At 47.2% G+C, this 226,720-nt stretch overlaps 4 protein-coding genes across 12 annotated transcripts; 3 read left to right on the forward strand and 1 right to left on the reverse strand.

Annotated features, from left to right (window-relative positions):
* Positions 1–279: 279 nt before the first annotated feature.
* Positions 280–72,618, forward strand: ERBB2 (erb-b2 receptor tyrosine kinase 2). The gene is made up of 27 exons (XM_084804515.1): positions 280–632; positions 22,928–23,079; positions 25,948–26,134; positions 28,556–28,690; positions 29,939–30,007; positions 31,562–31,677; positions 32,471–32,612; positions 38,233–38,349; positions 38,833–38,959; positions 42,788–42,861; positions 43,015–43,105; positions 44,342–44,541; positions 49,248–49,380; positions 49,830–49,920; positions 53,918–54,078; positions 56,640–56,687; positions 57,659–57,797; positions 59,997–60,119; positions 61,108–61,206; positions 61,349–61,534; positions 62,716–62,871; positions 63,994–64,069; positions 64,167–64,313; positions 65,471–65,568; positions 67,098–67,271; positions 67,748–68,024; positions 68,391–72,618. The coding sequence occupies exons 1-27, from the start codon at positions 551–553 to the stop codon at positions 68,777–68,779; spliced, it is 3,789 nt and encodes a 1,262-aa protein (XP_084660641.1). The 5' UTR covers positions 280–550; the 3' UTR covers positions 68,780–72,618.
* Positions 72,619–75,681: 3,063 nt separating this feature from the next.
* On the reverse strand, positions 75,682–86,590 carry MIEN1 (migration and invasion enhancer 1). Of its 7 annotated transcripts, none has more exons than XR_014783801.1 (4): positions 85,278–86,590; positions 80,297–80,394; positions 78,009–78,085; positions 75,682–77,182 (listed from the first exon to the last, which is right to left on the reverse strand). XR_014783801.1 is itself a non-coding variant. In XM_084804525.1 (4 exons), the coding sequence occupies exons 1-4, from the start codon at positions 86,499–86,501 to the stop codon at positions 77,099–77,101; spliced, it is 285 nt and encodes a 94-aa protein (XP_084660651.1). In that variant the 5' UTR covers positions 86,502–86,590; the 3' UTR covers positions 75,682–77,098. The 7 variants fall into 7 exon arrangements, 6 of the variants coding, with proteins under 6 accessions (XP_084660651.1, XP_084660650.1, XP_084660647.1 ...); XM_084804525.1 differs by having other exon boundaries at positions 86,476–86,590; XM_084804524.1 differs by lacking the exon at positions 85,278–86,590 and adding an exon at positions 83,358–83,527.
* A 10,764-nt stretch (positions 86,591–97,354) lies between these two features.
* On the forward strand, positions 97,355–178,764 carry GRB7 (growth factor receptor bound protein 7). 3 transcript variants are annotated; one of them, XM_084804517.1, is made up of 15 exons: positions 97,355–97,436; positions 145,360–145,552; positions 148,362–148,503; positions 160,286–160,442; positions 161,973–162,094; positions 162,804–162,884; positions 164,486–164,623; positions 166,233–166,343; positions 167,818–167,916; positions 169,228–169,308; positions 170,889–171,005; positions 172,353–172,413; positions 173,034–173,121; positions 175,378–175,471; positions 177,397–178,764. In XM_084804517.1, exons 2-15 carry the CDS (start codon positions 145,368–145,370, stop codon positions 177,541–177,543), a joined length of 1,623 nt encoding a protein of 540 aa, XP_084660643.1. In that variant the 5' UTR covers positions 97,355–97,436; positions 145,360–145,367; the 3' UTR covers positions 177,544–178,764. The 3 variants fall into 3 exon arrangements, with proteins under 3 accessions (XP_084660643.1, XP_084660642.1, XP_084660644.1); XM_084804516.1 differs by lacking the exon at positions 97,355–97,436 and adding an exon at positions 115,134–115,223; XM_084804518.1 differs by lacking the exon at positions 97,355–97,436 and adding an exon at positions 136,795–136,862.
* A 1,445-nt stretch (positions 178,765–180,209) lies between these two features.
* Positions 180,210–198,412, forward strand: LOC146340929 (retinol dehydrogenase 8-like). The gene is made up of 6 exons (XM_084808229.1): positions 180,210–180,306; positions 182,330–182,491; positions 187,081–187,260; positions 188,858–188,951; positions 190,112–190,295; positions 198,173–198,412. The coding sequence occupies exons 1-6, from the start codon at positions 180,210–180,212 to the stop codon at positions 198,410–198,412; spliced, it is 957 nt and encodes a 318-aa protein (XP_084664355.1).
* The last annotated feature ends 28,308 nt before the right edge of the window (positions 198,413–226,720 follow it).

A 226,720-nucleotide genomic window follows, 5' to 3' on the forward strand; every position in this document is an offset into this window, starting at 1 on the left:
TATATACTTTTCTCCTCCCCACCTCTCTTTAGGTATCGTCCTTGGCAAGTGTATTGTCGTTTTAATTCTTTTTTTTAGACAATGTTTTCCTTCTGTTTGTCCATTCAAGGCCGACGCTCTAAAAACAGAAAAGCCTCCAGACTGCTCAAGGAGAAGAGAAAATTCTATCTTCAGTAGCAAGGCGGCAAAGGGAAAAAAGTTCTAAAAGTTTAGTCCCCCCTTTATTTCCCACGAGGCAGCGAACGCCTTTGACGTGCGCCAGCGGAGAACTCGTTTGCCACTCCCGAGGGAGCCGGAATCCTTTCCGGGGGCGCGCTGAGCGCGTTCCCGACGCCAGTGTTGGTGGAAAGACAGAGAGAGAGAGAAAAGAGGTGTCGGCGGGTTCTTTTTTTTTTTAAGGAAGTAAAGAGGGTTGAAAAGTTGGGTTGGAAAGAAAAGTGGGAAGAAGCATTGCGGAAACGAACCGGGCACGTTGCTCCGAGGCTGTTGGGGAAAAACAAATACTTCTTCCTGGACGAAATTATGAGCTGGGATTTGCAATGAAAAAACAATGGGGCCCTTTCTCAGCCCCTGCTGGTTTTGTACGGGGCTCCTCTTGGTTTCTGTCTGGCCCGGCGTTCGGAGCACAGAAGGTGGGTCTGAATTCGTATGTCGGTATTAGTTTGATTATTAAAAAAAAAAAAAAAGGTTGAGAGAGGCAATGGGGAGGGCAGGAGGGGAAACCTTTTAGCAATTTTGGAGACCAGGGAAGAAGTGGCTCTGGTTGGAAGAAACTGCACCCCAGAGCGAGAAAAAAATCGTTGTGTGCAACTTGTTGGTTTTATATGTTAACGCTGATCCGAATGTCGATACAGACCAAAGTCAGGGGAGAGAAAAATCAAGTTATTTTAACTGTTTAAAAGCTGTGGGTGTTGTGGCTGGTGGATCTTAGAAGTGGGGTCAGAGAAACCTTCCGTTGAAATTGGGTCGTATCCAGTGTTAATGGATACTATGTTAATGTTAATCCTACGTAGAGTAGACCCCACGGAAATGAATGAGACAGGTCTCATTCATTTCCGTGGGTCTACTCTATGTAGGAAAGTTCTACGTAGAGCTACCCATTGACCCCTCTGATTGGGTTCGCTGACACTTCAGGACACACGTTCAAGAAAAAAAAATTGTTCAACGCGGATTATCTGTCTTTGAAGATGTCGCGTATCCCCTCCCTTTATAGCCCTCTTCCCAAATCGAGCTGGTTAGAAAAAAATGCAACCCCGCCCTTGCAGTACGTGTTTTGTATGGTTCCGGGAACGATTCTAACCCGTATTGGCGGTTATGAGCATGGAGGTGGACAATAGTGGTTATTCTGGGTTAATTACTCCAATACTAAATTATTTGAGGTTTATAGTGGTGATTTTTGCGTGTGTGCGTGAATGACTCACTTTAACTAAAGTTTACTGTAGTGTCAGGACTGCGTTGCAAAGTGTGAGTGGGTGTTGTGATTTGTAAGGAAAGAGAACGTGCCAGACTTCACGCTGGCCTATGCCAGAGGTGGGCTTGTTTTGAGCCTTGCATATAAAAATAATAAATAAAAAGTTTGCAATCCTACTTCAGTCCTAATGGACCACCAATGTACATTAAGTTTTCAAAGTAAAAAATACAAGCATTGGATCTCTGAACTGTCAAGGTATAACTAATCTTTGTCAAATAATCCTGACTATGTGCTCTTGCTTAAGAACATGAAGAGGGCCTTACTTGATCGGACCCAGAACTACTTATAGTGCAGTCCTATACATATCTACTCAAATATGACCTCCATTGAGATTAGTGGGATTTACTCTCAGGTAAGGGTGTATACTCCAAAAAAAGATGTCCTCTTCATCTTAGGGGATTGGAATGCTAAAGTAGGAAGGCAAGAAATCACCGGGATAACAGGCAAGCATGGCCTTGGTGTACAAAATGAAGCAGGACAAAGGCTAATAGAGTTTTGCCAAGAGAACACGCTGATCATAGCAAACACTCTTTTCCAACAGCACAAGAGGTGACTCTACACATGGACATCACCAGATGGTCAATATCGAAATCAGATTGATTATGTCCTTTGCAGCCAAAGATGGAGAAGCTCCATACAGTCAGTAAAAACAAGACCTGGAGCTGACTGTGGCTCAGATCATGAGCTTCTTCTTGCAAAATTTCAGCTTAAATTGAAGAATGTAGGGAAAACCACTAATTCGTTCAAGTATGACCTAAATCATATCCCTGATGAATATACAGTGGAGGTGAGGAATAGATTTCAGGGATTAGACCTGATAGACAGAGTGCATGAGGAACTATGGACGGAGGTCCGTAACATTGTTCAGGAGGCAGCAACTCAATCCATCCCAAAGAAAAAGAAATGAAAGAAAGCCAAGTGGCTGTCTGAGGAGGCTTTACAAGTAGCTGAGGAAAGAAGGGAAGCGAAAAGCAAGGGAGAAAGGGGAAGATATACCCAACTGAATGCAGAGTTCCAGAGAATAGCAAGGAGAGACAAGAAGGCCTTCTTAAATGAACAATGCAAAGAAATCGAGGAAAACAACAGAATGGGAAAGACTAGAGAACTCAAGAAAATCGGAGATCTCAAGGGAACGTTTAGTGCAAAGACGGGCATGATAAAGGACAAAGAAGGCAGGGACCTCACAGAAGCAGATGAGATTAAGAAGAGGTGGAAAGAATACACAGAAGAACTATACAGGAAAGATCTGAATGTCCCTGATAGCCATGATAGTGCGGTCACTGAACTTGAGCCGGACATCCTCGAGAGTGAAGTCAAGTGGGCCTTAGTAACAACAAAGCTAGCGGAGATGACAGTATTCCAGCTGAGCTATTTAAAATCCTAAAAGACGATGCTGTTAAAGTGCTGCACTCAATATGCCAACAAATTTGGAACACTCAGCAGTGGCCACAAGACTGGAAAAGGTCAGTTTACATTCCAGTTCCAAAGAAGGGCAACGCCAAAGAGTGTTCAAACTACCGTACAATTGTGCTCATTTCACATGCCAGCAAGGTGATGCTCAAAATCCTACAAGCTAGGCTTCAGCTGTATGCGAACTGAGTACTACCGGAAGTACAAGCTGGGTTTCGAAGAGGCAGAGGAACTAGAGCTCAAATCGCCAACTTTCGCTGGATCATAGAGAAAGCGAGAGAATTCCAGAAAAACGTCTATTTCTGCTTCATTGACTATGCTAAAGCCTTTGATTGTGTAGATTACAACAAACTCTGGCAAATTCTGAAAGAGATGGGGGTACCAGACCACTTTACCTGTCTCCTGAGAAACCTGTACGAGGGTCAAGAAGCAACAGTAAGAACCGGACATGGAACAACCGATTGGTTCAAAATTGGGCAAGGAGTACGACAAGGCTGCATATTATCACCCTGCTTATTTAACTTATATGCAGAGCTCATCATGAGAAACGCCGGGCTGGATGAATCACAGGTCGGAATGAAGACTGCCGGGAGAATTATCAACAACCTCAGATACGCAGACGATACCACCCTAATGGCAGAAAGCAAAGAGGATCTCAAGAGCCTCTTGTTGAGGGTGAAAGAGGAGAGTGCAAAAGCTGGTTTGAAACTCAACATTAAAAAAACGAAGATCATGGCATCTGGCCCCATCACTTCCTGGCATATGGAAGGGGAAGAAATGGAAGCAGTGACAGATTTTATTTTCTTGGGCTCCAAGATCACCGCAGACGGTGACTGTAGCCATGACATTAAAAGACGCTTGCTCCTTGGGAGGAAAGCTATGGCAAACCTAGACAGCATAGTAGGAAGCAGAGACATCACCTTGCCGACAAAGGTCCGTCTAATCAAAGCTATGGTTTTCCCAGTAGCAACATGTGGCTGTGAGAGCTGGACTATAAGGAAGGCTGAGCGCCGAAGAATTGATGCTTTCGAACTGTGGTGCTGGAGAAGACTCTTATGAGTCCCCTGGACTGCAAGGAGGTCAAATCAGTCCATCCTAAAGGAAATCAACCCTGAGTGCTCATTGGAAGGACAGATACTGAAGCTGAAGCCGAAATATTTTGGCCACCTAATGCGAAGAGAAAACTCTCTGGAAAAGACCCTGATGCTGGGAAAGACTGAGGGCAAAAGGAGAGGAGGACGGCAGAGGATGAGATGGCTAGATAGCATCACTGATGCAATGAATATGGACTTGAGCACGCTCCGGGAGAGAGTGCAGGACAGGAAGGCCTGGCGTGCTATGGTCCATGGGGTCACGAAGAGTCGGACACAACTGAACGACTGAACAACAACAACAACAACAACAAAGGGTGTATACTAAGATTGCAGCCTTAGTTCAGCATTCTTTGTAGAATCAAGCAGAAGCAGACCCTACATGGGCCACTGGAAATTTGGTAATGGACCGCCAGCTCCTTCTGCCTGCCTGGAAGTGATGGACTGTTCTGTCAATCAAGTGACGGACTGTTCTGTCAATCAACTGTATATTCCACCTTCACAAGCAAAAAGGGGCATCTATCAGGGATGCTTTACCCTTACCCCTTTGTGGGACTCTTGTCATTTTCAGGCCAAATCCTTAAATGCCGTTCTGCCCTTGGGCACTGGGATACCTACATGTAGTGACTTTTTTTAAAACCCACATTTCTTTCTTGATCTTGCTGCTACAAGGAAATGGGATGGGTAAAGGGTGTTTTTCAAAACAGTGTTCAGTTGAGCCTGGTTAATAACAACACAAAAGACATGATGCAGATCATGTAGCTTATCTGTATAGCACATCTAAACAGATTCTCTTAAAGGGACATTACAAAAGAATTGTCAAGTCCCCTGACACTGGGAGAATAGAACCTGGGAACTAATGGCTGGTGCCTCATGGGTCAGAGGGTTGAGCCTGTTGTGGCCAGAGGAACATAGGAAGCCACCTTGTGCCATCAGACCATTGGACCATCTAGCTCAGTGTCTACTCCAGTTTTCCCCAACCTGGGGTCCTCCAGATGTGTTGGACTACAGCGCCCATAACCCCAGGAGTGGGGGTCCAACACATTTTGATGGGCAACTGGTTGGGGAAGCTGGTCTGCCCTCCTTGGAGCTGCAACTACAGCCCCTCCCTTTTTCAAGGGAGTGACACCAGGTGGGTCAGGGGACAGAGCCTGGCGGTGTTTAGTGCCTCATAGCCAAAGTTCTCAGCCCAGACAGAAAATAGTCTGTTCCCTTGATTCTGTTGCTTGACCCTGACATTTTTGTCTCCAACTTCCCTGGAGTTGAGACCCTAAGAAGGAAGTTAAAACCCTGAAATGTCATTCAAGCCCTGAGACCTGCAACCCTAATCACAGATTTGATTAAAATAATGGCTCAAGCTCTCCCTAATGCAGATGGGTTTCAGTGCAGCAGCTGGGCTTTAAAGTGGTGCCCATCATAGGGAACATGTAAAGCTGGTCCGTAAAAGTGCTGCACTGGTAACGAGTTCAATTTGTGGCTCAATTCAAAGTGCAGGGATACTCATCAATGGTCTTGTTCTAGTGGAGGGATGGGCAACATGTGGCTGTCCTCCAGGTGTTGGACTGAAACTCACCTAATCCTTCACCATTGGGTATGCTGACTAGGGCTGATGGGAGTTGCAGTCTGACCACATCTGGAAGGCCACATGTTACCCACCTCTGGTCTAAAGTATTTAAAGGATAGTTTCTTCCTGTCACGCCCATCATCCCTGTGCATTAAGTTAATCTGTGGAGACTTTGCTGAAGATGCCAATGCCCTCTGAGCAGTAATGAGAGGGCATAAGGAATTTCATTTCATTTATTATGTTTCTGTGCTGCCCAGTTGTTCAAAAGAAGAGAAACGGGTTCTCAGGAACTGGTACCAGTAGATTGACCCAGGAGACAATCTTTTGTTGAAAAAATTCTGCAGACTTCTTTCTTTACACCTTGAAGAAGGCCTAAAAAATAAGAAAAATGGCCAAAACATGTTGGGCTTCCTACAATAAAAGTATTTTTGCATCCTGAGAACCCATTTCTCTTCTTTGTGATCTACTTTGGATGCTCACCTCCTTCTGTTTTCTCTATACTGCTCAATAGCGAAAGCTCTCTGGGCAGTTTACAAAGATGGTTGGATCTGGAGCCTTCTCAGAGGTAACCTCCTTTCCATGGAACTCTCCATCCAGGAGAGTCCTTTCAGCCAACTCACTTCTGTCTTTTTGAAACTGTGTAAATTAATATTTAGGAAAGTTTTCAGCTGCTGAGTTTGAGCTGTCGCTAACTGCTGGCTCATTTTGTGTATGGATTCTTTCGTGTTTTTATGGTTAACATTTTAAGTCTTTTACAATACAATATAACATTGTTCATATATTTTGTAAGCTTCTGCAGGAATCCCTTGAGTTAGATGGCAGGGTATCAAATGTCGTACACTGAACTGGAGTCTGATATAATGGAATTAACCTGATGAAGGTTTCCCCTATTACAGCTTATCTCCATGTTGCGGGGGGAACTTCACATGCTAAATTTCTGTATGTTAGCTTGATGTTGGAGGCAGAGGAGCAGGGTCTGTATAAAACAAAAAGGTGGCAAATACAGCCCAAACAGTTTGTTACTGATAAGGGTATGAAGTTTGTTCAGTTCGCACTGCATCCCATAGTCACTGTTTAGTGAGTGGTATCCACTGTGTGTTTTTATGCATGTGCCTTGTCTAAAAAGATACAACTCATCCTTCAATTGGTCTAAATAGAAGTCTCACACTGTCCTTCTTGCTGTTCATTATCCTTCATTAATCAGGACTTTCAATATTAACCAATGAAAGCTTGCTCATTTACACCTACCAACGCTTTTGCTAATTTTTTTAGCAGAAGTTGAATTTGGATTCTCTGAGGTCCTGTCTTCTGGTTGCACTTTTGTTAACATCCTTCATCACATTTATTGGAGCATGTATGGTTGCATGGGTGCAGTAATACAAATTTAGCTGTATTTTTTTAGGGGAACCTGAACTCCCGTCCCTAAAACACACACACGCAGCCTGCAATTTCAGAAAGAGGAAGTGTTCGTCTACAGAAATTTGCAAAGATTAGTGCTTTGAACATGAGGATTGAAATATAACGAAATGTGGTTTATTGATCTGGACACACCTTCAGCTGGGGCTAGAGAAGCCTTTTATCACCTGAAGTGAAAAGGTGATCTGCACATTACGAACACTCACGTTGTAAAGCCCTCAGATGAATGTACGATTTCAGGTTATGTATGAAGCCGCCAGTGCTCCTCCATCTGGTCCAGTATTTAGTCTGACTGACAGTAGCTTTCTCGGGTCTCAGGCAGAGGTCTTCCACATCATCTATTACAGTGGAGATACCAGGGAGTGTACCTGGGACTTCAGGTATACAAAGCAAATGCTCTACCAGTAGGATGTGTGTGTCATGTGCTTTAATGCTCTCTCCATCAAAAACTCCATGCCTGTGAGAAAAGCTAGCATGGCAGGGAGAGGTGTTCCAGCTTATCTTTCTTCCCATTCTGCTTGTTTGTTATAATAGAGCTTTTTTTTCTTTTACAGAAAGGAGAGAGATTCAAACATGCAATTCTCTGCTTGATCCCTCCTGTGTACAGACCCAGAAGGGTTATACCACATGCTTTGCCTGAATATGTGGAATGGCTTTGTTTGGCCACTTATATCCCATATCTGGGATGCCGTCTCTCCATTGCTGGTTAGGAAGCACCTGCATGATTGTGCTGGACATGAATGTCAAGTGCAGGCTTCCTAGAATGGTTGCTTTATGATGGCATTGTCTTTCAAAAGACAACTGTTGCCATACTCTAGAATATGTAGTTTCTGTGGAGGGTGGGCAGAATAGGAGGTTCACAGGATATTAAAAATGTGATTCTAGATTTTAAAAATGAGATCAGTAAGAATATAGATTCAGTAAGGTGGAATATAACATAAGAAGAGATTTGCCAGATCAGATCAAGACTTCATCTAGTTTAATATCCTGTTTCCAGCAGTGGAAATCCAGATGCTTCTGGGAAGCCCACAGGTAGGATCTGCAGGCAAGAGCTGTCCCTGGTGTTCTGGTCTTAGCAACTGGTATTCAGAGACATACTGCCTCTAAATTAGGCCTTTTAGGTCTGTCCATTGTTATTAGATCTGTCCATGGGTATTGCCCATGAACACGGCTACTTTACTTTTAAAGCCCTCTCAGGCAGTAGCCATCGCATTTCATGGCAGTAAATTCCATACATTAACTATGAATTATGTGTCTATACCAGATCTACTGCTATTCAGTCTCATTAGCTTATCTAAAAATATACCCAAATATATGTATCACTTCTAAAAACATAGAGTCTGATTAATAATGCTGCCACTACCCACAAACTTACATCCTTAGGGTCCAAAAGGTACCCGTGTGACTATCCCCCCCCCCTCCACCCATCATACTTCTGCATGATACATAACTACCTGTCCTGGTCAGGTGGGGCCAAGGCAGGGGAGCAAGCAAACAACTAGGAAAGCATGTCATCAGAGGGCATGCTCCTGGTGGTTCCACATGAACCTATGGCCCAATTGGAGTCTACCCAGAGAAGAGCCCTCAGTGTGGTGGCCCCCTTCCTGTGGAACTCCCTGCTCCTGGAGGCACCAACACTGTGTTGCTTCCGGCGCCTCCTGAAAACAGCACTGTTCCAAGAGGCATTCCTTAACTGACCAGCCATGATTTTTATTGGCATTCTGTTTTGAAAAAGGATAATTTTAATATGGTGTTTTAATCTTTTTATCCTTTTAGTATTGTACCTTTTATGTTCATTGCTACAAAATCTGTTTTAGATCTGGAGTGGTGTACAAATATTGTAAATAAATAAAAATAAAGTTTAGGTTACAAGGTAAGGTCAGAAGGCAGCCCAGGTCTGAGTAGAGAACAAGGTAGCCAGGCAGGGCCAAAGGCAAAGCCTGAAAATGCAAGCACAGGAAGGGAGTTCGGTAAAGAGAACTAAGCAGACCTTGATATATAAACATAGTTCCCACTGTTATCTGTCATAGACTGAGTCTTTTAAGCCTGAGCTCCTTGAGCCCCACCCAAGGCACTCTGGAAGAGGTCCGACTCATGAGGAAAATCTCACTCATGTTGCCTTTCACTCACAAGGAGCTCTCCTTTGTAAGCAGGCACTTCTTTGCCTGGCCACTGTCTTTACCTATATATTAAGAACCCGGCTTTCCCAGGGACTAGGAGGTAGCTAAACGGAGTCCTCCACCATTTGAGGGGGCGGACCTGATACCGTTGCCCCCAAGGGACCAATATCTTCTTGATCAGCCCCAGGGGATGTTGAAATAGCCTGTTCCCTGGGGACATCTGGCTCAGGGGGCTTAAGTGAGGATGCCTTGAGGGGAGGCATTACACAACACAATCCTGTGCGTGGCTACTCGGAAGTAAGTCCCACTGAGTTCAGTGGGGCTTACTTCCAGGTAAGCGTGTATAGCATTGCAGCCCTAAGGTACTTCCTTGCAGCTATAAAGGTTGTTTGAAACTTGCTGCCCTTCAAATTTACCAGCTTTGTACCGCTTTGATTGAACCAGCCATATATCTCTGGAGATTTGGAATGTGTGTGCAGGGACTAGAACGAGGAAAATGTTTCTCAAAAGTGTTGGTTGGGTTTTTAATTAAGGCCAGGTTGTGCATTGAATGGAGAACACTGGTTTTTCCGTGTAGCTCTGGCAAATTGGATCTAATCTATTCTCCCCCCTTCCCCAAGTTTAAATGCTTAGAGGTGGACTTAAGTTGGTACAAGGATAAAAATTTAATTGATAATAGTGATGTTGTTGTTGTTGTTATTATATTTATACCCCGCCTTTTCCCCAGTACTGGGACACAAGGCAGCGTACAAACATTAAAACATATACAGTTAAAACGTATGAAAATATACAAAAGTTAAAATATAATTGAACAACAGTACAATTAAAATTATATTAAAAATATAATATGTTTTAGGCAGGGAGCCAAAATTTGATGGGGTTTTCTGGAATGTTGCAAAACGTTTGATGCAGGAATGAAGATGTGCTAACAACATGTTCAAATTATACAGGGGGGGTGATTTTATCATCCTCTCTTGTCGCTACTGGCTCCTTGCTTTCCGTGGTTTATTCTTTTACTCCTTGACTGTGAAGTACAGCAGGAAAAGACTGTGTTGTTTGAAAATAATTGTTTATCCCTTGGACTTGGTTATTTTTACCTTGCTTAACAATTCCATTAAGCAAATCCATTGGTTGACTTCCAGAGAGAGGTACTGAGGCTCAACCTCCTGATTGCTGTTCTTTGTAGTCCTGGATAAATGAGAGTGGTTTGTCATTAGGGATTTGAGAATATAAGGAATGACTTCATAATTGAGCTGGTCTTGGCCTCCTTCATGATACTTTTAATTTACATAAGACTGAATGTCTGGAGACTTGGGAAGTGTGCATTTGTGCAGTATTAGGGCGAACCATTCCAACTCTCTGTCAAAAAGTTCACAGTGAGACATTATGGGGGTGGTCTTAAATGAATGTACATGTGAAATATGGAGATGGCCTCTGTATTGTTTTGCCTGAAGAATTCTGTGTGATTTGAAAGCTTGCATACTCCAGAGTTGGATTTAAATAACCTACACTAACATTCGTCTTTAAGAGTGCCCTGTGTTTGTCAGATTCAAGTGAGACTTGAGCTAGGGTTCTGGTTGAAAGCATGTCTTGTGAAAGCATGATTATCCAGGCAGCTCCTAATTTTTGGTTAGTATACTCAGTAATGCTGGCCTACCTTGCAGGGCTGTTGTAAGGATTATGGAGGTAATACAAAATGACGTAGGTCACAAGGTGGTCCAGGCATCACAAAAGCTAGTTACAGGCAGTCTGAGTAACTGTTCTGTTCAGTGGGATAGAAATGGGCCCTGGTCTGAATCTGGGCACCTCTCCTCTACCCTTCAACAGATTACTGGTGTTATGACAACACTGTTCCAGTTAGACCAAGTTACCATTTCAGGGTAGGGGGAGGAGGAAACAAAGGGTGTCTCTTCCCTGTTGCTTTTGAGTACGGCACACAAGTTTGTTTTGAAGCTCTCGTATCCAGAAGCCTCCAAAAATCTTGACGTGCAAATGTCATAATCTAAAATACGCCTTTTATACATGTTTTGATACATTTTTCAAGCTGAGAACTGTATCTCAAGATTTGGAGAAGAGCGAAAACTGAAGAACAGCTGTTCCAGTCCATATATTAGTCTGGGAAGTGTGAATTGGGTCAGTTCACTTTAAAATGTGGACCATATGACATTCTTGACCATCTGTAATACTGCCACTTAACATTTGAATAGACCCAAACTGAACACATCTACTCTACAGCCCAAACTGGTTTCAAATATGCAACTATCATAGATAGCTTCCCTAGATTAACACAGAGAATTCTGTTAGAGGTCCCCAGGAATATCTAATTTGTTGAAAATTAGATTAAATCCTAAATATGAGAGAGATTCAATATGAGCTTGTGTGCTACCGTAAATGGTGGCAGAGAAAAGAGATAAAACCTTTGCTCAGAGCAGGATGCATGTAAGAGAGTGGGGAAACACAGCAACTTGGGACAAGAATTTGGGAGGTGGCGCTTTGATGCTCAGCCTCTCTTCTCTCCTATTTAGTTGGGATATTACCGTGGGGCATGCAAACTCCCTAGGCCTAGCTTGTTGCCAAAGTGACCTTCAAGCTTCCGTGAGAACCAAGATACCTTTGCTCCCTCCCAGCTTTTCTTCCTTTGCAGTTAAATATTAAACCCTTTAATGGTTTTATACAACAAGCCAGAAGCCTTCTGCCTCCCCACTTCCCAACAAGGCAATGCCCCTCCCACCCCCCACTTAATGGTAGAACTTCCTGGTCAGCTGTAAGGGATGTTACCATGCTCTGGACTTCCAGGGATTCTTCTCTGATGTCCCCAAAAGAGGCAAGGGGAGAGAAGCTCTAGTACTTCCACTTACCACAGGCAACTGGTATTACTAGGCAAGAGGGGAACTGGGAATGATGAGGGCCCAGTGCTGGATTTAACAAGCCAAGTAAGCCATGGTTTAGGGCCCCATAGTATGAGGGGCCTCTAAATACTTTGGAGATAACTAAGATTTATTATAATTGAAATCACTTTGGCTTAAATAACTTTTCATATATAATCCACCACCATAATTCTAAACCCTGACTTTCCCATCCCAATCCACACCCAATCCCATCAACTTCCCTTCCAGTATTAATTATCCGTTATTCATTAATAGCGACATTGCTACTCCCATTAACTAAGTTCTGATCTCTGCATTTCCTCTTATGTTTCTATAAATTAGAAGTCTTCAGTTTCATGTATGGTAATGAAGAAATCATAAGGTATTTGATAATGTAAATAAAGGTTTTTGCAAGAAGTATCTTTTGTTTAGTTGTTTCTCATTGCATCTCTGCCTATGTATATATGTTAATATAATGGTTTACCTTTCTATTATAATGTGATGCACGTTTTTCTCTTTATTTTTTACGATATGGGGCCTCTGAAACTTGACATGGTTTAGGGCCTCAGCATGTCTTAATCAGGTCCTGTGAGGGCCATCCCAATACATCGTTCTGCCCACAAGCAGTTGCAGTTCACCGTCTGAGAAGTGCACCTCAAATCCCCTGTAATGCCACAGAGGAAGCGGAAGCGCAGCTCTGTGTTTATGCCGTGTTAGGTGCATTCCAAAAGTGCAGCCCTTCTGAGCACCTTGTACATGGGATCCTGGGACACGCTTGTTTTGGCAGCAAGCTGTTTTATAGGTTCCCTGTAAAAAGATTGCTGTCCTAAGTGATTGCTGCACTTGGAATAGTGTTGCCTGTGTCTGTCTTGTCTTGTTTTGTTTTTATTATTAACAGGTTCGCCGTATAACTTTCATCCACAGAAGATCCAGTGGGGAATGGAATATTCCACGGGGTAGACACTCCTGCTAAAGTACTAAGGAAAAAACCCAATTGTTGAGAGTGAGAGCTTGATTTGGCACATTTTACCAGGCTTCTAATTAGCCACTCGTCTGGTCATTGTGGTGAATACAAATTCCCTCTGGGCGACCCCCTACTATTGTCAAGCGCTGTATGTGCAGCTGTCATGTCTTTACTCACCCTGTACCCATGGCGCTCTCTTATCCTTCTTCCCAAGATTAGTGGTCTCAGCCTGGAAGGGAGACCAAGACGCTGCTGTTAGTGCTGTGCCTTGGTGGCTGTCCCTTTTGCCTTCCTCCCACTGGGGTGTGTTTGGGGACAAGGTATGGTCAGGCAAGTGGAGCTTGGAGTGGGAAACCAATATTCATGTTTACATGGATGTGGATTCCTGCGAGCAGTTTGAAACATAAGAAACTTCTCTGAGAAGCCGGCTGGTTTTTATTGCAGAGACCAGCAGCGCTGAGTTTGTAACTGTTTATAATCGGCAGGCTGCTGCCACTACTACGGCTGCTGCTAAATAACAGCATTCATCTATCACTCTTTGAATGTTTGAACTGCTTCATGACATTATTTTGGTTATCCTTACAACAAGGGTTAGGGAAGGCCAGTGTTATTACCACCCATATGGCAAATGGCATGAGCTCAGGTTGAGAGAAGGAAGTGGCTTTCCTACATTCACAGATGTTCAGTAGCAAGTATGGCTGGGTTCACACAACATGCCAACCCATACTCAGTGGTTGAGTGTGGGTTGTTGTTGAACCGTGGGTTGTTTGTTGAATCATGGGTTAGTGTGTTGCCTGAACACAGGACATTTTCCACAGGGTGGCTTGTGACTTATTTTTCTTGAACAAGCCACCTTGAGAACCCACGGTTTGTTGTTAGGTTGTTCAGGGTGGTTTAGAAGCGGCACTGCATGGTTAACAAGACACCCTGTGGAAAATGTTTGGACAACAAGCTAACCCACGGTGGTTAACCCACAAAAAACAACCCACACTCAACTACTTAGTGTGGGTTAGCGTGTTGTGTGAAGCCAGCCATTATATATTAAGATGCGTTAACCTTTTTCTTCCAGCTACATCGCAAGTTTCAAACTTCAGATGAGAGGGGGAGTTCCAGCTAGTGAGGGGACTTGATTTCTGAGGTGTGATGCTGGGTGTATTTTAGGGACCCAATTGCTAAGGAGACCTGTCTCAAATTAAGCAAAACCTGCCTAAAGAGACATCGTCTGTCTGTAGTGTGAATACTGGCTTTTGGGATTTTTTAAACTAACTTTATGGTGCTCTGTTATCTCTCCTGAAATTACAAAATGATTTACAGATTATAGGCTGGATTCTTCTATACTTTGAGGAACATCTGTTAATCATTTACTTATCAGCGCTATACCAAACCTCTGCCTTGTATTCAGTTTGTGGTCTTGAGCAAGTCACTTGTCTCTGTCTAGTCCAGTATTCTGTTTCTAATAGTGGCTGACCAGCCAAATGCCTTTGGGACACCTAGCAAGGCACGCGGGCAATAATGTCCTTCTGCTCTTTTTCCCTAGCATCTAGCATTCAGAGGTATATTGCTTCTGAACATGGAGGTTCCATCTAGTTATCATGGCTTATTAGTGGGGCTTCAGTTCATAATGCTGGGGTTGAATGGGTGGAACCGAAGGTAAGTAGGTGGGATTTATAGTCAGGGAATAAATTTGCCTTGATTTCTTGGGTAGACTCTTGACCTGCCCATGGTGTATTAACAGTGGTAGGTTTTTTGGGGTGGGGAGAGGGACCAGTTGTCCCTTGACTATAGAAAAGATGGTATAGCTGGATCTGATTCTGCAGGATTTTCTTTTTGATCAGAGGGCAACAGTTTGCAAAAATAAAAGTGAAATGTAAAAGTTCTCTTTTTATTCTTATTAAAAGTATGTGCTGGCAGGAATGTACCTCCAGATGCTTACTTTAACAAATAATCAGCATATTGTTTGCCATACTGGCCCTTGCTATTATATAAGCAAAAAGGGTGGGTGGGGGGTAAAAAGGGAAGATAATTTCAGTACAATAAAACAAAGTTTAAATGGACAGAATAGTTGTTTCTGGCAAAAACTGTAAAGGGTTCCCAAGAAAATATGTGTGTAAATAAGTGTTATTTCTGAACTCTTCAAAACTACCTGTAATAAATATTGCAAAAAAACCCAAAACAAAATAGCTGAACACAGCGGGATGCAAAATCTCCATCTTGATGGCCAAAATCTGCTTCTAGCAGAGCAAGCTCCAGAATGCCTTAGGGGTGAGGTGGGGATGGAAAAAAAATAGGTGGGAAAGCACAAAAAATGAGGGTGAGCTGCAAGGTGGTGGGGTGGGGTTTGAAGGTGCATGAAACAGTGAGGAAGAACAGCTTAAGGAGGGGGGGGGAAAGCACAGAAGTGGGGAAAGGAGAGAAATAGTGGTTTCTTATATTGATACAAGCTATATCTTCATTTCAGGGGGTGGGGTACTCGATAAAAGTGGTAGGTAGGCCTGGAAAAGCGGTGGGTCGGTTCAGCCTACCTGAGCCTACCTTGAAATTAACCCCTGCTTATAGTTCCCCCATTTCTTGTAGGTCCTGGGCACATCTATCTACTTTACTACAAGCCTCTTGCTGAGTTAATTTAAAACAAGTGCACTCATTTATGTCTGTCAGATGTTACGTACTGGGTTGCGCACCGATGCCTAATCCACCTTTCCAGTAAAACGTCTTAAAAGCGGCTCGAGGGGACATCTGTGTGGCTGTTAAAGCTGTGGAGGCTCGTTCCGGAACTGAATCGCTCCTTCCGTAATGAAGTTAATTTTAACATGCTCTCCCACTCTTTCTGTACTAGGCACCAGATAAGAGCCAGGCTCTTTGTTCATCTGGGTGGCCTAGGCCTGAGGCCTACTGCCGCCTGTTGCCGGGAGACCACTGGCGGACATGCCGAGAATTCCGGCAGCTGGGAGTTGACTTTATTACTAGCCCTTTCTGTTGATTGTCCTGCAGGAGAGTCCCCGTTGCGCACTAGACACCGGGCGAGTGAGGTTGCTGGGAAATGTTCTCTGTGGCTCAGCCATGGGGGTAGCCCTCATGCAAATCTGCCTTGGGCAACGCAGAATCGTATGACTTCTTTTCGGTCAGAGGAACCCCTCCACACCTCAGTCAAGACATCCTCATCTCTCCTGCGACGATATCTGGAACAAACAGACTGCTGTCCGTTTCCAAATTCTACAGAAATGTTGCTCTATGCTCTGGAATGAAGAATGCAAAAGGATGATCAGGGGTTAACGCTGGGATTTCTGGACTAGCCGGCCCTAGGCTCTTCCCCACTCTGCTTCCTATATGAAGTGGACCTGCGCTGCCTTGACATCTGCCCGCCATTTATTTATTTATGAATTTATTGATGGCCCATAAATGTATTTTATTTAATTTATTAATGGGCGATTAATAAATGAATTTATTAATCGCCCATCTGGCTGGTCACCCAGCCAGTCTGGGCGATGTACAATAATACTGGAGTATTGGTGCTGGAGTCCCTCAGGCCTCCCACTTCTGTCTGGAAACATATCCACGATGTTTGCTGAAACTTAAGGTTTCTCTGACTCGCTTTTGGTAGCCTCGGTCATCAGGCTGGTAGCTGTTTCCTCTCCATTGTGTATCTACAGGAATGGCTTGTTTTGTGCTCTCTGGCCTGTCCCTACCTAAGACTGTTTGGAGCAAGCTTTCTTCCGTACAGCGCTCCCTTCCATCCTGCAATCTGTAGGCTCAGGTCTGCTAATTAGCTTCGAGATATCATGTACCCCTTGGAACATGGGGGTTATAAATGGTTCTCTCTTTAAAAGAAAAAAAAAAAGATTTTGTTGTTGTTGATGTCATTAGGCTTAATTTCCTTTTCCCACTGGGAGGAGTTAGGAGAAAAGCACATGTCTGTTATTTCCCCTGCCAAATATTTGAGTGTGTGTGGATCGTGTCATTGTACAGTTCAGTCACTAGGCGGCACTAGACTTAGCTGTATTAGGGTGGAGTTGGGAGTTTCCAGTGCTTTTAAGAGAAACAATAAAATTGTCTAGCTTCCTGACTGGTGAGACCTCTAAGCCCATCACAGAGTGTATTTATTTAAAAACTCATGGCTTAGTAGTGAGCCAGGGCTTACCCCCATAGTCCGTTTTTAGCAATGGGGGCTCAGCTCCAAAATGTGTAAAGTAAATTTGAAGCGTGTCTTTGCACATGTGCAAACTACCTTTCCTCTCTTCACCTAACAGCCACGGCTTGCTCTCACATGTGGGAATTAGGAATAAAAGCTTCCAGAATAGAAAGTGTGCATTCCAGGAAGGCTTGAATACCAACAGCAGGGCCTCTCGGTTTCCAAATTATGCTCCTCATGTTCGTTCTGATTATGAGAAATGGCTACACTAAGAGCCCTTCACTTGGGTTAGAGATTAACTGTTCTGTGTCTGCCAACTGCTTAGCAACTCCTTTCTTTTTACCGTCTGTGCCTATACATCTAGATTTCCCAATGGCAACAAGGCTAGGTGAAGTGGGGCTCTTGATCTTGATTCTGGCTGGCTCAAGCTGCATGAGGCATGGTGGAGGCAAAGTATGTTGGCTTCACCAGCATTGCTCCACAGAGCCACTTTTCCTTTCTGAAACATGCCTAGCTTGAAAAAGCGGTTCTGTTGTCAAACCCTGCCAAGTGCCTGGGGGTGACCTAAAGACACTGTTGATCCAGTAGAGAGAAGAGCTGAACGGCAGCTTCTGCTGGTGCAGTCATTCGGTGCTACGTTTGTTGCTGATCTAAAATGGAGATGGTCTAGTCCAGTGAACTTAAGCCTTTTTCAAACTAGAACCTCAACCTGCAATCTATTTTTAATTAATTTATCATAGATGTCCATCTCTGTTTCCTTTGTGTTTTAGGAGACAATGTAAAGAGGGGCAGGGCTCCTATACCTTTTCATAATTGTGTAGAAGAGGGAATTTTGGCAGGTGCATCATGTTGGTCTGGGAGGAGAAAAGCTGCACCAGCTGAAATTCTCTTTTGTGTGCTTCTGTTAAGTATAAGGAACTCTATCCATCTTCGTCATCTGACCATACTCTTTCCCTCTGCTTCTCTTCTTAAAAATCTAAAACAAAATGGGGGTGGTACAATTGATGGAGCCCCACTTAGGCCTAGATATGATCCACTAATTGAAGACCAAAGTTGTAATCTATTGGTGATGTTGTGGCTAAAAATGTAAACCCCTAGTGGGAGAAATCTTTGGTTCAGATCTTGCCACAGCTGCATATTCGGTTAGGTTGCCCTAGGTAAACCATTATCCCCCCCACATCTGTCATTTGTAAGACAGACCTTTGCTGTTATTGTTCTGGCTTACCTTCTGAGGTTGCTGTCATTATTATTTACCACATTCAAAATACTTAAGTTTCTGAAGGAAACCCAAATTTTGCAATGCGAGTAATGTAAAAGTTGTTATTTTAATTTAATAGTTCAACTTACACAAAGGGCTTGGGACAGAGAATGTCAGTTACACACAAAAAGAATCCAGTGCATTCCTTGTTTTAGGACCAGCTCACAATCTAAAACTAATTAAGATTTAGGAAGATAATGCAAATCCCTGTGCCATTTGTCTCGTCTTTAAATAAAATTTACTAGTCTGTGTGGTTGGGGGGGGAAATATCAGTTTTGTATGTTTTTTTTAGGAAACTGTTTCAGTTGTTTGCTATACTACAGCCTGCATAGCTAGTGATCCATAAAGTAAAGCATAGCTTATCAGACATTCTGGCTTGCCTGGTGTTTGACAATCCCATGTGTTTACAGTCCCAAGCAAGCAACATAACCAGGTTTATCAACCCTGGCTGCTGGGCTATGTTTGGCTTGGTGGGCCATAAGTTGTGCAGGCCTGCTGTACTGTCTTGGAGTTTGCAGGACTTGTTCTAAGATTATTTTCCAGCCCGTGGAAATGCATTGTAAATCTGAATCCTCCTGCTGGGCTGTGGTTTGTTTTTAACTTGTTTATTAGTTCTACCTCATTGATTGCTTAATTCCACCTGAATGTTGGAACCAACCTGAATTGCAGTTTCTTCTGCCAACAGGCAATTTGTTCCCACTGTCCAAATGTTTATCTGATCGGGGGTTGGGACATATCTGTGGGAATAGTCCCTTGGCTGCCAATGGGCTCACAGCATCATGTTGCCCATCCTCTAGAGGCTGAGGCTGGTTATGCTTTTCTTTCTGTTGCTTGTCCGTGCAGGAAAGAGGGTTGTGTAAAAGGCCCGCGTGGGAAGGGAGTAAACATGAGGAAAGACATCCATCCCAACCAGAAAAACAAGCTTGTTCCTCGCCTGCCCTAAATTTTATAACTGGCTTGTTTATTTCTTAGCTAGACTTGTAGCAGGTCTGCAGAATGATCCTCCTTATCTAGAGACCCTGACAAGTTTGTTCCTACTGAGTCCCTGCCTACAGAAGGTTTATGACATTTCTGAGTTTCATTTTCAAATTCTTTCCTAAAAGCACTCAAAGTGGCATGCTATTAAAATTAAAACGAAATAAAACTAAGTTTTGCACCAGTTTAAAGTGGTGCAATATCATACAATATTTAAAAGGCTAGAGAGGCAAAAGCTAACTCATGAAAGCTTTTATTTGCCCATGCAAGCGATACAGAGGGGGAAGGCAGGGAGTTCTAAACAATCTAAAGAGCGGGTACCTCAAGCAAGCTCCGCTTTGTATCCCTGTAGTTCTCGTGTAAAGTAGTTCATGATAAAGCACAGCTTCTCCTGTTGATCACAAGACACATAAAGGGTATTTACAAGACAGGATGTTGGAACTACGATTAAGTTAGATTACCTGCCAGATTAAGCCCAAGACATTTTGGTGCCTGAGGTGGACAATCCAAAGGGCACTTGCCTCTCACATACACACTAATTAAAATTGGGCACAATTTGCTGGGAAGTTCTTCTGCCCAAGCCCAGTTAAAATTAACTGAAACGGTGTTTCAATAGGATTTGTATAGGAGAACTTCCTGGTGGATCGCACCATATAATTCAGATCTGTCTGTCTCCAGCTCTTCTGCCCTTGAAGTAGCCCCACATTTGTAGGCTGAAACTGCCTCATGATAAGATTGCCTCTGACTAGTGATGGGCAAATCGGTCTATTTCCAGTCAGTTTCTCTTCTACACGTGTTTAGATACAAGCCCATTCAAGCCCATTTCCTCATTAACATATGAACTTAAAAAAAAAAAATCTGCACAAATACTCTTATTTAAATACATATTTCTAAACTTATATTGATATGTTTTTTGTACTGAGAACTGTATCAGAAGATTCGGGAAGCGGGAAAACCAGTAGATAACTAAGTTCCAATCGGCATGTTAGTCTGGGAAGCGCTTGATCGGGTCAGTCCATATCAGAATTTGTAAAGATCGCAGTTTTCACATATCCCTGTCTCTGACAAGTATCCTTTCTTCCCTGAGTTCATACAGCAACAAATGTGGATTAGAAGAGAATACTCTGTCCATACGCTGTGATGACCTGTGCATGTATCCCTTCAACCAGTATTCTTGATGTGCTGGTTCACGTCCAAGATTTATAGGCAACTTAGTAATGCTAAAACCTAATGTGTATTGAACGTTTATATTCTTCATCTGGGGACATAAGAAGCGTTGTATCAGCATGAGGGTTGCAAAAAGTGAGGCCTATGAACTGCAGCCAGGACTAGACATTAGAGGAACAGTATGGCTGTTGACAGAAGCAACAGGCTTGTATCTCCTCATTACACCACAAGCAATGTTTAGTAATGCAAAACGTGTAATGTGATATCACTGTGCTACTAGCTTCCATCAGCTCCACTGCATTTCATTGGCTGTTCCTTGCAAAGACAGGGAAACTTGCAACACGGTGATGTCATGTTGTGTGTTTCATCTTAGTAGACATTACCGAGGAAGAGGAGGAGATGTGGTGCGGTTGCATTCTGTAGCAGACATGAGGCCTCCATAGCATCTAGTTCCATCATCAGTTAGTAGTCATAACTTTCTGTGACTCTTACGCTGAAATACACTAATTAATTAAAGAACCATATTATAAAATCCCATATATTAATAGTGAACTCATTCTCTGAGTGTGAATCTTTATATAACCAAAACGGCACCATCTACATGCAAGGGGTGGGGGGACTTTCTGGGGGGGGGGACTAAGGTGGGGGAGGGCAGGCAAAAACAGCACAATGTGAACTGAGCATGCACAGATTACTGACAGATGGTTGGAGGGGGGAAAGAACAAAAAAAGGTGGGGAGGAATGGAATGGAGTATTCTGGAAGAGGGCATGGCTGGCTGGCTGGCTGGCTGGCACCCTGAACAGGAGCACTCCACACTGCAGTATTTTGTTGAAAATCCCCTTTGTACTTCCTGTATCCCCTAAGAAGTGAGTACAGGCTCAAAATGCATTGTGTTTTTAAAAACACTAATTGAGTTTCTTATGTATGTATGTGTAAAATGTCATTTACATAAGGGCTATCAGCCTCTTGGTTTATTCCAAGGTGTATGGGGAGTCTGAAGTTGGCTTCATTTGTTTCTATTTGGTATGAAAAACCAAAGGCCATCACAGAATGTTAACTCTGAATGAGCAGATCTGAAAAAAAACAGTAAGTTCATGCCACCTAAATGTCAAGTTTTTCCAAACTATCATGTTTCAGGGCTGGAACAAATCGGAGCAATGCAGGAAATCAATAGGAAGTTATTGAAATGAACCATCAAGTTAAAGTGAGAGCATGGCATTTCCTATAGAAATGGATACTTCTGTGCTGTATTTGGTGTTGAGAATCTGGGGGAGGATTTTATTGAGGCAGTGGCTATACATGGGGACATGAATGCTGGTTGGTTAAGTTTTAAATAATGGGGGAGAGGCACAGGAAGTATCAGGGTTTCTGAAAAGATCAGAGAAGTTCCTGCTTGGCTTGGAAAGGCTTGGGTAGATTCCAAGCTCCGGGAATGAGTTGCATGCTAGATTCCTGAAGCCAAAAAAGTCACTTAGTTCAAACCACTATATGAAATTAGCATCCGGCACTGCTTATTTTATCACCCCACCGTGGGCATGCGGTGGAGGGAATGTCACCTGGATTTCTACCTGCCACTTGGCTGTTTAAAGCCAAGTCTTTTCGGAAAAATAGCCCTAGAGCTGGAAAAGCCATATGCTACAAGGAAAGGCAAAAGTTAGTTTCCTAAACCAGCCCCCAATTCCCCCCTTTCTCATTCTGCCCCCCCCCCCAAACATACACTCTCCCACTCCCCCAAGTCAGATTTAAACTTTGTATATCGTGCAATCGGTCTCACAGAGTTCTGGTAGTTGGCAGATGACAAAGTTATTGTTTTATTTTCAACCTCCATAGGGTTTTATTGGGGGGGAGGCGGTTTGTCAATAAATAGGGTTCTGTATATTTAATTAAAAGGATTGTTCCATGCCCCCCAAAACGGAATTCTGTAGTCTATGAAATAGTGCAGATTACTCAGATTTGTACATATCTGCTTATCTTGTCTGATTTATTCTGCTTCTGCTAGTCACAGGAAAGGGTGGAAAATTACACAGGGCACTGAAGCTTGTCCACTGGAAATCCTGTTCAGCTCCCCCATGGGCTTCTAGGATTTTACAAAGGATTGCCCACATACTTCTTGGTTCATCTCAGCAGTCTTAACGGCTCGGAATGTACTTTAAAAAGCAGAAGAACAAAAACTGAGATTCTCAAGGTGATCATTTCTTTGCCCCGTTCCAAATTATATACCTTTGGGGGATATCTTCAGAATATGCACAGTCCTGATAATGTATATTGATTGGTGCGTATATATGCGGGATGTGTTACATTTTAAACCCATACCAGCTTAAACCCAGCCCTCCAAAAGGAGCCTATGATAAGATGCTCAGACTTGTAACTTAGTTGCCTAAGTAACCAGACCCCCCCCCCCCCGAGCGAATCAGATTAAAACTTGCTCCTTGGTGTCGAGATCACCCCTTCCTCTTGAGTTCAGCCTTACTGGCATTTCTCTTCTGTTCTCTTATAGTCTGCACAGGAACAGACATGAAGCTGCAGCATCCCTCCAGCCCAGTAAACCACCATGCGACCCTCCGTCGTCTCTATGAGCACTGTCAAGTTGTGCAAGGCAACCTGGAGATCACACATCTGCCAGCAGACGTGGACACATCCTTTCTGAAGGTGGGTATGATGTGGGAAGTAAATAAAACATGCTCTCAACATGGCTTCTCTTTATTTGCATGAGAATGGGGAGAGGAAGAAACAGGAAAGGTACGTGCCAGCTCCCCGTTTGGCTAACCCTTCCTTTCTTCAGTTAGATTTTAGAGAGAGAAAGTTGAAGGTCAGGAGTTAGAAAAATACATCCCATCAGGAGTCACTTTGTGCCATAATGATTCCACATTTAGCTCTTCCCACAGCAGAACTGTTGCACAGGGTAAGGTGTTGCTAAAAGTGAGCAGGGATATGTTGCCACCTGCAGCCACCACCCTCTTCTTCGAAAAGACAACACTAGCTTCAGATGTTGTGAACATACTTTCCAAGCGAGCAGCATTACAGGATTTTCATGAAATCGGCTTTGGTCTGTCAGCGGCACACAAAGCAAGAAAAGCACCTAAAAACCCGCTTTCGCAAGTCACACAAGAGCACCTTAAACCACCTTACTTTGGGGTTGGGCGGAGTCCCGCCAGTTGAAGTGAACATCATCAACTGCAGAGATGCTGCTCAGTGAATGAGAGAGGCTTGTTCCCCACCCTGTCCATGCTCCCAGTTCTGGCCGTCCCCTCTCCTTCCCCCCGTGAATGAAACTGCCCTACTGTAAATAGGCAAAAGCAGCTGGATAGCTAATGTGCTACTGTGAAGGCTTGAAACAGTGCTGCTCCAATTTTCTCAAGGGAAAAAGACACTACAGATTCTCCGTGGGGGTAAAGCAGGAAGTACACTATTCCATTGAGAATCGGGGCCTGAAACAGCGCGGCCCCGATTCTCAATGGATAAATGCTTGTGAATGGGAAGTAGTCCTAAGTGGGAAGAAGCCTGTGTCCAAAAAGAGGGAATGGGAGGGAGGGGCAGGCCCACCCCTTGACCAAGTCACTTCCAGGTCACAGAAATAGGCATGCCCAGGATTTAATGCAAGGGGATGGGGCACACTGAAGCGGAACCACGTGGGAGCTGCATTTAAGGAAAACAGTGCACTAAGCAACTTTCTGAAAATGCTCCTTTTCCAGAGGGAAGCTGTGGGGTTGCTGCGGATTGGCGACAGTGTCATCTGTCGCGAACAACCCTGATGTGCTCTCCCTCCGCATTCAGTCGGCTGTGTAGATTGGCTCCAGGTATAGTCCTGAACGCACTGGACAAGAAGCTGTTGGATTTGGACCCATGAAAACTGCATTTGGATGTCTGCTCATTGAGTAGCTGTGGGCAAGCTAAGCCGCAGTTTCCATCTGTAAAATGGCAAACAGTAGTGATCTATCCTACAAGACTGCTGTGAGAATGAATAAGAGCTTTGGAACCATTCCTCCTTTCCTTTCCTTTCCTTTCCTTTCCTTTCCTTTCCTTTCCTTTCCTTTCCTTTCCTTTCCTTTCCTTTCCTTTCCTTTCCTTTCCTTTCCTTTCCTTTCCTTTCCTTTCAATGAATAATAGTAACATAAGTGAGAGCCAGTGTAGTGGTTAGAGTATTGGACTGGGACTTGGGAGATCTGGGTTCTAGTTCCCACCATGAAGCTCACTGGGTGACTTTGGGCGAGTCACTTTCTCTCAGCCTAACTTACCTCACAGGGTTGTTGTGAGGATAAAATGGAGAGGAGGAGGAGGAGCAGCATGTGAACCACCTTGGGTTCCTTACAAGAGGAAAAAGGGTGGGATAGAAATGTAATAATAAAGAAGTGGTGACTTGTGACATTCTCAGAAATCTGCTTTGGAGAATGTGGCTTGGCCTGTTTGCTTGAGCTTCCTGGCGCTATTTGCTCTCCAGGTGCCTGGTTTCAAATTTCAGTGGCAGGAGTTGGAAGGGAGCAGGGCAAGTATCACAGCAAGATTCAAAGGGTTGCTATAAGATATATTTAAGATTCAGTCGCCAAAAAGAAAAAAAAAGCAGTGAGTATTAAGAGCATTTGTTATGGTTAATGTATGTATAGATATCTAGCACCATCAATGCATTTGGCATCCTGGTCTTAACCTTTAAAGCCCTACATGGCTCAGGACCCAAACAACTGTTGAACCACCGCCTGCAGCAGCCGACCCACCCACTGTCCTTTAAGGCCGTTCCATGGGCTCCCCAACAGTCTGAAGTGTGGTGGGTGGTGACCGAAGAGAGAGCCTTTTCAGTAGTGGCTCCTTTCCTTTGAAATACCCTTCCCAAGGCAGTACTTTTGACACCCGCATTACCGTCATGTCTGTTTTCCCAGGCTTTTAAGAAAGGCTAGTTTTAGTGTTTTTAACTTTGAGTGGTTTTTAATTTTTACTGGCTATATGAAAGGACTATTGTTGTTTTAGTTTGTTGTGTTAGTTTGTGTTCCTTTGATTTTGTAATTGTACTTTTATTGTATATATCGCTACTTTGCTAGCTGCCCTAGGCACCTACAATTTTGTTCAAGGTGCAGTATATAAATTAGGGTAATAAATAAGTAAATAAATGGATTGAATTACAATAGCCTCCAAGTGTGTCGAACCAGTGAGGCTGCTGGAGCTGTACATGCTCCTGAGGAAGTAATTGCAAAGATGAGTCACTTGTCCCAAGACCCTCCCTAAATGATATTTGTAGCATGCTGTAGTTCGGCTTGAGGAGGCATGGATATTGAGTGGTTGGTCTATCAGGAGCGGAGAACCTGTGGCCCTTACCTGTTGTTGGACTACAACCCCCATCAGCCCCAGCAAGTGCAGTGGTCAGAGATGCTAGGAGCTGTACCCTAGCAACATCTGGAGGACCACAGGTTTCCTTCCCCTGGTTTAAATAGACTTTGGACAGCTTCTGATGTCATGGAACTGGCATTGCTCGCTCGCTTGCTCACTCTGTTCTTGATTCCTTGCTCTTTCTCTCTTGGCCTCTGTCAGGACATCAGGGAGGTCCAGGGCTATGTGCTCATTGCCAAGAACCATGTACATCACTTGCAGCTGGAGAGCCTCCTGATCATTCGTGGGACCCAGCTGTACGAGGAAAAGTATGCCCTGGCCGTCCTGGACAATGCTGACCCCAGCGGGGATGTGGGGCTGCGGGAGCTGGGCATGTTGAAACTGACAGGTATGAAAAGAGGGTCTGGGCAGTTTTGCAGAAATAGGGCAGTGGGTGTTGATGAAGCTGGATTGATAGCTGCACAATATGGGGTGGAGTCAGGCTAAGCACTTGGATTCCATTGAATTCACTAGGATCTAGTGTCAGACTTTGATTCCATATGCATAAGACTTGCTGCAAATATCGCCTCTCAAATTGCATCAGATCTGCAATATAAGCAATATTAGACAAACGTAGAGCATAAAACAGATTTCTCCTCTCTCTCTTCGCATGTAGCGACAACCTAGGGTATTGGTTGAGTATGGGTTGTCATGTAATTGTGAGTTGTTGTTGAATCATGGGTTGTCATTACGTGTGAACCCTGCACTACGGCTTAACTATGGTTTATTAACTACAGAACCCAGGAAAAAAACACCATGGTTTGTTGTTGGGTTGTGAACTCATGGTTAACAGCCCATAGTTAAGCCATAGTGCAGGCTTCACATGTAAAGACAACCCACGATTCAGCGGCAACCTGTACTCAACCTGTACATAGCCATTATGTATGAATCATTTCTCTCTCTCACACACACACACACACACTCTGTTCAAAATTAAATTCTCCAGGCACAGTTCCTTCATTGGCTTTATGCTGTATCTATCTTAAAAACCATTCTATAACTGGCCACCATGTTAGAGGAGATACTCTGGCAACTCCCAAGAGTTACTTTGGCAACTTCTTTATATACTGGATTCAATGACATTGTAATAATAATTTTGCATATTGCAGTTTGGAGAAAAGATTTTGGTTTGAAACTTTTGTCTTCAATCCTTATTTGTATATCTCGGTTTATTGGATTTTTTAGGGGGTTATTTCCTTTTTTGTTGTTTGTTTCTAGGATCTAGAGCAGTGATAGCCAAATTTATTTCGGCAAGTGTGCCACAAGTGAAATCCAGAGTATGAGACACTGTCATTCTAGTTAGCATGCACTACAATATGTACAAGGGCCGCAGTGGCTTAGTGGTTAAGACGCTGAACTGCAGACCGGAAGGTCGGCAGGACAGCAGTTCGAGACCCGAGTGCTGTGTGACGGAGTGAGCTCCCGTCTTCAGTCCCAGCTCCTGCCAACCTAGCAGTTCGAAAGCAAGAAATTGCAAGTAGATAAATAGGTACTGCCTCGGTGGGAAAGGTAACCGCGTTTCGTGCACCTTGGTGTTCAGTCATGCCAGCCACATGACCACGGAAGCGTCTTCGGACAGCGCTGGCTCTTCAGCTTAGAAACGGGGATGAGCACCGCACCCTAGAGTCGGACACGACTGGTTGGGGACACCTTTTTTTTTTTTTTAACCTTTTACAATATGTACACATCCACATCTGCCATGGGGTATTTTTGTTTCTAGTCTGCTGAGCCAGAGAGCTGGAAGCAGTGTAGTTCAGGAGAGGCAGGCCTGTGTGGAGCTTTCACCTACGGCCTGGGATTGGGCCACCTTTTCACCTACGGCCACCCACTCAGCCCCCTGCTGCTTGTGCAATGCATGGCACCAATGCTGCCGATGAGCCACCCGTGATCTAGACCAGCTGTTTTCAGACATTCCATCTTCCCAATTCTCTTTTCTGCCTAGGAACTTCTGCATTGTTACTGTGGAACCCCTGCATGTTAAAAAAAGAAAAGAAAAGCCTGGGGCGTGTTCTAGGCTACGAACACAGGCCCAATATACACTTTCAAATAGCGGAGGAATGAGATGGCAGAAGGTTGAGGTGGTAGAATAGACGGTAGCACTATAGACTGCAGGATTAGCAGGTGGGGAGGCGCATGGCCAATGGCCCTGCTGGCTGAGAATGATGGCACATCATTCCAATCCGACTGCAAGGCACAAGGCTGGAGAAGGCGGCTCTAAGAGCACAATCCTAAAGCGTGGGGAGGGAAGCGGCAGATCATTTGCCACTTCCAGAGGCCTGCTGGCTTGTGCCTGCCAGGACAGATGGGGGGCGGGGGGAGCTTGTTTCCCCCCATGGGGCCTTGTGATGGAATGGAAGGTCCTCGCATCCAGTGGATCTAAGGCAGCCTCCTGGAACACCTTGTTTTGGAGCCAGCCACTGGTGGGAACACCACGGGTGGCAGCTTTACGCCCACAGAGTTTTCCACAGGTGTAACTGAGGCCCCGGGGTGGGCATGCTCCCCCTGCTGGTGGGGTTCCTCTCTGCCAATGGAAAAGCACCTCCACCCCACCCTAACCCCCTGCAGCCAGTGGATTTGGGGGTTAGGATTGCTCTGAAAGCACTATGTAAATGCCAGATATATTATTATTTGTTTATTTCGGCTCTGCCAAGGAGTCCTGAACTTGGAAGTAGATCAGTAGATGGCACAAACCACTTTTTAGAAAGCAAGCAAACAAAGCGCTACTGTTTTATCTTCACTACCCCTTTCGTTCCCCCTGTTTTCTTTTCAGAGGTCTTGAAAGGTGGGGTGATCATAGACAGGAACCCACAGCTGTGCTTCCAGGAGAGCATCCACTGGGAAGCGATCTTCCACAAATACAATTTGCACAATGACACGAAGATCCACAGCCACCGTCGTAGGACGTGTGAGTATCATTCTTTGGGTTCTGGGCTATCTGGAAATAAATCCTGCATTTATGAGGCATGGCTTTGAGCACATCATGTTAGTGCTTCATTCCTCTACTGGGCTCTTATTTCATTATCTTCTGGGTAAAATTCAGGCTTCTAGTTTTTGATGAGAGCTGTGTGTTCTAAGTGGTAAAAATAAAAATTCTGTCCCATAACAAGCTGAATTTTGCAACCTCTATAAGCTATGCAAATACAGCAAATTAACATATATTTGCTTATTATATGCAATTTATTCTGTTCCTAGCCATGCTGGGGGTAGGTGGGAAATATCTTTGCATGCCACCGAAGCCCCTGGAAATTATATTCTTACCTTCTGGCTTCTGAGTTTTCAGCGGGCATGGCCCACGCTCTTTCAAGCATATTTTCACACCCACAAGTGCTAAAAACATAAGCAAACAAACCAGAGGCTGAGATTCACAGGGTCCTCAGTTTTGTCTCCTCAGTAGATTCTTACTTGCCCTTTTCATGCCTGCCTTTCTGGCCCTTTCTACAGGCGGTGATGCTGGCTGAGCAATGGTGAGCACCGTTGGTACCAACGTCCTTCCTCCCACAGTTTCTGTATGACCACTGCCACTTTGCTGAGGCTGCCTGAATCAACCCAGGCACTGCCTCCAGCATTCTGGGAATTCTGCACGTGTGGCCTAGGTGGCATCATTCTGCCCTCTTGGCAGGCCAGCCCTGCAACCCTTCGACCCCCAGCTACCACAGGGGCTGTGCGTATTCCGCGTCCAAGTAACTCAAATTCTGTAACAGGAACAGCTGAGTTGTACTTCTGCATAATCTATGGAAACTGAGAAAATTGCATAGGCTTTCTTATTTCTGCGTAATTTATTCTGCACAGTTTTCTGTTTTGCGTGATTTATCGTCCCTGTAACTATTTTGCTAGTTATGGGGAGGGCCGATGAGCTATGCAGAACCTTGAAGCCCCCGGTCACCGACAGGCACAGCCCACACACACTTCCAAGCTTACCACTGCATTCATAAGGGCTAGAAACTTACTTAAAAAAAAATGAAACCTGATAGTCTCAGGAAGCTGAATTGTGTACCCACTACTGCATTCTTTACTGCCTTCTGCATAGCTTTCGTGGCGTATTCTTGCAGCTTCCCAGCCAGCACATCCCAGACCTGTTTCAGGTCTGTTTTTCCTCCTCCGATTTTGCATGTATCTCCTGCTTTAAGGGGATCTCTGTTTCCCCTTCCACCAGGCCCAGACTGTAGCAGAATCTGCCCCAATAGCCACTGCTGGGGAGAAGCAAAGGGAAGCTGTCAAACATGTGAGTATGAGTAGCAGCTCTTTGGGATCTGGGGAAGGAATGTGCTAAAATATGCAGGTTTACACAAGATCTCTGACAGTTGTAGAGCAGGCACTTTGTATGTCAAAGGTCCCCAGTTCCATCCATTTCAAGGCTCCCAGGTAAAGACCGCTGGCTAGGATGGACCCCTGTTTGAAATCTGCTCTCAGTCTGAGTGGATAGTCCTGGGCTGGGTGGCACAGGGGTCTGATTGTGGATGTGCAGTGAACCCTTATAAGGAGGGTCTTGTGCTCTGTGGGCTAAAAAAGAAAAATGTAACAATTCTGTGCCAAGGTAATCCAACTTGTGGGCTGTTGTGTTCATATCCTGCTTGTGGGTTCTTGGTCAACAGGTGATTAGCCTCTGTGTTAATAGAATGCTAGACTAGATGGACCCTTGGTGTCCTGATCCAGCAGGGCTCTTCTTATGTTCTTAAAACCTACAGCAAGAAAAGCTGAATTCTGCAGCGCATTATCAATTGCACGCAATCTCTTATTTTGCATAATTTATTCTGCAGTTTGTTACAATGCTGTGTGATCCTGGGTTTTGCTAGTCCAAGTGGCATGCAGGGTGCTCAGGCCCTGCCCTCTGAAAATCTTACTCGACTCCTCTCCTGGCTGCTGAGATTTCAATAGAGCATTGCCCACATACTTTCAAGCATATCTTTGCAAGCCTCATCCTTTCACGATTTACTACATTTCCTCCAAGAAGGTCAGGGTGGCATACAAGGTTACCTCCCCTTGTTTTATCCCCACAACAGCCCTGTGCGGTAGGTTAGACAGAGAGATAGTGACTGGCCCAGTGAGCTTTACAGATGAATGGAGATTAGAACTTGGCCTTGCCCACACTTAGACACTCTTACCCACTCATCATACCTTTCCTTTTCATGGAAGCCAAGTTTCTTGGGAAGTTGGCTCCTGTGCCCCATGATGCTGCCCCCTGTGCCTGTGAAGCACCCTGCTGATGCCTGTGATTTAATGTTGTTCTTTAATTTTCAAAACAATCAGAGGGCTGGGAGTGCTTCAAAGTAAAGCGCTGGCCTCCAGCCACTGCCTTTATGCCCTTGAATGGTTCTGGGCCCACATGGATCCAGAGACATTCCTCAGAAGTAAAGATGGCAGGTGACTGGAGATCAGCACTTCCCTTTGAAGTGCTCCTGGCCAAAAAACAGAAGCAAGGTGGGGGGAATGCCATTGCTGCTGTCTGGGAAGGGAAAGGCGGCGGAGTAACCAGAGGAGAGCTGGGGGGTGACCCGAGGGAGTTGGAGAAGTAAGCAGGGAGACTCATCCTGCAGGGAGACCCAAATCGCTGCACTACATTTGAGTGCCTGTGCTGCTCATGGTGCTACCACTGGGTGGTTTCTGCGGCAGCACCAACAGGCCTCCTGCATCACAGTTGCCCCGGCATCATGGTGCGGGGCTGCTTGCATCTGTGGATTCGGCTCCTCCTTTCCTGCAAGGTACCAGTGGAGAAGGAGCTCCATGAAGTCCGAAGGCTTGTGTCTTACCTCTTCATGTCTGTTTTGCCCCCTGCCAGTGACGAGCACAATCTGTGCCAGTGGCTGTCCGAGGTGCAAGGGGGAGCACCCAACGGATTGTTGTCATGAGCAGTGTGCAGCAGGCTGCACGGGACCCAAACACTCTGACTGCCTGGTGAGTGTGCGCCTCGATGGGGAGGCTCCCCATAGATGCTGGGGTGGCTATTCCTCATTTATCACATGGCTTATCACATCCTTGCCAATTTTCCGCTGCAAAAATGTTTACCCTGCTCTCTATGCTAGGGGACAGAGCCAGGGCAAAACAGGGATAGAGCTATGGTGGAACCTAGCAGGTGGTGGCTGGATTCCAGGAGAATCTGGCAGTGGTGGGCAGAATCTGTTAGCAGCTGGAGTTGTCTGGCTTTTCAGTTCCCTACCTGACAAAGCAAGGTGTTACCAGCTGCTGACACGCCATCTCAGTTGGCAGATTGTTGAACTTTCATCAAGGGAGCTAATGGTTAAATGAGCAATTCACCGGCTAGGGTGGAGTCTGAGATAAGTACTTAGCATGACTGTGTGAGAGAGAAAGAGAGAGACAGAGAGGGACAGGGGCAGACGGGGAGTACGAGCTGAGAAATTCTAGCTGGGCTTAATGGGAATTGAGGAAGCAGGCTTCAATTGGGGGGAAGGCTGTTTTTTTGGGTATCTGCTGCCTGCAGCAGGAATGTCTGTTTATCTCCAGGTACGCTGTCTTTGCGCTTGGTTCTTGTCTGCAAATGTTCGTTGCCGTCAGTTATGAGTCTCTGTGGGGCCATAGCTTTGTTGCTATTTCTCCAAGTAGACATTTTAGTCTACTATCGTAGAATGTTGTCCCCTGGGGTTTTACATACTGTGCTACTAACAACAAAGCTCCCAAAGTGTGTTTGCCCACCCCTTTTTTTAAAGCTGCGCCCCTTCTGTTTCTCCAGGCCTGCCTGCACTTCAACCACAGTGGGATCTGTGAACTTCATTGCCCATTATTCATGTACTACAATCCGGAAAGTTTTCAGACTGTGATCAATCCAGATGGGCGCTACACTTTTGGAGCAACTTGTGTCACTGAATGCCCTTGTAAGGCTCTATCATCCTATTTGTTTTTTGTGTGTATTCCCGTGTGTGATTTTAGGGGGCGGATTTGGGGGCTGACAATGCCCTGGGATATTTACAACACTATGCTTAGTCTTTACTGAGGGACTGGGGGCTTTTCTTCATGAGACATTTATCCTGTGCTTGTCATTCCCTATTCACGGTTGTTTACGGGTTCTTTAGAAGATGATTTGACCCTCCAGTTCCACTTCTGTGTCTAAAGAGTACTTTCAGTGAGTTTATTTTAGTGCAGGGAAAATGTAGTATTTAATGTAAAACTGAAAGAAAACTCTTTTTTCACTTGTGTGTATGCACTATTCTGTTATACCACAGTGCCACCTAGAGGTTAATCTAGCAGAAGAGCAGGCAAGGAAATGCTCTTCATATAGAGCTTGGATCTTAGTTCTGCAACAAAAGCAAAAGTGGATACAGCAGATTAACAGCTGATTGGTAGCCTGGGCTGCTTCACTTCTACCTGAAGGTGGAGAATCACATGATTGAATGCTCCTGCATGCAGGATATTCCCTACACAAAGAATCATAGAGTTGGAAAGGACTTCAGAGTTCATGTAGCCCAGCACTCTGCTGATGCAGGAAATTCACTGCTACAGCTTCCCTGATAGGGGCCCATCAGCCCCTGCTTAAACATCTCTAATGAAGGAAAATCCTCCACCTTCCAAGGCAGTCTGTTCCACTGTTAGACCATTCATAACATCAGGACGTTCTTCCTATTGTTCAGTCACAATTCCTTTTCTTGTTGCTTGAACCCATTGGTTTGGGTTCTACCCTTTGGAGCAACAGAAACCAAACTTGCGTCACCATTTATGTGACAGCCCTTCTAATATATGAAGATGGCAATTTTAGTTCCTCTTAATCATGTCTTCTCCAGGCGAAACATACCCAGCTCCTTCAGCCTCTCTTCATAGGACTTGGTCTCCAGGCCCCTCCTCAATCTTTTCACCCTCCTCTGGACACATTCCAGTTTGTTGATATCATTCTTAAACTGTGGTTCTTAAATATTCTCCCTGCTTGACTTCCTAGTTATCTAGGGACAGAGTTGTTGTTTTAAATATGGAGGACCATTCAGTCATTTGAATCTCTATTTGTAGTCAGCTGTGATATAGCCCAGCCACTGTTTTTTTTTTACCATCTTAGCAAGAACTAGGCCTTTGTCTCTTCTCTCTCCACCCTACCCTGCATCATGAGCAAAGAGAAGAGCCATAAAGGATTCTCCTCTTCAAAGGGTAAAGATGGGATCTAGCCTGATGAATCACATGGAGCTACATGCAATCCGGCCTCTGAGAAAAAGGGAATCCTGGTATCCACACTCTTGAAAGGCAGGTGGTAAGAGGTCTTTGGGATGGCCCAGCCATGTATTTATTTAATTTATTTAAAATATTTCTTGGCTACCTTTCAGGGCAGAAGCCCTCCCAAGGCGGCGTACAGCAATAAAACACGTAAAACTTGCATGATATCAAGAGCAATTAAAAACACAATAAAAACAGTAAGAACACAATAAAAACATTAATAAAACCAGCAACAAAGCTAGAAATAAAACAGCAATCATATTAGGAGAAGGCCAGAGTAAAATAATACGTTTTCAAGACCTTCTTAAAACCTGCGATGTTGGGGTATGGTGGACCCCCGATAGCAACTTATTCCAGAGGTGTGAGGCCACTGCACAGAAGGCCCTCACATGTGGTCACCCATCTAACTGCTCTCACAGGTGGCTTGGTAATTATACCAGGATCCTGGCTGTTATGTATCGGGGGTGGGGGGTACTGTGGTTTAGTTATTTTTTGAACCTTGGCAGCTCCTGTAGAGTTGGGAGTAGAAGCAATGGATGGAGCTTCTGCTAGGTTCTGCAGTTCTGTGTGTGATAAATATAGGATAGCTGTGTCTGAGGCCTGCTGAGTCATACTGTCATCCCTTCGACCTATACAACAATTTGTGGTGACAAAGGTGGGGTGGGATCCTGAGAGCTATACAGGCAGCAAGGACTGTGAATCCAGTGAATACAGCTAACTGGTAAGCAGTCAGCTAGGCCCACTTAAGAACTTGAGCAACTCCTGTGTCCTGTTTTAAAGAGAATTAAAATCAAAATGGCTGCTCTTGGACATATTGAAGACTTTGATATTAGTCTACCTGCTTCCTGGGATTCTTCTGCAGAATGGCTTTCATTCTATCTGGAAGCAAATAAGAGAACCAATGCTGAACAAAAATGAGCTGTGCTCTTAACTGTCTGTGGGCCACAGACATTTCGCATAATCAGATCCCTCACTGCTCCTACCTCACCCAAAACTAAGACCTTTGGTGAACTTTTAGGATGATTGAAGATACATTTCTCACCAAAGCCTTCCGTTCTTGTGCAGAGATTTAAATTTCACAAATGAATGCAGCAACCTGGAGAGGGCATTGCAGAACTGGGTCATCTTTTTCAGGACTGCAACTTTGGGGATTTTCTAGAGGAGATGTTGAGGGATCGCCTTGGGTTTATGGTGAAGCATTACAATGACCCCTGTCCAAGCCAAACTTGACATTTGCAATGGCTCAAGAAAAGGCATCAGCAAGTGAGACAGCATCACTGTATGTCACAGAACTCAGGAGAGATGCAGGGGATGTAAACGCCATCTGGAGCAAGCAGGCTGAGAATTCTGGGCAGCAAGGTCAACAGAGCGCAATAAGTGCACCCTCCGTAAAATTTGCAGATAGGCCATGGCTTACCTATTGCTGCTCAGGTTGCGGAGGACCACATCAGCGCTCTCTGTGCAGATTCAAGGGTGCTGAGTGCAGGTTTTCAAGAGGAAGGGTCACCTTGAGTGAGTCTGCCATTCTAAATCTGTCAGCACAAGGCCAGGGAACTATAACAAACAGTCACTCCACCTAGCGTCTCATGGGGTTGGTTATCCGCAGGGTGATGAAACTCAACAGGTATATCACATTCAGAAGGCCTGTGGCAAGGAACCTCATGATTCTGCATTGTGTGCAACAGTATTAGTCAATGGCCAGCAGTGCAAAATGGAAGTGGATTTGGGATCTGGGGTATCCATAATTACCATAGACACCTTTAAGCACATATTTTCTGGGACCCTTGCTCCAAAGTTGGCAAGCCCATCACGCATTCTGCGTGATTGCAATGCAAAGAAGGTTGATATCATTGGATGCTGCACCGTAGATGTACAGAATGGCTCCTTCCAAGAGAAGCTTCCACTTATAATTGCAGAGGGGAGAGGAAAAACCTCTTGGGGAGAAACTGGTTCTCATCAATAGGGATTAGCATTTAAGGAACTCACGTCCTTACTACAGGTCAGCTTGCAGCAATTGTTAATAAATTTCCAAGGGTATTTTCTGAAGAATTAGGAGAATACAAGGGGAAGCCAGTGTCACTCCATCTGGATCCATCTATTGCACCAATTTGCATGAAAGCCAGTAATGTGTCATTTGCATTGTGGGAAAATTGAAGAAGAGCTTGAGCATCTCATCAAGCAAGGTTTGCTAGAACCAGTTACACAGTACTTCCCCTAGGATACATAACACTGGCTGTTGGTCCTTGCCTGGCCAACAGAAGAAGAACCAGTTGCCTGTGTTCTTAGGGGATATGATGGTGCTAATAGCCCTCCCGCCTTTTTTTTGTTTCCCAGGATCTGGTATGTTTGCTTCCAAACATGTAGTTTTCATTTTAGGTTTTGGTGGCTAGTAACCCTTGATAGACTTCTTCTCCATGAATTTGTCTAACCCCCTTTTAAAGCCACCTAAGTCAATGACCATGAGCCCTTCTTGTTCCTTTTTGAGATGGGACAAAGCAATTGTACACAGTATAAATGTGCCCATGCTATAAATTTATAAAATCCATTATGCTACTTTCCACTTTTTTATCCCTTTCTTAATCATCCCTAATATCGAATTTGCCTTTTTCACCACTTCTACGTGCTGACCAGGTTTGGACGATCACGGGGGCCAAAGAACCCATTGTGGGTTCTTTCCCTGACTCCACGTGTGCCGGTTGTGCAACCATCATTTGCATAATTACCTACAATGCAGCGCAGGTTGCTGTATTGTCCAAACCTGGTGCGCGGGATGGCAGGGGTGGCTTTGTACCCATTCTATAACCCACGACATGCAGTAGGGGTTGTGGCAAGGCAAGAACCCATGATGAGTCCTTTTGCCACCGCGATTGCCCCTAGCCACTGAGTGCATCTCTTTCATTGAACTATCCACCACAATCCTCAAACTTCTTTCCTGATATGCTTGAGGATATGGTTCCCTGCTCTGCAGGTCAGAGCAGTTTTAAATGTTCAGAAAAATAATGTGGTAGAGTCCTGGAAGGACTGTACCATTTCAGAATGCACATGAGGGAGCAGTTCACCTTGCTGGATGCTCCTCAGTCTTTTTAAAAAACATAAAACCTATATGCAGAAAACTAGCAAATCTAAGAGAGAAGTTCTAGCCTTTCTGCCCTGTCATGTGACTTTTTCTATGTGCAGGGTCTTTGAGATGTGGAAGCCCATTCAAACATGCAGTTACCAATCCACACTCTGATGTGGTACATTCCTGAAAGGAATGTTCTATATGCTTTTTTTCCATTTGAAGTGGTTCTGAGATACACAGACTTGACCAATGCCATCTTGGGACTATGTCAGGCTTGACAAAAATGGGTATATTCAATGTACGGAATAGCCTGTAGAATCATGGAGTAGTAGGGTTGGAAGGGGCCTATAAGACCATCGAGTCCAACCCCCTGCTCAGTGCAGGAATCCAGGTCAAAGCATCCCTGACAGGGGGCTGTCCAGCCTCGTCTTGAATGCCTCCAGTGTGGGATTGCCCACCGCCTCCCTAGGTCATTGGTTCCATTGTTGTATTGCTCTAACAGTCAGGAAGTTTTTCCTGATATTCAGCCGGAATCTGGCTTCCTGCCACTTGAGCCCATTATTCCGTGTCCTGCACTCTGGGGTGACCGAGAAGAGATCCTGGCCTTCCTCTCTGGGACAGCCTTTCAAGGACTTGAAAAGCGCTATCCTGTCTCCCCTCAGCCTTCTGTTCTCAAGGCTAAACATGCCCAGTTCTTTCTGTCTCTCCTCATACGGCTTTCTTTCCAGTCCCCTGATCATCTTCATTGCCCTCCTCTGAACTACATGTAGTTCTCATGTAGATGATTGCATGTGGTAACTGCACATATGAGTACACATGGTATGTACATGCTAGGAAGCTATGACCAGTTGTAGCTTCCAGGACATGTAGGAGCTATGTCATGTTTTCCCCACTGCCTAGCTTAACCTAGCCACTAAATATGCTAGCCTTCCCTGATCTTATGCCACTCCTGGAAGATTTATTTTATTTATTACGTTTCTGTACTGCTCAATAGCTGAAGCTCTCTGGGCAGTTCGCAAGATGATTAGTGTCTGAAAAAAACTCCAGGGAAACGGGAGTGATATAAGCCTTGAATCGTTGCTGGAAACTTCTATTGACACACCTTTTGTCATCTAATTTCATGGTGTGTGTGTGTGTGTGTGTGTAACTGGAATCTGGCTCCTTGCAACAGTACATGTATGTAATGTGTAGACTATGCTGAATCTAAGATCTCAGTTGCTTTCTGTGTCTGATTACAGATAATTACTTGGCTGCAGAGGCCGGCTCCTGCACTTTGGTGTGTCCTACGAATGCCCAGGAAGTGAGTGTGGGTGCCGTGCAGAAGTGTGAGAAATGCCCCAAGAAATGCCCAGCCGGTAAGAGCAAGGATTGCCCGGTGAGGGTAGGAAAGCTGTTTCCAGGAGGACTCTATATTTCCAGTTATACACCAGCCTTTGTATTTTGTCACACACATTTACTTCAACTCTGACCCCAGCAACCTGGGGCATCATCTGTGCTTGCAGAAATGGTCAAAGAGAGTTTTGGAAATGACTTATGGGTGCTGCACAAATTTTGAAACTGACATGCATTTCCTTTTGGAGTTTTGTTTTGACTTTATTCTGCCACTTGGGTATACTTACCCCACTTCAACCTCTTTGGTTTTGTTGGAAATAGCTAAGAAATAGCCCCCATACTATTCAGCACCCAAGAATGTCCAAATTGGCCCTACACTCCAAAGGTTCAGGGCTTGCGATGTGATGTGCGCATTGGCTGGTCTACATTGTTGGCCTATGACATCCATTGACTCATACACATCTTTCTCCCCACTTTCCCTTATCCCACACCTTTCTCTCTTTCAGTCTGCAATGGCTTGGGAATGGAGTGGCTGAAAGGGGTTCGTGCCGTCAATGCATCCAACATCCACCATTTTGCTGGCTGTACCAAGATCTTTGGCAGTTTAGCCTTTCTGCCAGAGACCTTTGCAGGGTAAGTAACTGAGAATACAGGTGCGAAGAGTGTATCAGTTTGTGTGATACATCCTTGTAGGTATACCATGCGAGACAGCTCTGGTTTTAACTTTGGAAGGGCATGTGCAAATGAACTGCTGTGAGGGTGACAGAGCTAGTTTTGTGGCTTTTTAACAACATACTACTTTTGTTCCATGGCAAGCTGTTTTTAAAACAAACAACCACAAAAACAGCTGGGCAAGTGATGTCATCTCTTGAAGAGTTTTGCAACTCTTAAAAAAGTTTGCATGGTTTTTCTTGTTTTTAAGCAACATGAAGACCGAGTAGATAACTTTATAAACCTATATGTAGTGCTTAGAAAATACTTTTTTCTTATTTCTTGCCTAAGGTAGACAGGGAACCTGAAGTGTGTAGGGTGGGGCAAAGCTGAAGGCAGAATCAGCACTTGATTCAGGGGACTGTATGTCTGTCATGCAAATTGCCAAACTAAGGAGAAGCCTGGCTTACTCCATGAGTAAAGAATTTGCTGTGGTTTCTCTTCTGTATGTCTATCTGTATCTAAAGTCTCCTCTCTGTCCTTGGATGAGAAGTAGCGGTCAGATTGTCCCATGAGCAGGCCTGCGTATGCATATTCCACATGACTGCACCATTTGTTGTTGTTGTTCAGTTGTTCAGTCGTGTCCGACTCTTCGTGACCCCATGGACCATAGCACGCCAGGCCTTCCTGTCCTGCGCTCTCTCCCGGAGCGTGCTCAAGTCCATATTCATTGCATCAGTGATGCTATCTAGCCATCTCATCCTCTGCCGTCCCCTTCTCCTTTTGCCTTCAGTCTTTCCCAGCATCAGGGTCGTTTCCAGAGTTTTCTCTTCGCATTAGGTGGCCAAAATAGTTGAGCTTCAGCTTCAGTATCTGTCCTTCCAATGAGCACTCAGGGTTGATTTCCTTTAGGATGGACTGATTTGACCTCCTTGCAGTCCAGGGGACTCGTAAGAGTCTTCTCCAGCACCACAGTTCAAAAGCATCAATTCTTCGGCGCTCAGCCTTCCTTATAGTCCAGCTCTCACAGCCATATATTACTACTGGGAAAACCATAGCTTTGATTATATGGACCTTTGTCGGCAAGGTGATGTCTCTGCTTCTTACTATGCTGTCTAGGTTTGCCCTAGCTTTCCTCCCAAGGAGCAAGCGTCTTTTAATGTCATGGCTACAGTCACCGTCTGCGGTGATCTTGGAGCCCAAGAAAATAAAATCTGTCACTGCTTCTATTTCTTCCCCTTCTGTATGCCAGGAAGTAATGGGGCCAGATGCCATGATCTTCGTTTTTTTAATGAGTTTCAAACCAGCTTTTGCACTCTCCTCTTTCACCCTCAACAAGAGGCTCTTGAGATCCTCTTCAATTTCTGCCATTAGGGTGGTATCATCTGCGTATCTGAGGTTGTTGATAATTCTCCCGGCAATCTTAATTCCGACCTCTGATTCATCCAACCCGGCGTTTCTCATGATGTACTCTGCATATAAGTTAAATAAGCAGGGTGACAATATGCAGCCTTGTCGTACTCCTTTCCCAATTTTGAACCAATCGGTTGTTCCATGTCTGGTTCTTACTGTTGCTTCTTGACCCTCGTACAGGTTTCTCAGGAGACAGGTAAAGTGGTCTGGTACTCCCATCTCTTTAAGAATTTGCCACAGTTTGTTGTGATCCACACAATCAAAGGCTTTAGCATAGTCAGTGAAGCAGAAATAGATGTTTTTCTGGAATTCTCTTGCTTTCTCCATGATCCAGTGAATGTTGGCGATTTGATCTCTAGTTCCTTTGCCTCTTCGAAACCCAGATTGTACTTCCGGTAGTTCTCGGTTCGCATACTGCTGAAGCCTAGCTTGTAGGATTTTGAGCATCACCTTGCTGGCATGTGAAATGAGCGCAATTGTGCGGTAGTTTGAACACTCTTTGGCGTTGCCCTTCTTTGGAATTGGAATGTAAACTTACCTTAACCAGTCTTGTGGCCACTGTTGAGTGTTCCAAATTTGTTGGCATATTGAGTGCAGCACTTTAACAGCATCATCTTTTAGGATTTTAAATAGCTCAGCTAGAATACTGTCATCTCCGCTAGCTTTGTTGTTAGTAATGCTTCCTAAGGCCCACTTGACTTCACTCTCTCAGATGTCCGGTTCAAGTTCAGTGACTGCACTCTCATGGCTATCAGGGACCGCACCATACAAATATCAGATTAGGAATTTGTTATAAAGTCAGCATCCTCAGAATGGCAGCTTTCATTTTTAAATTCCATATGACCACCGAGAAATGGGTGAAAACACAAGTGGCACCACACGCCAGCAGCTTTATTCCATTGCCAGAAACCTTTACTATTGGAAGCCTTCCCCAAAAGTTTAAGTTGCATCTTCCTCAGAGTTGAAATCCAAGGAAAAAGAAGAGAGCCAGTGTGGTGTAGTGGTGAGAGTGTTGGACTGGGAGTTGGGAGATCTGCGTTCTACTCTCCACGTGGCCAAGGAAGCTCACTGGGTGACTTTGGGCCAGTCACAGACTCTCAGCCCAACCTACCTCACAGGGTTGTTGTTGTAAGGATAAAATGGAGAGGAGGAGGATTATGGACGCTACCTTGGCTTCCGTAAGGAGGAAAAAAGGTGGGCTATAAATGTAATAAATAAATAAATAAATAAATAAGAAATGGAGAGGAGGAAGGAGGACAAAACTTGAATTGCATCCACTGGCCCATGGGTGCTTATTCACACATCATGATAAGCCAGTGCTGCCAAGAATCCTGGCTTATCATGATCGAGCAAGCATGGAGGTTCATGCTGCTCGATCATTCCCACCTGGCTCCTTCTGCAAGCGGGAGCGGTGAAATACGTCATGGACCCTCCATCCATGTTTTGTTTATCATGACATCCAAACCAGGAATTCTGGCTTGTCTCTCTCAAAATAAGCCAGTCATAAGCTAACAATAAATCACAGCTTATGACTTTGGCTTATTGGGGGCAGGGGGATATGAGCCAGAATCCCCAGTTGGACGTCACAATAAACAAACCACAGGAAAAGGTACAGGAACAATTGGGCAGCATGCACCTGTGCACTTATTTGATCATGATAAGCCATAAGCAACCCTGGCTTATGATGTGTGAATGGTGACAGTGGGCACTTTTCAAGCGGATGTCCTCCCCTTCTTATCAATGTGTCTCCATGTGGAAGAACAAGTAACCTTGGAAGCATTAGAGGGTTGTTGTTGTTGCTTTTTACTGCCCAGTCAGTTTTCCGCATGATGAACGTTATCACAATTCCTGTGAGTGTGTTTGTGTGGAGTGAAAAACATTTTGGCAGCTGTTTCATCAACTGAATAGAATAGAAGTAGTGGTTAAGACGCTGAACTGCAGACTGGAAGGTCGGCAGGACAGCAGTTGGAGACCCGAGCGCTGCGTGACGGAGTGAGCTCCCGTCTTCAGTCCCAGCTCCTGCCAACCTAGCAGTTTGAAAGCAAGAAATTGCAAGTAGACAAATAGGTGCCGCTTCGGCGGGAAAGTTAACAGCGTTCCGTGCACCTTGGTGTTCAGTCATGCCGGCCACATGGCCATGGAAGCGTCTTCGGACAGCGCTGGCTCTTTGGCTTAGAAATGGAGATGAGCACCACACCCTGGAGTCGGACACGACTGGTTGGGGACACCTTTGCCTTTACCTTTTTTAAAGTAGTTACCACTAAAGTTACCAAGCATGCAGCGTTTGATGTAACAACAAGGGGTGGAGGAGCTGTTTTAGAGTGTGTGTGTGTGTGTGTGTGTGCATGCACGCGCCCTTCAGTTCCCCTCAATGTAGTTCCCTTCCTTTCTCTTCAGGGATCCTTCCACCAATACCCCGCCCCTGGATCCTGAGCAGCTTAAAGCCTTTGAGAACTTAAAGGATCTAACAGGTATCTAAGAAGTTATTTCTGGGAGCTGTGAACACCACCCACCATCGCCTTGGACAACAGGGTTGCTCTGTTGTTATGTGGGCGTAGCGTAATTAATCACAAATTAGGTACTCTGGAACTCAGATCTTTAGATCTAACTTCATGTTTTCATAGGCTTCTTATATATTGAATCGTGGCCAGAGACGCTCTTGAACTTGAGCCTCTTCCAGAATCTTCAGGTGATCCGGGGACGAGCACTCTACAAGTAAGCGCTCTCGTAGCATTTTGGCAGAGGTGACATCTGTGGTGTAGCTAAGAGGCTAAGCTCTGAATCAGGAAGTCCAAATCTGAGCTCATCTCTGCTACAGACTCACTAGGTGGTCTTAGGAAAGCTGTCAGCATTTACATGTATGACTTCCGCCAACCCCAATGAATTTTGTGGCTCTCCAAATAGATATGATACCCCCCTCCTCCTTTCCAGACATATACAAGTGAATGCTGACAAATGCATTTCGGTGGCTGTCAGTATTCACTAATGTGTGTCTGTTTTATGACATTCAGAAAACCTGTCTGCATTTCCATAGGAATGTGAACATCACCAAAAGTCCAGGTATTCATTGTTACATATATGAGCAAGTCACCTGGCCAAGAGCAACCTCTGGGATACTTAAGGGGACTGTTGCAGGGGTGCAGAACCTGTAGCCCTCCAGATGTTGGGACTCCAACTTCCATCAGCCCCAGCCAGCATGGAAAGTGGTTGAGGATGATGGGACTTGTAGTCCAACATCTGGAGGGCAACTGGTTCCCTGTTCCTGCCTGAAGGGGTTGCTGCACTGGCCATTCCTCCTGAAGGGAAGCACCTCCTGGGGGCTGGTCTTTCAGGTGGTGGAGAAGCACTCAGTGGAGGTGGCCTCGAGCAGGAGAGAATCTGGTCTCTTACCTTCCACCAAAGGATTGTGTGCTGTTATTGGCAAGGTGGGCCTGATAAAACCAGTTCTGCTTCATCTTTGCATTGTGCCGAAAGCTCGGATGAAGGGCTATAGGGCAGGAAGGAGAGGAGATAACCCACCCCTTTCCTCTCCACCCTACAGTTCTTCATCCAAGCCATTACCGCTGTGGTTTCAGTACTGCAAGTGAGGAATGAGGCCAGGCCCCAGGCCTGCCATTTCCCTTCACTTACATGGCAGTATGTGAAGAGGACTAGAAACAAGTAGGTTAGGAATCTAAACCGTAATACATGCCCCCACCCCCCATAAGCCTAAGTATCAAACTGTATTTATTTGAAATATTAATACCTCTCTTACTAACCTACACAATCTCGAGGTAACTTGCAGTATATTAAGACTCCAATAAAACAGACAATTGAGATGCTAGTGGATTAGTAAATACCTAGCTCAGTGCGGGATGGATGGATCGATGGATCGATAGATAGATATGGTGGCTGATTCTGGCATTGTTCCCTTGCCCTTCCTGACTGGGTAGCTTTTTTTTCTTTTGACAGTGGAGTCTATTCCCTAACACTGCAAAACCTCAGCATCACCTCGCTGGGCCTGCATTCGCTGCAAGAAATCAGCAGTGGAATGGTCCTTATCCACCACAACCCCAACCTTTGCTTCATCCAAAGTGTTCCTTGGGGAGACATCTTCAGAAAGCCCCGTCAGACGCTGTTCCAGAATGACAATAGCCTAGCTGCACAGTGTGGTGAGTGTGCATGTGCACAGCCTATTCCTATAGAAGCTCTCCTCATCAGCCTTTTCAGATCTGGGAGTCACCTGTTAACCCTGGTATTTTGGGGTGGGTGAGATGGGAGCAGTGTTGCTAAGCATATGGAAATTCTCATACACAAAAGAGAAGCAACTGACTAACTCATTATTAGAACCCTAGTGATTTGAGGTGATCAGGCTAAAATCACTGGATCCTATAAAGGGGCTGAAGTCACTGGATCATTATAGGGGCTGAGATAAGGACCACACCAAGTTTATAGGAACGTTGAAGATCAGTTGAAAGACACCCATACGAACTTCCCTTCCCAAGTTTATAGTGGATGAGTGTTTGGCCAGAAGCCCAGACGTTTGACCTCGCAGTCCCAAAACGTGGCACAACTGCCCCAAAGTAAATAGAAACAGTGAAGATCCTGTTCCCTGAATCTAAACTCATTCATGTTTACACACACACACAGCTAATTGCTGGCCAAGCAGTTTAGCATAACGTGAATCCCAATTTTGGATCAGGGTAGGAAGTGTGCACTTCAATCCAGGAATGTCCACAGAAGAAGCACACCCCCCCCTTGCTCTGGGGTTCTTGTATCAGTTTTTAGGAAAGGGGCCTCTAGGGGTTTACTGTTGTCATTCACAGTTCCCATGGATTTTCCAGTGGCAAGAAAATATGCCTTCATATTATTGCAACATCTTCTGCCCTAATGTTGTTGCTTCTCTTTGTTCATTCACACATATCCCCTATGCAACTCCCCCCGTGGCCTTCCTGTTGAAAGAAAACCATTCTGTCCACATTCTCCCCTTCTTGCATTACCAAGAGATACATCAGGTGTTTGGAACACACAGTTGTTTTGGAAAGCAATTCCACAGTCAAGAGATTCACAAATTGTTATATTAGTAAATCAAGCACAAATTGGAACAGTTTTGCACAGGCTTTGAAAGTTCACAGGCATCTTCAAAGTCCAAGTCTACAAGGTTACTTGTTATCTCTGAACAAGGGGAAGAGGCCTGAGAGAAGGAATTATTCCTTCTAAATTTGACTGGAAATTGGGAAGAGGAAATGGATAATAGGGAATTCACCTTTATTGACAGGAATAGATGTCTAAAAGAGAGATTCGTAAGAAGTAAATTAAATATATTAATAATTATTATACGGATTGAAAACACATCGTGTCATAAGGACCTCCACATACGGCCTGAGACCTTGCTCTTTTGTGAGCAAATGTACAAGAATTCAGGATTGCTTAGTGCAGCATTCATGCAGTAGGTCTGCTGGCCTGTGATACTTTAGGCAGAGGCAAGCAGCCAGCAAAAGTGTCTTTCCATGGCTGAGAGAGTTAGAAGATGAGAGCTGGCAGTGTGTCCAGAATGGCCCCGAGAGATGAAGCCCCTCCCCAGGAGAGAGAAGAGGGCTGGGGGGCCCTTTGGGCGGAGGACATATTGTGGGCCTGGTGTGGGCAGATCATAGCCAAGGGGATGAGTCAAAAGGAATTCCTCTTTCAATCACTCCTTTGGGTTGGGCAAGACTGAGGATCCACCTTCTTTCAGCAGAGGCTTTAGTGAGAGGAAAGCCCTGGTGTGCAGGGGGTGGAGAAGAGCCTGCCAGTCTAACCTCTAGACGCAAGTGAAGAGGGGTAACCATAAGCTGTGGGTGGGGTGGGGTGGTGGCTTTCAACGGGTTTGAGTGAGATTGTTCTGGATGGGTACCTTTCTCAGGGCCTCAGCTAGTTAGTTGTCTGGGCAGAGTTTTTTAGGGCACTCAGCTGTGAGACGGGTTATTGTAGCTTGTGGGTTTTGGAGTGAACTGAAGCCTGTTATGTATTGTGGAGGTGAGGAATCTTGGGCCGCTATAAGCATAGTGCGTGGCAGAGTGTGCTGTTGCAGTAGGAGGCGATGACTGGTGATAAGGTGATTTAAATAGTTATGTAGTTTCCCCTTCCACTACATTTCCCAGGCCAGGTAACTCTGGGGACTTGCCTGCACGCCCCTCTAGGCTACGGATGCTGTTGATGAATGCCAGGTTAGTTCATGGAAAAGGGTGATTTCTGTTGGACCGAACTCTGGAAGAACGTGCTGTGTTGGCTTCTATTACTGAGACCTGGTTGGATGAAAAGGGAGGAGTCAACCTCTCCCAGATGTGTGCACCAGGGCTCTTGTTGCATCACTAGGCTCTACTGGAGGGGTTGGGAGAGGAGGTAGCCTTGGTCTATAGGGAATCTATCTCCCTGATCAGGTACCTGGTCCAGCAGTTGGTGAGGCTCTGAATGTTTATATCTGTGATTGGGATCTCAAAACAGGATAGAGATTTTGTTGGTGTGCCAACCACCACACTGCCTAACAGTCTCCCTGCCTGAGCTGACAGAGGCGGCCTTGAGTGTAGTGTTGAGGACCCCAATTTGGAGGTGTTGGGGGACTTTAATATTTACACCAAGGCTGCCTTGACATAGAGGTGGCTCAATATTTCATGGTCTCCATGTCAATGATTGACCTATCTTGGTTAATATCTGACCCAGCATATGTGGCAGGACATGCTGTAGATTTGGTTTTCTATATTGGATGAGGAGATAATGATCTGGAGGGGCAGGGGGACCAGTACTCACCCTGTTGGCATGAACAGATTACCTGATAAGCTTTAACCTTGAGGCTGCCTGTAATCTCCTCAGGGATGCTGGACCAAATTTAATGGACCACCCCAGGAGGCTGATGAATCAGGATATTTTTCTGAGGTCTTTCTTGAGGATTTCCCTGCAGACTTAGCTGGCAGTCTCACCAAGGCTCTGGTCTCCACTTGGAATGAGGGGATGATCCGGGCTTTTGCTCCGGTGAATGCCACCCCTGCAGAAATGGGCACCTCCATTCTGCTGAAGCCGTTGTCTTGCAGTCTAAAGAGTCAAGTTGCTGTAGCCAAGCTGCTTGTCGTACAGTCCATGAATGCAGCACAGTAGGACTGTATATGCTTCATACTGCTTTGGAGTTTCTGCCATTGATGAGAGAGCTGAGTGCGCCGTCAAAGCCAGCAACTGGACACTGTTGTTATAATGCAGCACCATTCATCTCTCTGTGTTTTGCAAGCCAGTTTCATCTCTCTGTGTTTTGCAAGCCAGTATCTCCACAGCTGGAATCTCACTTGCTTGGGACATCTTGTGGCGTTACCTTTATAACTGCTGTGAAATGAACATCTGAAGCCCCCCTCCATGAGAGAGAAATTGTGGGGACTCAAACGGAATGCTTTCCTGGACATCAGCCACAGCTGTCTTTGATCTCCCCTTCTGGGGAGAACATTATATTCTTCATTATAATCAGAAATCACAGATGTGGGAATTAATGGGACTTGAGTTACATGTATGGGGATCCCCAGATTGAGTGCTCCCAATTGAATGAACCTGATCAAGTGTGCTGTTGATCTGGTGCAATTTTTATGGCCTGTTGAATATTTCAGAAGAAATAACATATCAGCTCTCAAACTAAGACAATTTTGAAATTTAACTCCTCGCTTACTGACCTTTGTGCCTGGAGGCATTTGAAGAACCGCATTGTTGTTTCACATGTGCTAAAATTGGATCAGTCAGAGCAAATATTATGCAGCCTGTGACTCCTCTTAAGGAAGTACAGGTTCAGTTCCAAGACAGGACTGTATCAGAAGTTCAACTGTCCTGTGCTCCTTTTCTTGTAACCAGTCAGATGGGTTGGAATGAATGAGTTCACACGTGGGATGGTACATGCAAAGGGATGCATGTTGGGTAAACAGTTAAAAGGGATTTTACGGCTTAGGCACTGGAGTCTCTTTCATAGACACTAAAAATGCAGAAATGTTGGCTAATAAGTTATCATATGCAACTAAGGACTTGGGAAATTATCTGCTCCATTAACTAGGTCACTCACACAGCTTACATGGGAGCCTCAAGCCATAAGCGAAGTGCTCCCATTGTGGGAATCCATCACTGAAAAGGTCTATCAATTAGTAGTTTCAGGGATCCAGTTCCTCCAAGATAACATCTCTTTGGCCTTGGGCTCCACCCAGGTTCACACAAAGCAGTGCTCTAGGGATCGTTAGGACCACTTTCAAGGGCCAGATCCCCATGGAAGGCAGCAACTTAATTAATCCAGACAATGTGAATTGTCTTTGGAATCTACTTGGAAATTGGTAAATGCTTCATATGATCTCTCACTTTGTGTGTGTTTCTAATCACTGTGGAATCCACACGGACCTTGCAAATTTTTCCATTGGCTCCTTTACATTTTCAGATTGACACTCATTTTGTAATTTACTCGAGAGACTCTAACCCCGGGGCTGGCAGTTCAGTGCCCACAGGCCCCGCTGCACTTGCAGCCAGCTCCCCCTGCAAGAGGAGTTTCCTTTGTCATCTCTCTTGTTCTGGGAACCTCTGCCTGTGTGTTCCTGGGAAGCTTAGCTATTCTAATGCTTCCCGAACCAGCCCAAATTCAGTCATGGGACTGGGAGTCTAAAGGGAAGTCTACGTGCATGTCAGAAACCAAATGATTTCTTCCTGTGTTTAACCTCATCCTCAGCAACCCCAGAGCTGTCCAGGTTCCCTGAATTAGGAGTGAAGCTCTTCCTGACATTGGTTTACCTCTTTCAAGAGAAACGTCCATTGCTGACCTCTGGCTCCCCGCCTTTGCCGATAGCAAGTTAATGGGTCATAAGCTCTGCCATGTATCATCTCTCCACAGAAATCCAAGGCCAGGTTTGCTTCCACCTGTGCGCCAAGGGGCATTGCTGGGGACCTGGAGCAACTCAGTGTGTGTCCTGCAGTGGCTTTCTGCGTGGGAAGGAATGTGTCAAGAGCTGCAGCGTTCGGGATGGGTATGTGACAACGGAGAAGTGGAGCAGGAGGCCTTCCTGGTTACAAAAAACCTGTGGTAGGGGAAGAATGACCCTGGAGGTGCTGTGTAGAAAAGAGATTACTCAGTCATAGTAAGGTCTAGAAACTTGCTAGATCTCTTCCCCCGCCCCCATCCCCAAATGAAAGCTAATCTTGGTATGTTGGGTCCCGTGTCATTTAGCAAAGTCTGTGCTCTACATCGAAGAGATGTAGAAATAACATACACATCACCTCCCTATTTTTTAAAACATATATCTCTTATTTTTTTTAAAGAAGTATACAGCCCTGATTGTAAAGTTATTCTGATGAGAATTGCACCAATCGATTGTGGCTTGCAAAATTCCAGGGTGTTCTGGGAAGTTAAGGGAAGCTGGCAGGAGAAGACATAAAACAACCTTAACTTTGGATTAATTTGGATTTGCAATTACAGGGACATTCGGGAATATGTCAACGGGACACAGTGCTTTTCATGTCATCCAGAGTGCATGCCCCAAAACGGGACAGAGTCCTGCTATGGATCGGTAAGGACGGGGTCAGCGGGAGGGCCAGGCTGAAGTGTATTGAGACCCTTATTGTATTCTGAAGCTGCCTTTCTTCAGCCATACACTGTATATGTCCTTATCTGCTGTTGGTTCATGTTCAAGGAGGTGCAAGCATCCACTGCCTCCCTTCCAGTCCAGCCCCCAAAATCTAGGTTGGAGAAGAAGTTGTTAGCTTGATCCCAGTCAGTCAAACAGAGAACTGAAAATATCAGTCTCTCCAAAAAAATTTTTAGCAGGTAATGTCATCCATGGTTAGAGCAGCAGTTATCATACTTTCTACTATCAGGCAGTCCTTTCCACATTGACTTACTTAAATTTATTTTACTTATTTAGCTATTATAATCCTTCTATACCGCTTAATATATTAACATCCCTAAGTGTTTCACATTAAAACGTCTCTGCCAAGGTACTTGGAGCATCTACTGTGGAACTTCTACATATTGCAGAGGGTCCTCGTGCATGTTCCAAGGTTGCACACACTGCTCTATGTGGGACGCTGTCACCCTGTGTGAACAGAAAGCATGTCCAGGACCAGTGTCAGCACATGGAACCCTTATACCTGCCCTGGGCCCCCTTTAATCTGTTTTTTTTTGGGGGGGTACTCTGATCAGTGCTTGATGGCTGGGCTTGGCAGCGGCCATTTGAATTCCCGCCAATGTCCTGAGCAGTGTTGGGGCATTGTGGGAAATCAAAATGGCGGCCCTCAAACCCATCCACCGGTTGCTAATCTGAGCACTGCTGCTGCCATTGCCAAGTAAGCCTCCCACATCCCACTGAGGGGTTTCACCAGAGGGGCCTTTGTTCATGGCCCCCCTCAAAACAGCCCTGAGTATGTCCTAGAACGCACCCAAGAGGTCAGTTCAGACCATTATTTGGGGGTACGTAAACAAAATGTATGCTTATATGCTTCCTCCTCACCCCATCCGCCTCTCCTTCAAGCTCTAGTTCCTTCTCTCACTTCTAGTTTACATCCGAACTGACTGAAAGTGGTCTGCGTGAGCCATGTTTTGTTTGCAAAGGCAGGGTTCATTCCTGTAGTGCCAAACTGTTATGCCAGAACCAATCCAATGCTCCCCTGTGGCTGCGCATTGCACTAGAGCTGCACGACGGAAGCTTGGTAGCAGTGGGCAAGTGGTCTTTCAGGGAAGCTTGTCTGCCATGACTTAGCTGTTCACTGAGGAATCTCTGATAATCTGTGGAGAATCCCCAGTATCTTGAAATCAGTGGAGGCTGGCAGCTCTGAGCTCCGTGGGGTGGTGGATAGCCTTTAGAGTTCTGACTGGTTCTGACTGAAACCTGGAGCAGATTCACCACCCCACTGACCTTGGAGCCATCAGCCTCCACTGCTTGAAATAGAGTTTGGAAAGCCATTGTACCACAGCAGCCTTCCCTGCAACCTGGCTGTCAGGAGCGCCCTAGCTGCCTCTTGCAGTCCCCACCAATAGCCAACTCAGGACACAGACGACGAGGAATTCTTTCCAAGACTTTATTCCTTTATTACTTTATGACTCTTTCAGAATACTAGTCACTAGCGCCAAAGCAAGGAACAGCACTGGGGAAAGATAGCTGAGTAGCCTAAGCTCCAGTTAAGGCAGTTGGTCCCCGTCTGAAGGAGAATCACGGGAAGACCCTGAACTTATGGGCTAGGGAGAGATCCTCCCTCTTTCCCTTGGGTCCTCGGGACACGACCGTTGTTTGCACGCCAAACGTGCGCTATGCCTCCTTTCCGCGCCCTCCATCTGTTGTTGCTCCCTGTGTCTGCGCCGAGTGTCCAGCAAGCCCCCCTCCAGCACTCTCTCGTTGCCAGGGTCACTATCTATCCCAGGAATGCTGGCAGGAGGAATCTCTGCCTGCTGCTGTACTTGTGAGAGAGGAGCGAGCTCCTCTCCCACGGATTGCTGTTCCTCCTCAGAATCAGAACTGCTCTGGGGTCCTATTGGCTCACTTTCCACCCTGGCACTGGCACCCTCAAAAATGTGTTGGACTACAACTTCCATCATCCCCAGGTAACATGGTCATGACTGGGGACAGTGAAAGCCGTAGTCCAACGTAGGTGAAGGGCACTAGGCCGGAGCAGCCCAGACTATAGGGTCATGGCTGCAAAACCAGATGCGTGTATCTGTAGGGCAGGGGCTCTGGAGGCGTTTACCAGCTTCTCTCTTCTCACGCCATTTGCACTGGAATGTTAAAAAAGAATTCCTCAGACCTGTGTGAAACAAAGCCGCCAGCTGGCCGGTCATGCGTAAAACTGTGACATGCCAGAAATGAATGATTAACGTGAAAGACGCATTTGTTTTTGCAATGGTCCTGGTCAAATTACATCAGAAGTTCACAAAAAAGAAAACAAAGAAATACAGTTTGTTGCTACAGGGGCAGCCTATGATTATATTCTTTACACTTTCCTGGCTTCTCGGATGTCTTTTTGTTTTGCATTTTGTATCTTGCTGACATGATGCTATTCTGTTTGGTGACCATTAGAGCTGCAACATGTTGATCTGTTAATCCCATGCTCCTGATTAAATGAGTAGTGTGTGTGTATTGTTACATTTTAATGCCCCCCAAAAAGGTCACAGGCACCATCTTTAAAGAAGCATTCTTTCTTCTCTCACACACATAAAGGAATGCCTCTCTAAGGTCATGCCTGCTGTGACAGGTCTAAAAATGCTGTGACATCATCTAAAAACAAGGAATATGTTTTATTAACTGGGATTTATTTCATCTAGTGAATGCCCAAGGTACTATAGGTCTGTGGCCTGAAAATGAATACCTATTCAGCTTTTCTGCAGAGCCATGAGGACTGGAAGCTTACTTATTTTTACAAAAGGAAAAGCTGGGATTCTATAAATACCAGCGGTTATACCGGATATTGGGTTCTTTTCTCCGCACCCATGAGGGTTTTGAATGTGTTCAGTTTTTTTGTTTTTGTTTTAAGCAACAGCCTGTGTTCAGTGGATATCAACTTTTGTTCCCAGGCAGTCTTGTGAACACAGAATGCAAGGCAATGAATCCTGCTTATAAGGTATCTAGCCTTTTGAGTCCACACATGTATACCTGGCATAAGAGAACAGGCTGAATTTTCCTACACTACTTGTGTCTGTCTGTGGCCGGAACTGACTATTCTTATGGCCTAAGACAGCCTTTCTCATCCTCCAGATGTATTAGTCTGCAACTCCCATCATCCCCAGATAGCTGGGAATGATGGGAGTTACAATCCAACACCTCTGAAGCATGCTGGGTTAGGGAAGTCTGGTCTACGTTCCCAGGTGCTGCTGCCCCAGCCATAGTGCTTCCTCCTTTATGGAAGAGCGAAAACGCCAATGGGCTGCCAAAGATTTCAGATGCTGTAGGTGAAGCCAGGTGTGGACTTCATATTGGACAATGAAGTAACAATTTCTTACAGACATTTAAGGTGTAATCCTAGGCATGTTTATACAGAGGAAAAGTCCTACAACTCCCAGCATTCCCCAGCCAGCATAGGGTTGCTGGCTGGGGAATGCTAGGAGTTGTAGGACTTTTTATCTGTCTGAACATGCATAGAATTGCGTCCTTAGAGTGTGATTCACCTAAAGTGAAGCACTTTGAAACTTCATTTACTTCAGTGAGAGAATCTTAACCTGCCCACTGAACTCAATGGGCTATAGTATTGCCCACAATATTACAGAATCCAAGTTACACAACCATTTACTTCATAGGTAATGACATGTGTAACAACAACAACAACAGGATTCTCCTGAGGCAACTTTGCAACAGCCTCAGACCCAGTGACTCCAAATCCCTAGATTGCTATCAAGCAGCCGTTTTTTTCTGATCTGTAGGTTATGTCTGTCTATGGGCATGTCAGCAACAAGTCAACTTGTATAATAAAATAAAGGGCTGGTATTAAATGTAGATCTGCATATGACAGCTGAAATGAATGACTTTCCTTTCTCTTCACTTAATGGAAGGTCTCTCCCTCCCTCCCTCCCTCCCTCCCTAGGAGGCAGACCAGTGTGTGGCGTGTGCCCATTACAAAGATGGCCTCTCCTGCGTGGAGCGGTGTCCTAGCGGTGTGAAGGTTGATGGCTCTTTTGTACCCCTCTGGAAGTATCCCGACGAACAAGGCATCTGTCAGTCATGCTCAAGCAATTGCACCCATTTGTGAGTCTGCAAGAGAGTTGAGGAGGTGGGGTGGGAGGGGCGATCAGCCATATATATGTATGTATGTATGTGTGTGTGTGTGTGTGTGTGTGTATGTATATATATATATATATATATATATATATTTATTTATATATTTAAATTTATTAATTTCGTTTCTGTACTGCCCAGTAGCTGAAGCTCTCTGGGTGGTTCACATGGGGCACCGGCAATTTTGCCTACTTGGCCATGGGAAGTTGGGAGGAAGAATGATTACGGGCGCAACCTTATGGCAGCTCAACAGTGGCTAGGCAGCCGTAGGATTTTTCATTTTCTGGGAACCGACCTCGGAGCCAGCACTCCGAGGTTGGTTCCCAGAAAACTGCCTCCCTGCCCTCTCCCCCTCGTAGGTGGCTCAGTTCACCCTCAGCTCCGCACTCAGAAGAGCAGTGTGGAGCAGGGGGAAAGGGGGTGTTCCTGGGGGCAGGGAGGGATGGCAGAAGTGCCGTTACGCTTCGTATGTGCCATCCGGCCTCTCCCCCCGACTCCCGCTCTGAGGCGCCCTGGCTAGACAGCTGAAATCTGCCGTTTAGCCACAAATGCAGGGTGGCCGGAGTGTGGAGGAGAAGATCCCCTCCGCGCTCCGCCCACCCTGCATTGGATAGTCGGTTGCCTCTGAGTTCGGAGGCTGCTGACTATCCCCATAGGATTGTGCCCTAAAGCTGCAAAGATACACCAGCTCTGAAAAGTAGCAAGTGGCAGTTTAAGGGGAGGGTTCTAGAATGCCCCCCCCCTTCCCCACGGATTAATATTCTGCTCTCTCTCTCTCTGTTGTGCTTGTACAGTTGCTGTTGCTATGATTATTTCTTAAGTAACATTTATACCCGATCTTGTGCCTTGGTCTTGGGACAGGTTTCCCTGAATGTTAAGAAAAACAAACCTTGAAAAGACCAGGAAGAAAGACCGTAGCTCAGCCTGCTCCATGTTTTTTACACGGGGAGCACTCAAAAATTGTATCCCCACCACAACCACCTTTGCAGCGGTGCTGTACATGTCTGAAGTGGTGCTGTACATTCTCCACTGCTGGGCTGTACCACCTCATTCCATTTCAGGGGCAGGAAACCTGGTGGCCGATGGATGTTTTGGGCTACAACTCCCATAAGTACCAGCCAGCATGGCCAATGGTCAGGAATTACTGGAGTTGTAGTCCAAAATAAATGGAGGAAAACAGGTTTCCTAGCCCCATCTATTTCATGTGTAGACATCAACTTACTAGGAAGTATACTGCACCAGGGCACGCACCAAGATATTCTGGTGCCTGAGGCAGAAATGCACATGGCGCCCACCTCGTAATGTACATGGGACCAGGAAATTCTCCTGCACAAGCCCCATTGAGCAGTGCAAGTGCTCTTGCACCGCTCTCATTCACTCCAGCATTCACTGCCCCTAGGGTTCAGATCCACCAGTCTTCCACTCAGCTGACCGTAATGACACCGAAAACCAGCCACCTGAGGTGTCCGCTTCATCTTGCCTTATGGTAGAGCTGCCTCTGCATTGGGCTTGAGGAAACCAAGGTCAGTGTCAGGAGCGCCCCTGCTGCCTTCTGAAATTCTCAAGTGGCCAGAATCAACACGCGGACGATAGGGCTCTTTTCCAGGGCTTTATTTCCATTCAGCCTAATGACGCTTACAGAAGCTAATAGCATGAGCCTAATGAGGGAAACTTAAGAGAGCTGCCTACTAGGGATTTCTAGCCTTAGTGAATCAGCTGATCTCTGTTTAGAGGGTAAAGGCGGGAAACCTCTGGACTTAAGGGCTAGGAGGCGAAACTCCACCCCTTTCCCGTGGGGCAGCAGGGTGCAGCTGTTGATGTTGTGCCAAGCAGGCTGAGCGCCTCCTCTTGGCGCCCTCCATCTCCCGCTTGTCCCTTCACCGGTGCCTAGCGTCCCGAAGCTCCAGTTGTCCCTCCCCCTGCCTGCCAGGGTCGCTACCACTTTCAGGAATGTGAGCAGGGAGGGGCTCTCCCTCCGGCGGTGCCTCTGAACAGCGCGCGGGTTCCTCTCCCACGGTTTCTATCTCTTCCTCAGAATCAGAACTGCTTTGGGGTTCTATGGGCTCCAATCCAACCCTGACAGTCAGCAAACCCAAATACAATTTCCTGAGGAGTAAACATTAGGATCTTTTAGTTTATGGAGCTTATAAAGGTTTATAAAACCCTTCTTTAAAACCCTCTAGTGCTAGGCATGTCTTTGACAGCTTCTCGTGTCGCTAATATTTCAAAGCACAGGAATCCTTGTTAACTCTTATTCAGTTGTGTTTCTTTACTCTTCCTGCTATTCTGACATTTATGCTTGCTTTACTTTTATCCAGATTGTTCATAGTTTGTATTATTGTTGTTCATTTTAATCCATTAAAAATGCAAAATGAAAGGCAAGTTAATATGGCCATAACCCTAACTTTGTAAATTGTGAGCACAGGGTTTTGAGTCAGGCTTGGACTCCCACACTACCCGTTTCAAAACATGTAAAGCAATATTTCCTAAATGTAATGATTGTTTGACACAGCTGATGTTCCTCTTTCCAGGTGTGTGCTCCGGGATGAACGTGGCTGCCCTGTGGATCAGAAACCCAGGTATTGGACTTTGTCTTATTTCATTTATATCTCACCTTTCTTCCGTGGAACTCAAGAAGTTGGACATAGGGCATATTGCATGTAAAGGATGATGAGGGAGTGTTACGGAACTTTGAATTTTGGGGTGCGCAAAATTTTTGTATGAACAAAAGCTACATTCATAGACATAATTATGTGTGATCAGGGGATTCAATATTCTGAAACATCTCGGTTTTATTTTTTCAATGACAGTATGTTTCTGGCCCTATAGCGGCACAGCAAGCCTTTCAGGGCTGCTGTTTTAAAGGCTGCAAAGTACTCTGGTGTCCTGAAGTGCGGTAGAAATAATGAATTGAGCAAGATTCACAGGAGAGCTGCAAAGATGAAATAATATTCTGTAGTTCCATTAGTGCTTTTGCCAAGTGTTCCTATTCCCTGGCACATATTATCTCAGTAATCCTTACAATGACCCCGTAAAGTGGAACAGTATCCCTATGAAGAGGCTTGCCAGGGGCCACTCGGTGAATTCATGGCTGAGACAGGGAACACAGTGGTCCAGTTCATAGCCCGTGGCCTTTGTCACTATCCTATAACAGCTCTAGAAGGTCTAAGAGGCAAGTCCTTTGAGGAAAGAATGAAGGACATGGGGATGATTACTGCAAAGAGAAGATGCTCGCAGTTTTCAACAGTTTAAGCTTTTAAAGGATGTCTGAACGAACACAGCTGTTTGTAGTTTTCAGGATGAGATATGAAGCAGTGATACTACAGAAAGGGCTAATGACTGGGACGTAATTCTCCTTTGGATTTTGCACTTCTCTGAATTTTGTGATGTGGTTCTCGTCTCAAAGCAAGATACCAAAGTGTGTATATCAGGATAAAGTATATTTAGAAATGTGTACTTTGGGAGTTTAGAAATGTGTACTTCCATCCAAGGCGGAAGAGGTTCGCCATCTCTGCATCAGGCTACTAATTTTCCTCCCCCGCCCTTCCAGCCAGGCCACGTCCATCATCGCTGGGGTGGTGGGTGCTGCACTCGCCCTGGTTCTGTTGCTGCTCATCATCATTTGCATCAACCGGAGGAAGCAGCAGGAGAGGAAACATACAATGCGGCGTCTTCTGCAGGAGACGGAGGTATGGTTGGCAGCTGTAACTCATATAGGATGGGGGAGACCTGGCTTGGCAGCAGTACCTGTGAAAGGGACCTGGGTGTCTTAGTGGACCACAAACTGAACATGAGCCAGCAATAGTGTGGTGTAGGAGAGCCAGTGTGGTGTAGTGGCAAGAGTGTTGGACTGGGAGCTGGGAGATCCGGGTTCCAGTCCCCACTCGGCCATGGAAGCTCACTGGGTGACTTTGGGCCAGTCACACACTCTCAGCCCAACCTACCTCACAGGGTTGTTGTTGTGAGGATAAAATGGAGAGGAGGAGGAGGATAATGTAAGCCGCCTTGAGTTCCTTGCAAGAGGAAAAAAGGCGGGATATAAATGCAATAATAAATAAATAATAAATAAATAATGTGATGTGGCAGCTAAGAAAGCCAGTGCAGTCTTGGGCCTCATTAACAGAAGCAGTGTCCAGACCACGGGAAGTAATAGTTCCACTCTACTCTGCATTAGTCAGGCTGTGTTTCATAGAATCATAGAATAGTAGGGCATCCCTGGCAGATGACTGTCCAGCCTCATCTTGAATGCCTCCAGTGTGCGAGAACCCACTACCTCCCTAAGGAATTGGTTCCATTGTCGTATTGCTCTGACAGTCAGGACGTTTTTCCTGATGTTCAGCCGGAATCTAGCTTCCTGTCACTTGAGCCCATTATTCCATGTCCTGCACTCTGGGATGATCAAGAAGAGATCCTGGCCTTCCCCTCTGTGACAACCTTTCAAGTACTTGAAGATTGCTATCCTATCTCCCCTCAGTCTTCTCTTCTCAAGGCTAACATGCCCAGTTCTCTCAGTCTGTCTCATAGGGCTTTGTTCCCAGTCCCCTGATCACCTTTGTTGCCCTCCTCTGAACCCTCTCCAGCTTGTCTGCATCCTTCTTAAAGTGCGGTGCCCAGAACTGGACACAGGGCTCCAGATGAGGCCTAACCAGGGCTGAGTTAGGACTTCCCAGGATTTGGAAGCTATGCTCCTATTAAGGCGGAATGCTGTCTCCAGTTCTGGGTGCCCCATTTTAAGGAGGACATTGACAAGTTGGAGCGCATCCAGAGAAGAGCAACCAGGATGATGAGGGGTCTGGAAGCCAAGTCCTATGAGGAGTGGTTGAAAGAGCTGGGTATGCTTAGCCTGGAGAAGAGAAGATTAAGGGGAGAGAGGATTGTTGTTCAGTCGTGTCCGACTCTTCGTGACCCCATGGACCATAGCATGCCAGGCCTTCCTGTCCTCCGCTCTCTCCCGGAGTGTGTTCAAGTTGGAGAGAGGATAGCGGTCTTCAAATATCCAAAAGGCTGTCATGCGGAAGATGGAGCAGACTTGTTCCCTGTTGCTCCAGAGGGCAGGACTAGAACCAACAGGTGGAAATTGCAGGGAAGCAGATTACTTCCTAATGGTGGGAGCTGTTCAGCAGTGCAACAGACTGCCTTGGGAGGTGGTGGGTTCTTCTTCACTGGCAGTATATAAGCAGAGGCTGGACGGCCCTCTGCACCCTGCAGTGCAGAGCCTGCCTTGGACTATATCAGAGGTGGGCAACTTGTGGTTCTCCAGATGTTTTGGCCTACAAGTCCAGTGCTGTCCTCACCACTGGCTTTGCGGGCTGGGGCTGATGGGACTGGTAGGCCAAAACGAAGTACCCACCTCTGGACTAGATGATCTCCAAAGTCTCTTCTAATGATTCTGTACAACTGGGGGTGGGGGGAAGAGCCCAAAATATTGTTCAGGCAAGGTTTTGCATGACATCTTCAGTATTAGTAGCATTTATTAGGTTTTACACTTTGGGGTGGGGGAATGTATTCCTGTATATTCCATTTAGCCACAATAGCTACATGGAGCCTCTATTTATAGAGGCAGTATACCTCTGAATATGAGCTTTCTAGGAGTATATGGCTGGCCACTGTTGGAAACAGAATGCTGATTGAGATGGCCCCTTGTTCTCTGATCCAGCAAGGCAAATAATGTAAATAAAGCATGCTTAAATAGTCCTAAAGGAGCTTCCTCCCTGAATAATCCTTGCAGAAGTACCCAGCACATTTTTTTTTTTTTTTACTTCATTCATCTTCATGTCACCTAGATGATTTTATTACATCCTTGCAAGTGTGGCTACCTGATGGGGGGAGTGCACATCTCTCTGTTCCTTTCTCGTTCTTGGCACCTCCTCACTTTCTGTGACTGCTAGTTGGTGGAGCCGTTGACGCCCAGTGGAGCCCTGCCAAACCAGGCTCAGATGCGCATTCTCAAGGAGACGGAATTGAAAAAAGTCAAGGTTTTGGGGTCAGGCGCTTTTGGAACAGTGTACAAGGTGAGGAGAATGGGAACCGATTCGTTAAACATGGGTAAATGGCATGGGAGGCCTTGGCTGGGACTCATTTGCGGACTAGCTGCTGAAGACCTTAAAAACTTTTCATAGGACTCAGTTTGAGCAACAAATGCACGTCTGTTGCTCATTTCTCACTCAGGATCCGGATGTCCTCTCACTGGGAAACACTCTGGTTCCAAGGCGTTATCGCATCTTCCCAGCACTCAGGAGACTGTTACTGGGAAAATGTGATTCTTTTGCCAGCAAACAGGGCTGCTGTGATATGGAGCACCATCTGGAATGCTGTTTTGCCAGTGTCCATGGCACCATGACATCCCATGTGAAGAGCGGCACAGTCACGCTTTCAACCTACAGTTCGTACCAAGGGCCTTGAATGGGAGCTGAAATGGATTTAGTCGAGGGACAAAATGTGGTGAATCCCTCCCTCCCTTCCTGCTCTCAGTGCGCATTCACTCCATGAGCCAGTGTGGATGTTCCACTTTCCATGGGGATTGTTATCCGTTGTGAATGTCCCTTCACACAGGCTATACCAGCCTTTCCCTACCTGGTTCCCTCCAGATATGTTGGACTACAACTCCCATCAGCATGACTGGCTGAGGAAGATGGGAGTTACAGTCCAGCACATCTGGAGGGAGCTAGGTTGGGAATGGCTTTTCCTAGTTATATTGAATCCTGCCCCATATTGAATTTCCTCCCCATGGTAGCAACTATCCCTGGGAAGACTCGTTCCATAATGGCAGGGTTGTCATTGTGACTAGTTCTGCTCCCAAGTACTGGCTATGGGTGGGATTTGCCTTGTGGAGCGTGTGTGTGTGGGAGTCAGTGCCCACGGGATGTTTCATATCTAGACCAGTTTTTGACGGGGTTTTAGGACAGTGTTTCCAAAGTATCTAATGCAGTCTCTGTCCCACCTTTCTGTCATCAAAGAAATGCATTCATCTCTCTGTCTCTCTCTCGACTGCCCATACAGGGTGTTTGGATTCCAGACGGCGAGTGTGTGAAGATCCCAGTGGCCATCAAAGTCTTGCGGGAAAACACCTCACCCAAAGCCAACAAGGAGATCTTGGATGTGAGTGGGGAATGTGTGATGACTCTTCCCTGGTGTGTCCCCGCTATCCCACTGGAAGCCGTCTGGCCCCTGTGAGTTTTTTCAATCAGCTGTATTCCCAAAGGAGACCTCTAACACTTTCTTTCTTCCCCCTGTCTCCCAGGAGGCGTACGTCATGGCAGGCGTGGGCAGCCCGTATGTCTCACGTCTGCTGGGGATCTGCCTCACCTCCACAGTGCAGCTGGTGACTCAGCTCATGCCTTACGGCTGCCTGCTAGACTACGTGCGGGAGAACAAGGACCGCATTGGATCCCAGGACCTCCTTAATTGGTGTGTGCAGATAGCAAAGGTAGGTGGAGCTTCAGGGCAGGGGCGGTAGCTGGCTGGGATGGTCCGCCCGGCCTGCCTCTTGTATAGCAGCTGCATTCAGCCTTCCTCATTCAGCAGCAGCATTCAGCCCGGGACCCACCATTACTGTATACCATTGTTCTCCTCTCCTCTCCTGTTCAATTTCTCCTCCTCTGTCCTCAAGAGCCCAAACAGACAAGAAATAATACCACTGATGCGACCTTTCTCTTAAATCGAGGCACAACATGCTTACAGGCGGACTGGCATGAGGAAAACTCTTAGGATGGCAGGTCGTGTTGACAGATTCATGATAGAATCCGGTGCTTTTATAAGCTGCCTAGAAGGGAGAATTTCAGCAGGCAAAGCTTGTCCACCCACCGCAGTACTATAACCGGAGCGGCTGCAGTGTGAAAAGGCAGAGCAGAGTGCATCCCCGTGTCTGCTGGATTGCAACAAAAGCGACTTAGCACGGAATTGGGCACCTTGGGAGGAATTCAACCATCAGAACTTCTCCATTCTCTCTCTCTCTGTCTAACAGCATGTTCCTAGTCCTAGTATACATACGAGTACAGTTCTTTGCCTCTGCTCTTACAAGTCACTTATCCAAAGTATTCTTGCCTGCAGACCCTGCTCCCTCCAAGCATTGGAATTGGTACGAATGTATATAAACGAGTGTAAAAACTTAACATTGGGCAGAGCACATGCTTTGTTTGCAAAACAACAACCGAGGTTCAGTTGTTGGTGTGTCGAGTTAGAGGAATGGAAGGTAGTAGGAGCGAGAGGGACCTCTGCTGGGGTATGAGATAACTATTTCCAGAACAAGTAGTACTGGGCCAGAAGGGATAATCATCGGGCTTAGTGTAAAGCAGCCGCCTCTGTTCAAATGTCCTCGTTTCATAAGTTGCTGAAAAGGAATAGCCCAATTGAGTCAGGCAATGAGAGAAGACTGTAAGAACCCCCACAATTCCTTTTACTTCACTTCTGTATTTCAAAGTAAGTTTAGGAAGTTTCTGTTGATGCCACAAAAAATGAAGAAGTTAATTTTAATTCAGCCCCCACTTCTACAACTGAGGTGGGGGATGCATATCCACCCAACTTGTATTCCATCAAAGAGCTCCAGAAATAATTTCCCTCTGCTCAACTCAGAGGGAAACGAACAGGTATTTGTTCCTTCTCTCCCAGGGCATGAGCTACCTGGAGGATGTCCGCCTGGTCCACCGGGACTTGGCTGCCCGAAACGTCCTGGTGAAGAGCCCAAACCATGTGAAGATCACGGATTTTGGCTTGGCTCGACTGCTGGACATCGATGAGACAGAATACCATGCTGATGGAGGAAAGGTGAGCAGTGTTGTTCTGTTATTTGTTTTGTTTTGTTCAGTTGATTATGTAAATTTGTTATTAGTATTGTATGCCGCCTAGAGTGGCCGGGTAGCTGGCCAGATGGGTGGCTAATAAATCAAATCAATCAATCCATCAATCAATCAATGAAGGTATTGACCAAAGTATTACAGCAGAAATGGGGAAGCTGTGGCCCTCCCATTGTTGTGGAATTCCAGCTCCCATCAGTCCGAGGCACCACACTGCCTGCTCCCAAATTACCTGGTCAAACAGAATATAGATCAGTATTATTTGGAGAAGGCTGCAGTTATAGCACATGACCAGAAGCTGGTTTTGGTTCCTCTCAGCAAATTGGCTCTGATCCGCCTTCCCCACCCTGGTTTCCGTCCAGATATGTAGGAGTACAGCAATTAACATCCCTGGCCATTGGCCATGTTGGCTGGGGAGGATGGGAGCTGTAGTCTAACACATCTGGGGGGGACCAGGTTGGAGAAGGCTGAGCTGTACGGAGAAGCTTCTCTTGCTATAATTGAAGGCATCTCCAAGCAATATTTGATTAGCACTCCAACCTTACCTGGGAGAAGGTAGCATGGCCTCTCCCAAAGCCCAGGCCTGCTGCTTTCTGACATCGAGATGGTACAGCCCCTGGCACACTGGGATGAGTTAAAATTGGAACGAGTTCACACGAGGGCAATCAAAATGATCAGGGGACTAGAAACTAAGTCCTACAAGGAACTGGGTACGTTTAGCCTTGAGAAGAAAAGACACAATAGATACAATAGAACTTTTCAAGTACCTGAAGGGTTGTCACGCAGAAGAGAAAACAGAATATGTTTTCTATCAGCCAAGACTGCAGGACATGAAATAATGGGTCTAAGTTATAGGAAGGCAGATTTCGGTTGGCGGTCAGGAAAAACCTCCTCCAGTCAGAGCAGCCAGAAATTGAACCCAGTGCCCAGGGAGGTGTGGGCTCTCCATTGCTGGAGCTTTTCAAGCAGATAGTGGACAGCCATTTGTCAGGGATGCTTTGAACAGGATTCCTGCCCTGAGCAGGGGGTTGGACTTGATGGCCTCAAGGGCCCCTTCCGACTCGCTGATTCCAATATTGTTTGCCTTTCTCAGGTGCCTATCAAATGGATGGCACTGGAGTCCATCTTGCGCAGACGGTTCACCCACCAGAGTGATGTGTGGAGCTATGGTAAGTGGGGTCACTCTATTGTTGCCTTTCCCATTCATTCCCATTGTGAAGACCTGTCTCATGCTTGGTGGGGACCCCCTTGCTTTTTTCTCTCCAGGTGTTACTGTATGGGAGCTGATGACCTTTGGTGCCAAGCCGTATGATGGTATCCCAGCCCGGGAGATCCCTGATCTGCTGGAGAAAGGAGAGAGGTTGCCCCAGCCCCCCATCTGTACCATTGATGTCTACATGATCATGGTGAAATGTAAGGGACCAGAGGTGGCCATTAGGGCTTGCATGGAAGGGGGAAGGGTTGAATCAAAGCATGGGGAAGTAAGTGGGTTGCTATAGCTTGCTATCCTCAGCCTCCCAGCAGCCACATCAAAGGAAGCAAGAAGAGAATGCCAGTTGGCTGATCTATACCACATGCTTGGAGTACCTTGACTGTGCCTTGAACAAGGTCTGAATCCTTGAACTTGTATTTTCTGTGGTGGTATTTTCTGTTTTTCGCTGGTGACGTAAGATAGCTTTCTTCCTTTTGACTGATAACTTTTAACTGCCGGCTGTTTTGATTGTATCTATTATTTTAATCTTCATAATCCACCTTGACATCTTTGATAAAAGGTGGCACATAAATGTCTTAAACAAAAGCAGAACTTCGCTGGCATATACTCAGAGCTGTGCATACGCTGCAGTTCTACAGGAGGGCAGAAAAAGCCTACAGTGTGGTGCTTGGCACAGCATTCAGTTTTCTGAAAATCTCTGCTTCCATTTTAAAAACCAAAACAATTTTCAGGCCCTTATGTTTGCACATATATACTTGAAGGTTTGTGGACAGCATCTCCGGAAATCTCTGAAGTCAGATGGGTGGCTGTGTAAGATTTCTGCTGGTTGGGGATGAGTCTTTAATGTCATGCATAGCTCCTCGCCCCTCCCCATAAGGAGCAAAGCAGATATAAATTATTCGAAATGACAAACATTGTGGAATAAATTATGCAGAAATTAGGCAAATATTCTCAATGTGTATGATTTATACATGTTGTGGAAGTGGGGCCAGGACACGAACACACATTCAGATGCTCATTCTCATGCACTCGGGAGAAGGTAACTAGGGAGGAGTCAAAGTAGACGCCTGCCGTGCAGCAATCCTGATCAGAACCGCTGCTTTTCTGTTGCCAGCAGCAGCAAAACAGCAGTCTGCTCCTCTCAGCACTGCTGATGCCTGAACAGCTGAGATGCAGAAATAGGGGCAGGGCTTCCCGAGGTCTTGCAGGCTGTGCAAATGGCAGCTGAAGGCCTCATGCAGGCTGCAGGTCACCAGTTGCCCATATGAGCAGCGTGGGAAAACGAGTTCTCTTATACTGAGGACTTAATTTGATTTGACACGCTGGAGGGACCACTTGTTCTGTATCCATCACACAGGCTGGATGATCGACTCAGAATGCCGGCCCAAGTTCCGAGAACTGGTCACGGAGTTCACGCGCATGGCTAGGGATCCACAGCGTTTTGTGGTCATCCAGGTGAGCGAATTGCAAGTTGCTTCTCTTACCCTGCAGAGGGCCGGGCTGTCTCCTAGGGTAAGTTTCCTGCAGTAACTATATTGCTCAACTGCAGGGGTAAGAACAAACGAGAACATGAAACGTCCTGCTGGACCAGGCCAGATATATCTAGTGCAGCATTCTGGTTTGAACAGTGGTCAGCTAGACACCTTCAGGAAGCCTACAATCAGGCCACGAAGCCAACAGGCCTCCACTGCTGCTGTTCCTGGCAACTGGCATTAATGACTGTTAAGAGAAGCGAGGCATGTTCAGAAGCGAGCGGTGGTGCTGAGGATCCTGTAGCTCCCAGTTCTGACAACTACTGCTGCAGTCGGTTGGAGGCTTCTGAACACAACGCAGGCTGATCCACAGCCTGCTGTTTAAATGGGGCCTCAGTAGACTGAATTTTGCCCCACGCTGAGGATCAGATTGATCTGGGGGAGAGAAGAAATCTTACTCCAAGTCAAATGGACACGTGTGTATGCGGTGTTTTGTGTCCCTCTGTGATATATGCCTGAGCTCACTTGCTTGTGTCCTCTGGAGCCATTGGTTTTCCAGGCACCCTAGCACAATACCCATCTGTCCTTGACACAGTGGCTTCAAAAGCAAACGGGCAATGACATTTGAGAAGTGTTGCGGCTTTATGGCGCCCGTGGCCATTTCATTAAAGACTTCCACCTCGCATGCTGCTTTGGTTACACGGGAGGCAATTCCCAGCTGACTCTTGGAGGAGCTGAGTGTCTGGGCCACCTTGCAAAGGGCAAAGCTCCTACAGAGAAGGCACTGTTGTGCAGGAATTAGCAAGAAACCTATGTGGTGGTGTTATGTCAGGCACCACTTTGAGAGGGTTCTACCCTTAAAGGTGGCCTAAAAGTATTTTAAAATAGATAACAGGCATTTGTGTTTCTTTGTACGTTACTCATGGTAGAAAATCACAATCGAATGTGTCTTCCCAGCACATTTACCTGCAGCAAAAAAACAACAACAGTCAAAGTGGTACATGTGCTGGTGTGCACACTAGTTTCACACTATGTGGAAATGCTTTCAGTCTGGGAAATTTGTAACACGCGGTGGCCCTTGAAGAATGGTAGCCCATCCATTTTCCATTCGTCTGCTTATTTGTGCCCCTCTCCCCACCAAGATGGCAATTTCCTTTGCTTACCTTAGACCTGGAAGCAGAACAAGTTCTGCCAAATGTATGCAAATGAGCTTAGTGTTGCAAAATTGTTAAGAGTGTCAGCTGTGAACCAGGAAGTCCCAGTTCAGCTCTTGGCTTCTGCCGCGGAATCATTAGGTCGCCTTAGATTAGCCACTCTTCCAGCCGCAGCCCACTCATCTACATTATGAGGATAATAACACCTGGCCTATCTTACAGGTTTGTGGTAAGGATTATTGAGAGAAGATGTATGTGGCGTCCTTTAAGTAGGTTCCCTCCTACACTATACTTTGAGCAGGAGCAATGGCATTTTGAAAGCCTCAAATACTTACCATCATTTGATTATTGTTGACAGAACGATGATAAGATGGGTCTCGCCAGCCCCATAGACAGCACCTTCTACCGCACTTTGCTAGAAGAGGAAGACATGCAAGATCTGGTGGATGCAGAAGAGTACCTAGTCCCACACCAGGGCTTCTTCAGTGGCGAGGCATCAGCCGACTATCGATCTCGGATTCCTTCAACCAGAGTAAGCATATGGCTCAGCCTGTTCTAGTAATAATAAACTCAGTTTGTATCTGGGCCACACTCTTCTTCCAGTGTGGTACACCCCCCTCTCCTGTGTGGGGGTTGCATGTGCAGACCGGAAACCCCAGTATGCAAGATGACAAAGAGTTTGCAAGGGAGGGTGGAAATATGTCTCTGGGTGGAGCACGTGCATATTATTCCGTTTTCTCCCCCTGCTGGTTTTCTGTGAAGTGACGGGTAGAGGAGATCACTACAGGTCCTAGTTATAAAACTTGACTATACATTGTATTTACAAAAACAGCAGCATTTCAAACCTCTGACCAAATGCTTTTACAGACTTTGAAATTATTATCCCTAAAAAATGCAAGCCTAGACCATCAGCTTCCATTTATAATAAGAGCATCAAGTTTCTAGGTCTCATGGGTTCCTCAAATGAAATTCTGAAACTGATGCACACACCCGCTTATTTTCTTGTAGAGTGCCACAGAGACTCAAATGGAGGCAGAGGAGACTGAGGAATCAGCTCAGTATCCGTATTTGGGCTCGTCTCTCTCTGAAGAGCCAGAAAGTGTCATCCCTGACTTGCTTGAGGAGGACTGCGCAGTCAGTAAGGCACTGCAGAAGCCGGCACTGCTGCAGGAGCCTGGCCCTCTTCAGCGCTACAGTGAAGACCCCACCAGCACCTCGCTTAAACAAAATGAGACCCTGGATGCCAAGGGCTGCAGTTCACCTGAAGCCTCCGGTGTGGTTCCAGGTACGTGCGCTGTATTTGTATTCTGTACGCTGGCAGCACAAGGGCCATAACTTGCTCTGGACACCTTAATGTTTTTAGGTTTCTAAAGCACATTTCTCGCCTTGTTTCTAGCCATATTAAAACTGAGTCAGTTGTTATATTTGAGGGCACAAAAAGCAAAGGCTGCTATTCAGTAGGGATGGAGGGGGAGACTGCAAGCTACTCCAGGGTTTTTACTTTCGTGCTACAGTTTTAAACTTTTTAAAGTGTTAATATGATGTTTCATCGTGCTGTATTTTATGGTTCAGCTCTTGGGGGCTATAGAAATGCAATCACTTAATTAACCTGGCTTTTACCATTCATTTTGGCTCCTTCTTTCCCCTGCAGAGTACGTGAACCAGCCAGAGAACTACCTTTCATTCAGCAAAAGCCTTCGGCTGCCAGGTTCCACGCTGGGAAAGCCAAAGGGTCACTTGGGCAAGAATGGGCTCGTCAAGGAACCAAGTAATGCCTTCCCGAGCGGCTTTGCCGATATGGTGGGCAACCCAGAGTACCTGACACCGTGCACCCGCCCCATGGCCGGCCCTTTGCCCCAAGCCTTTGACAACCTCTATTACTGGAATCAGGAGACCCCCAAGAGCAACCCAGCCGAATTCTTTGCCACCTCCATCGCTCCTGCCACCACCACTAACAGCTTCACCACAACCCCGACTGCAGAGAACCTTGAGTACCTCGGCCTGGCAGAATCAGTCACTCGTTGTAAGGACTTTGCGTGAAGACCGTTCCCATCGTCCATGAAATTTGTTTTCACGTTCAAGGCAGCTCAGGACACAAACGAATGAACTATTAATGCACATAAGATGAGCAGGATTGATTAAGGCCTTAACACCTCTCTTGAGGTCAAGCTGATGCTCCTGTTCCTCCTTTTAGCAGTTCGGCTGAGGCAGGTGTGGGCAGAAGGTAGATCTGGATTTACTGGTGGATCTCTGGGTGACTTGCAGTAGCTTGCCAAGGACTTCTGGCTCCTAACTGCTTAACAATAGCAGCAACAACATGACCTCCCCCTTCCCTAAATTATACCGCTGAAATGAAGAAAGCTTGGGGTGACCAGGAGTGGATTTTTGTCTGGAAGGACTGTGAGTCCCATTCAGTTCTGGAGCTCAGAACAAATTCCTGGGCTCAGAATTCTTTAACGCTAAGTGTCTTTTGCACCAAGCTGCAGTTGGTGGGTCTCGGGGTTTGAGTAGAAAACATACCCCACAAAGTCAGTCCTGCAAGTCCACCCCTGGGAGGAAGCACTTTCTTTGTGACAATCTCCTGCCCTGCAGATCAGGCAACAGACAGTCATTTGACGCACAAAGTGGAGTGCTCTTTCACTTTTCACCTCCTCTCTGTCTTCTTTCTGTTCCTTGGATTACAAGACAAGAGGATCAGACCACTGACTGGATTAAAGAACTAATTGTTGCAATTATTATACCTTTTTTTTTTTTTGTAACTTGAGGACTTTCATATTGGAGTTTTGACTGACGAGGAAAAAATCCATGAGATTGTGTGTTTTTTAAAAAGTGAGGGCAAAGTGTGTGTATCTCTCAGAATCTATGGTGTGTTTCTTGTTGTTTAATCACAATGGTAAAAAGGCAATGTTCTTAAGGAAAAAGACTTGTCCTTACAAGAGGTTATAATGAAACAATTCTTGGCGACGTTTAAACAAAACGTTTTAGCAGGGTCTGGGGAAGAAGAGAAAAGAAATAATTTGCCTTGTGGAAAAGGCCCTGTGGTAGATTTGTTTGTTGCCCTCTGAATATCTCAAGATGATTCTAGAAAAAAACAGCTGAAGAAGTAAAACCAGCTTCATTTTATGGCAGGGGCAGCTTGAAAATGGTCTGCTGTAATCTGAGAAGAATAGTTGGACATCTTAATTCAGGACAGAATAAGTCTGGAGGGTCTTTCTTAAATAATGTACTTTTAGTGCCACATTTTATGCCCACGTGGTTGTGATTTTCTATTTTGAGACAATGGACAAAAAGCCAAAGCAACTAATAAGTTTTTTCCAGTGAGCGGGAGAGATTAAGTTGCACCATGGAAACAATATGCAATCTTTACCAACATTCTTGGAATATTTATTGTGTTGAAGTAGGATAGTGTTGTGTGTCTGCCACCATTACATTGGATGGCAACAAAACCACAGAATGTGGTAGTGGGTGCCAAAATTAGCTTCCTGAGAACCTTCCTTTTTAAAAGAAAGATGTCTAGCCTTTATGGTGGCACATATATGCTTGAACGGGTGTGGCTCATCCCTACTGAAATCGCAGAAGCTGTAGAGGCGGCTGTGTAAGATTTCCAGAGACTGGGGGTGGAGCTTCAGTGCTCTGCATAGCTCCTGGCCCCTCCCCATGACAAACAAAATAGTTAGAACTTATGCCAAATAAGAATTATGTAAAGCTGCCACAAAATGGCGCTTTTAAAGGTATGCAATACAGGCAGCCTTAAGTAGGGCATGATGCTAAACTTTCCCCTTAAAGACTTAATCACCGAGGACTGTAGATGTATACCAGCGGCAGTCCTCTTGAAGCTGGTTTGATAGCTTTCAACCTTCACGTGCCCTGTCCTCATTGAAATATTTTTCACCTCTGTTATGTTGATCTTTGGCCTTCTGATCTTGAGAATTCTTGGCCATGTGGATGTTTTTTATTTATTTGGAGCCTGACCATGTAGCAATCTCCCATAGCTTTTGGGTGATGTCTATCAGCAGTAGGAATGATAATTCTTTGGTTGCCATTAAGGAGATCAAAATTGGAAACAAGATGGATCCGACCCACCGGGAAGTTCTTCTGTACAAGCATCATTAAAACGAACACGACTGCCTTTCTTTTCAGTGGGTCTGCACAGGAAAGCACCCCAGTGGATTGTTAGTTTCTGCGTGTGTTGTGGGGTTTGGGGAGCTCTTTGGATTTTCTGCCTCAGCTACTCAAGTTTCTTGGGTTAGCTCTGGTCCACAAATACAAGGACGCTCCATCTCTGTCCAGGTAGAGCATTTTACATAGGACATCTAGGCCAATGCCTCCCTGTTCCATTCCCCACCCCCACGCATCAGGATTGTGGTCCCAGTTTTTCTCTGAAATAATGTTGAATGTGCACTGTGGATGCAACCAATCCCCTTTCCTCCTCACTGAGCAGAATTTGAAAGGAATGACCGGGGTGGGGAAATGGAGGTACTAACTTTGCAAAGAAACAAAGAGGCAGAGCACTCATCAGGGACGGAATGGGATGAGGTGGGTGAAGAGCGCACCTGGCCCTTGCAGTACCGACAATCTTGGATTATCCAAGGTGAGCTGGTCCAGATATATCTTAAGAATGTCTTTTCATCGTCATTGAACCACTTAACTGAATGTTGCTAAAATGATCTAGGAAAAAAGGAGCCACTTTTAAATTGCACATAAAGGGGCCAGCTTAAGGATCCGGGAAAAGGTCGAAGAGACCATCCACAGGCCTTTTTAAATTATTATTTTGACTCTCCATAGGCCCTTTTAAGCAGCAGGGACCACCCTGCACGCCTCTTCCCAGATAACTTAGGTGAGGAAGCCGCACTACATGCCAGATGCTCAATTTTTGCTCTTATCCAGCTTCTTCGCTTCTCTTTTTGGGTCCTCCATTTTTCAGAGGGCCACAGCAACTGCCTGGCCCTACTGTCTTCTGGAGCCAATCCTGCATGTACATTGTGATGAATACAGCTCACTCTCTGTATGTACAAATGTGTAGGAACTCCAAATACTACTGTTAAGGGCCATCTATAGAAATTCCCTAAGTAACACAAGGCAGAATTGTAACTCATCGGATTACGTGTGTGTGTGTGTATTACTTATCAGCTCTTTCTAAAGTCCACCCCTCACCCCATGCCATCCACACTTTCTGCTAAAACCTGTGTTTTCAAGCTGGTGCTATTTTGGTACATTGAAGGTTATCTGCTGTGGCTGACTTAAAACAAAACTAGTCGTGTCGTAACTATTTGTATATCTGAAAATTGTACAACAGTTTTCATTTTCTACACTACTTGTCTTGTAATTTTTTTGGGGGGTGGGGGTTGAAGCTTACCTCACCCAAGTGGGGTAAGTTGAGATTCTACAAGTGCCAAATCCAGTCTGTGGGGTTTCCTCAGATAAGCTTCCTCTGGAGGCAACCCTTCTGCAAGTCAAGGTGAGGTGGCAGAATTCAGATGCCACTAAGAACACCAAGATGGGAGATGGACCCAGCAGGGGACTCAAGCCAAAGGGAAGTTCTGTAGAAGGATGACCAGAAAGTAGATCTCCAGCTGTTTTTGACTTTAGCTCCCAGCATTCCTGGCCACTGGCCTGCTGGCAGGGGCTTGAGCTGAAATCCCAAACATCTGGAGATCTAACTTCTGCCCACCCCTACTGTAGAAGCCCTGTTTGACGTACAGAAAAGCACAGTTGTTCTACTTGGATTTTCCGCCTCAGGTTTTCATTGTCCCGGTGTCCTTTAGAACTTTGTGACATGGAACAAGGTGGCAGATTCTTGGAAGCATGAAGTATGGAAACATGGAAATCTACTTTAAAAATGTACTGTGATGACAGAATTTAAATGTTTTGTGTTCCACAATCCACACTGTCCTGCTTTTTGCTTCCTTATAGTTTTTTTTAAGAAGGTAGCCTGCCTAGTTGCCATAGCTCAGGAGTTTAAATTTTACATAAATATAAAAGATGAATATCTGTCAAAGGGTTTATGGGGTGGCGCTGAGCCTTTCCCCCTCAATGTAATACTTCTTGCTGTCATAGCCAGTGTGCGTGTTCTTCCTCCTCTCCTCGAGAACAAGAGACACGGAGTCTGTGGATGGGCAGCGGGGAGAGATGTTTCTACCACTGCTCCTTCCTTCCCCGTAGGGCGCTGAATAGCCTCCTCTGGTTCAAAACTGTGCACACGCTGCAGAGCTGTACTCGGAGCTCTGTGCAAAGGGATGTCGGGTCTCAGTGATGGAGCTGAAGGTTCAGGGTCTCACATGCACCCTGGTCTCCTGCACACACATTAAGGCAAGTGGGCGGAACCTAGGAAAGCTATTTTCTACTTGAGGCGAGAGATGTTGCCATTTGCTCTGCCTTACGTTTCCTGGTTTTCTGGGCTCCATGCTGAGCCCCAGGCTCAATGGGGCTTCTTCAGGCGAGTTTTGCACCACAGCTATCCTCCGCCTCCCAACGGGCACCACGCAGCTGTGCCCCTGCCCCTCCCAGAGCTTGAGCCTCCAGGCCTTCAGTAAGTCATGGCTCTAGTTGACAGGCTCCTCAGGGTTGGGAGCTCAAGGATGGCTCCTGACACAGGGTGTGCAGCCTGATGCCCCTTGAGGATTTAAAACCCCCCCCAACACTGTTGAGCTTTTTATCTTGTCATTACAGGATTGCCTTTTCCTGTGTTTTCAAAATATATTTAGTATGCCTCTCCATTACTCTCCCACCGAAAGTGAGAAAGATACTAAGTGTGGAAAAATGTGTTAGGAACAGGGTGGCTTAAATGCGAGAATAGGAGAGGACAGTGGCAAGAGTTCGCCTCCTTAAGCTGGAGATTGGCCAGGCAACCCTGAAGGTGGTGGCTAAAACCTGAAGCATTGGCTCAGACACTGAGAGCTGGCAACTTTGGTTATGGCTGACTAAGGGCACGAGGCCTTCCCAGCCTGTTAGTGGTCACATCTGGCAAAATGGCTGAAGCCGCCAGCTCTCGGATGACCACCTGCAGCACAGGTGCACAAGGAGGCAGAGATTTGTGCCACTCTTGATGAGACCATCCCTCCCCCACACACGGCTGGAGAGGGGCTGTGTCACTGGAGGGGTGCTAGTCTCATCTGTTTGCCTTGTGACATGTTTACAACAAACAGCTGCCGCTACTGCAGCATTTCAGAGCTGAAATCCCAGGAGACTGGAAGTCAAGAGGACCAATTTAACAAAGAACTTCATTAGACAAAGGGTGCAGGTACCTCTCTGGGTTGAGGATCTCCTAAGAAAGTGAATAAACCTCTTGGGAAGTGTGGCTAACCTAATTCTTCCTTGGTATTTTTCCCTATGTCTTCTCCCCATTCCTTCACAGTCCTCCACCCACCTTCAGCAGGGTTCAAACAGGTATCGAGGTTTGAAAGCAGACGCAAATGCCTAAAATTAAAGGGGAGGGGACAGTAGTGGTACTGAGAATGAGGCCCCATGTATTTCAGGAGAAAGGCAGTGGTGGGATCTCTGTCCTAGGAGTCACCCACTAGATGACAGTGCTGGCCACTGCCAAGACAGATTAGATTCTAGGAAAACAACTATCCCCCACCCACCCCGCCATCTACATGAGTGGTGGGGGAGATGGAAACTAACTGCTCCACCCCTTAGGGTTAGGATGTGCATCCAGGTACGGTTTGGAACTGCTGCTGCTAGGGTTGCAGTCCTGTTCCAGATGCCCCTTTGGACACCAGTTACGGAGGGCAGGACATCTCGCATCCCTTGCATCATTTCTGAGACCAACGTGGTGATCTTCCGGAGCACCTGGCCAGCTCAACGGCTCCATACACTGAACAATTTATATAACAAAACAAACAGACTGATGACCTAGGTGTGGCTGCAAAAGCTTAAGGAGGTGGGTAGAGATGACAGTCCTACGTTTCTGACTGATATATCAAACCTAAAGTAAGTGAATATTCTTAACATGCACACTGGGGTGGGTTTTTTGGTCTAATCTTGACTATATCTAAGAGCTGGCCTTTGAACATTGCTGAGAATCCTGCCCAGCACCCCTTCCCTGAAGCAGCTCCCTTGCCCCAACTCTTCCCAGCCAGTTCCAAACCGTATCAAGTGAAAAGCTCCCCTGGATGTCTCTCCACCCCATTGGTCCGTGCACGCATACACCATTCCCTACAACAATTTAACTTTTCCCTTCTTTATATAAATTGGATTCAACAAATGAATATATATTTATATATATTGGATTCAACCAATATAAATTCAACATTCAACATTCTCCGCACATAAAAGAATGCGGGAAGAGGCGCACTACTGGCTTTTGTGTCGCCCTCCAGCCCCGGCAAGGGGCATGAGTCTCCACAAGAGGCAGCAGGACTTCCGCCTGTTCTTTTGCACTTCAACTGTGCCAGACGTGCCAAGTCACCGACAGATAAAGGGGTGAGAGCTGTGATAAAATCCACGGGCCTTGGACCAAGGCAGAAGCATAAAAGAAGAATTAAGCATGTCAGATTTGAACTAGATGGGATGTATGTGTATGACTGTCATTACACAGCAGCTCCTCCCTTGTCTCTTTTTCTGCCCACTACCATAGGTGCTGATGGGGAAATTTAACAGCACAGCACGGTCACATCATGAGCTTTCTATTACTAGTTGGCCTTCCCCAACCTGGCACCCTCCAAATGTGTTGGGGGCTGACAACCCCTGTCCTCAGCCAGCATGCCCAAAATGTCTGTGCTGGGTGTGGGTGCTGTAGTCAAACACATCTGGAGGGCACCAAGTTGGGGAAGGCTCTACTTAAAGGAAGAGATGTGGGTCTGCTGTTCAATCTAAGGATGGTCTCTAGAAGGGAGCAGTGGTTATTTCTGAAGGGTGCGTGCGTGCAATCCAGCCCGAATGAAACACTTCCAGTTCCAGAATTGCACTGGGGGAATTAAGCTCACGCATCACTCTTGAAACCAGCGGGACTTGAAAAAGTTTAATGTTTGGCTGGATGACGCCTGTGATGCAGAACGATATGGCCGAATACATTTTTTTTTTGAAGTACCCGCAGTTCAGATATACATCACGATAATTGCTGACAAAAAGCTTCGAAGAGTAAGGTTCTTCCCAAATCACTGGCCTATTTGGAACTGCTCTAGGTTTCATGCTAGTCTTTAAAAAAAAAGATGGCAAGGGCACTTTATGCAGCACACAAATGCAGGACTGGTGGACTGCTAACAGGTCGAAGCTCTGTGTTTAGTCCAATCCTCTCCTTTGCCCAAATATCCCGGTCTGGCTTGGTGACACCCCTCTGGCAGCCTTCCCCAACCTGATGCAGACTTCAGCTCCCATCAATCGCAGCCAGCATGACCACTGGTCAGGAATCCTGGAAGTTATAGTCTAAAATATCTAAAAGGCACCAGGTTAGGGAAGGTTTCTTCATAGGATGGTCCCTTGCAAGTCCTGTCTGTTGCTAGTGCTGTTCCCTGCTCCTATAGCTACTGTGACAATAACCTGCACAACGAGGCAGGAAGACATGCAGTGGGGAACAGGTGAGATTACAGGATGCTCCACCCATCCCATGCTGCAACATCATCATACTGGTTACCGTGGGCATGGCTTAACAATGAAAATTTAAGGACCTTCAGGGAAGCCTACACTTTAAAGCCACATTTAGGGCATGGATGGGAAATATACCTGCAGCACTGCTGTGATAAATTTTCACTCGTGTTGTTTGGACAGCAAGTTTCCCACTCTGGAGCACTAGTTTAAGAATGCTGGTCCACAAGAGTGGGTTGAAGGTATGTGTCATCCTTCAGAACTTCCTCCACAGCATCAATCCTATCTATACAGTGATGGCATCTAGCCTTCTCAACAAGCTTTACTCCAGCAGTTCAGTCCTGAGGACAGGTCGAGACACTCACTCAACCTGGCTCCTGGTTAAAGGAGCATCAGGAGTAGGAGAAGAAGGTGACACGTGAAGTCCCAGAATGAACCACCAAAGTCAGGAGAAAGAACCTAATTCTAAAAAAAGTAGGGTGGGGGGGAATAAGGCTCTACCCTCGTGAGTAGAGATGAGGACAGAGACGTTAAAATCCATTCTAGTCTCTAGAAATTAGGATGGGGGGGCTCCAAAGTGGATTCCCCTTCAGGAGAAAGGCTGACTGACCCAATGTATTTAACAAGCACCCTGTTCTCCTTACTTCCGCGAAGCGGCTCAGGTTCTTGCTTAGAAGGCTCTTTGCACACAAGCAACTCAGGTTGTCTTGACATCCCTTCTGTGTCCCCACTTAGCAAGGTAATTACACCTGGAGTTGGCAGTGGAGGCAAGGATGGCTAGAACTGAGGGGTGCACAGGTGGAGGACTGAAAGAAGTAGACCAGAGAGAGACGACTAAAGGATGACGCAAGGCGGGCGGCTCCTGTTGATCTTCTCAAGCGGCTCCCCGTTGCTAGCCTTCCGGATGGCTTCGACGAGCTGCAGGAGGAGAGAGGAAGCAAGAAGCCGGAGTTCTCCTGGTACTGGCCAAGGGCCTGTCTATGCTTCTGAATGGCAAGGGTACATTCAGGCACAGACGACAGTCGATCAGAAAATACCCCCCCACACACACACACACGCCCTCCTTCACCGCAACTCTAAAAACCAGAGTAATTTGTAACAAAGGCTGCATGCTTTAGCACAAGATCAACCAACTATAATTTATTAAATGGTGGGCCCGATTTTACCTGGTGAGTCAAGGGCACATTTGGTTTATTCTTTTAAGGCTACTTTGCTTCTGGGGCGTTGGGGTAATAGGGATCCCTCCCCCAAATCAAATATGAAAGATGCCCTTACTTTCTAACTAATGAGAAGTTGTTTTTATTATATCAGCACCTGTTTTCGTAACATGCAAAGCTACTTAAATTTAATGAATCCATCATCTGCCTTTTAAGCAGTTATGACACTCCAACTCTTATAACCACCCCACTTATAATACTCGAACTCTTGGCAAATCTTCAGGCAAAAGCTGTCCTCCAATAAAGAAAAGAATCTTCCAGGTGACTGTTTTAAGCATTTTAAAGGTTAGAAAGAGAAAAGCAGACGCTATGGCTGCTCTTAACTTGGACCAGGTTGAGGAGACACAGCTTGCCTCCATTTTGGACCACAAAAATATCCTTGGGTAATGAGATACTCCTGAGGAAGGGCTGACCACTGGCATCTCGGGCTCGGGGGATTACCACAGAGCAACTGTTGCCCATGGACTCGCAAGCTCCCTCCCTGATGGCTGACTCAAGGGGCTGTGGGGGGCGGCGGGAATACGTACATCTTTCTCATACGGAAATCCTCCATTCTCGAGTTTGGAGAAGATCAGCTGGCCATTTATTTCTATTTCAAAAGTACCTGAAAGAAGAAACGCAGCGTGCCATGAGGAGGAACACAGCACCAGAAAAACCCTGCTCTCGTCAAGTCTAGCCCCAGCGTCACAGCAGCTCCCAGCATGCCCAGGCCAAATTCATCCCCCCTCCCCCATCAGGGTCTCTCCGCCCAGATATCAACCCATGCAGTCCAGGTTACAGAGTACCCCAAAGCAAAGGCAACAGCATCGTGCTGTGTGGCCCTCAGTGCTGGCTGCAGGTTTCGAGGGTGCTTGGGCAAGACACCCTTGGGGCCCCTCCCTCGGGGCCCCTGCCTTCCCACCCCCATTGCCCTGTTGCTGCTGCTCATCAGCCTCTCTCTCTCGTGGCTGCCACCTGCTTGACAGGCAGAGGGCCAGGGAGCAGGCCGGCCGTGGGTTCTGCTGCTCCGCTCCCTCCCCACCACCACCCTTGTCTGGGCCAGAGCGAGAGGCAGGCAAACAAGGAGGCTGCGATGGTGAGGAGGAGGAGCAATGTCCACACGGGGCCCTCAGCAGGTGCCCAGCCATGCCTACCCTTGACCCCAGCCTGGGTGGCCGTGAAAGACAAGAAGGTGCAGACTACACACTCGGAAGTGAGCCACGCCAGAGGGCAGCAGAGAAGGCCAGCCACCTCCCTTCAGCTGGCCACCCCCCTTGTGTCAGGGGTATTTCTGAGCACAGGGAGTGGGATAGCAGTTCAGGTTCTGAAGGAGAACGGCCAGACATGGGGGAGGTGTTTTCCCAGGCTAGTCCAGATATGAGTAGGCCGGCTTCCCAGGTTACAAACGTCCAGCTGGCTGAGGATGAGGGCCCTCTTCACCCCCCACCCCCTGGTGAGAGGCAGTGAACAGGAGGAGGTGGGGTCTGGGGAGTCTGACCTAATAAACGCCAGACACAGGCAAAGAGAGAGAAGGCTGGGGCGGAACGTAGACCATCTACCCGACTGGCCTTGTGTGAAAAGCTGCGCTTGGAAGCCTCAGGAGAAGAGAGTGACCTCCCCAGCTTAAGTTAGGCTAGTCACTTCCATTAGAATCCCCTGAAGACATTCCTTTGTAGACCGAGAGTCACTGAGAATTTGCATCTGTATGACCCTGTGAAGTAACGGATTAAAAGCTGTAGACTGAAGCCTCTCGCGGGTGTTTGGGCTTAGAGGTGAAGTGGGGGCTAAAGCAATCCTGACATCTCGCTAGCTACAAAACTCTCAACTCCAGCCGCCGCCGGAGGGGCGGTCCTAGGCCAGTGGTTCTCATCCTGTGCTCCTTGGGAGCCCGGAGTTCTTCAGACCCTTCCCAGAGGTTTCTCCATGAGAAAGCTAGTAAGGGGAACAAAGTTATCTGAAAGACAGTGTGCCCGGTGCTACTGAGCAATCCCAGAGAAGGGCCGGGTGTGTTCCAGGATGCACACGCAGATCAGCGACGCTCAAGGGGCTTCACCAGTGCTTCATATGAACTCAGAACACACTTCCCTCAAACCCTCTACACCACACAGGTTCCACGGGAGGCATGCAGGGGGCTCCTCAGCAGACAAGTCCGTGCAGAAAAAGCTTCCTCAAGATTGAAAGTTTGAAAACCACCATCGGAAGGTAGATCCAGTCAGATTCGGCCTGCTGCCTCTACTAAATGGAACACAGTACCAACAGGACCAAAACATTCCTATAGAACTTATAAGCCATGCTTATAAGGCTTTTCCATATTCAACAGGATGGTGAACCTTTTCCATGCGGAGGGCTGCAAAATCTCTCAGGGACCAGAGCTGGCAATGGGGCCACCCATGTTCTTTCTGCCCTACTTCTCTCCCCGCTTGTTCTCTCTCCCCGCTCCCCACCACTATCTCGCACATGGGAGCCTAACTGCCACGAAAGGCAATTCAGAGGGGGGGTCACAGCATGCAGAGAGGGCAGGGTTTGCTCTTCCTTCCCCAGCTACTACCCCTACAGCAATTCGGCTAAGGGATAAAAAGGTCCCATTTGCCTGAAGGAGAGCTTTTATTCGAAGTCCAATTGCTGTGTGGCAATTTCGAGGCTGAGGAGGGGAGGCAGCAGGCCAGATCCAGAAGCTCTGTGGGCCACATCAACCCCAGAATGGCATTTCCTCACTCCCGATATACAGCATGTTTCACAATCCTCATGTTAACATCACAGCAATGTTGGGCAAGGTGTTTATTTCATCACACTATGAATGTTTTGCTAGATGCTGGGAGTGTCTCAGATACCATACCTGTCCCCCCAAGCCGGGATTCAATCTCCACTTCAGGATATTCTTCTTTTACTGCACTGGCCAGCTCCAGGTAAGCAGACTCAAAGCCACAAGGCTTGCTGGGAAGAGAAATTTGGTCAGGGTGTCAAATGGAAAATGAAGGTGACATGACTTAAGGGAGAATTTGTGAATTTCATTGGGGACTAGCAGAGATAAAGTATTCAGTGTGTGTATGTGACCACTTCCTTTTTTGTTTAAAGGCAGTACTAAAAAGATTGATCTGTTCATACAAGGTTGGTCTTTAAGGGAGGTACAAACATGCAGTTTGGTACTGCCCCTGTTCTATAGGATCAGTGGTTGCATGCAAACAGCAAGCATCCCTCCATAACAGGACAGTGCTGAGTAAAGTATGGTTGTCAGGTCTGATCTGAAGTTTCAGTGTTTCCACCTTCTTCTCAGCATCTCCAAAGGAAGAAGTAAAATCTCAGGGTAAATGGCCAAGATCAAGAGGGACAAGTTTTTCTTCCCATCTCCTGATACTATTTATTATTCCTATTATTATTAATTTACCACCTTATCTGCTAAAAAGCCATCAAGGCGGTATACAACAATTTAAAACAATAAAAATTTAGAACAATAAAATAAAAGTATAATAAAAAGATTAAAATGTTAAAAACAGCACATTTTAAAAGGCTAAATTGAAAAGATGCATCCTTTCTAAAGGCCAAGAATGGGAGCCAATTGTAATTATCGAGGGAGTGCATTCCACACTTTGGGGGCAACACAGGAGAAAGTCCTTTCACATCTGCCCAACAAACGGTCCGGCAGATCTTAATACTCGGGCAGGTCCACAGTAAGACACAGAATCCCTTAGAAAGCCAGGTCATAAGCCGTTTAGGGCTTTAAGGGTTAAAACTAACACCTTGAATTGTGCCCAGAAAGCTATTGGCAACCAGTGCAAACCTTCCAGGACAGGTGTAATATGTTCCCAGTACCATGTGCTGGTTAGCAGCCTAGCTGCTGCATTTTGCACCAACTGAAGCTTCTGGACACTCTTCAAGGGTTGCCCCACGTTGCAATAGCCTAAACATGATGTAACCAAGGAATGGATGACTGTTGTCAAGTCAGACCAATTCAGGAAGGGTCGTGGCTGGCACACCAAGCATAATTGTGCAAATGCACTCCTTGTCACCACTGCCAGTTGAAGATCCAGGGACAGCACAGGATCAAGGAGCACTCCCAAGCTATGGACCTAATCCTTTGGGGGAGTGCAGGCCCTTCCAGAACAGGTTGAATCCCAATCCTCAAATCAGGCTTTCTACTGACCAACACCTCCAGTGTGTCTGGGCTTAACTTCAGCTTGTTCACCCTCATCGAGCCCACTCTTGAACCCAGGCAACGTTCAAGGGTTTAGACTCTTCCTTGGTGTTACGTGACAAAGAACAATACAGCTGGGTGTCATCACCATATTGGTGTCACTTTACTCTAAACTCTGAATGACCTCTCACAGGGGCTTCATGTAGATGTTAAACGTAGATACTACAACCCGGGGTCATCCTATGAAGCTGAATGGCCAAAGATTCAGGACAGATAAAAGGAAGGGCTTCTTCACACAGTGCATAGTTACAACTACGGAATTCACTACTGCAAGACATAGTAACAGCAGCCAACTTGGATGGCTTTAAAAGGTGATTAGACAAGTTCTTGGAGGATAGGACTATCAGTGACTACTGGTCATGATGGCTGTATGCTACCTCCGGTATCAGAGGCAGTATTTCTGGGGGGACGCATGGGAGGGTGCTATTGCACTCATATCCAGAGTCCTCTGGTCTGCCACTCTGGGCTTCTGGTCTGACCCAGCAGGACCCTTCTGATGTTATTAAGCTATTCTTTGCTTGGCTTGGGGAGATTTTGACATTTGCTTCCCCTCCCCACTGTCAGTCTTCCTTTCACCCAAGTACCAGGCATGGGCAGGCTCTTCCTGTGGTGATGCAGGAGCCAGCCTCTGCCCTTACCAGCCTGTACTACAGTCTGACGTCTGCCCAGCACCACACCCCAATCTGCCCAGCACCACCCCTTAGTTTCTAAGCCTGCTGAGCCTCAGCACACTTAGCAACTCCAGAATAAAAACTGACCTGAATAGTTACTGCGGTGGGGGAACCAAATCCCTTGGTCATCTTCCCCCACTACTAAGATTTGCTTTGTAAGCGGCTTGGCACAGGGGCCTTTCTTTTTTGCTTTTAGCCTATGAAGCACTGCATCTGCCGATCAGTACACTAATCTAATGCAATCAACCCCACCCTGCTAGGAGCAGAAACGAGGCAACCTTAAAAGGAAACAGTGTAAACACACAACGCTGAGGCAGGTGTGGCTAAACACAAAGGGATCTAATCCCAACATGGACCTACGGCCTGACTGGAGTCTGCCCAGAAAGGAGCCTTCAGTGTGGTGGCTCCTGTCCTGTGGAACTCCCTGCCTCTGGAGATCAGGCTGGCGCCAACACCGGGCCATTTTCGGTGCCCCCTGAAAACACCTCTTTTCCCGGAAGCCTTCCTTGGCCGACCAGCCTCAGTTTGATGGGCACTCTCTGTGCGGGTTGTTTTTTGAGAAGAATAATTTCCATATCACGTTTAACTCTTTTTGTCTTCTGCTCCTTTTATCTCTTGCGGGCCACCGCTCCAGAACCTGCTCAGATGCGGGGCGGCACACAAATGATGTACATAAATAAGTTAAGAAGTAAATAAACAAACATGGGCGCAGCCAAGGGGGGGAACCGCTCGGAGAGCTTCGGCTATGGGGGGGGGGAATTTTATTTTATTTATTTATTTCAATCCTATGCCGCCCAATGGCCGAAGCTCCCTGGGCGGCTCGCAGAAGTTAAGCCAAAGAGCACAAGGCAAAACAATGCGAAACAGGTGAAACGCCAAAACCGCAGGGAGCAACGCAAAGTCCGGGGCCCCGGGGAGCATGACAGGGGCCCGGGGACAGGGGCGGGGCCTGCGGCTCGGCGGGCGGAGCCTGGGAAGTGGGCGTGGCCGGGAGGCGGGCGCGGCCGCCGCGGAAGCCCCCCTCCCCCTCTCACCAGTATTCCACCGTGAGCCGGACCCCGCTCCCGGCGGCGGGCGGGGCCTCGGCGGCGGGCTCCCCAGACCCGTCGCTCATCGCGCCCCCTCTCCGCCGGCCCCGCTCCCCTCGCCGTCCCTCAGCCGCGCCGCGCCGCGCCGCCGAGGACGCAGGCGGACTTCCGTTCCCGGCAGCCTCCCGCGCGGGGAGGGGCGGCGCTTCCCGTTTCGGCGGCGGCGCCCGGCTCTCGCGAGAAGGGCGCGCGGGCCCTTTCCCCCCGATGCGTCTCGCGCTCCCTCAGGCCGCCGCCGCCTCTCCCCCGGCGCCCGCCTCCATGCGTTCCGGCGCCCCCTGGCGACTCTGGGCGGGAAGCGCAGCCTCCGCTGTGCGCCCCGCTTCCCTCAGGGAGGCGCCCCGCCGCGCCCCTTCAGGGGCTCCTCGAAGAGCGCCCGCTCCGCTGCGGACACGGCCCGGACACGGCGCGGCCTCCCCCCCGCTTTACGCAGCCCCCACACAAGGGCCCCCCGCCCCACATGCCGCGCGCACGAGTCACAGAGGTGCCTCGAGGGCCGCCCCCCCAGGAGGGCCCGCATCTCTCCCCCCCCACCAGGAGGGCCCGCATCCCCCCCCCACCAGGAGGGCCCGCATCTCACCCCCCCACCAGGAGGGCCCGCATCCCCCCCCCACCAGGAGGGCCCGCATCTCACCTCCCCACCAGGAGGGCCCGCATCCCCCCCCCACCAGGAGGGCCCGCATCTCTCCCCCCCACCAGGAGGGCCCGCATCTCTCCCCCCCACCAGGAGGGCCCGCATCTCACCCGCTCCTCACAAATGCCCCAACCCCACCCCCGCTCAGCTGGTCACTGCAGTTCCTCTGCCCCTTCTCCCAGTGGCCTTTGCCAGCACTCCCCAGGACCCCACCCTGTAGGCCGGCGGGGGGGGGCAGTTGACATGCTCTCTAAGGCTTCAGCCCTATACACACTGCTATGCACTATCCTGTACACGCTCCCCTGGGAGGAAACCTGACTGAACCCTGGAAGTGGCTCTTCGCTTCTGAGTACACATACACAATAGGATCGCACTGTAACCTGGCGCACATTTACCTGGTCATAAAATCCATCAAACACAGTGGGGCGTAACACTAAACGTGTATAGGACTGCTATATTATACCAGTAATTATGCCAGTATACCTATGTGTTACCACTATTACACCAGCATTTATACCAGTAAACATGTATTGGACTGCTCTGCACCAGTAATACGAAACAAACAGAAGTGACCGTGTGGAATGACATGTAAACTTTACAGGTTTACGACCATTTGAACAACAAAAGTTCCATGGGAGACCAACACTAGAGATGTCTGAATGAGGGCAAGTAAACTCACAGGCTGGCAACATCTGGGGGGCCACAAGTTGCCCACAATACCAATAGGGACCAGGAAAAACAGCTGTAAGATTGGAAACTAAAATTTTAAAAAAGGAACAGCTGCACCAATTGAATTCCCAACATGTTTTGACACAGGCCTTTATCAAAGGGAAACCTCTTAAGGGTGCAATCCTATGCAGGTTTAGACAGAAAAAAAGCCCTACAACTCCCAGCATTCCCCAGCCAGCATGGCTAGCTGGAGAGTTGTTGAGCATTGTAGGACATTTTTCTGTCTAAACATAGGATTGCGCCCCTAGATACTTTTCTGGAGGATTCTCTCCCGTTTACTTCATCCAAAGAAGACAACACTGGTATGCTATTCCCATACTATTTATTTAATACTTTTATACCCAGTCTTTCCACAAAGGAATGCCAAAGGCTTTCTTCCCCAAAAGAAAAAAAGTTATCCATTTGTTCTTTCCTTTAATTATGTATTGTAAGAGGACAGTAATCCTCTTCAGAAAGTACCAAGCCAGGACAGAAGAAGGGATAGAGCATCTCTTGAAAGTCACCTGTGATGGTGCAGATTTTCACCATGTTCTCCACACTGTAAAACTGGACCTTGCCATTTTCATAGTCTAGGAACACTCCAATTCTTGAGGGACTATGGCTGGGAGCCAGAAGAACTGGGGTTGAGCTCAGGGCATAGAATTGGTCTCCAGGTGCTTTTCTGAGGACCCAGTAGCCATTTTGGGGAGTCAGATTTTCCATTCCATGGCGTATGACATGGCAGCTGGCTACCCCAAGCACCCAGTTGGTTTTCTGTCCAACACTCACTTCCCAGTAATGCTTGCCTGACTGGAAACCCTGGGAGCAGAGGACGTAGAGGCAGGGTTGGAAACGCCATGGACTCTTTGGAACTGCCTGGCAGTATGGACTCAGCTTGACTGATTTTAAGTCTGCAGAAACAACCAGGTGAGAATGTGCGCTGTTGACGTCAAGGGTGAGTTCCTCCAGTGCAGAATATGCGATGCTCATTAGCATCTGCCTGCAAATGGAATACTTTAGGGGAGGGCTGCATAGCACATCTGGCCCACAGAATCTCAACTCTTTGCTGTGTGTGGTCAGCTGTCTCCTTAGATGCTCCACCTGACTCTCAGCCATTTCTGTTAAGTATTCATTGATACTATTGGCTTCAATGAAATTGTCTGCCAGCTCCAGAGCAGAGGATGCTGTCGCAGCCACATCCATCAGCTTGTTCTCTAGGAAGTGTAGATCCTTTTCCTCTTGGTCTATTTTGCCCATGACAGATGACTCCTTACTATATAAGAAGTCATGCAGCTCCTTGAATTCCATTGCCACTTCCTCTCGAAAGGACGTTAAAGCTTTCAGAGTAGCTTGGATCTTCTCTCTATACCTACTGCAGAGCTTTTCTGCTTCCTCATGCAGGTCCAAGGCCTTCAGAATGATATCCTCTACTTTCTTTCTGTAGCTGGTCTCTGTTGGTGCTTCCATTGCCGTGTCTTGCAATTCTTTATTGCTAGGAGAGCTGTTAGGAAGAACTGAATTGGTGTTAGCTTCAGAGGGATTAATACCAGCTGCTTGTTCAAGATAACTTCTGTCTTCTGACTCACTACTAGAGCTCTGACCAACTGAGGAGTAAGTTTCTCTTTCCCAGGATCAATACAAGTACAGCTCAAGCTGCAGGAGTTTCGTTTTCTTGTTCTTGCCTGCCGCTCCTTGGATACAAACATGTTATCTCTGTCTTACCTGGCTTCCATGCTCAACCTGCACATTGCTTTTATCCTGCGATTGAGATTGCTCCTTCACGGAAGTTTGCCGTCTCTTTTACATGACGCCATGATCGCTCAGGGTATCCTGTACTAAATGCCCTTTGTACCATTTTTAAATAGATCGCAGATAATGAGCTATCAAATTAACCAGTTGTGCTCTGCTTCAGTTTCCTCCGTGAAAAGGGGAAAAGCGGCAAGAAGAGGAGTGAGATCAGTGATAATGGAAGACTCGGATACAGGGAGAAGGAGGGGGAACGGGTGAGGGAGAAGGAAGCACATGAAAAAGGGAGTCGTGGTCCTGTATTTAAAATGGAAGCAGAAAGCCCTGTTTTAAATGCAGGATTTTAGGCTGGTGTAGAGATGCCCTAAAAATCTCACCTGGGAGCACCCTGACTAAAAGAAGAACAGGTGGAAGGAGCTATTTAACCCTTCCCTTCCTATCCTTCCTAAAATCCTCTCCAAGCTACCTTTTCTCCCACAGTGGGGAAAGGTATAGGGTCTCCTTTCTCACACAACTTGATCTTGAGCTGGAAAAGGACAGGAATACGAAGAGTTAAACAACCTCTCCCCACCTGCTGCTTTTCTCCAGACACTTTGGTTTAAAAACAGCAGCACAGAGGAGAGAAAGCAGAACTCCACTTAACGTAAAGATTGTGATGGGTAATGGGTTACAGGAAGGGGTGGTGGTGGTGGTGGTGGTGGTGGTGGAATGTAGGTAGAGCACAAGCTGTATCTAAACAGTTATGGGAAACATTCAGTTTGAATGCCACATCCAGCAGCAAAGATCTAGGTAATGCAGCGTGAGGGCCTTACACATTTTTGAATCTAAAGCAAAAGATGAAACAGATGGGGAGCTTGTAGGCAGAAAAATGGCACTGCCTTTGGGAGAGGATGCCTGAAGCACCTGCTTGTCATTTCATGGTAGGACCAACCCTGTGTAGATGTGAGACCCTTTTATAATCCTAAACAGTAGCAGCACCTAGCTTGTGTAACTCCCTTCCCCTAGAAATCTGTATGGCCACCACAGTATAAGCTTTCCAACATTTTGTAAAGATGGTTCCTTTTTGTCAGGCCTACAGTTTTGAATTATTTTTGCTTCCCTGGTTTATTGTAATTTTACAATTTAATGTTGGTTTTCTGCTCTCTGGTAGTTATTTTTTATCTGTATGTTTCATTTTTCATTTTTATTATGTTTTTACTTTGTAAGCAGCTTTGAAAGCCTTCTGGAGGAAAAGCAGCCTAAAAATATGGCAGTAAATGTTTGCCCACAAGAAAGTTCCACTGAGTTCAGAAGGATTTACTTCCTCATAAACATCTATGCAATTGCAGCCTTAGTTCTCATGTTTTTCAGTGCATGGATGCATAAAAGCAGATGTGTTGTAACTCATGCTGATGCCAATATGAATATGTTCAGTCCAGCTGGCTGAAGCTGCTAGGTGCAGCTTTTCTATTGGCAGAAGTGAGGGCATAAAGTTTCATAAGGTCAGGGAAGCATTTTGCAATTCCAAAGCCAATCTTTTGTTTTGTCCCACAGCAAGTCCTCTCATCCCCTCTCCCTTTGCCTTTTTTCTTTTAAAAATGTTTGCTGCCGCTAAGAAGAATACATTCCATTTCTCCTTTTCCCAAATCTTAAGTTCGTTTGACTTGGAGCACAATCCTATGCATGCTTACAACTGGGAGACTTTTTTCTGTGTAAACATGCATGGGATTGTGCCTGGAGTTAGCTAAGCCTGGGCTGACTTAATCAAGGCTGTGTTGTGCTCAGGTTTTGGGAGGCAAATGTGTGTCCTTGACTCAAGGATAGCCACCTTCTCTGTGGTTACCTGACCCCCACCTAAAAGCTGAGAGTGAAATGCAGCTGCTTTTTTTGTAGGAACTAGCATGAAAAAAGTGCCTCCCTACATCAAGCTGGCCAGTTCCCCTTGTTAAAAGTTTCTCCGCCAAGGCCTGGTCTGGGTGAGAGAAGGGAGAGATTTGTTAACCCTTCCCTTGCCACAGCAAATGTGGTTTGCTGGAGCATATCTCCCATGTAGTTAAGTGACCTCAGGTGGCCTTCTAGGTTTGACCAGTGGAGCCCTGAGTATCTCTTTACAAAGAGCTGGATGTCTCTTGAACAGCCTGTTGGTAAGGAAGCCTCCCCCCCGCACTGCTCTTGGTCTGTTGTCTGTGGCTGTCCTGACTTGGCCCTGCCTGCCTCCTTCCATCTCTAGAGGGACAGAAATAGCTTGGCACCATGTGGCTTTTGAGTCACTCAGCATCTCCAAACCACTTCTGCTCCATAAGGAGATCCAGACAGATTCTACCTGTGTGCAACGCAGCACCCACCGCTACCTTCTACTTGATGTTCCTTCAGGTCAAGTTTGTGCCACAAGGACTGGAGGGGTGGGGGGAGTGTGTGTGTGTGTGTGTGTGTGTGGAGACGGGATTGGTAGAGAGTGAGCCTGGCCGGACGGATCCTCTGTAGTTGTCACCATTTCAAACATCCAGTCCTGTCATCTTAGCCGAGCGTGAAGCATATGGGACTTCAGCAGACTGGGGAAGGGGGGGCATGGAAAGAGCATTCTATGCAGCTACGGGCTGAGTCACTTTGGCGTAAGGTGGAAAACAGTGGTGGAGCTGTTGTTCCACCCAATGGGGATGCTCAGTTAAAGAAGCTGACCTGGAGGCTCTTGCTTCTGGACTGCGGCATGCAAGAGCCCCGGGGCTTGCACTGGAGGAGAGCTGTGGGGGTGGTCTTCTGCTGCACGTGCCTATGGAAGCGTGCCCCCCGGGGCAAGATACCTGCCTGCCCCGAGCAAAAGAGAAGCCGCAGCAGCGGTGCTCCCTGCTACAAGGTAACTACTAATCTCTGGGGACTGGTGGCTAATGTCTAAATGTGAAGAACCAGGTGTGGAAGCTATGCCCTCTCATCTGGAAGCCCAGCCTCCTGATCTGGGATTTGCGGGGAGGTGCTGTTTGTGATTACTTAGGGATGAGGCAAATGCATTCGGATCTCTTTTCCAGGATGGGACCTTCCCTTCTCCTCAGATAATGATTAACTTTTACATTGAGAAATCCTAGATTCAAGATGGTTCTCTATGTGGTGGACCGTAGTTATTCAGAGATGAGGAAAGGTACTTTGCGTTTGCTCAGTGGCGCTCTGTATTCCTGGCCCGAGTGTTTTAAATGGAAGTTAATCTAACTCAGATTAAGATTTACTGAAATCATGGAATGTCAACAAGTGTAGCGGTAATGACTTCTTTGGAGCAGAGATTTCTCCCTGTTTTGCTTACAAATCACCTTTTGGTAGATGTGAGAGCACAAAGCTGTGCTTTTGAGTCTAATGTCTGCATGGAAGGCTGTGTTGGTATAACTCCAAGAGCATGAGTAGTAGCATATGCACATTTTTGCCTACAAGGGGAGAGGTCATGACTCAGTGGCAGAAAACGTGCTTTTTCTCGTGCAGAAGGTCCAAGATGTTATCATTGGTTTCTACCATTAAAAGAATCTTGGTTGGAGAGCCACTGGCAGTCGGAATGGGCTATAGTGGGCTAAGGGGACTAGAGGTCTGACAGAGTATAAGGTAGCTTAATACAGCCATATGTATGTGCACCTGCGTGTGTGTGTGTAGAAGTATACAAGCAACACGCACATGTGTGCGTAAGTATTTCATACAGATACCCATAGTGATTTTGATGAGGGACGTGGGAGCAACTGCATGTCTGTGTGCTAATGAATGTGTGCGCACCTATGTCATATGTATGCACTCAGAACAGTGTCTGAGCTTGCAGGTTTATTCACATACTGGCACACGTGAAAACATGCTTTCCCTTTCGAATCTATTGCTAGGTACAGATGCTAGTTTGTAAGAGAGCTGAAAGTGGTTTGAAAGGAGGTTTGCTCCCTATGGTGAGTACACACAGACATTTCTCGTGTTCTGCTTTCGGTTTGGTCAAGCAGATTTTTGAAGCAGTACAGAAGCATACAGACCCTGTGTCCCAGAGGCAAAAGTGGGATCAGTGTACACAGCGACAAGCAGCAGTCCTTCCAAACCAGCTTAAATTGTCTGAAAAACTGTTGCTAAAGTTATTTGTGCCACACACTAGTATCTCTTCCTCCAAAGTATGTGCTCGGTCTATGACAACATCCATTTTCCTGCATTTACTTGAAAGATTTATTATGGCTCCAAGATTCATGTTTAGAGATGGGGCAAGGTGCATGCTTCACATGTTGCATTTCCATTTGTTTTGCTTCTGTCAAAGTCACAGCAACCTTGCCAGAAAAATGATTGCCAGGCCTAGGCCAGGACAGTGAGGCGCGTATACACAAATATTTAATTGAGGAAATGTTGATCTTGGGGACATACAGCACAATGCTTGCTAAAGATCAGGCCTCCACTGTATCTTTTTGAAGCTTGCTAGTATGGCAGCTGCACTGCTGCCAGGAGAGCTAAGCTTGTTGCCTTTTTCATTTCTGGCACAGCTTCAAGAGCTTTAAAAGTTACCTGGAAGACAAGCATCATGTCAAGCTTTCCCAGCATGCAAGGTGAAAAGCTTCATGTCTTTAATATTAATTTCTGCCTGATTAGGAGCACTGCCAGAAAAAAGTAGCAACTTTAGGGAAAGAGATGGGGGAGGCAGCACCACAGGACCATGGAGGTTCCTAAATAGGAAAGATTGGTTTTGGAGAATGAAAATCATAAAAGGCTCAATGAATTTTGATTAAAATTTTCCTCTGGGCAGGAGGATCTGAAATTCTTTCCATCAAAGGAAATAATTTTAGTCATAATATTTGGGTTAAAAAAATATTGTCACTTTTAGGGAAGCCAACTGCAACCCTGCAGAAAGCAGGCCTGGCCTCACTCACGTGCACACTGGTTATGTTCAGACTACACTATTATGACGATGCTCTCTCTATAGGGCTGCCTTTATAGTCAGTCCAGAAATTTCAGCTGGTGGAAAATTAAGCTGTGGGGCCCAGGTGGTTTGATCACATCCAGTGATGTAGGTGTACTGGAAAATTTTGAATGGGAAAATTCATTTTCTGGACAATTTGCACCAGAAAATGTTCAGTTCGCATCAAAATATGTTCTGATGTCCTAGAGCAAGGGTGGGCAGCATGACAACTCCCATCATCCCTTGTCACTGCTAGAGCTGATGGGAGCTGTAGGCCAAAACATCTGGAGGGCCACAATTTGTCCACCCCTGCCTTGGAGAGATCTAATTTAGCATATTTAATTTACTTGTGTTTAGTAAACATCAAAGCTAAAAAAAAAGTACACCATGTTAATTGTTTGTCCCAATACACCACAAGTGTGTTTGTATTGAAATATTTGAGGGGGGAAATTAAAGCACACTTAATGTGATTTAGGGCACAATCCTATCAGGATAGGTGGCTGTCTCCAAACTCAGAGGTGACCACCTATCCAATGTAGGGCAGGAGAAGCGCAGAGGGGATCGTCCTCTCCGCACTTCAGCCGCCCCGCATTTGCGGCTAGACAGCTGATTTCGGCTGTCTAGCTGCAGAAAGTCAGAGCAGGGGGCGCGGCGGACACCGGACAACGCATAGGAAGTGTCAGAAAGGCACTTCTGCCTTCCCCACCCCAGTATGCCCCCAGGAAGGCCCTGTTTTCGCCGCTCTGCACTCCTCTTACGAGCGTGGGGCCATTCTGCGCTGCCTACGAGGCAGCGCAAGAGGGGTTAGAGGTCGGTTCTCAGGGAACCAACCTCGGAGTGTGGATTTTCAAGGTCAGTTCCCGGGAACTGACCTATCCTATGGCCGTCTAGCCGCTGACTATCAGCCATAGGATTGCGCCCTTAAATGTTATATCGTGTAGAAATTTGTATCGGAATACTTGTAAAAACACAATAGCATGTACTTCCCTTACAGTGTTTACATTTAAGGAAACAAAAGGTATTGAAAACTGTTGACACACTAATCAATTTTAGCAACCCAAAGAAATGTGCGTGATATGCTGACAATCACTCGTGTATTTCAACAGAGATCAACTCTCTTCCACTAAGGTTGTTGGGGCACCTTCAGTTTTGCTGACACTACTTATTAGTTCCATTTCACTCTGAGATGTATATGTAGTGGTTAGAGGGCTACACAGACGCTTTTTACCCTGCAACTTTACAGAGGCTTCTGCTTCCGCATTCTTTGTAAGATTAAGATCGGCCCTTTCCACACACTTCCGCCTTTTTTTTTTTTTCCTGGGGAGCTCCTTTACCTGCAAGTTCTATATATTTCATCATACAGCCACTAAATGGCGCTGTGGTATAGCTGCTGTTCTAGCGCAACTTCCTCTTTTCATGAAGAAATTTGTTATATTTATATAGCTCATTATCCCTGATCTTTTAAAAAAAGGGGGGATAAAGTTCTAAAAGCATGGGAGAGGCCCTGGAGCTTGACAGTGTCATGTAAAGGACTTGCAAACTTTGTGAGTAACTAGTCTTGATCGCAGGATAAAAGCCTCATGTAGAGAAGCTCAGAGTGTTGAACTGGGACTCGGGAGATCCAGGTTCAAGTTCCCACTTGGCCATGAATCTGACTGGGTGACTTTGGGCCAGTCACTGACTCTTAGCCTAACATACTTCGTAGGGTTGTTGTGAGGATAAAATGGATAGGGGGAGGACCATGTAAGTCTTGAGTTCCTTAAAAGAGGGAAAAAGGCAGGATATAAATGTAATAATAAATAAGTAACAAATAATAAAATAAATATATGTATGTATGTGTAGATATGCTAGGGATAATCACTTAAAAAACATTAATTACAGCTTCGAAAATGCCAAGCTTGCCTAATATTGTATTTGTAATTGCCATATGTTCATTTTTTCTAATGAACTTATGAAACAGAAAAAAATGTGGAAAAATAGAGCGCTGGAAAAATTTCCAGAAAATTTTCTGACCCACATCACTGATCATATCACACCTCTTTGGGATCAGTTGCATTGGTTACCCATTCATTTCCAGGCTCAGTTTAAGGTGCTGGTAGTACTAACTTTTAAAGCCCTGAACAGTATGGGACCTGTTATGTGATGGACAACCTATGCCTGTATGAACTTGCCAAGGACCCAAGATGAGCCTTGGAAGCCTTGCTCATAAGTTAAATCAAGTTGGTGAGTACCAGGTACAGGGGGGCCTTTTCAGTGGTGGCTGCACACGCGTGGAATTCCCTCTCCCGAGAATTCCCTTTAAGAGATCCCTAAATCCTTTTTTTATTCTGCCAAGCCTTTTACTGATTTTATTGTGGGCCCCCTATATATTATTGTAAGATTGGACAGGAGAAGGTTAATGGGCCTTAATTAGGGACTGTTTTAAGTTGGTCAAACTGCTGGTCTGGCACATCCTTTGTTAGTAAAGCAATATGTTGCCATGGGAACTAAGTCATTAACAATTGCTTCTTGGTACAGGACCATTGTGGGAATGTTCCGAGAATTCAGAATGGGAGACTTTTGTTCAGTTCACATTTTGATAAGAACTCACCAAGTTTGTACAAGGTGCAATCCTATGCATATTTAGGGAAATCCTGGGAGTTGGAGGACTTTTTTCTGTCTAAACATGCATAGGATTGTACCCCTAGTTATCCTTCAGCATTCACACTTTTCAGAATTTTGCAATGTAGTTCTACAAACAAAAGTATACAAAATGTGTATGTTAGGGGAAAGATCATGAAAAAATGTGTATAGTAGAGGAATATGCATATAAAATGCATATATTTGTGGTGGGGAATGCACAAAACAGCATTATGTTAAGGAACACTGCTTGAAAAAATGCATATATTAGGCAAATATGTAGAAAAATGTGCATATTAGGAAAAATGGTTACAAAAAACACATAGACTGTTCATGCAGATTTTTTTACAGTCGCAAACTGATATAGAAATGGGATGGAATAAATTTAAGATGGGAAAAATGAGAAACTTAAAGTGATAAATTCATCCTGTTCTGAAAAGAGAAAGCCAAATAGAGAAGGGGGAAGACCTTCCACCATCCCGCTAAGGATGAGGCAATCCTTTGTTTTCTTTCAGGGTGCTGGCTGACTCCCCGGAGACCTGATGTGGGAGCAGTGGTCTTTGAGTATCTGCAGAATCCTTACCCATGTTCAACTTGTATATTTTTAAATAAATGCCAAAATTACAAAACATCAATAAGCCTCTAGTGACCTCCTTCCAAAGGGAAGAAAACATGGGTGAGCTTTGTGCCCCTGGAAGATCTCAGCTCATGATGAAACAGGGTGGACATAATATTTTTAAATCAGATATTGGTTTTATTATGTGGGTTCAACTATTGTGTTTCAGACATTTGTATTGCGTGTCATGCTGTGAGAGCTTGCCTTAAATGGCAGGGTAGAAGTGTATTACATGAACAAAACCCTACATTGTTCTGTGCAGCTCAGAAAGTGTATCCTTGGGCTCTGGCAGGCTTCAGAGAAGAAAGAAAGGGTGCTCCTTGGTGTTTTTGCCAAAGCCTTGGATTACTGCTGATTTAAAACTCTCAACAGACCCCATCACTTCAGTTCCAGAATGACACAGCGGTTCAACACTCCACCGAGGTCTTTGCAACTGTCCTGGCCTTGTAACTGTCACCAGGTTTATGTGTCTGCTGTAATACTACCGGATTCCTCCACTCTACTTCCTTCTTTTGCGGGAAGGGCTCTCAAACATGCAAGAGTTCACTCTTGGGAAGCCACTTTCTGCACCCGATACCACATTCTACGCAAAATCACAATCCCGGTCACTCATGCCATTGGTAAACCTCTCCCCCACTTTTAACATTTTGGGTGTACTGCATGTTCTCGTGGCCTTCGCTTCTGCTACTTGGAGAGCATTCCTGGAAGAAGCACCTTGTTCCTGGAAATCTCATGTAACCTTCAGCCCCTCCACAATACTGTACAACAGCCAAAGCAAAGCTGTGAATTAATAGCTAGAAAAGGATTTATTTATTTCTGGAGAGCGAGTGGTAGAGGGGTAAAGGGGTGCTGTATACCTTTCTTTGGTTCCCCCTTCTCAAAAGCCACAGGAAGCAGATTTTATGGGAGTAGTTTTCCTTCTCCCGGATCAGAGCTGGGAAGAAGGCTACAGCAGAGAGCACAGGTAGGAATCTAGTTCCAAAGCAACTTCAGCCCAGATGCCCGGAACAATCAGGCCCGAACGCACAAAGCCAACCCAGTACCGGCTACAGATACATCAGTGCCTGAAAAGAAACATTCCAAAATGATCCCCTCCCCTACCCCTAGGGTGGCCTGTGCCTCTGGAAACTGGTGGCCAATACAGGGCAACTTTACTGTATTAGGGTGCCCATTTTTGACACTGGAGTACTGAATGGTGAGGCTGTTGTCTCAGCAGTGAGCTAGATGGGGCCAATTCTCTGAATCAGTTTCACGTGTTTAGCTTATTTTTGCTGTGATGATGCTTTATTATGTCTTTAGTAAACGCCTGTCAGACTTTGCTGAGTATTGGCAGTATTCCACCACTGCCAGTTTAGCCGGCGTGTGGGTGTGTTTCTGTTGAGGGAAAGAAGACTAACTGTGCCACTCCCATTGCAGAAATGTTAGGCAATGGAGCCACAAGGAGACCATGTAGGACTTTTGTCCCCTAGTCATGCCTGGGGTGTGAGCACCAGAAGTTCACCGTGACCACAGCACAGAAGTTTCACACGGCCCATATACATGCAGCAAGTTAATGGTCCACGAAAGATGGGACTCAGGTGTTCTGCAGGGAGAGCTCCAGCCCTTTCCCCACCCATGACCCATGGAGTGGTGGCGGGAGGTAACATGTACGACTCGGTTGATTCTCACAGTCACGCCCACACGAGGTGGCTGCAGGAGAAGGCTTGCCTGTGACCCAGCCTGTGCTGAGGTCAGCATGTGAACCCACCGCAACATAACTTTTTGCCTCCAAGCCGCCTGCAGTGTGTGTTATGCCACCTGGAAGCATGGGTGCACAACCGGCTTGCTGCGGGGTGTGAACCACCGTGAGCAGGCTTTTTCCCATAGCCGCTCTGATAATAATTCCCAGGTCTCACCCCATGGTATGGTAAGGAAACATCTAAGCCTGGGATTAAAATCAGATTCTGACATTTCGTCTCAGTGAGCTCCAGTTCCAGTTCAGCCCTGGAAACATGCTTGCCAGAGGAGGCCTTGCTGGGAGGCCTTTTGAAATGGCTGCTTGAAGGGTGGATTGTTTGTGCCTTTGAGGGTAGCGGAGTGGGCAAGGGAAGATCAGACCTAGAGAGCACAAGCCACCGCTGATTCATGAGGGTGGGGTGCTATTTAGATTGTCTGCCTCAGGCAGCAAAACCTCTTGGGTGGGCCTTGTGTCCTGTTTATATTTGCCTATTGCCCCATACTGTAAGGGTGGGGTGAGGAGAAGGAGAGTCCTTTATTCCAGAATATGACATTGGAGACCAGAATGTGTTTCCCTTAAATGAGAAGGTCTTCAAAGCTCTCTAGTCCATCCTTCAAGCGTGTTAGTTTCCTCAATGGCTAACATAGTTGTAAGCACGTTCTGTGATCATGCAAGAAAATCTCTTGAGTTTTTGTATAGTCTTGCACTTGATGGGGGACATTATGGTCTGGATTGATCGCCTTTGGTAGTCTGTGGTTGCTCCAAGCCTGGATGAGGTGAAACATCCCCGCCATCCCCCAGTATGAATGAGGGCAAAAGACAGAAACCATCTGAGTACGAGGCTGGCTGGAAGAAATGGCGAAGCGGTTTTGGCTGGCAACAAGCAGCCTTGGTTGGAAGGACTGCTTGGGTGAACAGCTGCTTTGGGACTTCTGCACTCTTGCAGAAGTGTGAAACTTGCGGTGGGATGTTGATCTGGCAGCCCCGTGAGTATGCTCACTGTACCTTCTTCTCCCTTCTTCAGGAGGATGTGGAGTCAGCTGCATCAGGACTCCCACTTCTGGACTGGATCCACAAGGGATCATGCTCTGATGTCCAGAGGCCAGTGAAAGGTAGGAGACCCCTCGTTCTTTCTTCCAGTCCCAAAGCCAAGGGCCAAGTGATCTTTTTTTCAACTGAAATTGGCTTGCATAAGTAATACCTCTCAGAATCTGTACATAACTGAGGACTTCATCTGTAAAGACAAAAGCGGTGGTGGGAGTATTATTACATTGTTGAAGAAAGCTTGGTTCTTCATGGTATCTGTGCATCACACATAACGCCTTCATATGGTGCCTTCATATGGCCCTCAGTTCGGGAAATTTCTAAAGCTGAGGTATTTTGGCGGGAACCCTTCCCTACCATCCAGCAGATTCCTGCCTAAACCCTCAGTTCTTCATCGACCACCATTGTGGCAGCACTCGATTGAAGGGACTTCTTGGTCTTTTTCACTGCACTGAGGGAATTTCTCCATTTTTTCCCTCACTTTCTCTTCCTGTGTTTTTTCATTTCAGGTTTTTCATTTTGAGTTATTTTTCTTTATTTATGGATTTCGGCGGTCGTTTGATCACGTTGTGCCTTAGGGTGTATGGCGGTGAAGACCCCCTTCAGAAAGTGCGTCCACTGTGGAAGTCAGCGTCCCCCCACAGATGGACACTCTTTGTCTTTCCCATTGGTTTCAGCAGGAAGGCCATCATCCCAAAGGCGGCAATAAGAATATACCAGGGTTCTCTGGCACAGCCCACACAGCTATGTAGCACCCACTGTTGTGTGTGGAACCTAGTGGGATATACAGACACAAAAGGCGTGTGGAAAGCTGGTTGCAATTCCACATGTAGCTTGCAGCAAAGCAATGACTGGCTACTAAAATCCTGCCATTTGGAAGCACCCTCAATTTCCCACCACAGTTCTCAGGGGTGGATTTGTTGCCTGCATTGTTCACTGTCAGCACAAACAGCGGCGAATGGGCTGGATCCAGACTTAACACCGAATTCACTGTACTGATGGAAGTGGACTTCCCCGCCCCCTCCTTCCTATGGCAGCCCCTCCACCCCTCTGAAAATGCTACACAGCCTACTGAATGGGGTGAGCTGTGGGGGGAGGGGGACCCCCCAGAATCAGGCAGAGGGACCTTTTGCAACTGGAGCCCTTCCTCTTGCAGAGGGCAAATCCTGGATCCAACCCTTTGTATGCTCTACCAAAGATAGAAAAGATATGCTCTATTCGATATAGAAATATGGTTACTCTGGGACCACTATGCTATCGTGTGTCATGTGATAGGAGATTTTGTATAGCTTGACTGACATTCTGTGCTTGCTTGGGCAGAAACCGAAAGAAACAGTCCACTGGCTTGCATTTGGGCCACAAGGGAACATTTTGCAGCTGGTGCTGCAGCAACTGCAAGGGATGGCAAGGTTGCTGTGTCAGCAGCATGCGAGTGCTCAGGCGTGAGAAGGGGCAGTGCTGATGACTGAGCGGTCTGTGTGTGTGCCTGGGCTCCAGGCAATGTCAGAAAAGGATTACGTTGGCTGAGAGTAAGCCTAAACCACTAGGAAGGACCGTCGCTTGGGCCAGAGTGTCACGTCATGTCCCCTGGCTCTCAGGCTCTACATTACCCTGAGGAGGACTCGGATACAAATAGTCACAGGTCGGCCTATTTCGGGGGACCCCTCAGCCATCTATACCTTCCTGGTCTGAGGACATGGCTCTCCCATCATCTGATGCTGAGGATGATTCCCCGTAGCTTCTCCGGTTCCTTGGCCACGCAAGAGCACGTGACTGCGGACACAGACTCCGACTCTTTAAGAACTACAGTCAGCATCCAGTGGGGCTGAAGCCACTGAAATACCAGGCTCTGCCAGCCTTCTTGAGGCCTCCGTTGACTGCAGTCCTTTGCTGGGACAACAGCTCGTAGGAGCATAGGAAGCTGCCCCATCCGTCAGACCATCAGTCCCTCTAGCCCAGTATTGTCGACACTAGCTAGGAGCAGCTCTCCAGGGTTTCAGGCAGGGTTTTTTCCAGCCCTACCTGGAGATGCCAGGGATTCTGCCTGGAACCTTCTTCATGCAAAGCATGTGCTCCACCACTGAGCCATACCCCCTCCCAGTGCCTTATGGGGGAATACACCAGCCAGCTCGTGCTGTAGTCTCCTATCCAAGGTTTGCTGTGACCCCTTCCTTGCCTGACATGACCCAGATTAGACAGTGAACTCCTGGGCCTCCTAATCAGTGTACAGGTTGGATTTAGCAGAAAGAATATATAGGCAACTACCCCAGTTCCCTGTTGTTTTAGGGCTGGGGGGAGGCATCAGGGTTGCCACTTTAACACAGTGATCGTGTGGTACAAGAGGGGCTGAAGTGTGTCTAGAAAAATCGCGCCGCTAAGTTGGATGCATCCACCCGCTGGAGTGAGAAGCTGTCACGCAACACGGGTCTCGCTCTTTTGCTGGTCAGCAGATAGCCAGGGGCCTTGTCCCAAGGGAGGCAATACCAATGTGGCAGGATTCTCTGGCACAGCCCACACTGGAAGCAAACTGACACTGCGGCAGAGGAATCCCTGAAGCAGCCCCGTTGCCCGGAACGTGCTGTCCCTTCTCTGAGCCTTGACTGACTGGGCAAAGGAGAGGGCAAGGATGCTGGGAGGTAATAGCAACGGGGTGGTCCTGACAGTCCGCGAAGGAGGCCCGCCCGTTGTTCTGTGAGCTGATGGAGAATTTATATCTGTACCTTTTTGAGTGTAAGAGTGAAGTGTGCCTCCCCATTAATCCAGGGGAAAAAGCTGAGTTCCAGATGTCTAAAATCTGGGGAAATGGCTTTAATCAGGTGGCTCTCAAAATATGAAGGAGGCTTCCCAAGGGGGAGACAGCTGGTCCCCAAGGGGTAGTGAAAGCCTCTCACTGTCCCCTCCCAGCATGTTTCTTCAGAATCTGGTGTCTGTGTGCTTTAGACTGACTGGTGAGCAAGCCCGTAGTCTGGCAGGCTCCTTGGATAGCACCTCACTCCCTCCAGGTATTTGCCTTTTGGTTTGTTTGTGGGGGGTTTTAGTGAAAACTCAGCAAGGGGAGCATGATCGAAGTCAGGGCCTCACAGCTGCTTTTTCTTTGAAATATAAGCACCCATTTTAATCACATGTTTTAAAACGCATGAATAACATAATGTGTAGTTTGGCCCTTACGGTGTGGCCTTAATGTGGTATTTTATTTATTTATTTATTTATTTATTTATTTATTTATTTCTATACCGCCCAATAGCCGAAGCTCTCTGGGCGGTTCACAAAAACTAAAACCAAACAACACACAATAAAACAATTTAAAATATATAGAACATTAAAACCACAATATAACAATACAACCACAATAAAACCTAGCAGCAGTACAGGAGTTTAAAATACAGATTTAAAACAGCAAAGATAAAAATTTAGAATGCTAAAATGCCTGGGAAAATAAAAAGGTCTTCACCTGGCGCCAAAAGGAGTACAATGTAGGCGCCAGGCGAACCTCACTAGGGAGCTCATTCCAGAGCCGGGGTGCCACAACAGAAAAAGCCCTCCTCCTAGTAGCCACCCGCCTCACTTCCTTTGGCAGGGGCTCACGGAGAAGGGCCGCTGATGATGATCTTAAGGTCCGGGCAGGCACATATGGGAGGAGGCGATCCTTCAAGTAACCTGGCCCCAAGCCGTTAAGGGCTTTGAATGTTAACACCAGCACTTTGAATCGGGCCCGGAAATGGACTGGCAGCCAGTGCAGCTGGAAAAGTACTGGCGTAATATGAGCTCGCAGGCCAGTCCCTGTTAACAATCTTGCTGCCCTATTTTGGACCAGCTGAAGTTTCCGGACCGTTTTCAAAGGCAGCCCCACGTATAACGCATTGCAGTAATCCAGACGAGAAGTTATCAGAGCATGGATAACTGTAGCTAGGCTATCTCTGTCCAGATAAGGGCGTAGTTGGTATACCAGCCTAAGCTGATAAACAGTGCTCCGTGCCACTGAGTTCACCTGTGCCTCAAGTGACAGTTCTGGATCCAAGAGCACCCCCAAACTACAAACCTGATCCTTTAGGGGGAGTGCAACCCCCTCCAGAACAGGTTGAATATCACCTAGCCGGGCAGATGAACCACCCACTAACAGTACCTCCGTCTTGTCTGGATTGAGTTTCAGTTTATTAGCCCTCATCCAGTCCATTACCGTGCCCAGGCACTGGTTCAGAACAGCCACTGCCTCACCTGGTTTTGATGAGAAAGAGAGGTAGAGCTGGGTGTCATCTGCATATTGATGGCACCTCAGCCCACACCTCCGGATAACCTCCCCCAGCGGTTTCATGTAGATGTTAAACAGCATGGGGGATAAAATAGAGCCCTGTGGAACCCCATGGCACAATTGCCATGGCACAGAGCAATAATCCCCCAGCACCACCTTCTGGAATCGGCCATCCAAGTAGGAGCGGAACCACTGTAGTGCAGTGCCTCCAACTCCCAACCCAGACAACCTACACTCTCTCTGCGTATCTACACTCTCTCTGCGTGTTGGGGAGAGTATTGGAAACTTGTATGCGAATTGGGTGATAGAGATGTAATTCCAATGGTTGTCACTAGAGGGGGCTGGTTGACACACGATATTTGCTTATGGGGCAACTTTATGGTCTAGATTTAAATAAATAATATGTAATATTGATCACGACATATGTCTACTGAATTGTGAAAACTATGGAATGGCAAATTTCTAGAGAAAATGGATGCAATATAGGAAAACTCTAATTGGAATGAATAGGATTAATTCATTTAATGCAGCAGTTAGCAGCACAACTTCTTGGGAGTAAACTTCCACAATTCAAGTGGGACTTATTTCTGAGCAAATGGGCACAGGATTGGTCCACGCATCCCATTCATTCCAGCAGGATTTAGTCACAAGATTTGACTTAACACCTGTGCTATTGCAGAATTTGGATTCTTTGGGGACTGCCATTTGGTTCGGGACGGCAAATCCTGTTATTACTTCTTCAAAAATCTCTGAGAGGTTCTAGGCAGTATAGGAGATTGTAGTCAAGCAGACCATTTAGAAGACTCAACTTGCCAGGCCAAGGTCAGCAAATCCACATGATGGGTCCAATGTGCCATGGGAGACTTTGGACTTGTGTCTGTCAGATCCACAAGCTGTGTAGCAAACCTCTTTGGAGTTTGTGATGTTCTGTTGTTCAAAGAGGAAATCCTTCTGGGTGCCCACAGACCTATATATTATTTTGTTAGATATATTTGATTAATCTGAAATGAATGAACTGTATGGTGGAAACCCAGTTTGAAACAAATTTCACATACCCTTGAAAATCATCATCATTATTAATTATTATCATTATTATGAAGTAGTCAGTTGCTATCAGTTAATGTAGTACTTATCAATGGACCTGTTGTTGCGTCACTGCCATTATACTTTTTATCAGCCTTGAAGCTGAACCTGCAAGAGAAAGAAAGACTAAAGGTAGACATAGATCTCCATAAATGAGTGCAGGGGAGTTACTAGAGCAACCAAATCTGCAAAGAAAAGACTGGCATATAAGAACGTCAAGAGAGAAGTAAATTCAAGTCTAAATATAAAAGGTTTGTACTGAGAGCTACTTACCAATGGTCTTTTGTTAAGTGATGATGATTGTCATTGCTTGCCATGCCAACAGAAGACAATGGCAATGATGAAAACAATACAAAGTGGCCCTTGTCATGTTTAGGATGCCCTGCACAATGTCCACAATTGTTTCCATTTACTTCACATTGGAGGCCAAATTAAATACTATTCAGTTTCATCTGCCCCATCAAGTGCTATTCACCAAGTGGCTCCTTCTCTTGTATGCAGCTGCACTCCTGCACCTTCTTGCATCCCTTTTGATCCCATGCAGTCAGGATCGCAAGCCAAGCATACAATTAAGGCTACATACATACTTACCTGGGTGTAAGGCCCGTTGTACTCAGAGAGGCTGACTTCTAAACATGCATGGGATCGGGTTCTGTGGGCCAATAGTCTCAAAGGCTATACAGGAAAGACAAGCAGGAAAGCGGGGAAATGGGCAGTCCCGAGGAGATTTCCTCTAAGGTAATGTCAGTAATAAAACCAGCATAGAGCCTCCACACTCACATGGGTCTTGCTGGAAAGACATTTGGGGATAAATAGAAGAACATAACTAATACGGTTATCACTCAGACACTGAGACAACTAATTTTCGTATGCACATCGGAACCCCTAATTAATTGTAAAACATCACTGATCACTTGTATGCAGTTCACCCGGTGATTGATTATTGTTGATTCTTCAAATGTTTATCATGAATGAATATGTAATTGTATCAAATTTGTTTTAAAAAAACCCCAGTAAAAACCTTTGGAAAAGAAACTGTGCAATTTGTTTTAAGTAGTACTACTAAGACCTACCCCTTCATGGATCACTGCCTTGTTGTGACGAAGGGGCTTGCGTAACTCAGTGAAGCCATAAGCTATGCCGTGCAGGGCCACCCAAGACGGACAGGTCATGGTGGAGAGTTCTGACAAAATGTGGTCCACTGGAGAAGGAAATGGCAACCCACTCCAGTATTCTTGCCAAGAAAACCCCATGGAACGTATCACAAGGCTAAAAGATATGACGCTGGAAGATGAGCCCCTCAGGTCGGAAGGTGTCCAATATGCTACTGGGGAAGAGCAGAGGGTATTTCCAAGTAGCGCCAGAAAGGGTGAAGCGGCTGGGCCAAAGCCGAAAGGACACTCAGCTGCGGATGTGTCTGGTGGTGAAAAGAAAATCCGATGCTGTAAAGACCAATATTGTTTAGGAACCTGGAATGTCAGATCAATGAATCAAGGTAAGCTGGAGGTGGTCAAACATGAGATGACAAGATTGAACATCGACATCTTGGGAATCAGCGAACTAAAATGGACAGGCATGGGTGGATTTAATTCATATCTACTATTGTGGGCAAGAATCCCTTAGAAGAAATGGAGTAGCACTCATAGTCAACAAAAGGGTGGGAAAAGCAGTACTGGGGTACAATCTTAAAAATGATAGAATGATCTCAGTACGAATCCAAGGCAAACCATTCAACATCACAGTAATTCAAGTCTATGCCCCAACCACTGATGCCGAAGAAGCTGAGGTTGATCGGTTCTATGAAGACCTACAACACCTTCTAGAACTAACACCAAAAAAAGATGTCCTCTTCATCATAGGGGATTGGAATGCTAAAGTAGGAAGTCAAGAAATCACCGGGATAACAGGCAGGCATGGCCTTGGTGTACAAAATGAAGCAGGACAAAAGTTAATAGAGTTTTGCCAAGAGAACACGCTGATCATAGCAAACACTCTTTTCCAATAAACAGCACAAGAGACGACTCTACACATGGACATCACCAGATGGTCAATATCGAAATCAGATTGATTATGTCCTTTGCAGCCAAAGATGGAGAAGCTCCATACAGTCAGTAAAAACAAGACCTGGAGCTGACTGTGGCTCAGATCATGAGCTGCTTCTTGCAAAATTTCGGCTTAAATTGAAGAACGTAGGGAAAACCACTAAACCATTCAGGTATGACCTAAATCATATCCCTTATGAATATACAGTGGAGGTGAGGAATAGATTTCAGGGATTAGACCTGATAGACAGAGTGCCTGAGGAACTATGGACGGAGGTCCGTAACATTGTTCAGGAGGCAGCAACGAAATCCATCCCAAAGAAAAAGAAATGCAAGAAAGCCAAGTGGCTGTCTGATGAGGCTTTACAAGTAGCTGAGGAAAGAAGGGAAGCGAAAAGCAAGGGAGAAAGGGGAAGATATATCCAACTGAATGCAGAGTTCCAGAGAATAGCAAGGAGAGACAAGAAGGCCTTCTTAAATAAACAATGCAAAGAAATCGAGGAAAACAACAGAATGGGAAAGACTAGAGATCTCTTCAAGAAAATCGGAGATCTCAAGGGAACGTTTTGTGCAAAGACGGGCATGATAAAGGACAAAGAAGGCAGGGACCTAACAGAAGCAGATGAGATTAAGAAGAGGTGGAAAGAATACACAGAAGAACTATACAGGAAAGATCTTAATGTCCCTGATAGCCATGATAGTGCGGTCACTGAACTTGAGCCGGACATCCTCGAGAGTGAAGTCAAGTGGGCCTTAGGAAGCATTAGTAACAACAAAGCTAGCGGAGATGACAGTATTCCAGCTGAGCTATTTAAAATCCTAAAAGATGATGCTGTTAAAGTGCTGCATTCAATATGCCAACAAATTTGGAACACTCAACAATGGCTGCAAGACTGGAAAAGGTCAGTTTACATTCCAATTCCAAAGAAGGGCAACGCCAAAGAGTGTTCAAACTACCGCACAATTGCGCTCATTTCACATGCCAGCAAGGTGATGCTCAAAATCCTATAAGCTAGGCTTCAGCAGTATGCGAACCGAGAACTACCAGAAGTACAAGCTGGGTTTCGAAGAGGCAAAGGAACTAGAGATCAAATCGCCAACATTCGCTGCATCATGGAGAAAGCAAGAGAATTCCAGAAAAATGTCTATTTCTGCTTCATTGACTATGCTAAAGCCTTTGATTGTGTGGATCACAACAAACTGTGGCAAATTCTTAAAGTGATGGGAGTACCAGACCACCTTACCTGTCTCCTGAGAAACCTGTACGAGGGTCAAGAAGCAACAGTAAGAACCAGACATGGAACAACTGAGTGGTTCAAAATTGGGAAAGGAGTATGACAAGGCTGCATATTGTCACCCTGCTTATTTAACTAATATGCAGAGTACATCATGAGAAATGCCGGGTTGGATGAATCAGAGGTCGGAATTAAGATTGCTGGGAGAATTATCAACAACCTCCGATATGCAGACGATACCACCCTAATGGCAGAAAGCGAAGAGGATCTCAAGAGCCTCTTGTTGAGGGTGAAAGAGGAGAGTGCAAAAGCTGGTTTGAAACTCAACATTAAGAAAACTAAGTTCATGGCATCTGGCCCTATCACTTCCTGGCATATAGAAGGGGAAGAAATGGAAGCAGTGACAGATTTTACTTTCTTGGGCTCCAAGATCACCGCAGACGGTGACTGTAGCCATGACATTAAAAGACGCTTGCTCCTTGGGAGGAAAGCTATGGCAAACCTAGACAGCATAGTAGGAAGCAGAGACATCACCTTGCCGACAAAGGTCCGTCTAATCAAAGCTATGGTTTTCCCAGTAGTAACGTATGGCTGTGAGAGCTGGACTATAAGGAAGGCTGAGCGCCGAAGAATCGATGCTTTCGAACTGTGGTGCTGGAGAAGACTCTTACGAGTCCCCTGGACTGCAAGGAGGTCAAATCAGTCAATCCTAAAGGAAATCAACCCTGAGTGCTCATTGGAAGGACAGATACTGAAGCTGAAGCTCAACTATTTTGGCCGCCTAATGCGAAGAGAAAACTCTCTGGAAAAGACCCTGATGCTGGGAAAGACTGAAGGCAAAAGGAGAAGGGGACGGCAGAGGATGAGATGGCTAGATAGCATCACCGATGCAATGAATATGAACTTGAGCACGCTCCGGGAGAGAGCGCAGGACAGGAAGGGCTGGCGTGCTATGGTCCATGGGGTCACGAAGAGTCGGACACGACTGAACGACTGAACAACAACAACTAAGACCTAGGAGGACATGTAGCTTTGTGAGGGTAGGAAGGTAGGTGAGCTTGTTCACTTCCGTTATGACAGAAGACTGGAAAATCGTCTGGCCTTATCTAGATATGCAAGATGCTTTTGTGGCCTTGTATGGTCACAAACTGAGAAAAAAATAAAGCTTTGGGAAGAGCAGGGAGACACATAAAGGCCAGCAGCCATGCCCACTGATTTCAGTAGGGCAGACTCCCAAAGCTTGCATAGGATTGTAGTCTAGGATCCATGCATAGGATCCTTGCATAGGATTGTAGCTCAAAGGATAAGAAAATGGATGTTAAAAGGCCTTGGACAGGTAAAAAGACATTCCAAAGATAATGCGTGCGCGCCAATTCAAATTAAATGAATAGAATCTGACAAAAATTAAAGCTCTGACTTCTACCATTTTTAGCCTATCCACAGGTGTGATAAAGTCTAAATTAAAAAAGGCAACGGTTTCCCAAAGTACACAGCCTACAATACCCCAAACGTGGCCATCTCTCTCTTCCAGGACACACCCACCCACACTCAGAAAGAGAAAGGGAAAACACACACACACAAACACACAGAAAAACAGACATGTTCCACTCTTCCCCCTCAGTCCCCTGCTGCCCCATTTGCTGCCCTTCTCCCTTTGCTGGCCCCATCTGCCCATCCCCGTGGGATTACTTTCACCCATTCCTAGTCCCCCATACATGACCCCATCTGTCCCGTTTTCTCCCCACCCCATCACTCTGTGTTACCTACTTTTCCTTCTTCAAGCTCCCAACATATATCAGTGGCTCAGGTGAGGGCCAGGGAAGTCACCAGGGGGCCATCTACACAACAACGTAAGGAAAAGTGCATCAGGTTATTCTCCACATTTTCAGGAAATCGGCTTTGGTCCGTCAGGGAGACACAAAGCCAGACAAGCAGAGTATACTGTACCTAAACCCCCACTTTTCATGGGTCACACAACACTTGGAATCTACATATTTCCGGGTCAGGTAGGCGGAGTAGAACCTGGCAGGGTCATCAACCCGGCAAGGGCTGCTCAGCCAATAAGAGATGTTTGTTTCCTGCCCCTGTCCAGTCGTCGTCCCCCCGCTACTAAATTATTATGAATAGAAAGTATCTAATTCACAATTCTGAAGGCTAGAAACAGCGCTGTAGCACTTTTATGAATGATAAAAGGCAGGCTAGATACTCCCCATGAGATCACCCCATCAGCACAAATAAGCCCCATTCCAGCAAACAGGGAGTGATAGCTCCAATCACCCTTTCCCCTTCTCTGGCCACTTCTCCCTGCTTGCAGTGACAGGCTTCTCTGTTCCCGTGATCCCAATACCGTGGTAGATCGCTACTGCGATAAAGCCCTAGTGCGCATTTGTTTAATGCCCAAGGAAATAATATAAGCTCCCCGTTTGCTCACTTTTCCCTGAAGAAGCCAAAATCCTAGATTATCCAATGCAATATCCAAAGGCTCCCCGTGAGAGCACCCCACCACTCCATTTCACCCCATTCCAGCAAACTGTCACAGAGTTATAGCTTCCAAACTGTTTTACTGCAAGCATCAGAGAAGCAAAGTAACGCCAACATCAGAGAAGTGTGTAATAATGGCTCTCAATGGGGAAATGGAGGCTAGTTAGTCCCATTGGCAAAAAAAGTGCAGCACGAGTCTGAAGGCTCGAAAGAGTGCAATAGCATTTTGATGAGCTGGAAAGGCAGGCTAGTTACTCTAGTTACCCTAGCTGTTCTCCCTGGGGATAGTAGTGCCACTGGGGAAAATAAGTGAATGGGCGCCCCCAGGAGTTAATGTGGAGGAATGCGGCACACTGCAGTGGAACCACCTGAGAGCCACTTTAACTGAAAATAAGGGAGTAAATAACTTTCTGATAATGAGGCTTTTCAAGCTGGAAGCTGCTGGTTGGCAGCGCACTGGCCACGATGCCATATGTTGCGAACAACCTCAAAATGCTCCCAATCCGCAGGAAATTCCCCCTGAAGACAGCCCCCAGGATATTTCCATAGAAAAGCAGTATTTATATCATCCTTCATCAGAAACTGATTCCTGGGCAGTTGACAATAACACAGACATTTAAAAATGTGGCCAGGTGAATAAAATAGTTTTTACATAGAGGGTAGTAACATTGGTACCAGGCAGGCTTCTCTGGGGAGCTAATCAGTGGGACTTAAAAGTTCTTACCTTTGGCAGGATTGTGTCCTTTTTGTTTACGATTAATTAATATAGTAACGGTCAATATCAACTGTAAAGGATGTTCTCGTTTGGGTGTTGTAGGGATGGGTTGTGGTGTTAGGAACACACACTCTGCGGGGACTTGACCTGAGAGCTGCAGTGAGCAAAAGAAGGTGTTTCATTTCTGGGGAACTTCGACACCATAGTCTTCCTGCACAATCGGGGGTTGTGGGTGGGAAATGTCTCAAACAGCATGTTATCTTTGGTATAAACATTGGCACAAACACCCATTGTACGTAGTTAAACTATGGAATTTGCCACCAAACAATGTGAAGATGGCCACCTACTTAGATGGCTTTAAAGGGGGATTAGACAAATTCATGGAGGATCAGGCTATCAATGGCTGCTAGTGAGATGGCGATCTAGAATGAGAGGCAGCATTGCCCTCATGTTCTGCTTGCTGTCAGGGTTGCCTCTGAGCACAGAGTGGCAGAGCAGTTCAGATTCTGAGGAACAGCTGCAAAACGTGGAGGAGGAACTTTCCCAGGCTTCAGAGGTACAACTGGACGGAGAGGGCCCCCCTTCTCACATCCCTGTGATAGATAACAAACGGGGTAGCGGGGACAGGAGAACTTGAACTTGTAGACACCAGGCGCAGATGCAGACACAAGCGGGAGACGGCAGGGGCAGAGCTTAGGGGGTCTGCCTGATTGGCTCGGCGTCAACAGCTGCGTCTGGAGTTGTCACGGGAGAGAGGGAGATCTTCCCACCCCTTAAATTAGGATAGTTTGCCACCTTTTCCCAAAGGGTGGCCAGCTTTCATAGCTTCCCTTTGAACTCCTTGAAGGCTTTTCCTTTGTAGTCTGGAAGTCACTAGCAATTTGTATCTGTATACCTCATTAGAGTAAATGGATTAAAGACATGGAATAAAAGCCTCTTGTCTGTGTTTTGATTTGGCTTTTGAAGTTCTCAGCAGGGCAAAAAGGGAATCTTGACACTTGCAGGCTTCCCATAGGCATCTGGTTGGTCAGTGTGGGAACAGGATGCCTGACTAGACGGGCTTTGGTGGGATCCAGCAAGGCTCTTATACGTTACAGATCCACCAGAAGCAAGCAGAGTTAGGCCCTTCTGTAGGGCTTTGAAAACAAGTGCCCGATTGCCGCACTGGATCTGTATACTACTTCTGCTTGGAAGCCAGTGTGGTGAAGGGGATAAAGAGTCACACGTGGCTGGGGAGATTTTGTTGTTGTTCAGTCGTGTCCGACTCTTCGTGACCCCATGGACCATAGCACGCCAGGCCTTCCTGTCCTGCGCTCTCTCCCGGAGCGTGCTCAAGTTCATATTCATTGCATTGGTGATGCTATCTAGCCATCTCATCCTCTGCCGTCCCCTCCTCCTTTTGCCTTCAGACTTTCCCAGCATCAGGGTCTTTTCCAGAGAGTTTTCTCTTCGCATTAGGTGGCCAAAATAGTTGAGCTTCAGCTTCAGTATCTGTCCTTCCAATGAGCACTCAGGGTTGATGTCCTTTAGGATTGACTGATTTGACCTCCTTGCAGTCCAGGGGACTCGTAAGAGTCTTCTCCAGCACCACAGTTCGAAAGCATCGATTCTTCGGCGCTCAGCCTTCCTTATAGTCCATCTCTCACAGCCATACATTACTACTGGGAAAACCATAGCTTTGATTAGACGGACCTTTGTCGGCAAGGTGATATCTCTGCTTCTTACTATGCTGTCTAGGTTTGCCATAGCTTTCCTCCCAAGGAGCAAGCGTCTTTTAATGTCATGGCTACAGTCACCGTCTGCGGTGATCTTGGAGCCCAAGAAAGTAAAATCTGTCACTGCTGCCATTTCTTCCCCTTCTATATGCCAGGAAGTGATAGGGCCAGATGCCATGATCTTAGTTTTCTTAATATTGAGTTTCAAACCAGCTTTTGCACTCTCCTCTTTCACCCTCAACAAGAGGCTCTTGAGATCCTCTTCGCTTTCTGCCATTAGGGTGGTATCGTCTGCATATCGGAGGTTGTTGATAATTCTCCCAGCAATCTTAATTCCGACCTCTGATTCATCCAACCCGGCATTTCTCATGATGTACTCTGCATATTAGTTAAATAAGCAGGGTGACAATATGCAGCCTTGTCATACTCCTTTCCCAATTTTGAACCACTCAGTTGTTCCATGTCTGGTTCTTACTGTTGCTTCTTGACCCTCGTACAGGTTTCTCAGGAGACAGGTAAGGTGGTCTGGTACTCCCATCACTTTAAGAATTTGCCACAGTTTGTTGTGATCCACACAATCAAAGGCTTTAGCATAGTCAATGAAGCAGAAATAGACATTTTTCTGGAATTCTCTTGCTTTCTCCATGATGCAGCGAATGTTGGCGATTTGATCTCTAGTTCCTTTGCCTCTTCGAAACCCAGCTTGTACTTCTGGTAGTTCTCGGTTCGCATACTGCTGAAGCCTAGCTTATAGGATTTTGAGCATCACCTTGCTGGCATGTGAAATGAGCGCAATTGTGCGGTAGTTTGAACACTCTTTGGCGTTGCCCTTCTTTGGAATTGGAATGTAAACTGACCTTTTCCAGTCTTGCAGCCATTGTTGAGTGTTCCAAATTTGCTGGCATATTGAATGCAGCACTTTAACAGCATCATCTTTTAGGATTTTAAATAGCTCAGCTGGAATACTGTCATCTCCGCTAGCTTTGTTGTTACTAATGCTTCCTAAGGCCCACTTGACTTCACTCTCGAGGATGTCCGGCTCAAGTTCAGTGGCCGCACTATCATGGCTATCAGGGACATTAAGATCTTTCCTGTATAGTTCTTCTGTGTATTCTTTCCACCTCTTCTTAATCTCATCTGCTTCTGTTAGGTCCCTGCCTTCTTTGTCCTTTATCATGCCCGTCTTTGCACAAAACGTTCCCTTGAGATCTCCGATTTTCTTGAAGAGATCTCTAGTCTTTCCCATTCTGTTGTTTTCCTCGATTTCTTTGCATTGTTCATTTAGGAAGGCCTTCTTGTCTCTCCTTGCTATTCTCTGGAACTCTGCATTCAGTTGGATATATCTTCCCCTTTCTCCCTTGCTTTTCGCTTCCCTTCTTTCCTCAGCTACTTGTAAAGCCTCATCAGACAGCCACTTGGCTTTCTTGCATTTCTTTTTCTTTGGGATGGATTTCGTTGCTGCCTCCTGAACAATGTTACGGACCTCCGTCCATAGTTCCTCAGGCACTCTGTCTATCAGGTCTAATCCCTGAAATCTATTCCTCACCTCCACTGTATATTCATCAGGGATATGATTTAGGTCATACCTGAACGGTTTAGTGGTTTTCCCGACGTTCTTCAATTTAAGCCGAAATTTTGCAAGAAGCAGCTCATGATCTGAGCCACAGTCAGCTCCAGGTCTTGTTTTTACTGACTGTATGGAGCTTCTCCATCTTTGGCTGCAAAGGACATAATCAATCTGATTTCGATATTGACCATCTGGTGATGTCCATGTGTAGAGTCGTCTCTTGTGCTGTTTGTTGGAAAAGAGTGTTTGCTATGATCAGCGTGTTCTCTTGGCAAAACTCTATTAACTTTTGTCCTGCTTCATTTTGTACACCAAGGCCATGCCTGCCTGTTATCCCGGTGATTTCTTGACTTCCTACTTTAGCATTCCAATCCCCTATGATGAAGAGGACATCTTTTTTTGGTGTTAGTTCTAGAAGGTGTTGTAGGTCTTCATAGAACCGATCAACCTCAGCTTCTTCGGCATCAGTGGTTGGGGCATAGACTTGAATTACTGTGATGTTGAATGGTTTGCCTTGGATTCGTACTGAGATCATTCTATCATTTTTAAGATTGTACCCCAGTACTGCTTTTCCCACCCTTTTGTTGACTATGAGTGCTACTCCATTTCTTCTAAGGGATTCTTGCCCACAATAGTAGATATGATGGTCACCTGAATTAAATTCGCCCATGCCTGTCCATTTTAGTTCGCTGGTTCCCAAGGTGTCGATGTTCATTCTTGCCATCTCATGTTTGACCACCTCCAGCTTACCTTGATTCATTGATCTGACATTCCAGGTTCCTAAACAATATTTTTCTTTACAGCATCGGATTTTCTTTTCACCACCAGACACATCGGCAGCTGAGTGTCCTTTCGGCTTTGGCCCAGCCGCTTCACTCTTTCTGGCGCTACTTGGAAATATCCTCTGCTCTTCCCTAGTAGTATATTGGACACCTTCCGACCTGAGGGGCTCATCTTCCGGCATCATATCTTTTAGCCTTGTGATACGTTCCATGGGGTTTTCTTGGCAAGAATACTGGAGTGGGTTGCCATTTCCTTCTTCAGGGCTGGGGAGATAACCAGTTTCAAATCCCTGCTCAGTCCAGAAATTCACTGAATGGTCTGGGGCAAGCTATGATCAAGTCAGTGTAGTCTGCTGCACAGGGTGACTGTGCAAAAAATGAGATTATGCAGAGCATTTCAGAACTCAGCTTGGACTGGGGATGGGAGAACAAATCCTTAAATAAAAAGAAATAGTAAATAGGGGATATGCTAAAGCACTGGTTTCCAAACTGTGCCCTGGGGCATCCTATGGTTCTTTGAAAGCTTCAGTGAGATCAGTAATGACTGACAGGCTTTCCTTAAGGGCAGTTTGCTCACCACTCAAAGAATTGGGAGCTGCTTCTAGAACAAGGGTGGGAAACCTATGGCCTTCTAGCTGCTGTTTGGAGTCCAACTCCCATGGTCAGGGGTTTGTAATCTGACAGCGTATGGATGGCCACAAGTTCGCCACCCCTGCTCTAGAATGCACTCTCCGTTAGTGAGAGCCAGTGTGGTGTAGTGGCTAGAGTTTTGGACTGGGAGCCGGGAGATCCGGGTTCTAGTCCCCACTCGGCCATGGAAACTCACTGGGTGACTTTGGGGCAGTCACGGAGTCTCAGCCCAACCTACCTCACAGGGTTGTTTTTGTGAGGATAAAGTGGAGAGGTGGAGGATTATGTACATCGCCTTGGGTTCCTTAAAGATGGGAAAAGGCGTAATATAAATGTAATAAATAAATAAATATTGAGGGGTGATAGTGAGACCCGAAATAGGCCAAGAGTCTGTCTTAGTACATCCCCCCCGCCCCCAGATCCTTTGCAGCCTGTAGGGATTCGGTAGAAATGTACAGGGCATTCGATGGCCTTGTAGGCCCCGTCCAACCCTACTATTCTGTGATTCTCAGCAGACTGCTCAGTGAAGACAGGGTTCCCTGCTAGTAGAAGGGTTGAAAGCCACTATAAGAGAAGGCCTCGGTGGAGACTCTTGCCTGATTCTCACATGGGAAGTAAACCTGTGTCGGCTGTGCTATTTCTAGGCTCACACGATTAAAAAAAACACCCTCAACATAAAAAGCAAAACAAAACAACATGCAAGCATTTCCTTCACATCGAACCCTTTCCCCTGACGTTTAGTTGTCTAGGTTGCAGGGAACTTTTTTTTTTCCTCCTCTCCAGTCATGCGTCCCATGTGCAGACTGAAGCGGTAGGTCCAACATGGGCACGTTTGTGCAAGCTGTCCCCATAGAAGGTTATGATCAAGGTGTGGGTCCAGCAGGCCAGCCAGAACTGTGGGCTTTCATTCTCCGGCCTCCACTCCACTCCCCGCCCCATCTCTTCTCTCCCGAAGCTGTCAAGTCTGGTTCCGTCAGGCTTACGAGTAACGCCGGATGCCCTTTCCTTGCTAGCCGGAATACTGCCATGCCTTGATCTTTAGGGAAAGAAAGAAAGAGGGGAAGGAGAAATGATGGAGCGGGGAGGGGGAGTTAGGGAAAGTTCAATGCCAGACTCTGCGCAATAGGCCAGAGGAGGAGGGAACTTGGCGCCGTCATGCACCTGCTGCAACACCTTTGGCTCATCCTGGTCCGTGTGTGTGTGTGTGTGCGCGCGCGTGTGTGTGTTTTGACCGGCTATGATGTCACGAGGAGGCGTGGCCACTTTGGAGGCAGGTAGATAAAGGATTCAAACTAAACAGGATCCCCCAGTTCTGAGTCTTGAGGCCGCGGTGGAAACACGACTCACCTGGGCCAGGTAAGCTGACGCAGGCGCGCTCTCGCCCGCCTCCCTCCCTCTCCCCGGGCTGGTTTTGCTGCTCTTCCTCCTCCTCAGACCGGGGGTCAGGAAGGGTCACGCTGAGGATAAAAACTGGGGGGCTGATCGGAGAGATCTACAGCCTGGTCCCTGGTATATTTACTCGGAAGGAAGCCCCGCTGTGTTCAGTGGAGCTTGCTCCCAGGTGTGTTTGGATACAACTGCAGCCCAGTATAAAGTCTGGAATTCTGAGATTTACGATACTTCCTTTTTGTTCCTGCCTGGTCTGTTTTAGATCCCCGGACCTTACCTACGCCTTTTCTCATATTAGTTTTGAAGCTGATCCCCCCGCCCCCCGCCCCAATGTTTCTGGTAACTTTCTTCTGGGTTGGGTTTTTTTTTTGGGGGGGGGAATACATATATTTTGAGTTTGAAAACAATGTATTTTTCTTTACACACCTCCTACCATTTGTTTCCGATTATTCATGAAGAGTTGAGTCTGGTTTTGCTGCATTCTTATTTGCACCCTTAAAGCAGAGATGAAAAGAGGAGAAGCTGGACAAAAGAAAATGACCGGGAACTTGTGATTCAGGGTAGTCTGTTTCAGCGTTTGGGCTTTTTATTTTTTGAAGACCCATAATGGAGGGGGAGGTGGGAAAAATATTGAGCATGACTGCAAGGTGGACAATGGACATAATTGCCAGGTCAGCAACTAGTTTTACGAGGAGGGCCACTTATAGACAAGTTAATGGATGAGGGCATTTGCCATGAGAGTTGAATGGAACCTCCAGGTACAGAGGCAGTGTACCTCTGAGTACTAGTTGCAGCAGAAGAGGACTACTGCCTTTGTGCCCTCTTTCTGGATTTCCTGGAGGCATCTGGCTCTCCACAGATTGACCCCTGGTCTGTTCAAGCAGAGCTTTTCTGATAAGGTGATGGTGGGTGGCAGGGCCAGGGTCCTGTCTCATCCCCAAAAGGGGGCTGCTGTTTGGTCCCATGGCTGCAGAAGATGCTGTAACCTAAAAATAGATACACTTGCTTCTGAATGGGCAACTGGGAAGTGGATAGTAGCCTTCATGGGTCTGGATTTGGCCACGAAGCCACCTAGCATAACTTAAACATCTCTTTTTCTGTGTGTGAGTGTGTGCATCCATTGAACTAGACAGCATACATGGCGATAAATAAGATTCCCTGTTTGGATGCATACTCCAGATAATTTGATGACCGCTAGCAACACTTCCCTACTCTCTTGTAGCCATTGGCAGAATTCATGCTTGCAGGATCTGCTTTGTTTTGTTACTACGAATCTGAGGCCCACCAACAGGGCCCAGTGCAAAATAGTGACTCAGGGGGCAGAGCCAGTTGCCTACTGCATCCCATAAAATGGAATGGCCTGCATATGCAACTGTAAATCTGCATCCAAACTACTATAGCTCATCCTGATTTAGAGAAGAAGGTTTTAGTTGTTAAACAGTTGGGTTGGAAACCCTTCCCAATCTACTGGAAACTGATTAGCCGTTTCCAGCTTATAAGTGAATGGGGAGTGTCACTTCACATTCATGAACTGGTAGGGAGTAGCTATGATCTTCATCAATCAATCTGGAACAAGGGTATCTGATTTTGCATAGAAGGTGCAGCCCGGAAGTGGTTCACGGAAAAGGGGAACAGACTACCGGAGCTGGGCTTCCTTTGTTTATCACCGTGGGTGGCGGAGCGTGTGACAAACTCTCCGCAATTTATATATAGGGTGAGATACAATTTCAGTTCTGTTCCAAGTTTGTCTGCTGGCATAGCAAAGGTGCCATGGCTCGGGCTTGGCTGCAGGTTGTACCCTGTATTCCGAGGATCCTGCTTCTTAGGCCTAACGAAGCATTACGCACAGACACACGTAGCAAAACTGCACCTGCTTTTTTTTCTTTTTCTTTTTAGAGAAAAGCCGTAGTTGGAGAGGGGTGATTTTCAAGCTGCATTTTTCACTGCAGATCCCCTTGCCAAAATACTCCTTCCTCTCCAAACACATGTAGGGATGCTAGTTTTCAGGATATAGCCAAAGTATCAGGATTGTTGTTGTTGTTTAGCTTTGTCCAGGCCCTAGACTCCAGGAGATGGAGTTAAATTTCAGAGTGAGAAGCCGAAAATAAGGATGGAGGCAAGCTATCTCCTACAGAGCCCATTTGAAATTTTAAACCCCCTCCTCCTCCCAAAATATACTTCCAGTCTCACTATCTTTCTCTTTCTGTAGGAGAGAGTCAGTGCAAGAGAGACAGACAGGCATACTACCTTTTTGAGACATTTGGGAAGAGGACAATCATCCCGCCTTGGAGAACAGTTCGAAGGAGCATCGAGTGGGCTTTTTAATCAAACAAATCACCAAGTGCTTTTAGGCTCTGCCCCCACTCTAAAAGGCAGCGTGCACACCCCTCCCCTGAGCTCGCAGGGCTCCAAGGACTTAATTTTGAGAGGCCTGAGAACCCTAAACAAGTTTACCCTCGCAAATATATGCTTTTAATCCTGTTGTGGAAAAGGGGTAAGGGAGGCATGACTTGGATGGAGCACAGAAGCAGCAAGGAGCAGCAGAGTTATTTGTTCCATCCCAAGCTACCACTTCTCTGTTCCAAATCTCCTCCCCCCGGGGTGGCTTATTTCTCCTCACTCTCTTTTCTTAAAGGCTTTTGGTATGTTGTTACACACATTTATTTCCGCCATGCTTTATCCTTTAGGATAGAACTACATGTTCCTTTGGCAAGTGTTTATTCCCGGAGCAGTGTTTGTTTGTTTGTTTAAAGTTTTTCTAGTTTTCTGCTTTTCAAAGCCGTGCCCTCACAAGTGGCCCACATAACAGTACATTCACCAAACCAAATTTGCACTCACAAGTATTTGAAAGCAATTCTAAGTTACAAAGACCAACTGCAATCTTGGAAGAAGGCAGCGTGCAGAACAGTTTTCCAACAGCTGAGGGGCCACAGCTGAGAAGGCCCTGTGTCTTGTGCCAGACAACCTGATAGATCTTACTATCGGACATGTGAGTAAGGCCTCTGATGCAGATCCTGATGTGCGGAGGGGATCATATGGGTGAAGGCAGTCCTTTAGATAACCTGGTCCCATTTAGGACTTTCAAAATTTGAAAAAAAGAATTTGAATTGGGCCCCAAATGCAATGCTGCCAGATTGGTGTTACATGTTCTGATTTTTTGGTCCGCACTAGAAAGTGGGCGGCTGCATTTTGCACCCGTTGAAGTTTCCGAACTGCCGTCGGAGGCAGCCCTATGTAAGATGCATTAGAAGAAGTCCATCTTGGAGGTAATGAGTGCATGGCTAATTGTAGCCAAGTCTTACCATTCTATATAGGGCTGCAGCTGGCATAGCAGGCTTAGCTGGTAAAAGGTACTCTTTGCTACCGTGCCTCCCGAAACAGTGGTGAGACCGGAAGCATTCCTACCCTGCAGACCTGGTCCTTCAAAGGCAGGCCTTTGATTTGAATTTGTTTGCCAAAGTCACCCCAAACGAGTGGTAGGGGAGGCATTTGTAGAGGAGAATCCTCTGATGGGAGGACACTGCTGGGCTCTTTCCATCCCTGCAAATGCCCCCTCCCAGCAAATGCCCCCTCCCAGCTGTTTGTCATCTGGATTGGCTTATTTCCAAACTTAGAGACAACATGTGAAAAAATTGACCAAAAAGGGCGGGGGGGGAACATTTACAGGAGAAAGTTTAAGAATCCCCTTGCCAACTGCAAATCCTCCCCTCCCCTACCTACAGTAGCACTCTGGGGCAAAGTGGACTTGCTTTGCTCCTCAACACATGGTCCTTCCCTTAATCCCAGATGTGTGGGGACCAGTTTCGTTCCGTGATGAGGGAAATGTACAGACTCTGAGGTATTTTCTTCTACATTTTGACTAAATGTTGCTGCCAGGATCCAGCCTGTGGATTGCCAGTTGGCCTTTGGCCAATTTTAGAAGGACATGACTTGATGGCTTGGGAAAGGGACAGAGCGAGTGTTCAGTTAATAAAAACCCAGGTGGAACCCAACTCCTGCCGTCAACTTTAATTAGTTAAGACTGAGTGTGGGGCAGACTGAACTGAAGTCAGCAAGGGCCGCTAGACAAAGGAATCCCTTCTTTCTGAAGGCTTCCTGGTTGGTTGGCCTCAGCCATGGCCTTGTAAGCTGTCTGTCATTTCTGGAGCCGTGGTGGGGTAGGGTTAACCTTTAAACATATTAACTGAAGCATTGCCTTGGAAAAACAACTGGATTCTTCTCCAGGGGTAAAAGGGAGCAAAATTTGCCAACCTGTAAAAATGCCATTTGGATCAGCTCCGCTTCACTTTATTTGATGGATTTTCAAATCATTGGCAAAAGTAGGTAGAAAGATTATGGCTTTTGATGCATAAGGTCCCCATTTCAAACCCCAGCACCTTCAATTAAAGGATACAGTCTGCCGAGCAGAGTTGACAGTACTGGTCTACATGGACCAATGGGTTGACTTCGTATAAGGCAGCTCCATATAGAGTAAGGCCTACTGCCTAGAAAGGTAGCATTTTTATTCTAGGTCTAGGCGGAGTATATCACTCTGCATCAAACGAAGGCATTTTGCAGCAGAATTCAGGGATTCTGAATTCACTTTGTTCGCTACAGGTGCAGAATGTTAGTACACAGAGCCTCCTTTAAGCAGCAGTTACTTTTTATCATATTGACCAACACTATGAAGTAATAGGTCTCTGTCATTTCCACTTTCCAAATGGGACTTTGAGGGAGAATGACTTTCTTTACACCATCTAGTGACCTCATGGCTGGGCTGGAATTTTAAATCAGATCTTTCAGGTCCAAGTGCAGTTCTCTCTCCAATGCGCCACACCGGCTCTCTGTTGACTGGTGTGTGCAAAAAGCGAAGCCCCAGCGGCCATGCTTACCTGGAAACTGCACCATCTGCCCTGAAGGAAGCCCTGTTTCTTCATCCAAGTAGTGTTTGAGGTGGCTGTGATAGTAACTCAGTGGTGAGGCTCTCCGGAGGTGTTCTCTTCTGGAGATGCTCTCTTCTTTGTTTCCGTTTTCCATCACCATCAGTTTTATTTTGAAAGCACTTTACACATTATGAACCACTGTACAAAACTCATTTAAAAAAGCATGGGTCTCACCTGCGGATTTACAATCTAAAAGTGACGGTCACACAGGAGATCAAATGAGATGGAGTGGGAAAATGGGGACAGTTTTTCCTTTTCAGTGTTTACTTTTATCCTCTTAATTCCCAAGAGCATCCAGTTTTAATTAATATTACATTACATCTCTGTAATCATGGTTGTTAAATGCCAAATCCAAACAGGAAACTGTTTCAGCACTTCTAGAAGAGATTCAACCCTGGAATTTAATGGGCCTCTTGGAGCAGATTGCTGCACAATTATGTGGCAGCCACGAAAACTCATCTCTGTGTGCTGTTCCTGTTTGAGCTAGACAAATGGATGGCCCAGTCGAGAGAGTTAAATTTATACCCCACCTTTCCATATAAAAATGACCAAGCCAGTTAACAATAAAATCCACAATTAAAAAAATCCTAAACCGCATAACAAACATAATAAAACTATCTAAAAATCAGATAAGAGCATATAAAAATGGCAGCCAAGTAAAAACATTATGTTTAATTTCCTAAATCTAACAATATGTATCAGGATTCTAATCACAGGTATTGCACACTTTCTCAAAGGAACTCCAGGTGACATAAATGGCACGTCCCCATTGTATCTTCATAACTAAACTCTAGGGCTGCAATCCAATCCCCACCTACCTGGGAGTAAGCCCACTGAACTTAATGGGAACCTGAGTGGACGTGTATAGGATTGTGTTTACATGGGATTGAGTCCGGTTGTTCAAAATGGGGCTTATCTCTGAGTAGACACATATATAGGATTTGCACTGTATGTAAATGAAGGGATCGGTTTCAGCAACAATGCAGATTGCTTGTTAATTTATCAAATTTGATATTAGAAAATTCAAAATAACACTCCCAAGTGTAAGAAACCCTACAACACTGCACTAGACCAGTTACCGATGGTACAATTATGCCAAATAATTTTGTTTTCAAAACAGCCATATAACTTGTTAACGGTAAATTTTTCAGGAACAACAATATCATGTGTATGTGACAGTCTATGGACCCCCAGTGTAATTCCATTTCGATTATGAAAAGTCTTCCTCAGGTCCTCCTGTAGGCATAACATGTGCCAGTGACAATTTATAGGGACTGATAATGTTGGGAAATAGTTTCACTTTCCTGAGTGGCTAAATTCTTTCAGTGGTCTACCCGTCGGTAAAGGCAAAATAGCCACTAAGCTCGTGGGTTAAGGGTGGGGTAATCCCTCTGATTTTTCCATCTCACCCTTCCCAGTGTGTCACAACTGCTGTGGTGGTGTCTGTTGTTTGTTTGGTGACTGGTTGTGGGAGTATCTACACATTGGGAAGGATGAGCTGGAAAAAGCAGAAGGATTTATTTATTGTGAATTAAATTAATACATAGTTTTTATACCTATATGAACGGAATATTAATATTAATATTATTATTATATTTATTTATATCCCGCCTTTTTCCCAATATTGGGACTCAAGGCGGCTTTACAACATTAAAACTTGTACAGTTAAAACTTATAAATAGAAGTATACAAAAGTTAAAAATATAATTAAATCATCAACAGTATTAAAATTGTATAAAATATCAAAATGATAAAAGACAACAAGAAATATAGCCATAGTATCCATCCATCATATTCTCACAGGTCCAGGCAAGAGAAAAGCCCAAGGTAAAGCCCAGTTTGCTTGTCACCATCATGTTACTGAGAACCTGAAACATAAATTACCCAACTATGCTGAGAATCTGGTCTACTCATTCTTATGGTATAATTACAACAGACACATTTTTACATCATATATACATAGATATACTTTTAAAATAAAAATTTTAAAGGGAAAGGGCTGTCCTGGAATGCCGGGCTGTCCTGGAATGCCAGGCTCTCACCAAGGAGACATCTGAATGGTTTAAGGTTGTATCGAATAGTAGCTGGGAAACAGGCAAATAGAGAATCTCTTCAAGGCAAACGAGCAAAAGGCCCCAGAGTCTACGGCGATCCTTTTAATGGACAATGCAGATGCGTTATATCTTTGGATGTTCTCCTGCTCCTTGCACTCACATGCTTAATCACTATGGGAATGAGATGTGGCATTCCATATAGGTTACATGGAGTGTGTGTGTGTGTGTGTGTGTGTGTATATATATATATATATATATATATATATATTCTATATAGGTTTCATGACTGGCTGGGATTAATCTCTGGTTGAAGGGAACCCTTAAAACATTTTGCTTGGGAGATCAAGTAGTGAACTGTGCAGTCTGGATGACGTGTGCCTGCCCTCCCCACATTTTACTCTTTTTGAAAGGATGTCTTCGACTCGGGCACCACAGACGAGCATTCTCAATGGCTTTTCTTTATCTCGTGTCCTGAGCAATTAGCAATCCCCTGGAACATTGGCATGAGACATACCTCCGGTGGAGGCAGCTGACCCGAGATGCGATGTGCACTGGGAAGGAAAACGCGCCACATCCGCCAGGCACGCACAGAAGAGAGATCACAAATAATAAATGACTGATTAAACCTCAGAATCAATGGTCAACTTTATTTTTTATACCAAAAATTTGAAGAGCGGCTTCTTGCAGGCCTCTTGGTGCCCCGTGCCCCATATATGTTTATACAGATTTTGAGTGTTTGATCCAGACTTGCAAATATATCCACAAATGTTAGTGGCCAACCGATGTTTGTAACCAGCCCGCGCATCCACACATATGTTAGTAAGGTATGTCCTAGACAAAAGAAGAAAGTACCAAGTTTTGTCAAGTTCCTCTGCCTGGTAAGGAGCCAGGCCAGTGTCTGTTTTGAAGCCCAGCCTGGCCACGAAGTGAGGCAGGGTTGAGGGAGGCTTGGAAAAGCGTTGCAGCCACAGTGCCTCTGCAATACAGAGGCTTAGCTGGCAAGCCATTTTTGCCTATGTTTCATTCCCAGGGATGCTGTCCCTGGCAACTTTCCTGTGCATGTGGCAACTGTTTATCTTCCAAGTGTGATAGTTGTGTGGTGTTGTAGATGAAGACATGCAACCCAGTCCTCTCTGGGAGTAAATTGCACTGGTTTCAGTGAGACTTCCTTCCAAGCAGGCATGTTTACAATTGCAGCCTTAGGCTTGCTTTTGGATGAAAGCTTATCTTGCAATGAATTAATTATTTTTTCGAAGTGCCAAAGGGCTCTTGGAGTATATCTACACTGCAAAAATATATTGATTTTATGCCACTTTAACGGCCATAGCTTCTTCCCAAGAAGCCTGGGAGTTGTAGTTTGGTGAGGCTGTTGAATATTTTCTGTTAGAGAACCCTGTCTCCCTCCTCACAGAACTATGGATCCCTTGGGAGAGGCACTTGCTATTAAACCAGTTTAGGTCTGTCCTTAATATGCCCTTGGTTTTGTTTTCTGCCATGGCCTGACACAGCTGCCCCCTTCCAACCTCAAGGAACATCTTTTAAAAATCTGTGTTTGCAGGACTAGGCTGGTTACCTTGCTACATCTACTGCCTTTCAGACAAAAGCAGGAAGTTTCCAATGTTATGTTAATTAGGTTACAGGTAGTTAGGCTGGTAGTGATAGGATTCAAGCTACAGATGAAGCCAGCTGCCTCTGGAGATGAAGCCAGCCCCAAGAAATGGAGTACCCTCACCTTTTGGAATACCCTTACCGAGAGGTGTAACTGCGTGGTGAGAACTTCCATCCTGCATCTTCCTCTCCCATCTAGGAAGTCAGTTAGATACGAGCAAAGGGCTGGATGCGCCTGAACTCGGAAGCTAAGCAGCGTCAGCCCTGGTTAGTACTTGGATGGGAGACGAGACCGCCTGGGAATCAGGCTTCCTGCATTGAGCAGGGGGTTGGACTCGATGGTCTTGTAGGCCCCTTCCAATTCTCTGATTCTATGAATTCTTGCTAGGGCTGGTATCTTGCATGCGCATCCTATCTTGCATGCACATCGCTTGATCTCTTATCACCGGATTACTGAATGTGTGAACTGCCTCCTTTGAATTTGAGTTTTGAGAACTGCGTTTGAGTTGACGTAGGGTGATAAGAAAGTTCCATCAGTTGAATCTTACCTGTTTTCACAAATGGAAATCATCGCTGCTCAGCGAGTGATGGCCATGCTGGTGCAAACTGGGCCTTTCAGAAATCAAGCTTGTGGTGTCCCTTGGGTAGCTTGCCTGATGGACTGTGGGCTGAGTGCAGCATCCGCAGCCTCCGAAGTAGTGCAGCGCCCCTCCAGAGTGGCAAACAGGAGGGCGGCTCCGTCGGGGGCGTGGAGTCCTGGCAATCGTGTGGACTGTTGACCCTACAAAAGAGGGATCGGAAGAGAGGATGAGGTAAACACCCTCCCAGACATGAATAGGAATGGCAGTTCCCAGTGATTTCAGAGGACCGTCTGCCGGACTCCTCCTGTTTGCATGCTTTTAGTATACATTCCAGGCTGTGCAAGCCAACACCACCTGGCCTGCTAGGCTCAGACTGAGATCTGCAAATGTCTTTGTTGATTTATTCTTCATCTAAATCTTTATTCTTTATCTAAATCTGACTTAATGATAGGCAGGCGACCCTTTTTTATTTAAACACGTGGCTTCTTCTCATCTTTGATGTTCCAGTGTGTATGTTTTTCAAAAGGTGAGTTCTCTCTTATTGTAGAGAGTTTTTTATTGTTTCTTTCCTACTGTTGAATAATGTTTTTGAATAGGTACTAATATTAAGAAATATTTCTTAATATTCAGAAACGTATTCTGAGTTTCTTCTTACTGAGTTTCTTAGCTCAAGTAGTGGAGGCCCAGGATTTGGAGGCTGCCTAGGAGCCTCAGGCTTTTGGAATTGCAGACATGGGCAGGTACGCTGGCTGCTCGTTATTTGTATAGAGTCATTGGTGTACATAGGAATTTAGCGAGTAACCGAGGCAAAAAGTCAGGTCCTTGTTCAAAGAAGTGTGTAGTCTAAATGTTGGCAGAGGAGGAACAGACAAGATGTGAGGACGTGGGGTAAGAATATGTGTGCATGCAGTAGGCAACCTGTTGTCCTCCAGAAGTTTTGGACTGCAACTTGCATACGTCCCAGCCAGTGTGGCTAATGGTCAGGGATGATGGGAATTGCAGTCCAAAAAATCTGAAGGGCAACAGGTTGCTTGCCCCTGCACCTGAGTATATATACTTGGGAAACACAAAACATAACTAATTGGAAAAATCAAAGCAGTAGCTTCAAGCATCTCTCTCTCTCCTCTCTACTTGAGGATTGTGCTGCATTTGCAGCTTTCATCTAATGGTAGGACTTTGACCCTCCGTGACACACTCTATCTCTCTGCCCTCTCTGAGTTGTGCTGAAACCCCTGGTGATATTTTTTCCCTTTGCTGCTGTGGAGGACTGGTGAAAGGGCAGCTGATGTGCTGGGCTCAGCTTAGCGGCTGAGCTTAGACTCGGTGTCAGGGCCCTGATGTGGCCATGACAGTATGACTTGCTCCTGTGCGTCACTGCTGGAACCCGACCCTTGCACTGCCACAGTGGCTGACTGTGGTGCTGCCGTCCCTTCCCAAGCAGCCGTACTGCAGGCTCCTATGTGCTGCCAAGAGAGAGGGAGGGAGGAAAATCATCTCCCTGGGGGTTGCAGTTAAAGGTGCTGAAAATTTGGTTCCGCTCCCTAGCCCCCCCCCCCCATATATTTACCAAGGTTCCCTAAAGAAAGAACCATAAAAATTAATCTTGATTAACTTTGTGGTGCAAAAATGAGATGCAGTCTAGATAAGGTGATACTTTTCATTGGAATGATCTATATTTGCTTAGGAATGTATGGTCTTTGAGGTGACACGCTTCTTATCATAGTTTTCTGCCTGATGAAGAATCCTGGGTAATTCAATAGGTCCCCCCCTCCCCAACAGTAACACAAAACATAAGAAGACCCCTGTGGATCAGACAAAATCCATGTAATCCAGCAACCTGTTCCCCACAGTGGCCAACCAGATGCTTCTAGGAAGCCCATGAGCCCTGACATGAGGACGATAGCCCTCTCCCAGGGTTGTTCGCCAGCACTGGAAACAAAGCCCTATGAAGAGAGACTGAAAGAACTGGGCATGTTTAGCCTTGAGAAGAGAAGACTTAGGGGAGATAGGATAGCGCTCCTCAAGGACTTGAAAGGTTGTCACAGAGGGGAAGGCCAGGATGTCTTCTCGATCATCCCAGAATGCAGGACACGGAATCATGGGCTCAAGCGACAGGAAGCCAGATCCCGGCTGAACTTCTGGAAAAACTTCCTGAGAGCAATATGACAATGGAACCAATGACCTAGGGAGGTGGTGGGCGCTCCCACACTGGAGGCATTCAAGACGAGGCTGGACAGCCACCTGTCAGGGATGCTCTGACTTGGATTCCTGCACTGAGCAAGGGGTTAGGCTCGATGGTCTTGTATGCCCCTTCCAACCCCTTCTATTCTATGATTCTATGAAAGGCAAACTGCCTCCAACCCTGGAGGTAGTGTGTAGCCATCTTGAGTAGTAGCTGTTTATACCCATATCCCGCATGAATTTCTCTAACCCCCTTATAAGCAATCTTATAAACCTGATTCAGTAAAAGATAGAACCTAACAACATCTGTGACCCCTCTTCTCTGGTGTGAACAGAAGAACAACTATCTATTGTACGACTTCACCAGGTATCTGTATATACCACGAGTGCCTGGGTTGGAGGCAGCCTGCCTATGTATACCAGTTGATGGGGAACATGGGCGGGAGGGTGCTGTTGCACTCACATCCTGCTTGTGGGTTTCCTGGAGGCAGTTAGTCAGCCACTGTGTGAACAGAATGCTGGACTAGATGGACCCTTGGTCTGATCCAGCAGGGCTCTTATGTTCTTATGGGTTGGTTTGATTTGGCAGTCTGGTGTCCGGTATCATGACAGCTTCCCTTCCTCACCCATTCCCTGGCTTCTGTTCCCTCCATTTCTACTCTGTTGCCCATATATACTAAATCTTTACAACCTCCCACCCCTCTGGTCACATTGGTATTTACCCTTTGCCATGCCATTTCTTGTTCAGGAACTCAGAGTCCTTGACGCCCAAGCTTTGGAAACAAAAGCCACTAGGCAAAGTGACTGAATATATGCAAAGTGACTTACAGAGCAATCCTACCCCCCAGATCCACTGGCTGGAGGGGTCAGACTGAGGCAGAAGTGCCCTTCTGACAATGGAGAAGAGCTCTGGCGGGTGGCAGGGTGCGTTTGCCCCAGTTTCCCCACAGAAAACTATGGGCATAAATCTCCCTCCATGGATGTAGCCTTGCATTCACTGGATCTATGGCCCCTTCATTCCCCTGGAAAGCCCCCTCACCTATGCCAGCCTGAAGCGAGTGTAGGCATTTTCCCTCCGGTTGAAACCCACGGGGAGGGGGCGAAGGGGAAGAACTGCCAAAGAGGAAAAAATACAAGACCACCCCACCTCCTGTTCTGGCCAGCGTGAGTGAGCCGGCAAGGCTTAAGTGGGAGATGATCTGCCACTTCACTCCTCTTACCCTGCAACCTGGATTACTCTGCCTTTCTGCAATCCTCTTCACCCTTCCCTGGGGTTAAGGCCCATTGTACCCGCTGGAGCTTACGTTTGAGAAGTCATCTATAGGATTGCAGTGTTGACTTGCATGCTTATCCCAAGTATAAAATTTAGGTTTCCGTGGTGCATCATTTGGATTAATTTACTTTGGCACCAGCGGTACACCGGAGCAGCCCTTTCAGACACATGTAGGAAGAAAGCCAGACTATGAAGCACATGGTCTTCGATGTCTATATGCTAATGCCCAGAGTATGGGAAACAAACAGAATGAACTTGAACTCTTAATGTGGGAGGGAAATTATGACTTGACAGGTGTAACTGAGACTTGGTGGGATGACTCTCATGACTGGAATACAGCAATGGAAGGATTTAACTTGTTCAAAAAGAGCAGGAGGAACAGAAAGGGAGGTGGGGTTGCACTGTATGTGAAAAATACATATATCTGCACAGAAATACAGGAGGATGAGCTTGGTAGCCCCATCGAGAGCATCTGGATCAAAATAAATGGAGCAAAGGATAAAAGGAACCTGGTGGTCGGAATCTACTACTGGCCACCCAACCAAGGAGAAGACAAGGATGAAAGTTTTGGAAAGCAAATAGCCAAAGTTTTAAGGAAGCATGATGTAGTAGTAATGGGGGACTTCAATTTCCCCAATATTTGTTGGGAGACAAATTCTGCAAAACATGGCCCCCCAAGGAAATTCCTGACTTATGTGGCAGATAACTTCCTCCTACAGAAAGTAGAGGAAGGAACTAGAGGATCGGCTATCCTTGACTTGATCCTAACCAACAGAGATGACTTAGTGGATAAAGTAGCAGTTACAGGAACTCTGGGGGAAAGCGACCGTGTTGTACTTGAGTTCTTGGTTCTAAGGGAAGCAAAAGCAGAGTGTAGTCAAATGCGTACCCTGGATTTTAGGAAAGCTGATTTTCATAAACTCAGAACAATGATCAGTAAGGTCCCATGGCAAGCGACGCTAACGAGAAAAGGAGTCCAAGATGGGTGGGAGCTTTTAAAAAAGGAAATTCTCAAGGCACAATCACAAGCAATTCCAACAAAAAGAAAAGGTGGAAGACAACAGAAGAAGCCAATGTGGCTTCACAAAAAGCTTAGGGATGACCTGAAAACAAAAAAGGACACATATAGGAAGTGGAAAGAAGGCCAAGCAACAATGGAAGAGTGCAGGCAGGTAGCACAGAATTGCAGGGATGGCATCAGGAAGGCTAAAGCTGAGAACGAGCTGAGGTTAGCGAGGGAGGCTAAAAGCACCAAAAAGGCTTTCTTCAGCTATGTGCATAGTAAAAGGCAGAGGAAAGAAATGGTGGTTCAGCTATTAAATAAGGATGGCAAAACGATAACAAAAGACAGTTTGTTATCGTTGGAAGACAGAAACAAAGTTCAAGTGATCTGGATAGACTGAGCGCTGGGCAGAAAACAACAAAATGACATTTAATAGGAATAAATGCCAAGTTCTGCACCTAGGAAAAAGAAACCAATTGCAGTTACAAAATGGAGGATACGTGGCTCAACAACACTACAAGCGAGAAAGATCTTGGAATTGTTGTCGAACACAAGCTGAATATGAGCCAACAATGTGATGTGGCTGCAAAAAAAGGCAAATGCTCTTTTGGGCTGCATTAATAGAAGCATAGCTTGCAAATCCCGGAAAGTACTAGTTCCCCTCTACTCAGCACTGGTTAGGCCTCATCTGGAGTACTGTGTCCAGTTCTGGGCACCACACTTTAAGAAGGATCCAGACAAACTGGAGAGGGTTCAGAGGAGGGCAACAAAGATGATCAGGGGACTGGAAACAAAGCCCTATGAGGAGAGACTGAAAGAACTGGGCATGTTTAGCCTTGAGAAGACTGAGGGGAGATAGGATAGCGCTCTTCAGGTACTTGAAAGGTTGCCACAGACAGGAAGGCCAGGATCTCTTCCCTATCATCCCAGAGTGCAGGACACGGAATAATGGGCTCAAGTGACAAGAAGCCAGATTCCAGCTGAACATCAGGAAAAACGTCCTGACTGTTAGAGCAATACGACAATGGAACCAATGACCTAGGGAGGTGGTGGGCTCTCCCACGCTGGAGGCATTCAAGATGAGGCTGGACAGCCACCTGTCAGGGATGCTCTGACTTGGATTCCTGCCTTGAGCAGGGGGTTGGAGTCAATGGCCTTGTAGGCCCCTTCCAACCCTACTATTCTATGATTCTACGATTCTATACTATGAGGCAGAGTGAGGCAGCCACCTTAGGTGACAGATGGTGGAGAGTGGATGTTGGAGGACTGAGCTGTGTGTGTCCCTTTGCAAAGGCTGAATAAGAGTCAACTGCCAGTCTGGTTGGCTTCTATGTGTGGAATTGTCTCAAGCCACAAAATACCTTGGGCTGGCCCTGGCAGTACACTGAGTCTGCAGGTCTAGTGATTAAGAAGCTGAGCTGCAAAATAGGAAGGTAATTCAGTTCAAATGTCACATCTCCTGTGAAGTCCTTATGTGGTCTTCGAAAGGTCTGCCTCTCTGTCCTCTCTGCCCCACATTTGTAACATGGTGGTGATAATACTGACCTTTCTTAGGCCAGTTACATATTATCTCATCTTTATGTCTTCCCAAATCCTTGCTTGACAGGTACTACTAATGGGAGGGGCATTTAGAGGGGAAGATGGGTGAGAAGGCAGGAGGGTGTATACGCCTCCGTTGCCCACTGCTTCCCCACCAAATTCTCATCCTAGACATAACCCCCCCCCACCCCCTGTCACACTTATTTCTGATCTTTGAGCTGGGCTGAGGGTAAATTGGGGCTTCGGCTATTGGGCGGTATAGAAATAAATAAATAAATAAATGAGCCAGGGGGTTACAAGGAGGAAAAGGAAGGATCAGGCACTCCCTGTTGTCCATTTATTCTCCCTGAAATGCCCCCAGCTCTCTCCACATCAGCATTTCCAGATGAACACATTGTGGAGGAAACTACTCTATCTGCTCTGCAGCGCAGTCTAGGCTGGAGCACACCATGTTGACTGATGTGCCCAGTGCTGCCACCAGTCAGTCAGTTCAACCGAAATCTGGGATGAGTGAAGACCCCCAGACATTTGGGTTAATTACCTGAGAGCAAGGAGGAAATTTTAAGCAAACTCTCCGAGTTACCTCCAGCCAGAGCCCAATTTGTTGTTCTCTTGCGTTTCTCCCTTAGCCAAGCATGGACATGACCTATCTGGCAGGCAGGTGGAACAAAGATCCATAGGCTAGTGAAATGCCCAGTCAATGCCGGGTTCCTGATTTTTAAAAAGGGTTTATTAAGGTTCAGGATAAGGAAGTGGGAGAAATAATAAAGTAGCCATAGAAGAAATAAAGCAGTTCGCTCTCTGCATACCCTACACTACATGAGCTTGCAGAGAATCATCGACTTCCTTACAAGGGTCTCTTCCAGATATTCAGCGGTAGACAACATTTCATAGGAAAACAGCCCCATTTTAACTCCTTAGAATTGGGAGGGGGGAAATATTGATAAGTGGAAGGGAATCTTCCCATCAGGTTTGACCCTGCTGGCTTGTCTTTTCCCGCCCTCCCTCACCGCGCCTGGTTTGGGAAAATGCCTGTGTGTGTTGTAGAAACAGAACAAGGAAGTAAACAGAGAACAGAAGTAGATTGACTCAGCAGTGAATGTGTGTAATCCAGATGTGAGACTAAAAACAATACTAGAGTTGGAAGCAAGAAAAGGTCCGCCTAGCCCCACCTCTGCTCAAATTCTGGACAGTCCCCTCTTCTCTCTAGCATACTAGCATTTGAGGCTGCTGTACGCTGAGTCGAAGTCAGGCCATTTAGCTCAAAACTGCCTGTTTTAACTGGCAGCAGCTCTCCAGGAGGTCTTTCCCAGAAGAACTGAAACCTGAAATCCTTTTAACTGAAGATGCTCGAGACTAAACATCAGCCCTTCTCCATGCATTCTTTCCTCCAGATCCTCCCACGCATGGTGTTTCCCAAGCAGAGAGGAGCCACCTTTCTCTGGACGACCCGAGCTAGTGAGCCAAGCCATATGCTGGAGAGCAAAACAGAAAACATACACGCACACAGCCCTCACGACCCAAAGTTCTCTGCCCCTCCAAACTTGGAAAAGAGTATTTTTGGCCCAGTGGCAACTCAACAGGAAGTAGCATTTAGCAGCCAGTGCGGGTGCCCAATCACGTTTCCTTGGGATGGTAATAATCTCAGTAATCTTTACAACATCCCTGTAAAGTAGGTCAGTTAGGTTAGCCCCATAGGGCAAGTAGGGGAGGCACTGAGGCTGAGAGTGTATGGCTTGCCTAAGGTTACCTAGCGACTTCCCGGCAAATGTGAAATTTGATCTGGTAGTTTAGTTTATTCTCTTAGATGTTATGCTTAAGGAGCCATGTTTTAAAGTGTTGGGGCCTGACAACTGAGTTGCAGCTGTTCCCTGTCCTCATCTGACAGTTTGAGCACTACTTACACACTAGCATAAGGCCCAAATCTACTGCTATTCAGACACGGGCAGGTGGGAGGAGTTACTGAACTGAGTGTCTGAACTGGTTTTTTTGTGAACCGCCCAGAGAGCTTCGGCTGTGGGGCGGTATAGAAATGTAATAAATGAAAAAATGAAATGAACTGCAGCATAAGGGTGTAAGGGAGGGCTTTGTGAGTGAGTGCCTCTGGCGCTGTTCATGCTTTGCGACTGGAGCATAAGAGCCTTTTGCTGTGCCTTGCTTTGCCCAACAGTGCATTAGTGGACGGAGCCTGTGCCGATAGCTCTTCGGCCTTTCCTCAATTCAGGAGCGGACTCCGTTAGAAATAGTTGCTGACCAGGCTCGTACAGCCAGCAGTGGGGCTCGTGGGGCAGCCCACTTGTCCCAAGTCAGAGCCATAGCCTCAAGAATAGTTTACCGCCCTTCTCTGGTTTAGATCGGTGTGGCCCATCCCCAAAATTTGAAGGTGCCTCGCGCTCACCCCTGCCAACTCCCAGTCTGGCCTTATCTCTGCTCCCTCTCAGCAGGGTTTGTTTTGTTAGCACAAAACCGAGAGCTCTTGAACTTCTCTGCCTCATAAACCAGGGCAGGCAGCCAGTGTGGGAATTTGCTAACCTACAGCAACAAAACTGCTCTCTGTTTTGGCCGCTCTCCTGCTCACACCTACACAGGTGGGCCAAATGAATCAAGCAAATGCATGCAGAAAGGCACAGGACACATAGTTCCTCCAAAAGGTGCATTTCTCTGATGCCAAATGAACATTTGGAGGTGTGGGCCTGTGAAGGGAGAGCCTGATAGGTCAAAGCAGAAGGAACCCTCAAAGAGTGGCTGGCTGCATTGTTGCCTTTGAAATTCCAGGAGTTGTGAGGATGGGAGGGAGAAGTTTGCTTAGGGTGGCAATTCAGGATGGGAAAGGGTTGAAGTGCCCTCTCTGCTCTGCATTCAATTACTTCTTCCCATCCAGAGTGGTTTTTCAGATTACTAAAGGGCCGTTAGGCAACCTTTACACATTCTGCATGTAATGCGCAGTTTGGTCCAGAGATCCCGAGGAATGGGGCTGAAGATTGGCAACCCCAGTAAAGTTCACTAACCAAATGTTATAAGGCATCCCTCCAAAATGGGAACAGTGGTTTAGCATCAACAGGTACTGGGAAACCAGGACTGCCCTGGATAAATAAGGATGATTGGAGAGTATGGTATAGTGGTGGAGGTGGAATGGCCGCTCCCCAACTTTCCCCTTCCCAGCTGCTTCTGGTATGACCTTGAGACTGTTCGGAAACTTGCTCGACCATGGAAAAAGCCTCCTGAAAGGCACTGAGCCAAAGAGAAAAGCCAAGCAGATTTGTTTGTGTCACTCACCTTGCTAGCTCCTGCTCCGGGGAGAGGGCTGGGCGTCTAAGGGCCTTGTCAATCTGAGCTTGGGACTGTTTTCTACTTAACTCGGTTCACATAGCTGTCTCCTTGTATAATTGAGCACCTAAGGCAAAGCGGTGGGACAGGATACACTCAAAAGGGGGTGGTGATCCCCAAACTATAAGGTAGGAACAGAACTATTTGTTGGAAGGGATGGGAACAAATTTGAAGGAAGCTGGTACTTAGCATGATTTTGTTGTTCTGCTTTTGTATGAAACTGCCAACTTCCAGTGACTCATCCACCTGGAGTCACCTACTGGGTGCGTGCCTTTAGGTTCTTGGTAAAATACGGGAGAGAGAGACAGTCACAATGAGTCCATTAATATGTGCTCAGCGTGCCAGGGAAGATAATAAGCTCTTTGGATCTATGGGCTGAACGTTCTGCATAGGAGACGGATACCAGGCTGTTTGGCTGTATTCCTATGAGATGGTACAGTAGAGAAGGGAGAGATAATGACCAATGTGAGTGAGCTGGAGTGGGGGGAGGCAGAGAGGCCAACCAAAAGTGTTCCCTTGCTCTGCGCTGGAAAGTATGGGACATGCTGTGTCCACGGATCTGAGGGAGCGCCTTGTTCGGATGAAGCTGTGTTGTACTGTGTCAGACCATTGGCCCATGTAGCCCAGTCTTGTCTGCACTTGAGCAGCAGCAGTTCTCCAGGCACCACAAGCAGAGGTCTTTCCCAGGACTGGAGCCTGAGGCCTGTCAATGCAAGATCCCCAGAAATGGACCTGGGACCTTTTGTATACAACGCATGTGCTCTCCCACAGAACAATAAAGCCCCGCCCAGCGCGCGTCCAAAGTATCCAGCTCAGCTTTTTTCGGCATTTCATGGGCTGTGGGGCAAAAGCACACCCTGAGGGTCGGATCACCTTTGGGGGCAGAATTCTGAGGCCCTTTTGGGGGTGGGGTAGTCCTTCTGCCTTAATATGAGGTGGCAGGGTCCCCCCTCCCCTTTCCCCATTACTTGAAACAACAACAATCGTTCCCATGAGGCGTTCTGTCACAGGGACTTTGCCTGCCTGTTGCGGGCAGCAAAGTCACCGCTTCAAGCAGTGGCAAGGCAAGAAAAGTAAAACGAATTAAGGAAAAAAACCCTGCACCCACCATGTATTAAGCTAAGAAAGCCCCCCCACACACACACACACACGGTCGTAGCATTTCAGCCCCCACCCCCAAGTCACCAAATATCCCCCTACGTTCATGAGGGATGAATCATAGAATCATAGAATAGTAGGGTTGGAAGGGGCCTACAAGGCCATCGAGTCCAACCCCCTGCTCAAGGCAGGAATCCAAGTCAGAGCATCCCTGACAGATGGCTGTCCAGCCTCGTCTTGAACGCCTCCAGTGTGGGAGAGCCCACCACCTCCCCAGGTAATTGGTTCCATTGTCATATTGCTCTTACAGTCAGGAAGTTTTTCCTGATGTTCAGCCGGTATCTGGCTTCCTGTAACTTGAGCCCATTATTCCGTGTCCTGCACTCTGGGATGATCGAGGAGAGATCCTGGCCTTCCTCTCTGTGACAACCTTTCAAGTACTTGAAGAGCGCTATCCTATCTCCCCTAAGTCTTCTCTTCTCAAGGCTAAACATGCCCAGTTCTTTCAGTCTCTCTTCATAGGGCTTTGTTTCCAGTCCTCTGATCATCTTTGTTGCCCTCCTCTGAACCCTCTCTAGTTTGTCTGCATCCTTCTTAAAGCGCAGTGCCCAGAACTGGACACAGTACTCCAGATGAGGCCTAACCAGTGCTGAGTAGAGGGGAACTAGTACTTCCCGGGATTTGGAAGCTATGCTTCTATTAATGCAGCCCAAAATAGCATTTGCCTTTTTTGCAGCCACATCACATTGTTGGCTCATATTCACCTTGTGATCGAAAACAATTCCAAGATCCTTCTCGCTTGTAGTGTGGTGTGGATGAATGATCCCACAGAAGTGTGTGTGTGGGGGTGATATTCAGCCCAGCTTTAGCTCTGCTTTGTGTGTGGTGGCGGCTAAGTGCACGGAGCAGGGCCTTTTTGCCTGTGATGCCCTCTTCTTGGGATTTATCACCTTGGGATCTTCCAGAAGGCAGTAGAAACATTTTTGTGCTAGTGTTTGGGGACAGCTCGCTGACTTTGCTGCCGCACTGTTTTTAATTCTGCTCCCTGCTTTGGTGTTAGGGGCGCTATTTTTTCATGTTTTCTTGCTTTTTTTGGTCTTACGGGTCTATAAAATTTGGTTTTATGGATTTGATTGGAAGCTGCCTTGGAGGCTTATTTGGGCCAGAATGGTCTTGTGCTTGCGTGTGTGCGTGAGTTTGAGAGAGAGAGAAGGAAATAGTAATAACAAAGGGCATTACTGGGCACCATGGAGCCCTGTCTCTGAGTTAGGGTAGCGTGGAGGAGAGAGTCCAGTCTAGATGCCGTTTCTGTGGTTTGAGCTGACATGGTCAAGATTCCAAGCTATCTGGTAACACCATGTTGAGTTGGTGTAACATGGGAATAAAGGCGCTCAAGAGGCCTGTTCCCCTTTTAGGCAGAGGTTTAGACTCCATGACCTGGGATGCCCTTTTCTCGGAACTGCTGTAACAGCGGGGAGAGAGACCTGATGTAGCCGGGCTATTGGGCTTAGGGTGGCTGACCATGGAAGAAGAGAGACTCGGGGCTGGGTTGGGGTCCTGTTTTGTGGAATGGAGAAGGAAGCTTGAGCTAGCTGCTTGCAACTTGTTTGTGTGAGAAGGTGCAAAAAGGTGGTGGGAAAGGTTAAGCTAATTAGAAATGGAAATTACAGTATAGGGCCAAGCCCAGTTGGCAGTTTGGTCATCCGCTGTTTACTGTTTTTTGTTTCTCTGACTGCTGTGTGTTCACCGTATCAGGCCAGCCTCCAAGCCTTATATAGCAGTTTCCTTGTCTGCTTGCCAACAGTTGTCCCTGCCTCCACACCTCTTCCCCCTGCCCGCTTCCCCCCCCCCAGCAGATCCATGAGCCATCCTTCCTTGCACTGTCCCAGATACCAAGCCGATGAGGTGTTTACAAGGGAGGGGCTATTCAAGCATCCTGCCTGGGAGATCTTGATGCAGAACTGGTTTGACCGGAAGTGAGGAGGCGTACAGGCTTTGGGGTGTATTGACCCTGTGTGTGGTGAGCAGTAGGGTGAGGGTGGGAGGGAGTTGTCCGTTTGTTTCACCTGCTATATGTATGTTATTTTGCTGTCAGTTTCAACCTTTTCAGACCTGGGACCTGCCTTTAATCTCAAACTGCAATATGGGACTCACTTTTAAAACATCTTCTCTCTCTCTCTCTCTCTCTCTCTCCCTCCCTCCCCACTCTCTTATTCTTTCCCTCCCTTGCTGTTTTCTTTTCCTGTTTTCCTCATTCTGCAGTGGACAACCCCTCTCTGTAGGTAGATATTTCAGGTTCACAGAGGTAGGAAGATTGCTGGAGAGAAAACCAGCAAAATGCAGTATCTCAAATTGCAAGACTCGATGCGGCAGCCCATTCCTGGATATTTGGGTATTAGGCAAAAAAATTAAGCTTCCTGAGAATCTTAGTTTTCTGTGTCTTCATCTTCTTTGTTGTCATCTTTTTTAAAAAAGCAGTTGTCGAGTTGTTATGGCTGTCGTGATGTGCGGTGTATATGCTGGCAGTGCCCACTGAAATCCAAAAAGCTAAAGTATGGCTATCATAGAATCATAGAATAGTAGGGCTGGAAGGGGCCTACAAGGCCATCGCGTCCAACCCCCTGCTCAATGCAGGAATCCAAAGCAGGAATTTGGGGAAATCGCTATGTATAATAGCAATGAGTTGCAGCTTCAGTGTGCTGCATAACTACTAGCAGAAGCAGACTAAATTACGCAAAATAGAGTCAAATTGGTATGACTTCTTGAGGCTGTGAAATCTGAGTGACCTTGGCGCAACGTTTGGAGTAATTAGATGGGACTGGCTTGATGCAGAACCTGTCTCAGACATACAGACTTTTGTCAGTTATGGACTGGAAGATTGCTGGGAAGAAAAACAGCAGCATGAAACATCTTAAGTTGTGAGAAAGACATCCCAAGTCCATTTATCTTTTTCCATGTGACAGTCTACTTCTGGATAAATATTTGTCTTCATTATGCCATCTCTTTGTCTTTCTTACCACCCCTGATAACATGTTCTGTTTTACAGAGCTCTTTCATTATTTCATTCTGTGTCATCTACAGAATGGTAAATAGGTCAGCAGGCTTCTTGCAGATGGAGAGTTAGGGCACCAGGTAGGAGCATCCTGAAGTCCTACCTTCTGAGCCAGGCTGGGATTTGAACGAATGGTGCATGGCTTCCAGTGCACTTCTGGACCATGCCAACGGGGGCCAATTGGCAAGCTGTGGGTTTCTGATGAGCCCTGAGTGCAGAAGCGCTTGACCGACCGCTCTGTTGTGAGTCCAGATCGCTGCTCATCCTGCCATTTTCTCACTCACTTCAGGAAGCTCAGTACTGACGCATCCAGAGAAGCAACCAAGTGACCAGTTATATGCAGGTTCAATGCTTATTCAGCCCATAATGTGTAATGTAATGCTCTCTCCAGTTAAAGGCATTTTGGAGCAGCATTCATACATCCATGGCCCATCTCTTGTTGACTGTGAGAATCAAATGATGACTTGCATGTATAAATAAACCCTCGTAGGTTATTCACTACAAATCTTTTTCAATAGCAACCTTTCACACAATCAGCTGAAAATAATCAAAAGATGGATGAACAGCTGTTGGGAAGAAACGGTCATTTCGGAGGCTGCTTAGGTTTATTTATTTATTTATAGTATTTTTATCCCGCTCCTCAGCCAAAAAAGGCTCCTGGAGCGGCTTACAATCAATGAACAAAGAAGACAGTCCCTGCCCTCAGGCTTACAACCTAGAAAAGACACGACACACAAGGAAAAGGCGATGGGGAGGGAAGAGGGGAAAAAATTATATAGACTGTCAGCAGGGCTGGTGGGATGGCCCTGCTCCCCCCTCTCATCTCCCAAAGGAGGGGCAGTCCAACTGTAGCACGCCCCGATGTTCCCTTTGCCTGCTCCTGTCTCCCTCGGTTGTTTACAATGTGGGGCAAGTGTTTTCTAGGCCAGGCAAGTGAATTAGGTGTCCCTTGCTGTGGCTGGTCAGAGGCAGAAGCACCAGGTCCAAGAACATACAAGTACTGACTGCCCAAGAGAAATAGTATCTCATTCCCCCTGCAGTCTATGCAAACCACCAAAGGGAAAAGTACCCAGAGAATCTGGGGAGACAAAAGAGTGAAGGTATGTGAAGGCTCAAACGTGCTTGAGCCAGTATTAAAGGCGGGGCGTTGGTTCTGAGTCACCAGCCCACATTCTGACTCACTGCTTTGTTTTGATGATGGGGAAGCACAAAGGAGTGTAAGTCAGGGCTCGCTTCTACGTCTACTATAAAAAGGGTTGGTTGATGCCAGGAGATCAGTGGTAAACGAAGCAAGATTTTTAGATGCACGTTTGTTTCTTTGGCATTCATCACGGTTGACAGGAGCATAACTTCTCTTGTAAAGATGCAGGTGTGTGATTTTTGATACGTTGGGTCAAACCAGCATTGTGAGTTGGTGATTCATGCCTGGTTGGTCTAGCCCCGCCGTAATTGACTACAAGGAGATCTTGGCGCCTGTAAGAAAAAATGATGATGATAATAATAACCACCTTCTGGTAGAAAACAAGTGCCAGACAGGCTGGAGAAAGGCTATGGCAGTGTTGGTTGCCTACAGAGGTCCCAATTTGGGACAGGCTTGCCTGCAAGCCAAAACACCTGTCCCCTTAGCAGTCATTATTACTCCAGTATTCTGAAACAAGTACAGGTACAATTCAAGGTGCAGATTATAATTTACAAAGCCTTAATCAATTTAGGCCCAACATACCTTAGAGGCTGCCTCCTCCCAAATATCTCATTACCAGTTCAAGATGTGCTAAAGGTGCCCTCTTAAGGATGCCATATATGTGCCAGCCAGGTTCACATGAAAAGGGCAGGAAGAGGGGTGCTCTTGGTGGCAATTATGTGACTCCTTCCTTCTGCAGATTCATCAGAGTCAAAAACTGATCACCTTTCTGAAAGCCTTGTAAAACCAGCCTACTTGGGTTAGACTTTCAGGAACAGGGTTAAATGACGAAAGAATGGAGAAATGTAACTGAATTAACGGCAGTCTTATTACGTATTGCTGATTCTTTAAACACACACGCATTTTTGGGTGGGTGGGGAGTTGTTTTGCTTTTCTAACCTGTTCCAAGCCTTCAGCATGTGGCAGGCTCTAAATATGAAAACATAAATGTAATTTTGGGGGATAAGCCAGGCAATGAGTGATTTGGCACTTTGACCTCCTGCCCCAGTTGCAGACATCAGCCTGGCAAGAATTACATCACCCAAACCTTCTTAGCCTGCAAATCCTGGGCATCCTTAATCTTTTACATCTCCTTCAGAGCCATTAGAGGAGCCGTCTTCAACCTGGTGCCCTCCAGATGTTTTGGACTAAAACTCCCAAGATTCCTGACCATTGGGTCACGCTAGCTGGGGTTGATGAGAGTTGAAGGCTGCAATATCTGGAGGGCACCAAATTGAGGAAGGCTCCATTGGGGCATCATTAACACACCACCAGCTTTCTCAGTAAGTTCCTGCAATGTGCATTGGCATTAAGTGTACACCACTGAAATATATTATGTGGGAACCCACTTAAAGGACATGATAACTCTGCACAGTGAGAGACTGTGATGTTCTTCTTTTGAGGGGCTCTGGTGCATCACTGTCCAATTCGCAGGGTCAGTTGCTTCAGTGCAACCCCACTATACCTCCCCAGCAAGTTACCTTAGCAGCATCGTCTTCCTGTTTGCCCCACGCTACAATGGGGTCTCCATATAGGCCTAGTTTTTACTCACTGGGATAATAAACTTGTGTCTCGGCTATTCCAGTTCAAACTGCAAATTGGGGAGAAGGGGTCTTACATGATTAAATCACTACATCCACTCCCCCAAAGCCTCGTCCATAAAAAGCTAGCATGTCAGGGAGAAGGTTAGGCAGAGGAGCCCTCTCCCCTGACATGCTTATTTTCTGTGTGGAGGAAATTCTGTTGTGTGGCGGAGCATTCAATCGTGTGAGCTCCCTCACACCTGCAGTCTGAAGTGGTACAGTCCAAACAAGTGTACCACATCAGTGAGAACTAGAAGGGGGAGGCTGTCTTGTCAGGGCAGCAATACTTCCAGATATTTGGATGTGAGTGGTTGTTTGCTGGGCATCATCTTGGTGAAGAGCAGAAGTTAGTGCTAGATATTGGCACCAACTTCATGAGGGATAACAAAGCTTCTGAGTATTGGGAGTCTTAGCCATCTTGGTCAAGGGCGGAGACCCTTGTGTATATCAGGAGACCTTTCTTGGCTTCATCTTGAAGAAGGCCAGAGAGGTCTTTCTCTGAACTGGAAGCTCTCACCATAGAGGCACCATCTTGATGGGTTTCCATCTTTGGCTAGGTTGTTTATTGCCCTTTTATAAGATGGGCTTATAAATCAACACTCGCCTGTTCACCAATAACGAGTAAGAATTGTCTCTGAGCATCCACACAGGGGTGATTCTGTAAAGTAGAAGATAATTATTTTTTAAAAACCATCGTTTTCAGGCTGTTGAAGTGCCACAAATAACTTACGTTAGTATGTGTGAGCAGATGGTCTAGCAAAACTTTTGTTGGCTAGTCACTCTGAGGCTCTTGGTATTTTTCATAATCCTGCAAACATAGCGTGCCATCACAGAATTTGGGAGTAGGGTGAGAATTCAATGTCTTTTTTATTTTTAAATCATGTTTCAAGTCCTTCCTGTTGAAATGATCATGTTGAAAGTGTATGGGTAACGCCTGATGAAATCTCAAACCCAGAGGGTATTTCCAGTTATTAGGGGGCAGGGTTTCAATGTCCTGCATAGCTCTTTGCTTCCCTCCGTAAATAGCAAAAATGATGCAAACTAAGCAAGTTATATTGATTTCCAGAATGTTCATATTTTATACAGGTCACATAATTCATCTGTTCTTGGCACAGAATTTCTTTAAAGCTCAGAGTATACACAATCCTTTGGTATCACGATGGGGTATAGAGATGACCGACACCTTACAGTAAAGGGCATATTTAAAACGTGAATTTCTGGTAGCATTTCTTCCCACGCCACCTAGACTTTGGCATCACCGCTGCTTTGACCCAGACAGAAACCCTGAATCACCTTGCCCGGTTCTGATAAGGAAGTCACTGGCAACTGAATGAGGGAAGGAAGGGTGGGGCAAATTATAGCACTGGGTTTTAAAAATTATTATTGCTGAGTATTTGAAAACCAATCTCTGTCTGGGTCATATAAGAAAGTGATGACAAGGCAGAAATTTGACCATGAACCTGGGTGTTAAAGCTGCTAACTACACTGTAAGTCTGTTGCCCATAGGCTGGGGTGAGGGGACACCCACAAAGAGTCTTGTGGCATATGAAAGGCTAATGGATTTATTGTGTCATCATCTTTGGCAAAAGCTAGGTCGGTTAAGACATCACAAAAGTAATTACCGCACATGCAGTCTCCTGCAAATTGGGCACAAAGTTCTAAGGTTAGTTGTGCCAGGACCCATCTATATCTTTAAGGCTTGTTGACTCCATGTGACTGAATCTCGTTTCCTGCAGTTGATTCACATACCAATGTGTGTGCATTTATCTATTTTAAATCCCATTTTGCATGCACGTTCCCAGTCCCCATATATAGTAGGGTGGCAGTGCTTAGTTGATTACCAGTGCAATCTACTCAGAAGTAAGTCCCATTGACTTCAAGTCCAGGTAAGAGTGTATAGGATTGCAAAGTGATCTATTTAATTCATTTAAATCCATTTGATTTATTGAGAAGGTACAGCAGAGTTTACAATACAAGTACCTGCACAAACTTTGGTGGCAGGCACCATCTTAGAAACTGGGTAGAATACTTTCTGCACATGTTTTTCTTATATCGAGAAGGGTAGAGACCTGCTTTTTAAAAAATGAAAGCTGAAAATTCTTGGAAGAAACATCATGGAGGTACATGCTGATCAATGATTTAAGGGTGAAAGAGAAAGCTCCCTTCACTATCTCTGTTGGCTCAGTTCTGTGTTAGAGGCCTGTGCCGATGAGGCTGCCTTCCAGACTCTGTGCATGTCCCTTTTAGCTGTAAAGACCCAGAGGTTCTTCCACACGGCCAACTAGATAGGGCTGTCCAGCCCCCTGAAGAGCTCTGAGGAAGCTGGACAAAACCTTCAGAACTAAAGCACAACACGGTTGTTGCAGTCATTCTTAACTTGGCTTGCATTTAGCTGTCTTATTGGATCCACAGTTCTTATATAATGCAAATCTATGAGTGAATTGGGAGTCTAATCTGCAGTAATGTTTCTGTGTGATCAACTCTGGGGTGCTCTTTGCATGCCCCAGTGCTTGAGACCCCAGTGTTCTGAAGCTGACCCTGCTCTTTGAGGTTAGAAGGGAGAATGAGATCTGTCCCTGCAGCAAGGGAGACACATCTGGTTGCCTGGAGGCTATTTTTCCTTGCCACAAGCAATCAGACCAGTGATTAATTGCAATCTTGGTGAAACGGCTGGGTAGTTATCTAGTGCATAACTCCATTTACTACGCTGCTGCAAGGCTGATTAGCCTACCAAAAGTAATTTCCCCATGAGCCTTGCCAAAGTCTGAATCTGTGCACTTTTCAGAAGCACCTGAAGACCTTTTGGGGGTTGGGGTGGCTTTTAATGTTGTTAAGCAGGCGCAGAGAAATGCTTAATTCATTCAAATATTTTTGAAATTAATTTTATTTAGGGTGCAATCCCGCACTTAAAACATGCCTAGCATTGCACCCTCACTAATTTAATTGGATTGTGCTTTTAGTGTCTAAAATTATTTACTTTTTAATGAGTGAAATTTTGCATACTGCACTAGTGGACAGAATTTTAGCCCAATTCTTCTCTAGATTACTCCTTTACAACTTGCAGTGTGCTTGCACCTTACTTAAAATGACACTTCCCCACTCCTTCCCTTGAGTATATTTACTCAGGGGGTGGAGGGTATCAACACAGTCAGGGCTGACATCAGGAATTGGCCCACTCGGGCAGCTGCTGAATGGAGGCCTCTGTTCTAGCTTATTGCTATTCACTGGTGTCGATGTTGAGGAGTCACTGCTGCTTGCTCTCCTGCCTGCCTCTTCTGGGCAGTGGGGAGGACTGGGTCTGCTGAGCCACTCCCCGCCACTGCCCAGAAGGACAGGGTAGGCAAGTGAGCAGATGGCTGTTGCTCCTGTTGCTGCTGTTCCCTCCCAGGGCTGCCTGCGCGCTCCCCCCCCCAGGGCTGCCTGCGCGCTCCCCCCCCCAGGGCTGCCTGCGCGCTCCCCCCCCCAGGGCTGCCTGCGCGCTCCCCCCCCCCAGGGCTGCCTGCGCGCTCCCCCCCCCCAGGGCTGCCTGCGCGCTCCCCCCCCCCAGGGCTGCCTGCGCGCTCCCCCCCCCAGGGCTGCCTGCGCGCTCCCCCCCCCAGGGCTGCCTGCGCGCTCCCCCCCCCAGGGCTGCCTGCGCGCTCCCCCCCCCAGGGCTGCCTGCGCGCTCCCCCCCCCCAGGGCTGCCTGCGCGCTCCCCCCCCCCAGGGCTGCCTGCGCGCTCCCCCCCCCCAGGGCTGCCTGCGCGCTCCCCCCCCCCAGGGCTGCCTGCGCGCTCCCCAGCTCTCTGGGTGGGTGTCAGCAGCGTCAATGGAGAAGATGAGCCACTCTCACAATGAGGAGTGGAGGGCGCCAAGGGTATTGTGCCAGAGCCCTATCCCCAGCACCTGGTGACAGCAATCGGGACAACACCTGAATTCTAAATTCACCCCCTTGAGTAAATGTATTCAAGAGGAGACATGGCAATGGGCCATTTCAAGCAGCATATTACCAGATCTCCTTTCAAGTAAATAGATTTGTGAGTTGGCCTGGAGTGTGCTGCTTGACAGGTGGCATATGTGCGCACATACATCCTCAGGGACATAGAGGAAATTTAGCTCTTCTTTTAAAAGGTACCATCTTCTTCCAGCCGGGATGCTAAGTCAGACCTGACAGGCACTGACCTTCAGCTAGAGTCGCTCAGGAGCGGGGGGCATGTTCCAGACAACACGCCCGGAGTAACAGTTATGAAGAAGCTGGTTCAGACTTCAGCTCTGCTAGACCTGGAGAGCTCCCAGGAAAGGCGGCTGTTGATTCAAGACTCCAGAGCGTAACTATACCCTGCACATCCTCAGCAAGGCCTGAGTATTGCCAGAGCCCCACTTCTTAAGTAAAGCTGCAGGGAATTTCAAGGGGCTTTGGCTTGAACACACCTGGTCGGTAATCATGGAGATAGTGGGATAATATCACAGAACTGCAACCAGTACGATGTTGTCACTAAGGGTAAGTGAAGGCAACTGAAAGTGAGAGCAACTAAAAAAGGAAGGTGTTGCTAAAAAAATGTTATAGTGCAACGCTTGGGAATTTTGTCTAAGGTAAAAGTTTTGCAGAGAGGCATGTTCTCATTTTGCAGCATCTCTACTTAGTTTCAGCTAACAGAGGATACAACTGAAGCAAAGTAAAGGGAAATTTAGCCCAGTCACTGTTTTCCTCTCCTTTGCTCCAGATAATGACATGGACCTGGGAACTCTCCAGAACAACCTCAACAGCACCTTGGATAATGTTTATGCTGACCTGGAATCTGATCACACTGGGACCCTCTCCAATGGCAATCCTATCTGCAATGGTGAGCAGGCCAACCTTCTGACCCAGGGTGATGTTGTCAAGCGTTCTCAGCCGCTATTCATCCAAGCCAACAGGTATGTGGAGATGGAGCAAAGTGCTGTGGGAAACTAGAACCATCACCTCCAGAGATTATGTGTTGGAAATGCAAATGGAGATCACATCAGCTGAGCCATAAATCATCCCTGGAACCTGTTTTCCATGCCAGGGCTAAGCTCTCCAATGTATGAAGGAGAAATAGTATGTCTCTGATATGCAGAGTGCATAACTTAATCTGAGGCTGCACTCAGGCCCGAAACGAGAGAGCTCTGGGTATGTGCTAAGTGCATTTCCCTCATTCCTGAGGAATCGCAATCCACATATCTGGGAGCTGGGGGGGCAGAGCTTCCAGGAGGCCTTGAGACCTGGCACTTCTCTTTGTAGAAATTAACCATGGTCCAAGGCATGGTTCATGCCTCAGCTAGAAGCAGGGAAAGGCGACGTGCAGGTGACGCGCATGCTGCTTTCTCTGCTTCAGCTGCATAAGGTGGGAAGCAGGATCGCAGTGAAATTCACGAGTTCTCTCACCTGTGTGGTCACTGCTTCTAGGTAATATGTGAACTTCCTCCTGTGCTACATAGGAAAGAGGTGTTTGAATAGGCTTGCAGCTGACCACCCGCTTAATAGATGAACTTAGGCCTGACATTCTATTTCAGCAGCGTGAAGCCTCCAGCAAAATGCAGTTAGTTTAGTAGCTTCTTCTCAGGTGAAGCGTCTGAGAAATTTTGAAAGCAGCCAACAGAGTAGCAGGATTTAGGGGGCGAGAGGTTCACATGGGGGTAGGCACCATGGTGCCTGTGGGCACCAATGTGTCCCTGGACGCCTTCCTTGATGTCTGCCAAGGCACTCTCCCCCTCCAGATTTTTTTAACGTGGCCAAGAAGTGTTCTTATCATCAGCTGGGATTGCTTCAGAGCAAAGCAGGAGCCTCCAGCTGCTGCCATCTTCATTTTCCAGGAATGCTGCTGGGCCACGCATGGGGCTCAGAGATATTCTTAGGAAATGGAGATGGCTAGTGGCTGGCAGACCAACACTTTCCTCTGCAGTGGGCCCAGCCACCAAGAAAAAGAAGGGAGAAAAGGGAAACCTGCCAGTGTTCAGGGAAGCCTGCAGGGAAGGATGTAAGGAGAGCAATGGGAAGCCAGCAGAGGGCTGGAGGAGCCAGGCAGGAGCATCGTGGAGAGGAGCGGAGGTGGGAGGGGTTGCATGCTTGTATGGGTGTGTGTGTGTGGGGGGGCAGGGGTAGGATTTTGACCTAGAGGGAGGATTTTGGAAGGATGCTAAAAGAGAATGAGGGTTGTTTTTCATATGCTTGCAGTGAGGAGGAGAAGGGAGGTGTGTGTGTGTGTGTGAGTGAGAGAGAGAGAGAGAGAGAGAGAGAGATGGGCACATGAGGTGCTTGCTAGTGAGTGAGCTATGGGGGTATGTGTGTTTGTGGTGATCCAAGGTGAGAAATAAAAAGCAATGGGAATAAGTTGGCTGGGAGAGGGGGGGGGGCTGAGGGAGGGAAAGAAAAAGAGCTTGCCTTCTGTGAAATAGGTTTCTGTTGGTGCAGAAAACTGTGGATTCAAAGGAATTGTTTAGTGCGTTGGGGCTCAGCCCCCACCTCTGCCTTGTACTCAATCTTCGGGGCAGGTTACTTGTCCTTTGTGACTAGCCACGTCTCCAATGGCAACCATTTTGTGGCGGGGCCCAAGAGAGTATCTCAAATTGTTGAATGTGCCCACGAGCCCAGAAAGGTTGGAGACCCCATATGCCTAGTTTGAAGGTACCCAGTATCACTTCATCTCTGAAGCTAAGGACTGAACCTGAGCAGTATCTCAACGGAAGAACCCTTGAGACCAAACATATGCTTCTCTGAGCTCCTTGCTAACTATGAAGACAAACCTGTAAGCCTTTGCCTCACTCACGATGCCTCTCTAGCACTGTTGATATGCAACCTTTCATGCCCCATCGCTGTTACACAGAGATGTACCAGACTGAGTTTAGGCTGCATATTAAATGCATGGGGGTGGGGGATGCAAAGGGTTTCGGGATTAGTTATTAGCTTCCTCCCCTCCTCTTGGGGCCGGTGCCATGGCAAGATGCAGCACAACAGGGATTATCGAGTGCAATGACTGCTGAGTGTGGCTCAGGCCTTTTGCCAGCAAATGCAGAGCTCGTGCAGGGAGCTGAAAGGCTGGAATTTGGGTACTAAAATACCCATCCACATCTTTGACTGTGGATAAGGCTGTGTGTACGCCATGACTCGGGGAAAGCATAGAAGAGGTACAAAATGTGGTAATGGGCGCACAATTTCAGCTTTCAATATTTATTAAAAGTTCCTAGCTCCTAGGACTGCAGTGGTGAGCATGAAAGTATGTGGGCAATGCCTGCTGAAATCTCAGAACCCAGAGAGGTAGCTGAATAAAATTTCTTCTTTCCCTTTCTCCCCCCCCTGAATACGCCGCCCCCAAACCCCACTTTTTTAATGACCAAGATTTTGTTCCAAAAACGGAATTTTATATGAATAAGATTTTTAGTGGTTTAAGGGTGGGGATTTGGATCCCTACGTCACTCATTCCCATGGCTTTCAAAACCAGAATAAATCATGCAAAATAAGAGAAATAATGCAAATTTTCTTTAATTGTATAATTTATTCAAGTTGCCAGAATTGGATTACCTGGGAGCAGAATTTAAACATTTCTTGAGTTGAGTACCCACACCCTGGGGCTCAGGACTAAATAAGGATGACCTATTTTCTCGCTCGGTGGATTGGCTTTTCTCACTAACCCGGAGATTCCCTTTCCAATAATATAGCACCTGAAGCCTTTATGATAATCCTCCCAATGTTGTTATTTTCCTTTAGAAAACTGGTGGTGGGAGAGCCATGTGCCTTATCTCTGCCTTCCATCCCAAACCCGTTCCCGGAGCTCTGCAGCCCGTCCAACTCACCCATCCTCAGCAGCCTCTCACTGGGGCCAGGCTCACAGCGCGAAGGTGGCTGCCACGTAAGTGTGTCCGTTTGCATTTGGGGCTGGAGGGAGATTGGGGCAGGGCTTAATTTGACACAGGGTTTTCACTAGGGCTAAGCTCTAGATGTTATTCTTTGCAGAGCTGGAATCAAGCTGGAACATGTGAAATCAATGGGAGGGCCGCTGAGGATGTGCAGAGGGTTTTTCCCATTCCACAGCCAGGCTGCAAACATCTGAAATTAAGGGTAAAGGCTTGCAGTTTAGAGGCTGTGTAGAGAGCTCAGGGAGACATTATGCCCCCACTTCCCCCAGAGGGTTCCCTCCAATATACAAGTCAAATACAAAAGAGTTCAAAGCCCTAACCCAAATACGAAAAGTAAAGCGAGACTTGCCTCTTTGACCTTGCTAAATGAGAGTTAAAGATGGCTGAGCAGCCAGAGGACCCTGTTTTCATGGTCCCTTGTTGCAAACCATTAGGCCAGAGCTCACCCAGCACAGGAGTCAGGGCAAACGGTTGCCAGGGGTGTGTCAGCATTCAGAGGGCACGGGGATATGCTGAAAATCTTCAAGAGGGTAGAGCAGTTGCCACCCTCCCCAGATCTTCCCAATTGCAGCCCCTTCCCCTCACTCCATTCTTTTCTGGAGAAGAGGAAAGGGACTGCAATGGAGGGGACACAATCTCTCCTTCCCATTCCATACACAAGAAGATGCTGTGGTGGGGGCAGGAAAATATTTGCTTAGGGCAGCAATATTGCATGAGCTTGGCCTGGCCTTAAGCTTCCAAGCCTTAGAGATGGGAATCAAACCCAGGTGTCCTGACCCTCTGGTGTTACCTGGTGCCCTTCCCCTCCCCCCAGGCTATGGGCAGAAGAATACCGAGTAAGAATTACCATTTAGGGCTCCAGGCTCACCGGGCATGATAGGGCGAGGCTTGTTTCCATAGGGATTGTTGCCAAGGCTCCCGGGTTTTGTTTGGCTAGCCAGTGGGCCTCTGCTGGGAGCCTGTAATGATTGGCCAGGAGGTTTTCAGCTGCCTTGGAAGGGTTTCAATCTACCTGATGTCTCAGATGGTTTCCTATCAAAGTCAAAACAGATGTGTCTTTAACCCGCACCTTCCAGTAAATGACAGGAGAACACGGGGATGCTTATCTGGTGCTTGTTGGTACACAAAGGAGCTGATAGGAGGCTAGAGAGCAAGACAAATGAGCAAATTGCTTCCCCGCCGTCTGGTGGTTTACCATGAATTTTAACTTTATCGATTTATGTATGTGTACCATTTAATATCCTGCCCTTCAGCTCAAATTCCAGCTCTCAGGGTGGCTCACAATAAACAATAACACAATAGTAAAAACATCAAATTACACTGAAACAGCAGAGTAAAAGGAGGAAAAAGCAATAATGTGTCAGTAAAAGCAAATACAGCATTAAGGTAGCATTTACCTGGGAATAAACCGAACGGGACTTACTTCTGAGAAGATGTGCCTAGGATTACAGTGTGAACGGCCTGAGTAAATAAAAAGGCCTTTGGGTCTGAAAGGTTGAAAGAATTGGCACCAAGCAGGCATGTCTGAGGAGAGAGTGCCACAAGCAGGGTGCCCCCACTGAAAAGGCCTTTTCTTTAGTCACCTTCTACTTCACCTCAGGATGCAGAGGCACCCAACTGAGAGCCTCAGAAGATGATCTAAATACTCTCATAGGTTCATAATGCTTAAGATACTTCAGCAGCCATACAGGGTTTTAAAAGTTAAATCCAGAACATTGAATTATGTTCAGAAATGGACCAGTAGCCAGTGCGGTTCTTTAAGAATGTATATGATACGTTCCCTTGGGTTAGTCTCAGTCAAGAATCTCACAGCAGAGTTCTGGACCAACTGAAGTTTCCAAGTCATTTTCTGAGGCAGCCCCTTGGACATCTCAAACGCACTGCAGTATTCTAATCTGGAGGATAAGAGAGCGTGGATAACACATCTGTGTTCATAGAATCATAGAACAGTAGGGATGGAAGGGGCCTACAAGACCCTCGAGTCCAACCGCCAGTTCAATGCAGGAGTCCAAGTCAGAGCATCCCTGACAGGTGGCTGTCCAGCCTCGTCCTGAATGCCTCCAGTGTGGGAGAGCCCACCATCTCCCTAGGCAATTGGTACCACTCAGGAGGAGCAAAGCTGTCCGTGTCCAGAAGGAGCCGCAGGTTGAATTATTACACGCAAAATAGTCTGTTACTTATCATCCAAGAAACCCATTTCTCTCACTGCACAAATCTCCATCTCTGAACACTGAGGGCCAAATTAGATGCGATGGGACAGCCATGTTTGTTTATTCATGGGTCTGCCCGGTTCACATGTAAGGTGGAGTGTCCTTTGTACAAGAAAAGGTGTGCATCAGAGAGGGGAACTGAACCCTTCTCCCTCCCTGATGCTTCTCCCCATGTTGAAGCACTCTTCTCCCCAACTGTGCATTTAACAGAAGCTCAGTCTGCAGACATTAGCAGGTGGGGAATGCCTTATCTCCATGCTGTGAACATCTTCACCTGCTGGTTTCTGCTGATCGAGCTACTGTTGAAGGCACAGGTGCATAGGTTTGTCATTTGGCAGCCCTAAAAATAAGTATTACACCAATTTTGCTCGTCCCTCCATACAAAACCGCACCAGTTTCCTACAAGTGTGGAGCCCTCTTCCAAGGCTGCTGCTTCCTAGCCAGCTGGAGGTTGTTGTTGTTTTGCTGGCTATATTCCAATCGCCAAACTGTTTCTCAGCCCACACCTGAACAGATGGGTGGAATTTGGTTATCTAGCAGCCACCCGCCATCAATGCCAATTTATGCAAGCATTTGACCAATGCCATTAAAGAAATATAATTAGTTAATATTCTAAACAGAAGCCTAGGCAAAAGGTCCTCTCCTTAACTTGTATGGCTGTTACAATCTAATCTTGATTATGGCATGACTGAAATTATTTTCTGTAGCAGCCAGTTGTTTGAGTGAAGGGTGCTTACATGTTGAACAACCCATGAGGAGCGTCTGCAGCTTTTTGTTGCTATTGCATGTACCTTGCTGCAACTGTAGAGAGAGACTGTCAGGAATTTGTGCCAAAGTGACCCTCAACCACATGGGGACTATAGCAATCCCTTTTCTGATTCTTACTGGTTCAAATGGCAGACCAGGCCTCAGCGGCATCAGAACACAGTAGAATCCAAACACATTTGCAGAAAGTCCTGCACTTTTAGTTTCTCACCAGTTTTTTTACAAGCATCTGTTCGGAAAGCCACGATATGGTCACTTCCTAAGATAGACTGCATTTTGCAGGCCAGGGATAACAATTTTGCAGGCCAGGGATAACATCAGGGATAACAATAACAATAATAGCAACAATAGAAATGATGTCATCCCCACCCCAATCTCCACCAGCTGTACCCAGAGGACACTGGAAAAACACAGTAAAACATGCTTGGTGATGGTGTAAAATAATGAATTCATGTTAAAATATTTTTTGTTTTAAAAACAAGGGAAAGGGAAGGAAATTGGCCACTGGTGGGCAGGACATAAATTTTAGAAATAAATAACATATAAAATAACTAAGGAAAGGAAAGAAGGGGGCTAACATTTGATTTCTGTAAGCATTTAACTAACAAATACATTTTCAGACATTTTTTGCAAATAGTAATATAATATAGCAGCAGAGGTTCTTGAGTGTTCAAAGTGCTTCATATATACTATCAGCAGTCTCTAGAACCCTGTAAGGTTGGCCAAGAACTTTGTCCTCATACTGCAGATTGAGGGGCTGAGGCTGGGTAGTAGATAGCAGTGACATACATTTCCAGTACATAGTTCTGTGTTTTTCTGTTGCTATCACTAAACCCTTACTCTCCTCCCTGAGATGGACAATTAGGACCGCCTTAAAGTGTGTGAGCATATACACACACGCGCACACACACACACACACACACACACTTTGGTAGCAAGCCTATGGCCATCAGACACTGTCTAGAGGGCCATAGGATTTTTCGGTTTCTGGGAACCAAGGTCGGAGGAGCCCTGGCTCCAAGCTCCGTTCCCAGAAACCATGCTCCCGTAGCTGACACAGTTCTTCCCTGTCTCTGCGTTCAGAAACAGAGTGCAGAGAGGGAAAAAGGGGGTGGTCCTTGGAGTGGGGAAGGGAGGAGATTGTGAAAGCCTCTTTACGAGGCTTCCTATGCACTGTGCAATCCCCCTCGCCCCACTCCAAAGTCCCCAGCTAGACACACAAAATCACACATCTAGCAGACAATGCGGGGCGGCTGGAGCACCGAGGAGAGGATCCCCTCTGCACTCCGTCTGCGCTGCATAGGATAGTCGGCAGCCTCAGACTTTGGATTGCGCCCTTAAACTATCAGACGCCCTTTCCCATATCTTACCTGGGAATACACCCCAGGAGTCCTTTTTCCAGTTTCCGACTACAACCCATTGCAAGAGGTGGGGCCAGAACCCAGATTCTCCAACCATCATCTTCTCTCTTTAAAACATATTAATTTCTAGTGGATGAATTGTGGAAGGCACAAAGGTTTAGAGGCTGGCAGCGAAGAGGTTAATAATCCCAAACTTGAAGTCTTCAGAGGAGGCATAAGGGGATGATTATAGGCCTCTGAAGAACCCTATTTGTCTGTTAGCCTGTCTGGTATTTTGAGGCTCTCAGGATTCTCTGCCAATTTCTAGATTTACTGGCAGCCCAGCGTGGGATTACTATTGAAGTGTTCATGTGAAGAATGATGGCGAACGCTCCCTCACCTTTCATCTGGAGAGGGGCTGCTGGTGCTCAGGGTGGGACATTCTAATCCTTCTCCCAGGACTCGAGCCAGGGCGTCTGGTGCTGGTTAGGGAGTGGGGAGAGCATACGGTTTTAAAGACTAATTACTTTCCCACACTTTCCCCCTAAGCGTGTCCGTTTTCCCTCACAATATCTCAGAAGTGGTATTTGTAATGGTATAAAGAGCTGCCTTAGGGTTTAGTCATGTGCATTCTTTAAAAGCCCTTGAACCACTTCCCCCTCAAACCCCACCACCCCAGATTGCTTTCAACCCTTTGCAGTGATGTATGGCTTTAGGAAAACTGCTGATTGGGGGCTCTTTGACAAATGTTCATGTGCCTTAAAGCTGTTTTTTCTTGGATAAGGTCCTGCCTTGGAATCAGGCCTGTGTAACAACTTGTAACCCACCAAGCCTAAGAGCTTCTTCACACAGGGCTTATATTGTGCGATCAAGATTGGTTACTCACAGAGGTTTTGGGTCCTTTACATGATTTCATCAACCTCCAGGGCCCCTCCAACAGTTTATGACCTTTATCCCACCACTATAAAGCACGGGGAAAGTCCAGATTTTCTCTAGGAAGTGCTTATGAGGTGCTTTACTTGCTGTGTACTTCCACAATGGCGTTATGACAATAGCACCATCTGGTGGCTGTAAAATGAAACAGATAGAACTTGCCAAGAAAAACAAACAGCCCATGTCAGCCTGTTTAAGGAGCCGATCTTAATCCCGCAAAGAATCCGGAAGCAGAAGCCCTGGTAAATTGTGGGATAAAAGGCCTGATGTGGTGAAGCCCTAAGGTAGCTCATCAGCCATGGATGGGACCTCCTCCCAAGATGTGATGAACCTTCAGTATCGGGAACCGTGCAGCCAGGGAGATTGCCAAGCTCCTGGCAGGTTGCAGTATATGGTGGGCTGCATTTTGCTTGGTGGGTTTCACAGTTGTGCAGGCTGCTCTGAGTACAGAAGACAAACTTACTGTTTCAGCCATGTGGCATTACAATGGAATTCACTCCACTGATCGATAGATATCCAATTGAATTCAGGAAAATGCAAATAAAATTATCTATTTTATCAGGTTGCAGCCCAGATAAATGTTTCATCCCTGATTGTGTAAAATGCCATGCACTCTGATGGCACTATATACATATTTATTTATTTGATGTCCTTCCAGGAGCTCAGGACAGTGTGCCTAGATCTCCCCCCCTCGCCCCCATCTGTTAGCATCACAACCCTGTTTGGTAGGCCAGGCTGAGAGAGAGAATGACTGGCCCGAGGTCACCCAGTTTACTTCATGGCTGAGTGGGGATTTGAGACTAGATCTCCACGGTCTAAGTCCAGCCACCACACTGGCTCTCAGTCAAACAAACAAGCACACGCATGCTACTCAGTGTGTGCATTAAATATGAGGATGTGGAGAGGAGCAGACGGTGCTGGGCAGGCTATACAGAGCCAAGGTGTACGGCACTGCTAGGGCAGGGTTCGAGGTTTAGTCTTCTCCCTGGCCATCTGTCTAACCATTTCAAGCCCTGGCCCCCTTGTTTCATCTCTCATCCTTGGCAATTCTTCCAGGACACTGTAGCTGCACAACTGGGCCCTGCAGAGACTCTAAATTAATCGGTACTGTTCAAAGTCTAGCTCAGCTCCTCTTCTCCCAAGATCATAGAATCATAGACTAGTGGGGTTGGAAGGGGCCCACAAGGCTATCAAGTCCAACCCCCTGCTCAATGCAGGAATCCAAGTCAGAGCATCCCTGACAGATGGCTGTCCAGCCTCGTCTTGAATGCCTCCAGTGTGGGAGAGCCCACCACCTCCCTAGGTAATTGCTTCCATTGTTGTATTGCTGTAACAGTCAGGAAGTTTTTCCTGATGTTCAGCCGGAATCTGGCTTCCTGTAACTTGAGCCCATTATTCCATATCCTGCACTCTGGGATGATCAAGAAGAGATCCTGGCCTTCTTCTCTGTGACAACCTTTCAAGTACTTGAAGAATGCTATCATACCTCCCTTCAGTCTTCTCTTCTCAAGGCAAAACATGCCCAGTTCTTTCAGTCTCTCTTCATAGGGCTTTGTTTCCAGTCCTCTGATCATCTTTGTTGCCCTCCTCTGAACCCTCTCCAGTTCAGAACCCTCTCCAGAACTGGACACAGTACTCCAGATGAGGCCTAACCAGTGCTGAGTAGAGGGGAACTAGTACTTCCCGGGATTTGGAAGCTATGCTTCTATTAATGCAGCCCAAAATAGCATTTGCCTTTTTTGCAGCCACATCACAATGTTGGCTCATATTCAGATTGTGATCAACAACAATTCCAAGATCTTTCTCGCTTGTACTGTTGTTGAGCCACGTATCCCCCATCTTGTAACTGTGCATTTGGTTTCTTTTTCCTAGGTGTAGAACTTGGCATTTGTCCCTATTAAATTTCATTCTGTTGTTTTCTGCCCAGCGCTCCAGTCTATCCAGATCACTTTGAATTTTGTTTCTGTCTTCCAGAGTATTGGCTATCCTGCCCAATTCTGTGTCATCTGCAAATCTGATCAGCATTCCCTGCACCTCCTCCTCCAAGTCATTAATAAAAATGTTGAAGAGCACTGGGCCCAGGACTGAGCCCTGCGGTACCCCACTCGTTACCTCTCCCCAGTTTGAGAAGGTCCCATTGATAAGCATTCTTTGAGTCCGATTCTGTAGCCAGCTGTGGATCCACCTGGTCGTTATTTCATCTAGCCCACTTTGAGCTAGTTTGCTCATCAGGATATCATGGGGCACTTTGTCGAAAGCTTTGCTGAAGTCGAGGTATATGATGTCTACAGCATTCCCACGGTCTACAAGGGAGGTTACTTGATCAAAAAATGAGATCAGATTTGTCTGGCAGGACTTGTTTTTGACAAATCCATGTTGGCTTCGAGTAATCACGGCATTGTTTTCAAGGTGCTTCCAGATGGATTGCTTTATCATCTGCTCCAGAATTTTCCCAGGGATTGATGTCAGACTGACTGGTCTGTAGTTCCCAGGTTCCTCCTTTTTACCCTTTTTGAAGATAGGGACAACATTAGCCCTCCTCCAGTCATCTGGCACTTCCCCCGTCCTCCATGATTTCTCAAAGAGAATAGACAGCGGTTCTGAGAGTTCTTCTGCCAGTTCCTTTATTACTCTAGGATGCAGTTCATCTGGCCCTGGAGATTTGAACTCATTCCAAGTAATTAGGTGTTCCTTGACCATATGCCTATCAATCTCAAGCTGCAATCCTGCCCCTTCAGCCTGCACTTCACCTTTGCCAGGGGGGTCATAGACCCTTTTTTGGGAGAAGACTGAGCCAAAGTAGGAATTGAGCACCTCTGCCTTTTCTTTGTCATCTGTTATCGTTTTGCCATCCTTATTTAATAGCTGAACAACCACTTCTTTCCTCTGCCTTTTACTATGTGTGTAGCTGAAGAAAACCTTTTTGTTGCTTTTAGCCTCCCTCGCTAACCTCAGCTCGTTCTCAGCTTTAGCCTTCCTGACGCCATCCCTGCAATTCTGTGCTACCTGCCTGTACCCCTGCCCGTGATGGATGAATTTCAGTTTGCCGTAGCCCCAGTTCTGTTTTTCACTCCAGCCTACCAGCTGGGTCAACCAAGCCTTGGGCTACCTCCTTTTTCTCAAAGGAAAGAAAGAAAGAAACAAACAGACCACATTGGATACTGCTTGGCCCACTAGGTGTTCGGTGCTCTTGGGTGTGCCTGGGCTGCCATGTCTGGCTCCTTGCTTAAATGCAACCCTCATCCCTTAAACATGCAGTGTTTGCATGGCCATCCAGTTGAGTTAAAATGAGATGTGGGACACGCTCCATGGGTGAATTACGCTTCTGCATCGCATATGAATCATGATCTCGCGGTGCTGTTCACCTCCTGGGGAGGGGGGCAAGAGGCTAGCACACGAACTGCATCCGGGTGACCTGTGCCAGCCCCTAACCGATCAGGACTAGCGGATGTCACTACACTGCACCAGCCCTCACGGGGATTAACTGAAACAAACAAAAAAGACCTTTTCCTAGCCTGAGCAGAGTGGTAAGAAAGAAAGCCAGGTGGCGACTCCAGTAAACCCTTCAGTTGACTTCTTAGATGGAGGCAAAAGGAGAACGCCATTTCTTTAGTACCATAGCGAGCCCTCTGAGCTGAATCTAGATGAAGTGGGTGAAGAGGCAGAAGGACCTGAGCAGCCCCCCGAAGAATGTTAATGCGGCTTCAGGGCTTTGGTTAGAACCCAATGAAACTTCAGCTTCCACTTAAAAACAACATTGGATGTTCCATCCCCTTCAACATGAGTTTAGGAAAAGGAAGAGGCGGATTAGGCAAGAACAAAACAACACTTGCTAAACCAGCCAAGTCTTGTGATACCTTGAAGATTTATTACGGTGAACCTCATGAGCTGCATAACGTGGTATCCTCATTCGGGAGATACACATGCATATGAGGTGGCAATTTTTGACAGGTTTATGGGCATGGGGTGGGGATTGTAAACAGTGAAATCAAATGACCATGAAATGCAAAAAGTACAGTGTGATCATTCTAAACCAAACCTGCTGTGATTCAGAAAGATGTCAGGACACTTAACTCCTCTGCCTCAAAAGGTCTGGGAAGTGACTGAATCATGGAAAATAAGGACAAATCCCCATCGTACCCCTTCCTTTAGGCTTCTGCACCCCCTCCGTGCTTAATTTGAGCCAGGGCTCAGTCCCAGAGCCTATTTTGAATGCCATGTATACATGAAACAATAATGAGTGTCTCTGACCATGTGCAGAGTGCATTCCCCCTCATCATTAGGTAACTACATCTGGAATTAGAGAACAGGACAGTCTAGGTCGGTAGGTACAAGGCATGCTCTGGCATCTCTCATTTAAGAAATTAAGCACCGCACCATTTAATCTTTAGGCATTATAATATGATTAAGTAACTCCAGTGTCACTTGAACACTTGATTTGCTCCCTCTTATGGAATTGTTAGTTTATAGCAGAGATATTCCAGAGCTGCTTCATAAGAACATGAGATCACTGCTGGATCATCAGGCCAAGGGCTTCACCACACCAGGCTTTTTATTCTGCAGTTTACTGGGGCTTTTGTTTCTGGATCCTTTGCAGGATTAAGATCGGCTCCTTTACATGGGTGGCCACGTGCTTTGAATTGGGGGATTCCTTTCTCAGCAAGTTCTGTATGTTTCATTTTACAGCCACTAGATGGTGCTGTGGTTATAGCAGAATGGTGCAATTTCACACGGCTGACATATCGGGTTAATGTTCCTTATCAGGTTATCTCCGATCTTTTAAAAAGCAAGATAAAGGTCAGAAAGCACAGGAGATGCCCTGGAGTTTGACAACAATGTGTAAAGGTCTGTGAGTGGCTGATCACGAGTGTGCAGTAAAATTTTCGTGTCGAAATGCTCCAAGCGTCCATCTAATTCATCATCTTGTTTCGAACAGTAGCTAACCAGATGCTTCAGGGAAGATCTCAGTCTGGAGGTATGAGGACAACAGCCCTTCCCTCTTGTTTGCTCCGGAGCATCTGACAAGCAGAGGCACACTCCCTTTAAACATGGACTCTGCCGTCATATGTGTCCCACGAGCAGGTGCTGGAGGCCTGTTTTCCTTGGAGTCTCCCCCTCATTCTGCTGCATGTATAGACCAGGCCTTAGCAGTCAGCTTTCAAGTGGTGTTCATGCACATGTGAAATGGCCCTGAGTATATTTATTTGAGCATTTTAAGGAGCCTAAATGGAGCTGAGCAGAAGATGTCAGTACTGCTGTTATTTTCAAAGTTTTTAACTTTCCTTCAATCTGCTGAGGTTACCCCCCCCCCCATGCTGAGCATCAGCCACAGATCATCTGTGCATTGCAAAGAAGTCTGGGGCATGTTCTAGGGCAGCCTTCCCCAACCTGCTGCCCTCCAGATGTGTTGGACTACAACTCCCATCAACCCCATTGATCATGGCCACATCTGAAGGGCACCAGGATGGGGAAAGCTGTTATAGGGTGCACTGACTCAGTTCACAAGGGATACTGATCAGACTTGTTGCTGCCTGTAGGGAAGTGCGAACCCACCCCCATCCAGGTTCTCTAGGCGCCTGCCCAGCCCCTGTCCCCACTCGCCGGTCCCCGGACCATGCTCAAGCTCCTCCCGTGCTTGGCGAGCAGCCTGCGCTCACCCTAGAGGCCTTGTTGAGCTCCATGGTCACCGTTTTTTGAAAAATAAAATGGTGATCGCAAAAATGTGCACAAAAATGTGCACACATGCAAATATGCGCATTTGCAAAAACGCACATTTTCACATATACACAGATATGTGCATTTTTGCAATCACCATTTTATTTTTCAAAGAATGGCAACCACAGAGCTCGACGAGGCTGCTGGGGTGAGTGCAGGCTGCTCGATGAGCCTGGGCAGAATCAGGCACTCGCACCATCCCTAGCCACCGGTCCATACTGTTCACTGTTATGTGGAAGGCACCACTAAGAGGCCGTCCTTAGCTGACTGCAGAGATCATGACAGTCAGGAAAAAAAGGTGGTCTCTGATTGTAGGGTAGAGGTCACTTCTCTAGGGGTTTGAACTTTAAAAATAAGCAACACCAGCAATAAATTCAGTACCCAGAAAAGCAAGTCCTTTACACAATGCACAGCTAATGCATGGAATGTGCTCCCACAAGATATGATGGTGGTCATTGGCTTAGATGGCTTTAAAAGGGGATTCAGTGAATGCAGGATGGGTCTGTCAGAGGCTACTAGCCCTGACAACTCAATGGAACTCCCAGGTTCCAAGGCAGTGTACCTCTGAATACCAGTTGTTTGGTATTACTTTGCAAACAGCAAAGAAGGGCTGCTTGCGTGGTTCATAGAAGCATCTGACTGGCCACTGTTGGCAACAAGATTCTGGTCTAGATGGTCCCTTAGTCTAATCCAGCAAGGTTGTTCTTAATGGCTGTTCTCATAACTTTGTGCTCAAGGATTAAACTAGACCAGTCTCATCTGGTATTTGAGCCCCCCGCCCTTCAATCTCCACCCCCCTTCTCTTCCCACAGGTGGTGAAGGTCTACAGCGAAGATGGCACTTGCCGCTCGTTGGAAGTCACAGCAGGGACCACGGCCCGTCATGTCTGTGAGATGCTGGTGCAGAAGACTCATGCTTTGCACGATGACTGCTGGTCCCTGGTGGAGGTCTATCAGCACTTGGCTCTAGGTGAGATGGGGAAGAGAGGGGTGTCCGCAAGGCCAGGATTAAGGGTGGTGGTGCATGTCTGCAGGAACAGACTGTGTGTGTATCATTAGAGGGCATAATCGCAGAGTTGCCGAGGATTCCATGATTCAGCTAACCCAAATCTCTATCAAGGTAGAACCACCCAGATGTCAGGGTGGAAATTGAGCCCATGGAACCCCAGAGCAGTTCTGATTCTGAGGAAGAGCCACAACCCGTGGGAGAGGAGCTCGCTGATCTCTCACAGGCACAGCGGCAGGGAGAGATTCCTCCTGCCTGCATTCCTGAGAGAGAGAGTGACCCTGGCAGCGAGAGAGCGGGGGATGGGGCCTTGCTGGACGCTCGGCGCAGACGCAGGGAGTGGCGCCAGATGGAGGGCGCCGAGAGGAGGCGCTCTGCTCTCCTGGTGCTCAAACAGCGGTCGCGTCCCGAGGACCTAAGGGTAAGAGGGAGGACCTCTCCATAGCCCATAAGTTCAGAGTCTTCCCGCCCTTCTCCTTCAAACGGGGACCAGCTGCCTTACCTGGAGCTTAGGCTACTCTGCTAACTACCCCAGTGCAGTTCCTTGCTTAGTTGCTGGTGATTAGCATCTGAAAGAGTCATTAAGTTGTAAAAGGAATAAAGCCTTGGAAAGAATCCCTTTCGTCTGTGTCTTGAGTTGGCTATTGGGGTGTACTGAAAGAGGCTGCTAGGGCGCTCCTGACACCAGGAAGAGGAACACTGAAAATGTTGCTACTTACTCTGAGCATACTGGATAAGGCAAGGGATATACCAACCTGAGTAATTAAATGAACTGCTGCTCTTCCCTCCCATTATTTCTGTTGCGGAGATATAGTGGGAAGCCATGAAGGGCTGGATGTGCCTGATCTCGTCTGATCTCAGAAGCTAAGCAGGGTCAGCCCTGGTTCGTACTTGGATGGCAAACCGCCTGGGAATCAGGCTTCCTGCACTGAGCAGGGGGTTGAACTTGATGGTCTTGTAGGCCCCTTCCAACCCTATGATTCTATGTCCAGAGCTGTCTTGTAGACATAGAAACTGCCGTCCGCCTGGATCAAACTGACAAAGCCCCATCTAGCCCATTTCTAAGACTGGAGTTCTCACTGAGGTTGGGTACCTGTGTCTGGCCTGTGCTGCTTCAGACTCCGGTGCAGGTTCACATGACTGGATCTTCTCCATTCAAAAGAATTCCCTGTGCATAGAGAACTGGTGCACCAGGGAGAAGGCTAGGGTTAAATCCTTTCCCCTGGTGCACCTATGTGCAGGGAAGCCATGTGAGCCACCACCTGCAGTCTGAAGTAGAACAGCCCAGAAACAAGTCTGCTCACCTCAGAGAGAACTAGGCCTAAGAGCGGCCACCCAGACGGCTCTAGGAACCTTGCAAGCAGGACATCCGACTGCGAGAGGTATCCTCTGAGCATTAACTCCCCTGCTTAGTCGCCATCCTCCCAATTGGCTCAGAGCAGCATCGTGCTGAGCTGCCCCACAAACTGTGTTTCTCTGCTCTTGTTCCCCCAGAGCGGAGCCTGGAAGACCATGAATCTGTGGTGGAGGTTCAGGCCACGTGGCCTGTTGGGGGCGACAGCAGGTTTGTCTTCCGAAAGAACTACGCCAAGTACGAGCTGTTCAAGAACTCACCAGTAAGTGGGGTGGAGCATAAAGCTAGAAAGAGAGACCATTATTTCCCCCTAGTTTCACATGGAAGCTTCCTGATTCTCCATTCTTAAAAACATCCCAAATTTCACATCTGTTAGCTTATATGAAATGGAATGGTGTCCCCTAACATTTTTATTTAATAGAAGTTCTATATTTTACTTTAGAGTGATTACATCCTGGACTTGGTTTCTGCAAAACCTCTTGGTGTCCTACATTTCTGTATTATTGAACTTATATCTCAGGAGATTATTAACTGATTGTAAGACATGACAAGCACTTTACATCCTACAATTTATATGATTCTCTTCCCTTTAGGAACTCAGGTTAGGAAGTGTGTTGCACTGATATAAAATGTGTGTCTGTTTTTAAATTGGGTATTCTAGCATTGGATATTCTAGCATTATTAGCATTATAGAAAGGATGGGATAAAATTTTGAAGGGGAAAAAAGAACTTGAAGCAAAACCTGTGCACTTTTTAGCAGATTTTTCCTCTTCTAGTATATGAACTCAAAACATGTTCTTATTCTTTTTTTTTAATTAAAAAAAAACAGGCCCAATGTATCACACAGGGCAGTTTTCCACATGGCACTAAAACACTGTATGTGAAAATGCCTTGATATGTGACAACCTAATATCACTGCTGCCTTGGTTAGTTTTGCAAGGTTTATCCCTTTCCTTTGTCCTCAATTGCAGCAGTCGCTGTTCCCTGAAGTCATGGTCTCCAGCTGCTTGGATGCAGCCAACAAGGGCACGTCCCACTCAGAACTCATACAGGTATTTGCCTCCTTTCCATACCCCACCCATTCAGCCTTGCCTTGATCCCTGGGCCTCAGTTCATAGAATCATAGAATAGTAGGGTTGGAAGGGGCCTACGAGGCCATCAAGTCCAACCCCCTGCTTAATGCAGGAATCCATGTCAGAGCATCCCTGACAGATGGCTGCCCAGCCTCGTCTTGAATGCCTCCAGTGTGGGAGAGCCCACTACCTCCCTAGGTAATTGGTTCCATTGTCGTATTGCTCTAACAGTCAGGAAGTTCATCCAGAAGGGCAAAACACAGTTATTGGTTTGCCATGATTTGACGTGAGTACAGTCCACTGAGGACTCTGTATTGAAAAGGGGGCAGCCAGGAAATGTTCATGTAGAATACATTACCCTGCCTTCAGTTCCCATGCTTATTACCCATCAGATGCCCAAATGGAAACAAGACTGATGGTGTTCTCCAAGATGGTGTACAGTGGCATTACCTCATTTTATCCTCATAACAACCCTATGAGGTAGGCTAAGCTGTGAGTGAGAGAGGTCACACAGTCTCCCTGATCTAAGCCCAACTCTCTCTCTCTCTCCACTGCACTTGTCAAGGTTCCCCTTATGACGTGGACCCCCTGAGCAACTCCTGAGGCTCTCTTGCTTCCATAAGAGTCTCCCCTTCCTTCTTTTACTTTCTTCTTTCCAGTAATGTGGGGTTTAGGCTGTAGACATAGGGCGACTGACATTCTAGACACAGGATTTAACCACAACCGTTTTCTAGTAGATTTAGAGCAAACAAATTACAACTAAAGGTATTTGCACAATACAGCTAGGTGATACAAAAGGCATTAAAAGAAAAGTTGCAAAATGCAAGTTCCTTTACCCTAGCTGTCCTTAGACTTTTCTAGGCTGCTTCTTCTTGCTCACTCTTCAGACTCTGCTCACTCTTCAGGCTCTGGCTGTCTCTCCTCTCACTGGCGCTCTCGCTCTCCCTCCTCCCTCAAAACCAAAAGTACTGCTTCAAACCTGAAGAAATGAAACTGAACTGGAGAAATTAAACTGACATTTAACTGGAGAAATGAAACTACTCCTTTCAGGGTTACCCCCTCCCAACAGAAAACTCCAGGCCTCTAAGCCTGACTTTTTTCCCATTGCCTCTGTAGGCCTCAGACCTTTACAACACTACACTGGCTTTTATGTTCTTATGCAGCAACCACCAATTTGATTCTGTTGCTATAAGCATGAATGGACCACATCTCTTGGGGTGTGTTATTTGCAGTTCTGTTGACCTTAAGACCCATGTTGCTAACTTATTCTGTCTTCTATAGATTTCAGCCTTTGTGTATATATCCTGCACCACCTTTTCTGCTTGCTTCACGCATCCAGTATAGTAAGCCTTTGTATACAACAGCTCAGACCAGAATTGGCTCCTTAGCCGTTAAGGTGCTGCAGGTCTTATCCCCAGGTCTGCAGCCCTGCATTTCTAAATCACAAGCCACAGGGCGTCGCCCACACAGCTGCACCCTAAAGGGAGCAGAGAGGGCTAGTTGCCATCACGAGAGGCTAGTGGAATTGCTAATGCACTTCGTCTTCTCTTCTCACCCTTTTTTCTGTCTCCCTCTTTAAGAATGTGCTAAATTCAGGAAGCTGCCCTGAAATCCAAGGGTTCTTGCATTTGAAAGAAGTCGGGCGCAAAGTGTGGAAAAGGTTTTACTTCTCCCTCCGGCGCTCCGGGCTGTATTACTCAACAAAAGGCACATCAAAAGTAAGTTTGTTTGCGTTAGGTGGGTGGAGGGATTAGTGTACATTTCCATCTTCCTACTGGAGACAGTCCTGCGTACACCTTGCTGCAATTAGGGCAGTTTTCTGTGCCGTATCAGAAAGAACCACAGCAGTCAGGACAGTCTGCACTTGGGAAGGACGGATGCCCAGGAAAAGCAATGGTCCTAGGGTGGCAGGCCGGGGGAAATGCCTGACCCACCTGATAGTTTAATTGAGTCCTGTGATACCTTCTTGCAGTCTAAATGGGTGTGTGAAAGTTGATGCCAAAGCCCAACAGTTTGGGACCTGTTATGTTAAAGCTGAAAATGTCAGACAAAATGCAAACTACTGGAAGCAAAATCCATCCACCTCAATTTTTCTGAATGTCTGGAATGAACTGAATATAAAATGTGCACTGTGGAAAGAGAACTTATTTATTTTTTATTTATTAATTAAATTTATTAATCGCCCATTTGGCTGGTCACCCAGCCACTCTGGGCGATGTACAATAATAGAAACAGTTTAAAACAATAAAATTCTACATTAAAAACATATTTCTAAAAATACCTTAACCCACCCCGAATGCCTGCCTGAACAACCACGTTTTTAATGCGTGGTGGAAGCTCATTAAAGAGGGGGCATGGCAGAGTTCCCTAGGGAGGGAGTTCCACAGAGTGGGGGCTACCACAGAGAAGGCCCTGTCCCTCATCCTCACCAGCCTAGCTGTCCTGGCTGATGGGACAGAGAGAAGGCCATCCAAGGCTGATCTTGTTAAGCAGCCTCTCTGGTGCTGCTGGAGGCGCTCCTTGAGATAGGCTGGGCTGGAACCATATAGGGTTTTAAAGGTCAAAACCAACCCCTTGAATTTGGCCCGGAAAACAACTGATAACCAGTGCAACTCCTTCAGCACTGGAGTGATGTGATCTCGCCGGCAGCTGCCTTTAATCAGGCGAGCTGCTGCGTTCTGTACCATCTGCAGCTTCCAAACCGTCTTCAAGGATAACCCCACGTACTTACTGAACCTGAGCAGAGTAAGAAGGATAATGATTTCTCCAGCCCTACATGCACATTAGCTCAGTAATCCTTACAATACCCCTGTGAGGTAGGCCAGTATTACTGTCCTCATATTACAGATCTGGGGGCACTCAGGCTGAGAGTGACCTGCCTAAGACCACCTATTGAATTCAAGGCAGTGGTGAGATTCAAAGCAATGATTTCCTCACTCATGTATGCTTTTAACCCCTCTGCTATAACTGCTCACAAATAAGAAGTGTGGGTGTATTTCTTCAATTTAGTTTGCTTCTGCTAAGGTAGGTGGGTGGGCGTGAGCTATGCCAGACACAAGCACCGTCTCCTGGTCATTGGAAGTCCAGTTGTTTTCAATAGCCATACAGGCCAGAAACTTGCCCCTCTGTTTTTGGGAGAAGAAAAGATTCTTAAGGTGCTGACTTCTGCACCAGATGCTAAATTCTACTTTTGGCCTAGTGTGATCACAGACATACAGAATACACCTGGTACTTACCTACACAGGCAACTCAGAAGGTAGGGATGGGATAGGACCTCATGCTATGAAGCAAGCCTCAGAACGTCTCTTCTCGTCTTCCCCATGCCAGGACCCCCGGCACCTTCAGTATTGCGTTGACATAAATGAATCCAACATCTACTATATCAGCCAAGGAAAGAAGCAGTACAGCACCCCCACTGAATATGGCTTTTGCATCAAGGTAAGAAGGGTGGGAAGCACTTCGGGGTTCATTTCACCCTTGATCTGTTTCGCTGCTATAAAGAAAAGTGTCTGACGATAATACAAGTGATAATGCAATGTAATCTACTTGAAAGGTCCATGGTTAAAGCCGGCAATCAGACGTATTGGACAGAGTCCAAAATCATATTTCACAGAGTCTTTCAACACGGTCAAAGTATAACACACATCCAGATTTTAAATCAGTATAACTGTATGGCTGTGTGTACTGTATACACGAAATTGAAAACTTGGGATGTAGACCGCTGTTTCCCAAGCTTCTGGTAGCCAAGGCTCACTTCTTCTGAATTAAAATTGGGGGCACACACCTGTTACGTTGTTGTTGTTTATTCGGTCATTTGCTTCCGACTCTTCATGACTTCATGGACCAGCCCACGCCAGAGCTTCCTGTCGGCCGTCGCCACCCCCAGCTCCCCCAAGGTCGAGCCCGTCACCTCCAGAATATCTTGACATCTCCCCAATAACCACATCCAATTTGCCCTGGCTCATAGATCTTACATTCCAGGTTCCTATGGTGTGTTGATCTTTAGAACATCAGATTCGTCGTTCACCACCAGCACCATCGGCTGCTAGCCGTCCTTTCGGCTTTGAGCTAGCTGCATCATCACATCTGGGGCTAGTTGAACTTATCCTCTGTTCCGCCCCAGTAGCATTTTGACCATCTTCCGACCTGGGAGTCCCATCTTCCGATGGTATACCGACATAACTCTGGTTGTACTGATCCATTTAGTTTTCATGGCAAGAATACTGGGGTGGTTTGCTGTTTCCTTCCCCAGGGATTGTATTTAGTCTGATCTCTCTGCCATGACCTTCCCGTCTTGGGTGTCCCTTCACGGTTAGAAAATACTCACCTTCACAGGAGCCCACGCTCCTGTCTCTGCATGAGTCCCTCTACTGGGCATGCCTCACAAATACAAAAAAGCAATCCCAGAGTAGTAACTCATACGGAGATTCAACAGGCACCATCCCCTGAGAGTGGGCCATTCTGCTGCATCTCTGTATTAGGAATGATTTTTCAGTCAAGCCCAGTGCAGAGAAGAGGCAGGACTCTCTGACTCCCTGTGGAAGCTGCTGGGAATGAAGCAAAACCTTGTAGGAAACCATGCAGTGATGCCGCTTCTGTGGATGAGTACTTTGGGAACCCTTAATTATTTATTATTTTGTGTCTCTCAGCACATGAGCCATTTTCTCATAGCAGCACTAGCTGTGTTGCTTTCTTCTTTCTGGGAAGAATCCTGATTTGGTTGATCAAGATGGAGAGTGGCTCTCTGAGTCAGGGCTCGGTCCTGGAACATGCGAAGTGATGATTTTAAAAAGCAATCCCTCTGAGCACATGCAGAGTGCTGACGCTCCACAGAAATGGAAAGGAAGGGGCCGTCTTTGCGGAACTGTCATTATGTATGCACACTTACTGGTCTTGCCTCTTTGCCTTGCAGCCGTACAAGACACGCAGTGGGGCAAAAGGTCTGAAGCTGTTCTGCGGCGAGGATGAGCAAAGTCGCACATGCTGGATGGCTGCCTTCCGCCTCTTCAAGGTACGGGCTATCCTTTAAAGCATGGCACCCATGGGAGATTTCCTCTCGGTGCAAAGGAGCTTCAAAGGAGTGATTTTCACCAACACTGCAGCAGGAGAGGAAAGGGTTAAATTCCTCCTCCCTGCCTGCAGCCCTGGCACTCATCAGGGGCTCCCAGCAGTTGCTATTTGCATTTTTAAAAGCATGCACCTGAAATGCAGAGATGCTATTTAAACGTCACGTCTACTTTGGTCTTAATGGGAATTTGAATGTTGGCCATACTGATCTTGGAACCCTGTGTTCCATGCACTGCACCTGTGGCCTTCAAACTGTATTCTGGCAATTTCTGAGGATGTGTGGGATTTCTCAAAGTCTTTAGGAGTTTTTCAGTAATAAGGCAAGATTTTCTGAAAACAGCTCACTCACTGCTTCCAAGATTCACTTGCAATACGCAACCACAAAGGAGTGGTAGGTGCATTCAGTATGCACGGAGCAACAACGAGGCCTGGAAGGCCTGTGATTAGTTCTTCACATCAGTGTGCCCTCTAGCATATGCCCCAGAATCCTTAGCAACATATAAGGGTTCTGTGGCTGACACTAGGGGTATATGAATTACTTACCCCATTCCCTCCGGGGCATCCGCGGGGGGGTGGGGGGGGAGGCGATCTGTCCCTCCCCCCAGAATCCTCCCTGGCTGACTCCGCTCTGCGATGAGTCCGCAGAGCCACTGGCCGGGCTCGTCCGCAGCCGGACTTCCATCTGCTGCTGGGCTGCAGCCGCCATTTGTGTCCCTGCATTAGCCGTGATAGGCTACATATATATTTACATAGCCTATCACTGCAAAAGGCAGGGACGCAAATGGCGTAGCAGCCGCCATTTGCGTCCCTGCTCTTTGCCGTGATAGGCTACGTAAATACTTACGTAGCCTATAACGGCTAATGCAGGGACGCAAATGGCGGCTGCAAACTGGGGCAGCCATTCGCGGCCACAGACCAGGGGCATTGGACGGACGACACCAGGTAGAGTCTGTCCCGGGACAATTTTGCGGGGTGGCGGGGGGGATTGCTGTGTTGCACCACGGACTCCGTGGACATGTATTTTCTCTACATGGGTATGTCTCCCCTTGCCCCCCCCCCCCCGCTGCCAAGAAATAAATACAGATTTGGGAAGGGGTTAATTATTTTTTTAAAAAATAACACCAAATTTGCACAACTGCATCTGTCCATAAAATTCTTGGCTGTGGCAAATAACAGTGTTGCTGCCTAAAAGATCTGTCGTGGTGCACAGATTTGCCTACCACACAGACGCTAACAATGATGCTTCTTTCCACAGTACGGCATACAACTCTACAGGAACTACCAGCAGTGTCAGGCCCGGCAAAAGGAGCCAGCCTGGACTGGCGCTGCAGCCCTGGTAAGCTCCCTGTAATAATGTTTCAGACATTTTCATAATCAGTGGGTGAAGACAGGCATAACACATATGGAGTGGTGGGGGTAGTTTGGATGTAGCTCTACTTTATTCTTCTTAAGCATAACTTTTCCTCTCCTAGCTGAGCTCTGAAAAAAACCCTTTCTCATGTGGTTCAGTTTGGATGGGAAAAGTCGTCTGTCAATAGTGCGAACAGGACAGCATCTCTGTGTCAGGGCTGTATCTGAGCCCATAGAGTCCCAAGGCAGCTCTGATTCTGAGGAGGAGATACAATTCATGGGGGAGGAACTCTCTCAGACTTCAGAGGCGCAGCTGGAGGGGGAGCCCCCCGCCCTGCTCACATCACCGGGAGCGACAGTGACCCAGGCATGGAGAGGGAAGGACAACTTGAGCTTTTAGACGCGAGGCACAGGCACAAGCGGGAGATTGCAGGAGCCAAGCTTAGGCGCTCAGCCTGATTGGCTCGACATCAACAGCTGCACCCAGAAGCATCACGGGAGAGGGGGAGATCTTCCCCTCCCACCCCTTACGTTCAGAGAGTTGCTGCGTTTTTCCCAAACGGAGATCAACTGACGTCCTAACCCTTAGAAACCCCTAGATGGCTGTTCCTTTGTAGTTCCTCTGAGTCTCAGGCAATTAGCATCTGTACACTTCATTAGGATGAATGGAATTAAAGCCTTGGAAAGCAGCCCTTTTGTCTGAGTGTTGATTCTGGCTATTGGAGGATTCAGTAGGCAACAGGGTCACTGTGACACTCCGATGTCACCAATATATCTTCCTCCCAATCCCCGGTGTGTTTGGAGGGGTTCTCTTTCTTTTTATATAGAATGAACATATAAATGCTCCTCTTTAAAAAAAAGAATATTGAGAATCCATTTGAAGTATGGTGAGGGGCAGGACTTCACAATCCAACCAGCATTCAACTTGCTGGAATATATGTCCATCTTGCAAATTGGAAGCCAGACTCGGACGATGGGTGCAGAAGCCGCTGAGACCACAGTTTAAATAAGATGCTTGTCTTGGTTCTGAGAAGGCTCACCTGTGAGATGAACCTCTCTGCCTTGGGCTGTCAGGGCTATGAGAACATCTCCTGCCAGAAGCTCATTTGGGGTGCCAACTCAGGGCAACCCTGAAATGCAGCCCCAGAGCATTGCTGTGTGCCTTGTTGGCCTTTATGGTCTTTAAGATCAACAAAGAGCTCTCAGTAGTAACAACGCAGCACCAAGATGTGACGGAAAGGGCTCCTCCACACCTCTGGAATGCTCTCCCTCTGGAGACTCACCAAAGTCCTGGTCTGAACATCTGTTGGAAGGACTGGAAGATTTTTTTCACTGGAAACAGACATTCTAATTGTGAGTTTCCATTCTTCTGTTGCCAGTGTCAATTTGGCTTTAGCTGGCTTTGGAATATGCCTCCCTAACTCTGTCGTTATCTGGTCCTTGGCTTTCAAGATTTGACTAAGCATATTTTCAAGACACTGAATTTGGATTTGCATGTTGTCAGTAAGGACAGATCACTTGTTATTGGAGAGATCTGTGGCTGAACCCTTTTTAAAAATCCCATAGCGGAGCATGTCCGATAACACTCTGGTGGCGATGGACTTCTCAGGTTGCACGGGCCGAGTGATCGAGAACCCCAACGAGGCGCTGACAGTAGCTCTGGAGGAAGCTCAGGCATGGAGGGTGAGTCTGCTGTTTGGCGCCTAGTGAGAGATCCCGGAGAGAAGGGAAGTTGCTTGGGGCATAGAAATCGCCGTGCTAGGCGTCTTCAGGCAACCAGGGGCCGCGTTGCGGCTGCGTACGCTCATCACTTGAGGCTACACCCCTGCGGGGAGCCAGTCTTGGGTAGCTACTAGCCACTTGGCAGAGGTACCCATCATGGCCGGAGCACTGACCAGACAGTGACGATGTAGCTGAGGTCTAGAGCCAGACAGTGGATTGTCCTGGGGCGATGGAGCTGGTCCAGGAATTAGTCAGGAGACACTTCTTGTACCAGCAACTCAAGGTTTAAACACCATCAAGCTCCATCTTTTCCTAGGCTGGTTTGGTGATGCTTGGAACCAGCTCTTGACCCTTGCAAACCTCCAGGGTCCGCAGGGAAGGTCGGCTTTCTTAGAGAAGCAGACCTTACGCGGACATAGAAAACTAGCATGTTAGGGATAAGGCCTTTCTCCCTGGCATGCTTGCTTTCTGTGTGTAAGGAACATTTTTTATAGGGAGGCATGTTCAGTCTTGTGAGCCTCCACCTGTCGCAGTCTGAAGTGGTCCAGCTGAGACATAGGTTCACCACTCCAGGTAAGAGCTTAGGGCCGGGTAAGGCCAAATCTTTACTTTTATAGTAACTGACGGGAAATGTAGTTCCAGCATTCTTGGCTCCTATCTTGGCTGCCATCTCCTTAGGTAGCCTCTATTCCCATGAGGATTTGGATTTGAGGGTAATGGGAGTTGTTATGCTTTCATAGCAGTAAAGCTTTAGTAAAGCAGTAAGTCTTCTATGAGCCCAGCTAAGTATTCTTTTTTAACTGCATGGTTGCTGGCCTTATGTTTGTATTCTTTGTATCGTAAGGCAATTGAAAGGTTTTATTGTTGTTTTATGATTGTATTCATTCTTTGGTAGAGGTTGTGTTGTGGCAACCTTTGGGTAGACACTATTTATTGTAATGTCAAGCTTTTGTGGGCCAGAGCCTGTTTTGTCTGAGGCATCTGATGAAACCAGCTCTGGCCCACAAAAGTGCATGCCACAGGACATCTCTTACAGCCCAATCCCAGGCATATTTACCTTGAAGCAAGTCCCCACTATGTTTAGTGGGACTTACTCCCTATTTAAGCAGGCTTAGGACTGCAGCCTCAGTGTTTAAGGTTGCTGGTTGTCCTACAGCAGGTTGCCATAGCTACCCCTGTGGAATTTGCTGCAAATAAATGTATTTCTAAATTCCATGGTAGTCCTGTATGGAGGAGGGAAATTGTAACTAACATGGCAAGCTTAAAATACCAGGAACAACCTGCAATGTTTTTCTTTCCATGCTTCAGAAGAAGACAACTCACCGATACAGCCTGCCCACCCCATTCCAGAGCTTTCCGCTCAGTGCCGGTGAGTGCCTGTCGCAGATCGCTGCTGTAATATGTCACCATGTGTAACTGGATTCGAAAATACAGCATAGCATCCAGGGACTGTTGATGGTAGCAAGTCAGGGATGGGTGAGGCTAGGCTGCCCAGTGGTTGTTCCTTGACAAACTGCCCTTTTATTTCCTATAAAAGGGCCTGGTGCTGTGGGGCTCCTCTGAAGCCAGGGCATTTGACCCCGGCACCCTCTCTGAATTCCATTGCATAGCCTTGGCACACGTGAAGAAGCAGGCGGGATGAGAGTGCCTCTGAGCCATATACAGATTGGGAAGTTTAATTAATTTGAGCTACAGCTTAGCCATGGAGCCGGATTCCACTGCCAAGGCCTAAGACTGGCACAGGTGAAGTAGTAATAGGGGCGACAGAGTGCCTCTGAGGATGTGCAAGCTGCCTTTCCTGCCTTTCTGCCACTGCCAAATAATCGTGGCCAGCCCCATATTGCTACTATGAGGGGATGGGTCTTCCAGGCGTTCCTCCAGCGTTCCTCCTTGGAGCAGTGATTAGTTTCTATCGCAGCAGTGCATTCTAAACACCTGAATCAGGCTTAATTTCTGAAAGAAAGCTCCTCTAATTTTTTTCCCTCCCAGACATCCACAGAACCCAGCCATGGTTCCATGGACACATTTCTAGAGAAGACACCCAGCGCCTTATCATCCAGCAGGGACTGGTGGATGGGTATGTTGCTCACAATCACTTTCCAATTCACAACACTGGTGGGGCCCAGTCCTCACACGGCCTCAGAAGCGAGCCCAGTGCTTGGGGTGGGGTGGAGAGGGAATGCTATCCCAGGTCTCTTCAGATGGATCTAAAATCACCTCGGCTGTTTTCAGTGGATGTAAACCTGTCCCAGGATGCTACGGAAGGCAGGGTTTTGCCAGGATTGCGGAACGTCACCTGACCTTCCTGGACTAGAACTGCTCGTGAACTTGGGAGAGGCAGGATGTGCAAAGACAGCTTCCCCTTCCCTCAGCAAGTCCTCCAGAGGGTCTGCTAGGCTTAGGCCTTGGAGGAAGAGGAAGCTGTCAGTCCATGTGCCTGCCTCCACGCAGCCTGCCAGCCGCCTCTCCCAGCTCCACATCTGGCCGGGCAAGGCTAGAAGATGGAAGCAGGCCCTGTTTTCAGCATCCAGTCTGATTCTCTTCACCTTGGTTGGCTGTCTGTTATGCATTTTTAAGCCAGAAGGTAGCAAACCAATGATTTGGCAAGGGACGTGGTCCTGCTGACTATACTTCTTGCCCCTCCACACAATTACACAGCGAGAATGTCTGGAAACCCTTGACGAAAGCTCATGCCTGATATCAAGCGGCAGTGGCTGTGACTTTTATTTGCCCACTAAACTCTTTCCTGGGAAGGATGCGTGCTTCTTCGCTTGCCTGAATCTAACATTCCCTAATAAAAAGTACACTCCATTCTTTTTTACTGTAATTATTTCAAAGTGTGAACATACTACTACAAGCCTACCAGCAAATAGTTGACCTGGTCAACTATGTATCCCTAGTTACATAGTGGGAACTATGGGCCACATAGTGGCGAATGCACCACAGGTTAAATTGAAGCCATCCAACTTCCTCCCCACCACCACCACCACTTTGAGCTCTGAATAAGTCTGATTTTGTTTATTGAGGCTTACTCCTAGGTGGCCATGCATAGGATTGGAACCATAGAGACTAGAAGGTCATCTGTCTAATCCCTTCCGGGACCAGGGGCAGAACCACTCGCTCATCCACCATCTCACCCATCGCTGCCCCCCATCAACCCATGCTGTCTAGTCCATCGCTTGCCCAGCAAGAGATCCGTTCAGAGCAATGGCTCCAGATGACTCATGCATGTGAGCCAAGGGAAAAAAGAGGGGGAAGCTGTAGTGCCCTCACAGGATCCCTAGCCCATCCAACCTGGGGTGAAGACCCTTCCTCAGTTGGAGTAAGCTGCTCGGTCCGACCCTGAGTGGGGACAAAATCCAACCGGTGTGTAAGGTTAATGAGCGCAGTGCCATCCACCTTGCCTGTAGCTGTGGTCTCAGAGATTCCTGGGAACCAAAACCCTTCCTAAACCCACAGGGCTACAACGGATGGACCTTCATAGAAATGGCAAGAAAATAGCAGAAATGTCCAAAATTCTGCCACCAAGAAATTAGGAGTTTAAATTAATTATACCAAGGCCCATAATTTGCAGTCACTGCAGTAAAATGAGTTGGGGAGGGGCTGGACCTGAGTGGTGGGGAGAGTCATGGCTATTAGCCTAGGGAGAGATACTTCGCACTGAAGGTGTTACTGGAGTGAGGCTGAGGGGTGCACATAGCTGTTGTTGTTCAGTCGTTAAGTCATGTCCGACTCTTCTTGACCCCATGGACCATAGCATGCCAGGCCTTCCTGTCCTGCGCTCTCTCCTGGAGTGTGCTCAAGTTCATATTCATTGCGGTGCACATAGTAGGGATGTGTGAATCAGCAAAACCCGAGCCTTTTGAGGCTCTCCAAATTTCACCTTGAAGCTCGTTCTGATTTGCATCCAATTAGGAGTTTTGTTTTGTTTTCACACGGAAATTTGTGCGTTTCCCCAAATGTGTGCATCCGTTGTGTGCATTTTTGAAATGCATACTTTCCCTCCCATTGCTTGAAGTGTGTTTGTGTGCATTTTTCAAAAGTCCACATTTCCATGCACATTTTCACATTTTTGTTGCGATGCAATTTGCATGCCCTGCAAATCGCATTACAGCTTCAGAAATGTAGGGGGCTTCAGCTACGGATGGCATTCGGGTCCGAGAGGTGTGGATTGGGTAAATTCTGGTCAAAAACAAACTGAGAGAAGCTTCTCAGACGTCCCAGCACAGAGCTCATGCGCCGTGCTGGGATGGCACTCTGCTGCCTCCTGTGGGTGTAGGAGGTGGCGTGGCGTGTCTGTGACCCCTTTCCCGTCGTGTCTTGTCAACTGCAGGGTATTTCTGGTGCGGGAGAGCCAGCGGAACCCCAAAGGCTTTGTCTTGTCGCTCTGTCACTTGCAGAAGGTGAAACACTATCTTATACTTCCGGTAAGTGCTCAAAGGAACACGCAAAGCTCCCTCACGCTGAGCCAGATGCTTTGGATCCATCAAACCCAGTGCAGCCTGCTCTGACTGGCAGCGGTTCTCCACATCCTCAGGCGCAGGAACTTCGCTCCTGAAGGTGGCTTTGGCTGGAGATGCCAGGATTGAGTCTGGAGCCTTGTCCGTCACAAGCATGTGCTCTGCCACTGAGCTGTATGTCCAGCCACCCATTCCCTCCCCTCCCATTTCTCACTGGATGGTCTGGGCTGGTCACTACCTCGCTGCCTAACCCACCTTGCAGGATCGTTGTGAGGGTAAAATGCATGGGATCCTGGAGGAGAAGCAAAACATAAATATAATAACATAAAGTAAATCTATACTAGAAACCCATGATTGTCTGGTGCTATGTTCACGCTAGGCCTGCCTGGCATGTAAAATGGCCATTTGTGCATTGCGTTACCCTGTGCACATATTTACATGCATGTGCAATAGAGACAAGATGCATCCTGTTCCCCGCTTGGAGATTTATCTTATAGAGATCCTGGGGAAGGGGCCTGAAGACTGACCCCAGCTTTTATAACCCATATTAAACATTCCACACTCGGAAAACATCCTCTTGCTTCTCCTGTGCCCCACCCATAGGCCTCCATCTAGGAAGAGTCTTGTGGCACTATAAAGACTAACAGATTTATTCTGGTGTAAACTGTCGTGGATTATAGCCCACCTCATCCAGTGCATGGAGTATTATAGGGATGTCCATTGTGCGTGTGCATATGGGTGGGGTGGGGAGTAAGAATTGTAAACAGTCAGGTCAGAAGGAAATTAAAGGTGCAACCCTATGCATGTTTGGAGACAGAAATATCCTACAATTGCTAGCATTCTCCAGCCATCATGGCTGGCTGGGGAATGCTGGAACTTTTTTCTGTCTCAACATGCATAGGATTGCACCCTAAATACAGGAGGTATTTAATGATGGAAATGAAGGAAGGTATCATAGAATAGTAGGGTTGGAAGGGGCCTACAAGGCCATTGAGTCCAACCCCCTGCCCAATGCAGGAATCCAAGCCAGAGCATCCCTGACAGATGGCTGTCCAGCTTCATCTTGAATGCCTCCAGTGTGGGAGAGCCCACCACCTCCCTAGGGAATTGGTTCCATTGTCGTATTGCTGTAACAGTCAGGAAGTTTTTCCTGATGTTCAGCCGGAATCTGGCTTCCTGTAACTTAAACCCATTATTATTATGTAACTTGAGCCCCCCCCCCCCCCCCGAACGTGGGAAGAAGTTATGGGGTAGTGCTAAATATGTGCAGCCTCCTCACCATAGCCAATCCACAGATGTCTGGATTTGAGGCAGTGGGGTTCCAGACCAGAACGTGGCGTCCCAAGAGCCTTAATTCCCAATCCATTATTACAAAAGGAAAAAATGAACCACCTGGTGAAAGACCAGAAAGCTCTGTAGTAGCCCTTCCTGCCAGCAGAGGTCAGCAGGGGGAGAGCTGGAGCTTTCAGCCCCTCAGGGATGCTCTAGAGCGGCCTTCCCCAACATGGTGCCCTCCAGGTACTTTTGAGTGCAACTCCAGTTCTCTCACCCCAGCAGTTGGCTGTGACTGATGGGAATAGTTGTCCAGAACATCTGGAGGGCACCAGGTCGGGGAAGTCTGCTCTAAAGACCTGCGCCTTTTCCAGTGCTTAATTTCTAGAACAAAAGGTGCCAGGGCTCGAACCAGCTGGGGAACCTGGGCCTCTAACAGTCCTTGGGGGGCAAAGAGGATGGGGGTGTAGCCCTGGAGCCCAAGGTCAGAGGCCCCGGTCTGTAATAGGAGTGCGACTGGATGTGTTCCTAAGTCAGAGCCCAGGCCCAGCGTCAGCCTTGCTGTGTGCTCGTCTCCCCTGCCTTCTTGCCAGTGGCTCACTGCCCTTTGTGGGTTTCAGAGCGAGGAAGAGGGCCGCCTCTACTACACCATGGACGACGGCCAGACCCGCTTTGCCGACCTGATTCAGCTGGTGGAATTCCACCAAATCAACCGCGGCATCCTGCCTTGCAAGCTGAAGCACTATTGCATGTGTGTCGCCTTGTGACAGGCTGTCTCCCCAGCTGGCTGCCCCCTACCCCGCCCTGCAGTCGGCTACGGCTGGGGAGCAGGCCCTTCCGGACTCTGTACACCGGGATCGACTCCAATCCTCACCTGCCCCGTGACCCTGCGTCAGCCGTGCCTGCAGCAAGCGACCGAGGAAGGACCTGGTCTGAGCCCTCCCAGTCCACTGCCCACGAGGACGCCTCGGAATACTTAGCAGAGTTGAGGACCGATTTGAGGTCACTGTGCTAGCAGTTCACCAGGAAAGCGGGAACTCCTCTGTCGCCCTGCGGCTTTCACCATTCCCAGCAAGCGGGAAACTGCATCCCTCTGCCCACTGAGCATCCCTCTCCACTTCAGGGCGCTCTGTATGCCCTGAACCTGAGCTTTGGCAACACAGCTAAGAGATTTTGCTGCTTCAGTTCCTGTATCCCCACCCCTCAATGTGATTCCAGAATTCCAATATTCTGTGAGATGTCCTGCAGGTTTGTCAGGTTTTTTAATTGTGTCAAAATCCTGATTGACCAGAGGCAACAGTAGGGCAAAACAAATATTAGATGCACACCATGGAACAGATTAGTCTGCAAACTGCTTCCAGCTGTCTTGAAAACCATGATCTGTCTCAATCTTCTATGGGTGCCGCTGCCTTTGCTAGACAAGGAACAAATTCCTTTATTGCTCAGTCTTTTGTCTCTGGCGTCTAGCATCCAAGTTTATTCAAGTGGTTCTGAGCCCTAGGCAGCAGGGTGGGGTGGGGTGGATATGGGGTGTGTGTGTGTTCTGGGACAGGCCTGAAGCCATCCTGCAGTAGTAGGAATAATGGGGATTACAGAAAGGCCAAACTTGCCCTGGAACCTTTTATTGCTCTGCTAGATCAGGGGAGATCAAGGGGCTGTCCGGGGGGGCGGAGTCACCCTGGAGCAAGCCTGGGAACTCTCCTCTCTGCAGCCCTGAGTGGCTCTCCACAAGGAAGAACATGGAGCCAAAGGTCCTTGGCTCCCCACACACGTGAGTGCTGCTACATCTAAGCATCCCAGACAAGGAACTGAGGTTGGAAAAGTTGGTTTTCTCTCTTTGCATGAAGGGATGAAAATATCCTGGGGCTGAGAGGGGTGGAAGCAAGAAAGCTCTGTCATTGTTATTGTACAAATCTATGAGGCCAGTATAAACTGTGATGAGTGGTGTATATATATAAGTGATGATAATAAATCATATTTTTTTCATACCTTTGCTTTGGTTTTGTACTCAAATTAATTGTGAGAAATGAACAAGCTACCCGCAACTATATACATGAATAACAAAAATCACCCTGTAAAGAATCAAAAAAGTAATTTTATCTCTCTATTTATCTAAGAGACAAAACTTCATGTGGATAAATAAAAGTTTATATTTCATAACTTTCCTTGTTATGTCCTTGCATAAGAACATAAGAAGAGCCCTGCTGGATCAGACCAAGGGTCCACCTAGTCCAGCATTCTGTTCACACAGCGGCCAACCAGCTGTCGACCAGGAACCCACAAGCAGGGCGTGAGTGCAACAGCACCCTCCCGCCCATGTTCCCCAGCAACTGGTGTCTGTAGGCTCACTGCCTCTGGTCCTGGAGGAAGCACATAGCCATCAAGATTAGCAGCCATTGATAGCCTTTTCCTCCAGGAATTTGTCCAACCCCTTTTTAAAGCCATCCAAAGTGGTGGCCATCACTACGTCTTGTGGTAGTGAATTCTATAGTTTAAACTGCCCGCTGTGTGAAGAAGTTCTTCCTTTTATCCGCCCTGAATCTCCCACCAATCAGCTTCATAGGATGACCCCGTTGGGTTCTAGCTTTTGAGAGAGGGAGAAAAACATCTCCCTATCCACATTCTCCACACCAGGCATAATTGTGTACACCTCTGTCATGCCTCCCCTTACCCTCCTTTTTTCCAAGCTAACCAAGCCCAGCTGTTGTAACCTTCCCTCATAGGGAAGCCCTTGATCAGTTTAGCTGCCTTTTTCTGTGCTTTTTCCAGCTCTACAGTATCTTTTAGGTGTGGTGACCAGAACTGGACACAGCATCCCAAGGGTGGTCCTTAACAGCCCTTGTGGCAGGAATAAGGGATGTCAACACCAGGTTTTGTTCGTTGCCATTACTGACGTTGGCTTGCCTCTGACCTCTCAGTGCTACTCTTTGGATCGTTCCATAAGCTGTGAAGGGGACCGCACAGCTTTTGTTGAATCCCTGAGGTAACATCACATGCAAAAGGTTGTGCCAGGACAGTAGAGTTCTCCCAGCTGATGTGGGGGGGGGGGGCGGCTATGCTTGGAAATTTAGCACGGTAACCCTAAAACAAAGCATGCTGGATGATGCTCCTTGCAAGGTGTTCTTTTCCCATACAGTCTGCCAAGTCTCATGGTTTTGTTTATGCATCACAAGGGGCTGGGCCTGGAAGGGATTAGATAGGATTTGTCATGCAAATCCATTTGGGATTTAGCAAGGGTCAGGAGATTAAGGCCTTAGGTATTGGCTAGTTAGGTCCCAAGCTGGCCTTTTTAAAGATCCTTGAAGAGGGACCCTCTGGGGAAAATGTGAGGGCAAAGCTCTGAGCTGCCAGAAGCCCACCTCCTCGTCAAAGATTTTGTAGAAGCCACTGCCTCATCTCTGGAGGTCATATTTCCCCCTCAGCACAGGCCCCCATGGCCCCCAAAATTGTACTGATAACAGGTTGCTCATCTGGCATCGGCCTGGCTTTGGCTGTGAAGCTAGCACAGGACAAGCAGAGGAGATTCAAAGGTGAGGTTTTTAGAATTGTGTTGGCCAACGCCTGAGACTTTTTTTTTTATTTGGTTCTTCCCCCACCCCCTGCTTTTGTACCACCCAACCCAGCCTCCCCCAACCTGGTGCCCTCAAGATGTTTTGGACTTTTAACTTCCATCAACCCCTGTCTAATGGTCAGGAATGCTGGGAGTTGTTGTCCAAAACTTCTAGAGGGCACCATGTTGAAGAAGGCTGACCTAGCCTGATGAAGGGTTTTGGAAACCTCGAAAGCTTTCACACTTTTTGTGACATTTTGATCCTAATAAAGGTATTGCTGTGGATTTTGGATTTTTTTTCATGGACCAGTGCAGCTATCTTTGTTTTTGCTTTTACTTTTTAAGAGAGAGTTTATTATTGCGTGTAATACAGGGAACTAAATCGCTGCCTACCTTGCTTTAGTCTAATTCATTTTATTAAGTTAGACATAATGACATAATCAAGTCATTTGCTTTCCTAATTCCTTTCTAGTTGGAATCTCCTCTCCAGCATTTAGCACAAATTATTTTGTCCTCTGTAACAGGACAATAGGTTTTCAGAGAATTGAAAGTGGTTAGAGAGGGCTCAAATGCTGTGGTGTACAAATGCATTCTGCCTCATTGTCACCTCTGATCAATCAGGTCTGGCAGGGTTTTTGAAATGATACAAAAGCTTGCAAAACCTCTTGGGCAAGGTGCAAGCGAGAGAAGTGTGCACACCATTGAGCAACGATCCCTCTTTCTAACCAGTTTTCTTGCTCGTCTCCAGCACTGTATTCTTTGTACAGGTCTTGTTCTTGTCCTTCTGTACTGGAAGGGTTGTTCGACTGCGTGTACCCCAGTGTGCGTGTGCATGCACATACCGTTGGTGTTTTTATAGCACTGTTATCAGTTCAGGCCAGTTAGTCTTTGGCAGGGAGAGAACCGTGGGAATTGCGGGATGCAGGCAATACCTGCTCCAGGATTGGGGGGGGGGGGGGCGGCTCTTGGACAAGGAACCCTCAGTCCGCCCCCATAAGCTGGAAGAGATGGGACGTGCAAGTGGAGGTTCTCTCATACCACCTCTGACCTTCTTGAGATCAGTGATGCTGTTGGGACAGTGGGCCCCTTGCCGGTCTTGGGGCCCTGCACGAGCACATTTAACTGTTTATAACAATAGTTATTGAGCTTGCCAGGTATATAGGTGATTCCCAGGAATACAGGAAAGCTGTACTGTTGCCCTCACTGCACCTCTAGGGCTGGACAGTTTCTTTACGGCCTGCATGGAATCGGCTTAAGTCTTTGGTTTCGAACATGCCATAGCCTGTTATAAAAATGTGGGGATGGATAGCACTCTAGCTGCACGCTTTGAAATTAACTTCCGATTATATGGTGGTAGCTTTTACGTTTGTTTCTAGTAAAGTTGACTGTGGAATTTCTAAAGGGGACAGAAGAAGCTGGTTTCTTCTACTGCTTTCTTTTCTTGTCCCAGCCTTAATTTTTAAATTCAGATTTAGGAACATAGGAAGCTGCCTTAGACTGAGTGGCGCCATCGGTCCATCTAGCCTAGTATTGTTGACACTAGCTGGTGGTGGTTGTCCATGGTTTCAGGCAGGGGTTTTCCCATCCCTATCAGGAGATGCCGGGCATTGAACCTGGGACCTTGTGCGTGCAGAGCGGGTGCTCTACCACTGAGCTATGGTCCCTCCCCGATTTCAGCCACATCTGCTCAACACCAAAAGAGCAAGGCCTGCACATATGCTTTTAATAGCAGTTTGATCTGCAGAAATCAGCAGGTTTTCACAGCATGGAGATAAACATTATCACCAGCTAAAGTCTGCAGGTCAAAAAGACACAGTTGCAGGACCAATTGAAAAGTTGGCAACCTTACCTATGTTGGGTGCTTGGGAGGGTTTTAACAAAGTCTTTATAACCTTTGTCAAGGGTCTGAAAATTTGGCCAAGGTACAAAGTAAAGCTGGGAGTAAGCGTCAGGGTGGAATTCAGGGCAGTTTGGGCTGGCATGACCAAGCTCCTGTGTTCCAGTGATCGCCACAATGAGAAATGTGGCCAAGAAGGAAAAGCTGGAAGCAGCTGCAGGGCCTGCTCTCAACAGGACGTTGGAGATCAAACAGCTGGATGTCTGTGATGAGGAATCCATCCGCAACTGCATCAACAGCATCCCCCAGCGGCATATTGACATCCTCAGTGAGTATCCAAAAGGTTTGCTGCATTACCCATCTCCTGGGGCCAGGCTTGCAGAGAGGGGGTACATAGCGAACCCTCAGAAACCCCTGGGCACGTATGTACGTGATGTTTCTCCCCTACACTTTGGGTGTGACAGCAGCAGCTGGGGTGGGGTTAAGGGACTGGAAACTTTCCCAGGTGTTGATCTATGTTGACTGTGTACACATTATATGCTAGTTCAGGCACACACACACACACACACACACACTCCATGGTGCGTTGTGTATGTATTCTGCATGCTGCTCATTACACAAAAGGAAAATATGAGCAAAGCTGTAACACCTCTATTCTCATACCATGGACCAACACCTATTGTCTTCCCTACCTCACCATTATACATTGTTTGAAGACACTTCTCCAACTTGTGTATGCTGTATTTGTTTTACTTTTCAGTATAGTGTCCTGAGCTGTTTTAACGGGCAAGACAATGTTTGGTCCTTTGACTGAACGGATATGCTAGAGAAGCACAATTGTCTTACACAACATTATTGACGGTTCACCATGGACCTCACCAGCTCTACTGAGGTGAAACGTAGGCTGTGCGCCACGTGGTGCCTTCCTAGCCATATCTGTGTGACCGATCGACCAGCTACCCGAGACCCATCCCACCCCCCAATGTCAAAGTATATGTGACACCATTCACGCCATCAGCAATGACATAAATGGTTTTTCAAAGTAAATAGCAAGTGTGGGTGGGAATCCAGGTTGAGACTCTGGCGGTGGTGAGGGGGTGTCCCCTGTTGCAGTCAGGAAAGGAAAGGTCCCTTTTGCATCAGTGAATGAGATATCACAGGAATCCAGGGACAAGGTTGCACCCTCAAGAAAGACAACTCTAGCAATTCATATGGAACAATTTAATAAGGCACCTCCAAAAGGTAAAAAGAGGGGCAATGATGGGCCCAGAATTGGCAGTGGTCCAGCCTGAGAATTTTCAGCTCTGGCCTTAACATATTTCATTGTTCCGCTTCCCACCCCAACTCTTCTCTTGAGATGAATTACTGCAGTTACTACAAAACATAGCCCTGCTTTGTCTGCGGCTTTCCTGCTCATTCTGCCCATGGCGTCGCTAAGGATAGGGACCAAAATATAGGGACTGTCCCTTTTAAATGGACACAGCTGGAACATGTGATTCTTTTTGCCCTCCAAGAGGTCAGAAGCGTGGAGCACACTGGGCAGATCTTCTAAGCCCACAGACCAGGACGGGAGGGGGAGAAAGGAGGGACAGAGGGCTGAGCACAACGTTTGTACCAGGCCCAGAAACTCCAGTTGGTTCTGCAGTTCTCCCCAGGCCATGGTGAAGAGGCTGGGCTCAGCCTAGCCAAGAGATTTAACATCCCCCTCACATCTCTTCTGAGATGGTCGCCATTTTCTGCTCCTGACCAGGCTTCCGTACCTTCAGGAGCTGAATGGCTGCACAGGGGAAGCATCTTCTCTCTCCCCTCTCCACAAATTACTGCATGGCTGGAAAAAGCTTTCATTTCCCCATCGCCTATTAAAGGCACAGGAGCCCTCCCAGAGGTCCCAAGCAAAGCTCAGAGCAACTCCTGGTGATCGATGAGCTGCTGTGGTGCTGCTGGGGGGCGGCAGTGGGGCAGGAGAGATGTGCGTTGGCGGTGCCTCAGGTCAGAGTACTGCACCATGCCATGCAGGGCAGTGTCATGACTGTAAAGCCGGCCGGTATTATTCATCCCCGTATGACAGCTGGGGGAAGAACTGAGGCTGACAGAAAAGCAGCCTTTCGTGAGTCCGCTTATTGAGTCCGTGACGGAGGTGAAATGTAACGTTTCATATTCTCACATTACAGACCCAGGAACTGCAAAGGGTGCATTTGGTGTCGTATGAAAAAAGCCCTGAGAGATCCTTGATTAATCCTAGTAGCATTTTAAAAAGAGGCTTAAACCAGGGCGGGGGGAGGAGAAGATACTGCATATCACATTATTCTGAACAGAGACACCCATGTAGGTCGGGAACACGTACCAGGGAGGGCAGCTGGATAAATAAAGTGGTGCGGGGTTGTTCTCTGAAATTACAAAACAATGGAGTCCAGTGTGCAAATGTTGCGTGACATCCTTGGCCCATTCCAGAGCATTGATTCTGCTCATGCTGAGCCAATCTAAAATCCGGATTGGCTGAGGACCTAAGTGGCCCGGCCCGGCCAAGAGTTGCTTAGGTCCTTGGCAGAAGATCACTGTTGCAGAGGGGAGGGAGGGGAGTCCACCCAGCCAGGCCCCCGCTCTGCCTCTTGCTATATTGGATTGTTTCTTCTGTGGGAAGAGACAGATGTCCAGAACCCACGTAGGAGCTGCTTAAGAGTTTACACATGTCTGCACATGTATCATTTGATGACTGCAGAATCCTGGATTGTGGAATATTTTCTGATAGAACGATGAGTACAATGTTTAAGACAAGGTGTTCATCTATTGCCACCCAGTCTTTACTCCCACAAAATGATTTCTAAAAACAATGTAGTAGGAAGACCTACTTGCACATGGGACAGAGCAATGTGTGGGTTATCCTGCCTTTCTTTCTTTCTTTCTTTCTTTCTTTCTTTCTTTCTTTCTTAAAAGAACCCACTGCTGCAGTCTTCAAGAAAGTTCCCAATTGGACCTCACCTTTAGGAAACACCGCCTCAGCTATAAAACCTTTAATCCATACAACCAAAATAAACCCTCTATACCTAAATTATAGATCCTAAAAGAAACTCAGTAGCCTGGGTTCCTATGTCGCAGTGTGGGACTGGCACCACCACTAAAGACAACCTTTCAAAAAGCTTTCAAAAATTAAGATGCTTATTAATGTAAGTTGCTTACAAAAGGGAATAAAATGTCACTCTACAAATAATACTGGATTGAGATTACTTAAAATTTCTTGAATTAAATACTCTTGGTTCCCATTCCTAATAGGTAAGATAATCTTCCCCAGCTAAATAAGCCCTCAGTAGCTTTTCCTTCAGACCAAATTTCCCTAAACTCCATCCCAAACAATTCCTCACAAACAGGAAAGATGCTGTACACAGTCTTCCTCTGCTTCCAGTTCTTCCTGCTTCTTCTGGCTTCTTGGATGATTCAGTTGTTTCAGGGAAAACTTGCTGAAGTTCCCTCTGGTCAGACATAACATAGGAGCCTAAAATGTATTATTTATAACTTGCTTTGCTCATAACATGATGATGTTTGATGTACTAAATTTAAAAGTATAGTTTATTGCAACAATAATTACAAATGTACGGAGTTTCCTTTTAAGAGAGCAATCCTATGGCTCCCGGACAGTGTCTGGGGAGCCATAAGATGCTGCAGAACTCCTCCATTACAACCCGCAGAGTCTGATCCTGCGTGATCTTGGAAGGAGGGGGCAGTGGAAAGGCCGCATGACACTGGGCAGCCTGGGGAGAGCTTGTTGATCTGCAAACCCCTCCATTCCTGCCTCTGCCCACCCTGCAGGGACAAGAGACCGATCTAGCTAAAAATGCTGAAATGGAGGAATGGGGAGGTGAGATCAGAGCCCTCTATCTATCAAGCGACTCATCCATAGGATTGCACTCCAAATGTTTTTATTTTTAATTAGAATTTTATGAGCAAACCAAGTTGTACATAATACATTTTAGCTTAATCACTTTAGATCTGTAAAGAGGGCTATAAAAGTAAGTACTGCATTTTTTTTTCAATTTTCCCCAACATTTTGTCCACAAACAACCAGGAAAAAAGGGGTGCGGATTTCCCCCCCATTACTTCAAAATGTTCATCAATTTACATCTCTATTCACCTCTCTCCCCTTAGGCACACTGGCAAGCCTTCCTCCCACTACTTTTCCCCCAGCTGGGTTCCATAGATGCAAATACAGCTCAGGAATCCTGGCTGGTGTAAAAGTGGGTGGTGAAGGAAGGGTTAAACATTCCCCCCACCCCGAAACACCCCTGCTGACATCATTTTGCCTTGGAGGAACACCAGCCAAGCTTCCCAGACACACAATGGCCAACAGACATGCAGTTCTGGCCTAATCTGATATGAAACTTCCATTGGACTATCTGTCTATGACAGGGCCAGCCCTACCCTTAGGCATAGTGAGGCAGCTGCCTCAGGTGGTGGATGGTTGTAGGCAGGGAGTTGGAGGACATTGCTGTGTGTGCCCTGTGCCCTGTCCTACTCCAAAGCTAGCCTGGTGCCTTCAGGTGGTGTCCCTGTCCCATCACTCAGGCTGAAGTAAGATTCAGCAGTCAGTCTGGTCAGCTTTGGTATATGCAATGGGTGGCATGGGCAGGCGTCATCTTGTTCTTTGCTCAGGCAGCAAAACGCCTTGAGCTGGCCCTGGTGACAACCCATTCACAGACTCATCGTTTGATGCTGTAGCCCTCTGCTGATGGCCTCACGTACATGAAAACCAGCTCTCAGTTTTCCAGGCCAGGGGCTTGAGACATCCAGCTCTCCATGGAGTTCTACCTGCCACGTGGTATACTTCTTAAGGCCTACATGGTTCCTGATAGTCTGTTCCCACTTGACACTTCCTTTCACTGGACGCTGAGGAGATTAACAGAACACTCGGCTGCCTCTTTGCAGTCAACAACGCTGGCGTGGGCCTCATTGGTCCCATCGAGTGCCAGTCTATCGAGGAGATGAAGGCCCTCATGGAGACCAACTTCTTTGGTGTGGTGCGGATGATTAAGGAGGTCCTCCCTGACATGAAGAAACGGAGGAGTGGCCACATCGTGGTCATCAGCAGCGTCATGGGGTTGCAAGGTAAGCTGGCTTTGCTGCATTCGCATGGCTTTGTCCATGCAAACACAATACACACAAGTTCATGCGCCCCAGACAAGGCAGATCCTCTTGACCCAAATCCTCTGGAACATTAAGGCTGCAATGCTAAACTCACTTACGAGAGAGTAAGCTCCACTGACGATAAGGGAACGCTGAGTGAACATACATAGGATTGCATACTGCCTAGGTCAGAACCACCACGGCAAACGGTTCCCGGGAGCTAACTGGAAGCCAGGGCTGACCTTGAAGTGCCGGTGCAATATGCTCCCTGCAATTTATGCCTGATAATACGCAAGCCACGGCTTTCTGAAGCCATTTCAGCACTGTGTTCAAAGGTGGCGCTGCGCAGAGGGCCTCACAATAAGCTAGCGACACGTTGGTACGAGAAATAACGTTCCAAATTATGTAACAGATTTCACAACAGCCTCCTGATAACCCATGCGTATGGACCCTGTTGCTTAATCCTTTAATTCTCATCCTCCACTGAAACGAAGCCTGAGAGTGCGATCCTGTGCATGTTTGGACAGAAAAAAGTCCTACAGCTCCCAGAATTCCCCAGCCAGCCAGGAATTGTAGGACTTTTTTTCTGCCTAAACATGCATAGGATTTGTCAGGGTTGGATCGGAGCCCAGAGAGCCCCAAAGCAGTTCTGATTCTGAGGAAGAGATAGAAACAATGGGAGAGGAACCTGCGCGCTGTTCAGAGGCGCGGCCAGGGGGAGAGCCCCTCCCGGTACACATTCCTGAGAGTGATAGTGACCCTGACAGGGAGAGGGAGGTGCAACAGCAGTTTCTGGACGCTAGGCGCAGGCACAGCGTCAAGCGGGAGATGGCGGGCGCTGAGAGGAGGCGCTCAGCCTGCTTGGCGCGACGGCAACAGCAGTGCCCCAATGCCCCATGGGAAAGGGTGGACTCTCTCCTCCTAGCCTATAAGTTCAGAGGTTTCCCGCCTTCCCCTCCAAACGGAGATCAACTGATTCCTAAGGCTAGAACCCCTGAGTAGGCAGCTCTCTTAAGTCTCACTCTAGGATCAAGGAATTAACATCTGTAAGCGTCATTAGGTTGAATGGGAATAAAGCCTTTGAAAAGAGCCCTATTGTCTGCGCGTTGATTCTGGCTACCTGAGGATTTCAGAAGGCAGCAGGGGCGACCTCTTGACAGGATTGCACCCTAACCCTCATTTTGTGCAACCTCATTTGTTGACATCTTCCCTGCTACCTGGGATTCTCCCCTTCCCTCTCTTGGTGGCCTCCCTCACGGTCAACATTTGGTTGTCAGCTTCTTGGGCTGGGCTGGTCGCTATTGCTTATGTTATTCTGCAAAGAGCCATGAACAGTGGATGATGATGTCTTTATTTTTTGCCCCAGTCATCGGGGTGCCTTGGACCTGCCCTGAAGATGGAGCTTCAGGGACAAAATAGATGCAGCACTTGTCATGTAATTTGCCCTTGCATCGTTTGTTCTTCTTTGACAAAGAGCTGGTGGGTCGGTGGGTGGGAACCCCACACTCAAGGGAGAACGACACAGTTAAGGTCTCGTGTGTTCGGCCCCCATCTCTTCTCTTTGGCATCTCTCACCCAGGCATCGTCTTCAACGACATCTACACCGCCTCCAAATTCGCCGTTGAGGGCTTCTGCGAAAGCCTCGTCATCCAGGCACTCAAGTTCAACGTCTTGTGAGTGGCTGATAACCCAGTGACGCTTTCAGACCCTGCGTGGATACAGTCAGGGTTGCCATCTTTCTCTTTCCTGGCAAGAAAGGGTCTCCTCTGGCTTTGAGAGCTGTCAGACTGACGGAAATTCAACAGGGGTCGCTTCCTCCACCGAAAGACTCTAGTGAAAGGAAGAGGTTCCCTTCTTGAATCTCTAGCGGGAGAAAGTGGCAACCGATATAGAGAACGGTTGCACCGTTAACTGAGGAAGGAATAGACCGCAGGCACTATGCTTAGTTCAGGGTTTGCAGCATCCCCCTTCAGCTGCCCCCGACAGCCAGGTGGGACAATTCAGGTTGATTTAGTGACTGAAACCCGGAGCAGATTCACTGCCCCGCGGACATTGGACTCACCAGCCTTTACCGATTTAGTGGTCGTTTCTCTCAAACTGGGTGCCCGCGAAGCTTATTTGGCTAGCAAGCCACGTTGAATGCAGCTGACTTTCCTAGAAATCACAAACGGGAGCTAAGGATGTGGCGGGCCTGGCGGGGCCAACCAGAAGTGATTCTGCGCAGCATAGATTTGGGGTTGGCCTCCGGGATTTCCCCCTCCTGATTTAGCAGTAATGGCCAAATGAGCCCTTTTCAGTCACCATTTCCCATACAATCACGATCACGTGGAGGGAGAGAACAGGGCCCAGCCCCAGCCCTCATGTCTCCCACCGACCCCTGCAGGGATTAAAAAAAGAAGTACATTGATGTGCAAATGAGACGGAATGGAGTTATGGATGAACACAGGCAAAACTGAGCTGGGCTAGAACTGACTCATCCGTCCATCCGTCCGTCCTTAGTGGCGGGTCCTGGAGTAGATCCTTAGACTCTAGGGCTGATCCTGCTCAAGTAGGTGATCCTCCAAGAATGGATTCCGATTTGTGATTAGCATGGGGTATGGATTGTTTAGCAATAAGGGAAAGGACTGCTGATTATTCCTCTTTTTAATAATTATTCAAAAGTTTTAATAGCAATCCTGCCTTTCCTCTTCTTGTCTCTGCAATTTAATTACTACCCCCTCTGGCAGCTCCTGTTGAAGGGGAAAGGGTCCCAGGTGGCCAGCACCCACCAGAAAAGGAGGGGCTCCTGGAAAAGCCTGGCCTTTATGACTAACTGTGCATCCTTGATTTGTAGTGTCAGTTTGATAGAGCCGGGCCCGGTGGTGACCCAGTTTGAGATTAAGGTCTACGAAGATGCGGAGAAGGCCGACTACTCCCAGACAGATCCCGAAACGGCTGAGATATTCACCAAGGTCTACCTGAAGAACTCCAAGGCCATCTTCTCCAGCTTGGGCCAGACCCCGGAAGATGTAGCTGAGGTGAAAATCCTGGCATCTTCTTAGACTGTTTGTGTGTAAGGAGGGCTGTCATCTTGTTTGTGAAAGGTGACTTTAAAAAGAACTCGCTGTGCACGTACGGTAACTTCACACATATGGCTGCTAAGGGAGCTGAGTGCTTGATCCCCAGCAGAGAAGGAGAGATCGTACTATGCTGAAGTGATGGAAGCTAGCATTTCCGCTCCAGATTACCGCAGAATCTCTATAGTAATATTGCCAGGAAGTTTTAGCCTGCAAATAACAATCAGTTAACAGGTTTGTGAAAGGAGGAGATCAACTTCCCTCCCATCATTTAAAACAAAGGTGGGCAGACGTTAGGCTTGCAGGGTCTACTTGTTTTTTCATTAGAACCCCAAGGACCGCAAAGAGCAAAATTGTGGCTCAGGAAGGCCAACACAGAATTCCAGGAATTTGTTTTCAGTACCAGAACTGGAGCTTGCACAGAGATCCTTTCACATACAAATCTGCTTCTGTTCCCCCCTGCACCCCCCACAAGCTTTCTTGATTTCAGCAGCCTAATTTAGTAGGGAATAAGGCTTTCTGTTTAAATCATTGAGACTCAGAAACCTTTGCTGATCTACTGCAAATCACCTGGAGATCTACCAGTAGATCCTGATGTACCTTCTGCCCACCCATGTTTTAAAGCACTAGCACCACCAGTATCTGTGAGGGAAGAGGAAGTTGTCAGTTTGGCTGGGATTAAAACCTTACATATGCCTTTTAGGGACAGGATAGAGTAGCTTTCCTGGGGCAGGTTGAAGACTGGGTAGAGCCCGCAGAAGGTAGAGAAAACAAAGGGGGCAAAGTGGCGGAAGGAAAGGGTTGATGTGGTCAACAGACTCTGAATCAGAGAGGTGAAGTAGAAAGAGATTTGAGAAAAAGGGCCAAGGAGACTGGGGCTAATAAGAGAAGGGGGAATGAGGACTGAATTTCACATACTGATGTCCATTAACAAGCCTATGTTTTGTTACAGACTTCTAGAATTCTATACTAACAGTAATAATGTATACAGAATTAGGGTTTGCCTGGAGCCTAACATTTGAAGCCCACCCACCTACCCCAGCCCTACAACATGTCTGGCCACTCTAATCCAAGAAAAACCAGCCCCAAATGGTGAAGTCAATGAGAGAAATGAACGGAGACAACTCCATCACCTTCTCTGTCCTTTCCCCTCTAAAACTATCCTAAATGATTGCATATTTGCTCCCATTTTCTTCCTCTTATAATACTCTGCTTGTTTACAAATTATTTAGTTCCATGAGCAAATAATTCCACCTAATCCAGTTCCAAAGCCTTTTAAATTTCTGTGAGCTGTGTATCGTCCGTGAAGCTTTAGTTCCCTGCACCCACCCCACAGTAAGCTTAGCAAGGAGACCCTGGCGGAACTCGGAAGGCATAGCTAATGCCAGTGGGTGGCTTACTGTAAACTACTACAGAATCTATCATGCAGCGTGAGTGCGATTGCAGCACAGAGGCATGGGGGAGCTTGGGGCCTTTATAACTTTACAGCTAGAACAGATGGAGGCATAAATAGGAATAGTCAGAGTCTGCTAAAGCAATGTGAGGGAAGTATGTCCCCCAATTTCAGAACACATATCTATTTTGATTTTGGTTTGTGGTAGAATTTGCTGGCAAGATGAGCTTCGGATGCTGGAACGTGTTGCTCAGGGCACCAAGAGAGCAGAGAGGCTAAAGGCAGTGTGTGGCATTGTCTTGAGTTAACATGTCAAATCTTGGACTGCAAGTTTCTAGTTCCTATGGAATAGGAGTACCAGCCATCAGAAACAGTGCTAGCAGGTGCTGAAGGCTTGTCCTTTTTAAGCAGGAGACACCAATGCAAACGTATTCATGCACCATTTTATATGTTCCTGGAGGACAGAAGACCTTACTCCAACTCCTGGCAAGCCTTCTAATGCTCCCCTGATTGCTTATGTAAAGTGAGTAGGAATGAAAGTGATTTAGAAATAGTTGTATGGGGAAATCAGTTCTGGGTGAGACCTGCAGGGAAAGGAAGCTAAGGAGTGTCTGACTCAGTGTTGTATATAGTTTGGTAGCAGCCCACTGCTAAGTGAAATTTGTTCCTTAGAATTCAGACTCTGTTGCTCATTTTATAATCTTGCAAATACTACAGCTTAGACTCACCCATTCACCTTCTAGCAATAACTAGTTTTGATTAATCCTCTGGGAAACTGAATCCTAGAAGGGCACGGCCCCTACTGGGTGTCATTAAACTTGAAAGGTTGTCACAGAGGGGAAGGCCGCCGCCGCTGCCACCACCATCAGGCCTTCCCTTCAGACTTCTGCCTGGCAGACCGCCAGTCCCTGCAGGACCAGGCCCCCAGGTACCGAGCCAGCTGTGCTGCGCCACCTGCCCCTCCCTGGAGGGGCTACATAAGCTGGCTGGCTGAGGTGGCCTGGGAGAGCCAGGGCCTGCAGGAGAAGCCACCACCACCGGGGAAGAGGCGTGCCTGCTGCTGCAGCTGCTGGGCCTGCTGCCGCTGCCGCCGCCACCACCAGGCCTTCCCTGTGGACTCCTGCCTGGCGTTATTTTTAAGGGGATTTTTTAAAATTGTTTTTTGTTGTTGTTGTTTTTTCTGGGGGATTTTATTGTGTTTTTAGGGGTGGGTAGCCTGCCTGATAGGCGGGAGCGAGGGGGCATGTGTCCACCTGATGGAGGCAGTGGGGGGAGTGTTGGGGGCCAGAAGATACCGAGGCTGGGCGGCAGGCGCTGGCGGAGCGCTAGGGGCAGGCCATGCCAGGTAAGGGGAACAAGGGAGAGATGTGTAGTATCTGTCCCCTGCTCCAGGCCTGTCCAGAGCCAAAGGATGGCTGGGGGAGGCGTGACTCCATCTTCTGGCCTTCTCACTCCTTCGTTTGCTGCTCTGCAATGCCAGGTCTGTTACCCAGAAAACTTCCCTCATCCATGACATGATCCTGGACGAGGGTGCAGACCTGGCATGTATTACGGAGACCTGGCTGGCCGAGGCTGCTGCTCCAACCCTTGCAGCCATGTGTCCAGCCGGATTTTTGTATGCACAGCAACCGAGGGCTGGGGATCGGGGAGGGGGAGTGGCTGCTCTCTACCGAGAGTCCTTGGTCTTCACCAGACCCCCTTTCCGGGAGACCAAGGTTGCTGAGTGCATGTACTGGAGGTTGGGCCCGAAGGGCAGTCTGGGGATTCTGCTCGTGTACTGTCCACCCCGCTGCACGACTGACTCCCTGGCCGAGGTGCTTGAGGTGGTCTCTGATGTGCGTGTGCAGTCCCCTAACTTACTGGTGTTGGGGGACTTCAACGTACATTCGGAGGCCATCCTCACAGGAGCACCTCGGGACTTCATGGAGACCATGGCCTCCTGGGAGTTGCACCATATTCTAACTGGGCCCACCCATGTAGCCGGTCATGCACTAGACCTTGTGTTTGTTTCTGGAGAAGCGGGCAGTGATCTGGAAGTCGGGGGTATATCCACCACCCCCTTGTCATGGTGAGATCACTATCTGGTGACGTTGGACTTCTCGGTTCCACAACCCCTCCGCAGGGGTGGAGGACCCATTAAAATGGTCCGCCCCAGGCGTCTTATGGATCCGAATGGATTCCTGAACGTGCTTGGGGATTCTCTGGGGCACGCCAATGGCCACTCGGTCGAGACCCTGGTGGGTGGCTGGAATGCCGCAATCACTGGGGCATTAGATCGGGTGGCTCCGAAACGCCCTCTCCCCCTGAACAGGGCTCGGACTGCACCATGGTTCAATCCGCGGTTACGAGCTCTGAAACAGGAGGTGAGACGGCTAGAGCGCCGGTGGCGGAAGTCTCGCTCCAAAGACGATCAGACACGGGCTAGAGCTGTATCTTCAGCCTATCACGTGGCGGTGAAGGCAGCAAAAAGGAATATTATGCTGCCTCCATCGGGTCTGCAGAGTGCTGTCCCAGGAGGCTGTTCCAAGTGGTCCGGAGCCTGGTCAGTCCTGTGGCTCCTGAACCACTGGAGCATTCTAAGGCCTCCTGTGAGGCCTTGGCAAGGCACTTTGCAGATGAAATTGATCGGATAAGGAGTGTTACTCCGCACGCTGTGGATACAGTTAGTGAGCAAGAGGCAGCCTGTGGCAAACCGGTTTTGTGGGATCGATTCCAGCTTCTTCCTCCTGATGAAGTGGACAAGGTGCTTTCATCTGTACGGCCGACCACCTGCTTAATTGATCCTTGCCCATCGTGGCTCATTATGGGCTGCAGAGAGAGACTGGGTGAGGGGATCAGGGCAGTGGTGAACGCCTCCCTTGAGGAGGGAGTGATGCCATCAGCCCTCAAGGAGGCAGTGATCAGACCGCTCTTAAAGAAGCCCTCCTTGGATCCCCAAGTTCTGAACAACTTTCGCCCAGTCTCAGATCTGCCATTTTTGGGCAAGGTGATTGAGCGGGTGGTGGCGATGCAGTTGAAGGCACACTTGGAAGAAACTGATTATCTAGACCCATTTCAGTCGGGCTTCAGGCTTGGGCATGGGACAGAAACGGCCTTGGTTGCCTTGGTAGATGATATGAGGAGGGCTCTGGATAGGGGTGAATGCTCCTTCCTTGTTCTCCTCGACCTCTCAGCGGCTTTTGATACCCTTGGCCACGGTATCCTCCTGGACCGCCTGGAGGGGTTGGGCATTGGAGTCACCGTATTGCGGTGGTTCCGGTCCTTCCTCTCCGGCAGGTACCAGAGGGTAGCACTGGGAGAGGAGGTTTCGGACCCGTGGCCACTCACTTGTGGGGTGCCACAGGGTTCCATTCTCTCCCCGTTTCTATTTAATATCTATGTGAAGCCGCTGGGGGCTATCATCAGGAGGTTTGGGGTGCAGTGTCATCAATATGCGGATGACACGCAGCTCTACCTCTCGTTCAAATCTTCACCAAGGTTGGCCGTAGAATCCCTGTCCATATGTCTGGAGCCGGTGAGTGGCTGGATGGGGAGGAATAAGCTGAAGCTGAACCCTGACAAGACCGAGGTACTTTTGGTGGGAGACAAGAGGAGGCTGGGGGATGTTGACCTGGTGTTGAATGGGGTACGGCTACCCTTGAAAGACCAGGTCTGCAGCCTGGGGGTCATTTTGGACTCCCAGCTGTCCATGGAGGCTCAGGTGTCAGCTGTGAGCCGGACAGCGCTGTATCAACTCCATCTGATACGGCGGCTGCGCCCCTTCCTTCCCGACCATCTGCTCCCATCGGTAGTACATGCCCTGGTCTCCTCTCATTTAGACTACTGTAATGCGCTCTACGTGGGGTTACCCTTGAAGACGGTTCGGAAACTGCAGCTGGTACAGAACGCGGCGGCTCGCCTGATTAAAGGCAGCCACCGGCGAGATCACATCACTCCAGTGCTGAAGGAGTTGCACTGGTTACCAGTTGTTTTCCGGGCCAAATTCAAGGTGTTGGTTTTGACCTTTAAAACCCTATATGGTTCCGGCCCAGCCTATCTTAAGGAGCGCCTCCAGCAACACCAGACAGGCCACTTAACAAGATCAGCCTCTGTTGGCCTTCGCTCTGTCCCATCAGCCAGGACAGCTAGACTGGTGGGGATGAGGGAGAGGGCCTTTTCTGTGGGGGCCCCCACTCTGTGGAACTCCCTCCCTAGGGAACTCCACCAAGCCCCCTCTTTAATGAGCTTCTGTCGTGCATTAAAAACGTGGTTGTTCAGGCAGGCATTTGGGGTGGGTTAGGGTATTTTAGAAAATGTTTTTACTGTAGAATTTTATTGTTTTAAACTGTTTTATTGTATGTTGTACATCGCCCAGAGTGGCTGGGTGACCAGCCAGATGGGCGATTAATAAATTTAATAATAATAATAATAATAATAATAATAATCTCTTCCCGATCATCCCAGAGCGCAGGACACGGAATCATGGGCTCAATTGACAGGAAGCCAGATTCCGGCTGAACATCCGGAAAAACGTCCTGACTGATAGAGCAATACGACAATGGAACCAATGACCTAGGGAGGTGGTGGGCTCTCCCGCACTGGAGGCGTTCAAGATGAGGCTGGGCAGCCATCTGTCAGGGATGCTCTGACCTGGATTCCTGCCTTGAGCAGGGGGTTGGACTCGATGGCCTTGTAGGCCCCTTCCAACCCCACTATTCTATGATTCTGTGATTCGATGGGCTGGCTTCTGGGAAAGCATATTCTGGGAAAAGGGAGCCCGGTGGGATTGCAGGTTGGAGTTAATTTGAGCCCAAATGTTCCAGGACGTAGACCTAAAATCTTTGAAATATTATTCATTGAATTATTACACTGGATATTATTTATTTAGTATGTTTCTATCCCACTGTGCCTCAAAGGAGCTCAAGATGACATACATGGTTCCCCCGCTCCCGATTTCATCCTCACAATGACCCTGTGTGCTAGCTTAGGCTGAGAGAGAGTCGCACTGGCCCAAGCGGAGCCTGTGAGGTGGGATTTGACTCTGGGTGTCCCTCGTCCTGGTGTGACATTCTAGCCGCTGCACCACACTGGCTCTCCGTCGATCAGCCAGTGTTATCTTAGACATGAGGATGTGGATAGGACCAGACAAGACCGGGCCCAAACCGTAGGGGCTAAGTGCCATTTCAGGAGAGGTGTGCCCCCTTTCCAAGACAGCGCTTGCTGTGACATGTGGATGTATCATCTGAAAACAAAGAATGCTTCCAAATCCCAGGGAGTACTAGTTCCCCTCTACTCAGCACTGGTTAGGCCTCATCTGGAATACTGTGTTCAGTTCTGGGCACCACACTTTAAGAAGGATGCAGACAAGCTGGAGAGGGTTCAGAGGAGGGCAACGAAGATGATCAGGGGACTGGAAACAAAGCCCTATGAATAGAGACTAAGAGAACTGGGCATGTTTAGCCTTGAGAAGAGAAGACTGAGGGGAGATAGGATAGCGCTCTTCGAGGACTTGAAAGGTTGTCACAGAGAGGAAGGCCAGGATCTCTTCTCGATCATGCCAGAGTGCAGGACACGGAATAATGGGCTCAAGTCACAGGAAGCCAGATTCCAGCTGAACATCCGGAAAAACTTCCTGACTGTTAGAGCAATACGACAATGGAACCAATTCCCTAGGGAGGCAGTGGGCTCTCCCACACTGGAGGCGTTCAAGACGAGGCTGGACAGCCACCTGTCAGGGATGCTCTGACTTGGGTTCCTGCACTGAGCAGGGGGTTGGACTCGATGGCCTTGTAGGCCCCTCCCAACCCTACCATTCTATGATTCTATGACATACCTTAGATTTCAGCAATCCCTCAGCTATCTAAAGAGCAAGGGAAATGCCTTCCCCAACCCAGGGCTCTCCCGATGGGTTGGAATTAGGGATGCTGGAGAAATTTGAGATGGATTAAAATGAGCTCGGATTTCTAAGACTCTGACCTGTGGAATCCGGTGCCGAGCGCCCCCCTCAGGCCATGCAGAGTCCGTGGACTTTCGGATGTTTTTTTTTACTTTCCTGAAATTTACGCATCAATTGGTAGGAAAATACGTAAGTTTCTGCTGAGGAAACGTTGAATGGAATGGGGGACGATACACTAAATGTTACGTGCTGAGGTAAATTATGTAAATAATTATTACGTAAATGCTTACGTAATTATTTATGTAATTATTTCCGTATTTTCCCACATGACAAAAAAAGATATCTGCATCCGTCTGTGGGCAGATGACGGAACGAAAGGCGCCGGACACTCCGCGAAACACAGATGGAGTGGATTTTACACAGTCGGTACATCTCTAGTTGGAATACAACCCCATCATCCCCTAATGGCTGGGGATGATGGTGCTTGCAGTCCAACCCATTGGGAGGGTGGGGGAGGCTGCCCCAGGGTGTACTGGCATTTATAGGGGTTTCTTCTGTTTCCTTCTACAGCACACGCTGAAAGTCGTCACTGAGGCCAGGCCGCCCTTCCGTCACCAGACCAACGCCGTCTACACGCCCATGACGGCCCTCAAGCACGCCGACCCCAGTGGGGTCTTGATGACCGACTCCTTCTACAAGCTGGTCTTCAGATATGGCACCCTTCTGCACGTCAGCTTGAAAGCCATCCGGCTGATCCGCTGGCAAGCCCGCAAAATGAGGCAAGGCGCCCAGTTGCTAGGTTTCCGATGAGGGGACCCTTTGGAGGGGGCGGCTGGAGTTGCGCGGCCAGGGGGCTGGCAAGCAAGCCCGTTCGAAGCCTAGCTGCACTTCACCCAATTCTCTGTTCACACCTTTCGAACTCTTTCCACTCCCAGTTTTGTTTTCACTCTGGCCCGTGTGTGTGTGTGTGTGTGTGTTTTTAACTTGACACCCCTGAGAAATACTTACTTCACACCCCTGCTGCTTCATATGGTATTGGCGTGCTTTAACCCTGTGGCTTTAATATAATATTTTAGGGCCTGCTGTTCCTTTGCCCGCAGAGAGTGGTTTGAAGGCCTGTGTTACTGCAGCAGCCGAAGGGGTTATGGGGAGTGGGGCATGTGCCCGGGCAGAGAGACCACTTTGTAACTGTGGGTGAGCTGCTCTACGATCCCCGGAGGAAGAGCAGAGGGAAAGATAACAAACAAGAAATCTATTACACCATTTTAAACTTCCTCATTTCCACACTTCTTTAATCCTTCAGTTTGCATGCAAGGATTTTTGTTCTCCATTAGTTTTCACCTTTTAAATCGGCCACTTTTTTCATCCTTCTTTACCCTCCCTTTTGGTTTGTTATCGTTATGTGTGTGCACCCCACTCCTGAAGCGGTGAGACGTTTCAGGGGTTCTAGTGCTTACTTGGGGCTCAGTTTCCCTAGAAGGAGGCCACTGGACCCTTATCGCATGTGTTTATTTTCACATATATACAGGCTGAGCATAAGATGGGGGGGTCACAGCATTAACACACGGACAGATCCTTGTCCCCGTCAAATGTCTAGGGGAACCCAGAGTGCCAAAGGATTTCCTGCAGAGAGCCCAGTCAGCTCTCTGCCTCCTTTTCAAACCTGGTTCCAGCACACACCGACTTTCTGCTACTTACAGACCTCTCGCCCCCTCCCCTTGCCTAGTGGGGGAAAGAAAGATGAGTCATCTCTGCCCATCACTTACGCCTTCTTGGGCCATCCTACCTACCATTGAAACACACTGACAGAATATTACAGCTATCAACTGTCCTTGGCCAGGTCTTAAGAGGTATGGCCCCGGGGCACCCGCACTGAAGAGTTTTGCACCACCTAGCCTGTTGAAGAGTTTTGGGGAACTCCAAAGCTTGCATGTGTCTGTGGAGTTTTGGTTGGTCCTAATAAATATATTTCCCAGCTGTGTAGAGTTGAAAGGGATCCTTAACCTCTTTGCAGTCAGAGGCACTGGGCTGTAGGGATCCCTGAAAGGTCATTCAAACCAATCCCCAAACCTATAACGTTATTTTTCACAACTGGTTCATACCCTTTTTTCGTTTTCACTGCTTTTGCTGCCCTTTAACCACCGTGTTCTTGCTGTTGTCCCCCGCAGTTGTGGCAGTGGAAAGCTTCGGCCTTCTTCCTGCCTTTCCACTCGGTGCAATGGCTTTTCTGAGCCGCTCTGAGAAATGACAAGCCAGTGTCAGTATCTCTTGTGGTTTCGCTTTGGATTCTGGTGTTAACTCAGGCTGTAGACTCCCAGGGTGTTTCCATGCTAGCTTTTCTGTCTGGAATTGCCATCCTGGGTTTACTCACTTTTTACAGGGCATTCAGACCTGGACAGGCCAAATGCAGTTCACACATGTCCCATGCTCCATGGGTGTTTTGGAGGAGCGGGAAGCCGGGTTGGGAGGAGGGAGGGGCCGCGATGCAGGCTCCAGGAAGGAATCGCTTTCCTTCCTTTCGCAGAAGGCTCTGCCGCATGAAGCCCCAGGGTGTGTGTGTGAGCTGGCTGTTGTCAGGGTTGGATCGGAGCCCAAAGAGCCCCAAAGCAGTTCTGATTCTGAGGAAGAGATAGAAACCGTGGGAGAGGAACCAGCGCGCTGTTCGGAGGCACTGTTGGAGGCAGAGCTCCTCCCTGCTCACATTCCCGTGAGTGGTAGCGACCCTGGCAGGCAGGGGGAGGGACAACTGGAGCTTCGGGACGCTAGGTGCCAGCGTAGCGACAAGCGGGAGATGGAGGGTGCCGAGAGGAGGTGCTCAGCCTGCTTGGCACGACGGCAACAGCTGCGTCCCGATGCCCCATGGGAAAGGGGTGGATTTTTGCCTCCTAGCCCTTAAGTTCAGAGGCTTCCCGCCTTTACCTCCAAAAGGAGATCAACCAATTCACTAAGGCTAGAAACCCCAAGTAGGCAGCTCTCTTAAGTTTCCCTCATTAGGCTCCTGCAATTAGCATCTGTAAGCCTCATGCGGTTGAATGGAAATAAAGCCTTGGAAAAGAGCCCTATCGTCTGCGTGTTGATTCTGGCTACTTGAGGATTTCAGAAGGCAGCACTGGCGCTCCTGACAGCTGTCTAGAAGCAGCGCAGACAGCGGGAAGCATCTTTTCCCCTCAGGTTCTACAACTTGCTGCTGACTCAGGGTGCACGCCAACATTTTGGGCCCTTCCTTTTCACCAGCCCTCCCTTTGCTGCTTTGGAGAGGATCGACCAGGGTGCTGGGGCCAGGGTAGGGGACCCTTTGGGTGGCTTGGGCTATCCTGGCTCAGGTCATCCTGCCTGCCCACCTCCACACCTTCCTAACTGAGAGAGGCTGTCAGCGCGCTGCACATGCGCACGCATGTGCACACGCACCCACGTACATCCCACCTCCTCAGTGAGGCAATGTGGGCCTTGGGGTAGGGACTTGATCTTTGTCTCTTTAAGTTATTTTCATTTCCAGTTTGGTAGGTGTATAAATTAATGAAAGCAATGGTGAGAGCTGAGAGCAGCTGAAGAACCAAATGTTCTTCGAGTCCAGGAAAGAGTTAAAAGGTCAATTTGAATCATGATGAAAGCGGAAGCCCCCTCCCCTTTAAACTGCAATAGTCAGGCAGACCTTCTTGACTGAAGGGAGCCATCCTAAACTTACTTTCTGGAGAGTCCCATTCAACCAAATGGGGTTTCCTTCTGAGTCAACAAACTCGCCCATGGGGATTACACAGTTGTAAATAGGGAATATAGCACTCTATTAAATGCCATGTGGAACTAAAGATGTCATTGTGCAGTTGGACAAGATACTTTGTTGGTACTTTCCCCTGATGCCATGAAATCTATAAATGGAACTAGTCTTTATGGGAAATTCTGTGGCTCTTGACAATTTTTTTAGCAACGTCTCAGCAGCACTGAAGGGATGCTAGTGTGGGAAAAGTCCTGAGTTCAAATCCCAACACAGCCCATAGCCTCTCTGGGTGACCTTGAGCAAGTCACCTTCTCAAAAGCGAATGTACCCCATTTTATCCTCAGCATTGCCCGGTGAAGTAACAGATACCCTGAACTCCTCAGAGGAAGGGCTGAACATGATTAATTCTGAAAATGTTGCCAGAAGAAGAGATGTAATAAAGAGAAAGAGGGTTGCAACCACTGTGAGCCTTGTCTGCTTGTGGGTTTCTCATGGTTTCTTACAATGGAGGAGAAAAGCTTTACTTGCCTAATTTTGAAAATTCAGAAGAAGGAGGTGTTCGCCTCCTCACTAATCTTGATTCTTGGCTGCTTTTTGGCCAACAATCAAAGCATTTTAAAAATCCAAAGTTGATTGTTTCCTTTGGCGTTCAGTCAGATCCATCTTCCTTGCAAAGGGTCTGAAGGTAATTGCAAGGCAACTGTTTGATCTAGCACGGTGGCTTTCAAACTTATTTTTTGTTTTGCAGTTTTTAGAAACAGTCTGCACACTGTGCAAAACAGTGACAAAGTTATTCTTGTATATAGCCCCAGCCCTTCCTCTGCCTCAAACTGTCCTCTAAATAGTTGTAGGGGTTGACTGAATCTTCTCTGGAACTGATAGAAAGGAATAAATAAAACAAGCAAAAAATAAGAAAAGGCACATGGTGCATATAAAGAGTAACTGCTTCTCTCTTCGAGTCAGCTTACGGCTCAAAGCAATTGCCCCACACTTCTGTATGTTTGCCTGCATTCTCCCTTTCCATACAGACATGACTCGAAATATGTTCCATAATATCCAGGCCTTCCATGCAATACTTGGATGGGTACCGAAGGCCTGGAAATGACTGAAGTCACATTCCACAGAGCAACTTTGGTGGCCAAACAATTCTTCTTTTAAAGAACAACAACCTGGAAACTGAAGAAGTGTCCAGAAGTGGATCATTGGATCTGAGACTTGCTAGTGCAGGCAAAATGTCGGGCCTAATTACGTGCTAATTTATTTAGTTCTGAGGATTTCCATCAGGACCACAGCACATGGGGAGATGAGGGTTAACCCTTCCCTCCCAGGCTGCAATCCCGAGGAAAATCCGGCCTCTTGTTACTGCAGTTAGTGAAAGCAGCAAAGCTCTTCGATTTTCCTCTGTGCTGTCCCAAGGGAAATTGGGAGGCCCCCACACCTAAGGTTAACCTTAAGTAATTCTCTCATAATTGCAAGTGTCAGTTGATGTAATATGTAGTTAGGCACTCAGCTGACATAAACCAGGGTTACTGGGAATTCTGACTGTGGCAGAAGTGAGTTCTCTGAGAAAACATGAAAAAACGGAGTGTGAGTGTGTGAGGACACTTAGTGGTCCATGTAGGTAATGCTCTTCATTCTTACTCGCTTTTTTCCTTGAGACGCCCCAGCCAAAATATTTCCTGAGCCAGCCCTGACGTGTACCTTCACAACGCATGACCCACAGGGGTACAAGAAGGCTGCCCCATCCCCACTGTAAGATCGGGGGGGGGGGCGCAGGGAGAGATGCAGCTCCGTGGCAGAGCACATGTGTGGCATGTGCAAGGCCCCGATCTCCAATTTAAAAGAAGGATCAGGAAGCGGACTTGAGAAATGTCTGCGGCCCTGGGGAGCTGCTGCCAGTCAGAGCAAATATTCTGACTTGCCCAAGGCTGCTTCCTCTGTGGGTTCAACACAGGTCACAGCTAGAGACTGGGCGATGTGTGCGGAGTTTATTCACTTACAGGTTTTTTCCTTTGGACGGTTTGCTGGATCATCAACTTTCGCTCACGCTCAGAATCTCATGTTATTAACACATTTAGGGCTGGGCAGGAGCTTCCTGCCTTGCTCACATCAGCTGGGGCCCATGTTTTACAAACGCCCCAGAGCCAAGGGTGCCACCGGGGTGGACGGCCAAGGCCCCCACTCAGCAAAATGAACAGGAGGGCCCCAAACAGAGCAGGGCTGGCCTGGCAGCCACAGTCTGAAGTAAGGGAGGCAGCAGACATTGGGACAGTGGGTGAGTGGGTGGGTGGGTCTGAAAGGCTATTAAGTCCAGAGTCTAAAAGCAATGACCCACACCACCACCGATAGCTGAGACACACTTTCCTCTGAATTAACTCTGGAGAAATATGTCACTCTGGCACCACAAAAGGTTTACCTTTCTGTGCGTAAGAATAAGGGGCCCTGGCCTCAGAAGTGCCCACCCCTGAGTTTTCTACATGAGTCATTTCTAGGTGGGCCTCCTGATTGGAAGAAGCCTGCCCAGAGCAGTGACTCATACAGAGATGCAATGGGCAGCTTCCTCAGAGAACAAGGAATGTGGCCGCTTCTCTGCATGAGAAGCAAAGAATCAATCCAAGCACACCCGTGAGGAGATGCGGAATCATCTGCTGCACTCCAGCTGGCCTGATTTGTAGGAGGTGAGGACAGAACAGTCCATCATGCTGAGCTACAGCAGGTAGACTCTTCTTGTTAGGTGCAGAGAGGCCTTAACTATGTAATGTACATCTGCCGGCACTTTAGAAGTTCTCTTGCAGCAGAATAATGTGTCCTGGTGCACAGTTTGAGTGAGTGGCTGCAACGGCACTTGCCCTTTTCTTTGCCTGGAATGTGGGCTTGCCTCACTGGCTTGAGTCACTGGGAGCTCCGTGCCCCTGCGGGCGCTTCTCGCTGCCTTGCAGTGACATGCTCTCTGCTTGTGGCGCGGGGCGGGGCAGGGGAGTGATGCAGGTCCAGATCATGTGGGTCTGTTGCGGGTGGACCGGTGGTGTAGTGGTATATCTTGAAGCGCTGGTGCACATCATGACACTTCCCATAACCCCACCCCACAGGAAAGTCAGAAAATGCAGGCAGCTGTGTTGATGTGTGTGTGTATTCACACACGCGCACCTCACTCCAGAACAGCAGGAGTACGTAGCATAGTACCTGGTTTGTTAGGATCAGCTGGCAGTCATAGAATAGTGAGCGGTTAAAGAGTAGTTACTGTTTAGCATGTTGGACTTTAGCTGGAGATAACTGAGAAAAAGGAAGACAGGAGTTTAACGAGTCCCGAAAGAGCATACGACCACCATCTCAAAATTGTCCGGGAGTTTTTTCCAGCACCAAAGAGAAACTTTTTATCTCAAAGTCAACAAGCCAGTTCCAGCAATTTTCATCTCCAACAGGAGTTGTTCTTGTTGTTCAGTCGTTCAGTCGTGTCCGACTCTTCGTGACCCCATGGACCATAGCACGCCAGGCCTTCCTGTCCTGCACTCTCTCCCGAAGCGTGCTCGAGTCCATATTCATTGCATCGGTGATGCTATCTAGCCATCTCATCCTCTGCCGTCACCTTCTCCTTTTGCCTTCAGTCTTTCCCAGCATCAGGGTCTTTTCCAGAGAGTTTTCTCTTCGCATTAGGTGGCCAAAATAGTTGAGCTTCAGCTTCAGTATCTGTCCTTCCAATGAGCACTCAGGGTTGATTTCCTTTAGGATTGACTGATTTGACCTCCTTGCAGTCCAGGGGACTCGTGAGAGTCTTCTCCAGCACCACAGTTCGAAAGTATCGATTCTTTGGCGCTCAGCCTTCCTTATAGTCCAGCTCTCACAGCGATACGTTGCTACTGGGAAAACCATAGCTTTGATTATACGAACATTTGTCGGCAAGGTGATGTCTCTGCTTCTTATTCCTCCGAAGGAGCAACCGTCTTTTAATGTCATGGTTACAGTCACCGTCTGCGGTGATCTTGGAGCCCAAGAAAATAAAATCTGTCACTGCTTCCATTTCTTTCCCTTCTATATGCCAGGAAGTGATGGGGCCAGATGCCATGATCTTAGTTTTTTTAATGTTGAGTTTCAAACCAGCTTTTGCACTCTCCACTTGCACCCTCAACAAGAGGCTCTTTAGATCCTCTTCACTTTCTGCCATTAGGGTGGTATCGTCTGCGTATCTGAGGTTGTTGATAATTCTCCCGGCAATCTTAATTCCGACCTGTGATTCATCCAGCCCGGCGTTTCTCATGATGTACTCTGCATATAAGTTAAATAAGCAGGGTGACAATATGCAGCCTTGTCGTACTCCTTTCCCAATTTTGAACCAATCGGTTGTTCCATGTCTGGTTCTTACTGTTGCTTCTTGACCCTCGTACAGGTTTCTCAGGAGACAGGTAAGGTGGTCTGGTACTCCCATCTCCTTAAGAATTTGCCAGAGTTTGTTGTGATCCACATAATCAAAGGCTTTAGCGTAGTCAATGAAGCAGAAATAGACGTTTTTCTGGAATTCTCTTGCTTTCTCCATGATCTAGCAAATGTTGGCGATTTGATCTCTAGTTCCTCTGCCTCTTCGAAACCCAGCTTGTACTTCCAGTAGTTCTTGGTTTGCATACTGCTGAAGCCTAGCTTGTAGGATTTTGAGCATCACCTTGCTGGCATGTGAAATGAGCGCAATTGTGCGGTAGTTTGAACACTCTTTGGCGTTGCCCTTCTTTGGAATTGGAATGTAAACTTACCTTAACCAGTCTTGTGGCCATTGTTGAGTGTTCCAAATTTGTTGGCATATTGAATGTAGCACTTTAACAGCATCATCTTTTAGGATCTTAAATAGCTCAGCTGGAATACTGTCATCTCTGCTAGCTTTGTTGTTAGTAATGCTTCCTAAGGCCCACTTGACTTCACTCTCTAGGATGTCTGGCTCAAGTTCAGTGACCGCACTATCATGGCTATCAGGGGCATTAAGATCTTTCCTGTATAGTTCTTCTTTGTATTCTTTCCACCTCTTCTTAATCTCATCTGCTTCTGCTAGGTCCCTGCCTTCTTTGTCCTTTATCATGCCCGTCTTTGTACAAAATGTTCCCTTGAGATCTCTGATTTTCTTGAAAAGATCTCTAGTCTTTCCCATTCTGTTGTTTTCCTCGATTTCTTTGCATTGTTCATTTAAGAAGGCCTTCTTGTCTCTCCTTGCTATTCTCTGGAAATCTGCATTCAGTTGGGTATATCTTCCCCTTTCTCCCTTGCTTTTCGCTTCCCTTCTTTCCTCAGCGACTTGTAAAGCCTCATCAGACAGCCACTTTGCTTTCTTGCATTTCTTTTTCTTTGGGATGGATTTCGTTGCTGCCTCCTGAACAATGTTACGGACCTCCGTCCATAGTTCCTCAGGCACTCTGTCTATCAGGTCTAATCCCTGAAATCTATTCCTCACCTCCACTGTATATTCATAAGGGATATGATTTAGGTCAAAGCAAATAGGCCTTTATGTGCTCATTCGGGACCAAGCCATGGCAAAACGCTTTGCATCACAACAGGGATAGCTCGCAACAGAATTTGCTGCTGGGAAAATCTGTTTCCTCCCAGCTACTGCGAAGATTGCAGCTTAGGGGCTGGCGTGACAGATGCCTCATCCCTGCTAACCAGACCGTCTCGGTGCTTCAGCCCTGTGAGCTCACTACACCATGGGGAATTGGGGGTGGGGGTGGCTTGAATGGGGGTGGGGGTGCTGTTGGGTGAGATTGCTGCTAGCCCTTCCCGGTGATGCTGTGACATGTATAAATGGAACTATTCTTCATGGAAAGGCCTGCGGCTCTTGAATATTTTGCGGAACTGGGGTTGTTGTTGCCGTTCTTATTAAGGTGTCCTCCATTTACATGGCACTTATTTATTTATTTATTTACAATATTTATATACCGCTCCTCATCAGAAGATTTCAGAGTGGTGAACAACATGATAAAAGAATAAAACAATGGTTAAAAGACTTAAATCAATTAAAAAAAAAAAAGACAAATCGCAGCGAAGTGGAGTTCAACAAACCACGGCTGGTCATGCAAGGAAGGCCTCTTGAAAGAACAACGTCTTCAGGAGGTGCTGGAAGGAACAAAATGTTGGCGCCTGCCTGACCTCTAAAGGCAGGGAATTCCACAGGAAGGGGGCCACCACACTGAAGGCTCTTCTCCTGGTGGACTCCAACCGGGCCATGGGTCCATGTGGAACCACCAGGAACATGCCCTCTGATGACCTCACTTCACAGAGTAAAATAAGTTATTTTATTTATTTCATTTCTATACTGCCCAATAGCCGAAGCTCTCTGGGCAGTTCACAAAAATTAAAACCAAACGGCACACAATAAAACAATTTAAAATATATAGAACATTAAAACCACAATATAACAATACAACCACAGTAAAACCTAGCAGCAGTGCAGGAATTTAAAATACAGATTTAAAACAGCAAAGGACCGTTCGCTGTCCCAAACAGCTCACACAGTCTATTCTAGAGCCGTTCTAAAAATCAACCAGCAAGTCAACCATTCCAGCCTTTGCTATATACCCTCTGGATCCCCAGTTGGGGGATGAACACGTGGCTGGTTTTCCCCGTGCTAGTCTGTGCCTTCCTCATGGGCAGGAGAGAAGCGCCGGGGAGGAGGAGACAGCCCTCACCATGTTTATTCGGTCACATGGTTCTGAGGTAGCCAGCCCATGACCAGCCTTAGGGGTTTCAGTTCCCAGTCCCAGACAGAAATAGCTCCAGTGAGCGGTGCTTATTAGACCTTGACACAATATTTTTAGCCAGCTTGGTATTCAAGTTGTAAAGAAATGACTGAGAAGCACCAAATTTCCTTTTTATGACTGTATGGACTTAAGAAGCCAACGCCACAGAGAGGGAGGGTTCAAGGCTTGTGGCTTGCAAGGCAGAGGGATCGGCAGCCGTACGCGGAATAGATCTTTTTTAAAAACAAGATACCATCATGGTGATGCCGACAACAGAGTTCGTAAAAAAGGGTTTCTTGAAAATGATATTTTGAGGGAAATACAGCTCTTTGGTCGCATTCTCATTGGAGTGCAAAATCAGGCTTGGTTTCCACAGATTCTGAAGGGAAAAGAAAGGAGCTCTCCCTTGGACCCAGGGCTGTCCATATTTACTGGAGCTGAGAGAGAATTTATCCGAAGACATTCTTCTGAGAAAATTCCTGAGCTTTCCCTTTTATTCATCCCCCTAGAAAAAGGAAGCTGCTTTTCAGAACGTCCTCCGAATGGTCTCCACCGTTCTTTGTGTGGTAGTTGCCATTTCCCTTCCCACCCTACAAGGCCCCCAAATGACAAGAGGTCCAGGCACTGTGGAGGTTGCAGAATGGTGGTTTCGCGCTCAACTCAGTTGTTGCTCTGCCCAGCCTCCCAGCGGGAGCCAAAGAGCCCTTTTCACCCTGGCAACCTATGTGGCCAATCTGCCCTTCCTGCCATCTTGCCTGATAGGCCTGACACACTGGGTAGTATCCCCCACTTCCCGATCCCTCCTCCTCCTCCACTGACTGCCTCATGCACCCTTGCAGCAGCACCCATCCTGCCTGTGCACCCTGAGAGGCCTGCGACCTCACCGTCCGGGGGCCCAGAGTGGAGGGGCCAGTGCCTCTGAGTCCACCAGGTCCCTGCCCTCCCCAGCCCCATCCTGAGGCCAGAGGAGATGAGAGTGTGGGGGAAAGGATGGCCTGCCTGTCACTCCCTAACAACCAAGCTACAATACGTGTGGCCAAGTCATTGCCTTTATGGAACATGGTCTAGGATGTGTCGCGATGCTTCTGTTGCCTACTGAATCCTCCAATGGCCAGAATCAACACTCAGACAGGGCTGCTTTCCAAGGCTTTAATTCCATTCATCCTAATTGCTTGAGACTCAGAGGAACTACAAAGGAACAGCCATCTAGGGGTTTCTAAGGGTTAGGACGTCAGTTGATCTCCGTTTGGGAAAAACACGGCAACTCTCTGAACTTAAGGTGTGGCAGGCGAAGATCTCCCCCTCTCCCGTGATGCTTCTGGGTGCAGCTGTTGATGTCGAACCAATCGGGCTGAGTGCCTAAGCTCGGCTCCTGCAATCCCTCGCTTGTCTCTGCGCCTGCGCCTCGCGGCTAAAAGCTCAAATTGTCTCTCCCTCTCCATGCCTGGGTCACTGTTGCTCCCAGGGATGTGAGCCGGGGGGGGGGGGGCTCCCCCTCCAGCTGCACCTCTGAAGTCTGAGAGAGTTCCTCCCCCACAAATAGTATCTCCTCCTCAGAATCAGAGCTGCCTTGGGACTCTATGGGCTCAGATACAGCCCTGACAGGATGGGGTGGATCCTGAAAGGGAAAGACAGATGTGTGGAGTTGCCAGCCAGTCACCCCAGCAGGGCTCCTGTGCCTTGGACGGTGGTTCAACGGACTACAAGGTTGCAGGCGCAGTGTCCCTGAGGGCAGCAGCTCCATGTTAGGAACACGTCTGGCTGTTGCACAACTGTCTGTCGTGGACTGTGCAAGGGTGCAGGGGCCTGTAGGTTGGCAACCCCATGGAGGAACAGCTGGGAGCAGTCTGGTGATTGCAGCTCATCATGGGCCTCTTGCATGGCCTGCATGGAATGGGGGGGGAGAGAGGAGGGATCCTGGATCTGTGGGAAAGCAACTCGTGGAGGAGACACAGACATTGTAACAAGCACTAGTCAGCAGCTGGAACACAAAGCCCCTGAACCTGGTGCACCGTAAGGGCACTTGGCACTTCCCAGAGGAGTTGGACTACAACTCCCATCATCCCAAGCCAGGCCATGTGTGAGGGAGTAAAATAGAAGAGTGAGTGGTGCCACCCGAGTGCACAGCTCGTGCCTCAGCCTCTCCTCCCCAGCGGAGTGGGGGGGGGGAGTGCAGTGACCTCGAGTATATTTCCCCCTTGGGGCTTGTAGTGGGACACGGCACGGGCAGGAGCAGCTTGTTCTGCTCTGTGCATCCAAACAGTGATCCCACCAGGGGAAAGTGTTGGCCAGCAGTGGTAGTGGTTGGAATGGAGTGCCTGGCCTTCGCCAGCTGACAGCTTACCTGCATATGTGGGTGAGTGGGAAACACTGCTCCCCGTTATGTGTGCATGCATGTTTGAGCCAGGGGCGGGGGGGGGGAGAGCATTAGAGCAACGCACTTCAGACAGGGCACAGTGCTCACATATAGCAGAGGCATGGGAGACAGTCGCAACAGTGGTGCTTTGCAGCAAGCGCCCCTCTTCGCTTGCTTACCATTGTGGGGTTCTTGGTCCCGGCAACCCCAGTTGTTGGACTGGGGTGGATGTTGGGTGTCTGTGTCTGAAGTCCTAAGGTGAGTTACCTGCTAGAATTCCAGGCTGAGAAGTGTTAGCAACGTGCTCAACATGACAAGAATGTTCTGCAGTCTGGCTGTTTTGTGCAAAGTGCCCTTTCTCCATTGTTTCTCCCCACTCTTCTGAACTGTAAGTGTGCCACTGGAATGCCAGGCCGATTTCCTCCATTTCCCACCTCCATTCTGTGCTGGTTCTGTGTGGAGACACACACACACACACACACACACACAGTGTGTGTAAAGAAATCTGTACATTTTTGTGCACATTTTTCAAATTGTGCACATTTTTGTACACATTTACCCATTGACTAGTTTGAAATTTACCCATTTTTCCTTGCACACTTTTCAAATGTACGTATTTCATTTAGGGATGTATGGATTTTGTAAAATCCATTCCGTCTGTGTTTCATGGATAGTCAGCTGTCTTTTGTTCCATCATCTGCTCACTGATGGAAGCACACTTCCTTTTTTTTTTTAACCAAAATTTCACTCTACTTGTGCTAATTCACATCAGCGCTAATTCGCATTAGCGCTAATTGACATTAGTGCTAATACACACTTTCACTAATGCACATTAGCAGAAATCGCCCCCCAAAGTGAAAAACTGATTGCAAGTCCTCATGACTCAGAAAAAGACGGTATGCTGCAGAATCCACATATTGGATTCATACAAACCCAAACTCATTTGGATCCATTGCAGATTTCTCCGACATCCCTAATTTCATTAGATGCATTTTTTCTCTTCCACAGAACACACTGCAAGTCCAGAAATATATGGATTTCCAAAAACAAAGCACATTCAATCCATGTTCATTTCTGGGTGATGTGGATTGGAGAAATCCATTAAAAAAATTCAGAACAAGTGGATTTCTCACACATCCTGTGAGGTTACAGAGATACTGCCCTATGCATGTCCTATCCTCTGAGCCACAGCTTCCCTGTGTGGGGTGTATACGCTGGTGATACGATGCAGTGATGTGTGTTGAGTTATACCATATGGGAGGGAGATTTCTTGTACCAGTTCTGCGGCTGGTATAAAGTTGTGCCACTGAGGGAGCATGGCTGTGGTTTGAAGGGGTACAGGATTTGGCATAGGTGTGTTCCTCCCCTGTGGTTCAGCCATTCCACCAGCCAGGGGCAGCTGGTGCCCACTGGAGCTGGTGGGTGGAGCCAAGGGGTCACCAGAGGCAGAGCAGTCTTTTGAATGCCCAGCAGTCAGCAACCTGTACAATAGAAAGGGGGAACTGAGGCACATGAACATTAAGATAATGAGCCCAAAGCAGGGGGGGGGGGAGATCTACACAGCCATACAAAAGGACTTATTTGGACCCACATTCTCCTGATTTAGCAATGAGCCATAGCTCAGTGGTAGAGCCCCTGCTTTGCATGCAGAAAGTCCCAAGTTTGATCCCCGGCACCTCCAGGTAGGGTTGGAAAAATTCCGGGCTGAAAAAGTTCCTGCCTGAAACCATGGAGATCCACTGCCAGTCAGTGTGAACAATACTAGGCTAGATGGAGCAAGGGTCCAACTCTGTATAAAGTAGGGATGTCAGAGAATTCCGCCACGGATCTCGGGGAGGCCGAATGCCAGTGCATTCGGCCCCCCGAAATTGGTGGCGGAATGGCCTGCCCCCCCCCGCCCCCCCCAGGACAAGACTTACCTGGGGCGGATCTTCCGGGCGGCGGCGACTCCGGCGGCGGTTTGGTGGCGGCAGCTGCGGCAGCTGGTCTTCCGACCGGCTGCCACCGCTGCCATTTCCAGTTTTAAAAAAAAAGACGTGATAGGCTACGTAAAGATTTACGTCTATCACGGCTAGGTTTAAAAAACAAACAAACCCGTGATAGGCTACGTAAATGTTTGTGTGGCCTATCACGTCTGACTTAAAAAAAAAACAAACCCTGCGTATGCAAATGGCGGCAGCCATGGCCGCCGCCATTTGCGTTCCTTATTTTGGCACGTTTTAGTCTACGTCAAGATTTACGTAGACTAAGACGGTGAAAATAAGGGCTACACTATTTGTGTTCCCCTTATTTTCACCGTCTTAGTCTACGTAAATCTTGACGTAGACTCAGACGTGCCAAAATAAGGAACGCAAATGGCGGCAGCCATGGCCGCTGCCATTTGTGTACGCGCGTTGTTGTTGTTGTTTTGTTAAGTCAGACGTGATAGGCCACGTAAATATTTATGTAGCCTATCACAACTGACTGCAGGGACACAAATGGCGGCGGCTACGGCTGCCGCCATTTGCGTCCCTGCTAGCCAGCGGCTGGATGTCCGGCTGCTGGCGGAGCTGGCCGGTGGCTCCACAGAACGCCTGCGGAGCAGAGCCGGCTGGACAGGATTCTAGGGGGGATTCCGGGGGGAGGGACGGAACGCCTCCACCCCACCATCAACATAATCCGCGAACAGGTAAGTGACTTTCGTACATCCCTAGTATAAAGCAGCTTCCTATGTTCCTAACTCCCATTACACAGAGAAGGTTGGATGCAGATTTATGCTGGATCAGCTGTGCTGGTGGAAGTGGATTTCCCTGCTCACTCCTTCCCATAGCAGTCCCTCCAGCCCCCTGAAGATGCTACACAGAGAGTAAGGAGACCCTGCTGAATGGGATGAGCTGTAGTTTGTGTAAGAGCAGATTCCTAAAAGCCAGGCAGAGGAATTTTCAGCAAGTGGAGCCCTTCCTCTTGGGAAAGGCAGATGCTTAAACCAATCTAATGTCAAGTGACTTTAAGATCATGAGTGCAAAACATGGACCCACACAGCCCCACAAGATGGTAATGAGCATATCCTCAGAAACACACAGAAAATCTGTCTTTGGGAGACAGCAACAATCCATTGCAAAAGGGAACAGTGAGACAATGATCCTCATCCTCAGAGCAACACAGAAAAATTTCCAAAATGCACCTCTTTCCACAGCCACCCCTCTCCATTACTCCTCAGAGATAACAGTGAGAAGCAGCACAGTACAAAAATTAACCTTATAAACTTCTACTCACAAGGAAGAAGGACTAAATTACTTGTAGTAAACATGGCCAGCAAGTTGAACATCCAAAATCCATCTCTTTCACTCAGCATCCCTACAGCCAACCCTCTCAATAACTCCTTAGACATAACTGTGAGAAGCAGGACAGTACAAAACTGAATGTACGTATCTCTTCTCTCAAGTAAGAAGGACTGGATTACTCAGGAGTAAGCATGGACAGCAAGTTCTGAGAGCATCCAAAATCTGTCCTTTTGCATAAGCACCTCAACACTACCTTCCTCTATGCCTACTCAGAAGTAACACTGAGAAGCAGGACAGTACAAAAACCAGCATATGTATCTCTATTCACAAGAATACACAGGAGTAAGCAGCAAAAAAGATGTTCTGGGAGCATCTAAAGTCCACCTTTTTGTTGCTGGTGCTGCTCTCTCCAACATGGGAACATGAAGACTAGCCGGAAAATTGAACTGAAGGAAAAGTCCAAATGATGTGCGGGTGTGAAAGGCAGGTGGCCATGATTCAACTATTGGGTGGGTTACAAGTTTTCCACTCATCCCAGTGCATCCTGGGAGAAGCCCATTCATACCCATATATGGTAGTTAAGTAGAGCATTCCCCCCCCCCTGCTCTGATACTCTGCCTCACTGCCTCTTTCTAAGACCCTGGGGCTGTTGTGAATGCTTTGTGCACGCACATCCAATAAGCATCGGCTGATGAAGGGGAATTTGATCATTCTTATCTTGGAGGAACAGGAAGAAGGAAGTGTGGCAGCCATCTTGTGAGGCCATCTTAATTAGTAAAAAGGGTGGTTGTTTTAAAACTAACTGACAGTGGGGTTGAGATGAGGCTGTGTGACCCAACATGAGCACAGCCTCTGCTGCCAGCGTACCTGGGCTATTCCACAGGTGTATTTTTCATGGTGGTGGTAGATCTTGCGCTGTGTTGGTATAGTAGGGCTTTCGCCGAATCCTGTATCTCCTCTGCCAATGAATCCAAAGTCCTAAATCTGCTTTGTATAGCAACGATTGTCTTATTGTGGTCCATTTTAACTGTGTTTTTATTATTAGTTGCTCTGATAACATCCATACTTCAGGGTGGGGTACACATCTTCAAATGAATGAACGGACCTGGAATGCTGATCAGAGGCTTACATTTGGTCACCTGCACGGTTTAGGCCTTCCTCCAGGGTGAGGAGAGTGCCAGAATGGCCACTCCAGGTGCCCTGGCTGTGCCGTGTAAATACATGCCGGTAGGTGCGCATGTCATTGTTGGCTGCTGGCGAGGAGACAGACAATATTGCTCAGAGAGTTGAAGTGGGGATGATGGAGGCTCCGTTTCCCACAACATACGCACATTTCTTTGGTCTCACGGCCATCAAGGGCTGGACAGATCTGTTGGTTTCACTTTCTCCCACAGTCGTATTTTTTTAAATCTCAAGTGCTTTCCATCCCGTTTCCGAAGAAATGTGTGGATTATGGCAAGTTCTTATCAAAAAATGATCTAAACAAAATTCTCACTCATCTGCACCGGTCAAATACCTCTATTCCCAGCATGGAGAGGACCTTGTCATATATGCCTGCCCTGTAATTGTACAAGATGAAGAGCGTAACAGAAAAAAAGAGGTGGCAATACTAATTCAGCACCACAAACGTGGTTGAAGATAGGGGGATTCAAACCCAGACTTTCAGATCTAAGCGACCAAAGCTGGCTGGCTGGCTGAATCTGTCAGTTTCGCTTTCTCTCACATTCAGTTTTTTTTTAAAAATCTCACTTCTTTTCTTTTTTTATGTCCCATTTATGAAGAAACTTGTGAATGTTGTTATTAGGAAACCCCCAGATCCAAATAAATTCTCACCCCTCCTGGTGAAACAGGTTGTGGAAGTATTTTCATGTCACAGCTCTACAAAAATCGCACCAAGAGGGAACCAGAATCTAACCCAGTGTTGTTAGCTGGTGCTGGAGTGGCTGACAAGAACCTGTAAACAGAAGATGAAAGTGGGGCCAAAGAAATGAGTGAGCACATTGGAAACGGTTACCGCCATGGGAAACACTGCCACTATCACAGCCTGCCCCAGCCTGGCGCCCTCCAGATGAGTCTGACCACAACCCCCATCATCCCCCAGGCAGCATGGCCATGCTGCCTGGGGGTGGTGGGAGTTGTAGTCCAACACATCTGGAGGGCGCCAAGTTGGGGAAGGCTGCCCTGTCATCATATCCCCTTCAATTATTGGGGTAGGGTGGGGAACCACTAAGCCTCATTGGCTTCCAGCTTCAGCCTATGGTTCTGACACTTCTCTGCAAGTCTGCTCTGATGGGCCCCCACAGAATGAGGTGAAGTGAGAGACTACCAGGGGGAGGGCCTTTTTGATGGTAACACCCGATTTATGGCACAGCCTTCCCACAGGGGTTCCCCTGGCACCATCCTTGTGGCCTTTTCAGCATCACCTAAAGACCGTTCTGCTCACCCAGGCCTTTTAAATCACTCACGTGCTCTGGGCCTCTCAATTTTAACATCCGTGTGTCTAATTCTGGGGAGTTGTGAAGTTTGTTTTGATGTGCTTGATGTTGCTTTTGATAGTATGATTTCATGTCCTATTTTTCTATTTAAATTATTTGTACATTTGTTTATTGCAAGCCCCCCAGAAACCTTTATGTTCTGAGGCAGCCTATAAATGCCATAAATAAAGAAATAATGTACTAGAAGAAAACACTAGGCACAATCCATCCAACCATCAGTACTTTTTAGTCCCACTGATTTGACTGGAGATTTAAGCATGTGCTTCAATCCAGCCATTGAAGCTGGTAGAATGTTAAAGGGCTTGATTTTAGCAGGATGGTCCTTCACTTGCTCCTTTTTCTTTTTCTTTTCTCTTCTCAGACATCTTGTCTCCTGCACTCCCTACAGTTCTGAAGAGAGGAAAGTTTTATTCAAATTCTCAGAAACCACAGAGTCAGGGCTGGCTGCATCTTTTAGGGTCTTTGATGGGAACACATGTGAACTGTGGATCCGGCAGGTGCTGTTCCTGTTCCTGTGGCAGCGGCGGAGGAGGTGGCAGCTGACTGCAAGGCGGGGGGGGGGGGGAATGCTCCAGGGCTTATGCTTTTCTTTTCTTTTTTTAAAGTAAGATTCAGCAAGCACTGAGTAATAATCCGTGAAGAGAGGTCAGAATACCTCCTGTGATCTGTTGATAAAGAGAACAAATGGGAAAATGTGGCAGTGCTCGATTTCAGAAAAAAATATAGAAATCATAGTCTGTATTCACAGATTATTTGGATCCAAAATCTGCCATCTGTGGTCAGGAGGCCTCCCTTGAGGGATTCCCTCCCTCCCACAGGTCACCCCGTTCAGCAGAGCCCCCTGATTCTCTGTGTAGCATTTTCAAGGGGCTGGAGGGGTTTCTGTGGGGGGGGGGAGGGAGGGGAAGTCTGCTTCCACCAACCCAGTGCATAAATCTGGATCCAACTCCTCCTCCTCCTCCTCCTCCTCCTCCTCCTCCTCCTCCTCCTCCTCTTCTTCTTCTTCTTCTTCTTCTTCTTCTTCTTCATCATCAATATATGGTGCAAGGTCTGGTCACTGAAAATAACCAGTGGGATGATGGCTGGGAGGATGAGAGACCGCACTTGCGTCCTTGTCCTTGGACAAGAAAGAAGCTCTTCCCCTTCCCCGAGGCATCCGAGGCCAGAGACCGGAGGAGGCGGGCGCAGACAGGATTCACCTGCCTATCTGCTTCCCATTCTCTCAACCCCTCCCCTTCGTCCCACGGTGCCACAGACACACAGCTGCCATCAGGGCCAGCGTCAAGGGTGAGCATGGCTGGGCATTGCTGAGGGCCCCCCCCCAAGCCCACTGGCAAGAGTGCCCTGGAGTTGCTCCTCTGCTTCACCACCGCAACCTGCATATTCACCCACCTCTCACTCTGGCCCAGGAAACGAAGGCGGTTAGAAGGAGGAGCAGTAGATGCCACTGCCTACTTGGAACAGCTCTACACCCTCCTGAAATCCCGCATTTAAAACGGGGCTTTCCGCTTCCGTCTTAAATGCAGGATCACAACGGACTCCCCTTTACACGGACTTCTCCCCGCCCCTTCATCTGAGTCTTCCATATGTTTCATTATACAGCTGCTACATGGCGCTGTGCTCCTCTTAAGGCGGGTTTTCCTCTTCTCAGAAGGGAACTCAAGCAGAACTCAAGCACGGTAATTTGATAGCTCATTATCTCTGACCTTTTTACAAATGGCATAACGGTCCTTTAGTGCGGAAGATGCCCTGGAGGTTCACAGCGTCATCTAAACGAGCCACAAACGTCCATGAGTGAGCAATGTCAATAGCAGGCTAAAAGCCCTGTGGGGAGACGCCCTTGCTCACCGGCTCTTTGCCCGTCAAACAAGCAAATGGCAGCAATGATAAGAGAGAGGCTGAGGAGGAGGAAGAGCTGGTGACAATGGTGCTGATGTTTTAGGTTGCATCGACAGAAGTAGAGTTTCAAAATCATGGGAAGTGATAGTCCCACTCTACTCTGCACTGGCCAGACCTCACCTCAAATACTGTGTTCAGTTTTGGACACCATACTTTAAGAAGGATTCAGATAAATTGGAACAAGTTCAGAGAAGGATAACAAAGATGTTATGGGGACTAGAAAGTAAATCCTATGAGGAAAGATTGAAGGAACTGGGTATGTTTAACCTTGAGAAGAGAAGGCTGGGGGTGGGGTGGGGGAATATGATTGCACTTTTCAAGTACCTAAAGCATTGTCACACAGAAGAGGGCCACAACCAGGTGATGATCGGATCATGATAAGGGAGTTGTGAAATCTTCTCCATACCCAGATCATCATAACCAACCCAGCCTCCCTCCAAACAGATTGGGTTTATGCACTGTCAGATGTGTCGGTAGTCAAGATGACTTGCGATAGCCCCATGGTTGTCATGGTGGTCATAAAGTCCTGAGTTGCTCCTACATGCTGGGTCTTGCCATGGCTATCGATTTCTCCGGGACCAACAACATTGTGGGAATTCTCAACATTAAATCTAAAGACCACCTTGTCAGAGAGGGAGGCTGTTGGGCAGTAAGGTGGATGGTACACCAACAGAATCCCTAATCTGTCCTTAAACTTCAACACCAGATGCAAACACACAAAATGAGGACTCTGCCCGACTGGAGACCTGGCAAGGGAGATGGTGGTATCTCAACAGACCGAGGCACTACTCCCTCCGCTGCCCCAAACTCAGCTGAGCACAATGGATGAAAATGTGCCCTTCAGCCAGCCAGTTTCTCTACTGCAGGGCAGGTCAGTGCCTTCACCCACAATTGCGACCTGGATGAGTTGTTTTTAAATGCACAGGCCTGCATTTAATAGAAGCCCTGCCGACAAAAGCTGGAATTCTTTGGCTGGGAGAAAGCCCAGAACATACCCTTTTCCACCTGAAGGGAGCAAAGTAATCTCTGAGAAGGTGAGCTGACAACGACAGGGAGAGGCACTGTTTGTTGATGCAGACCAGCCTTCTGCAACTGGGCATCCTCTGGATGTGCTGGATACCCATAATTCCCAGCCGGCATGGCCATTGTTCATGCAACTAACAAGTACAAAGGGCACCAGTTGTAACCAAACAGAACCCAAGAATGCTAAACTGCACACAACTGGAACACATGAGTGTAAATTATATATTATAATATGAGGGGACAAAAGCAATGCGCGTACAAAAAGGACCACCAAACTAACAGCACAATGCAAGAAACAGAATTGTAAAATTGTAAATGAAACTGGCTAAATGCTACAAACAATTAATTGCAGCTGGAAGAACTGTGCTGTAAAGGTTGTGGCCTTCGGTTTTAGAGGAATCCGGATGTACCCCTTTTTCGCAACAGCCTTCCTCAGAAGTAAAAATCATACGAGCTGAAAATAAAGACATCACATATTCATATCAGTACCATGTGCACTGTGAATAATATAATTATCCCCATTTGAGGTTGCATGTCAATACAGAAAGGCGTTGCAATCTGGATGGACCTAACAGTTGTAATAAACTCACCACCACAGCCGAGAATAAAGATGTGGGAGCTTTCAGCTCATTTATAGTATCATATCATTTACACTCATGTGTTCTAGTTGTGTGCAGTTTAGCATTCTTGGGTCCTCATTGGTCATGCAGGCCGGGCATGTTGTAGGCACCGTATTAGGCAATGTTGTGCACACTGTTGTACTTTGAACCCTGCTCGCCAGAGATGACGATGGGTGAAAAAAGAGTGTGTGTACCTTACAACCACATGAAACAGCCTTATATTGGGTATGGCCATCTAGGGCAGAACAAACTCGACTGGCCTCACCTCTTCAAGATCTCAGGAAGAGAACATTCCCAGCCCTGCTAGCCACGAACCTTTCCAGCTGGGGACACGGATCTGCTTGCAAAATATGTGCTGTAACCACTGAAATACGTAGCCTTCCACAGAAGCAATGGCATTTCTGTCATATCACACCCAGCCCTTTCAAACTATTGTCTGTCTCCAGCTTTGGGGACTTAAAATTTCATTTCCTTGTTTCTACAGAGGGAACGTAAGTGAAACTGCTGGAAGAAAAAGAATTTTTTGTATGTGCCTAAATCCTCCCCTCCTCCCAAATGATAGGAAAGTGCCTTCTAAGGGCAGTGAAAACCTCTTTAAAGAATTCTGAAAGATACAAATCGGTCTTAAACTTCTCACCCTTTTCAGTGGTTGCTTGCTCACTCGAGGTGGGAAAGCGTGTGTGGGTGGTTTAAGGCCTAGCTTGGGCCAAGGTGGCAAGAGGAAGAGAGAGAAAGGTTGCAAGGCAAATTCTCAGGGATGCCAGAGTAGCAGAGTTGAGGAGCAGCTTGGGTTGGCTGGTGCCTCAAAGGTTTTGCGAGCAGGTTCCTCTACATCATGGGTGTCACCCATAATTCGCTGGTGTAAGGGTTGCCAACTGATTAGAAAAAAATGGCTTTGATGGTTCTGCTTTTGAGGCAGTTGTCAGAAAAGCAAGGGGAAAGGCCCAGTTTTCTTTTTGTTGCACATCTGGAGCTGCCAAAATCTGGGCCGTGACCCCACCAAAAACCACTGAGCTCAGTCCCTAGAACCTCCCACCCCCAGCTGAGATCTACTGTGGGCTTCACCTTCAAACAGAGAAGGACCTAAGTAGGATATACGTTTTTTAAAATTCAATAGTCGACAACTGTATTTGGGGGCCTCCTCTACATTTCACAGTAGTACATTTTGAAAGCTGAGGAGCCCCACAAATAGCAGACTGGCATACTTACCCACAAGTAGATCCATGGTTGAAATGGCCCAATTTTGCCCCCAAACGATTAATAAACTTATCCATTGCATAGAGCAGGCTTCCCCCATCCAGATGGGGGTTGCACTACAACTCCCCTTGGCCCCATCCAGCATTGCGAGATTGGGGGAAGTTGGTGTAGAGGTTCCCCCCACCCCCTTCCGCCATTATAACACTAATATTTGGAATCACTTAATGACATTGTTTGGCAGTAGATTCAGGACAGACAAAACCTGGAGCCGTGACGGCTCCAGGTTCTGGAGGGCCCCTGGGCAAGTCACCCTCCATGAGTCCACCCTCTCGTGGCCATCGTTGCCAGCTGTGCTTGCTCCTTAGCCTCTCTCTCTTCATGGTGGCCGCTTGCTTGCGGCTTGCTTGCTCGACAGGCAGAGAGAGAACCAAGGAGAAAGCAGGCCACGGCATCTGCTGCACCTCCTTACCAGCTCCGTTGTCTGGGCCAGAGGAAGAGGCCGGTGATGCTGGACTAGAGGGCCCCTAGTCCCCAGCCAGTGGGGCGCTTCCGAGGCAACGTAACAGTGTGATGTCCTGGCACTGGGGACCTACGACAGGCAGGCAAGTAGGAAATGGGCTGTGACAATGCATCCCTTTTCAAAGTTGTCATCTTTCTGTGACCTTGTAGTGTTTCCCTATGTGGGATGTAGGAAGTGAACCCATTGCAGTGGGTGGCCAGCATAGGGAAGAAGAGTTTGGGAAACTGATTACGACAACAGAACCCATTACCTGGGGGGGGGGGCGGGCTCTCCCACACTAGAGGCATTCGAGATGAGGCTCGACCGCCATCTGTCAGGGATGCTTTGGCTTGGATTCCTGCATTGAGCAGGGGGTTGGACTCGATGGTCTTGTAGGCCCCTTCCAACCCTACTATCCTATTCTATGATTCTATGATGTTCATCAAATAGAGATGGAGTTGACAATTTCTGGTGAAAATGCAAGAATGTGGCATTGAGGCATCTGCTAGGTGGGGAATTTGGCCCTCCAGCTCCTTTGGATGTTACAAGCCTGCACATCTTTTCTATGAACTGGCTCTGGCATGAATACATTATTCCATGAAGAGTGCCAGGCCTTTTATTTCCAGGGGATGCCCTTCCGACTTGGAGAATCCCTAGGCACAGCTGCTGCTTTTTGTCAGCAATTCATGTGAGTGTGTTGATGGGGAAAATGGGTGTTCCACATGGACTCTGAGGAGCTGATGTAATATACTGGCTACTATGAGTGCAGGCCAGGAAGTCCACAGTCCAAATCTTGCCTTAGACCTGAACCCCAGGCAGTAGGGGTGGCGGAGAATTTCTCCCCGAAACTTCGGGGGGCCGAGCGCCAACGTGTTCGGCCCCCCGAACAAGTTTTGGGGAGAAATTCTCCGCACACCCCCCGCACCCCCCCGCACCCCCCCCCCCGGGACGGGACTTACCTTTGCCAAATGTCCCTCCCGGTGGCGGGTCCGGCCGGCGGTTCGGCGGGTGTTCGTGCGGGGCGGGAGCAGCAGCTGGTCTTTTGACCGGCTGCCGCCGCCGCCATTGCAATAAAAGAAAAAAAAACAAAAATGCCCCCGTGATAGGCTACGTGACGATTAACGTAGCCTATCACGGCCAGATCTGCAAAGTCAGCCGTGATAGGCTACGTAAATCATCACGTAGCCTATCACGGGTGACTAAAAAAAAAAAGCGCGTACGGATAATGGCGGCCCCCATAGGGAGCCGCCATTCCCGTTCCTTATTTGGTCGCTGTAGTCTACGTAAATGTTTACATAGACTACGGCGAAAATAAGGGCAACGCTATTTGCGTTGCCCTTATTTTCGCCGTAGTCTACGTAAACATTTACGTAGACTACAGCGACCAAATAAGGAACGCGAATGGTGGCTCCCTATGGGGGCCGCCATTTGCGTACACGTTTTTTTTTTTTAGTCACCCGTGATAGGCTACGTGACGATTTACGTAGCCTATCACAGCTGACTTTGCAAATCTAGCCGTGATAGGCTATGTTAATCGTCACGTAGCCTATCACGGGGGCGTTTTTGTTTTTTTAAAAAAACTTTGGAGTTCGCAGCCGGGCGAGGCGGGAAGCCTCCCCCCCGGCCTGAATTTCGGCCGGGCGAGGCAGGCAGCCTCCCCCCCCGGCCTGAACTTCGCGGGGGGAGCAGCGAAGCACCTCCCCCCCACCGCGAACAAGCTTCGAGGACAGGTAAGTGACTTTCGTCCACCCCTACCAGGCAGCCTTAAGGTTGAACTATGTGTGACACACTCACTTTTTCCTGAGGTGTGTGTTTATTTATCAACCGAAAGCAGCTGCGGACTGGAAATTTGTGTGGATTGCTAGAAGTGCTGTTTGTCTCCTTCCCATGGGCCATTTTTCTTATCCAGATTACCCCTTCTGAGTTGCTTTTCTCTCCATAGAGTGTGTGTGTGTGTGCCCCCCAGCAAAAGGGGGGGCGATATTGGTAAGAAAAACAAGAAAGGGTAAGTGCCCCTCCCAAACTTCTGATCCAGATTGCAGATGTTTCAGGTAAACAAAAATAACATCCCAAATTAGTCTTCCAAACTGGGCTACAACTCCCATCACCCCCGCCAGTATAGTCATAGTTGTAGTACAACACATCTGGAGGGCACCAGTTGGGGAAAGCTGCCCCAAATCCTCAGGGAAATATTCACAGGACAGCATAATGTGTAGTTTGATCCCGGTAATTCTAAAGCTCTCTTTTTGCTTCTCAGCTTCCATGCCTTGATCCAGAGAACTACAGGACCGGCAAACCCACACAAAGGCACAACGTGTGTGGGACAAGACAGGGATTATTACGTTGCTGGATGCAGTCTCCTGTTCATCAGGTGCTTTTCCACACTGCATACAGCAAATTCACGTGTGCACAAATTGTGCTGACTGCTTCAGAAAGGATGCTATGCTCCTATTCAGTCCACAAACTGTGCTCTGCCTTCCCCTTTATTATCTGGATGAAATAATAATAATAATAATAATTAATAATTAAAAAATTGAAGCATACAGAGCCATGGATACTGAAAAGCACATTGTATTAAAAATAAATCCACCACTTAACATTGTAGAAAAGGCTTTTTAAAAACAAACACACACACACCCAGCAAACTTGGTATAAAGTTATCATCATTGTCCAGCTACAAAACAAGTGCAGAAACCTATTTTTAAAGCACAAGCATGACATCACACTGCCTTTGGAGAAACAGCCATTTTCAGAAGTAGCAATGTTCATTCAGAAGGACATTCATGGGTGCCCAAAATTCTTAGCTGTTGCCTGAGAATGTGGGAACTACTGGAGCACCAACTCTTGTTGCTTTCCTCTCCCAAAGCAATAGAGGCTTCCTGCCAGGGCTCTCAAAGGCTGTCTTCACACTGGAGTTTTTTAGCAGGATCGTTCTTCTTTAATCACTGTTTTTTTTCACTGGAGCTTTAGATGCTGCTGCAGCTCTCCTGCTGCTATCTCACAACTTTCCTCCCCTCTTCCCATGTTATATGAGAACAGGGAAAACTCGGCATTTTCTGTGCTTGCGATTAAAATCACCATTCCCCCCCGGTGTATTTCCCCTTTAGCACTTTGTCCTGCTTTGTGGGGGTGTGCTAGGGGGTGCTGCTGGGGGTGCTGTTGAACAACACTGTCATGACAACAAATTCGGGGGGCAGGGGTCACTGACTGGGCTTCCGGTGACCGTGTCTGCTTCTCCCCCGTTCCACTACGGGCTCCGAGATCCCCTTATTACTTCTGAGTAAACCCATTGGCTGTAAGGCTTTCATTTCCTGGGAGTAAGTGCCATTGAAATCAGTGTGGCTTGCTTCTGAGTAGGCATGCATAGGAGTGCACTGTAAGTCTTAAGGTCTCCCATTGCCTTCAGTGCATGTACTTTGAATCTCCCCCTCCCATTAACTGCACTGACTGCTTCTTCTCCCTTTTGCTCACCAGACTGATGGGCTTTTTTCCTCCCAGAGTGGATGGGGGAGTCTCCCTTCCCAGCCACGCAGGAGAAAGGCTTGACACTTAGGATTTCAATGGGTATTAAAAGTGCCTTTTCGCCTCCCCTGAATAAATTCATCATGCAGAGCTTGGAATGGTCATTTTTAATAGTTTCCTTTTTGGGTGTGGAGTTGTTTTAGATAAGGCAGTAATGCTGAGGTGGTTTTCCATAGTACTCCCTCCCACCTAGCCAGCTGCTATCTCTTCTCCTAGCCCACCTTGCAGGGTCATTGGGAAGCCAGAATAAGGGGGAAAAGCAACAACAGCCCAGGTGGGTGGGGAGAGAAGCAAGCCGGATCTAATGAAGGTGTCCCCCATGAAGTGGTCGCCGGGGGGGGGGGGGCTGCTAGGGATGGCTTGGTGCACTGACCGTATACAAGTCTGTTTGTGGATTTCTTACTTCTGTAGTTGGGAACCCGGAAATTGGTATACCCTTCAAATTCAGTACTGCAAGCAATATACTGCATTTAATTCCATCACACACTGACATATTTAGCCGAGAAGGACTAGCAGTGCCAACAACCTCGGGCTAAGCCACCGAGAAGACTCTCTCTGCCTCAGAGGAAGGAGGGGATCAGCTCCCATAGCCTGCTATCCGGATCGCTAGAAGGGCTTCCCACTTCCTTCCTGCTGTGGAGTTGTGGGGGGGGGGGGAGCCATCAATCATGTTACAGGAACCAATGACCAGGGGAGGGGAGGGTGTATGGAGCCAGCAGCCCCCTTCTGTCCTGATTGTTCCATGCAGCTCGGCCCAGCCATGGAAGGATATAATATGAAAAGATATAATGCGGAGGGACATGCTATCAGAGATACCTGCATACAGGGCCAGTGTAAATCCCAGAAAGGATCTGGGATCCAAAGGACTGGTTGTAGTGGGATAAAATGCCAGGTGTGAAGAGAGCCAAAGTGTGAGGCCGCCAGCCTCCCAAAGGAGACGAGAGCACTTCCTAATGAAGGATGACAAGCAAGGATGTGCAGATCTTCCCGCACTCTGCTGTTCTACTAGCTTTATAGAAGCCTCTTTGCTCCCCCAGCCTGACATCTTGAACGTCCTGCTCTAGCAGTAAAGCACACTTTGACATTTCACAGTAGGCAAAATTTGGTGGCAAGTACTGGATTCCTCCCACCCACCTCCTGCTCAGCTGAGAGGCTTTGCTACTTATTCAAACCCTTTCTGCATTCCTCAAAATCCCTCTGCCATTTTTGCCCCAGCAGAAAACTCCGTATTTACCTCAAAAATTGACTTTAGAGGAATTTGGGTAGAAACTCTTCATTTCAACTTCTTTCCTGATGCCTCCCTTTCCCCAAATCCTGATTCTGTTTTTTGGAACAGGAGACAGCGGACCTGCCCTCCTGTGGCTACCTCTCTTAAAAACAGTCCAGGCAGCAAGTGGTGCATGTCAATCTCTCCTCACCAGCCCCTGGTTACGTTAACGGAGGCTGGCGAATAGTGCATTCCCTCGCCTGCAGGCTTGCAATCTCGCTCAGTGGTACAGCACGTGCTTTGCATGCTTTGACTTTATCAGGCCACTACTTCAAATCTCATTATGTCTCCAGCACAAGCAGCAGTTAGAGGGAAGCAGGAATGTTCATAAACTGGGGGGGGGGGGGAGTGGAATGGAGCCACCAGAAGATAAAGCGTGACATGCGCACACGTGGCAGCAGAATAAGTGGATGCCTGATGGAAGCTACGAATATGCCAAGTGCAGCGTGATAACCGCACTCCAGGGGTGCCATTCTAGATTTCAAGGGAGAAGAAAGGCTTTAACAGAGGGGAACCAAGCTTCATTAAGGCCCAGCGGCTCACCCTCAG

This window comes from Heloderma suspectum, chromosome 6, assembly GCF_057233095.1.
Source record: "Heloderma suspectum isolate Gila_16-S chromosome 6, 16-S_ref, whole genome shotgun sequence".
Classification (NCBI taxonomy): Eukaryota; Metazoa; Chordata; class Lepidosauria; order Squamata; family Helodermatidae; genus Heloderma; species Heloderma suspectum.

Excerpts from the sequence above, each read along its gene's own strand:
- LOC146340929 (XM_084808229.1), top strand. The coding sequence starts at position 180,210 with ATGGCCCCCAAAATTGTACTGATAACAGGTTGCTCATCTGGCATCGGC. Across the intron at positions 180,307-182,329 it reads CAAGCAGAGGAGATTCAAAG|TGATCGCCACAATGAGAAAT; the intron begins GTGAGGTTTTTA and ends CCTGTGTTCCAG. Across the intron at positions 182,492-187,080 it reads GCGGCATATTGACATCCTCA|TCAACAACGCTGGCGTGGGC; the intron begins GTGAGTATCCAA and ends GCCTCTTTGCAG.
- GRB7 (XM_084804517.1), top strand. The coding sequence starts at position 145,368 with ATGGACCTGGGAACTCTCCAGAACAACCTCAACAGCACCTTGGATAAT. Across the intron at positions 166,344-167,817 it reads AATATGGCTTTTGCATCAAG|CCGTACAAGACACGCAGTGG; the intron begins GTAAGAAGGGTG and ends TTTGCCTTGCAG. Across the intron at positions 175,472-177,396 it reads AACACTATCTTATACTTCCG|AGCGAGGAAGAGGGCCGCCT; the intron begins GTAAGTGCTCAA and ends TGTGGGTTTCAG.
- MIEN1 (XM_084804520.1), bottom strand. The coding sequence starts at position 86,220 with ATGGAAGCACCAACAGAGACCAGCTACAGAAAGAAAGTAGAGGATATC. Across the intron at positions 78,086-85,277 it reads GAAAATCTGCACCATCACAG|GTACTTTTGAAATAGAAATA; the intron begins GTGACTTTCAAG and ends TTCTTCTTTCAG.
- ERBB2 (XM_084804515.1), top strand. The coding sequence starts at position 551 with ATGGGGCCCTTTCTCAGCCCCTGCTGGTTTTGTACGGGGCTCCTCTTG. Across the intron at positions 30,008-31,561 it reads AAAGGGAAGCTGTCAAACAT|TGACGAGCACAATCTGTGCC; the intron begins GTGAGTATGAGT and ends GCCCCCTGCCAG. Across the intron at positions 65,569-67,097 it reads AGCGTTTTGTGGTCATCCAG|AACGATGATAAGATGGGTCT; the intron begins GTGAGCGAATTG and ends TATTGTTGACAG.